This window comes from Cydia amplana, chromosome 1 (assembly GCF_948474715.1).
Source record: "Cydia amplana chromosome 1, ilCydAmpl1.1, whole genome shotgun sequence".
Classification (NCBI taxonomy): Eukaryota; Metazoa; Arthropoda; class Insecta; order Lepidoptera; family Tortricidae; genus Cydia; species Cydia amplana.
In genome coordinates this window covers 28277137-28520587 of record NC_086069.1, presented here as the reverse complement: position 1 = coordinate 28520587, position 243451 = coordinate 28277137, and the positions used below count along the sequence as shown (strand labels likewise).

Below are 243451 nucleotides of genomic sequence, written 5' to 3'. Positions count from 1 at the left end.
CAGCTATTATTTATGATAGGTTTGTAGAAAGCTCATAAATAGTTATTTGTACAACAAGTGATCAAAGTTTGATATTTCTTCGAGTGCTTATTTGAGTCCCGTGCAAGCGAAAGATTCTATAATACTCGCTACGCTCGTGAATCTAATTTAGAATCTTGAGCGTAGTAAGGGACTCAAAAGCGCACGAGATGTAAATAACTTTGATCTCGTGTAGTACACAACATTTTTCACCTCAGCGCAGTGAGAACATACCTATTAGACAACTTGAAAAATGTAATCCTTCTTCATCACTTAATACCTGCACTCATGTTTTCTTAAGATATACAAACAATTAAGTTTAATTACCGCAATGGAACACAAAAACAAAACGTAATAATAAATTCCAGTAAAATAATATAGAAATAACAAACATTAACTGACACTTCAATCGCCAACTTTGACAACAAAAAAAATCTTTGTAGGATACGGTCCGAATTGCGGATACGTACTATTTGTCAACTATGGTAGAAATTCTTAAAAGTAAAATAATTAATTTTGCGTGATGATCTGTGTATTTTTTGAGTTCGTTATTTTAATTGTACAATAAAATACCTAAAATATAGTATTTTATCAGTTTTTATGAAATCTTAAACTTTATTTTTATTTATTAATTATTAAGAATTCATACTCGTACGTGGTTTGGAACGATGCGGTCTGAAGTTTTTCGGGGGTCTATTATAAACCGTGAATATACTGTTGAATGTCGTTTTAACTTATTTTTTTTGTCTGTTTCTTTTTGCTAACAGTGTAAAAGGGACAGAGATAATAGAACCCAAGTATTTCGAACTTTTATTAGACCCCGCATGTTGAAATGACATTTGACTATAAAGGTCACTTGAATGTCATTTTGTCTCACTCAGTGAGCAAAATCGCATTTTGCTCACTGTTTTTAAGAATCAAAGTACCCTTGTTCGAGCTGCTGAGGTGAAAATAATCAACTCACTGTACACACACTGTAGATACACACGTATATGTCAACCAGGATATTTGCGACCGTGGGATAGCAACAAATTTTAAGAATTTCATGTAGGTAGTTGGTAAGTGTAAAAGCAGTAGTGTACCTAGCGTTAATAGACAGCGAGGAAGATTAAATCAAAACCGTACTTTGTAATTATATGTACCTACCGAAAGAAAGCGCTATTATCCCATGGACGAAATTATCCCGCTCGATTAATAAATACAAGTACAGATACCTTTTCAAGAAAAAGAGGCTTTTCCAGTTCATATGTCATAACTTTCAACAGAAGAATCGAAAAGGCTATACTTAAAGTCCCTCTTTTTATCACCAAAGTAACCTATAAGTATTTAGAAATAACAGTAGTTACGCAGCCAACAACATTAATTGAGATATAGTGGTCCTATACTTAAAGTTTAAGGTATTATAGGTATGTGTATTTATTATGCATTTGATGATCCTTTGGAGTTTGGATGAAGCGAAACGTCCGGATGAAAATGCCCATGAATAAATACACTAATTCTTAAATATATATAAGTATTTCTTTACCTAAATGATAATTCCGATGCTGAACCTGTCATAAAAGAACCTCTTACAAGTGTAACAATGTAGGTATAACAATACTATATGTATAATTTATAAGTGAGGAAAATCCGGCCTAGGCATATAAATATAAATGAGCTGCTTTGCACTTCGCATGCCTACGTCATCGCCAGCTTATCATCAGCCAGGGATTTGCTAAACACACAATGCACTACTTAACAACTCATGTACAGAATATTCAACCAAACTCGAAAAATCTTCAAGCTTCCACGCACGACCTACGTTAATTAACCTACAGGCCCTACAGCTGATATATTTTTTAACAAAGTGAACACCTACTACGTAATATAATGCAATAAATAACTTCCATAACAAATAAGTAAAAAGGAACGTATGGAGCTATGGAACACTTACCCGTTCATGATTTGTTCGAGTTATTACAAATTCTAGAAATGTGTAAGTGGAATTTACGAAGCCGGTCGCGGGCGAGCGGGTAGGGGTGGCGGAGCGCCCTGTCGCGCCGGCACCGGAGGGGGCGGGCCGGCTGCCGGCGGAGGCGGAGGCGGCGTGCACGACGGCGGCGGCCCGCTGTCCGCCGGGGGCGAGGAGATCGGTGGCGGTGAAGAGACCGGAGGCGGCGAGGCCAACGGCGGTGGTGAGGGCTTACCATTGTCAGCCGCAGGCGCCATCGGCGCGGGCCGCGGAGGCGGCGGACGAGCGGGACTCGCCGCAGCGGCGGGCGCGCGCGACGGCACCAGCGGCGTCGGCGACGGCGCCGGCGGCCTGCCCGGCTGCTGCCGGCGCGGCGTCGGCGGCGCCGACCTCAACGGCCGCTCCGCTTGAGCCTCACCGAACAGCGGAATCGTATTATTCGTACACAGATTCAACTCGGACCTGACGACCTCCACCCAATTCGGAGACTTCAAAGTGATGCGCAAAGGAACCGAGCAAACGGTCAGATGTTCCTTCTGCGCGGCAGCGAGAGCGTTCTGTCCATCTCGGAACGTAATAATCAACGAAGTCGAATGATCCTCAACGATCCTCACAAGGGTCACCTCGCCTATAGTGGCGAGCTCTTGCAAAACCGCAGCTACCAAATTATCGTCAAATACAGATTCACTGTTGGCATCGCAAGGTTGCACGACGATCGTCGCGTCCGGAGGTCCCTGATCATTGACCACTTCGTAAAACACTTCCATGCATTTCGTGTAGCTGACCTGAAGGACTTCAACTTCAAGAATCGCTATCACAGGTCGATGATCGCTCTGTTTCAGTTCCGCTCGGCCGTAGTGGAGTAACTTCCCGGCGGCTAACTCGGAAGTCCCTTCCGGGTCGACAGTGTGTTTCCGGCTTCGCCACAAAACGCGGTCCGTCCAGGCTGGGGCGCGGCATTTTTCACTAGTGTCGTAATCATCGCTGAAGAGATCATATTTGTATGTCGGAGGGAAGGTAATATCACCTTCAATGCAGTTTTTAAACACGAGATCTTGAGCTTTCTGTCTCGTTAGCTGGTCTTGCTCTAAAAGCCGCTGCATATTATTCTGTGACACGAGCAATCGCACTTCATCTTTGTCCAGATCAATGCGGTAATTGAAATCGCCGCACCAGAACACGTAGTCGTGCGAGTATAGGGATCGTCCCATTGGGAAAACTACTTTCCTCGTGATTTCTGTGTAGTCGGCGTTTCTTTCGGTTACTTGAGACTGGCCGGCAGCGAAATGGGCGCAAACGAAACAGAGAGAGGTTCCGTAAATGACTAGTCTGATAGCAACTGCGCCTTTGTTACCAGTGGCGCCCCCGAGGCCAGTTTTGACAGAATCGAGCGCCACATCTCGGATGTGAGGAATTAAATCTTTTCTAGCAAATACAAATAAACACACGCCTACTAATTGATGAGAGGAGAGAAGAGTGTATGGTGCATCTCTGCATAAAACTTTTTCTAGCTCCTCACTCCATGCCTTTGCATTATCAGAACTGGCGGCCATAATGTTGCTGGCGTTAAGGTCGACGATTTCTTCAAAGCCAATCGCAAATATATCAGAAGGATGATCTTTACCTTGAACAGTGTTCACTAATGAGTTGTTCGGGCAATCTAGCAACCAGTCGGCCAAGCTCACGTCTTTATAGGCGAGACTTCTAAAGTGTTTACCACCATTCACATTGTATGTGCCGATTGTAATCCTTATAGAGGATGGTGTTGTGTACTCGTTAACTCTGCGGCACATTTCTCTCAGCACCGGAGGGGATGCGTGCAGTAGATTAGCTGGTAAGAGGATCCTAGTACGATCAGCAAGTTCAGAGTTTAAAGTAGAGCCTAGAAGCAAAATATCAATAGCTTCTTGCTTGGAATTGTCTAACAAGTTGTTCTGTATGGTGCGGGCGGCAGAGCGAGCTCCGTCTATCAATTTGGAGCCACCTTGGATGGCTCCAGTGCCTGCATAAATTTTCGATATTTCATTGCCATTGTTCACCCACATCTGTTTAAAAACTTCCTCAAATCTGTTCACATTCTGTTTCTTGTCAACACATTGGAGGAGCATAAGCTGTATATTGAGCATTTCTAGCCCAATAAATGTCTGAATAGAATTGGTTCTGTCCAGGCAATCAAGGCAATTTGTTCGGATAACACCTTTCTGGATATTGTAAATGTCAACCCCTTTGGCACTGAAAATCCCCATTTCATCATAATATTTCTCTATTATCTTTTTGAATTTCCCTAAAGCTCCTTCAATTGATGAGGCTCGGACTTCCTGATGGTAATCAAAGATTATCTGAACAATATCGGCATGAGCAGACTCGTTAAGGTGTTTCTGAAAAGCATTGCTCAAAGTGGCTTCACCTTCGCTTCCTCCGATCAAACTTGATCCTAAAAGATTTGCAACAATCACGGACCCGTAATTGCGCTTCATTGCAGAGAAGTGTCGGTCGCAAGCACTGGTAGAGGCATCATAGCCTCTGGACATCTTAACTTTATGAGATCCAACTTGTACTCCCGGCTGCTCCCAAAACAGAGGAACGGATCCCCTGGTCTGAATGTAAGATGCCACAGAATCATCTATGTAAATAGACTGTTCAGTTTCAACAAAATTGGCAACATTGCCATCATCGTTGCATCCTCTGACATTGAAACGAGTACCAGCTCTTTCACAGCTCAGACGGGACACTAACACCGCTCTGGCTTGACGGTGCCCCACATAAATGGTTCTTATGTCCACCGACCCACACATAGCTCTTGTGAGCCAATCTTCACAATCAATTCCATACCTAATCAAATGTATAAAGAGAGTTCTGTTCCAAAAGAATCTGTTATCAGGATTAGCTCCTTTGCTTTTGCGTTGTGCACAGAGCGTGAGATCGAAGAGATTATCGTTTGATTTTCCCGTGTTCCAAGAAAAATAGAAAGTTCCCGAATTGAGTAATTTCTTTACTTCTGAGACTTTGTCATCATTATTCTGGTAAAAGAGAGGCAAGAATTGTGTTTGGGTAATTTTGAAAACTTCGACATCGCCCACCTTTCCCACGGAGCAGCACCCGGTCACCAGCACTAGGTAGAGCAGACAGGTTTCCCCGGAATTTAGCTGCAGAACGCCTAGGCAGGCGTAAGCATCAGCGATTTTGTGAAACTGCTTCCGAAAAGTATCAGTCTCTTGAGGAGAAAGTGAGACCACAGCTTGAGATTCGAACAATAAAGCAGTATCTTTGTTTCTGTGTTGTAGGATTATACTGTAGGGATTTGGTGGGCTCGACTTTTCCAGCACTTTAAATCCTTTGGACATAGCCATGGTGCGCGCTCAGTCCTTAGTTACGGCTGCGCTAAACCCATCCGCCCCTTTTACTACATTCAATACACTATTTTCCACGGCCAACTTAACACAGCGTAAACTGATTATGATCTGATTAGAAATTTAACAATGATTGCATTGCAATCGGAATATTGACTCGATTTTTGACAGATTGGATACTGACATGACGTGCTGTCAGTGAAAAGCTGTTCGACTTATTGAAAAAAACGTTATAATATAACACACTGAATAGAAACTTTTTAGTTGGAATGGTCCAACCATTCCAACTAAAAAGCATGTTGGAAGTATGATATTGGGGTGATAGCACAAGGCGCACGCTACTTTGCTTGCGACTTGAGCAAGTAGAACAAAGAAGTAGAATGCTAAAACTTGATACGCCAGTTACTCGCCTGTGCTTTTATCAATTTCAAATGCAAAAAAGTCCGGGAGATATTTAGCGTTTGTTGGCATTTTATGCAGATTGGTAGTCTGGCAAACACAACTTGTCAGTCAGTAAGAACTATGAAAATTATACTCATCCCTTTCTATTGGGTGCTAGTACTAGCGTAAGACAAAGACAGTATTCATGATTCTCTCTGTCTATGTTTGAAATGAGACAGTCCTGGGCCTAAAATATACTTGGTCAAGCAAATCTTGTCAGTAAAAAAAAGGCGCGAAATTCAAATTTTCTATGGGAAGATATCCCTTCGTGCCTACATTTTTCAAATTTGCCACCTTATTCTACAGACAAGATCTGCTTGACCAAGTATATATTAGAAGAGGAGTTCTTACTGGGTCTATTTATTTTATTTATTTTTGTACATTGATGTATGATTGATGTACATTTATTATATTCTACTGACGGAATTGCTTGACAGACTATAAATATGTTTCATTGCGCGAACTCCACCGATTCGCTGTTGTTTGAGCGAGCACGAGTTTAGGTAGGTACATTCATTATTGGCTTGCAGGGTTTGTAGTACAGGTTTTAACTTATTAAAAACACTTTTTTAGTAATAATTTGTTTTATTTTACATATAAGGCTTAAATATGAGTATTAACAAATAACATATTTAGAGCCAGCAACTAAAATCTTTCTTTTTATTTTAAATTCCTTTAGTATTTGAGATCAATACACATTTTGACACTTATAATTAGTTATATGTAGTTCATTGTGCAAACTCGACATATCTCGTGTATATGTCGACGGTCTGTGGCGACACGAACGTCTTGCTTGATATAGTTGCGGTACAGTTCACGCGCGCCGCGCGTCACAGTAGGCGGAATGACATCCACCGAACTGTCGATCGTGAACGCACTGCTGTTACAGTTCATTGAGCAAACTCGACATATCTCGTGTATATGTCGACGGTCTGTGGCGACACGAACGTCTCGCCCGTGCTTCTCCTGATATAGTCGCGGTACAGTTCGCGCGCGCCGCGCGTCACAGTAGGCGGAATGACATCCGCCGAACTGTCGATCGTGAACGCACTGCTCACTGTCACTGTTACTGGACTGGTGGGCTTGTATTGCAGGTTCGAACGCCGCTCGAAGTTTACGTAGCGCCTGTATCTGATGAAATCGTAAATAGTACATTAATGTCGAGGCTCGGAAGGAACTACTTGCTGGCCGAGGATTCGTTTTAAACGAACGACCTTGGGAGGAAGCGTATCGTGTGTTTATTAAAAACTTAGGTACCTACCGATCATCTATAGAAATCCTAACAGTTTTGAATGATTCACGGTTAGTTTCACTAGACTTATATCGACCGGGATATGACCTATGATTACCTGCCTTTTGTGTCGTTTTCGAGCTCCCGATATTTCAACTTCGACATCCACCCGCTATCGTCGGTTACCCGCGAACGAGACGCACGCGACTGCGTCGAAATATCGGGAGCTCGAAAACAATACAAAAGGTAATCAGTGTCCATATCCCGGTCGATATAGGTCTATAGAAATTCTGTCGGACCTAATATTTAGTGTCCATACCCCGGTCGATATAGGTCTATAGAAATTCTGTCGGATCTTTAGAGAAAAATCTTAACAGTGTGATGCGGCCGACGGAACAGCGTCATCTACCATCAAATCTGTTAAGTATGAACCACAGACAATCCAACCTCTAGACATAGCATAGTCGCGCTACCCCCTCTGCCACACATACGGTAGCGTTACTCCATCTTCGAGTCAATTCCGCGCCGTGATTGGTCCGTGTCTTTGAACGGACCAATCACGGAACGGGATTCGCTCACCTCGTCCCCCCGCACCCCCGTATTTTTGGCAGCATCGGTTTCATGAAAGAATAGGGATATTGACACATGTTGAATTTTATAACAAAATCTAGTAAAATAGATAGCAAACGAGCAATTTATCACAATAATGTGGATATTAAAATAAAATATTGAAAAATTACAAAAATACAGGACCTTAAAGTTTTTTTTTAACTTCCAAAAACGATAAAAGTAATGGTACCATTCGATTCCTTACATTTCACCAAAAAAAATATTGTATTGCAACTATATACATAAACGCAATATTTCACCGACAAAAACGCAATTTTCTTGTTTTGTCCATACTACAACGTGGGCGATGACGTCACGGCCGTTTTGTATAGGGCGTTTCGCGAGTGAAGTGCGACTGTCGGACTTTGACTACAATTTCTGACTTTTGTGTTACTTTAATGCAATGGGTCCCATATAGACATTTGATCCTAAAAACAAACCCGATCGATTGATACCATAAAAAAAAATTAGTCATGTAGCCTATTGGCCTAAGCTCAGTCTAGAGGATTGCCAGTGGTATGAACACTCACACGGTCATGTCCGCCTTGCCGGGCTCCCGGAGCGCGAGGCGGGGGCGGCGCCGCACGGCCACGAAGGGGGGCGGGGGCGGCGCGGCGGGGGCGGCCGGCGCGCCCCGCCCCCGCCCCCGCGCCACCAGCGACCGCACCAGCTCGTCGTCCGTCGACGACGCGCTGTCTGAGCTGTAGCGACATACACATGTACAGTCACCGACAGATATATCGGAGCGGCCGAAGTGCTCAAAAATATCTGAACACGCACTTTAACGCCTCGACAATAGGGATGTTGACATGAATCGCGAATATATAACATGTTATGTTTTTACCATAGCAGGGAATATTAGAATGCGGAAAATCATATTTTGCAAGTGTAAATATGCGTAATAAATTAATTGAAAATAATCAAAAGTATTTAAAGTAATGCCCAGTATCACGTGACTGCAAACGCCAATCGGAGCGCGTGACGTAATCACAGTGGAATCACCAAAGACAAGTTATAAAACCTGCCTAAGTGTCTACAGATTATCGTACCGAAACGCGATCTTGGTGCGGTGCGGCGCACGAATCGATGGTGTGTAAGGTGGTGCGTTAAGGACGCAGCTATAAGTTAGAGCGTGAAATAAGGTCGCTGTCCGATGCGGTAGTGTGTTAACGCTTTAAAAAAATTGTCAGTTGCCATATAAAGAATTTAAAAAAATGACTGACAGCAGTTTGTTTAAAACGCCGTTACGTCATCAAGGTCACGTGACAGTTTGGAGCGTTTAGGCGCGAAATTTAAACACGAAACTTATTATACATGTTTTCTTATACAAAATTAATGAATATATTTTTTTAATATTTTTTTCTGTAATTATTACGTGTCTATCTACAAAATGAAACCAGTTCCAAAAAATTGTCAACATCCCTATTGTGAATAATTATAGGCGTCTTCAGATATTTGTGAGCGGGCCGCAGGTTGAGTATCTCTGGGTTAGACGCTCGTTGATGTCTTTTGTTCACACTTAGTGAGTGTTGCATTATGAATATTACAGTTGTCTCCATCGTTCTATAATGAATATTTCAGTACAGTTAAAAGTGTCATAATATTTAGTGATTGTAATATAAAATGTATGTGTTATAATTTAATACTGACTCGCTAGAATTGTTAGAAGCGGTGGAGGCTCGCCCGCTGAGGCCGGGGTTGGTGCTGGTCCTGGTCACGGCTCGGCCTCTCACCACGAAAGGACTGAAGCTCTCCGCAAATGTCGGTGTCAAGTCGCGTAACGTGTGACACATCTGCAGAAATTACGTCATTAAATTTGAGAGATGTATATTTTTTTGACGTGATAACGTCTTATAAATCGATGAACACCGGTAGCATGCACGAAAAAGTGTCACGTTGTGGACAGATCTCCATGGTAACGTTGTGGACAAATCTCCATGGTCTTTTGTAAGAATTTGATATGTTTTCTGAAAGAGCTACGAATTTGTATGATTCCATGTACATATGTATATTTTCTAAATCAAATTTCTATTACACCTTATGTGTATAATTGCATGAATTCTATAGTAATTTAAATTGTATTTTTTTTCCTTATTTTCTCGTAATGCATGTTAATTATAAGATGTAATTATTTTTGAAAAGATGTGTCCCGCCGAGTTTGTTGCCGGTCCCATAATGGGATACCCTCTTCCAATTGAGGGGGGATTTAAATCTTCTCGGGGCAGAGGTGTAGGGTTGGAGCCGGTCTACCTAGCTTTATTTGACGTTCATAAGCGCATTGTAATTATTGACTTGAATAAACTATGTTTTATCTTTATCTTATCTTATCTTATAAAAGTATGCAATTTTTCATCAATGTTTTCTTATGACGTTATCACGCAAAATTATCGTCCGTAAACCGGCTTTACAGACAACCATATTTATTATGATTTATATTTTATTAATAATCGTTAATAACTCATCATCTTCCTCGCGTTGTCCCGGCATTTTGCCACGGCTCATGGAAGCCTGGGGTCTGTATGACAACTAATCCCAAGAATTAACGTAAGCACTAGTTTTTACGAAAGCGACTGCCATCTGACCTTTCAACTCAGAGGGGAAACTAGGCCTTATTAGGATTAGATCGTCGGGTAGGGTAGGTTATAGTCGTATTAGATGTATCGACATCTAATACGACTATAACCTAGCCGTCTCTCTCTAACTATACCCGTCTCACCTTGAACTCATAGCACTCTGCGAACACAGTGTACTCGAAGGGCCTGTTATAGTCGTGGTAGGTGTCCACCATCTCGAGGGCCCCGGAGTCCCCCTGCATGCCAATAATCTCGCAGCACAGCTTCAGCTGTCTCACTCTAGCTATACCCGTCTCACCTTTAACTCATAGCACTCTGCGAACACAGTGTACTCGAAGGGCCTGTTATAGTCGTGGTAGGTGTCCACCATCTCGAGGGCCCCGGAGTCCCCCTGCATGCCAATAATCTCGCAGCACAGCTTCAGCTGTCTCACTCTAGCTATACCCGTCTCACCTTGAACTCATAGCACTCTGCGAACACAGTGTACTCGAAGGGCCTGTTATAGTCGTGGTAGGTGTCCACCATCTCGAGGGCCCCGGAGTCCCCCTGCATGCCAATAATCTCGCAGCACAGCTTCAGCTGTCTCACTCTAGCTATACCCGTCTCACCTTGAACTCATAGCACTCTGCGAACACAGTGTACTCGAAGGGCCTGTTATAGTCGTGGTAGGTGTCCACCATCTCGAGGGCCCCGGAGTCCCCCTGCATGCCAATAATCTCGCAGCACAGCTTCCGCATTTCGTTGGTCGGGTACGGTAGGTACTTCAGTACGTCGTCGTCCCACCATTTTGTTAGCGATCTGTAAGAGAGATTCTGTGATTGGTTTTTTGAAGTGGAAACTTCTTTAGCGGCGCTGTGCACTTTTTGTGATGGGGAAAAAATGTTAAACTCGCGACAGGTAAGATTCGTAAGACGTAAGATGGACACGTGACCTGATCGAAAAACTGTTACAATGTCATTGAGTTTTTCTTTATTGATTTAAATGCCATTTAGTGAGTTTCCCTCCAACTGGTAATAATATAACTCGAGTACTAACAGTGATGTGCTTAGGGGTTTCAAGTAATGCGACGAAATAACGCTAGATGGCGTTAACCTCAATTATACATAGTGCTGCAGACATTTTGCACTAGTCATTGTGTTTTCACTTCTGCCGGCATTCTCGGAGTGCAACCGGTTTTTTTATTTTTGTATCACTTGTGTGAGTCAATCGGTCCTCTCTAGAAATACGGGCGGCCGGTTGCTCTTGGTCGGATAGAAGGTGTATGTGATGTGTCTAGTAGGTGCATATTGCTGATTAGTTGGGATTCTGTGAGTGGTGTACCGTGACTACCGTTTGCTAAGAAAACGAAACGTTAGTTTATTTATATCTTTATACTTAAAATAAATCAGGGCCGGTTGATTTGACAAGTGAGGAGTGTCTTTTCAAAAGGGTTTATTTTTTTCTTAGCGGTACTTCTAGAGAGAACCTTGCTCAAGAAAACTTAAGGTCCAATTTAGAAATAGATTCCCAGAAAAAATAAACCCTTTTGAAAAGACACTCCTCAAGTGTATTATGGAATGCAAAGTCAAAACGCCTCTAGTCTATGATAAGGCGATCCGGACTGAATTTACATTACCATACGGCAGGTTTGCTAAAGTTTGTAATTTCTTCGAACGTAATCCGCCCATTAAGGGACACGTTAGAAACGGCGACCTGGGGCCCGTTTCTCAAAAGCTTGTAACTTGTATTACAAGTTATAAGCTTTTGAGAAACGGGCCCCTGCTATCACTATTTCTTACCTGTTCCTCGGTATATAAACGACCGCCTCCGGGTGGTGGAGGTAGTAGTCGCTCGGGAACTCCCATATGACCCAGAAGCCCCAGGAACAGGTTCATGTTGTTCTGTTTCTTCCAACGCCAAGTAAAAAGTTAGAAATGGCGCCCAACTATCAGTATTTTGTATTTTTTACCTGTTCCTCGGTATATAAACGACCGCCTCCGGGTGGTGCAGGTAGTAGTCGCTGAGGAACTCCCATATGGCCGGCTTGCCCGCCTCCGGTATGAACAGCTCCAGGAACAGATTCATGGTGTTCTGTTTCTTCAAATCAACCAACCAAGTAAAAAGTTAGAAATGGCGCCCAACTATCTGTAGTTTGTGTGTTTCTTACCTGTTCCTCGGTATATAAACGACCGCCTCCGGGTGGTGTAGGTAGTAGTCGCTGGGGAACTCCCATATGGCCGGCTTGCCCGCCTCCGGTATGAACAGGCCCAGGAACAGATTCATGGTATTGTTTCTTCCAACGCCAAGTAAAAAGTTAGAAATGGCGCCCAACTATCAGTATTTTTTGTATTTTTTACCTGTTCCTCGGTATATAAACGACCGCCTCCGGGTGGTGTAGATAGTAGTCGCTTGGGAACTCCCATATGGCCGGCTTGCCCGCGTCCGGTATGAACAGCCCCAGAAACAGGTTCATGGTGTTCTGTTTCTCCAACGCCAAGTAAAAAGTTAGAAATGGCGCCCAACTTTCAGTATTTTTAGTGTTTCCTACCTGTTCCTCGGTATATAACCTTGCCCGCGTCCGGTATGAACAGCCCCAGGAACAGGTTCATGGTGTTCTTTCTCCCAACACCAAGTAAAAAGTTAGAAATGGCGCCCAACTATCAGTATTTTGTATTTTTTACCTGTTCCTCGGTATATACACGACCGCCTCCGGGTGGTGTAGGTAGTAGTCGCTCGGGAACTCCCATATGGCCGGCTTGCCCGCGTCCGGTACGAACAGGCCCAGGCACAGGTTCATGGTGTTCTGTTTCTTCAAATCAACCAACCAAGTAAAAAGTTAGAAATGGCGCCCAACTATGTGTATCTTTTGTATTTTTTACCTGTTCCTCGGCATATAAACGACCGCCTCCGGGTGGTGTAGGTAGTAGTCGCTGGGGAACTCCCATATGGCCGGCTTGCCCGCCTCCGGTATGAACAGGCCCAGGAACAGGTTCATGGTATTCTGTTTCTTCCAACGCCAAGTAAAAAGTTAGAAATGGCGCCCAACTATCAGTATTTTGTATTTTTTACCTGTTTCTCGGTATATAAACGACCGCCTCCGGGTGGTGTAGGTAGTAGTCGCTCGGGAACTCCCATATGGCCGGCTTGCCCGCGTCCGATACGAACAGCCCCAGAAACAGGTTCATGGTGTTCTGTTTCTCCAACGCCAAGTAAAAAGTTAGAAATGGCGCCCAACTATCAGTATTTTGTATTTTTTACCTGTTCCTCGGTATATAAACGACCGCCTCCGGGTGGTGTAGGTAGTAGTCGCTGGGGAACTCCCATATGGCCGGCTTGCCCGGCTCCGGTATGAACAGGCCCAGGAACAGGTTCATGGTGTTCTTTCTCCCAACACCAAGTAAAAAGTTAGAAATGGCGCCCAACTATCAGTATTTTGTATTTTTTACCTGTTCCTCGGTATATACACGACCGCCTCCGGGTGGTGTAGGTAGTAGTCGCTGGGGAACTCCCATATGGCCGGCTTGCCCGCCTCCGGTATGAACAGGCCCAGGAACAGATTCATGGTATTCTGTTTCTTCCAACGCCAAGTAAAAAGTTAGAAATGGCGCCCAACTATCAGTATTTTGTATTTTTTACCTGTTCCTCGGTATATAAACGACCGCCTCCGGGTGGTGTAGATAGTAGTCGCTTGGGAACTCCCATATGGCCGGCTTGCCCGCGTCCGGTATGAACAGGCCCAGGCACAGGTTCATGGTATTCTGTTTCTTCCAACGCCAAGTAAAAAGTTAGAAATGGCGCCCAACTATCAGTATTCTGTGTATTTTTTACCTGTTCCTCGGTATATAAACGACCGCCTCCGGGTGGTGTAGGTAGTAGTCGCTGGGGAACTCCCATATGGCCGGCTTGCCCGCATCCGGTATGAACAGGCCCAGGAACAGATTCATGGTATTCTGTTTCTTCCAACGCCAAGTAAAAAGTTAGAAATGGCGCCCAACTATCAGTATTTTGTATTTTTTACCTGTTCCTCGGTATATAAACGACCGCCTCCGGGTGGTGGAGGTAGTAGTCGCTGGGGAACTCCCATATGGCCGGCTTGCCCGCGTCCGGTATGAACAGGCCCAGGAACAGGTTCATGGTGTTCTGTTTCTTCAAATCAACCAACCAAGTAAAAAGTTAGAAATGGCGCCCAACTATCAGTATTTTTTGTATTTTTTACCTGTTCCTCGGTATATAAACGACCGCCTCCGGGTGGTGTAGGTAGTAGTCGCTCGGGAACTCCCATATGGCCGGCTTGCCCGGCTCCGGTATGAACAGGCCCAGGCACAGGTTCATGGTGTTCTTTCTCCCAACACCAAGTAAAAAGTTAGAAATGGCGCCCAACTATCAGTATTTTGTATTTTTTACCTGTTCCTCGGTATATAAACGACCGCCTCCGGGTGGTGTAGATAGTAGTCGCTGGGGAACTCCCATATGGCCGGCTTGCCCGCCTCCGGTATGAACAGGCCCAGGAACAGATTCATGGTATTGTTTCTTCCAACGCCAAGTAAAAAGCTAGAAATGGCGCCCAACTATCAGTATTTTTTGTATTTTTTACCTGTTCCTCGGTATATAAACGACCGCCTCCGGGTGGTGGAGGTAGTAGTCGCTGGGGAACTCCCATATGGCCGGCTTGCCCGCCTCCGGTATGAACAGGCCCAGGAACAGATTCATGGTATTGTTTCTTCCAACGCCAAGTAAAAAGCTAGAAATGGCGCCCAACTATCAGTATTTTTTGTATTTTTTACCTGTTCCTCGGTATATAAACGACCGCCTCCGGGTGGTGGAGGTAGTAGTCGCTGGGGAACTCCCATATGGCCGGCTTGCCCGCATCCGGTATGAACAGGCCCAGGAACAGATTCATGGTATTCTGTTTCTTCCAACGCCAAGTAAAAAGTTAGAAATGGCGCCCAACTATCAGTATTTTGTATTTTTTACCTGTTCCTCGGTATATAAACGACCGCCTCCGGGTGGTGTAGATAGTAGTCGCTGGGGAACTCCCATATGGCCGGCTTGCCCGCCTCCGGTATGAACAGGCCCAGGAACAGATTCATGGTATTGTTTCTTCCAACGCCAAGTAAAAAGTTAGAAATGGCGCCCAACTATCAGTATTTTGTATTTTTTACCTGTTCCTCGGTATATAAACGACCGCCTCCGGGTGGTGTAGGTAGTAGTCGCTGGGGAACTCCCATATGGCCGGCTTGCCCGCCTCCGGTATGAACAGGCCCAGGAACAGATTCATGGTATTGTTTCTTCCAACGCCAAGTAAAAAGTTAGAAATGGCGCCCAACTATCAGTATTTTGTATTTTTTACCTGTTCCTCGGTATATAAACGACCGCCTCCGGGTGGTGTAGGTAGTAGTCGCTCGGGAACTCCCATATGGCCGGCTTGCCCGGCTCCGGTATGAACAGGCCCAGGAACAGGTTCATGGTGTTCTGTTTCTCGGCGTCGGAGAACGTGTTGGAGTAGTACCGGCTCAGGGTCTGCATTATGTCGTTGCCGTGGGACGCCCAGGGGGCTGTTTTGCGGTAGGTTTTGATTCTGCAAATTATAAGGAATTGGTAAAATGTGACAAGTAAAAAAGTTTAAAAAAAGTACCAATTCATTTTAGGATGTACAAATAGATTTAAAAGAGCAATTATATTTTTTTGGCGAAATTGACCTAAACTCTTTTTTTTTTCTTTTTTAGCCTGAGAAATGCGTGGTTAAAATCTTTCGTGTTCCTCGTGAGCACCTTGTCTACATCATCATCTTCCGTTGCGTTCGCGTTGTCCCGGCATTTTGCCACGGCTCATGGGAGCCTGGGGTCCGCTTGACTAATCCCAAGAATTGGCGAAAGCACTAGCTTTTACTAAAGCGACTGCCATCTGACCTTCCAACCCAGAGGCTAATCTAGGCCTTATCGGGATTAGTCCGGTTTCCTCACGATGTTTTCCTTCACCGAAAAGCGCCTGGTAAATATTAAATGATATTTCGTACATAAGTTCCGTAAAACTCATTGGTACGAGCCGGGGTTTGAACCCGCGACCTCCGGATTGCAAGTCGCCCGCTCTTATAGTTTGTAGCTTTCTAATAGAGCCCGAAGGCTAATCCTATTGTCTATTGTTAAGTAAAACCGCTCGTGCCACGTGCCACAACCACCTGCATAAAAAATCGGTACTTCGGTTACTGAGTGCCGGCGAGTCGAACGCTACAGAACCAGTCTAAAATGTGTCATCGAGATGCGTAACAAAGGCGCGTTATCGGAGAGCGCACCTACACTGGTTTTTTGAGCGTCGGACTAGCCCGCGCTCAGGTGCCAAATAGAATAATTAGGACCCTTTTTTGCAGGTAAGTAGCACGTGCGGTTTTACTGAACAATAGACAATAGGATAAGCCTTCGGGCTCTACTAGAAAGCTACAAACTATACCACTAGGCCACCAGTGCTTCCTATGATATGAATGTGTATGATACCTGTGGACCAGTTGTGAGCCCCCGTATTGTAAGGCGAGCGTGTCCCCGTGGTCCTCATACAGGCCCTCAAGCAGGCGCGCGCAGTCCGAGTCGAATTCCACCACGGGAGACCCTATCAGGCCTAGAGCGTATAGCTGGAAATAGTACATTATTGTCGAGGTTCGGAAGTAGCTACTTGCAGGCTGAGGATTCGTTTTAAACGAACGACCTTGGGAGTCCGTTTAATTGAATCCGAAGCCAGCAAGTAGCCTTCCAGCCGAGTGTATGTATAGTGCTTTTCTCAAAAATGGTGCAAGAAATAGAAATATTTTACAGAAGCAACGTTCTAATTTTCACAGAAAAAAGTAAACCATTAAAAAGATTTGCTTGCCGCCTTTAAAAAAAAGAAGTGTATTTTTCTATTGAAAATACGCCAACGTATTTGAGACATCTAAATAGTCGCGGTACCATTATAACGGTAACATTATAATAATAAGTGCTGATCATCTGTTTGGCTGTTTAATGGACCTATGCCTTCATTTGATATGGCCATTTAAAGTTTTAAAAAGTTTGGAACTCGTTAAATAATGGAATATGTATGCAACATTGCAGTCCCGAAATCGAGACTGCAATGTTTTTAACTTTTTAATTTTTTGAATGACCATAAAGTACGCACTTCGCGATCTATTTTTAAACCGGCAACGTCGACTTTGCCGTCCATTTTTAAGAAAAATATATTATTGCTACAATGTTATGTATACGATATATTTTCTAAATATGAATTTGTCATATAATCTTTGATTTTTCCCCGATTTACCAGACTGATCAATTCTTTTTTTTTACAAGCTTTTATTTAATACCTATATAATTTAAATAATAAATCATGTTAAGTATGGGCGGCATAATGCTGCTGGAAAGGCGCGACTACTCTAGGGTTATCCCTTATGTGGGTTAGCCTTATGTAATGGCCGTGTACACACCTGGTGAGCGAGCACGACCTTGCCGATGGCGAACTGCGCGGTGTTGGTGCGGTCGAGGCAGTCCACACAGTTGACGCGCACGAGGCCCGCCTGCAACACATAATTAATACATTTATATACGAAGGTTATATAAGTTACTTATAAGTAAAGTTACCTATAAGTACATAGTTATAAATAATCGAAAGTATTTAAAACGAAGGGGGATGACTGCGCGATTTTTCCTTTCCGTACAAATGTAGCCCCCATTTTTTCGAAGAAACCAATAGTACATTACATGTTTGGCAAAACAATTTTGTCAGTAGAAAAAGGCGCAAAATTCAAAAATGTCTATATGTAAATAACTTTTCGCGCGCAGTAGCCGCACCGCCCTGCTCGTCGGCCCCGGGCTCGCCATCGGCCTCCGCTCGGCCTCTCGCTCTGCTCTGGAATACCCGTACTGCCGTTCGCGTGAAGAGCCACGTTACCTGGAGCCGGCCGCGCTGGTGGCCGGGCGCGCCGCCCTGCTCGTCGGCCCCGGACTCGCCGTCGGCCTCGCCCGGGCCTCGCGCGCCGCTCAGAAACACACCCGTACGCCGTACTGCCGCTCGCGCGAATAAGGCTAGCCTGGTAACATTACCCTTTATTACAATGTGCGCTGTTACTTTAATTAAAATCAAAAATTCATTGATAGTATCCTCGTGCCGCCCACCGTACAAAATGATAGTTAAGGAAGTTTGAATCAAGTCGTATTTTTAATTGGGTTGAATTTCATTTGTTCGATAATTTTACGAGTCAAATGAAATGGAACTATGTTTGTTTTTAATGAATGTTGACATTAGGTACATCAAAACGGAGCGGATGTAGATTGGGCGGACGAGGGATACATTCATAAGAGTTCGCGTCTTTTATCGAAAATTTTAAAAAATCGATCACTAACTCTAAGTTACGTTATATACATATGCTTATGCCATAGATAATAAAACGAGTAAAAGTCCCACACGTCCCAATTGCAAAAAAACTGTATTTTAACGGAATTGTCAAACTTTAACAACCCCTTGATTTTTTCAATAGTACATTATTGTCGAGGTTCGGAAGTAACTACTTGCAGGCTGAGGATTCGTTTTAAACGGACGACCTTGGGAGTCCGTTTAATTGAATCCGAAGCCAGCAAGTAGCCTTCCAGCCGAGTCATATATAGTGCTTTTCTCAAAAATGGTGCAAGAAATTGAAATATTTTACAGAAGCAACGTTCTAATTTTCACAGAAAAAAGTAAAACCATTAAAAAGATTTGCATGCCGCCTTTAAAAAAAAAAGAAGTGTATTTTTCTGCTGAAAATACGCCAACGTATTTGAGACACCTAAATAGTCGTGGTACCAACATTATAATAATAAGTGCTGATCATCTGTTTGGCTGTTTAATGGACCTATGCCTTCATTTGATATGGCCATTTAAAATTTTAAAAAGTTTGGAACTCGTTAAATAATGGAATTTGTATGCAACATTGCAGTCCCGAAATCGAGACTGCAATGTTTTTAACTTTTTAATTTTTTGAATGACCATAAACTACGCACTTCGCGACCTATTTTTTAACCGGCAACGTCGACTTTGCCGTCCATTTTTGATAAAAATTATTTTTCTGTACATAAAAATTAAATATTATAGGAAATTTTTACACAAATTGACTAAATAACTGATAGCAATAAAGACTTTATTATTGAATATGTCTACTTACTTATCCAAAACCTTGGCATCGGCCCCTTTATTCATCCTAGCCATATCCAAATGGAAGTATTGCACCCCATGTTCGGGCGGCAAAAACTGATTCAGATACTTCACCGCATTACTAATAACGTCCGTCAACAACGACTCATGCCTTTTCTTCTCTCTCTTTTTCACCAGATTGAGTATCATGACGGGGGCGCCGTATCTCCTCATGAGGTTGTTGAAGTGCTTGGCGGGTATCTCGGCGAAGGGGTCGCTCAGGTCGATGGAGATTTGGGGCTTAGGCACCATCTTGGAGATATCCTGGGACCAGTAGCTGGGGATCGAGCCTCGCATTTGGACGAAGGAACTGAAGCTGAAACAAGAATTTATTTAATACTAGCGACCGCTTCGCTTCGCACCTGTAACACAAAACCTTAACAAATCATACACCTAAACCTTCCTCACGAACCACTCTATTGATAGGTGAAAACCGTATAAAAATCCGTTCAGTAGTTTTTGAGTTTATCGCGATCAAACATACAAACAGATAGACGCGGCGGGGGACTTTGTAGTGATGACTTGGAACTCCGGTAGCCGTTTAAGAAGTGTAACACGCGGTAGATGTCGCTAATAGGTATTTGGAAAAAACTCCACACTGCATCCACCTTAGCAAATTTATTTTGTACTTTTTAATTGTTTTTGTGCAATAAAGTATAAAATACTTAATAAAAATAAATTAAACTAAGCTACGTGTTGGCTCCTTTCTTCAGGAACCTGGTGCCAGCGTAGCGGTTGCTCCGTCTGGCAACCAGGGTGTGATGTAGACTGGGCAACCAGATGTTGAGTTTACTCTGTTTAATTCAAATATCTGGGTGACCGAGCTTCGCTCGGTAAACATATAAAAACTCGAAAATGCGCGTTTTCCCAGAGATAAGACCTAGCTAGATCGATTTTTCGCCCCCGAAAACCCCCATATAGCAAATTTCATCGAAATCGTTAGAGCCGTTTCCGAGATCCCCGAAAAAAAATATATATATATAAATAAATAAACAAGAATTTTGCTCGTTTAAAGGTATTAGATAGTAGAGTAATAAAAGTAGTTGTTGGCCTCACCTGCCATTAGAGAAGGAAGACACTATAGAGTCATGCACGATCTGCTCGGTCTCCACCTCGTTGGCCACGTCTCCGTGCATGTTGGCTCCTCGCTTCAGGAACCTGGTGATGTCGTAGCGGTCTCTCTGTCTGGCAACCAGGGTGATGTAGACCGGGCGACCAGATGTTGAGGTTGCCTAATTCAATACAATAGTAATAAAAGGAGTTATTGGTCTCACCTGCCGTTAGAGAAGGAAGACACCATAGAGTCATGCACGATCTGCTCGGTCTCCACCTCGTTGGCCACGTCTCCGTGCATGTTGACTCCTCGCTTCAGGAACCTGGTGCCGGCGTAGCAGTTATTCCGTCTGGCAACCAGGGTGATGTAGACCGGGCGACCAGATGTTGAGGTTGCCTAATTCAATAGAACAGTAATAAAAGGAGTTGTTGGCCTCACCTGCCATTAGAGAAGGAAGACACTATAGAGTCATGCACGATCTGCTCGGTCTCCACCTCGTTGGCCACGTCTCCGTGCATGTTGGCTCCCCGCTTCAGGAACCTGGTGCCCGCGTAGCGGTTACTCCGTCTGGCAACCAGGGTGACGTAGACCGGGCGACCAGATGTTGAGGTTGCCTAATTCAATACAATAGTAATAAAAGGAGTTATTGGTCTCACCTGCCGTTAGAGAAGGAAGACACCATAGAGTCATGCACGATCTGCTCGGTCTCCACCTCGTTGGCCACGTCTCCGTGCATGTTGACTCCTCGCTTCAGGAACCTGGTGCCGGCGTAGCAGTTATTCCGTCTGGCAACCAGGGTGATGTAGACCGGGCGACCAGATGTTGAGGTTGCCTAATTCAATAGAACAGTAATAAAAGGAGTTGTTGGCCTCACCTGCCATTAGAGAAGGAAGACACTATAGAGTCATGCACGATCTGCTCGGTCTCCACCTCGTTGGCCACGTCTCCGTGCATGTTGGCTCCCCGCTTCAGGAACCTGGTGCCCGCGTAGCGGTTACTCCGTCTGGCAACCAGGGTGACGTAGACCGGGCGACCAGATGTTGAGGTTGCCTAATTCAATACAATAGTAATAAAAGGAGTTATTGGTCTCACCTGCCGTTAGAGAAGGAAGACACCATAGAGTCATGCACGATCTGCTCGGTCTCCACCTCGTTGGCCACGTCTCCGTGCATGTTGACTCCTCGCTTCAGGAACCTGGTGCCGGCGTAGCAGTTATTCCGTCTGGCAACCAGGGTGATGTAGACCGGGCGACCAGATGTTGAGGTTGCCTAATTCAATAGAACAGTAATAAAAGGAGTTGTTGGCCTCACCTGCCATTAGAGAAGGAAGACACTATAGAGTCATGCACGATCTGCTCGGTCTCCACCTCGTTGGCCACGTCTCCGTGCATGTTGGCTCCCCGCTTCAGGAACCTGGTGCCCGCGTAGCGGTTACTCCGTCTGGCAACCAGGGTGACGTAGACCGGGCGACCAGATGTTGAGGTTGCCTAATTCAATACAATAGTAATAAAAGGAGTTATTGGTCTCACCTGCCGTTAGAGAAGGAAGACACCATAGAGTCATGCACGATCTGCTCGGTCTCCACCTCGTTGGCCACGTCTCCGTGCATGTTGACTCCTCGCTTCAGGAACCTGGTGCCGGCGTAGCAGTTATTCCGTCTGGCAACCAGGGTGATGTAGACCGGGCGACCAGATGTTGAGGTTGCCTAATTCAATAGAACAGTAATAAAAGGAGTTGTTGGCCTCACCTGCCATTAGAGAAGGAAGACACTATAGAGTCATGCACGATCTGCTCGGTCTCCACCTCGTTGGCCACGTCTCCGTGCATGTTGGCTCCCCGCTTCAGGAACCTGGTGCCCGCGTAGCGGTTACTCCGTCTGGCAACCAGGGTGACGTAGACCGGGCGACCAGATGTTGAGGTTGCCTAATTCAATACAATAGTAATAAAAGGAGTTATTGGCCTCACCTGCCGTTAGAGAAGGAAGACACCATAGAGTCATGCACGATCTGCTCGGTCTCCACCTCGTTGGCCACGTCTCCGTGCATGTTGGCTCCCCGCTTCAGGAACCTGGTGCCCGCGTAGCGGTTGCTCCGTCTGGCAACCAGGGTGACGTAGACCGGGCGACCAGATGTTGAGGTTGCCTAATTCAATACAATAGTAATAAAAGGAGTTGTTGGTCTCACCTGCCATTAGAGAAGGAAGACACCATAGAGTCGTGAACGATTTGCTCGGTCTCCACCTCGTTGGCCACGTCTCCGTGCATGTTGGCTCCCCGCTTCAGGAACCTGGTGCCGGCGTAGCGGTTGCTCCGTCTGGCAAGCAGGGTGACGTAGACCGGGCGACCAAAGATGTTTAGGTTGCTCTGTTGAATACAATAGGTTAGTTTAACTTCTGAATGTTATAAAATACCTAATCACTACATAGTATAAGACAAAATCGCTTCCCTATGTATGCTTAGATCTTTAAAACTACGCAAACTTGATGCGTTTTTTTTAATAAATAGAGATTCAAGCTTGGATTACAAGGAGTAATTTGTTAACCCGTGCGAAGCCGGGGCGGGTCGCTAGTTCTGTTATAAAGTAAAGGAAAATAGAGATAGGATGCTACTGTATGGCGATAGTATGGGTCAATTTTAAGTACAGCCGAATATTATACAACTAGCTCTTGTAGTCAGAATAGAATTTTGTGATAAAAATTTTACGTAAAAAAGACGTAACTTGACCTATATTTAGACAATGCCTCTAATATTAAAACGGTTGTCCGAGAGAGACCGCTCTTTAGCGATAAGGCCGCCTGTTGTACAGTCAAGGAATTTAATTCCCTACCTATTTCGTTGGAATGTTGTTAGACATTCGCAATGCATTAAGGTTGATGGTGATTGGTGACAGTTTGCTGTACGATACCTATTTGAACCTTAGGTAGGTTGGAAATTTGCATGTTTGTACGCCACTGTCTTGTATTGTATTATATTACTAGCAACCCGCCCCGGCTTCGCGCGGGTTAACAAATTATACATAAACCTTCCTCTTGAATCTCTCTTGAAACTCTATCTATTAAAAAAACCGCATCAAAATCTGTTGCGTACTTTGAAACATCTAAGCATACACACAGACAGACAGGGAAGCGATATTTGTTCCGTTGTAAAATTATTATGAAGTTGAGCTTTAAGAGGGTAAATACCTGTTCAATGAAACCATGTACAATATAGAGGATCCAGTCGGGATGCAGCTGAGAATGCACCGGCGACAGCAGGTGGCTGTTCCAGACGAACCTCCACTCCGGGACGGTTCGGACACCAAACTCTAAGCTTGCTCTGGACTCTGATCTGAAAATAACAAATTAAAAAAAGAAAACCCTTTTATTTCCATGTAACAGAAAAAAAAACACTCACAGAAAGAAATAAAATATTTATCAACTTGGACACTGACACCTCCACTCACTCCACACCTCCAAATGCAAATAACTCTTTGTATTTGGCGGTAGTATATCTAATTTGTATCTAAAACTAAAACAGTACTTAATCACAAAAAAATCACCCCGATTTCTGCTGCCTCTGCTGCAACTGATTCTTCCAAGTTTCAAATATGTCTTCATCATCATCAACCCCCTGACAAGTGCACTTCTCCTCATCACTAAAGTGCAGATTTGACCGATACACAGCTGCCGTGACCGGCTCAGGGAACAATGCTGGTGCCAGCTTCCGAGGCGGTGCCATGTTCATTTGCAAAGTATGTGTTATATCGTAACTGTAACTGTAGTAGAAATTCGTTGACAAGTCTATAGCCAGGAACATCTTCAAGTATCTCTGTTCGTCTGGATGCTGCGGTTTGTTGCTGTCACTTGGTATGTAGATGGTTGATGTGTCCTCGATCTTGTAAATGGAGTGGGCGCCAATCATGGCTATTTTACGCCTTTTCCTTACCAGGATGATGTAATAGCCCTCTAGGAATCTGATAAAACCTGCAAATAAATAATATAAGTAAATGCTCATAAAAAGAGGTTGTGGCTTAAAGGATATTAGAACAGCTTTAATAGAATTTCATTATATAATATGTTATTTTTAATTTGCATAGCATACAAATAAATCATTTTACTTTGACTTTTTCCTCAAACCTGCCATCAAAACTTGACGATGCAAATGCAATTTAGACTTGTCAACGAGATTCAAAATGGAATTAGAGACCGTTTCGTAGGTCTCTGGGCAGCTAGAGGTTATACAATCTTACCAACTATCCCAAAAGCAGAGACAAGCTTGTTGAATCCAGCGTTCTTCCCGGCTCGATTCCCGCAACCAATCATGTTGAGGAGCTGGTGGATCTCCTGCTTGTTATACTCCACTTTGTCATCGATCAGCGCCAGCTCTTTGGAGTCTGTCCTGTCTATTTTCAACACTCGAAATCTAGTTTGGGTGTTGTTAGAACCAATCAGGTAAAATCTCTGAAAATCAAATGTAGAAAGTAAATCATTGAGTTTGCCTTTGTACTTAAACTTTCAATCATTGTATATATCTACATGGAGTCCTTACGGAAAGAGATGTTTACTACTACAAAAATTTGTAAATACGCCCCATTGTTGCAATGTGTGTCTACATCATATTATATCAAATATAATTTGTATTGAAGAAGACAGTCAGAGCGTTTAAAATTGCTTTTACGTTTTCCCTAATCTGTCTTCACTTACCGCTTTCGTTTCATAAAGGGCTATTCTTTGTATAGAGCTAATTATTGGATGAAACATAACGTCGGGCTTGGACATTTTTGTAATTTCGATAAGGTTGTTAACAATTTTGCAGTTCTGATGTTGATATTTACAGCGACATTTAAAGGCTTTTTATTGATATCAACTTAAATAAACTGCATGTGTTTTCTATTAATCTTAGATATAATAAAATAAAATAATATAAACTTATCAGCTGTGTTCGCTGTGTTGGTCAATAATTTATAAATGTCAATGTCAAATCAAATTGTCAATATTGACATAACATGCGAAGCTATGTTCCAAATTGTTAATTATCTCAAAATACTATTCTAGGTAAAAATAAAACCTAATATAAAGCAAAGTTCGTCCTTTTAATATACCTATGGGGTATTTTTGTTTTATTAAATCTCAGTAGCAAGAGGTCTTCTTCATATATTATACTACTCTTTGACTTCTACTTCTGCGTTCTATTTATTAGTTTTGGAACGACCGAAACAAGTTCGTGCGATTTTTTAAAGCCCCCACCAGACTTTGTGCTTAAGCCAAGAAGAGGGGGCTTAAAGTTGGCTTAAAGCCAAGAAAACCACTGTAAAAGCCATAACAGACTATCGCACCATTCGCACCGCACCCGCGACCTTGATGCGGTCAAAATCTCTCTATCTCGCTCTAACGTAGGATAGCTGTGTCCTTAACGCACGTATGGCGACCACCTTACACGTTGAGCCATCTAGGGTCCTAGCCAAATTGGTTGTTCAATACTTACGGTTTGGAATGTCCAATTGAACTAGAACCCTAAATGGCTCAACAATCACGGAACGTGACTGTTCATCGGGGTTTTTGGCGCGGGAAAGTTTTACACTAGCCAAAGAACAGAGGGGCTACCGCAAAAACCGAATTTCGCAAATTGCGGGCATTTTTCTCTGTCACTCTAATTACGCCTTCATTGAAGTAAAAGAGAAAGATCCCCGCAATATGCGAAATTCGGTTTTCGCGGTAGCCCCTCAGGTAAAAGCTCTAAAAACCGATCCTACCAATTTAACATTTATAAGCACATTTAGACCTTGTAACCTACGTTTCATTCATTGTTTGGTAATTATTACAATAAACAAAGTTATAAATACGACACCAAATCATTCCCGCACCACCAAAGACCCCAATGTATGATGATGATGTTACGTTAGTTTTAAAGGTGAACCGACGAGACCTCTTCAAATTAAGATCAATGTGCATAAGAAATACGTCCGTTGAATTAATGGCCCTTGATAATTATAATTGATTATTATATACATATTTCGGATCTAGATATTATCATGCCGCGATCAGAAAGGGATTAGAAATAACAGATTTCCATACACTTACGTCAAAATCAATATGGATTGACAGCTATCTCAATCCCTTTCTAATCGCGATTCAGTAATACCTCTAGGTACGCTGAGGGCTTACCGCTAACCACGTTCGACGTGTTGCCTCTCTGTCGCACTTGTAAATTTGTACGTAAGTGTGACAGGGAGGCAACACATCGAATGTGGTTCGCGGTAGGCCCTCTGTTTTACCGTAACAGGGGACAATATTTATTTGTTTTACCCCTCGTACTAATATTGATATCCCAAGGGAAAAAAATAACCCATTCCAAAATGGAATCTTGAGCGTGGCGAGGATTTCAAATACAAATACAAAATACAAATGCATTTATTTCATTACTTTTTACATCAGTTCTTAGGTATAATATAAGGGTTAGGTAGGTAATTAGTCCATCTTAGGTATATGAAGTAAGTAGGTAAGTATTTATCTAAACATTGTGCAACAAATTGTGTAAGTAACGAAAAAGGTGCGGGTACAGCTTGCTGAATTTAAACCCGCCCTTGGTCAGCTAATTGGAATGGTATTAAGATTAAATAATTTTTAAATTATTTAATCTAATTATTTAATTATTATTATTAGGGAGAGGATCCCCGCTCCGAATCGTTTCTGGTGCAGAGGCTGTCCATAGCCATCCAGCGGGGTAATGCCGTGAGCATTATGGGCACTTTTGCACCGGAAGCGATAAGGAACGGGTTTGACTAGTAGTTACGTATGTAATTATGTATGTTAATATTTGTAAGTTGATCCTTGTTTGACATGAAATAAATGGTTTAAATTATGAAATTCACAATAAAAAACCAAAACATTAGTATGTAACAATAGTTTCCTTACGGGGTACTTAATACAGGAACAGTATAGCATATGTTTCGTGTGGTTAGTATTTACCTAAAAGTTAACTTTATGAACGCATCCCTCACGGGGCTGGTCACGCGTATATTCTCAAACTCGTTTTGATTATTCATGTACAACTTTTTAAGTCTAGATTTGAACTGTTGGATATTTCAAGGCACGAGGGTTAAACAAACTTTTGCTACAGAGTAAAACACAAAAATGTTAACCTGTATCTGTAAAACATTGCGAATCCTATCCAAATGAACACTATTAAATATTTATCATTCAAAACAGAAAATAAAAATAAAAATCTGTTTTCCACCCTTCTCTTCCCAGCTATCCCAAATTGACGGTATTTAACCAACAGTTTACCTTATACCTACTCTCGTATATCTACCTGTGTGCTGTATACATGTTCATACACAATTTATTTATGTCCTCCGCATCGCAGCAGTCGCATCATATTTTAAACCTGTCATGCGACATTTTCGTCACAACAAATTAAAGCGAGCTTTATTCGGAATGTCGCTCACTGATAGATTGAAATCGAATTGGTTGATTTCATTTTCATCGCCAGGATGTTTTTAAAGTATAATGCTCTATACCTCTCGCGTCCAAAAAGGTACAAAAGGAACCCTTAATATGGTAGGTACGACTCTGTCCGTCTGTCTGTCTGTCTGTCACATTGCTAACTACTGAAACAATCGATTTGAAATTTCGAATATGTAGTTATGAACTAGAATAGAATAGAATAGAATAAAATTTATTCAGGACGCTTATACAACATTTTACAAAAACATGTCACAAAAAAGGTTTAAAACGTCGCTGAAAAGGTTTCCACTCAGCTTGGTGTCAAGGTATCTTATTGAGTACCTTGACGCTGGTCTTCCGTGGAAACCCTTCCAAAAAAAAAGTACGCGAACCCAAAGACATTGTAAGTGTAATTTATTCATTTTATTTTTATTAATTATGGAAAATGCCCAATATAAAAGGGGGCAAAATTTCAAAGTCTAGTTACTAGGTCGAGTGACTTATGACTATTACGCTCAAGATTCTATAGTATAATATCTACATAGACTACATAGGTATATTACTTATTACTATATGTAGAATCTTTCGCTTGCACGGGACTCAAAATAAGCACTCGAAGAAATATCAAACTTTGATCTCTTGTAGTACAAATAAGAAATAACTACTTATTGTTCAATATTTTTTTATTAAGCTCAACAAAATCATTTAACGCGAGAAGTAGGTATACTTACCAAAGTGTTAATTGTATTATGCCTAATACTTCTAATATTTTGGCGCCGAATACAGCCATGAATAATTAAAGTATGTACCTAGGTATAAGGTAAACGTACTAGTGCTCGACATGCTAATTCCCAATAGATGACACCCTGCTGTCACCTCTATTGACAATGACTTAAGTTTCAAGATGACATGTACTAGTACCGCGTCGAGCACCTGTACGTTTACCTTACGACGGACAATAGATAACCGGTACAATTATATTGTAATATTAACAAATTAGTAGAGATGCCCCGAATAGTGGTTTTGGCCGAATACCGAATACCGAATATTCGGCATGAGATGCGAACATTGTGAATCACAGTTATTATGAAAACTGTTCGCCAACAAAGCACAACGTTTGCTAAGATATATTTACTGTAAAACAGAACTAATGAATGTAGCTAGAGTCAATCAAATCAGACCCATGATAAAAATAAAATATTTCATAATCAACAAATGCTTAAAAAAGGGTCTTCCTATTTAACAACTTTCCAATAATACATTTTAAATATTAAAATATACAATATACTACATTTTTGGTATTTTTATTGTGAAATTTTTCTTTTTAGGTAGGGGCAACAGATATTCGGTATTCGGCCGAATAGTAGGCACCATTCGGCCGAATACCGAATATTCAGCAAAGTGGCCGAATAGGCCGAATACCGAATAGTTGCCGAATATTCGTGGCATCTCTACAAATTAGTAGCCTAATAATTTACTAGAATTCAGAACTAGAAGTTGTTAATTAGGTGTAACCTCTTACCATCAGGCGAGCTGTATGATGGTTATTACCATCGACGTGAAGTCAGAAGGGTTTTAAAGGGTCGGACAACGCGCATTTGACAACCTCTTGAGTTGCAAGCATCCATAGTCTACTCCCACCGCTTTTTCTAAAACCTGTTTAGTACTTATTATCCGTGAAAATTAAGGTGTTAAGGTAAACGTACTAGAGCTCGACATGCTATTGCCCAATAGATGACACCCTGCTGTCACCTCTATTGACAATGACTTAAGCTTCAAGATGACATGTACTGGGACCGCGTCGAGCACCAGTACGTTTACCTTACCTGTAAAAATCCGAGTTATTTTCGCATACTTAATACACCCAAGGGTAATAGAAACAGGTCATTGTGTATGTAATTTCCTTACAAAGTGTCTATATGTAATTGTGTATAGAATAGAGTATGGATAATAGCGTGTCGGTCGACACACCTAAAACCTTGTACCTTTGTATAAACATAGTACATACTTAACATATGTAGACATCCGAGGCTTATTGTAACTATTGTAAGTCGAGTTGCCATTGCCACTCCCTCACTCAAATATTAGTGGGATACAGATCTGGGTCAAGCCTAAAAACCTGGCCCTTTTCCCTATTCCCATTTTCCTCCCAATTTCCTGTCCTCATATGGCATTCTGGGTGTTACGAACGTAATCATTGTATTGGTTCGTGTGGGTTTAATAAAAAAATAAGGTACGGCATTTATTCCAATCGCTTTTGTGACTCGCGAAAACCAGTATAGAAGAACCTTTCATTCCATTCTTCAGAAGTGTATTAGGTACCTCTAGCCAGAAATAACAGTGTTATATTGATATTGCTGATATATTTGATGAATCGCACAACCATCCACTGTCAGACTGTTTAACCTATACTTGCTCCATGTACCTACATGGTTACACCCGACGTCAAACATCACCCACAAACGTCACCCAATAATCGCACAAGATTTGCAATCCATTGCTGCATTTTATCAATCATTTGAATTCGTTGCTCCTACTAAACCAGCAATTATCAAAGGTCACATGCCATTTGTTTATAGTCTGATCCATCCATGGGGGGTTATTTATGACAATCCTCTGGGCCTTGGGCCATGAGCTGGGCCTAGACCTAGAGTTTGGCCATGCGACCCCCTTGCGACAAAAAAATACTAGAATTTGACCATACAATGTGACCATACTTAAAGCTGAATCCGCCCTTGGATTTGTTGCCTGTTGCCTGTAAAGGCAAGGTCTGAAGCCTATAATAGCGGTAGCTTTTGGAATAGTTATCCAGCGCTAAAAGACATGCGCATTGATGGCGCTAGCGTCGCTCGTACGCGGCGCAGCGCCGGGCTGCAGTCCCGCGCGCGCCGCCGCCCCCAACCCACCTGTCTACGCGTCTACCTGTCTCAGTGTCCGTATTACACCAAAACAACCATGCCTTCACCTTCTTAACTTAAAACAGTGCTAACTCCCGTTCAAGTGACCATATTGGATATAATCACCTATTGGACTGCAAAGTGAACCGGTTGAAGATTGTGGAATGCGGCAATATTAACTACACTGCAGCCTCCTGAATCTGGATCTCGCACCCCTTAAGGTATGTGGGTCATCTAGCTTATCGTTTAGTAAATAAACACTATACACAGTAGGTTTAGATTGAAGAAAAACCTCTTTAAATCGAATTAAGCCTGGCAGTAATTTAAATTAAACGAGATTAAGTTAAACAGTCCCAAAGATCATCTTGTAGCGTCTTCGACTGAACAACCAATGGTTTTTACTTATTTCAAGATGAAATCCAGTACAATTCAACGCTACAATTCGTCTTAGTTCTTGTTCCGTTTGGGTCGAATAGGGCCCAATCGACACATTGCTGAAGTTGCTTACTTACGAAACTTGCACACGATTTAATGTCCGAGTCCCAATAGTGATCCTTGAGGCAGGGAAAAGAAAAAAATGCCTATTGTAAAAAATCATGTATAGTTCAATACAAAAGCTTTAGCTGAAAATCTTATAAATGTTTTTGTTGAGAAAGTGGAAAGTCGTGATCCCACAAGAAGTTACATAAAACAGCGGAACGATTGAAGCTCATCAAAAAAGCACGTAGGTTCAAGACGGATTAAGTGAGACAAATCACTTTCTTTTCGGCCAACACAGTCTTAGCAGTAATTATGTATCCTAAGTCATGGTTTACGTGTTTTACACTCTACCTGTCCTCGTCGCTCGCATTTTGTGTGTACGAGACGTACCTAGTTGTCGAGTTATTGAACCGAACGCGTGCTGTCGGATTATTCCGAGGCTTTTGGAAGGCTCTGCTCTCATTTTTTCATGCCACGGATGTCTGCAAACAAAAATAATACATTAGCTACATCGCCGTTTAGCTTCAGCTGTTCTTGCATTCTTTTGGTGTTTTTCTACATAGATAAACCCAAAAAGGTAGAGCGGAAAATATTATGTTTACTTAATCCGCTTACTTATGTACGAGTATGTACCGTTCATTAAAAAGTCACGGATTAGACATTAAACGGCTTGAATTACTTGGAAATTCAGGGGCTTTCAGAATTAGTTAAAATTTTATTTTTACACTTTCGGGTAAATACATATCGAAATATGAGTGTTGTCTTTATCTATTCCTTCCCTATTTTGTCGCCCGTGCTTGCTTTACATTCATAATTTCGTCTAGAGGTCAAAAATTTTGGGAATTTTTCAAGACGGCTATTCCATTGAGCAGAATTTTCCAATTCCATTAAGCAGAATACTGGGACTTAAAAATCCATTCATACATTTCTATCTAATGGGAGAATAAACAAGCCACCGTGAGAAACTAAATAAATAGCTCACCCACTGTTTGTCTTGATAATTTACGGGGATTTGGCCTGTTAGTTTAGTAATAGGTTCCTATTTTTCTTTTTTGGATTGAGGAGGCAAACATTGGAAGTGGGACATGTTTCGTGGAAAGGAAATAGTTCTAATCGTACTCGTGCTGGCGTCGGTCCGGTTTTCTTTCAAAACATGAATGGTCTTTGAAGATTTAAGTGAGTTATTTAGCTCCCTCAGGGCAATGGTGGGTTGGGAAATTGTAAAGATCGGATAAGAATTAGGTCCCATTCATCTTATCTATTTATCTTCCGCAATATCCGTTATTATAGTGGCCGATATTTTACAGCAAACATTCGAAAATTTTCATGTGATTCCAGAAATATCAGTTCCCCTGGACCATGATGTCCTTTTTGCGATTCTGTTTAGGAAGGAGCTATATAAGTCTAAACAGAATCGCAATAAGGCCATCGTGGTAAGGCCCCAGTAAGTTTATTGATAGCTCACAAACAAACATTAATGGCGTTATACATGCCTAGTAAACATTAATACCTTAATTAGGTATCATTTTCATTCCACTTGCTCGAAAAAGATCTTATTTCACGCAGGTGTACTGAAGGGAAAAGTCCTATACCTAATGGCTCCCGCGGGAGTTATGGATTGTAAGTTATTAAGGCGTTAAAGTGCATGTTCAGATATTTTTGAGTAGGTACCTTGGCCGCAGGTACCTGATGGCGACTGTACTCTCTGCATCAATAGTAGGTAACGTACCTATAGTTAAACACGCGAAAAGTTTCTTCCATCCTCTAATTACTCTAATACGTAAGTACAGTATACTTCATATTATACCTACTCGTACAAATCAAGATCCTACAGTTCGCGTTCATAAAATATATCTGTGACTAATTATTTTACATATAGAGACACCCCGTAAAGCCATCGTAATTCGTAAAGCTATTAGAGCAGTGGTTCCCAAAGTTCACTGGGCTCCGACCCACTTAACAAAAACTGCCAAATTCGGGACACACCTCTTGACCGTCTTAAATAGGAAGCATGAAATGAAATATTATAGTACTTATTGGCTGTTAAACCAATCGGTCGGCATGTCGTCTTATGTTTCAAGCCCCACTCAAATGGTTCCCAAACTATGGGGTCGTGACACTCGCGACTCACGACCCATAGTTTGGGAAATGCTGTATTAGAGAATGGCATATACTTTTGACACGTAGTCTCATCCACAACTATGAATGTATCGTTGCGTATACAAATCATCATCATCATTAGATACTTACAGCATCTTTGCAGATGATAGTTGCAGCTACTAAAGAGGAATTTTGAGGAGGTAGTCTAGAGCCTAATCGACATCGGGCGTATACAAATACATACGAGTATAATATCCAAGCCAAACTTTCGTGGCATCGCGTGTTCACCCAGTAAGGCGAATAAGCGGAGCGTGGCCGTGGGAACGGGCCCTATAAATACTGCCGCCGCGGGGGAGGCTCTTTATCAGCAATTATTCCCGTAGGATAAATCTTCTAATGTTTTCTTTAAACGTTCAGAAAACGCGAAAAAAATTCCTTAAGGTAGAGCTGATAAAGTCGGACCAAGCTTTTTCTGCATCTAAGTGATCCCTTATAGGGATAAGTTCGCCTTTGTACATTGTATACTTTCTATTTAATTGTATCTTAACCTGGCTTATGTACAATCAAGTGTTTACATACATTTACATACATACTAAGTGTGGCAATGACTAATATCATACAGGGAAAATAGGCGTTATTGTATGATTTGTGTGGCACTCCTCTGAAAAAGAATCAAGTCTGTACAAAAGACTCGGATCTCTAAGGCCCACTTGCACCATCCCACAAACCCGGGGTTAAGCGGTTAAATCGTTAACCAAGTGTCAAATTGCACTGGTAACCATGGTAACTCCAGGTTTAACCGGTTGACCCCGGGTTAGTGAAATGGTACAAGTGGGCCTTACAAGTAAAAAAAAAACTCGAGTTTGGACTAAATTATAAGAGTGAAAAAATGTGTCGAATCTTATAGCAGAGGACTCAAAGGACTTGTCTTAACCAACACTACTTGACATAGCAATTGGCATGAAAACATACCGCGATTCCTATACTTTATGGACCAATATTTTCAAATCAACACCTACATATCTCAACACTGAGGTACCTTAAGTTAATAAGCTGGCATAATACTGATTAATTACATCTGAGCACGTTTTAAAAACATGGACACTGTTGATACAGGCATAATAAATAAAACAAGTATTAAAACGTCCACCAAATTGGGTCGGACATGTCTGCACATACGAGAGGGTAGCGCCGACTAGTTAAAATGCGTGCCGCGTAAGTTGCATGTGTGACCGGCCTTACAATCAACAATCTGTTTCTTCTCGTTAACTTAAATTCACTCGGGTCTAGAATTCTAGATAAAGTAGGTAAGTGGTCGTCCAGAAATCATGTAATCGTTTAGACTTTTAGAGGGAGCAGAGATGATTTCACGTGTAATTTTTTTCAAAGTGGGAAATTCAAAAACAACACTGTTCGTCAAAGCGTACAGAGTGGTCAAAAATAGGCCAAATATGATCACATGATTTCTGGAAGACCCCTAATCTGCAAAAAGGCCTATTGTGGATCTTGTGCTGGTAATCGGAAAAGGGTCATTTACTCGGTTTTTGACTTAAGTCAACGTGGGAAGACCGTCTATAGGGTAAAACCTTCAACAAGCTCTTTGTCACTTGTAACTCTTGTGTTTGTACACATACTCCACTTACAGAAGGTCGAGAGCAGAAGGAGCGAAGCTCTTCCCTTCTGAGTTCGTCGCGAGCGAAGTAAATAAGTATAATACAAATACGAGAGTTTTTCCCAGAAGAAATTGTATATATACAGGTCTTTTCCCACATTGATCTCTCATGATACTAACTAACCTTCGAAATTTATTACATTCTTTTTGAATCTCAATCCAAAGATATTCTATAAAGAACTCTACTCACGCTGAAACCCAGAAAATATTTACAAAGTCTTCCTTCCGCGGACAAAGTTTCGTAAAACTGATTCGAATGTAATTTAGACTCGTGAAATAGCTTCTTGACAACAGTAGCTATAGGCATGTGAAACATTATTTAAGCAATAATATACTTTCTGTGATGTTTGCAGTTTGCACGCAGATCAAATACATAAATAGTTATACCTACATATGTAAATAGATATCCCCCAAACAAGTATTTCACGCGCCAACACGTAGAGTCGCTCCAAGCATTTTATGGATTTTTTGTCTGTACGTCGACTACAAAGAGATGTATCCACTTTTTCACCTTACTGCCTTGTAATAAGGTGAAAAAGTGGATACATCTCTTTGTAGTCGACCCTACATATTTTTAAATTGATCTGACTAGATCAGAATTTTAATCGGCATCGGTTAAAGATCGATTTAAATGCTTTAGAAGCTTAGATGAGAATCAGATACAGATACCACGTCTATGCCTATAAAACACTTATTATTATTTTTGGCTTGGCACCGACTTTAAACATATCAATTGATATCGCATATTACTCAAATAAGATAATATTTTTGTTTTATCCCTTTTGATGTCGGTTTTCTTTTCTGTAAAAAGTTTTTATTTATCATAGGTTATTCTTCTATCCGCTTTAGGTGTATAGTCAGCTGCAGAGAAATGGTACCCCTCCACGCATAGAAGTTTTTATGCAAAGGTGATAAAGCTAATAGTATTGCTGACTGTACCTATATCCGTGGTGACACCTTTGCGGCAAAATAAAAGACATCAAAACGCCCCACTATTAAGGAGTTCTGTAATGTCCCAAGCCTGATGGTAACGAATCTATTCTCACGATCATTCTAATTGAGGGCATTAAGCATCCCCGGGATAATTACTTGTAGGCAAAGAGGGGGACCTCTGTAATGTGGTAATCTGGGTAATCACGACACGGTTACTCTTCGATTAGCAGGTGCACCGTGGCGTATCCTTTCTACGCGACTTTAATGGTAATTAAGAAGTAGTCTAACTGTAACATCAGCGACGGAAAATATATACACGAAACTCTCGGTATTTTTTTGACTTCGTAAGTCCATATGACTTTGACAAACATTATCTGTATTAAAGTTATCCTTTCTCCATAAAATGTAAGGTAAACGTACTAGTGCTCGACATGCTAATGCCCAATAGATGACACCCTGCTGTCACCTCTATTGACAATGACTTAAGTTTCAAGATGACATGTACTGGGACCGCGCCGAGCACCAGTATGTTTCTTACCCCGCAGCTTTGAATTTACCGAGTAGCGTTCACGATGGCCGCGCGTCGCGTACTTCAGTACTATGTTCAGTTCAGAGGGGCTACCGCGAAAACAGAATTTCGCAAATTGCGGGATCTTTCTCTTTTACTCCAACGAAGGCTTAATTAGAGTGAAATTCGGTTTTTGCGGTAGCCCCTCAGGTAAGTTCTTCAGTACGCGACGCGCGGCATTGAACGCTACTTGAAAATTGAGATCTAGGTTCTCCGAAGCATGTCGCGCGAGTGACTAAAATACGTAAATTAAACCGTTTAATTAGCTTAAAATTTACACAGTTCATTATTTCTGCAGTTCCTGCAATTCTTTCGAAAAGCATTCTCCTTTAGGGAGATTTGAAAAGCATTCGGAATACACAGCAAGTTCGTTGGCGAATTATCGTTAAAATTAATTATGTAACGTAACGCACTTGCCCGCGGTCCCGATTTTATCAACCTCCCCTTCGATTAATGTATAAAATTCACATTAGGGCGCCATTGTGCGAATGGTCATTCTGTAAGGCTTTGTGAGGTGGTCGTTAAAGCAGCAGGAATACTGTGCATGTTTTAACAATGAACCACGGCGATATTTGAGCAAGATACGTCTTGATTTACTTTTAAATATATGTATGTACCTATAGCTACCACTTTTATCTACGATCATAATAAGACGATTTCATCACTAACACTACATATAATAAAACAAAGTCCCCCGCCGTTCTGTCTGTCTGTATGTTCGCGATAAACTCAAAAATTAGTGAACGGATTTTCACGTGGTTTTCACCTATCAATAGAGTGATTCTTTAGAAAGATTTACGTATATTGTTTGTTAAGATTTTGTGTAACCTGTGCGAAGCCGGGGCGGCTCGCTGCGGACGGACTGACACACAAGATGAAACGAAAAGGCGTGTCGACTAAACAGCCCTAAAAAAGGATCAACGGTTCATCTATTCTACACTGTTCTATATTTACTCAAACAAGCCAACATTGACTCATATTATTTCCATAACAGCCCTGAGTAGGGCAAGTGGGGTGACTCCGGGACAAGTGCACACTTCGTCTGCCGCGGTCGCTGCGGTCCGCCGACACACTGGCACTGTCACCTCACCCGCCGGTTGGTGAAGATTGCAAACTTGTTAACTAGTCTATCGTGGCCTCTTATCAACACATCTATTCTTACTGTTCTCGATACAGCTCTGGCAGTGTCAAAATCAACAGTGACGTTTTTGTTTGAAGAAATGCCACTTTGACCTGTCAGTAGGTACAGATCGTTATCGTACCGCAGTTAACTCTTAGAAGCATTGTTCGAATACGGCCGTATGTTATTGACGTAGAAATAAAATTGAAGTTAAGGGTGCTCTGGTTGGCCCTAGGCAAATGTTCTGAATGTAGCGACAACAGCATAGGTACTCATTAGCAATGCCACTCCGACACTCTTCTGTCAACACTCGACGTCTACAAATGTCCCCGTGCAATTGACCTCGCTGTGCCCGTTATATTTGGTTAACATTTTAGACAAAGGTGCATGTTGTTGTTATATTAGTAGGTTCAATGTAAATTGGGCGTAATTTAGGGAAAAGGACCCGCGAGAATCAGTCAATAAAATTTGAACTTGCAGTCAAAATACTAATTTAAATGACAAATCATTACAGTACGGCTACCATCAGTTTGGCACTGACATAAACGCCGTCGAGAACGTAATTTATTTTCTATACATATCGCTCGTATTCGCATATTAGATGTATAGAAAGTAAATTACGTTCCCGATAGCGTAAATGTCAGTTTTGACACTGTCAGTGATGAGTCACTGACAGTGTCAAAACTCAGCACGTACGGTACGGGCTCAGATGTAGTGCATTATTATTAAAATTTTCACCGTATTTTGACGGAAACGTACGAACGTGTGTTGCTGTTTCAGTCAGTCTCGGTACAAAAAGTACCGAGGTTGACTGAAGTAGCATGACAAGTGCGAACGTTTCCGAGAAAATACGATGGAAAACAGTTATGCACTAGATCTGTAGATATTGTTAATGATACATAGATTCTTTTGGCTAAGCTTCTTACGTTCAATGTGGTTCAAGGGGCCAATTTGACTTGTTCTGCAAACTGAACGCGTGTCAACTTTTATTAAAAGTAGCAATTGACCGAAAGTTGAAGGGGACATTTTACTAATAAAATAATTCAACACATTCTAAAACTCTCCTTAACCGTTCTCCCAGTAACCACCTGGGGGCCTAGACAAGATGACGATCCTTTGCGCTACGACAACGAAACGCTGTCTCACACTCTCTCTGTCTGTGTGGCACTCTTCCATATTAGTGCGATAGGGAGCCAGATAGCGTTTCGTTGTAGCGCAAATGATTGTCATCTTGGGTAGGCTCCCTGTTATAAAATGACTGCGACATCAGCCAGCGCCGCCGCGGCCGGTCCAACTGGCCTGAAACCTGCTTGGTTCGATGCCCGAGCCAGCACTTGTCGCCGCGTAACGATCTCATCTCATAACCTGACCTTGGTCGCTGACCGACATAGCTGATAGCCTGATTAGCTTTGTATTTGCCTTGCCTTAATCTTTGATTAATGACTAATTACCAAACCCCGTTATAAATCTTGCAGTTTAATGAAAATTATTTAATTAGATAAGGGTTGTCAAACATGATGTACCTAAATTCGCCTTTATTAGGTACATAACTTCGCCTTAGCTAGCAATAAATAGTAAATCCACTGTTTAGTATTCAATAACAATTTCAGATAACGTTTTAGATAATTTTCATTATATGTATAAAAGAAAAATGATTAGGCGATGTTGGAGACGGGTGGCGAAGTTAGGTTATTGTATTTTTTTTTTACCTTAGAACTGTGTAAACAGGGGGCCGATTTTTGAATTTCGACCACTCGATTTCGTGGATTTCGTTAAATAATATCTCCACTACTAGGCATTTAAATTCTACTAATAGAATTTTAAGAATTTAAATCGGGTGGTTAATACCAATAGATTCCAAATTTCGATCGCTCGTATTTCAAAAATTAGCATTTCGCCGTTTTCCACCGAGCGATCGAAATTCAAAAATCGGCCTCCAGTTCTATTGATGTATGTGAATTCGATACTTGGGCGAGGTTGGGAACCACGGTAACGGTTTGACGCATTTGAACATCTTTTAGCACACTGATACAATATACGATATTTTTTAACCCGGAATTCAACACCAAGGAGATGAAATGGGACTAGAAATTTAGTACGAGAGTAGGACGGGTTACATGCAACTTTACACGCAAGAGGTCACTAGCCAAAGTTACTGTATTAATATGTATTATTCCGTACTACTCTTTTTTTTAACAAGCCCATAAATTGTCCCACTGCTGGGCAAAGGCCTAGGCCGAGAAAAGACATAGGGAAGTTATTTTATCAATCATCATCATCATCATTCCACTCAGACAAAGTCGCGGGCAGAAGCAAGTATGAAAGACAAATTAATAAACTCTCAACCTGTGTATTGTGTAATAGGTATGGTTAATTCTAAAAACTGATTGCTGTTACATAAGCCGCTTGAAGTTCGTGCATTAAAATCCGGTTGTAAAGCAACTTGACGTTTTTTTACGCATGTGGTGCCATTTCAATTTGTAACGATTATCGTTTCGTTGGATTGTATTGCTATGGTTCAATTGTTTCTGTAAACTAGTCGTAAATACTTGAATTGTTTCGATAAAATTCGCGTGCACTGTAGACTGTAGCATTGTAAGTACACGTTGTAAAAGTGAAATTTAAGAGTCACAGAACCCCTAGTGTAAGTTTCATTCGATTGCGGGACGAGCGTTTGAGTTTGCGTTATGTCTATTTTTGTATGGGATTTTCAACAGCGCGCCAAGCGGGACGTTTTGGAAACTCAAAATCACATAAAAAATGACACAATGCAAACGCGTAGGTACGAAACATCATGCTATCGAATGAAATTACAGTTTACAGTAGAGACGTTAACCGTCGCTATACAATTACGATACGGTCTCTTTTTAAAACGGCATTTTGAATTAACATGATCTGACATGAACATTCAAGTAACATATCCATGTCTGATACTAGTTGACGTTGCTAGAAATTGAAATAGACAGAAATTAGAGGGAGTTGAAGTTGTACCTACCTAATACATACAAAACTTAAAATAAGCAGCGGTTTAAAATATTTTATAGTTTACGAGTAAAATGGCTGTCACATACCGATGGACCGACGGACGGACGGACAGACGGCCACGACGAAACTATACGGGGGCCTATTTTGCCAATTTGGCTACGGAACCCTAAAAAGAATTTCCCAAACTGGTCCAGCCGTCTACGTCTAAGAAATGGGAGACAAAGAAACACACTAAGATCCTGACGAATTAAATCCTCCTTTGAAATTATAGTCCGTTAAAAATCAGCCAATTTTTGCTTGATTGTCTTCCAAAACAGATTAAAGTACCAAGGTAAATTTACCTAAAACCAACAAATTAATTCACACTTCAAGTGGCTTCTAAACTATTCACTTAAGAACTATTATAATGTTAGGTAAAGTGGTTCGGAAACCGCTAAGTCGCAGTTGGTTTAAAGACGTTAAGAGTCATACGACCCTAACATCCATACAATAGAAGTTACGATCCACTACCTAAAGGTTGTCTGGAAGAGATCGCTCTTTAGCGATAAGACCGCCTGTTGTTAGTGTTGTTGTCTCTGTGTTCATGTATTTTGTGTGTCTTTGTAAATATTTTTTGAGGTTGTGCAATGAAGAGGATTTGTATTGTATTGTAATATTGTCATCATCATCATTAACTTAAGAGTTATTCTCTTGTCGTTGATGGTCATTGAGTGACCATATTTCATGTTACCTATATCATAATGTCGTTTATATCATAATTTCATAGAAGTTTAAAATATGTAACACTTGCGCTGCGTGTGCTCTCAAAATCGTTGCAGACTTATCTTGGTCTAACTCTACCTATAAAAGGCGAGGCACCTAGGGCATGCGTTTTACGTCCGTGTGTTTTGAGTAGTTATTTGTTATTTTGCCCATCAGAACATTAACTACCAAGAAAAGAAAAATACAAACTCTACGAGTAGAATATATAATAATTTATTTACAAACAAGATATATACAGTGTATTACTAAAAGAAATTAAAAACTAGCTTAAATCTAAAATAGGCCCTTGAGGCATTGTACCAAGGATGCTGGCGACATTTCCTCGCTGTATCGCAATGCTGATACGTTGTGCGAGGTAGCCGCCGCCGCAGAGTAGAATCACTAGAATCTCGGTAGTCGAAATTATCAATGCTGACCCTTCCAACTCGTAGTTCCACTCAATATACTTTGCGAATAAATAAAGCCAATAGATAATAGAACTTGACTTACACACAAAAGCGTTACGAAATGAAGAGTTTCTACCTGCAATCGCGCAAGCAAATTGCCGAGTAATATTTTAACAATGACCTGCGTCAGCGGCATCACTCGTATTTGATTGTTACACAATGCTAGCTCATCGCGATCCGAGCGCTGTTCCAATTTAAGCGTTCGGACCTGTCAATTTATCAAAATTATACATACTATTAGCAAACCCCGTTATCAAGTAGTAGTAGTAGCAAACTCTTTATTGTACAAAAAGACATATTAAAAATATTATATGTATAGATAACATACAAGTAGTGAGAAGTACAAAGGCGAACTTATCCCTATGAGGGATCCCTTCCAGTTAACCTTTGAGTATATTTGATATTTATTGAAAACAAATTTTACAGCATTACAGCTAACACCAATGCACTGTAAAATTAAGTAGTAAAATTAAGTAAGTAATAATAAAGCGATTAATAAGCTACCTATTGCATGTTTAATTCACAAAAACGTAAAATATCTTTAAAAAGTTTACGACTTTGGTCGGCAAACAAGTCGCAGTCAGGTGCAAAAGATAAAAGATCGGGAACGGACAATTGGAGAGTACTGGTGTGCAGTCGTGTGAAAGGTTCCATTATCTAGGAGGCGATGGCCACGACAACGTAGGTAGTTGTCGGGAACAAACAAGGTAGTCGTTTTCGCCACCAAGTCTAAGCAGTCTGACTCTCCCCTTAATATTTTAGATATAGCAGACATTAGATTAACATTACGCCTTATCTCGAGGGAGTTAAAGCGTAGGAGGAGAGGAGAAAGTGAAAAGAGGGTGACGAATGCAGCAAAATGTACAACAAGGTACCAAAAAGATAAAGGATATAAATACAAACAAAAATAGGGAAAACTTACATATATTACACAAAAAGGAATGGGGAAAATACACTAAAAATTGGAAAGAATTTGAAAAATATAAAGCAACTATACAATAGAAATATTGACAAATTAAACAGCCAAATCAGATAACCATAGCTTCTTTAACCTCTCCTTGAACGACGCAACCGATTGTGCCTGCCTGAGCGAAACAGGCAGCTCATTCCACAGCTTCACTGGACGCTTCAAGTTGGTTGGCAAAAATACGTACTTACACTAAACTCGCCTTTTGTACATGACTTCGTTTTAAATGGCATTACCTAAATCTTAATTCCACTATAAAACGTATCATGGGATTCACGGGCGTATTCAATTAGGATTTGTGATAAGTTTTAGTTAATTTTCACAATAAAAATAATGATTAGGCGAAGTTGGGGCCGGGTGGCGAAGTTAGGTTATTTTATAATTTTTATTAAACATTTTATACAGCTCTATTAATTGTGAAGTCAATGCACCAAAAGAGAAGGGGTCATCTACTATCCTCTTAATCTTAAAGTACTAATAAATCACCGTAACTGAGATCACGCTTACTGTTTTGCTTGCGTCTTTTGTCTAAGCTGGGTCCCAATCAGCAAAACACTTATCTGACCACAGATAGCCCCTGTGTCTTTTCCATAAGGTTCAGAATGGTCAAACGCCGGCGCCGATGACGGACCAGATTAGAATCAGACGCGGCCGTGACACGTGCTCTTCCAACGGTTTCTTTTGGCGGTTACCTATGTACAGTCGCCATGTCGCCATCAGATATATCGGACCACCCAAAGTACTCAAAAATATCTGAACACGCACTCTAACGCCTTGAGATAGAAGCGTATTCAGATATTTGTGATCACCTTGGCCGCTCCGATATATCTGATAGTGACAGTACTTGCAGGTATCATTAAACCATTAGCTGGGGATATACCACAGATCTATACTTGTTTTTTTTTAGCATTAGCACAGATTATATTAATAGTTCTTAGCATTAGAAAAAGACGACACTATCTTGACGTGTCTCTTTATTGAAAAACACTTAAAAAAAATACTCAGCATAAATCAAACACCAAAAAGCTCCTTCTGAAACCAAAGCCTAAAGTATTTAGTCAGCTCATAAGTTGTAAACTTGTAACTCATGTCGTGTGACGTTATCGGAGAAGGGCCTCCTTTCAACAGTTTCAACTCCTAACCACTCCTAACTATTTGTCGTTCAAAAATAATAGTTTCACCATTTGCGTGTACAACTACGTTGCGTGTACAACATGATGGATTGCGCTCTCTTCTTGAGTACATTTAATTTTAATTTAGATTTTATTTTCGAAGAAATTTTGTAAGTTTTGATAAAGTTTTGATTGTGACTTCGATTTGCATTAGCAAGACAACGTCATAATCTTATATTGTAACATGCACACTTTATAATTAAATAGGTATTTCAAAATTAATGAAAAAAAAAACATTATAAATGTGTTTATTTTTACATATTTTTTTTCAAAAGTGACCTGTACTTTTTTCTAGAAATTAAAATAGGGGCACTAATGTAGACGGAGGACCTTTTTTCTGCAGCTTAGAATATTGTTTTAACTCTTACTGTGAAAACGTTCTATGGTGGATCACAAACCAGTTGGTTCCATTGTACCCACATAATATTAACTAATTCGACTGCATTAAACACTTATTGCCTTTTGGCATTAAGTCCGCCATTTGTACATCATTGTATATCTTTGTGCAATAAAGTTTAAATAAATAAATAGCCCCCTTTCAAGGATCCCTCTTGTAACGGACGGGTAACTATAACTACGGAACCCTACTCTCAACATGGCCCGACATAGTTCTGGCCAGTTTTAATATTTCTACTGCGTTTCAGCTTCGGCCACTCTTTCTAAGATTCCAGGCCTCGGAGTTTTTTTAGCACGGTAAGACTAAGGAGAGCTATGGAGTCTTTGTTAACATTAAAATTAAATTCATACTCATACTCATCCTCATTAATTAAGTTCGTCCGAATCGTTTTATAAATACTTAGACTGCTTATATGTAATTAATTCTGTTTACATATATTTAATTAAATGTTATATTATAAAAAAGTAATAATATGTATATGTGTATGTTAATATTATTATATTACCCATATTGCAGTGTCATCGCCCCAATATTTTATTTAAGTACTTAACGTACCTACATACTATAATTACTGTTAAGATAAGGAACTATACGTTGTCACTGGCCGCTTTAGATAATGCACTTAATGCACTGTCAAAGGACTACCTCGTGAGGCTATATCTCTTAAAGATGAAGGGATGAAATCAACTGGATATTGTGAAGATTGCTGCCGTCACTATTGGTGTCTTGTAAATGATGCCCATGAATGCGACTTACGACGTTTATACTGCCCATTATGTGTGAACGAACTGTTTTGTAGACGTAAGGAAGAGTAACGCATAACTATTCTAAAATATTGTAGCTCTATATCAACCTTAATGAATAATAAACAGTTTTAATATCTATGGAATATCGTTTTAATATGTCGAATACGTATTACCAATGTTTATAATCATAGGTTGCATGTCTTAAGTACTTTTTTAAGTGATAGGCCACTTATGATTAAACCTCTTTACCTAAATATGTGTATGAGTAAATCAGATGTCACATTATGTCATGAATATATAGTTACGTATTTCGTTATTGTGATGATCGCTGATATTTATTAGGTCTAGAGCTGTACATAATTTACTTGTACTTAATTAATGAGGATGAGTATGAGTATGAACTTAATTTTAATGTTAACAAAGACTCCATAGCTCTCCTTAGTCTTACCGTGCTAAAAAAACTCCGAGGCCTGAAGATTACAGTTAACACTTATTTACGTTTCAAGTAAAATGTCAACGCACAGGCATAATAAAAACGGATGAGTTTTTGGGGGAGGTTTTCATTAAAATTAAGTGTTTTTTGTGCTTTCTGTATCATACTGGTGTCGCGGTTCAGTATTTCAGAGGTTTTCCTTTTTAGGGATACGTAGCATTCGCACCCAATTGGTGACATTCGGAACCCAAAATAAAATAAAATATATATGGGGGTTGGGCATAATTTAAACTGTTTTTGTGGTGTTTAAAAAAAATCGTTCAGCTAGTTTATATCTGATGACCAGGGGTCGGACAAAAAGTGCGGATGACGTCAAACCACTTATAGGATGATTTCAAATAGTATTTTTGATTTTCATAAACAATTATCACTTATCATTTATCAACCTCTTTATTAAACGATATCGCCACTTGAAATGAGTAAGTACGTTTTTGACTGACACATTGTCAATCAGATGAACAATAAATTGACTTCGTTATTGTTTAGCTATTGTATCTTCACGATTATATTTAGCTAAAATGTATATTTACTAATGTATAAGAAAACGCTCTAAAATGTCATCTGTACTCGAATATTGTGGCAATTTTCCGTTTTTGGAGGTACGTGACAAACACGCATACTGCTCTTGCTGTTATCAAGATATACCAACGAAGAAATTTATTTTATTCACTACATCACCCTACCACCTGTATTATTAATTCCATGGATTTATTTACGATTATTTTGTTACTTCATTAATACTACTTTGTTACTACATGTCACACGGAAGTTTAAATACAAACTCAAACATCATCCTGTGTGCAAGATTACGTCATTTTTACGTCATCGGCTCTTTTTGTCCGACCCCTGCTGATGACCCTACCTAACAATACTAACAGGTAGGTACCTACTCGTATTAGAAAATAAAACGCAAAATTGAAGAAGAATATTATATTATTTTTTTGTCTTTACGAACCTCAAACTCGGTATTAGAAATAAAGAAAAATATACTGAACTTGTAAAAATAAGTGTGAACCAAAAACCAAACTTTAAAAAAATGTGATGGTACCTACAGTTTGCATCAAAAGTAGGGGATCAGACTACGGGTCAAAAAAATAGCTTATTAAAAAAATATGTCTCTGAAAAATGTAGGTAGAATAATTAGGTTCCGACAGAAACTTTTGAACGCATACTGCAAACTGCAAAGATACATTTTTATTTAGAAAAGTATACTTGGAGCGTTGTTTCATACGCTACTATAGATGCTGACCGTACAAAACCCTCAGGTCGCAACTCCGACTCGAACTTGACTGGTTTATTTTTATTTTTATTACGACAGTGCTGCACTCTGCAGGATGTCGCTTACATTTGATTTAGTGTCGCGGTGAATTTAATGAGATTTCGCCGAGTCCACCGAGAGACGAGAGCACTTCACAAGGAAATATTAATGTCACAAGTCCGGAGCTTCTTACGATAAGGAGTAATTCGAGTGTACCTACTTACCTCCTCTATAAACAACTCAGATATACCTACTTGTAAGGTGCAAGTACAGGGGGACAATTTCGACTGCGGGTAAATTTCAACTAATCGAAATATCTTCCATCATGTTTTACATTATTAACTAGAGTACGTGCCATATATATTTTATCCTTATAGCGAAAAACATCTTCTCTCGCTATCTGGTTCTCGTACTCTAATTAATAGTGTAAAACATGGAAGATATTTCGATAAGTCGAAATTCCCTGCAGGCCTGCACCTTGTCTATACCTAGTTAATATTTTTTGAAATATTTATAATTCTAAATTGACGCGTTGGCCATACCATACCTTCCGTCGCAAGATGGTAGCTGACCCGTGCATATTTTACGTTGGTCAGTGCGTAGATAGGTGAGGACCCTCCCAGTCCATAAAAGAGTTAATTTCGCCAACCACGACGTAATGTTAGTGGTGCAGAAGTTTTTATATTACAATAACAACTGGGAGCAATAAGTCGGTATCATTGTTCGGGCGCGGAGTTTTCTCATATCTCCTTCCGCTCGTTTCCCCCCAAACATCATTCCAATCGCTTTTAACATGGGCGAGGCGAGGGCTCACGGGAACCAGACCAACTATCATGGTCGCATTTTTATCACCTGTGTCAACTTTCACACTTATCTACATATTTGTTAGAACGTGTCAGCCATGGTGACAAATGATAAAGAGTCGGCCATCTTACCCCTACAGGATGAGTTAGGGATGAGTACGCTCTCCGAAAAGTTAAAGATGACTTACGTTAGACCACGACGACGACGACGAATACGTTAGACGTTGATTCGTTGGGTGGACGCATAGACTAGGAATCCTCTAGACGGAATTTGGGGCAATTATTTCATGAAACCGATGCTGCCAAAAATACGGGGGTGCGGGGGACGAGGTGAGCGAATCCCCGTGCCGTGATTGGTCCATTCAAAGACACGGACCAATCACGGCACGGGATTCTGACACTTGACTCGAAGATGGAGTAAAACTACCGTATATAGTGGCAGAGGGGGTAGCGTTACTATGCTCAGTCTAGAGGATGTCTTGTCTGTGGGTGGACGACATCCGGAAGATTGCGGGTCACTTCTGGATGAGATTAGCTCAGGACCGGGACAAATGGCGTACTAGAAGAGAGGCTTATGCTCAGCAGTGGGCGATAAAGGGCTGATATGATGATGATGATGATACGTTAGACCGGGCCGATCGTGCCGTGTCCGGGCCGGAGCTTCCGGCGCTTACTTTTCTATGTCAGATGACAAGTGATTACGCGATGCTTTCCGTAGAAAACGAAGCGCCGGAAGCTCCGGCCCGGACACGGCCCGGTCTAACGTGAGTCATCCTTTACACGAACCTAGCCGCCCTCATACAATCGAAGTTCACGACATGCTCATGTAAAAATCATACGAGGGTTGATAAGTTTCCGAAATGAAGACAAAAAACAAAGATATTTGAATCCGACTAATTTATTTTTCTACATATGCTCTTTCTAGCTTGATAGAAACTAAACCGAGGCTTTTCCAGGGTCATTTTTTTCCGTTTTAATATGATTTTCTGTAAAACCCTCAAAATAGAAAATTTTGGCTTCAATTACTTTGGTGAAGGGCGGATTCTTTACACAGACAAGAGGTCAAGAGGATACGAGTAGAGGTCACGGTACAATAGTCAACTCCGCGACAACTCTTCAACGCCTGACCAACAAACAGCACACAGCCTTATGCCGCTGCTCACCGCTAAACTTTGCCTTAATTAACTCTTCCCTCCGTACCTACTACTGATAAACTAGCATTATTACTTGCTACTGTTGCTACGTAACTCTATTAACTTCGGAAATAACAAGGAAGGAACTATGCAAAAGAGTTACCGGTAGCGTAAGTTACGGTAAGATCAAACTTTTTAATAATATTATCAAAGAGAATATAAACACAACGTTATTTTTATTACAGTTCGAGCGTTTTCACATCGTCCGATCCGATATTGAACGTCGTATATATATATATGATATATGATATAACAAAGAAGTTAAACTTAACATTGAATAATTTTACGGTTTAGACTCACTTATTTTTAGTCACTTGCGCGACATGTTTCGGAGAGCCTAGATCTAGACCTTTCTCAAGCACTAACAGTGCGAGCAGCGTACGCGATTTCAATGTTAAGATGTCTCACAACAGTTTAAATTCGATAAGTTAAACTTAAACTTGACCAATAGGGGGGCTTCTGAGCTGTCGTCCACAGTTCATGCACGCTCCCTATAGCCCAATCCAATCGTGCATGAGAGACCTCTGTGTCCAGCAGCAGTGGGACCACAGCGGATACGAAGTGGCGAGTGAATGCTAGGGAATTAAATAAATAATTTCAATTGAGTATTGATTTCCTTTACACAAATGTTTATTTCTAATAGCAGTATTGTAGGTACTGAACTACAAGTTATGAAGCGAATATTGGTTTCCAGTCGATAGCACAAGAATGGGCATAAACTAGTTGGCGATATGAGATAATATCTGAGATATCTGGCTTGCGATATACGTTGGCAAACATCGGCCGGCCAGGGTTGACAGACATAAGATTTTCCAAGGATATTTTTTTTACAAGGGGACAAAGTTGTTGTTTAACCATTCGTACTAATATTGATACCCGAGCAATCGAAAGATTCCAAAAATTTCACAACGAGTACAGCGAGTGGTTCGAATAGTGGAATTTTGAGCATTGCGAGGGTTCAAGGCACGAAGGTTAAACAAATTTTGCCACCGAGTGAAACATTGAATTTTTTTGCACCACACCAACCACCAACTAATTCGAGGAAAATACTCACCGTAAAGAATCAAACCAAATACAATAACAATATTTTTATTGACAATAAAAGTTTAACAGGCACGTTACAGTGAACCCCGTACTAGTCATGGCCAAATGAACGTTATTAAGGTGGTTCGACTAGGTTACAATAAATCAATTCTACTAGCCAACATAAGGAAACTACTGAAAATATCTGCATCAGATTACTATTGCATCGTCTTCGAACGCCGCAAAAATATGTGTCACGCTCTTACGGCTCTACAAATATGATCATGTCAGATATTTTTGAGGCCTTCGTTGTGTAACATATTATCGCAGGCGACTGTACCTACCTGGCAACCCTAGGTAAGTAGAGGTTAAGCAAACTTGCCTAATATATGTAGCAATAAGGGGTCCCATCCCCATCATAACATACCCTCGCTGTGTCTCTGGCTGGTCGGGCACGATACGGGTGAAGTTTGACAGGTGTCCCGCTAAGCGCCCAATAACTGGTGCCCCTTCTAATTGAAAGCATTGGGACAGTCCGTCTTAATAGAGACGTTTGGTTACCTTGCTTGAGTAAATTAACGTTTCTGATATTAAAGTCAGTCCATGAAAAGTCTGCAGCGGATTTGATAGCCCACGCAGTGCACGTGTTATTTTAAACGTCAAACTTCTATGAAATTATGACGCATAAATGACACTTGCACTGCCTGGGCTATCAAATCCGCTGCAGACTTTTCTTGGTCCGACTCTATCAACACCGGGATTTTAGGTGCGGTGATTTCGTGTAAGTATTTATAACTTTGTTTGTTGTAAAATAAATAAAAATAGGCAGTAAGTCGGGTTTGCACGACCGATCCGAAATGTAAGGTAAGGTAAGTCGGGGAAAGTTAAGGTTTGTCGGTATTTTTATTCTAAGTCTTGTAAAACACAAACTAGTACAAACCTTTCCTTCCTTCCCCTACTAGGTAGGTACTATTGCCATTGCCACCCCCTGTTTGGGAGGTAAACCTCCTTGTCTAATGTCTTTTCCTGCTAAAATATACCGCTATTAAAAAATATGAAAAGGATTATCGCAACCAAAGAGAATATAATCACGTGATCGCAACATTACAGTGCGTGTTCAAAGTAGGGTTGCCAACTATTTTTTGGTAGAATATAGTATTTTCCAGAATAGGGCATCAAAAATATAGTACATTTCAAAAAAATATGGTACTTTTAGATAAAATACTAAACATAAGTGTAACATACGTTTAATCGGAAATATAGTATTATAGCGTACTATATATTTTTCCAAAAGTATATAGTACAGAGAGCCAAAATATAGTACAATACTATATAATATAGTACGGTTGGCAACCCTAGTTCAAAGTGTAAAGCAGTGTTGACATTTAAAAAGTACTCGGGTCACGCAAATAGGTTAATGCCCAACGAAAAACGCCATAGAGGAAGCATAATCAATTGGCTTAAAGGATTCGCATCTAGGCCATTAATTTTTTGAAAAAAAAAAAGCATAATCAAAGACAAATGTTACTTCTTTTAAACTCAAGAGCAAACGACGTGCTCGACGAAAGCTCAACTCAAAGCTAGAAATTGAAGTAGGAGTTCTTCAATTACCCATGCGCATTTGGAAATTGGTGAGCTAGTTTGATTTTGCAGGTTTTTGAGCGCTCACATTCATTGTTGCGAGGTTTTTTAAGTACAGTTCGTTAGCTTATTGCATATTTGGACAGTTTTTACCCGAGTGTCTACTTTGGTCGTCACAAATGGAATAATTTGAAGTAGGTGGTAAAGTTGTGCCGTATTTTTATTGACAAACTAGCTTCTGCTAACTACTACGTTTCTGTGGGATTATGATGATGATTGTTAAAAATTATCAAATATTATATACTTCCCCGGGCTTTAAAATACCTCTATCTATACTAAATTTCATCTAAACTTAACACAGGAAACATACCTACCTATTAAACTATATCTAGTATATCTACAGCAGTTTAAAACGCGAAATCTCGAGATATAAGGTAAACGTGCTAGTGCTCGTCGCGGTCCAGTACATGTCATCTTTAAACTTTAGTCGTTGTCAATAGAGGTGACAGCAGGGTGTCATCTATTGCGCATTAGCATGTCGAGCACTAGAACGTTTAAGATAAAAGATAGTTTATTCAAGTAGGCGCGGTAGGCAATAGGCATATTACAATGAGCTTATGAACGTCAAATAAAGCTACACCGGCTCCAACCCTACACCTCTGCCTCGAGAAGATTTAAATCCCCCCTCAATTGGAGGAGGGTATCCCAATATGGGACCGGCAACAAACTCGGCGGGACACATCTTTTCAAAACATTACATCTTATAATTAACATGCATTACCAGTAAATAAGAAAAATACAATTTTAATTACTATAAAATTCATGTTTACCTTATCTCTAATTGGAAAAATTAAAGCAGTCGACGAGGGTGGCAGAATACTTTCAGCGCATATATTTAGTAGCTGATATTTATTTATTATTTACCTACAAAAACTTCAAAACGGCAAATCATCGCAATAACAATTTCGTAGCCAAACATTTGCGTAATGTACTAATTCTTCTTCAGTAGGTATATTTTCTCTTTGAATGGTTTCTCAAGTAGGTAGGTAAGTATGTGGTAAACGTAATCACAGTGCACGGGCCGCCGCACGTAATAAACGTGAGGGCCCGATTGCGTTTAGAGTTCCGTTTCCAAAGGGCCCGTTTGTTATTACCCTCAGCCCTCAGATCATAGAAGGTACTAGATATCTGACGGAGGCGTGGCGCGTGTCGCTGCAACATGGTCAGGCTAACCATTTTTCTTTCCGCCGTAAGACCGGTAAGACAGTCGCAATTTAGCTGTCGTAGAAAAATGTGCTCGTCAATTTACGTAAAATGCCGGTTTGTAGCGTTGTTTCGTGTAGAAATAGGAGTGCTAGCAAAAACTATAGGGATCATGGAGTTACATACCACATGTGAGTACATTTTTTTAACGTATTTAGTCAATAAAACAACACATTTTAACAAATAAATCCAGTGACATATGATTGTACTGAGTCGGACCATTTTGCCAAACAAACGCGTGGCAATTTGAATATGCATTCTACATTGACGGCTTAGCATGGAAAACTATTTGTAGTATGCTAGGCAACGGCGCAATGCATTAAGCCGCTAACGATATCCACAACGGCATTATTGTTTCTTGGTACGACCGCTAACCGGTTCCCTTCTTTCCGCAAGGAACTAGAGTGGCGCTCGTGCATAATTGAGGTTTAACCCTTAAATACATGATTTTTTCTTTTTGCCCGAAATTAATATATGTATCACATAATTGTTTGCCGATTGATATCATCGATTTTCACTGCGAAATCAGTGTTAAAAGTTGCATAGTCTAAATCATATTTTTGGAAATATAAAGCTATTAGTAAGGGGTATAGGAAAAATCTTAACTGCCAACAGAAAGGTACACTATTTGTGATGTTTCTATGATAAAGTTTGTAAATATAAAATAATTACAAACCCCGAAAAATCTGCCCAAAATCACATACTAAAAATCATCAGCTTCCAGGTTTTTCCAAGTTTTCCGACATTTTGTCTATAAACAAATGTAACTTTTATAAATTAAAATACTGCGTAAATTTATGTAATAATTCGGAAAATTTATTAGTTTTACTATTGAAATAATATACAAGAACAAATAGAATTTGTTTAATAATGCATAACATTTGATGTTTATGTTGTGTGTATAAATGCATCACTATGCATTTAAGGGTTAAGCGTTATCGATAAAATATCGCGTCTAACGACAATCCCAAAGTAAACAATATAAACAAACAGTAAATAAAATCGTTACTAAATTTCATACCAATTATGTTAGGTACGTTTTGATAAACATATAACAAGCTTTCGAATCATAGCTATTTTTTTATTAAAAGCTTTGTGACAGAACTTTATGGATCGAATAATATAGGTAGGTACTTACTTTAATCGTACATTAAAAATCTTAGCTCGCAAATAAGATCAAATGTTTAATAGTAGTTTATGCAACAGTGATATAATAAGAACCAATTATGAGCTGTTGCATACATTACTTTTTCTATGACAGCTGCAGCAAAAAAAAAAGCGGCCAAGTGCGAGTCGGACTCGCCCATGAAGGGTTCCGTATTTAGGCGATTTATGACGTATTAAAAAAAAACTACTTACTAGATCTCGTTCAAACCAATTTTCGGTGGAAGTTTACATGGTAATGTACATCATATATTTTTTTTAGTTTTATAATTCTCTTATTTTAGAAGTTACAGGGGGGGGGACACACATTTTACCACTTTGGAAGTGTCTCTCGCGCAAACTATTCAGTTTAGAAAAAAATGATATTAGAAACCTCAATATCATTTTTGAAGACCTATCCATAGACACCCCACACGTATGGGTTTGATGAAAAAAAATTTTTTGAGTTTCAGTTCGAAGTATGGGGAACCCCAAAAATTTATTGTTTTTTTTCTATTTTTGTGTGCAAATCTTAATGCGGTTCACAGAATACATCTACTTACCAAGTTTCAACAGTATAGTTCTTATAGTTTCGGAGAAAAGTGGCTGTGACATACGGACGGACAGACAGACGGACAGACAGACAGACAGACATGACGAATCTATAAGGGTTCCGTTTTTTGCCATTTGGCTACGGAACCCTAAAAAGAGTTATTATTAAAAAAAAAGAGTTATTATTTAAAAAAAATTGAGTTATTATTTAAAAAAAAAAGAGTTATTATTGTAAATGAAAACATACCTCTTTCAATCAAGATGATCGGAACTTGTATCTTTAAAAAAAATAAAGCAGTTGTATTATACTCATAAGATGACTGCTAGCAGTCATCTTATGAGCCTATAGACAAATCATTCAAATGACATTGCTTTAGATATCACTGTCAGTCATTTAATTGACACATTTAAGTGCTGGAGTAGAAAAAGGTATATAAATTAAGTCAATGGCAATTATTACTTAAAACATTTTAATGCCAAAACAATAAAGTCATGTTTAGAACATAATACAAAATATCGATAGCTGTTGTAAATTTATCGACTTGTCCTACTCTCTAGCGTCGCCGCTCTTGTCCTTTACCCCGCGCGGTTCGGCCAATCACAGGGCGTGAGTTGTTTGTCTGGCCACGCCCTCAATGATGTGGTGGGGCACAGTTGGAGACACCGAGTCTCGATGAAATTATGCTTCGTTATAAATCTCCTTACTTCTATGATCTGAGTTATTACCGTAGGTATTCTTAGTTCAAGGTTAAAGCCTGACCAGGAATATATGCATGATCACGCGCCATGTTGCGGAATTGCACTGGAATTAATTTTGTCATACTATACTGAAATGTCACTAATGTCACTATACATGGAAATAACAGCGCCCTCTTGACAACGATCATATATATACCTGACCTATATGTGCTAAAAATGATCCATAATGTTTTTCAAGTCCCGAGTCGAGTACTTTATTGAGTCTTCTTTAAGCGCAACTCAAAAGGACAATGTCCCCGTTTTTGATGGCCTCCTAGCCTAGTTGGGTTAGTAGGTACGTAACCACCGGCGCGCGAGCACGTCTCGCACTTAGACGATTGGTCGTCTGCATGTAGCTAGTTGGTACCAACGGTCAGCAACAGCCTTGGGCCGAGTCATTACTCAGTACAGTTATTAATGCGTCTACTTGCCCTATTTACGTATACATGCGTAGGTAATTACCATGTGTATCGTATACACGCTTGTACTAAGATGATTGAATACTTGTTACCGCAAACTACGCCTTCGTGTAAGCTTAATTAAATTATTGTTTGATTTCGATATCTGTGTCATACATCATTTAAAGTTCTTTTTCTTTTCGGAGAGTCAAATATACAGGCACTTTTTATATCTGATATAGATCCAAACTTTGACATGGTACTTAACCGGTTTTTGGTGATAAAAGTCACGAGATAATTATGAGGCGCCGTATCCTTTTTTCAGAGTTTATTATGAGATTATGACTCTTGATTTTGATCCATCTTTGTTTTAATAATTCTGATAAATGAAAACGCTGACTACTCCAGTGTGGTTCCCACTGGAACGCTTACCAAAGCGTCTTGCTTATTTGCCATTTTCAAAATTATCCCGCTTTCAAACTTATCCCATTGCACCTAGACATTGGACCCTTTTGGTGACTAGTACAAGACTTAGTGGTCATATATTCTCTTTGGCGACTACATGCCACATGCACAATAGGAAGGATCAAGTTTGTATTTGAACGGACGCACCTGTCTGCATTCTCGGAGCGCCCGACCGGCTGTTGCGAAGTAGGGTTTCCATAAGGCACTATATATTTTTTTTTTTTATACCACATCGGTGGCAAACAAGCATACGGGCCGCCTGATGGTAAGCAGTCACCGTAGCCTATGGACGCCTGCAACTCCAGAGGTGTTACATGCGCGTTGCCGATCTTTTTAAAAACCTGTACACTCCTTTTTTGAAGAACCCCATACTGTATAGGTAAAACATAAAAACTCAAAAATGCACGCGCGTTTTCCCTGAGATAAGACCTAGCTAGATCGATTTTTCGCCCCCGAAACCCCGAAAATCGTTAGAGCCGTTTGAGCCGTTTCCGAAATCCCCGAAATATACATACTAAACATACATACTCGTACTTGTATATACAGGAATTGCTCATTTAAAGGTATAACATTTATTTAGGTACAGTGCACTTTATTATTTACTCGATAACTATTTTTGTGAGGTTTGCCATTAGATTTACCGTCATACCATGACGTGCAAACGTTTTTATTTAACTTTAAAATGTTATTTTTTTGACATTTTAAAAGCCAAGTCACGACATTAGTGTAACACATTACGAGCCAAATTATAGAACGTCTAGCAGAGTACCGTTTCGAGATGTTAATATTTAACATTGAATAATATTATGTGTCTTAATTCAATAAGCAACATTATGAGGATATTGACTTGTAAAAAACGAGTCCCCATTTACAGTTACGCAGTTATTTAAATATGTTTAATGTTAAAATCGGCTGGATTGTTATACTTTTATTTACAACAAAGTAAATTGTAATGTAAACTGAAATAGACGCAGCAAAGGCGAAGCGAGGGCGACCTGGTTATCGGCGACCTTCACCAAGGAGGAGTTTTGGCCGAAGGGTGTCAAGTTTCGGCGGTTCCGCGGCCGGTTCCCTGACACTGCGGGGTTGCGTAATGCATCGCAATCATAATGTGTTTTTTTAGTGTTTAGTTATATTTTTATAATATGTATGCTAGTTTTAAGGTATTTATGTATGGGCCACTAGTTGCCTGAAATAAACGATTTCATTCATTCATTCAAAGGCCCCGAGCCATTTTTTAGAGGTGCAATAGCTCACCAAACGAAAACCAAAAATTGCCAATCGGGATAAATAATTCGTGTGAAGGGTCAAACACAAAACTGTGTTTGCATCTTTCCTGTAGACATACACAAAAGGGCTATTAAGGTTAATTTTCTTATTTAACCCTTATCCACATGAAAAGGTACTTACTCCATTTATTTTGATAAGTAAATGATCAAATCTTACCTACATGCCCACAAGCTATTAACTATTGCCGGAGAGAAAACTTGTGTGTTCGCGCGAACTGTACAGTTTTCTTTGGCCTGTTGGATTAATGTTTCCATACCTACATGCTGTTTATTTATTTCATATTCAGTAATACTGTTAGCGGCCACAGCCTGTGAGACAGGGCCTGATTAAACCATAAAAGAGATTGGTTCGTTGACGTTATGTCGGCAATTTCGTGTCTCGGCGTTATCGCTTCACTTGTTCGCTCGCATCCCCTGCATGCAAGCTAACACTCCCATCTCTAGCTAACAGAGTGCTGATGAAGGACCAAAAACATCTTTACCAAGCACTAAAAATCAAGCCTTACTGTTTAGTCTGTACATAATAACCCCCCATACGTTAATAACCGTAACCATTGGTTTGAAAAATACTACCTACCTCTTGCCGGGATAACGCTAGGTAGCCTTTGCCAGGGTCCGCTTTCCTACTTGCCTTTTTAGGGTTCCGTAGCCAAATGGCAAAAAACGGAACCCTTATAGATTCGTCATGTCTGTCTGTCTGTCCGTCTGTCCGTCTATCCGTCCGTATGTCACAGTCACTTTTCTCCGAAACTATAAGAACTATACTGTTGAAACTTGGTAAGTACCCAGCAAACATTTTTGGTCAATATTCCGAGAAAGGCACCTATTTTAGGTCGCACAATTTAGGTGACCAAAATGAGGCACCTCGAATCGACGTCGAGTCGACATAAATGGGGAAAAAAAGCACGTGCCGGCGACGTATTTATTGACGGCAATTTGGTGATTACAACCATTAGGTCAACATTAGGTCATGGTTCCGACGTGGATTCGACGTCGCCACGACGTGCCGCGTAGTTAAAATGTACTAATTTGGTAATCTTTACCACCTTTAGACGTGGTGGTGACATATTTTTTACCATATAATTACTCTGCGAGGCAATGTTTAGATGAGACGCGATGATGAGAAAAAGAGACACAAACATTACGCTTATAATATATTCTTTTCACTCAGAAACAAAATGTCTGACAAGAAAACAACTTGAAGTTTTGCAATGATAATGGCGGCCACTAAGTCATGTAAAATAATTTACTTCGGCCGATTACGCAGATGAAGAACGATGAAATCTAGTGCGCAGAAAATTTTTTCGTGCAGTATGTTAGGTTTACATACAAAACTATCGATGGGCTCTTGAAATATTTAAGTTTTCAATATTTTATAAAATCAAAATGCATATATTTGCTTGTAATTGAGTGTTGTAATTGAATATTTGTGTGTGTGAGTGTCTTGACTCGATCAAAAATATTGTTTTATTTTGAATATTAGCAATATGAAGTACCGTGCGATGGCACCATTCAAGATATAACAACTTAAATTATGCAATTTCATATTTTGCATCCCGTTATAATGAAAGAAAATAGCGGCACAACCTTATGGTATTGATAGTACTTTACAAGTGTTTTTAACTATATGGTCGCAATTTGGTATCTATTTTAAGTAACATTTACCTAAAATTAGTATCTAAATCGACATAAAATCGACGACCTAAAGATCTGCGTATAAGAAATAATTACGTCGCAAATACACCTAAAATGTCTTATTAGTACATTTGACCTATTGGTCAGAGTTTGAAGTTAATTTTACCTAATATTTCGACTTATTTTTAACCATTAAGTCCCTGACTTCATGGTCCCCGTATAAGAAATAATTACGTCGCATACACAGCCTAAAATGCCTTATTAGTATATTTGACCTATTGGTCAGGGTTCGAAGTTAATTATACCTAGTAATTCGACTTATTTTCAACCATCAAGTCCCTGACTTCATGGTCCCCGTATAAGAAATAATTACGTCGCAAATACACCTAAAATGCCTTATTAGTAGATTTGTCCTATTGGTCAGCGTTCGAAGTTAATTTTACCTAGTAATTCGACTTATTTACAACCATTAAGTCCCTGACTTCATGGTCCCCGTATAAGAAATATTGACGTCGCTAATACACCTATAATGCCTTATTAGTAGATTTGACCTATTGGTCAGGGTTCTAAGTGAATTTTACCTAATAAATCGACTTATTGTCAACCATTAAGTCCGTGACTTCATGGTCCCCTTATAAGAAATAATTACGTCGCAAATACACCTAAAATGCCTTATTAGTAGATTTGACCTATTGGTCAGGTTTCAAGGTAAATTTTCGCCTAATATTTCGCCTTATTTTCAACCCGTAAGTCCCTGACTTCATGGTCTATTTATGAAGTGATATTTATGAAATTTACGTTTTATTGTCCCTATATTTTGACTTTGAAGTAAAAGTGTACAATACGTAAAATAATTGGTGACTTAGGACGTAATTTTTACTTAAATTGGTAATATCTTCTTCGAGCCTAGGAAAAAACACTTAAAATGTTTGCTGGGTAGATGTATTCTGTGAACCGCACACAAAAATAGAAAAAAAAACAATAAATTTTTGGGGTTCCCCATACTTAAATAATAATAAATATTATGGGACAATCTTACACAAATCGACCTAGTCCCACGGTAAGCTCATAAGCATACCTCGCAACCGAGCTAGCAAATCTGTAGCAGTTGTACGTCAGGGTTATCACCAGGCCTCGGAGTTTTTTTAGCACGGTAAGACTAAGGAGAGCTATGGAGTCTTTGTTAACATTAAAATTAAGTTCATACTCATACTCATCCTCATTAATTAAGTACAAGTAAATTATGTACAGCTCTAGACCTAATAAATATCAGCGATCATCACAATAACGAAATACGTAACTATATATTCATGACATAATGTGACATCTGATTTACTCATACACATATTTAGGTAAAGAGGTTTAATCATAAGTGGCCTATCACTTAAAAAAGTACTTAAGACATGCAACCTATGATTATAAACATTGGTAATACGTATTCGACATATTAAAACGATATTCCATAGATATTAAAACTGTTTATTATTCATTAAGGTTGATATAGAGCTACAATATTTTAGAATAGTTATGCGTTACTCTTCCTTACGTCTACAAAACAGTTCGTTCACACATAATGGGCAGTATAAACGTCGTAAGTCGCATTCATGGGCATCATTTACAAGACACCAATAGTGACGGCAGCAATCTTCACAATATCCAGTTGATTTCATCCCTTCATCTTTAAGAGATATAGCCTCACGAGGTAGTCCTTTGACAGTGCATTAAGTGCATTATCTAAAGCGGCCAGTGACAACGTATAGTTCCTTATCTTAACAGTAATTATAGTATGTAGGTACGTTAAGTACTTAAATAAAATATTGGGGCGATGACACTGCAATATGGGTAATATAATAATATTAACATACACATATACATATTATTACTTTTTTATAATATAACATTTAATTAAATATATGTAAACAGAATTAATTACATATAAGCAGTCTAAGTATTTATAAAACGATTCGGACGAACTTAATTAATGAGGATGAGTATGAGTATGAATTTAATTTTAATGTTAACAAAGACTCCATAGCTCTCCTTAGTCTTACCGTGCTAAAAAAACTCCGAGGCCTGGTTATCACTACTACGCATAAACTAAAGTACGAAAAATATTTTACACTACATATGGGGCTACTTTTTCGCACTAGTGCGTAAAATAGCACTTTTCGTGCGGATGTCGAAACTTGTGCCATATGTATTGTGTAAAACGTTGTTCGATACACGTGCGAATAGGTAATTCGCAACTCGTGTCGATTTAAAACACTCCCTTCGGTCGTGTTTTAATTTATCGCCACTCGTTTCGAATTTCCTCTTTTTCGCACTTGTATCGAAAATAACTATTCTTTGTTTTCAAATACACCAATATTTTCAAGCAATGAAAATTCCATGTTAATATTTGAAAGAAATGCGAAAAAAACGTGATTTTATAAACAAAATAACAGATACATTGAAACGCATCTAATATAGACATTGACCTGTTAATTTATATTACTTGACAGTAAATTAAACCGGGTTATATCGGAAAAGGGTCAACAACGATCAATTTTATTAATCTTACATACAATAAAGTTAAAGCAAAATGGTTCATCATAATCGCCAACCCTGACACAAAACTGTCATATGCTACGATTTTGCTAGCTCCGTTGCGGGGTATGCTCATAAGGCTTGTGTTGTGGGTACTAGACGACGATATATATAATATATAGATACATCTAAGTACTTAAATACATAGAAAACATCCATAACTAAGGAACAAATATTTGTGATGAACACACAAATAAATGCCCTTACCGGGATTCGAACCCGGGACCTCCAGCTTCGTAGGCAGGGTCACTACCGACTAGGCTACGGAGGCCGTTAAAATATAATATAAATATGTACTTAGAACTGAAACTCAAAATTTTTTTTTCATCAAACCCCTACGTGTGGGGTATCTATGGATAGGTCTTCAAAAATGATATTGAGGTTTCTATAATATCATTTTTTTCTAAACTGAATAGTTTGCGCGAGAGACACTTCCAAAGTGGTAAAATGTGTCCCCCCCCCCCCCCCCTGTAACTTCTAAAATAACAGAATGATAAAAAAATAAATTTGATCCAAACCACGTCTAAATTAGTCATTCATAAAAATGGTCCCTACCCAATGTCAATTAGAATTTATAATAAACTACCTGATCACTTAAAAAATGAGCTAAATTATAGTAAATTTCTGAAAAATTTAAAGGCATTTCTCATAGACAAAGCATTCTACTCTGTAAGTGAATATCTAGACTCCTGAAGTAATGTTTAATATTTACCCGTGTCAACCTCTCTGCCGCCCTATCTACGCCCGGCCATTACATGTAAATATGTATATTTAAACAGTGTTATTAGGTTAAGTAGTTGATTAGTTTGTAATTTTATTGCGGTGCCCTTACAGGGTTGTGTTGTAACATAATATAATATTCATAAGACCTTTTTGTACACACAAAGCAATGATTAAATGAATACTGAATACTGAATACTAAAAAAAATATATGATGTAAACTTCCACCGAAAATTGGTTTGAACGAGATCTAGTAAGTAGTTTTTTTTTAATACGTCATAAATCGCCTAAATGCGGAACCCTTCATGGGCGAGTCCGACTCGCACTTGGCCGCTTTTTCCACTTTGCGCGATCCTGGGCGTCCTCTCGTGTGAGCCGTTTACGCTCATATCTGCTTTCACGACATCGAGCCATCGCTTTTTTGGTCTGCCGTGGGGTCGTGGGCTCGTGGGCCGTCAAGGGCTAGCATACTACCTACCTACGGGTATTTAAAAGGTGTACCTTATTGTACCAAGAATAAGGTTAAATTAAAACACACCTCCATGATCAGTATATTTAGTTGGTATAAAATACTTAAAAAAAAGACACGAAAGCCAAATTTACTTCGAAAAAAAGCCTACACCACTATACTCGAATATGAAAATGACATACGGCAGCAAAAAGCTTATTTGGAGCATTGCGCCATTTTTTCATGTTATTTGTACTGTTATTATAAGTTATACGAGTTGAAATTCTGCCAAACGTGTAAACAGTTCGTTCATTGTCGAGCCTACAGGCGCGGTATAAAACGGAGGTGGTATTCCAAACATGTGCCGGCTGTAATGAGTCGAACGGCCAGGCGAGTCAGCATACATTATGCTCTCATCTGGACCTGTCGGCCAGATTCGAACTATAAGATACGTCAAATATTACGTCTAGATACGATATGGATTAGATATGTCAGTGTCAAAAGTGACGTTTTTGTTTGAAGAATATGGGTCGATATTTTGGACCCAGGACACCCAGGTGTGCCCAGGTATATGTCTTTTCATTAGGTATCAAACTCCCTTATCAATGTTCAACATAATGATGCACTCCATTGAAAATAGGTTGGAAATAGTTATTTGTTTTACAAGGGGGCAAAGTTGTTGTTTAACCTTTCGTGCTAATATTGATACCAGAGCAAGCAAAAAATTACAAAATTGAACCAGCAGCGTACGAGAGGCTACCAACGCCGAGGTAATACCAAAACGATTTGATGTACCTACCTGTACGGTTACCATCAGTTTGTCACTGACATAAACGCCGTCGAGAACGTAATTTACTTTCTATACATCCCGTTTGCACGAATATGCGAGTGCGAGCAAGATGTATAGGAAGTAAATTACGTTCTCGACGGCGTTTATGTCAGTGACAAACTGATGGTAACCGTACTGATTTAGAAAACACTATCTACCTAGTTTAAAAAATATTTAAGAGCATGAAGATTGGGAGATTCATTTTTTGGATTTTGTATGGAAAAAAGTTGAAAATGGCATATTAATATGCAAGTGGCTTCTATAATTGTATTTATCTCCTGGTTAGGCAGAGCGTTGGACTTGGCGCTCGGTGCAATAAGCAGCACAGATAAAACAGGTGTCTGAAATATGGCCCGCATTGGCCTCCCTCCCCCCGCCCTCGTCAGTACTGCAGCTGCGGCTAAAAGCTTGCACTATTCATGTACCTACGTCATAGGAACCTAAGCCTCGATAACTAGTAATACTAGTCGGCTATAAAAAATGGCCGTCTAATAGTAGTTTATTTCACTGCTATACACAGTCACCACACGGGATTGTTACGCCATTTAGGGTCCTAGCTAAATTGGATGTTCCATACTTACGCTATGGAATGTCTAATTTAGCTACAACCCTAAATGGCGTAACAATCACGGAGAATGACTGTATACATTATTTATGTAAATCGTTGTCTGAGCACCTACAACACAAGCCTCCTCCTAGAGCTTACTGTGTTTGTGTAAGGATGTATGTATTATAATTATTTATTGAATTATTTTATTCTAATGTTCTAATTCTATTATTTCAGGTATATTATCCTACTAGTGTATGGTATATGTTAGCATAGACATGCTGCTACTGTTTTCGAGTTGAGCTGCTGAAAACGTGAGTATTTTTTGTTTAGATACCTACGCAAAATGATTCCCCAAACTTTAAGGAATACCAAGTTTTACACATGTACCTAAGATGTATTAAGCGGCCCTAATTTAATTAGGCAGTACCGTAGGCCTACTGTTGTAACGATACGACCATAGGAGGCCAATTCGAACTTACATTTTGATACAAAACAAAGCATTGTTAAGAGAATACCTAGAATACCTAATACGTGTGCAGAATTGCAGTTCATTTTGCACACCTTCTTTTTCTGTGTACCTATAGACAACAGTCTATGATGATTCACATATGTGACTGTGACATAGTACCTTTTAGTTTTATGTCACTACCTGTGAGTTCCTTGTATCTACTATAATCTTTATGTTAATGTCACAGCTGTTGGATCTCGAAATAAAATAAATAAATAAATGATTTCACTTCTCACTGGTTCCTTTAGTTGAAGGCTCTCGAGCGTCGCGAGTGACTCCGTGCCTGCGACTCCAATTTCTCGGCGCCTACGCATCCAACCGCGACGGGATGCATACACTAACTTACTATTTTCCCACACACTCCATTGTTCCTGACGCCATTGACTTACTACAGTCGACAGTTTATATCATATTTCAACGTAATAAGGTCGAATATTCTATAACCTCTGACGCATCTATCCCACTAAACAGATTTAGAGATGGGTTCATGTCGAAATACCTGGGAAAACTGTCAAGATATAAACTATTCTTTTGATGGGAAAATTTTCGTCGTAACGTTACATTTTAATTGGGTTCCTCCTCATCTTTAATTACCCGTTTGCATCCTAAGGCTGCCTTTCCACTGAGGTGGAGATGAGAGGAGACGGGCGGGTATCAATATCAGCATTGCTTGTCATCATGCGGAGCGGAGAAGAGATGTGGATAACAACAATGCTATTGGTCGATTGCCGCACCTGTCATCTCCGCTTATTTCTGCCTCACTGGAAAGACAGCCTATACTAGCTCGAAGTCTGGTCTATGATGCATGGTACTTATTAGGGCTTCCAAATACCGGACTTCTCACAATACCGGTATTAATACCGAAACTGTCTTCATCAATACCGGATTCATATCCAATACCGGGATCCCGGGATCCCGGTATTGGATATGAATCGCTTAAAAATATATAGTTTTATTAAAAAGGGGAATTAGAAAGGCTCACTGGAATACCAGATATGTCCTAAAAGCTATTACAACAATAAACAATCAATGCCGCCATCTGCAATAAAATATAAAAATAAATAAAATATTTCACACTCCAAGTTGGCAATAATTTTATCCAATTTGTTGACTTCACCTCACCAGTCACATTTGTAGTCCAACTTAACCAACCAGAGAACATTTTTTACAACTTTCCGTCAAAATTGGTTTGCCATTATTACAGTTATCCTTACTCTTCCGTTTTACTTTTTGATAAAATTATAAGAACTAATAAAACTAATTATGTTAATGTTAATGTCACTATCATCATATTCATCACTCACATAACTTCAGGATTCATCCACGACCAACCACCAAATATTTATCTGACGCATTAGGCAACGATCTTGTTTCAATAATAAAATGCGGGCTAGAGACCAGTTAGAGTTAGACCAAGTAAAGTCTGCATTCTGCAACGATTTTTGATAGCATACGCAGTACGCAGTGCAAGTGTTATTTGTACGTCATAATTTCATAGAAGTTTGACGTTTAATATAGGAATCACTTGCACTGCGCGTGCTATCAAAATCGTTGCAAACTTTTCTTGGTCAACTCTAGCTCTAGATGCGTCTGACGTTTAGTAAGCTTTTTGATACAGCCGAATATAATGGATTTAAAGGGTTTATACTGAGCATTTCCCTCATTTTTTTAAATACCGGGATCCCGGTATTGGAAGCCCTAGTACTTATAGACACTAGTGTTTACGAAAACGTATAATCTTTCAATCCCTAGCAGACTCTGAATCTGAAGCCGTTCTTATTGCCGGTTCAATGTTTTCTTTTTCTCGTCAGACCAAGCTAAGCTGACAGCATTTGATAGCCCAGACTGTGCACGTGTTATTTTAAAAGTCAAACTTCTATTTAACGTCATACTCAAAATCGCTGCCAACTTAACTTGGGTCTAATCTAGTATCAATATTTTGGAAGTTAGGTACGAACAAACTTGAATTGAAGAGCTCATTTGACGTAATAAATCGTGTTGACGTTTCATAAATAGCTCATTAGACTGTTTAGTACTCTGTTAAAATGTTACCACTCCAAGCCAAGGATCTGAGCACCTAGTAAACGATATCGGGCTAGCGGAGCGGCGCGTACGCAGCACAGGCTCTAGCGGGGTCAACGCCCCGGACCGGTTAAGCGCGAGCCCACGATAACGAGTGCCAGTACCACTACCACGGTTACTGGTGTTATGTAGTGTTGTGGTGAATTAATCGGGCTGTATGATTGTCAAAAATAAATGGTAACAGAATAAGTATCCTCATAAAACTATGGAAAATATGATTAATAGTAGTTTATGTCACTGCTACATAGGTAATGAAATGAAATATTTTTATTTCGAACATGTAGTCCATATATAGGGTTAGGTATTACAATAACTTATATCTATAGTTAGTATTATAATTACGACAAAACAAACAAACAAAACAAAACATTTATAGTTTTCGCGGCGGAACAGCAACAGGTGAGTGTAGCTGCACACACCGCTTGACCAGGGGCGAGTCCCAACGCTGCGCCAGCGTACTTAGGATGCTGTTCGTGCTGCTTCGGCTGCGATTGAGGAGTGACGCGCATCGCTTTCGCATTATGGCGAAAAAACAGTCTGTTCGAGCCTCAGCAAACATTGCATTCATTGCATTGCATTGCAATTGTACTCATAGGCATTGGTAATGCCTATGAGTACAATTTAACACACTGCTTTATTTACACACATATATATGTTCAGATGAAGCACATATATATATATATTAGGGTGGAGCGTCGTTGTATGGGAAAAAATAAAAATTTGATTATCAATGTGGAACCGGTACAAAAAGTTGCAGTTTGTCATGTAGATTATAGTGATTAAGTATATCAAGTTTCAAAATAAACACTACTTTTAGCCCTCTACCCAGCCGCTAAAGACATTAATAAAGATAAATTTTCATCAATTATTTAAATATACTATTTCACTAATATGTGTACATTTTATTGAAATTATATAATACTTAATAAGCGTTTAATAAGTTATTACCAAAATTTCTGTGCCTTTTTAAATATTTATGAAATAATAAAATTTCAAACTTTCATATTAAACAGCAATTTCATGCAAAACAAGGAAAATGCTACAGTGTAAAAAAAAATTATGAGTTATTTTTTTTTAGACGTTCTTGTGCCAAAGTAACGGTGTTATTGATTACGAAAAGTATCATTTTACTGCAAAAAATGGGTTACTTATATGTTTAAATGAGCGTCAAATTTTGCCCTTCGGCGTCGCTTACGCCCATTTTGGGTCATGTTCACGCGTATGTTAGGCATATATTTACTTTTACTAGTAGTATTCTTATTATAAGTATTATCTTATCACGTTCAAAATAGTTTTCACGGTTCTGTAATAAGTTGTAAACTGCAATTTGTGCACAATATCTGGGTTAAAGGGACTTTTCCATAAAACCTCTATTTACGTGGTTTTACCATCCATGTCATCAAAATATACGTTATAAACAAATAAGTATAGGAATCGAGTATATCTGTAACAAAAAGATGTTATTTAATGAATAAATCTTGTTATAAAAAAATAAGCATAAATTAAATTTATTAAAAATATACATATATTGCTATATATAATCGAATAGTAGAGGGCTAAAAGTATATACCAATATTTTTTTATTTTTTTTCCCTTAAATAATAAAAAATTAGACATCCTTTTAGAGGGGTTCCATTGCTATATTCAAGAATTTTGGATTTCGCTCCACCCTAATATATATATGTTCATATGAAGCGGTGGTGGCCGAGTGGATATGACGTCCGACTTTCAATCTGGAGGTCGCGGGTTCAAATCCTGGCTCGTACCAATGAGTTTTTCGGAACTTATGTACGAAATATCATTTGATATTTACCACTAGGTTTTCGGTGAAGGAAAACATCGTGTGTATGTGAAGTCCCCAATCCGCATTGGGCTAGCGTGGGGACTATAGCCCAAGCCCTCTCGCGCGTGAGAGGAGGCCTGTGCACAGCAGTGGGACGCATATAGGCTCACATTATTTATTATACATATATATGTTCAGGAACCGCATGTTATGACCGCCATTGCGGCATTTGATCAGTTTGATCACACTCTGTAGATAGATTTTATTGTACCTACCTCAGTAAATGTATTCGTATTATATTCATAAGTTCTACTTTGTTGTACATAGTGTAGACCTATTTCACGGCTTCACACTCAAATAATAACCTCGTGTTACACAGAATTGTACATTTGATGATATTGATAGAACGGATGTTGCGCTATTATGAGATGGCCGAGCGTGGGCGTAACTTTTAATTTGAGCACAAGAGGTGCTTCGTAATACAAGTTTGATATAAATTCTACCGAATTACAGTTTGCATACGACCTGAAGGATTTTGCGAACTGAGAAAACGGGTTCGTCGACCCTTTCATTTTAGGGGTCGTCCTAACCTAAGACAACACGAGAACACGACTAAAGACGCGATAATCGCAAGATCGCGCGAATTTTACTCGTGCGAACGCGCGATTTATTATTTTGAAGTCAGGGGGCTACCGCGAAAACCGAAATTCGCAATTTGCGGGGATCTTTCTCTTTTACTCCAATGAAGGCGTAATTAGAGTGACAAAGAAAAATGCAATTTGCGAACTTCGATTTTCGCGGCTATAGCGCTGATAATTGATGGTCGAGCGACTCGCACGATAGGAATTAAATTCGCGCAAACTTGCGCGATAATCGCGTAGTCGCGATGTGTTAGGACGACCCCTTACAAATCATCATTTGGCATTATTGAGCGACGAAAGTCACAAATGTAGCGATATGATTGTATCGAGTCAAATTAGGCGCCAAGCCTTGTGAAAATACGAAACAGACTCAAAAACTTAACTCTCCTTTCTTAGCCGAGTCAAGTATCAAAGCATTTATGTTAATCACTTTTACAATCGCTTCCTCTGCTCGCAAAAAAATATATAATAAAAAATTCATTTCATTTGAACATTTCATATTACCCAGATATGTCAGGCTAAAAGGAATTGTGTTAAAACGGCCAACACAATAGCTTTTTATTACTTAAGCGTCCCAGTTTGCTGTTTAAGTGTGCGATATGTTTCCCATTGTTTAATGTGGGGCGTTAGCGAGGATGCCCCGCTTTCAAGCTTTTGAGAAAAACCAGATAACTAAGCTTGTTGCGTTTACAATATAACAGTATTAACAGTTAAGTTTAAGTTGAAAGGAAAAGCAATATAGTAAAAGCTATGAATATAGAACTAGATTACGTGAAATGTTCGAAACGAGAGTGTTAATTCAAACTCCAGCCACGGCTGTCGCGAATTAACGTCTCGAGTTTGCAATATTCTTTTCCCCCGGCGAAAGACGAATGTAAGTATAGGTAGACATAGATATTGATCCTATTAGCCACTATTAGAGTTCTGTTTTTTCTGCTGAGATATGAAATTGTAATAAACGAAAAAAGCGGCCAAGTGCGAGTCGGACTCGCGTTCCAAGGGTTCCGTACATTAAGTCCGACTCACGCTTGACTGCACATTTCTAATAGGTTTTCCTGTCATCTATAGGTAAAATACTATAATTTTAGACCCAGTAGTTACGGAGGCAAAAGGGGGGAAAGGTCGGACAGACGCACGAGTGATCCTATAAGGTTCCATTTTTTCCTATTGAGGTACGGAACCCTAAAAAGTAAAAAAATGGTGTGACGGTACGAAACCAGAGCGTGAGTTTGACTCGCACTTTTTTCTTCGTTTTGCCTTATTTGTAACTAACTCCTAATGATCGCTTCACTTCCACACCTACAATGGTAGGTGTTACCATAATAGTGACATTGAAAAGTTTTTATGAGTATTTGATAACCAACCGTAATACGTAGGCGGTCTGCATTTACATAAATTATTACAAAGCAATTTGGGTCAAGGTCGTATGACGCCATTTTTACCCGACTACGGCGAAAACGAGGTGGGTGTGTATGTTTGTGGCCATATAAAGTGTGGCGCTACGGCGAGACTAATGAGTTGATTTTGATTAATGAAGTTTCATTCATTTCATTTGATGATGATAAATCTTATCTTTAGTGCTCTGATTTAGAAATAAGTATGGCCGAATAGTAACATTGAATAAGTACCCCTACTTTTCAAGAAGTTATATTTTTAAATACTACGTCGGTGGCAAACAAGCATACGTCCCGCTTGATGGTAAGCAGTCTCCGTGGCCTATATGATTCGCTAACCCGCTATCCTCTTAAGTCGTAAGAGTCACCCGTATAAATAAAGATCAGATTCTACAATATACTATAATATACCTACATTTTGAAAGGGTCAGAAATGCACATAGGAAATCCATGCGAAAGCGTCCATAAGCTACGATAACCGTTTACCAAGCTGTGTGCCTATTTGCCACCGACGTGTATAGTAAAATAGATAAGCTTTTAGCGTTGACGTTTATATGAAACCATCATCAATTTTCGTAGTTAATTTCCAAATATATCACCAACAAATAATACGAGTAAATTGTGTAATCCCTGCCCTTAGCCTTGTAAGGCTTTTATAGCTTGAACAGCCTTGGCCGAATATTTATTCATTCATAGACTTTATAGCTACATTTTGTTGAACACTATAGCTCTCTCAATCGAGATTTAGTCAAATAAATAGTAAACGTACTTACACTTTACTTGAAATACTGTTCAGTTCGATTGATAGTGCTACTATTACCACCTTAATCATGGGAGAGGAACCTTAATTACAAAATACTGTCAATTTTATTGTAACTACGCTTTTAGACGTTAGACTCTCTCACATTCATTAAGGAAGGTAATGGTATAGTAATTGAATAAAAGAAATGGAATTAACACTTACTCTTATATTTGGCAAACCTTTATACAACACCTTTAATTTAATACAATTTCACTTTAACTCGATTATCACATAGATTATCACTCTTTGACCACTAGTGATGAACTGCCCTGGTTGGCGCAATGACGGGTTTTTATATTGACAATCAACTGTCAGAAAGGGCGCCAACCGGAAGTTCATCACTACTCACAACATTTTAATCATGAACAATTTTCAACAGATATTGCAGAAAGTATATTATTTGACAATTTGATTTATAAATGGTCGCTTAATAATATTACAGACTGTTAAAAGTGAACTTCCGTTATTGGCGCCGATAAGAAACTGTCAACAATCAGAAATGGCGTCAGCCGGAAGTTCGGTTTTAAGTGAGATATCAACCACTGGTTTCCAAATAAACATTTTAATCTAAACTGGTACACAGCAAAGTCACATTAAATAATCACGTAATTATACGGTTGTTAACAGTCGGCCATCCGATTCAGAAGTGCGACCTCGGACTTATCATTGTGCCCTCTAATTAACGATTACCTCTAAATGTACATGGAATAAATAACAATCTAATATATAATATGTATCTAATTATGAAATTAAACATTACACCAAGTAACATGTTTTGTTACATCTTTCTCTCTTCTTCTTTTTAGCCCTTTTCAATCTTTAAGATGTAGGCCTCCTTACATTTTTGCTATTCTGTTCTATTTTGTGCTCTTTGCACCCATTTTGATCCAGCCGTTCTTTTGATATCGTCATACCAACGCATTTTTGGTTTTCCTGCTGGGCGTGACTCTCCCCACGGTCTCCACTCTACCAGCCTCTTACACCACGCTAAATATCGTAAATCACATTGTTGACAACAGGCCCCATTTTGTCCTGAATGCCATTAGCCATATCGTTGACAACAGGCCCCCTTTTGTCCTGAATGTCATCCATCATAGTTTTGACAACAGGCCCCCTCTGTGTCCTGAATGCCATTAATCATTTCATATTGTTGACAACAGGCCCCATTTTGTCCTGAATGTCATCCATCATAGTTTTGACAACAGGCCCCCTCTGTGTCCTGAATGCCATATATCGTATTTTAGCAACAGGCCCCCTCTGTGTCCTGAATGCCATATATCGTATTTTAGCAACAGGCCCCCTCTGTGTCCTGAATGCCGTGTATCGTATTTTAGCAACATATTCCGCTACGTTTTGAATACTGTAAAATAATAATTATTTAAAATAACAATAACATTCTCGGAAATAAATTGCTATATAAGCAAAATAACTTCACTTCTTATTCGTCATTAATTGGATTTTTATAGCTAAGATCAGGATGCTACATCCTACACATAAGGTCTTTTAAAAGGGTGCGCCATAGTTCACATAGCCCGAAAATGACTCCGCTTCATTCATGTTCATGTCAATAAACAAATATCTGTAATACTCATATTAATGTTATAGTACTGACTGATACTCTCTCAATAAAACAATTTCATTTAATAAGAGATTGTAGGTACTTACGTATAATTTGTGACATTATCGTTTTTATTTACCTGAACTGTTAAAGGTTATCGTACCACAACGACCTTTACAAAATTAGACTGCTACTAGAAAAGTGAGCAAAGGCCTTTGAATTTCAGAATCCTCACCAACGTGCTCAAAATATTATTGTCAACTCACTGCAATAAGATCGCGCCGTGTCCTAACTTGCACGCATTTACACTCTTACTAGGTGATGATATTTATACGCATAAAAACACCTAGGTATGACAGGGACAAATATGTAATGCCTTCAAAATAAGAAATAAATAAGGTCTGGTTAACTTTGTAAGTCTACAATAGTTCACCTCATCAACCCAAATAGTGACCCTGCACCGGCTAAGCGTTTGAACAAGAAGATCACCCAAACTTATTCAACATCGGTATTTAATCCACGTAACCTTGCTTCTTATGTTGTCAAAACAAGAAACCCTAACCACAAAGCTTCTGTTATTCTGTTGCCGAAATCAGTAGATAAAAACTCAGAAGGCTAGGTTATTTTTATATGTAAGGACAATCTCATCAAATAACTCACTTGCAAAAATTAGAGAGATCTAATAAGTTGCCTCAACTCCAGAATCTACCACTGTACACGGTGCCGAAGGTAAACGACGTATATGGCAAACGAACTTGTTGGTATATTCTCCCAGATTAGTACACATTTTAGAAAATAGAAAATCATCGCAACTCAATAAAATTCTAAAGGAATATTTCACAAATGATAATGCTCTGGCAAATATACTAGCAAACAAACGAAAATAAACCCATTAGTTAAATTAAGAAAAGTAGATATTTATATGTATTTCGAATTACTCAATGTATTATTAGGTAACATCAAAACGCGAGTTTAGTGACCGCGCACATAATCTCATACTAGAGATTTTGCACACAGATGTATGTAGATTTAAGTACTTTTTTAGCGAAATAAATTAAAAATTAAAAATTAATTTAATTATTTAATTTTAATAATCAATTCTATACCCCAATGACAATGTGCGATCAAAACCGGTTTCTAGGGTGAATGATTGATTCTAAGCTGAACTGGAAATGATAACTGAAAAACCCCTTATATCTCAAGACGCCTTAAGATCTGTGTACTATAAACATTTCTACTCATTAATATCGTATGGAACAATAATATGGGGAAATTCGACGGATGCAAAACGAGTTTTAATTATTCAAAAACGCGCGCTACGCATTTTGGCTGGAGTGAATACTAGATACTCGTGTAGGGATCTGTTTGTAGAATATCGCAGAATTATGACGTACTTTTCATTATATATTTTGAAATCATAATGTACGTGAGAAACAATATATCTGAATTTAAACGGGTTCACGTTGAGGATATAAACGTCCGTCCCACGGGACGGCTAAGAACGGTTCCTCGCCGTATCTAATACTAATTAATTAATTAAATAATTTTAATCTCTATTATTGTGTTGTGTCATTATTGTGTTCGTGTTGACTTGTAAGATAGAAGTGACAACCTTCCACCTGCACAATAATGAGGCTAAAGTTGAACCGCCAACATTTCCTTCGGTGGGTCAGTACTAAAATACAATCCAACGCCAAAGTACCTTGGAGTGACCCTGGACCGCAGTCTCACTTATGCTCCTCACACTCGCAACAACCTCCTGCACAAACTGGTTGGTATCACATGGGGCAAAAGCCGACGTACTTCGTAATACTGCTCTTAGCCTAGTCTACTCAACAGCGGAATAAGAACACACAAAGCGAGTAGACGTACAAATGTGGATGGATAGAGTCTCCAAAGTGCGATTGCGGGGCTCCTGTGCAGGACATCGAGCACATCATTCAGTACTGCCCACTTAGCAAATACGACGGAAATCCTGCACACTTGTTTACCCTCGGCAGCGACGTAATCCAATGGATACAGAACCTTAGAATAGCTTTATAAACGACTGAACAACTAAGCCATACGAATAAGTAAATTGTGTTGTTTGTTATACCTAACTTAGGACCGTAGTTGGTCGAACTACAACTAATTTAACTCATTTACTTTTGTGTGAACATAAAAGCAGCATGAGACAGATTACTCAGTAACGATTGCGGTTGGTGTTAGTGATTTCGAAAAACACTGCTCAGCTTCATGACTCACTTTCAAAACACTTCGTACATTTCTTAATAGGTAAGGTACACTGAGTAGACAAGTAACCCTCTTGTTTACAGTTGAAACAACGCCACTTAATAGATCGAGAGGTATCTTCCTGAGATTTTTCCATAGTTGTGTTTTTCATTACTTTACTATCAGAAACCGGCTTAATGTTACGTGCATAAAAGTTTATAGGGGTCATGAAACTGCGCAGCTTCGGCTCCTAATCTGATTTCGACTGATAATCTGCCAGTTATGGCTTCGCTAACTCTATTTATTAAAGCCACCTTTGTAGAAGTAGACTTTCAGCGAATCTCCAAAACGAGCTCGTATAGACAACATGTCACTGCATGAGCATCTGTCCATAATTTTCATTGGAAGGAAAAGCCGCAAGTAGTTTTGCTTGCCATTTCGTCCAAGAAAATAGGACAGATGGTAAACATTCGAACCGCCTTTGAGCTACCCCTTTTAATTTCGGCAAAGCATAATGTATCAACTGTTTTTCACACTCATTAACCTTAAGAATCCACATGCTCATTGTTTGTTCCCTTTTTTTGCTGGATCGAATTCAGGGACCGCGTTTTGCAAGTTTCCTACCTTGTCTAACGAATCATTACGTCCAAATGTTTTTAGTGCATCAAGCAAGAGTTTTAAATTATTATTATCTGAATAAGAAGAGGTTGACTCACATATTTAATCAGGTGACTTGCTCGCGAAGAGTGACTCTGCTTCGATTTGCGTCGGCTGGTTTTCTGGCTGCAGGTTGAGCCCACTCCGCTGGCTCACTCCGCTGCGCGAATGGCGGCCCGCTTAGCTGCACGAGCAGCAGCTAGCTCGGCTGCACGAACGACGGCTCGCTCGGCTGCGCGAGCGACGGCTCGCTCGGCTGCGCGAGCGACGGTTCGCTCGGCTGGGTAGGCGACGGCTCGCTCGGCTGCGCGAGCGACTGCTCGCTCGGCTGCGCGAGCGACGGCTCGCTCGGCTGCGCGGGCGACGGCTCGCTCGGCTGCGCGGGCGACGGCTCGCTCGGCTGCGCGAGCGACGGCTCGCTCGGCTGGGTAGGCGACGGCTCGCTCGGCTGCGCGAGCGACTGCTCGCTCGGCTGCGCGAGCGACGGCTCGCTCGGCTGCGCGGGCGACGGTTCGCTCGGCTGCGCGAGCGACGGCTCGCTCGGCTGCGCGGGCGACGGCTCGCTCGGCTGCGCGAGCGACGGCTCGCTCGGCTGCGCGAGCGACGGTTCGCTCGGCTGGGTAGGCGACGGCTCGCTCGGCTGCGCGAGCGACGGCTCGCTCGGTTGCGCGAGCGAAGGCTCGCTCGGCTGCGCGAGCGACGACTCACTCGGCTGGGCGGACGACGGCTCGCTCGGCTGCGCGAGCGACTGCTCAGTCCGCTGCGCGAGCGACGGCGTGCTCGGCTGCGCGAGCGACGGCTTAGTCCGCTGCGCGAGCGACGGCTCAGTCCGCAGGTTCCACTGGAATTGAGCATGCATTTGCGCACAATTTATTCTTTCTAAATAAAAGCGGATTATACTTCAGCCCCGAAAAGTAGCCAGTGGTAATAATGTTTTAACAAGTTTTTAATTTTAAACAATTTAAAGGCATGCTAACTTATTATTAGTACTTACGTATGTACTATTACTGTATCGATGTGTTGTCAACTGACAGACTTTTTTTTTTATTAAAAAAAAAAACCTTGTAACATAAGCCTCTCATTGCATAAATACAATACTGTTATTTTGTACGTAAAAAAAATGCCACACGTGTTTCGTATTATTTTATCTTCATATTACTGCATTCAATATCCCTACGTGAAATATCATCATGGACTGTGACTTCGTAAGGTAATTTAAACAACAAAAAAAATTGTTCATACCCACTTCTGAGATGTTGAACACTATAGCTCTCTCAATCGAGATTTAGTCAAATAAATAGTAAACGTACTTACACTTTACTTGAAATACTGTTCAGTTCGATTGATAGTGCTACTATTACCACCTTAATCATGGGAGAGGAACCTTAATTACAAAATACTGTCAATTTTATTGTAACTACGCTTTTAGACGTTAGACTCTCTCACATTCATTAAGGAAGGTAATGGTATAGTAATTGAATAAAAGAAATGGAATTAACACTTACTCTTATATTTGGCAAACCTTTATACAACACCTTTAATTTAATACAATTTCACTTTAACTCGATTATCACATAGATTATCACTCTTTGACCACTAGTGATGAACTGCCCTGGTTGGCGCAATGACGGGTTTTTATATTGACAATCAACTGTCAGAAAGGGCGCCAACCGGAAGTTCATCACTACTCACAACATTTTAATCATGAACAATTTTCAACAGATATTGCAGAAAGTATATTATTTGACAATTTGATTTATAAATGGTCGCTTAATAATATTACAGACTGTTAAAAGTGAACTTCCGTTATTGGCGCCGATAAGAAACTGTCAACAATCAGAAATGGCGTCAGCCGGAAGTTCGGTTTTAAGTGAGATATCAACCACTGGTTTCCAAATAAACATTTTAATCTAAACTGGTACACAGCAAAGTCACATTAAATAATCACGTAATTATACGGTTGTTAACAATTTAGTCGTCGCCCAATATAAATTTTACACGACTCGTAAAAGCACAAAAGCGCTGGTACACTAGCGGTAAGTGCGTGCGACTCCAATCCGGGGGATGCGGGTTCAAACTCCGGCTCGCACCAATGAGTTTGTCGGAAACATCGTGAGAAAAACCGAACTAAACGGTTGGTTCGGTTTTCACAGAGTAGAGTTTGACCAAGACAAGTCGGCAACGATTTTGATAGCACACGCAGTGCAAGTGTTATTTATACGAATTACACGTCTCGATTTCAATTTCATAGAAGTTAATAGACGTTTAAAATAACACTTGCACTCCATGTGCTCTCAAAATCGTTGCAGACTTGGACTAGCTCTAATTTCCTAGGTTGGAAGGTCAGATGGCAGTCGCTTTCGTAAAAACTGCCTACGCCAATTTTTGGGCTTAGTTGCCAAACGGACCCCAGGCTTCCAAGGACAACGTGAGGAAGATGATGAGGATTCGTAAAAACGTGTCGAGGTATTCTAAGCTTTAGGGAAGACTCGGATATTGATTTTAGCACATACAGTTGTTTCAGAGGTGGGGGGAGGGGGGTCGTAGGCAGTAAAACGGCAACCAAACCTCGGGCCGTGAATATTTGATGAAGGAATCTCGTGGATTCAGACATTTCAGACACGGATACGGTGAGCAATGTCACACAAATTGTGCAGTTGCCTATTACTTGGGATTGTTTGGATCTGATTATATAGCAGATTGATAGGAAGGTACGATAATCTGGACTACAATAGATCTATTAAGGAAATGACAATACGGGAACGCAGGAAAAACCCATGTCGGATGGTATGAGAATGTTTACGTACGTAACGTTCGAACGTCTGTTATGTTCTGTAGTGTTCATTTAATGTTATGAATATATTTGTATGTGTTTTCTGTTTTCTCTATGTTGCATATTTTTTCTGCGTTTATACAAATCGTTAGTTTACTATTCGTATAAGTATGTACTTTATTTTCTATCAATTCTATGTTTTTTTTTGTTTCATTATTCTTGTTACCTGTCGTGATTGTATCACGTGATAGTCTCATCGGATGATCAGCGTTGGAAGTCGCCAGTATCATACTGAGATGAGACCATTTCGTGGCACTTTCTCTTTCCTATATTTTTTTCTGTTTTGTATAATTTCCTCTTCTGTTTCTATTTATTTCTGTACTTGTAGTTGGGTGTGCTCTACTGTCCATGTAGGTGGAACTTATGCCTTTTGTAATTAAGGTACTGTGGGCAACGGTACACTGACATTAAAAAAAATAGTCATTGTAATTGTTTTGATATTTATAGCGGCAAAATCATTATTCGGTATTTCTCTAAGATTCCCATCACGATACAGGCTGTGTCTGAGGATCACTGTACTGCTTTTATTGATAGGTACTTCTGTATTTCCTGAAATAAATATATTTAGATTTTTTTTATTTCTTTTATAGGTTCAAATCTGTTAATATGGTTTAGCTGTAACATCTTAACTATTAAGCCATTCCAACTGAAACCTGATGCCCTAGCCCGCATGAAAATCAAAATCTCTCTATCTGGTTCTCTATCGTTCGAACACAGTAAGCGCAAAAGAGAGGTAGACAAAATTTCGATTTTCAAAGTTCGCGGAAGGCCTCCAGGTCGTTTTTCGTCAGTCGAGTCACTTACATTACATAATGAGCTGAGGTGTAGGGGAGATAGACTCGACGCTGTGACTGATGGTGGGCGCCGAGCGGGACATTAATATTTCACTTGCAAAAGTAGGATACGAAATGGCGTTGCGTATGTCAACCGTTTTTGAACATCCCTTTAAGCTGGCTGCTTGTGTATTACATGTTGCAAATTGAGTAATCAATCTACCTACTCGCATTGGGAATAATACCTAAAAATAGCTCAAGCGTGGGACGATCCCTGGGGCCCGTTTCTCAAAATTGTAACTTGTAATACAAGCGTCGTATGTCACTTTTTGACAGCTTTTGTTAGAAAAGGACTGCCACTTGTATTACAATGTTACAAGCTTTCATAGCTGGGCAGAAGTCCGTTAATCCGTTAATCGTTAATTAACGAAGTTAAGTTTTCGAGTAACGGATTAACTTTTAAGTTAACTTTAAAAACCTGTAACGGTAAATAAGTTAATTGAAAGAAGTCGGCCATAAATGTTACTAAACAATTTATCTAATGCGGAACAAGTTTGTATTTTTTGCAGCAAGGCGGTTTGCTTACAAAGGGCCTACCGGGAAACGCGAAAATCGAAATTTAGTTATCTTCTACCTCTCTATCGCTCGAATATGCAAGAGTGATAGAGAGGTTATATGTATAACGAAATTTCAACTTTTTTTGTTTCGCGGTAGACCCTCAGATTGTGACGGATTGTGGTAGTGGCGCCCCCATTACGCAGAGATTCGCATAATATTATATTGGGGACCAAATATTGTCGCTTAATTTATTACAAAGCAGCGTGAAACACGGAACGTGGGTTTCAAAGCATTTAACTCGATTTAGTGAACGGCATTGAACCGTTCACTAAACTCACACTCAATAGGGTGTTTAGTTACACATATAATAACTATAATAAGCAACGACACCCATTGAGAAGTTCTCAGTAATAAATTATTACTCTAAAGTTCGAAAATTCATCTTATAAATACAAAGTCTAAGGGCTGATTTAGACGGCGCGCGAACTCGTATATGATTCTAGTTACATTGCGGACCATTGAGGTGACATCAATTCAGCCGACCGATCAAATGACGAAATGTAATCAAACTCGCATGCTAGTTCTCGCACCGTCTAAATAAGCCCTAACTTACTGTGATTAATTCTATAATTTTGATGTGGCTTTATTCACAATATTCACATAGGCATATGACCGGAATTATTGTATTATTTATTATGTATTATTTTTACTTTAGGTGCATTTAAGTTTAAATAAATAAAAACTTTTTTAAAGAATATCCCCTTATAGCGCAAATAAAGATAAAGGCAATGTATAATAAACATTAACAAATCACAAGGTGAAAAGTGAGTTTATTGTTCGTAAAGTATATAATTAGTTTGGAACAGTGAGAGTGAGAAAGTTGCGCGGAAACAGGTGTCACAATTACCCACTGAATTATTTAAACTCGAGCAAAATAAACTAAGGTGCATTGGGGTAACCGATTTTGAGAATCACTAATATCTACTATACCAGAAGCACTTCATATTTTGACAACACAGGCGTCTTGTTTCTACTGTTGCTACCGCAGAAAATGCTTCTAGTTTAGAAGATATTTGTTATCAAAGTTATCCTAATGCACCTTCAATTTGTCTTACCACATCATCTCACCTTAAGCAAGTTATTGCCTAACTATAGTTGGTCAAACCAAATTGTCAGTAAATAAGAACAAAAAAAAACTATATTCATCCTTTTCTTTTGGGTGCTAGACTAGTGTAAGGCAAAGACAGTATGATTCTCTCTATCTATGTTTGAAATGAGAGTCCTTTGAAAAACTATATAGCGCTGAAAGATGTTTTCTACGACGGTTGAATAACAAGGCCAAGTGCGGGTAGTTCGTAATCTCGCGCAGCTAGATGGTGATGTCAACTTTAGCCAGTCTTTCTCCGAGACCACGTTCACAATGCCGTCCTCGGTACGTGGCAGGTAATTTTAAAGCCTAAATTATATGCGATTTAGCCCCGTTAAAGTAAATGATAGTTAAAAGGATTCTAAAGCAGTCACTCACGTATTATTAAGTCGAATAAACGTTAGACACGTTTCGATTAAATTTTCGAGTCTCACGAGAGTTTTATAATTTAACAAGAATTTACACAAGTGTATCTCGTTGATACACTGTACCTCTACATAACCTGTGTGATTTTGCATTCACTATGCACAAACTGCAGACACATCAACACACTTCCCATATATGTACTTTAAACCCCGTGGGAGCGATTGTTCTTGTCGCGTTAATGACGTCGCGTAACTTTGTCGCTTCCTTTCCTACATTCACGACGGCGTGGTGCGGGAAAAATAGATTATAATGACAATAATAATTATTAGTGTGAGATCTGTTCCGTGAAACTGTATCAGTTAACTACAAAACTATCTATAATTATTTACATAATATATAATACAATTGATTACCATAACCTGTGCATTTTATGTAACAACAGGATAATATTAAGATAGGTCTATTAAACTAAATATTTGCAATAATTGCAGTTTTTATCCTATTTCTTTTTGTATTAATTTCACGAAACTAAAAAGTTCTAATAATTATTAGATATACATATTTCGAAAATGGTCCTCTTCAATTCCGGAATTGTACTATCGTAAATATTGGTCCTATATTCCTGTATTTCGGGATTCCGTTATGCATGCCCTAGTTAAACATAAACATCGTCAAGTTTTTTTATCAAAAATGCCCCCTCTATATTCCTCAGACGAAGTAAGTTCATCCGTTCTTATAACGAAGTAGAAGAATCGCAAAGAAATCAAAGAAACTTCGTTGGGATTGATCGAGCGCCGAGCTTTTTGTATGGCGCCGGAAATTTCATCATCGGCGGAACAAACTTTAAAGGCGAATGGCGCGGGGTGTCCCTTCACGTGTATATTATAGGCATCGGATGCGGATCCGCGCGGCATGCGAGCGGGAAATCACTATATACGTATAGTGCTGTCTTTCTCTAACATTGGAGCGATGCGCGGATCCGCATGTGTGATAATTTCACGCAAAGTGGCGGACAGAAGCTATACTCTGGCACAGCGACCTTGTCAATAGGTAAAGACGGCAAATTTAAAAAAAGAGGTGACAAGTTGGGTGTGTTTCAGCGTAAAGTCTATTTTTTTATTCGGTAGACTGAAATGACAGTTAATAGTATGAAATGACATTTCATGTTCATACTATTAACTGTCATTTCAGTCTACCGAATAAAAAAATAGACTTTAGTGACATATATTTCGGCTTAACTTAACCTCGCACAGCCAAAAATAAAAGAGGGTGCACATTTTTATCTTGGTTTCCTCCCGCTCTAAACAAACATTTTACCTATCCATTTACACTTGTGACAGCTATTTAATGAATGATCAAGATCTTCTATCCTACTCAAGCTAAGTACAGGATATAACTTCGTATTGCTTTTTTGCTTTTTTTCTACCTAACAATTAGCTTCTTCCATGGACCTATAATATTACGGACAGAATTTCGCTTACAACACAACTGTGATTCCAACATCCACCAGTTTCATAGTATTTACGCGTGACACACACACATTGACAGCCCACATCCACCAGTTTGCCGTCAGACGAATCGAAACGTCATTGAAGTAAACATGTCGAAGAAAAATATACAATATGCCGGCATGCGTAGTTAAATCCTGCTAGAATTGTACCGATCGAAAGAAAAAAAGTCACGGAATAACTTTTCATACTTAAGTTTATCAATTAGTACGTAAAATCACGATAATTTGTTGTTTATAAATTATCAAACTGCAAAACAGGAGTGTGACCAGTAACATGAATAGGGTAATTTCCCGAAAGTAGGGTAGGTAATTGATACCCTTCTTATTAAATCATTATGTATTAAGAGATCATTTAGGTAAATGGTTAAATTATTGATTGTGCATTTCAAACTAGGTCGGTATGGTAATTTCCCGATACTAAGGAGATTAGATGCTTACATGCATGTTTGATAGTTAACGTTTGTTTGTTATGTATTATAATTTTTTTGTTGAAAACCAGATATGTTTCAAGTTAAATGTATAAATTAAAAAAACATGACGAACTGATTTCATTACGATGCTAAGTATCATTAATCATTAGGTATTGAAAATAATGTTTGCACAAAGTAATTGTGCAATATTGCGAATTTCAAGACCTATAAAATCAGATACGTACACACCTTTTTTATTGTCTAACGTAAAACTGTCCCAATTTTTTTATTTGAAAGCAAGAACGATATTAAAAATAATTGTTTCACCATTAGGGGAGAATTTGTGCTACATGGTAACACTCGTCTACACGCACACATTCAAACCGTCCGCCATTGCAGTGTCACAGTTTGTCTTAGGTGACAGTCTGTCCGTAATATTCTAGGTCCATGGCTTCTTCATTGAAAAGTATTACAGGTTGACCCAAAAACACGTTGACAAAAAAAAATTGAACAAGTAAACAAACCAAAAAAGGCAAGGAACGTTCGAATATTCCAAGATAGCGTTAGGTATTTAGTGTCAGCTTTTGAAAGGTCGCGTGGTTGACTAGATATAGGATATAAAGGATAATAAATTACTTTTTTTTGTATTTTTTGTAAAGCTTCTCATTGAAAAACTGCAAATAAATATAAGCTAAGCAAACAAACCAAAAAAGGCGAGGAATGGTCGCATATTCTAACTTCTAAGATTAAGAATTTAGTGTGAGCCCTCGCAAGTTATCGTGTGGTGGGCTATTGAAATTTTATTGACACCTTCTGACAAGCAGGTAGTACGGGCCTCGTGTAAAAAACTATGAATAGAACTGGTCACTAGTGTTGGTTAACATTCGAGTCTTTTGAGTCCTATGCTTTAATACTCGACTCAGTTTTTCAGATTAATAATTAAGTCGTATCAGAATCAGAGATTTATTGGTAAAAGTAACAGAATTTTACATGTCACGCATAATAATATTGATTGGATTGTAACTTGAATTATTTTCAACTTATAGAGACCAGAGTCTTTTGTAGAGACTTGAGCCCTTATCTTCACAGAACTCTTAATTTTTTTTACAAAAAAGTCCTAAATGCATTATATTCATAAATTAGGTACATATATCATACAATAACGTAGTTTATTTAGATAAAAGCTATACAATTGTTGGTGGAGTCTTTATTCGGAGGCTACACTCCTTTTGAATTGAGCTTAAAAAAGACTCGTCAAACTATTCCACTCGGGACTTGCGACTTTTAAGCGCACAGCCTCGTAAACGAGTCTTCAAATATAGACTCGAGTTCCTACCAACACTATCGGTCACTGGCCATTCTGTCACAGGATGTGTATAATGGCTAGATTCCTGTTTTCTGTTTGTATACTTTGTTAGCGTTAAAAAAGGCAGGATGTTGAAGCACCTTGATGGAGTTTATCTTTTTATTTTCCCATGCAGCAAACAAGTATTTATTTACAAATATGAAGAGATGGATTATACTTGCATAGACTTTGCAAGTTTGCAGTAACAAAGTGTGGGGTGTCGTTATATACGTCAAATTTCTTTGCCTGCTAATATTATGAATGCGAAAGTAAGTCTGTCTGTTACCTCTTAAACCGATTTAGACTCAATTTGGTACTGAGTGCCTAGAAAGCTTAGTTTTTATCAATGATCATCATCACCATCCCACGCAGACGACGTCACGGGCAGAAGCTAGTCAAAATATAAAATTTTGTGGCAAAGTCGGAGCTCAGTTAGCTTACAGTGCTCAGACAGACTCTATTAACGATTTCAATAAAATATCTTTAGGGTGACTAGTTTCTTTAAAAAAAAAAAAAATTTAAAAAAATATCGAATTCGATGTAAGCCTGCATATATATGTAGTTAAAATTAAGCCAAAAATACCTTGGCTATGACCTCTACAAAGCTTTGGCACGTAGCTCACAAACACCCTGTGTTATTATTATTTAACCTACCTACCCAAAAATCATAAACATTGTCATCTTGGTCGGGGTTTCAATTGTTCTTGACCCGAAAGTCGGCCCGCCACCCCGCTAACGAGGCCCAAGAAGTTGGTTAGGTTAGCAACCTTGGCCATAGGGGTCCGCATCCGCAGCTCCCAATGGACCAAGCCGGACTGATCGACGAAAACTCGTCCGCACCCTATTTATAGGCTCGGGGAAAAATCTTGTTAGCGTCATTTACCGGAGCGCAGAGCGACACCTAGTATCGAATTTGATAAGTACTTAATGAAGTGAAGTTTTTAAAATATACTGGATGCAAGAGACATCTCGTCGCAAACGGCTAGGTAGGTACCTGCCGTAAAATGTGCCTGCTTTGCTCTTAAATCTTGACTTTAAATATTGTTTACATTATTATATGATATATCTACATAATATAATGTTGTAATATAGTTTTCATAAAAATTAAAACTGTTTGGAGCACAATTCCCCAATGGGGAGCAAAGTAGACACATTTTACGGCATGGTACCTACTTATAATATAGTGAAGTGAGATCACGTTAATGTATTGGATTGTATTATTGTTAACAGGTAACTACTGATGAGTTGATTTTTTGTTCACACCCTGAGATCGACCATAAGGTAAGTAAATAACTGCAGTGAAATTGATTTAAAACTCTTTGCTTTCTTTTACTCAAGAGATCAAGAGTCTCGTGAACCTGTCGCAAAAAATCCGCTCCCATACATTATATAACCTTTTATAACAGCCAATGTAGCATCAGCTCTTAACGTAGCTACGCAAGCACACCGCAGCCGCGTACATTCAGGTCAAAGTTTACAATGCAACGGACGCCAATATTGACTTAGAGAAATGGAATTAAACTCGTTAGCCTACGTAACTAGGGAGGTATATACTGTGTAGTGTATAGTACGGTGTACCTTGGAAATGCGGTCTGCATTCTAACCTGCTTTGACCAACTCAGACTACAAACAGTTGGAGCGTAAAGGACTACGTGGACTGTAGTAAAATTCAGTTTGTAGTTAGGTTATACCTACTAAACTTGGATAAGTTTCATAGTTGTAAGTCAACGGAAAATACCCTATAAATGTTGATTTCCTTGAGTGTTGAAATATTTTTTGCGGTATAAACGGCTGTAGTGCGAGTGTACGCGTAGCGCACCCACTACACGGCCGTATTTTTAATAACGAGTACTCAAGATTCTCAAAACACTAAGAAAATTAGGCAAAAACTTATAAATGTTCTTAAATCCGCCAACTAACTATAGGAAAAGCAATGAAACACGTCTTCAGAATTTTTAAAGGGAGTTCTTATTTTTAACACATTATGGACTTGTTGTTCTAAATAAATGATTGATTGATTGATTGATAAAATGAAGTTTTATACCTAATTCTCAAGGGTACGTACGTACAAGCCTACAAGGTACGTATAGGTATAGTGATCGTCATATCAGTCGGTCATTCTTCACCCACAATATCACGCCGTAGGTCACAAGCGCGTAGAAGTATGCAAAATACATACGGCTGCCAAAGCACAGCCATTGAAACCAGCGGTATTTGCAAGGAGGCTAAGAGAGAGGCTATATTGTGACATCAAAATGATATCTAAATGATTGACGGCCAAGTCCGAGCGAATGACATCATTTAGACATCATTTTGATGTCTCAATGTAAGTTTGAATTGGCCCGAAGCTTACCTGCCTTCGAGCATAAATAAAAACAATATTTTACCTTATAATTCGCGCTGACATCTTCTCACTCATTTTCCGCATAATTTCCTTTTACCGAAAATGTGCTAAGCACCAAAAAACGTATAAATCAAGTCTGATATTCGTCGGCATAAATAAAATGTAATTTACGACTACGTTTTTACATTACGAATAAAATGATGCGGAGAGCATTGGGGAAATGATAAGTAAGAGGCGCCAATGTCGCCAATATAGAAAAAAATATTTGATATTTTCTTACGGCATTTCCTGGTGTAATATAATTTGGTGTAATGTTGAAACCGTTGCGTAATCCGACTGGCACAGTGGGGTATCTGCCGTCACTAACTTTGAGAGCTCACTCGGGTATGCAGGAGTTATACATAGCATTATAAGGTACATACTTATATTTACCTTCCTATTCCATTACATATTTGATGCTGAAGCTACCCTTATTATATTCCGAATGTGTTCAGGTCTGTTGCAGTCATGCTTAACATGCAATAGCATTGTTGCTATGCTTCAATACAATATGATGATGTAGGTACTCAACGTGCGGCATTTACAGAAGACCTTAATACAATCTTAGTCTTAAGAGTTTGTGTTACTTATTTATTTCTATAAAAGTTCGATTGAATCGTTGAAGTACTTGAACCTTAGTACGTATACCTACACGAGTCGATTGTTTTAAACTTTCAGTAGGTAACCATTCCTTAAAATACATAATAGTAGTGCACTGCCTTATGGGAATATAGTTCAGATCCGGAAACCGCTACCAACTTTTAGATGTCCGGCGCCGCTGTCTCCCGGCAGTTTTGGAGACTAAATGCCATGCCCAACAACATAGGTACTAAAAGTTGGTAGCGGTTTCCGGATCTGAACTATCTCTTCGACCGTTTCCCATAAGGCATAGTACTACTAGAGAAAGTGGTGGAATATAAGGAAACCATTACATTCCATGGCTATTCTCTTTCCGCACAGACTCTTTGAAAAAAATTGACAGTTCTTTCAAGGATGCTGTGTTAAATTCAGTCCGTCAAACGCGGTCAACGCCCAGTCATCACAAAGGGCCTGCCAAGAAACAGTACAAAGGATCAACGGAAGGCGTATTAATTAGGGTGGCTGTACGTGAGCGGACTGCCGAGCTGCACCCAATAAACACCAATGATTTAATAACCCCGCCTGCCCTCCGACTCTTATTAATCCTCAGTAGAAAATTCAACGGCGCCCAACGTAATCATATTATTGCTTTATTCGGGCTTTCTTCCCGAAAAGCCCGAAGTTTTACGAAGTCGCGCCAAGCTTGGACCAGGTATTCCGATAGCTTACTCCACATTTGCCTCAGTAAACCAGCGTAAGTTGTGGTCTCCAAAACGTATAGTTGGAATACATCTTGAATATCTTGATACCACAATTTTGCTAGTCGCTTTAATCAATAACGTTCGCTTACGATTGGTTAAGAGTCCGTGCACGAAAAAGTTGAAAAATGCAGAAATTGGTAAACTTCATCGTTGAAATTTTACAGTTTTCGTTTACTAATAGAAATAAACAGTAATTATTTCAATTAGCGCGTTTTCTTATATTTCCTTTTGATAGATCACAATTTTGAAAAAGCGGCCAAGTGCGAGTCGGACTCGCCCATGAAGGGTTCCGTATTTAGGCGATTTATGACGTATTAAAAAAAAAACTACTTACTAGATCTCGTTCAAACCAATTTTCGGTGGAAGTTTACACGGTAATGTACATCATATATTTTTTTTAGTTTTATCATTCTGTTATTTTAGAAGTTACAGGGGGGGGGGACACATTTTACCACTTTGGAAGTGTCTCTCGCGCAAACTATTCAGTTTAGAAAAAAATGATATTAGAAACCTCAATATCATTTTTGAAGACCTATCCATGGATACCCCACACGTATAGGTTTGATGAAAAAAAAATTTTTGAGTTTCAGTTCTAAGTATAGGGAACCCCAAAAATTTATTGTTTTTTTTCTATTTTTGTGTGAAAATCTTAATGCGGTTCACAGAATACATCTACTTACCAAGTTTCAACAGTATAGTTCTTATAGTTTCGGAGAAAAGTGACTGTGACATACACGGACAGACGGACAGACAGACAGACAGACAGACAGACATGACGAATCTATAAGGGTTCCGTTTTTTGCCATTTGGCTACGGAACCCTAAAAAGGAGACTGTGATTTAATAATGATTTTTTTCCTGATGATCATTTATGAAAATCCGCGTAAAGCTCTGATTTCAGAGCCCTTATTTATAAATATTGATAAGTTTAGACTGTTAAAAGTGATGTTGTTGTATTATTTATGTCCTGTCATTTATCTTTAATAAACAAATTTTTTTTAGTTATATGATATTTAACAAGAGTAAATGAAAGTTGGACGAAATCAATTTTCACCACAAATTACTTCCAAAGAAGTGGCAATTTCTCATGAACATCGACTTAATTTCAACGTAATTTTTATACTTAAATAATCGACAACATTTCATGAACCTGTTCTTAATACATGATTTTGTATAATTTAGCACCATAATTTTTTGATGAATTTTTAAAAACTGCCCCTTCTCGTCATTTATTACCGGTGACGCACGCTCGCGACCTCATTATTAAAAGGCAAGATGAGAAGACGTGCATATAGAAACTGATACTTCTTATTTAGATATTACGTAACAAAATGTGTACAATTTCAACGACTAAATCTATCAATTTTAGATTTTTGCTCTAAAATCGATAACGGACTCTTAGGTTTTTATGATAGTTATTAGCTTTTTGCATAAATGGGCCATCTACTAAGCATGTTAGTAGAACGGGGTTCAACATTTCCTCTAACTGTGCTACTTTTGTCCCCTGCCGACACTATAAACTATAAACTGACCGGACAGTATAAAAACAAGAAAAAGAACAGTTGATCCACTTATGACACCTATGTAATAAGCATGTACCTAACCTACTACCCATAAAAGGAGGGCCATAGAAGATCTTCCTGATAGGTACCTATTTGTTTGATGGGCTGCGTTAGGCGGACGAATTTTCGTATAAGAATTTCAGGTTATTCGTGGAATTACATATATTGTTTTCACCTCAGCAGCTCGAACAAGGGTACTTTGCTACTTAAAAACTGTGAGCAAAATCGTATTAAGTATAGAATCTTTCGCTTGCACGGGACTCAAAATAAGTACTCAAAGAAATATCAAACTTTGATCTCTCGTTGTACAAATAACTATTTCCGCTGATTGCAGGCAGGCGTGAGCTCTCTTTATAACAAAAAAAATACAATATTGTACTTTAATCTAATATTTCGCCAAACTGAGAAATTGTATTAACAACTGGAGGTTTAGCTAAGATGACAATCGTACCAACGCCAAGAAAATTTATCGAGATAACAGGTGCTACGAAAAGTTACGTGAATATTTCCATATTTTTTTAAAGCTTCGATTGCCGTTTTCTTCGTTCAGGAAAGTATTCTAAAGGCAGTATCTCTAGAAGCAAGGGTAGCGTCGACTCATACATTTTATATCACTAGATTCACTGCCGACTGTACTTTCCAATGCAGGATCACATTCAGTCACTAAAGCCGGTTTTATTGGTTTTAAGTCCCGAGTCTTTACCAGTACTTTATATAGTTATATTTCATTTATACTACTGCAACTTCTGGCTTGTTCTCTAGACTAAGTTTCAGGCTATTCAAGTTTATAAAATGCACCATCTTTTGGTTGTAAAAAATACCGCCATTCTTTATCAAATCTCAGAACAGTACTTATAGTTTTATGAAGTGAAGACATGTTTATAATTAATTTCTTGGGTAAATTCTCATGAATTTGATAACACAATTTCCGTGAAACAATAATTTTGCTTCGCCACAGGAAACTACTTTATTACGAGTTCCAGTAAAAACCGACAAAAAACTACGAAATCCATTAACCTAAATAAGGCACGTATTAAATTCTCTAACGCTTTAATTTCCACCTGACTCGATTCATATTCGTGATAATTCTAAATGAATTTAATTTGCGGCGGCTTGCCGAAGCCCGAATTTCGGCGATAGCAGGAACATATTTCCGGGTCCTTATCTTGTAACAGGATGGCTGACGCAGCTTCGGTATGAGTGGTTTATCATGCTGGACAGTAATCGAAATGGTGCAAATATAAGGTGAAGTCAACTTCTAAGTCAAGAACTAGGCCAACATAGAGAAAACTCAAAATATTTGTAAAGAATCTTTGAACAGTGTGGCCAGATGGTCACCAAGGTAACATTTTTGGTGACTTTTGGCCCAAGCCTGTGACATGGGCGACAATGTGCGTGACAATAAATGATTTGGTTTGGCCGCACTTGGCCGGTTGTCTTTTTGTTAAAGGGGGCCACTGATTAAGTCCACCGGACGGTATCGGCCTGTCAGTTAAAACAAAAAGTTGACAGTTCCGAACAACTGTCAGGCCGATACCGTCCGGCGACAATCAGTGGGCCCCTTAACATAGCGTATAGAGGCTCGCACCTCTAGGAGTGTCACAAGTCACAAGCACCGTGTCGACTATTGCAAACTGTGTTACATTCTTATCTAGATGTCCCTGGAGAGAACTTCAAAAGCAAATATAAACCTTTTGTCATCGCAGAATTTCTATAATTCATTTTGGTTGGGGGCATCGACAACTTAACAAATTTGTAAAAAGTTCCCCTTTGTGGTCACAATCTTGTACCTACGAGGACTTATACTGACCACCAACCGCATCCGCACTTTATAAGTTTTATAACTTTATCACTAGGTATCTGATCTCTTTTAGATATATTTTTTACATTACGTTCTGCAGTGATGCGAGGTGGCCGTAGGTAGGGTTTATATGTCAGGATTTTGGGGCCTTTGTCAGGATTTACGGATAACTAACCACTAGGAGCTAGCTCAAAGTTTGGAGTTGGACTGAGGAAATGGACGGTTATACTCTACCTACACCGTTGTGGCAAGTTAATTAATGGAGTTGGTCAGGTTGGTGGCCACGAAATGATTTAAGTAATGGGCGGATTTTAGAAGAAATCGCGGTTAATCCGTCGGGGAATTAGGTAGGTATATAGGATACATTAAGTATCCTATAAATCTATATTCTAGGTTCTAGAATATACAAGATTGCCTTTAAACGATGAAAAACGTAAATAACGCGACCAAAGCGGAATGATGTGTCATTAGAAGTATGTATTTAATTTAGAATTAATGTGTTGTTGAGTCACAGTCGAGTCTTAAAGCAGAGGACTCAAAGGAAGGACTCAAACCTTAAAATTAAACCAACGAGTGTATCTCGCTGTACAGTGAGGTGGTAGGTTAGTGTCAAGACTGAAGTAAACCGCAAACGTGAGCGCACGTAGCCGGCAAGGTGGACTCCCGGTGAGATCGGGCAGGACGTGACCGCAAGCGTCCAGTGCGCCCCTACAATATGCAGTTGCATCCTAAATGTAACAAAACAAGTGTTGGATTTTATAACTAAATCAAATTAAATAGATATAAAATTATAAATGACACAAAAAAATGGGTTATACGCAGATTGTATAAAACACAAGGAGGATAAGAGTTTGATTGGAAAATTAGGCTTTTTAGCCCTTGAAGGATGACTCACGTTAGACCGGGCCGTGTCCGGGCCGGAGCTTCCGGCGCTTACTTTTCTATGACAGATGACAGGTGCCCACGTGATGTTTTCCATAGAAAACGAAGCTCCGGAAACTCCGGCCCGGACACGGCCCGGTCTAACATGACATGAGTCATCCTTAACCCTGGATTGCGATAGATATATCCGCAGCCTAGACGTGATTCTAATTCTAATTGAAACTTCGTCGGTCCGCCAACGCGTACTCCCGTTGAAGCTACTCGTTATGGAGCGAAACATGTCGAGCATTCTTCGACTTAAAATAAAAATACGTGATTCACCGTAGTCTACGTGGAATGATGTACCAAAGGTTAACTGGTAGAGAATGCCTTCTGGCATTAAGTTCACATTTTGTACAAATTACTGTGCAATAAAGTTTAAATAAAATAATAAATAAATTTAAATGATGCAGATATAATTGATAAAAACTATTTTATGTCCTTCCCCGGGCCTCAAGCTATTTCCACACCAAATTTCCTCTAGAACGGTTCGGCGGTTTAAGCGTGAGAAGCAATTAACAGACAGACAGAGTTAATTTCGTATAGGGACTAATGGGGATGTGATCCTAATTGTTGCGTAATTTATAAAAGTTGATATACATACATAATCCCCAGTGAAGGAAACACGAAACACTACACCATACGAAAAGCCGCCGGATCTGAGGGCCTACCGCGAGCCACGTTTGACGTGTTGCCTCTCTGTCGCACTTGTAGATACGTAAGTAAGTGTGACAGGGAGGCAACACGTCGAAAGTGGTTCGCGGTTGCAGTAGGCCCTCTGGGACCCATTCGCCTTGGAAGCCTTTTAATAACTGATCCCTTTCAGAAACACCATGCTGCTCATAATTAATGAAGCCGTGAGCTTTTAATAAACACGCCTCATACGTACCTACCTACTACCAGAGGCTAGTAAATTAGGAAGACTGACAACCCAACAACAACAACATCACTGTATTTGTTGTAGAGCCGGACGAAGCTAACTTTGCAAGCGAATGACAAAGTGTGGCAATATCATCATAAACGTCAAATTTCGATGAAAATATGATGTTTACTCGTATAACGAATTACCCTCATTTTGATCTGTTACAATCGGTCTAAAGATAGCTTGTGGATAGCTTAGACAGACTAGAATTCTAGATGAATTTTTTGGAGCTATATTTGAATATAAAAATTGTCACCCGACTGCTATATTATAGTTTTAAAGGATGATGAGAGATGTGTTTGTTAAGAACCAATAGAATCACTTCATTTGTTTTCCTCGCTCAGCGTGCAGTGATTCTATTGGTTCTTAAAAATACATCCCTCGCAACGCAACCTCGCACATCTCTGGTCGAAACGCAGCCTTAATATGCCTAAAATGCTTATAGATATGCTAATAGATGTGTAAGAGTATTCTATCTACCTACCTACAACAATGACACGCGGGGAACGCTGTGTTGTCTGAAGGGTCAGTCTTGAATTCACTAGTCTCTGGCACGCCGTATATTGTAGCATGCGTTTACATAATTTAATGTCGGTTGCTTTACGTTGAACACGTGAAACACTTCTATATGTATTTATGGTTACGAAAGTGACTGAACTGTGAATCTCGAACTAAGTATCAAAATTCATATTTTTCTAATGGCTAAATTGACATAGGTACAAACAAACCGAGAATGATATACTTAAAATGATTAATTTTGACAAGCTTAGTTTATTCAATGTCTTCTTTATGGGAACAGAATAGGGGTTCTGGGGCTCAGGGTAGGGACCCTAGTGTAAATTTCATTCGATAGCGTGACGAGCGTTCGGTTTGCGTTAAGTACCTATGTCTATTTATGTATAGGATTTTGTACAGCGCGCAAAGCGGGACGTTTTGGAAACTCAAAAGTCCCATACAAATACCACTTAACGCAAACGTACGTCACGTCACGCTATCGAATAAAATTTACACTAGGGGTACTGTAATAATCACTTGGTCGTCTTTGTCGGACATGGTATAGAGATACGTATACCGGGCATCGTAACCGCCACGTTAGGCCGAAGGCAGCCTCCGCCAGCCTACATTCTCAATAACCAGTCTAAAACATGACCTGGAGACCCGTAAGAACCGAACGTTATTAAGGTTCACATTATACTAGTTTTTAAGGCAGCATTAGGATGGGATGAACGACTATGAATACTATGATTGATCGGTATTGTATCTGCAACTTCGCCTCGACCCTCGGTGACAATCATTGATGGAATCATTTCTTTTAACATTTTTAGTCGGTATACGAGTAACAAGGGGTTTGAAAGGCCTTTGTGTATTAGGTGATAGATATTTAGTACAATGGCGTGCTGTCAAACTTATTTGTAGGACATTTTGTTGTTATTTTTTTGCAATATGTACGCTTTCTACTATAGTTCTACTACGACTTTTCTCGGACAGTTTGTAGGTACAGAAGTTGCGTGGCGATTCTCTAGTACAAGGTAGGTTTTTGTGACTATAAACTAGGTAAATTTTAATTTATATAAATAAATAAATATTGAGGGCATTTAGGTATATGTTATGTGGGTTAGGGGCCCACTGATTACCAGTCCGCCGGACGATATCGGCCTGTCAGTTAAACGCAAAAGGTGACAGCTCCGAACAACTGACAGGCTGATATCGTCCGGCGGACTGATATTAAGTAAGTTAAGTTTTCCTATTCATCTTTCCCACTGACTTCTTTCCACCTTAAATCAAACATGTTATTATATGTACATTTTTAAAACATGCAAGTTAACATGGTAAGCACTGGTAGTCAAGCGGTTAGGCAAGTCAGTCAGTCGTAGTTTACTGCGCTGCCGTCAAATGGTAAAACGCTGCAACTCAAGTTGCAGCGTTTTAAGTAACCTTGGATCAAATGTTTCCTTTCATGTTCTTCTATCATCCCCTTTTTTCAGATTTTAGATATCTCTTTTAATTAAGTCAGTAGAAAACTGTCAAAACGCGGCAACTATACTCTGAGCATACCAAAACATTGTAACAAGAGTTAACGCGTTTTTATTTCAAATCCATGATGATATATTGATGACATTGGGTAAAGCAGAACGCTGTAAGTGCTACCTGCAGCGTTCTGCTTGGCATTATAATATTGTTAAACTAAGAGCGTAGAATACGCTAAAATGCGGCAAGAGACTGAGAAAATGATCGTAATATCGTTTATTAAAGTTTAATGTAAAAAAGTCCAATTACGAAGCTATAATTTATTTTTTTTAAATTGCATATCCATCTTAAGCACTGCACTTAAGTACAATGTTTTCTTCTTTCAATTAATCTGTTTATGAGTTATAACCTAATAGCCAAAACGATGCAACTTGGAAATAACTGTGGCAAAATGATGTAACTATGGAGTTACAGCATTTTGCTGCGTGTACGCGATACACGGCCGTCGTGAACACTGCTCGCACTGTTAGTGCTTGAGAAAGGAGACCTAATAGGCTCTCCGAAACATGTCGCGCGAGTGACTTAAAACAAGTGAGTCTAAACCGTAAAATTATTCAATGTTAAGTATGTCTCACAACAGTTTAAATTCGACATTATCTTTGTTATTTTTTGTAGAATCCTATCGGCAAAACACTTTATAGCTAATAATATTTAAGTAAATACACTAATTTATAAAATTTTCTTTACACGTCTATATAAAATTTACTATTAGGTATATATTGATTAAATTTCATCATGATAAGTTCATAAATTTAGGTTTAAACAGTTCGGCCTTTGTAACACCTATTTTACAAAGGCCGAACTGTTTAAACCTTTAAACGCGTTTTTCTCAAAACTATGTTTTTTGACTTGCAGCGTTCTACCATTTGACGGCAGTGCGATACACACCAGTGCCATGCATTTGACATGCACATTTACATTTTGGCTCGAAGCAAAAATCAATGCATTGACTGGTATGAAATGGCACAATCAAACGCAGTATGTTTAATTTGGAACGATGAACAGCAAGTGATGTTGCAGTATAGGACATGAGTACAGTCAGCAGCAGAAGTTGGCGAGGTATTCAAAAGTACCTTGACCACGCTCTTCTCTTAACAAAGTTGCGTCAAGATCATTTTGAACACCTGGCCCGCTTAGAAACTTCTCTGCTGACAGTACACAGTATGTACCTACATAGGCTCATTCAAAAAACCAACACTCAAGCACGATACGATCACGTCAACGTAACTGACCCCAGGTACCCACGCAACCGTATCATAAATAAATACCGTAATTATGATCCTGACATTCAAATGACGACCAATGTCACGTCCATTTCGGTGTTTGGTCACAATTGGCTTATTGTTATTTATTTAATTGTCCAAATTGGCCCGGTGTAAGCAGGGTTGCCAGTATCGATTTTAGAGAGGCGATTCAGTAGCGGTGCGGTGGGGTGCAACCTACTGTTCTGGTTATCATGTTGTAAATAGTCATAAATTATATTAAATAGCTTTCTAGTTTTAAGATATTGACATGTAAATTTTACTTTAAGTTTATAAATATGTAAAGAATCTGAATCTGACATGGAACGGTTATCGCCACTATCAAGCTACTGAATCGCTGCAAAAAGTCACCGTTTGCTACCTCCCTTACGGAATCGTTTAGGTATAGTTTTGCTGCTATGGCGTTATCATGCACCTACTGGACCGATGTTTGTTTACTTTTCAGAGACAATGTAAACCTTTCGAGTTTTGCCATTTTTCTGCATTTTCTTTGATTTCTTTCTTTGCCAAACTCCACCAACAGTTTGGAAGTTAAAATGTACATACTTACTCATTATAACAACATAAAGTCAACAGAGTTCGTTTAATAAAAATCCTGCTAAATCCATACCCATCCTAATCCATCCAAACGCATCAGGAATAAATAAAAAAGTTCGTTTGATAACCCTAGCTGTGCCGCGACAGGACATACACGTATTTTTAATTAACTTTGGTCATTTTAATTATCGCGAATGTCGCCGAATACACGGCGGCGGATGACGCAAACATTTTAATCCTATTTCATCGAACGAATGGAATCACGATTAGTGATGTGCCTAACGCTGCCGATTGTACAGTTCCGGGGAATTCTATGGGAACTTTTCCCGGAAATAATATTGTTGTTCTAGTAGAGTAAGAGAATAGGAATAATATTGGAGAAATAAAGAGTAGAAATGCATAATGTATTTATGTAACACAAACACAAAGTTATAAAAATATAAAACAGTACAGTACAGTATAGGAATGCCACAAAATTACCTTAGCATGTTGCGAAGTCCAGTGTTGATCTTCCGATAGATAAAGGGTAAAAACTAGAGATGCCACGAATATTCGGCAACTATTCGGTATTCGGCCTATTCGGCCACTTTGCCGAATGTTCGGTATTCGGCCGAATGTTGCCTACTATTCGACCGAATACCGAATATCTGAAGTTGTCCCTACCTAAAAAGAACAATTACACAAAAAAAAATACCAATAATTTGGTATATTTAATATTTAAATGTATTATTGGAAATTAGTTAAATAGGAAGACCCTTTTTTTAAGCATTTGTTGATTATGAAATATTTTATTTTTATCATGGGCCGATTTGATTGACTCTAACTACATTCATTAGTTCGGTTTTACAACAAATATATCTTAGCAAAGTTGTGCTTTGTTGGCGAACAATTTTCATAATACTGACTCACAATGTTCGCATCTCATGCCGAATATTCAGTCGCCGAATATTCGGTATTCGGCCGAGAGAGTGGCCGAATATTCGGTATTCGGCATAAACCACTATTCGGGGCATCTCTAGTAAAAACTCCATTAGGAAAAAAATACCGTTAATATACATAGAGCTAGCACAATCAAGTGGACTGAACAAGGACCTATAGCTACCAAGTAATGAAACCAACCAACGAAGGCTTGTAGATTCATACAGAAGCGCCTGTTACTGTCTATCGCGTCAAATAAAAAAAAATAAAAAAAAATCATTTATTTCAGACCTTGAGTCCATACACTTACAACTAACTAACTACAAACTAAATTTAACTTAAAAACAAAGTTTGGAGAGACAAAATTAAATATAATTGGTCACGATGCTCAGTTATGGTACTCATAAAGAATTGTGCTAAGTCTTGACACTCATACGACTAAGAAGAAGTTGCATACGGTTGCATCTCAAGCATATCTTCTCCCTACGCGGGACATTTCCCATTTCATTGGAGGATGACAGACTGTCAAACCATTACCGGTAAATCATTAAATTTTGTACAGAAATTTACAATCGGTTAACTCGTTTGTATCCCTTGCTATAGCTTCTAAGCAATTGCTGTTTTCAACTAATTCTTTTGTATGACAATGAACTTGAAAGAATTACGAGTTTCCGGGAATTCCCAAACGTTTCCGGCACATCACTATTACACACGACACGTTATCAATATTTTTGCGTGCAAAAAACTGTGTACAAGTGAAGCTTGCAATTTACATGCGAAATACGAGATGGATTTACCATTTTATCATTTGAATAACATATAGGAGTATACCTCCTTTACTTAGTTATATGTTGTACTACTTATATTATATTTGTGTTGGAAATAATGGAACTTGGGGTCCCATGGGGTCCCAGCGCGCATAAGTTGTTCGCAGAAATCGCGAAGCGTCTGGTTGACGTAACTGGTGACCGAAGAGCTCGCGGCTACCTCGCACAACGTATCAGCATTGCGATACAGCGAGGAAATATCGCCAGCATCCTTGGTACAATGCCTCAAGGGCCTATTTTAGATTTAAGCTAGTTTTTAATTTCTTTTAGTAATACCACTGTTTGTAAATACATAAATATTTTTTGAGAATTATCTACTCGATAATTCAAAGAACTAACTTACTATAGTTACTATTTGCTCTTGGTATCGCACATCTATTACAGTTTATTTCAAACATAGTCAGAGTTCGTGCTCTGATAGCTTTTAAAACAAATCGTATCGAGTATACATTAGAAAATATTGTCTATACGTGGAATGCAAACCAGACGCTGTAATATCGAATATCGCATCGCTTTCGCATTTGTTCATATCTTTTGTTTTTGTTTTGTTTGTATATATATGCATTGAATGTTTAAAATGGTATAATCTGATCTACACTAATCTAGTAGTTAACTACTTGAATTATGACGATATGATTGAAATATGACGTTTATAATGAATAATGACACTGCCTCACTTTGTTCAGATCGGTGAAAAGTTAGCTACGAATTGGGTAACATATAGGCATACGCATGTAAGGCATCAGGGTTTTTGGTGCGGGAATGATTTCGTTTATTTGTAACTTTGTTTATTGTAAAATAATGACTAAACTATATGAATAAAAAAATGTTAAAAAATCCAAATGTGTTTAGAAAAGTTGAAATAGTATCGGTTTTTACAGTTTTCACCTATTTTTGGCTAGTATAAAACATTTCCGCACACAAACCCCCGATGTACCTATGCATAATTGCATATATAGGCTACATTTATAACAGACTTTATTAAGAGGTTTTTTTTTACGAAAAAAAAACAGTAAAAAATTATGTTATGGATATAAAATGAATTGGTGTTAAAATCATCATTTTTGTTCCAGTTGCCGGCGACGGAGGCAGCTGTTGGTGAGTGTCACTTCTGTCATTGCACCCTCTTCGCCCAAGTAGGCTTTGGCGCGGTGCCTTTTGGCTAATTACGGAGGTAATACCTAGTATTATGCAGTTTATTTCACTTTAAAAAACATTTAAACCCCTTTAGCGTTTGATTTCTGAGTATCATTGAACAATCTTTTTCCAAATAAAATTTCACACTTAAGGTAAACATCCACTTTAATAGTCCACTATTACTTACAACTTTATTTGGATTTTATAATGTTAGTCACACTTGGTGTAATTGTTCGTGAATCATAGCACAGTACATGTTAATGGCGTAAAATATTGACATTAAAAATAATAATTGGTTTTATAGTTTACACTGTTTACAGTAGTGCGTGTTGGTTAAACTTAAAACCCGAGTTCTTTTCAACTTGCTAGAGACCCGAGTCTATTGTAGAGACTTGAGTCTTTTTCAGAGAAGTTTTTTTACAAGAAAATTGAAAATGTCTTCATGTAAAAGTCCTTATACAAAAGGCATAAGGTCCACCGATGTACAATTAACAATGTGGGCGATGGTATAGGTACCTATACCACTACCACGTATATTTTCTTTTGGTGCAGCTAGGTATTTAAATTAAAACGTACAAAATTGTTGACGGAGTCTTTATTCGGGGGCTCGAGTACCTAATTGTAATTCTGCTTAAAAAATACTCAATAAAGGATCGACTCGGAACTTTTTAGGCACATTCGCGTCAAAATGCGTCGCTAGTTCTTCAAATTTGAAGTAAAAAACTCTAGTTCCTATCAACCCTAATAGTCCTAATAGTCCATAGTTGAAAATGTTGTTCGTTTCATAGTCCCACCATGTATTTATGTATTGTATCTACACCAATAGTGCATGGCAGTAGCAGTAGATTTGTCCGCGTTACGCATTTCATTACGCAGAGATAAGGGCCCTTTGCACTCCATTGGCCGCGCTTATGGCTTGCTCGCGTAACACAAATACAAATAAGAAGTATTCTCGTAAACCATGGATCTGGTTTACATTTGTTCAGGGGCATAAAGCCTGGAGATTTGAAGGAAACAAAAAATATTATGACGCGGTGCGCGAAAGTTGCGACGGAAGATATGGCCGTCGCGCAGGTTTTTAATGTTTTTATCTCAATTATATTCTGAAAATATTATATGTTTAAATTTTTGCTCGTCAAATCCCTCGGCTATATCGCTGCTTAGGTATTTTATACTCCTATGAACAATCAAAACATACACATACACATACAGCGTATCGATACCCATACGGCTGAAAATAAATGAAAATTAGACATATCATCGTGTTTATTTCCTTCTAAAAACTTAATAAGTAGGTACCTATAAACGTTTTTCAAAATTAATTTACCCTAAACACATGAGAATATTTAAGGGCCCGACGAAACACCATTGTTAAATTACTAACCAACAATTTCACTGTACTAGAAAAAAACCATGTAAGTAGATTTTTTTTTTATAGTATTTTATGCAACCGTTGTTTTAGAGGGGTCAAAAAAGGCGAGTGGCGTGAGTAACAATTTGAGGCGAAGCCGAAAATTTTTAATAAAGACGCCACGAGTATTTTTTGACTCAGTTAAACAACGTTGCATACAATACTTTTTTTGCGACCAAACACTGAAATAAAATTGTAAATTTAACAAATATTTTTCATGTCATCTAGTGTGGACTTCTCTACGGTATCTACCTGTTTTTAGTGATTCTTGTGCTATTACTGATATTTCTTCAGGCGTAGACACTAAGTTTTTGTCTTCATCTATTTTAACTTGAAAGACACACTGTTTTTTAACACAAAAGTTAAGTTTTCATTCGACAGGCACAATAGTATTCATATTCAAGATTCACAATATTCAAGAAGTAGCAAAGAATGGAGGGTACGAGTGGGAAAAGAATGAATGAAATTAAAAAAAATATGTCTATGGTTCACTTATTTGTCAGATATGACATTCACACCCATAAGCGAGAGCGAAAAAGATATATTTCTTTCTCGCTCTCACTTATGGGTGCGACGAACCAAGGTCGCGTTGCGGTGCGACAGTGTGTTATGACTATAAGGTTGGCAACAATGTATTTTTTAAGTGGCCATTACACGAAGTATCGTAAAAGAGCCAAAAAGATACTGCGTGTATGCACAAATGCTTTTTTAGGGAATAGACTAAAGACTTGTCTTGACAACTATAATATAGGGTTTTAAAGATGTGTGCACGACCCTTTAAATGACAAATAAAAGTACGGGAGTAGAAAAAAGTAGTTAAAGCAAGGATGTGCTTAATACACTCTCGGACACTGAGCTGTAATAGGTCCGAATCGAGTTATCAAAGTCTGGCCACGTTCCAATCGCTCGCCGAGCGTAAGCGAATCGGAGACTTAAGAACCAATTTACTGAAGAGGCCTCCTCTTGAAGTATAGAATTTTTGAAATGGGAGGAAAATTGAAGTATATTATACTGTTACAAAAGCAAATAATTTACGCGATCACATATTATTTCTGAAATCAATACTTCCTGACACTTGATACCTTTCCGATTTTGGTATAATTTGACAGGGCGTGACACAGTAACTTCGTTAATTACTTGTAATAAACAAACCGTGATGGTACAGCGTAGTTACATTACATTGGTTCGCCACAACGTTCGATTCGCCATTCGCCTTCGATTCAGCCGGCTACAGAAGTACGGAATTCTCGTACGGGCGACGCTCCGCAGCGGGGGCGGAACGAAGTAATCCGCTTTGGCCACGACACCGCAACTTCGATCGCTCCTACTTTAAACTCGGTCGCGAATCTTCTGCAAAAGATTAATAAGATATCTACTCGAGAAGTTTCTGAAAAGCTACATAATGCCGCGGATGGAGCTGCTTAGTGCCTGTAGAAGTTTAACTACGATTCGTACGTCGCGCGTTTAAACTGTTTTTTTTTTTTTCAATTTGAACCTTGTTGCATTGTAATAAGCAATGATCGGAATAGGTAGTGCCATTTGGGGTGAATGACCTCAAACATTGTACTTAACATGGATAAGACTCGGGATTCCAAGACTCTTATTTTTAGGGTTCCGTACCTCAAAAGGAAAAAACGGAACTCTAATAGGATCACTCGTGCGTCTGTCTGTCCGTCCGTCTGTCACAGCCTATTTTCTCCGAAACTACTGGACCAATTAAGTTGAAATTTGCCACACATATGTACGTTTGTGACCCAAAAATGGACGTGTAACGTAAATAAATGAATTTTAAATATGGAGGCCATTTTTGGGGGTAAATGAGAAAATTAAAAAATAAAGTTTTTCAAACTTATTCTAGAAAATAGCCAAAAAAATGACCATTCCCCCCCCCCCTTATCTCCGCAACTACTGGGGACTAAAAATAAAAAAAAATACACAAAATAGTTCTTTAAATAGATGACAGGAAAACCTATTAGAAATGTGCAGTCAAGCGTGAGTCGGACTTAATGTACGGAACCCTTGGAACGCGAGTCCGACTCGCACTTGGCCGGTTTTTTTCACAAAAATATTTCTTGGCATGTCTTTAATTGAAGTAGGTAATATGAAATCCCGGGGTGAAAAGGTATGTCCATACTAAGCTTACGCACCGAAGTCCCGTGAAATGGCACTACCAATTCCGATCACTGGTAATAAGTTTTTGCAAAAATAAGCATTTTGGTACAATGCTTTTATCGCTGACTGTAGTTTTCTAACACAGTTAGGTTGCGTTGTTTTATCACAGAGGTCCTGTGGCCACGTCCTGTCTCCATCATCAGATCAGCTCGATGTTACTTTGTCACCTGATTTACATATGTACCTATGCAAATTCTCAGCTTCATCGGAAACCGGGAAGTGGGTCAAATTCACCTTGCAAGATTTGGGATTAAATTCGTCTGTTTTAGAAAACAACCCTATTTGGTTCATGAAAGGTTCTAATTAGATTGGAACGGAGTGTACATTGTAATGCACATTGGGCTCGTGGTTATTTACACCGGCTATGCAAAAGAGTTGAAATAAATACAACAATAATTATCATATCGAGGGGTGAGCGTAGGTATCGTGCCGTATCTCTGCTGCCCCGGTTCGGAAACGCGTCGGCGAGCGGTTCCGGCGGCCAATCATATCGCGTCGATATCCTGACAGTGCGATATCAACTTAATACTTCATTTCATTATTGCATTCAATGTAGGCAGGGTCATCTGAGTCATCTCTCTCTAGTAGGGCTGACACCCGTCTAGTTTGGGAACTAGAATCTAGATCCTCCTAATTTTTACATTAATCAAAAAATCAAAAAAATCAAGCAAAGGGGCATAGCCGTGGTTAATATACATCAAATTATGTAAAAATATTTTCCATAATGTCAATATCCAGAGAGGAAAATGGGGACTACGTTTGTATGGATGGAGAAGCGACCGCGTTCCCCCTTTGAAGCCTCCTCTTAAACGCGCACCCTATTAGAATTGACGAGACTACGCCGTAGCGCTACGCTCTGCGCGGGGTATAGCGACTAGCGTCGCCTGTCAAAATATTATGCCTTCTCACCAATGTTTGCTTTTAGGGCAGACTCGTAAATCTCACTAACCGCTAACAAACCTATTAGTGTTACTTTATTACGGTTCGTATAATAGGTACTAGTTGGGTACTAGTATACTACATATATAGTTCGTATATTATAATACTACTGCCCGCGACTTCGGCCGCGTAGAAATCGTTAAAACTTGTAATCCAATCCCGATATACCTAATTGCGAAGCATAATGCGCTTGAATATATGTATTAATTTACACAATTAATATGTTTAATGATTTTATTTAATTGTGCTCTGTGCGATAGTTGCGGTACCTACTTTGAAATACGCACGACTTTTCATAGTAGGTTAATATGTGTATTAACGGAAATTTCTAAAGTTATGCGACTAGAATCTTTTGCACATTTTTATAACACAACACAAACCACAAATATAATTTGATTTATGACACAAAAGCAAACTGCAGAAGGATAACAAAAGTGGTTCAAGGCTTGCGGGCTCCGTAAATAAGTTGCCAAGTCCGAGATATCATCCATCATTCACCTGCGCGGCGCGGCGGGCAAGTCTGCGGCTGAGAGATAGTTTGGGTACTCAATCTGTGACATTCGAGATTGAAATACCTAAGGTTTTTTCTAAGACGGTACCGTAAAATGTGCCTACTTTTATGCTCCCCAGTAGGTTATTGTGGTTCAACAATTTGTATGTATTTTTATTAAAAAACGCTTTAAAAAAATTGTACCTAACTATGGAGGTACCACAGCAACTGTACAATTATTTATGAAACCAAAACTGTAAATGATCATTATAATATTATATGCTACATAATACAATTGCTAAATATGTTTCTAAAGTGTTTAAAATTCATAAAAAGACGCGTCATGATTGTTTACACTTTTTCTAATGCTAAAAAAACGAAGTACAGCATTGTACTTACATATTACGAATTAAGTACCTACATTTATCTTAAAGTAATGTCTGCGATGAGTTACGCAACCCGGCGATGTCAGGGAGCCGGCCGCGGAGCCGGGTCCTGACACCCCTCGGCCAAAACTTCCGTGGCGGGTGTGACGTGATCATTTTATAAACATCTTCAAATAGGTCAGAGAACCGAGGCCGAGGGAATCCTAATGCTAAAAAGAATGTCTCAAAAATTTGTATGGAAATTTTAGTTTTCACTACGTCACACACGTACCTATACGGGCTATTAATTAGTGAAATTGTTTGTTCACACTAAAACGTGACGAATGGAACGGACATTTTAGGACATCTTTTTTTAGATGCTGACGATTCTGAGTAGAATGAGCCCAAGAAAGTCCAGATTTGTAACGAATCATTTCCTAGTTCACTACGGAACCCTAAAAAACGACAAATCTTCATTCCTTTTCAACTTTCAAACTATTCCATTTGGTTACCGAATGAAAACGTTGACGTAAAGCCGAATCTGGGACAAATGTAGACGCATGTCATGACCGTCGGGAGTTCCGTAACTCCAGGGAAAAGATACAATTTAGGGGGTTGTTTTGCTTACAACCCTACACAGCAGGCAGATGTTGAGAAAGCGAACGTTTAAAAACTTTGTGTACTTTTGATTAGAAAGCAACAAGGAACTAGAATAACTATAGAAGTCTGACTCCAGAACCCGTACCATGAGTCACTGACAATGTCAAAACTGACATATACGCTATCGAGAACGTAATTTACTTTCTATACATCTCGTTCGCACTAATATATATGCGAGTACGAGCGAGATGTAGGTATAGAAAATAAATTGCGTTCTCGATCATTTCTCGATAGTGTTTATGTCAGTGCCAAACTGATGGTAGCCGTATAGAGCTCAAAAAACCGGCCAAGTGCGAGTCGGACTCGCCCACGGAGGGTTCCGGACCATCAACAAAAAATAGAGCAAAACAAGCAAAAAAACGGTCACCCATCCAAGTACTGACCCCCCCCCCGACGTTGCTTAACTTCGGTCAAAAATCACGTTTGTTGTATGGGAGCCCCACTTAAAGCAGCCTGTGGGTGAACTACACGCAAAGGCAGTACAGTGCCCTGCGTGTACAGTACAATAATGCATTTAGGGTGCTGATGGGGCTTCCTCGCTACTGCAGCGCGTCAACAATGTTTGCGGAGGCGCGCGTAGATAGTTTTGCTGCCATTATGCGCAAAAGAGCCACTTCATTGTTATGCAGGGTGAGGAACAGCACCAACAGCATCCTAGCCATGTATGCAGGCAGGTTTGATGGGGCCTACCTGAACCACTGTGGTGCACTCCATATGTGCATAAATAAATAAATAAATATGTAAATATAATGATTAATGTAGTTAGTTAATAAGTTTGTGTGTGTGTACCTACTAACATTAGTTGTAAGATTAAATGTGTCACTAACGAAATTGATCCTTTGTTGGTCTTAAATAAATTTAATATTAATTTTAATTTAATTTTTAAATCTTTATTTTATTCTGTTTTTAGTATTTGTTGTTATAGCGGCAATAGAAATAGTCTAGCTATCACGGTTCGTGAGATACAGCCTGGTGACAGACGGACGAACGGACGGACGGACGGACGGACGGACAGCGGAGTCTTAGTAATAGGGTCCCGTTTTTACCCTTTGGGTACGGAACCCTAAAAAGACCCCACATGTAAGTAATTGTGCCGCGAGTTGGTCGTAAAATAAAGTAAAGAATTTTATTTTAGCCAAACATAGCTTTTATTGACCAAACACAGCTTATTTGAATGGCGGGAAATGGTATATGTTTTTTAAAGCTCTATAAGACAGTAGTGAGACCTGCATTAATGTACGGAGCTGAATGCTGGACTACTAAAGCAGTACACGAGCAACAACTACATACGAGCGAAATGAAGATGCTTAGATGGGCAGGTGGTGTGACACGTCTGGACAGGGTCCGCAACGAACACGTGAGGGGATCGTTTAAAGTAGCCCCAATAGCGGAAAAAATCAAGGAAAGCCGACTGCGCTGGTTCGGACACATTTCCAGGCGAGAGGATGACTATGTAGTCAAAAAGGTCCTGAACATACCCAACCGATCCAGAGGACGAGGTAGACCCCCCGCTACTTGGTGGACCAAAGTACAAAAAGAGATGAACCAGGACAGCCTAGATACGCAGACAACCCAGAACAGAGCTCTCTGGCGCAAACGTACAAGGAGACCCGACCCCAGATGAGCTGGGAAGAGGGTTGGCCAAAGAAGAAGAAGGTATATGTATTTTTAATGGTATATGGTATTTGGTATGGTGAATTGGATAATATTCAAAGCTGATGTGAGCAATATTTATTATGGACCACACTGGATGGTCAGTGGGACCACACGACTGATACGTACGACTGACACTTATGTGACATATCACTGAAAGTTATCCCTTCTCCATAAATACACGGGCTAGGTGTATTTACACCCAAATTATGTGTAATTTATGTGTCAAGTAAGTGTCAGTCGTATGGTCCATTTTTCGAAGTTGAACTACTACTGAGTGTTTCGTCCATGCCGTCCATGGGGCCGTTTCTCAAAAGCTTGTGACTTGTAATACAAGTGGTCCCTTTCTAACAAAAGCTGTCAAAAAGTGGCATCCGCTTGTATTACAAGTTACAAGCTTTTGAGAAACGGGCCCCATATATTCCATCGCTGGTTTGAACTTTTACTGGATTCCACTAAAAAGTCTGTGACAATGGAATCTACTGTTCTACTCTATGCCACTGTACAATTACTAATACTAACAGTGAGCACTATGAATAATGATCAATTAATCAGCGAACTGGGGCAGAGTAGATAGATACATTCCAATCAGGCCTCCGATAATGTTTATCCATTTGATTTAGCTTGGGATCGAGCACCAATAGTCCAGTGCCGCAGTTCCACATTGTTCTATGACAGTTCGTGGCGTTGCTAAATCAATTTTTAGGCTTAGAACGCACTGCGATTAATTTCTTACGGTTTCAGAACCGCAAAAAGTGTAACGTATGGCATACAAAAATATTCCAATGTAGGTACTATTACATACGTATACGTAGATGGCGGGATGACCTGGACAGCTTCCTGAACAACTGGCCAGAGGAAACACCAAAACGGGAGTCATGGTAATCAAGGGGAGAGGCCTTTGCCCAGCAGTGGGACTCTCAGGCTAGGTACTATTTATACATTTACTTCTACACCCATCGTTATTGTGGTGTTTTGTATTTTCATTCATGAATCTGATATCTCTTGGGTTTGTTGTAATTAAAACAACTTATTACTGGAATCACATTATGCACACGGTGCTTTCGACCGTCGCCATGACTGCTCCAGTGTTGCTAGCGCTTTCTGTTACATACATAGGTATACTAGGACACCACATCTATTATTTTACAAAATGTGACCACACGGTCCCAACTCCCATGTCACGATATCAAGTCGAATGTGCCCCTAGTTGGCGTTCGACTATAGCCTCAATATTCTACATGTTGAGAACAGCACTTAGGTATATTCTCATGAGTGCTCCCGAAAACTCGCAGTCTCGTGTGAACAATGCATTGCCGTTCCTTCCGAATATACAAAAGGTGGATGGAGGAAAGAAAGCTGAAACGCTATCTGACAGGTTTGAAATTTTATTTTTAAGCTCGGTTTTTCGGGGGCAGTACCAGTCCTGGTGATTAATTAAATATCGACTCAGGTGTTACCGATGTAGATAACAAACTATTTCAATTGTGACAAAATTGTGACTTCTTTAGCTCTTTTAAATAATAGTTATTTACGATACAAGTACCTACGAAAAATAGGAAATTCGCAACGAGTGGTGAATTTTAAAATACGAGTATTATTAATTAATCGGTCAATCAATCATAGCTAGTTATGATCGGACCCAGATGTGATGTTATTAATTACTTAGGTATAAAAGCTCTTTATAAGTAGTTAAGATAATAATCTAATATCATTAGACACTTTAAGCAGAAGCGATGCAATTATAACGCCACAAACCCAATACCCAACATACTCATTCAATTGCTGAGCCAATCTACTTTATCATATCAACATTATATAAATAAAACTGGTACCTATGTATAATGTCTGCATATGTCAACTGCATTCTAGGAGCCCTTAGTTACAGGCGTAGCCTAGTTTGGGCTCCACTTGTATTCATGTGTTTGGAAAATGGTGTACCTATTTCCTGACAATGTTTTTTTAATGTTTACGGTATTCGGTGGTATAAGAGTAAAGGCGATGCAATTATGCAACAACCCCATAACCAACCAATCACCTATCAATGATGGTATTCGGTGGTTAGTCAGGTGATGGTGAGGTCGAACCGAGCACGTGAGTCCGGGCACCATTCATCGAGGGCGCGCCTGCGCGCGCAGCGATCAATAGCAGCCCAGGCGGGCAGTGCCCGGCCTGCCCCGCTGCGGGACGCTCGCCCTCGCGCCCATGACCGGGAGACACAGATGACGGAGCCCTATAGCCTGCTACCCGACCCGAGAAGCCCGAGATCGAGAGAAACGAGTGGGATTCGAGGAGAGTCGAGGTAGGAATTAGGCGTTAGTGTAGACCTCTGCACCACACCTGATTTATTACTAATGTTTCATGTTAGAAAAATGTGTGACCATTTTATTGTGTTACAATAGTAATTGCTCGACTTGGCGGGGGCACTGCCGTGCCCCCAGATATACACGGACGTTTTTTTTTATAATGAAGTTAAAAGCTAGGTCCAATGTTTCGTGTTAGCCATCATTAAGACTTCTTTCTGGTGATTTGGATTTAATTTCCATTTAAAGTGACCTGTTTTCACTGCTATTAAGTGTATTAAATTAGGAATAGGTACTTAACTAGCAGAAAGGTCGAATAATATTAAATATGAAACTTATAATCTGGTACATAATTGTACTTCGACTTTTTGAATGATAAATTATTTATACGAGTATATATGAGTGTTACTTTGCGTTACTTTTATGTTTTCTACGGTTTAAAAAAAAACATTCTAGACCCGTTCATTCATTTAACCTTTCATATGTGTGTCGTGGTTAAAAATTGTGGCTTCCAACCTCGGTTGTGCTGTATAGAGCAAAAAAGCGTTCTATAAAAAAGCAAAAATACCTATGATTAAAAATTTGGTCAGGATCCTTCAATATCAAACACCGACAAGAGGTTAAAACTAATATCAAATGTGATAGAGACAAACCAAAGAAAGTCTGCAGCGCTAGATTAAAAGTAGTTTTTAAAAATCAGTATGCGACAACACCACAGAAAATGGATTAAATAGTCTTGATACTTGTGAAATTTCTACCATATTTACCGTCTATGAAAAAATTAAGCTGTATGCACAGCTTAATTTTTATGGTAAAATAAATTTCATTCCAACAATAGATGTCACTATTAATATGTAGACATATACTAATATTGATAAATAATATTGGGAGAATGTGACATTTGGCTTCATCAAAATTAATAAGCTTTTGTAATATCCGCGACGGCGGTAAATAGGTACAGAGGGCCTACCGCGAACACCGAAGTTCTCAATATGCGAGCATCTTTCTCTTTTACTCCCATTAAGGCGTAATTAGATTGACAGAGAAATTGCCCGCAATTTGCGAACTAAAGTTTTCGGAAAAACGAAATAAACCATTAAAACAATAAACATATATTAAAAATTAATTTTAGCTTTAACTAGTAGGTACCCATGCCGTGAGCATAAGCATGGAGGTTGTGGGTTCGAGCTCAAAACCCGGCTAGTACCAATGAGTTTCTCGAAATGTTAGAGGAAGTTCATAAGTATGGCTATACCTATTAGGTGTGTTCAATTTGCTGTGAAACCTTAGTCTAAACCAATATTATATTATCTAAGTAGGTACATATGGTGAAGTATTAAGATGTTTCATTCCACTTACCCGTCATCAACTCCAAATTTTGTAAACATTGTCGTTTTTCAGCTTGAATCGCCTCGTGCTGACTTTTTACAAGTGTAAAATTATTCGTCATGCGGAAAAGTAACTCCCGCACGCCGGTTTTGTAAGGTTTCACCATGTTTATTCCGTTCATCACAAAACACAATGAATATTTAAACGATTTTGACAAACACATACCATAGTGCATGACGTTTACTGACTGCTTAAAAAACATTGCCATATGTACGTAGTTTTTTAATTCGATGTCAAATTATTGCGCTGCAGACTTTCTTTGGTTTGTCTCTACCAATACGGCAATACCTTCTTAAGAAATTGGTTCGGAATACAATTTAATAAACCATATATCCATTACAAAGAGCTGGTCCATTTCAACAGTAAAAGTTAAGGGCGACCCCCGTACCGTACGCATGTTTTTTTGCTGTGACGGCGGCGGGGTGTCGTTCCAAACGTACGTTAATTTGTACCCAGTGCTATTTTAACGCACCCCTTATATCGAGCACGGCTTAATTGACAACATTTCAATTTCGCTGACATGGGGCCCGATTTTTGAATATCGAGCGCTCGATTCCGTCCCACGAATATCTGTGGAAAACGGCAATTTGATCTAACAGCTATAGTATATTTATTTCCCTATAGAGCTCGTACTGCGCTTTTTCATAACGTCTTGAGACTGTAAACTAACAGCTTATTATGTGTTTACGACGAAGTCTTGGCTGGCTAGAATGAGCAGAATGCCTAAATCAGATTTTATTTATAATTAGATACCTATTTGTAGTCATGCGTTACTTTGCGCAATTCCACTTATTAGAAAAATAATTCCTTTCCCTACCAAAGAAGTGAGACTAAGGGCTGATTTAGACGGCGCGTGAACTCGTATGCGATTTTAGTTACATTGCGGACTGTTGGTTACGTCCAATTCAACCGACCGATCAAAACCCGCAATGTACCTAATGAAACTCGCATGCGGGTTCTCGCATCCGTCTAAATGGGCCCTAAGGGTTCATTTAGAGGGTGCGAGAAATCGCATGCGAGTTTCATTCATTATATACATTGCGTTATTTGATCGGTCGGCTGAATTGATGTAACCTCAATGGTTCGCAATGTAACTAAAATCGTATACGACTTCGCGCGCCGCCTAAATGAGCCCTAACTCTGTAATTGTAAATCTTCACGTAGGTACCTTTATTTTTTTGTGGCAATAAATTACGTTCTCCTCCCCCTCAGTTGAACTACTTCAAAGATCTTACCCTGTGTGTCGAATCGAGTTTATATTTTCTATAAACTTTAGCCCGCGACTTCGCCTAAGTAGAATAATGATTTCTGTGACAAATTTTGTAAATATTAGTAGTGACAGATTATAGAACGCAAACTAAAGACGTCAATTTTTGACATGTCCATAATATATCTGACGCTGTAACCGCAGTAATTGAGTAGTTTACGAACCAGACCGAGGTCACCTAGGGCATCTAGCTGCTTCGTACCTAAGTTCGGTCGGACTGAACTCCATACAATATGTAGAGATGTGACGCGACTGGCACTTGTACAGTCAGCTGCAGAGAAAAGTGACACCCTGCATAAAAGTTTGTATGCAAAGGTGCAAAGCGAATAGTATTGTTGACTGTACCTACCAGACTCAAACGTCTTTTTTCTTTCCGATTTTTTTGTGACTTTTAGTTTTGTTTGCTTTTAGCCAAGGCTTCTTCTTCAAGCTTAACCAAATTTCAAGCTTAAATCAAACCAAAATTAATCTCAATATGTTTTTAAGATTAAAAAAAACAAAAAAACATGCTTGGGACTTGTATGTTACCAGGAAACCGCAAATCCGAAAACCATGTCAATATTTCCACAACCAATTATTTTTGATAGAGCCAAAACATACCAAAACTGAAAGCTTAGAATACGTCCCCATCCTTGAATACCTTCGGGCACGGAACCCAAAATAACCAAAAATATGCTCCTCACATGACCGATCAAATTTCCGAAACGAAATTACCTTTTCTGCCTTTGTGCCCAGGTACGAGTATATACAAAGGTATCAAATGCGACCCATCCCGGGAGTATTTCGCAATTTGAATATGATGTGGGTTCGGTAAACCGAATTGTCAGCATTGTGTTCAAATGTGTTGAGAACAAGGTTTTGTAGATATCACTACATAGTATAAAACAAAGTCACTTCCCGCTGTCTGTCACTATGTATGCTTAGATCTTTAAACTACGCAACGGATTTTGATGCGGTTTTATGTAATAGATAGAGTGATTCAAGAGGAAGGTTTATGTATAAATTGTTAACCCGTGCGAAGCCGGGGCGGGTCGCTAGTTTGTTATAAATGCGATAGTAACTCTGTTTGTCTGTCTGTGACCTTTTCACGCTTAAACCGCCGAACTAATTAAGATGACAATGGAAATAGTATGAGGATCTATGACTATCCCCAAATATAATTAGGTGAGTAATTTCAAAATCTCTCCGTCATTACATGATTTTGTTGTTGTGTGCGTGACTTCAACTCACGTGTCCATATCCTATACCTATACCAACAGCAGCAGTCCGCAGCCCCCTTATTAGCAGTTCCCAAAGGTTAATCAGCCGAGCTCATTTGCATGAGTAGTAACCCGGTCTGGTGTGCAAGCGGGACATTGTTATATACTGGCATAGCGCTGTCTCGTTCACACATGCGTTATACCTGGGATTCGCCATTCCGGCTTCCATTTTGGCAATTTAGCGGAGAAATGCATGTGCAATTATTTATCCCTCGGTGCAATGAGTAAGCAAAGCTGGGAGTAAATGTTCTCTCTCAAATGCAAAATTTGCAGCTGCATTATTTAGGGCCAGGCGAGGCGGGTCAACACTCTTTATATCCTCGAAAAATGTTAGTTTTTGAGTCAGAGAGCGTTTACAAGGTATGAAAATGTGCGGTATTTTAAATTTTAAATGTTAATTCAGTACAATCAGTACTATAAGAAACAAAATATGTACATATTATGAGGACATAGACATTAGACATACCTAGAACCAGTGCAGTGCTACTTCATATTCTTCATAAACATTACAAATAGATACCTACTACCTAATCGCTAAAACAACCTCAACTCGCAAGGGAAATTTCAGAGTTAAGGATGACTCACGTTAGACCGGGCCGTGTCCGGGCCGGAGCTTCCGGCGCTTACTTTATAACAGATGACAGGTGATCACGTGATGCTTTCCATATTTTCCATAAACGAAGCTCCGGAAGCTCCGGCCCGGACACGGCCCGGTCTAACGAGAAGACTGTCCGATAACAGAAGTCCGTCTACAAGCTCTGTCGTCGCTTTTAACTCATGCGTTAGGACCCTTAGGAGTTAGGACACACTCTACTTACAAAAGGTCGCTAGAGCAGAAGCTTAGAAGGAGTGAAATGAGTTCCATAGAACTTAAGTAGGTACGAAATATCATTTATTTTGACATTTCCCTAATACCGGTGCCCGGCATTTTAAGATAAAGATAAGATAAGATAAACAGATAAAGATAGTTTATTCAAGTAGGCATATTACAATGCGCTTATAAACGCCAAATAAAGCTGCACCGGCTCCAACCCTACACCACTGCCTCGAGAAGATTTAAATTGGAGGAGGGTATCCCAATATGGGACCGGCAACAAACCACCTTTTCCCACGGCATCCCATTCCCAAGTGTACAAACGCCAGGATAATGCTAGTAGGATGATGAGGACTCTTGGAATCCAGCGTACGTTGTTTTGGCTTCGTGCTGTCGTCCTTGGACTAATTTCCGTACTTGCGTGGGTAATTGCGCGGCATCACGATAGCTCTAGACCAGGTCGCGGTCGGAGCTCGCCCTTCTAGGGTTATCACACGTAACATTTTTTTCTGACACCGCAATTCGTGCATTTTATTTAATAAAATAATAAATAAATATTAGGGGATATCTTACACAGATCAATCTAGCCCCAAACTATAAGCAAAGCTTTTACTAAAGGTCTCTGGAAGAACCATTGCCCACTTGAGTAATAAATGCGTTTGAAACAATTGAAAGCTCACGAAAGCCACTCAACTTTTTTGACACTATGACATGTTTTTCTCTTGGGCCACTTTTTAACCGTTGTCTTACCTATGAACTTTTTACTAATCATGTATTTTTTGTGGTAGTCACTTTATATTATTGACATTATTGTACATCTACTAAACATGTAAGAAAAACGTTTTTCTAACTGACTATGTTACTTAAGAGTAGCCTGTCCACTGGCTGACTGGACAAAATAACAACAAGAAATTATTATCCAACCTTTATACAACATCCTAAAACTTAACAAAACAAGTTTAGTCCAATCATCGTACCTATATTTAAGGACAGTTATAACTCCGAAAGATACCTACTCATGACCTTTTATTCCTTTTTGTTTTAGTTATTCTGTTTGGTACCTATTTTTTCCGGAATGTGGTCAGCATTTAGAAAAGTCGGGTAATTTAATGAGCAAATGAATAACTGTTTTTTTTAACTATTTTTAATTTCCGGTAAAGTAACCCTCAGTGATAAAAACGTGACAATATGGAAACTAAAACACTTTGATCTCAATCCTCTTACACAATATCTAGATTAGATAAAGATTAGAAGATAAACTAATAGCAGTAGAAAAATACCCACACTATAATGAACAAGTTGTTTATTTGTTTAATTCGAGGCCTAGCTGGTAACCCTAGGTTCGCCTCGGTGCCCAGTCTTTGCGTACTTAGCAATAAGCTTATCGATTTTGTTGTTACCTGCTTTTGTAAGCTGCTCACGACTCCGAAGGCCGAATCAAAGCTTTTCGCTTACTTAATGTTGTTGTTGAAGATTACCTAGAGGTTAGGAGAGTTATATTTAGGTAACTGTGGACGTTGAGGTATATTAGAAGTATGCAAATCTGAACTTGATTTGATATAAATTATATATTACGAAATACGAACTTTACATTATTTCCGAATTTAAACTCGTGAGACAACGACAGCGCAAGACCACCCCAACCGGTTATCTCACTGCGCAGCTATGATGACCAATGCTCATGCACTGTTAGCACTTGAAAATGGAGACCTAGGCTCTCCGAAACATGTCACGCGAGTGACTTAAAATACGCCAGTTAAGTGTAAAATTAGCCTAATGTTTACGTGACTTTTTTGATGCGCATGAGACGCGCTGTGTTTTTTAACACATTTAGTGCCAGCGCTTGCTATGCGCTACGAGCGTAGCCGATAACATGGGAAAAACCATACGTAGCAAAAAGCGACTACGGATAGTCCACCCGCCTGGCGGGTTGCTGGCAGTGAATGCGTTAAGACACGTCGTTTTATCTGGCGCTCGTTGATATCTTTTCCACGTTTTTTTCTATTTGTTTATTTGCAATTCTAACTAAGTAGTTTGCGACACCCTTTCCTTTTTTTTAAGATCCTTCTTGATGAAGCTCATTTACTCGTTCGATGAAATTACTAAGAAGTTTTCAATACGATATTTGATATCAAGTTAATTACACTCCCCGGCGAGCCGAGGCGGTGTCCCATATTAATTGAGACGCCGTCGGCGGATATTATAGTTTCACGGAAATACCAGGTATCATTCGCAATTTGCAACGTTGACTAGCTTTAAGTTTATATTTACGCCACGAAATAGAAAATAATACTAATGTACAAAACTCCACACATTTAAGTGTAAACACACTCCGACCCCCACGTTGGGCGCCAATGTAACCGACTAACTGGAGGAAAATTAAAAGACAGGTTATTATGTTCAGCATCGGTTGTCAATTGTCAGCGTGCTGAAACAGGCCCCAGAAAATAGGCTCCCGTACCTATAACCATAAGTTATGGGTACTTAAATAAATCTCTCTCAAAAGCTACTTTTTAGGGTTCCGTAGTTTTCATAAAAATATACTTGCATACTTTAACTTTAATATATATATAAGTGTGACTAACTAATAAAAATAAATTGTGTTTAAGTGTAATTATTGTCCATTGGCCAGGTGATGCATCAACGATGAGTCGCCGCGCGCGGCCGTGACATGGGAGCGCAGGCATGGGCTGGCGCGCCGTGCACACGCCGCACATCGCCGCCGGCTTGCTGCTGCTGCTGCTCGCACACTTGCCAGGTGACACACACACACACACACACACACACACATCAACGATGAGTCGCCGCGCGCGGCCGTGACATGGGAGCGCAGGCGTGGGCTGGCGCGCCGTGCACACGCCGCACATCGCCGCCGGCTTGCTGCTGCTGCTGCTCGCACACTTGCCAGGTGACACACACACACACACACACACACACACACACACACACACACACACACACACACATCAACGATGAGTCGCCGCGTGCGGCCGTGACATGGGAGCGCAGGCGTGGGCTGGCGCGCCGTGCACACGCTGCACATCGCCACCGGCTTGCTGCTGCTGCTGCTCGCACACTTGCCAGGTGACACACACATTTCCGTATGATACGTTTTAAGGCGTTCAGTCATTTCGGCTCAACGTCTACTTAATTATAACGTGTGGTATAATTGTTGCAGTAACGTGCCACCAGGAACACCAGGATGCAGTGCACATCACCGCGATCCTGGGCGAGAGCGTCGTGTTCAACTGCCAGGTGGACTTCCCCGAGGATGTCCCCGTGCCGTACGTGTTGCAGTGGGAGAAGAAGGTAGGCGAAACGGTACGACGGTCACACTCCACTCTTACAATACAACGCTGCTCAATACTCGTGTGTGTTTCTGTTCAGTAGAAGACGGCTCGTCTCGCGGCCAGCAGAGTAAAGTATAGGGCACTGCGTGTCCGCCCGGTACGGCGCCGCGGCGCGGGGGCAGGGCGGGCCCCGCGCCCTCCCCCCGCGCGCGCCCGCGCAGCCTTTTGTGTAACCGCCTTCCGCATAATGCCTCGTTACCGCGATCGAACCACAGTGACAAAGGCCTTCAAAGCGAGTCCGAGAGAGCAGCAGACCCCCGTTAGAACGAACTCTACACTACACACTGAACATTTCTGATCATTATTTTATGTTGGGCGCACCACATTTCTCGGGTACGGCACGTCGCTTACACGGCCACACGGGGCACGCACCACTCCTCGCACTGGCGGCGGATCTGTCTGTCTCTCTTCCTGTGGCTGCGGGCTTGTCCCGCTCACTACCTTCCGCAATGTACCTAGTCAATCTGTACTAACGTTGTCTATCTGTACTGTACTGTAACCAGCGGCTAAGTAATTAAGTATAGCGCATAACACCCCCGCCGCATGATGTAGCTAGTTTTTATTTTTCTATATACTCTCAGCATGCAAACATGTAACACTGCCATTGTAATCTTAAGACATAGCGTACTTTTAAGCTGAAATAGTCGAATGATAGATGGATAATTCCAAAACCAGAAAAGACCTGAGTTGCCTTTGTACTCGCTTCTCCATATCAGCGTACTTGTGGAATGATGACAGAAGAAAGCTTTGTTGGATTTAAACGACAGCCAATCGTCGCTATATGTACTAACCATTCGGACATAAAGCATCAGATGCGTTATTTTCATCCCTGCATGTTTTGTAGCGTATTCACGGAGAAGTAGATAAACGTGTCTCATAACAGTACAGAAGATCTTGCCTAACTCTTTTGAACTCTTGGATTTGTACTGTGTTAATGTCTGCTGTTATGAGATATACAATATCTGATTCTGTTTTCCTGTTCGTGTAAATGTTGGGTCGTCGTGTTTGACGTGGTGTGTAGACAGAGTCGGATGTGTAGTGGAACGCTCAGCTGCGACCGCTTCCGAGTAGGTAGACGGCTAACACACTCGCATCGTTAGACGACAAACTGTCGCTTTTGTATAACTTGACTATCTTGACTAAGCAGTGCAACAACTTCTAATAGTTAAATAACCAACCATCTGCATAATCTCACACGTGCACATTCGGAATTCAACATCAGAAGTATATTTCTAGAAAGTTACTAAGCATTCGTAAAGTATGACAGCTGAAGAGAAAGAACGGCCAAGAAACCATACAGTTTCACTGTGCCTGTAGTATTGCCTATAGTATTTTTCACATAGCTTGGATATCTTACGGTGACTGAAACGAAAAATGTATTGAGCTATTTGAAAAATACTATTAGCTTCGAGGTGCCCACAATTCAAGTTGGTTGATCTTGAGAACCATGACAATCAGAGTCAGAGAGGCCATATAAATGCACGCCAGTAGTACTTATAATCTCACAGCGTAGCTGTTGCTCTGCTCAGTCCATTCTTCTGATACCAAATGGAATGTCGTATGCTTTTGTCGTGTAATGATGGTGAGTGTTCCCCTCGCGCCAGCTGTTTCCCGCGTTGACGCATTCCCGTGTGTGTAGGGACAAGACATCCCGATCTACATCTGGTACGAGAGCTACCCGACGCACAGCGGGGAAGGCTACGAGGGGCGAGTGTCGCGCGTGGCGGAGGACTCGCCCTACGGCGCGGCGAGCCTCAACCTCACCAACATTAGGGAGTCGGACCAGGTAACTGAGGACTTTGATCGAGTTCTTTTATCGGTGAGGAAGGGATATATTGGTTTTGTTTTAATGACAACTTGTGACGAAAAGAAATATCCTCTATCCGCCCAGAATTTTATAACTATATATTTCTTTTATCTTGCCACTTTGATTTGTGAGCTATATGCGGGGGACTAAAGGGTGTATACTCGTGAACAACTAATTTCGTAAATAAGTAGCAACTTCATTGAAATTCAAAAAACATAAATAAAAAGTTTAGCTAACGAACGTTGAACCTATCAAGTACGAAGCCGTAGGTGTACCAGCTATATTTATTTCATATATCTACATATATGACCTACGTAGATACCATCAGGAAAGGGCTGCAGTATCCACCTTATGCATAAAAAATTCCACGTAGGAGGGAAAGTCACTTTTTTCGCAACTTGTAAATATATTTTGTAAAGTTTGTCCAATAGGGTTGCCGCGTAATTTAACATTTTAAGGTGAACTTTCGTTAGCCATCCTCTTCTTCTGGCAAATTTCGTTACATAGCGTCTATCCACATACAACCATGTCTCAGGATTTCCAACGAGTTGTCAAAAAACAATGTAGAATCGCGCTCTAATTTCGTTTTATAACCCCTGCCACCTAACCACTACATGTTCACTTAGTATCATCCATGGCTATAAGAACCATGTAGTGCATATGTGTACGCACCCACCTGAAGTTGTTGTTATACCAGGGCTGGTACGAGTGTAAGGTGGTGTTCCTCAACCGGTCCCCGAACCAGCACAAAAATGGCACCTGGTTCCACCTCGACGTGCACGCGCCACCGCGCTTCTCCATCACACCGGAAGACATTATATACGTTAATTTAGGTACTGTCCTTATTCTTTAACTTTATCCGAAGGCCACGAAAAAAATATCGAATTAATTCGCTTAGGGTGCCTGTGCACTGAGTGGACGCTCGAGTGTGCGTACGGCGCCGCGTAAATTTCAAACAGATGCAAACGTGTGCAAGCTCAAATCCCTGTGGACGTTTGATGCCACTCTGACGCTCGCCTCAGCGGCCGCTGCGGCTCGCATGCGATTTTAGTTATATTGCGGACCATTGAGGTTGCAACAATTCAGCCGAGCGATCAAATACCGCAATGTAAATGAAACTCGCATGCGAGTTCTCGCACCGTGTAAATGAGCCCTTTCATTGGCAATTTCGATCGAATTTCACGAACGAAATTTTCGCAAATGTATCACGGCTGACGCAACGCAACCAGCGTCATCGTTAGGTGAATCCGTTTAGATTATTTTTTTCGTGGCCTGGGCATTTTTAGAGATATTTGTACTTGACGTCTGCTTACCCTCGCATAATGTATACTTCCATTCATTCATTCGTGTGTAGGCTCATCGCAGACATATAGTCGAAATATAAAATAAAATATCACAACTTATGTTCTTCTATAGATACTCGATACAGTCGCGCCTTAAACTTACCTAATATTTCTACGTCTAAGTACCCTGTGTTTCGAGTAAAATTTATTTTGTGAATGAACGTGCAGGGGACGCGATAATCCTGAACTGCCAGGCGGAGGGCACGCCCACGCCCGAGATCCTGTGGTACAAGGACGCGAACCCCGTGGAGCCGTCGGGCACGGTGGGCATCTTCAACGACGGCACCGAGCTGCGCATCAGCAACATCCGCCACGAGGACATCGGGGACTACACCTGCATCGCGAGGAACGGCGAGGGACAGGTTTCGCACACGGCGAGGGTCATCATTGCCGGCGGGGCGGTCATCACGGTCAGTACCGCTTCACATCACCACTAACCCATAACCCACTTGCTATAATAGCCACGTCAGCCACTGATGCTTAGGGAGCTACGTCCGGACGTATTCAGTAGCTAACGGAATTTTAAACTCGTCACTCCATTCTACTTTCCTAATCATCTGGTTTTAAGAGTTTTAACTATAGTTAAGTTAAATTTTACTTAAATTAGTAAAAAAAGTATTGATACCATTTTGGCTGTAAACCGAAATGTGTGATGTATCTTTTGGGTCACCATGTGGTGTATCAACGGTACTTTTACTTTTTAATCTTAAATGCGAGTACATGTGATAATGTGATAATAATTTGGTTCACCTACCATAAGGTTAATGGGTATTATTTACAAGTCACACAACTTTCTAAAACATTAATACAAATACAAATACAAATACAAATACAAATAATTTATTGAGAAAAGTATAGTACAGTGGTTGCTCTTAAAGACTAATAATTTATAAAGACAAGTGATTTACAAATACCTGAACTAGGATTCCCTGTGTTTCAGGCAGCAAAGGACAATATTAATTATTTATTACTTATTCACTTAATTATAAACTATAGGTATGGTACACAATATAAGTCTTATTACCTAAACAAAAAGTGGATTCTTAAGTTCCATTAAATATCAGAGTACAGTAGGTAATCATTTTACGACTATTAGTAAGTTCTCTGTATCATCGTACGTCATCTTATTGGTGTTAAGTAAAATTGCTTGCTGGACATTTTTGGTCAGGTACAGCATACTATTTTCTGCATCAGCAGAATTATAAACGGGGCCAAAGTCAATATTGCGTAAATCATCTCCAAGTTTGTTTATATTTAAACAGCGGCGAACATGATGTTTGCAGGTTTCCACGTCGCATGCTTTAGACTCTGATACAGAGAAACTAACTAGGTCAGAAAATATGCTATTGTTCATAGGTAGTTAAACTAATGAAAGTGAATGAAGTCCTATAGAAGTATGTGAAAAGTTAGCGCTCCTAGGCGCCTTCATAATCTATAGAGTTTAAATACCTTTTTTCGGCCATTTTTCTAGCTGGGCAGTCGGCTTCGCCTGTTTGGTGGTTGCATGGTTTCTTGTAGTACGAGCATGTTGCACATTTTGGTGCTTCGTCCTTTTTTGTGCATTCCTTAAATGAGTGACCCGCTTCGCCGCAGTGGCCGCAGATGTGAGTCTCCATTTTGCAGGTCTTCGCTGCATGATTGTAAAGCTGACATTTGAAACAGCGCGTAACCAAGGTGAAATCCCTAACAGGGCACGATGACCAATTCACAAAAACTCTGTCGTTTGTAATTAAGGCCTTGCGTATCGCTCCAGAAACTTCAATTATATAATTACAGGTCTCGGCGTCCTTTTTTCCGGATTTGTGACTGAGCTTAGTGGAAACCATAAATTTTTCGAGCGACCAATCTTGTAATTTATCGGCTAAGTTTTGATGGAATATGCACTTGAGGACTTCAGGTTCCTGCATGTCCGTGGGAACTCCAATGACTACAATTCTGGGCTTGCGTTTTTGTGGCTCGTCAACGGTGAGTCCAGAGGTCATAAGCTGCGCCGATTGCTTGAGTTTTATTACGTCTTCTTTTGAGTCAGTGCTTATCACTACACCGCCGTTTTTGATCTTGCGCAACCCTCTCACGTGCAACTTCATTTCTTCGGGCCGGATAATCTTTTGAACGAGAGATTTTGTCTCCTCACTCGATTTCAACTTGTCAACCGGATAGATTGCGACTGAGCTAATGTTAGACGGTTGAACGTACCTCGTTCCATTTTTCTTCAGGGCGTCGGCAAACGATACAGGTCCCGAAACTTGTCGGCTGGATTCCTCAATTGACTCCTTTAGTTCTTGGATGCGTTGTACGAGGTCCATTTTTTCCTGATGCGCTTGGCGAGACTGATATGCTTGGACTGCGTGGCTTTTTAGGGATTGGTATTCAATAGCCATTTGTGAGGCTAAGTGGCTCACGTTGCGACACAAGTTGTTAATTCTGATCTTCTGGTCAGTGTTAAGTTTACCTTCTGCAGATGTAGAGCATACGTCGTGGAGGTTCAGTTCGATCTTTTTCAGCCAGGTCTGGATGTCACTCGTAGGAAATACCTTCGGGGGCTCTTCTTCCTGCGGCATGTTTGCTGGTGCGGGCCCGGGCGGGCCGGGCTGCGGCGTGGGCGTTGAGGGCGGGCTGCGGCGTGTTAGTCCACTCCGATTAAATGGACTATTCTCCGACATTTTTCGCTTACACTTGTTTACTACACTTATACATTATACTGTAGCCGTAGGTCGGGGTAGATGACTAATGACCCAGATAATGCACGATTGGAAATGCAGACAATCACGAAATTATGCACGTGAATAATTAATTATTTTAATAAACACGTCCGATCTCATTGACGGCTCTTGAGAGAAAAAGACATTATACCTAATCGAGCTGTTCGGGTAAAACTAGCGCGTCCCACTAGCAGGTTGCTCGTAGACTTTTCTCCTTACCTGACTAAGTTGTTAATACCTCGGTACCTAGGCCGTTAATGGCAGGGTAGTAAGCAGGGTAATGAGCAGTGACATAGTGTAAACGTCATTGCCATCCTGCTTATACTCCTCCTCCTGTCGCTGCGAAGGCGATTTTTCGAGCGCCTTTGAGCAAGCGCTTCATACGGTAACTTAAGTAAATGTATATTTGTGAAAACGACAGTTAAAGAAAAGTGTATCTTCCAGATGCCACCAACGAACCAGACTAAGCTAGAAGGCGAGAAGGTGCAGTTCTCCTGCGAGGCCAAAGCCCTGCCCGGGAACGTGACAGTGAAGTGGTTCCGCGAGGGCGCGCCCGTGGCCGAGGTGGCGGCGCTCGAGACGCGCGTCACCATCCGGAGGGATGGCGCGCTAGTCATCAACCCCGTGGCGGCTGACGACTCCGGCCAGTACCTCTGCGAGGTGTCCAATGGGATTGGTGATCCGCAGAGCGCGTCCGCGTACCTCAACGTCGAATGTAAGTGTCTTCTCCCACCAGCTTCATCAGGAGCGCGTCATTAACCCTGTGGCGGGCTTCATCAACTCTGCGCACTTTAAGAGTCACACGAACCCGCCACCAAAAAGCCGCTCATGCTTAAATTACGTGAAACTTGGCATGAACATGAACATTTACGTAACATGAATGTGTAGCTATATGTCAAAAATGTTATGTAAAAGAGGATAGAGATGAAATTTTGTAATTAAAACTTGTACTCGCTCTAATTTCTCTCAACGACTCTCATACTATATTATGTTACTTCAATGTTCATATCAAAATGTCGTTTTACAATGAGAGCGTAACTACGTTTGTATGACGGCGGCTAGGTTCGTGTGACTGTTAATCTTTCTTCGTTTGGATCCTGCATAACAAACTAGAACCTGTAACCTAACAAAACATTAATTAAGTGCTTACGAGTATGTTATACCAAACTCGGGTAAGGGAAACATTCGCGTGTTATCATATGCTAAACATCCAAATCCTCTAGGTATACGAACTCGTACCGTCGAAAAACAAGATAGAGGACGTTAAATTTACTTAAAAGACTTAAACAAGACGTGTGTCAACTGATTTCTATGTCCGAGCGTTGACGTCAAGTATATAAGGCCCGGAGTATATTTACGACGCGCACGCAGTGCCGGATTTACCACTAGGCTGAGTAGGCTGAAGCCTAGGGCGGCCGATTTTAGGGGGCGGCAATTTTGGGTTAAAAAAAAGTATTTGTTTGCTTTCCAGATAGGGTCGTGCTGAAATATGCCGCTCCCCTATTTTTTTGTAAAATTTAAATAACAAGCATTATTTGTCGATTTTGCCGCCCTCTGTCATGTCAAGTCACTTTATATTGAGACAGACGTCTGTCTGTCAGAAAAAACCGTCTGGCCGTCTGGCTGGACGGACAACAAAGTGATCCTATATCCGTTTTTTCCTTTTAAAGTACGGAACCCTAAAAATGTACTATTTTCTATCAAATTGCGTTATTTTTACCGAAAAAATTTCGCGGCGGCGCACGGTTACAGTTAAGTAATATTAACCTTAACGCTTTGAAATAAGGGCTACGATGACGCGTTATATTGTATAACAGACCGTTTAAAAAGTTAAGAGGATATGGGAGCTGAGCCCCTTCTCAGATTTGAGAATTTTAGGGGAATATATCCGTCGCGCTAATGTGGGTAAATTAGTGCGATAAGGACAAACTGCAGCTTATAAGACGAAATCTCAAAAATCGACGTTCTGTAAGTACCTACCTACTCGACAATCCTCCTCCAAAACAACCAGTTTAAGATTTGGTTGTACCTAAATGTATAAATGTGTAAATATTAGTAGTTTATTCTCATTATGTAAATATGTAAAAATCTTGACTTGTAAAACAACAAATTTTACCAATAAATAAACAAATCAAACAATCCAGTCGTAAGGAAATTTTGAAATCTAAATGGCAATGAAATTATCTGTGTCGGACTGTTTTGCTTTTTGGGCTAATTCATATCAGTTTTGAATACCATTCTTGAATTTCAATTTTTCATCAAAGCGTCAAATCTCTTTCGTCTCATAAAAATTTCGATAAAATTAAATTTAACCAAATCTTCCCCAGCAACCATTTTGTATGGTGTGCGGCAGAGGTTAATGTAATTACTTCCATCTTGTCACAAGCCGGCTAGCGAGCTCAATGACTTACGTTATTAGGTCAACTGGGATCTAGTATTCTAGATCCAGTTAGCTTCCCGTTCGCTTCTGGGAAACTGTCCCGTGAGCTTAGCTGAGTTTATACCGTTTGTGAGTTATATCAAACAGTATTATCATGACCATTAGCAATGCATAATTATTTACCAACATAGGTATTTTACCAACGTATTTTGCGACTTGCGGCGCAAGATCCCATAACTACTTACTTGCAAGTCTTATATTAGACAAATCGACAGTTTGTCAAAAGTCGACATTTGACAATCCAGTAAGCCAGTTAATGGCCAGTTTTCACAAAATATTATGACGTCGTACAGCGCTATCTACATCAGCCGTCAAACCCGAAGGCACGATGTTTTCTTTGATGTTACATAATTATATTCTATCAATACTTTAAGACCTTGGGCCCGTTTCTCAAAAGCTTGTAACTTGTAATATTTACAAGCGGATGTCGCTTTTTGACAGCTTTTGTTAGAAAGGGACTTCCACTTGTACCTATTACAAGTTACAAGCTTTTGAGAAACGGGCCCAGTAACGGGTCCCTTTGACGCTACCTACTTATACCTAGCTGTTCTAACAAGTCATCCATTCCAGACCCCGCGAAGGTGACGTTCACGCCAACAGTCCAGTACCTGCCGTTCCGCCTGGCCGGCGTGGTGCAGTGCTACATCAAGGCCAACCCCCCCCTCCAATACGTGACGTGGACCAAGGACAAGCGCCTCCTGGAGCCCTACCAGACCAAGGACATCGTGATCATGAACAACGGCTCGCTGCTGTTCACGCGCGTCAACCAGAACCATCAGGGCAGATACACTTGCACGCCGTATAATGCGCAGGGCACGCAGGGGTCTTCAGGTACCTACGTACAGTTGGCTTCATATATATCGGAGCGGCCAAGGTGCTCATAAATATCTGAACACGCACTCTAACGCCTTGACTATAGAGGCGTGTTCAGATATTTGTGAGCACCTTGGCCGCCCCGATATAATGTGACTTTCGTATTTTATGTTTTTATGTATGGGTATCATTGCCTGAAATAAAAGATTTGATTGATTGATATATTTGATATATATTGAGAATATATTTGATGGCGATTGTACTTTCATGTCGATGTTTACAAAAGATTTTTTATAAAATTCCTACAATACTTAAATTGTTTTTATTTTCTATAAGTAATTGTGTTTTTGTTTTTACAGGACCGATGGAAGTACTAGTGCGGAAGCCACCGGCATTTACGGTCGAGCCAGAACCCTTGTACCAAAGAAAGGTGATTGTTTGTTTTGTGTTAGACCTAATTTAATGTTCTTCGTAGGTATCAAAAACAACAACTCCAAGAACAATATATGTACATAAATACCTAATGTTTTCCAGTTGCATATTCGTACGTTACGTATATTTAAATAGGTATGGGATAAAAAAATCTTGCCCTATTCTAGATTGGTCGAAATGATACGTAATTTTCTCAAAACACGGATGTCAATGTTAGGCGACACTACGAGAGCAAATTGCAGCTGTTACTCACTCCAGCTCACTCTTAATAGCCCTGAGACGCGCACTGTGCATGCCGCAAACGCGCCCACCGCCCGAGCCATCTCTCTAATAAATGATATACTCACCCAGGTCCCGGATGCCGACTTATTCGCCGACAGGTTAGGGAAATTTATCAAAGCCACCATGTCTGCTCTAAACGATACCGAACTTGGTAGTTAATATTAAATTGTTACCTTTGTTTAAGGCTATGCCGCTATTTGTATTTGATTTCATATCTGCTCTATATTTCTATTTGTTTTGTTTTCACTGTATTTGAGTTCTACTTCTTTGAATTTATAATTTGTTAATGTGTCATATCTTCTATTTTACCGTGTAAGCGAATTGGTAAACAACTGTAAGCTTATATGAGAGAAATAAATGGTATTGTATTGTATTGTATTATATTGTATTGTATTGTATTGTATTGTATTGTATTGTATTGTAATGATTGTGTCAGGTGGGTGAGAGTGTGGAGATGCACTGCGAGGCGCAGGAGGCGGAGGGCACGCAGCGGCCGACGGTGGCGTGGCGGCGGCGCGACGGCCTGCCGCTGCAGAAGTCGCGTGTGCGCGCTCTAGGAGGCAACATCACGATCGACACGTTGCGTCGGCAGGACTTCGGGATCTACCAGTGCGTCGCGGCTAACGAGGTGAGTGATGTTGTCAGTGAAGTGACAACATGTCGCTGCAGAAGTCGCGTGTGCGCGCTCTAGGAGGCAACATCACGATCGACACGTTGCGTCGGCAGGACTTCGGGATCTACCAGTGCGTCGCGGCTAACGAGGTGAGTGATGTTGTCAGTGAAGTGACAACATGTCGCTGCAGAAGTCGCGTGTGCGCGCTCTAGGAGGCAACATCACGATCGACACGTTGCGTCGGCAGGACTTCGGGATCTACCAGTGCGTCGCGGCTAACGAGGTGAGTGATGTTGTCAGTGAAGTGACAACATGTCGCTGCAGAAGTCGCGTGTGCGCGCTCTAGGAGGCAACATCACGATCGACACGTTGCGTCGGCAGGACTTCGGGATCTACCAGTGCGTCGCGGCTAACGAGGTGAGTGATGTTGTCAGTGAAGTGACAACATGTCGCTGCAGAAGTCGCGTGTGCGCGCTCTAGGAGGCAACATCACGATCGACACGTTGCGTCGGCAGGACTTCGGGATCTACCAGTGCGTCGCGGCTAACGAGGTGAGTGATGTTGTCAGTGAAGTGACAACATGTCGCTGCAGAAGTCGCGTGTGCGCGCTCTAGGAGGCAACATCACGATCGACACGTTGCGTCGGCAGGACTTCGGGATCTACCAGTGCGTCGCGGCTAACGAGGTGAGTGATGTTGTCAGTGAAGTGACAACATGTCGCTGCAGAAGTCGCGTGTGCGCGCTCTAGGAGGCAACATCACGATCGACACGTTGCGTCGGCAGGACTTCGGGATCTACCAGTGCGTCGCGGCTAACGAGGTGAGTGATGTTGTCAGTGAAGTGACAACATGTCGCTGCAGAAGTCGCGTGTGCGCGCTCTAGGAGGCAACATCACGATCGACACGTTGCGTCGGCAGGACTTCGGCATCTACCAGTGCGTCGCGGCTAACGAGGTGAGCTATGTTGTCAGTGAAGTGACAACATGTCGGTGCAGAAGTGACGAGTACGCGCTTTGGGAGGCAACATCACTATTGACACCCTGTGTCGGCAGGACTTCGACATCATTCGCGGCTAATGAGGTAAGGTGTTGTGAGATTGAGCTTTAGGCCGTGAAATGACGTTAGCGTTTGGTTTCGTTTTCTGCAATCGATTGTCTCCTAGGCTAGGCCCCATCATGGGCGCTAAGAATACCATCCACCCTCGACAGACTTTCGTCACCAGGACTTTCGCATCTAGAAATCCCTATTTCTGCCCCTGCATACTAGCAGCAATGACATTAAATTTTTCCGCGATTAAACTTTTTGTCTAGATATGCCGAGACAAATACAAGTCTTTGTATTTGGCTGCAAGCGGTATGGAAGATGGAATAGTGGTGGAAACCGGGAAACTATTTGGTTTTAAATCAGTCTGTTATTATTACTGGATTCGTTCGTTTTCAGGTGGCAACGATCACCGCGGACACGCAGCTAGTGATCGAGGGCACGCAGCCGCACGCGCCGTACAACGTGAGCGGCGCGGCCACGGAGTTCCAGGTGACGCTCCGCTGGCAGCCCGGGTACGCGGGCGGGCCCGACTACAAGCAGGACTACACCATCTGGCACCGCGAGGCCGGCTTCTCCGAGTGGACCAAGGTGCCCGTCACCCCGTCCGGAGCCACCACGGTCAGTTTCTTGGTACCCTTATGATTGTGATCCATATTGATCTACAAAAATGGGGAATACTAATCTATAGGTCGTTTTTTTAGCATTAGAAATAAGGTAAACAATCTTGATGTTTCTTTTAATTGAAAAACACATTTTAAAAATAAGTTACGGCAAATATGTAACAATTATGAATCTAATACGATCATTTATATTCTTCTGCTTTCATAAGTAATAGTTACTGATTTTTAGGGTTCCGTACCCAAAGGGTAAAAACGGGACCCTATTACTAAGACTCCGCTGTCCGTCCGTCCGTCCGTCCGTCCGTCTGTCACCAGGCTGTATCTCACGAACCGTGATAGCTAGACAGTTGAAATTTTCACAGATGATGTATCTCTGTTGCCGCTATAACAACAAATACTGAAAACAGACTAAAATAAAGATTTAAGTGGGGCTCCCATACAACAAACGTGATTTTTGACCGAAGTTAAGCAACGTCGGGCGGGGTCAGTACTTGGATAGGTGACCGTTATTTTGCTTGTTTTTTTTGCTTGTTCTGCTCTATTTTTTGTTGATGGTGCGGAACCCTCCGTGCGCGAGTCCGACTCGCACTTGGCCGGTTTTTTTTAGTACCCTTAAGATTGTGACCCATTGATCTACAAAAATGGGGAATACTAATCTAGACCAGGGATGTTGCGAATATCCGCATCCGCAACCGCGAAACTTCCGCATTATTTTCAACATCCGCATCCGCATAAAATCGATGCGGAGTTAATGCGGATGCGGATGTGGAACAGGTCGGTACGGGAACGTCTTAGCATCGGCGTAAGTGCTAGACTCCTAGGTAATTTAGTCATTAGCCAAAAAAAACTATTGGAAATGAGCAATCAAGCGTGAGTGAGACTTAATGTACGGAACACTCGAAACGCGAGTCCGACTCGCACTTGGCCGGTTTTTTGAAATAAAAATTACTAAAATGTAATATTTGACGATTTTTATGTATTTATCTTAACATCCGCATCCGCGGATGTCAAAAATCGGCATCCGCAACATCCCTGATTTAGACTAGAGATGCACCGGATATCCGGTTACTATCCGGTATCCGGCCTATCCGGCCGTTATTTTAGTATCCGGCCGGATACTGGATAGTGACCTACTATCCGGCCGGATACCGGATAGTAAAATTAACACATTTTGGGGTAAAAAATGGAATCTAAAAACAGCTGCATAATGCTAGAATAGAAATGAATAAGTACGTAACCAATGTCACACAATACACTTATTTGTATACACAAAAATACGCGCGCATACCTGTAACTATAAACGAACTTACTACGTAATGACACTAATGTCATGATAAAACTCGTTACGATCCTAGAAATGTGTCCGCGCGAACGTTCACTACGAAACAGGTCGAAACCTGCACGACACGCACCTGCAAAACTCAAAATATAGGTATAGTTCCGCCGGCCGAATATCCGGCGGCCGGATACCGGATATTCGGCCAGTGTCCAGGCCGGATATCCGGTATCCGGCCAAACAACTATCCGTTGCATCTCTAATCTAGACTACTGTTGTCCCAAATGATTGACTTAGCTGTCCTATTAAAAAGTACACGTACTCCTTTGTCTAAATTATTTGTATTTGTTCATGTAACTGCCAGTTTCAAAAAATTGGTCCGCATCCATTTCGTAATCTATCATAATAACTTGCTTGTTTATTGATTTAGGTAACAATAAACCGCCTACAACCGGGAACGACATACGAATTCCAAGTGAACAGCAAGAACACGATCGGAGAAGGAATGATGAGCAAGGCGATCACCATTCGGACCCTCGGTACGTACACTATTAACACGCGGTCGCCGTTGTGCATATGTGCATTTACTGGGGCCCGTTTCTCAAAAGCTTGTAACTTATAATATAATACAAGCGGATGTCACTTTTTGACAGCTTTTGTTAGTAAGGGACCGCCACTTGTATTACAAGTTACAAACTTTTGAGCAACGGCCCCCAGAGCCTGGTTCATAGACTTACAAGTTGTATTACAAAGTCGAAATGGGAATACTGGTGAAATTATCGAAGATTGGGAGGCCATAGTGGCGCATGTTGAACGATTCGTATCAAAATTACCTACGCACTAAATACGAGTAACATATTGGACAATTGTAACAATATAATGTGGGCTGCAATGGTCTCCCAGCTTAACATTGTAGTTGATTGCTAAATAAATTAAAGCTTGTATTTCTGTAAACACGGTTCGAGGTTCAAACATTGATTTCGATACGCAATTTAAGCCTTTTGACCGCCAAATACGTCAATAGACGCGCGCGGCTACAGCCAAATATCAACCTTCGTGCTTTACAACAAAGTCCACTATAGGCGTGGCGTTTCAACCCCTCTAGCGTAATCGACATCTCTGTTCATAAACTTAAGGTGGAAGGAAAGTTGTTAGTGTTGTTGAAGAGTGTTCCAGACAGTGTTGGCCGAAACGTTAATGCAATTGAAAATGTTGGCCATTAACCATTATAAATTGAACCTTAAACCGTAACGGACGATTACAGTTTACGGTTCAATTTATAATGGTTAATGGCCAACATTTTCAATTGCATTAACCCTTAAATGCATAGTGATGCATTTATACACACAACATAAACATCAAATGTTATGCATTATTAAACAAATTCTATTTGTTCTTGTATATTATTTCAATAGTAAAACTAATAAACTTTCCGAATTATTACATAAATTTACGCAGCATTTTAATTTATAAAAATTACATTTGTTTATAGACGAAATGTCGGAAAACCTACAAAAACCTGGAAGTTGATGATTTTTAGTATGTGATTTTGGGCAGATTTTTCGGGGTTTGTAATTATTTTATATTTACAAACTTTATCATAGGTATATCACAAATAGTGTACCTTTCTAATGATAGTAAAAAATTTCATATATTTATTACTGAAAATTACATATTTACATAAATATGATTTAGCCAATTCAACTTCTATCACTGATTACGCAATGAAAATCGAAGTTATATTTTTTTTACTATTTTTCCTAGAATCGGCAAACAATTATGTGATACATATATTAATTTCGGGCAAAAAGAAAAAGTCATGCATTTAAGGGTTAACGTTTCGGCCAACACTGGTTCCAGATGGGTTAGAGGTGTGTTGGTTGTAGATGTGGGCGCCAAGCCGAAGCCGGCGCCCACGCCGGCCGGCCCGCCCGACGAGAAGGTGTTCCCCACTGCACCCGAGGCTACCGGTACTCACGCACGCATGCGCATACGGTGGACTGTTTACCTAGTTAAGGCTTGGAGGATACAACTAAACGGAGTAGCCATTAACAGGCTTTCCCCTCTGTCGAAAATAGGCGGCCAACGGTCATACACAATGTATGGACTGACGTTTATCTGACATGGCTATTTTTACGTTACGCATACATTTGACGTTCCCCTCCCCCGCAAAAATCGGCAGACTGTTTTGTACAGAAAATTACAGACATGGCGTCTCCGTTTGATTATATCCTCCAAGAGTTAAGGCCTTAACAACTACCATTTCATTTATAAAATTTTGTAATGCGGTGGTGGCCGAGTGGATATGACGCCCGACTTTCAATCCGGAGGTCGCGGGTTCAAATCCTGACTCGTACCAATGAGTTTTTCGGAACTTATGTACGAAATATCATTTGATATTTACCACAAAAAAACCAAAAAAAAAAAAATCAAAGGTGTATGTGAAGTCCCCAATCCGCATTGGGCTAGCGTGGGGACTATAGCCCAAGCCCTCTCGCGCAGGAGAGGAGGCCTGTGCCCAGCAGTGGGACGTATATAAAGGCTGAATTATTATTATTTTGTAATGAAAGCTATAATGTACCTACATGGCAGTTTTTTTGTTATACAATGACAGTTTAATCGGGGATCTGAAAAGTTAAGGCCTTAATTGCATTTTGTATGTATACCTACTTGCACGCTACTAACACACTGTAGACGGTACATGGTGTCTTTAACATACGAATAAATCTACATTTTTTTGTCAATTAAAATGATATGAAAAATATCGTGCCTTTTAGGCAGAATCATTCCCTAAAGCCAACGACTTCATTTGACGTCCAGTAATTTCCTTATTTTTTATACCTACCTTTAACAACTTTACATAAATTACTAGCTTATTATTTTACTTTTAGATGGTACTCGAATATTTCGCATTTATTACCCAATCACATTTATCATATACGTTTATTTTGTTTGTGTACATATTTAATACCTACAACCAAAACCTCATTCAGCTTATTTTTCTACATAGATGAGGTGCTCACATTTTTAATAGACACGCTAGAAGAATTAAGAAGCAACTTATTCTGACTTCGAAGGTTAAACGAAGCTGTAAAGCCACATGTGACACAGTCTCTGTTCGCGTAGGTCCAAAATCGGGTCCACCCCGCAACCTGACCGTGACGGAAGTGCACAACGGGTTCCTCATCACGTGGCAGGCGCCGCTGGAGCGCGCGTCGCTCGTGCAGTACTACACCATCAAGTACCGCACCGACGCGCACTGGAAGACGCTCAACCGCGGCCAGATCCGCCCCGAGGAGACCAGCTACCTCGGTAAGATTCAATCCATTATCTCAAGCTTTTTGTATTGTCAAAGTCTGTTCTGAATGGCAGCAGGACTTCTGAAAGGATTCTGCGTTGAAGCGTTGAATGTTTTGGGGAATAAAATTATTTTTTTGTTGGTTTAACAGCTGCTTCACGGAGCGTGTCTAGTCAGTTTCACGGGATCTATATCTGAATCCCTAAAGTCTTTTCTCCTATCTTTGCATTCCCTAATATTGTTTGTCATAATGATCAGTTGTCCTAACACTAAAAACCCTAATTTTGGTTTCCTTAATTATTGATTGCTTATCCTAATGTTATTAAGCATATTTTATTTTTTGCGAGGGTCGCAGTTCTAACCCTAACTTGCCCTAACCTAACCCACTTTTGTGGCAGCAAGTTCTAAAACCTAACCATTTTTCAGAACCATACATTATGGAAAATAATCTTTATGATTATGACAATTGATCGTTAGGGCATGTGCCCATTAGGACAAACCAGTTAGGGCAAGTGACTTTAGGACAAACGTTGTTAGGGATTCAGAATGACACCCGTTTCACGCATATCACGATAAAAGGTTTTGGCATAATTGGCGTTATGGTTTCATAGTGAAGCAACCGACTTTCTTTTATAAGATACAATTTCCGTGATTTTTGGCTATATAAAACATTGAGTTTATGGCAAAAGGGGTTAGAGTTAGACCAAGAAAAGTCTGCAGAGATTTTGACAGCACACGCAGTGCCACTGTTATTTATACAACATAATTTCATAGAAGTTTGACGTTTAAAACAACACCTGCATTTGCACGCAGTGCTGTCAAAATCTACGCAGACTTTTCTTGGTTTACTTAACTCTATACAGAAGCTGATCACGTGGTAGAATTCCCAGTTTTCGAAATACATTCAAACGCATTTCTTACCCCAGTCCTCTTCTTTTCCAGTTAAAAACCTAGTGGGCGGTCGCACATATTACTTCCGCGTGCTAGCCAACTCGGCGTCCAGCTTCGAGAGCTCCGAAGAGGTGAAGTTCCCGGTCCCGGCGCGCGTGAAGCACAAGGCCATCACCGCGGGGGTGGTCGGCGGCATCCTGTTCTTCATCGTGGCCATCATCCTGTCGGTGTGCGCGGTCAAGATCTGCAACAAGCGCAAGCGGCGCAAGCAGGAGAAAGGTGAGCAGCGGCCGCGGCCGGCCCCGCCTCGCGCGAACTCTCTCTCACTTAGGCTAACGGTCTTATAACGCCATCGGCCGCTTACAGCGTCTGCGTCATAATACTTACTATAGAGATGTATTGGTGTGGTCTCTTTCACACGTCGACGTTGGCGTCTTTTTTGGTCAGGAACGTTGACGCTAACGCCAGACGCCGCGTATAGCATAGGAGACCAAGGCCTCAGGAATGCGCCGTTGTCGAGACAAGTTTTTTTTATGAAAATAATTCCCGAAATAGCAAAAAAAAACAACGGGTTGCACTCGGGGAGTGCCGGCAGAAGTGAAAACTCAATGACTAGTGCAAAATGCACTATGTATAATTGGGGTTAACGCCATCTAGCGTTAGCGTTAATTACTTGAAACCCCTAAGCAGATCACTGTTAGTACTCGAGGTATATTAATACCAGTTAGAGCGAAACTCGCTAGATGGCATTTACATCAATAAAGACAGTTACATGTAACAATTTTTCATGTAATGTCATTGAGTTTTTCTGTATTGATTTAAATGCCATTTAAATGAGTGGCCATCTAAATCTTACGCTCACGTGATCGTCTTACGCTGTCTCGAGTTTAACATTTTTTCCCCACCTCAAAAAGTGCACAGCGCCGCTAAAGAAGTTTTCACTTCAAAAAAATAGTTCAATCAGTATTGTGCGTAGTCAGAATTTATTTAGAATAAGAAATGTCCAAGTTATTTGAATACTTAAACCCTTTGAATATAATATGACCCATTCAGACCTGTCTTGTCAACCTGATGAAAAATTCATAAGATGAAAGTTGTCGGAGTTTTTGCTGGTCTTCTTTTTTGGCAACTTAAAAAGGTAGAAATTGAATGAAACTAAGTGCGAGAGAGCGTCATAAAAGCGCAAAAGCAGTCTCAAACCGACGTGGGAAAGTACGAGACTGCGATCACTAACTTGCCATATTGTCGGTGAAGCATCGTGTACAAATTGTACAATTTTGCATACCATCGAACATTACACGCATGCTGCCACTGTCTTACTTACATTTTGAGTATTTTTTCATCATTTTTGTGATAAGAAATCATATTGCATGTTTTATGATTTGGCCTGTTGTAATGATTTAAAAGAATTGTTATTGACTATGTGCAAAGGATCAGATTTTATTTATTAATCATGGACGGCGCTAAACCTATGCCCATAGGCAATACCCAACTATCTTTGAATGTAAAATACTCAGTAGCACACATCATTTACCTATAAACAGTATGACGCCATAGGTAGTTTATTTTTATTTACCTATTTCCTTTAAAAAAAATATTGTCTGCTACTTTGTATGCAAATAATAAATACTAACATGAATACATAAGGTACTGTTTCCGAGGATATAGGTACTTAGTTATAGTTATATTATATCATATTGTTTCATGCTATTTTAATTCATCCACGGAAACAGGACTTACACCTCAGCCTTATCAACTAATTTTGCCTTTTCCTTTGCCTATTTGTCTAATTCAACACTGTTTTCAGCATTTTAATCTTCAGATACTTATTTAATTATTTCAATTTATTTGGCTAAAGCAATATACATAATAAAAACCTGCTTGTTATCATTCCAGGGACCTGTTACATGTCAAAATAATAGAATGTGACTGACGAAAGATACATACCTACATGGAGCATGTAACCGCACTCATGTATGAATAGTTTCAACTTTTGATAACAATGCTCACTGATGACAATAATTATAAATGTTTATTCCATGAAACTGTAAATATTATTATCCGTTCAAAATATAAACTAGGTACATGAAATAGGTCCCTGATTGTGGTTACAAATCACCAACTATTACTGACCATTAGGTAAGTCATGTCGCTTTCCATTAGTATTGGGTATCATCACACTGATATGAAAGTTTGTTTTTACCTGACGAAATCCAAGATAAATAAGTTATCTCATGTGACTTTACGTTACATCTTTAAAGTTATAACTTTTTAATCGTTAGAGCGCCAAGGACGTTATTTCTCGTCAACCGAATCTGATGCCATAAGTAAGTCAAAAGGTGTCCAGAGTTGTATACGTGTAATAAACAACTCTAAAACTTTTTTGGCATATTAAATACGCAAATGAGGCGATAGAGACATTATATTTATCTTGTTTATACCTATACACAGTTTTTCTGGCATGTAGCGAAAATGCTTTCTATTTAGAGGCGTACCAACCAACTATTATGTATATTAGTGATGTCAGGTAGCTACGAACTCTCATATCGGTGTCTAGCTTTCACGTTGACAATATGGTGGTGTTGTGAGGTGGCGGGGCCGGTCCGACACGGGCGCGTGACGGGACGATGACGCTACGTTAACGTTCAGAAATCATCCGCTTACAGCATACAACATGGTAGCGGCGCGACTCACGGACCTGCGCGCCCATGACAGCACTCAAGTGCCTTTTAAGAAGTGAGTATTACATAACATGTTATATTTATGGTTTGTGTTGTATTTATTCGAAATCTAACTGAAATATTGTTTTTTTTCTGCTGCTCTAACTCGAAATAGGAAGTCAGGTTGGTCTCTAGCAATACCTAAATGAAATGAAAACTTTGACGTTTAGGTATGTCTGGATATAGGCAGGTTTCTAGCCCTCTAATACTACATCTTTTAACCCTTTGACCGGTAAACACGTTAACTGACGCGCACGGCTACAGTCCAATATGAAAACATTGGTGCATTCTGACAAGGTCCACAATGACGCGCCGCACACGATAGCAGGCTTGGCGTTTAAAGGGTCAATCGATCCGTATTTTACGGACCGTTTAAGTATATAAGATACATTATAGTTACTGGAGCGAAAGCTATGAAGCTAGAACTTTATATCTAGACATATACCTACGTCACAGACAAGACATCCTCTAGACTGAGCATAGTAACGCTACCCCCTCTGCCACTTATACGGTAGTTTTACTCCATCTTCGAGTCAATCCCGTGCCGTGATCGATCCGTGTCTTTGAACGGACCAATCACGGCACGGGATTCGCTCACCTCGTCCCCCCGCACCCCCTTATTTTTGGCAGCATCGGTTTCATGAAATAATTGCTCTAAACTCAGTCTAGAGGATTCCTAGTCTATGACCTACGTCAATCGCATAAGGCACTTTTATTAAAATATATGATTATGTGGATTACAGATTTAGTGAACGCGGAATATCGAGTTTAGTGCAGTGTTTGCGGCTGACGGCCAACTGGGTGTGGCCGGCGTCGCGGTGCGGGCGCGGGTCGCGCGGGTACTGGGCGCCGTCGCTCGGCTCCCTCCCCCCGCCCTCCCCGCGCCCCTCCCCCTCGCCCGCGCCCTCCTCCTCCGACGACGGCGGCTTCCTGCCGCGCCTGCGCGCGCCGCTGCAGCCCGCCGCCGCGCCGCCGCTGCTCCGCGCCTCCTCGCCCGCCCCCTGGCCGCCCTGGCCGCCGTGGCCGCCCTGGCCGCCGTGGGCGGCCGCCTGGACGCCCTGGTCGCCGCTCCACGTCTCGGACCTCAGCTCCGTGCCTTTCCCGAGCTCCGCCGAGGGCTCGTTCCCGACGCCGCCGTCGCCGTTCCGGCCCCGCTCGCGGCCGGCGGGGCCGGCGTGGCGGCCCGGCCCCGCGGCGCGCCGCCACCGGCCTCGCGCGCCCGCCGAGCCGCCGCCGCCGCCGCCGCACGAAGCCTCCCCCGAGAGCCGCTCCTCGTCCAGCGGCTTCGGCAGCAAGAACGCGTCGTCGTCGGCGCACAACCGCAGCAGCCGCGCCGGCAGCGTGGCCGAGTGGCGGCCGCCGCCGTACCGGCCGCCGCCGCCGGCGCCGGCGCCGCGGCCGGGCTCGGCGGCGGACGCGGGCTCGGTGGACGTGCACTACGAGTGGGACCGCGCCACGCGCACGCCGACGCCGTCCACGCCGGAGCGGCGGCCGCGCGCGCGCGACGACGTGGAGGCGAGGGTGCGCGCCATGAAGGAGGAGTTCCTGGAGTTCCGCAAGCGGCAGGCGCTGCGGCGCCGCTCGCCCGAGCCGCCCGTGTCGCCGCTGGCCGTGTACCCGCTGTCCCCGCTGTCCCCGCTCGCGCCGCAAGCGCCGGCGCCGACCGAGAGCGTGTGCTGACCCGCCGCCGGAATACCTCCGGTCCCGTTCGCGCGGAGCCGCCGACCGGCCGCGAGTCCCTCGGCTAGTTCGTGACGCTTAGATGAGTTACGTAGAATACTTCCTTTTTCGACTCGGACGTCGAGCCGGATATATAGAAAGAATGGGCACAATCACGATTCTTCCGACAATTATCGCCTCGAGAGTGGTCGCGGCCCGAGTTTTACTCGTTCGAGGGGCGTTCCGAAATAGATACGGTTATGATTTGATACGTTCGTATTATTACGTAGAGTAAAGATCCCACCTCGGCCCCGGCGCGGTGCGCGGGGCCCTAGATGTCTAACATAGCTCTTAGGGAACGATGACTCCAGTCTCTCGAAGCAAATGACTGCTATAATTAAAGTACATATGTAGAAAGTGGATGCCGTGGCGCTTTGCGTCCGCCCCGCTCGCCCGCCTTTATCAAAACTAATTGTCAATTATTTTTCTAAATATCTCATATCTGTTGACATGTTTTTACGTTCTGAAAATACTACATGAAAATCTTCGGTTTTTCTCTGATATTTTAAAATTTATACGGAAGTTATATTACATAATAGGCTCACAATGGGAAATCTAAAGCCGCACGTGCCATATCGGGCGCACGGGGCGCGCAGCGTCCGCCTAAACGCTTTAGGTATGGGCGGGTAGCATCCACGACACCGCTCATACCAACATTATATTGTAGTTATTATTGTAACTAAGTATAGATAACGTTATATAGTTACGGAGCGAGCGCGGCCGCGGCCCCGCCGGCGAGGGACCGCGCTCGTTCCGTAATAAAATATGAACAAAGTAATTTTAAGTAGGTTTTTAGTCGTAACGTTCAAAAGTTGCAAATTAAACTATGTTTCGTATTCTCAAATTTATAATTATTTCAAGTACAAATTTATTGATTCTATTATTTATGTACCTACGTTATATAATTTTTAAACTCTGTACATATGTAAAAAACATAAGTAGATATTATATCTTGTACACTTATTTATTTATACGGTAAGGTTCAGCCTGAGGAAGCGGCGAGCCCGCGAGGCCGGGCGTCGGTGCCGGCGCGAGGCCGGCGGCGACGACCGGGTGTTGGAGTCCAGTCAATTGATTTGTACATTTTCCATATCCCGCGTCAGACCTGTCTGACTTTACAAATACACTGAGGCATCGTAATTATATATCGGTTCCTGGAGCGATCCCACCTATAGTTGACCAGTCATAGCCAAGACTGTTTAGAGTTACGTTTGTTATTAGTTAATTCCTATCGATAAATTCTCGTTATAATTTCGCATAATGCACTCTATTTGTAGATCTTGTCATGCAGACGTTTTGTTAATGATACGAATTTCGTATTAAGGACCTCCTAATAAATAAGAATAAAAATGTACGCTTTAAAGAAATTGAAATAAAATAACTCGTAAAGTAATAGATAGGTAGTTACAATAAGGTGTAGTTATGTATATGCGTGCATGGAGCGTCTCGTGGAATCACGCGGCGCCGGCGTCCGAACCCGAGCCGGGCCGGACCCGGACCCGAGCCGAGCCGGAGACGGACCCGGACCCGGACGGGCCTCGGACGCGCCGGCGCCGACGGACGCATCATTAGTTCACTGCCGATGACGATTTAGCATGTAAGATACGTATAACGACACTCGGTAGAAGTTCTTTTTTATTTTCTTACATGGTTTGATAGGTAACCCCAGCCATAGCGTTACACTTAGAGTAATAGAGTCGACAATTTGTGCATTAAATTAATCCATGATCAAAATAATTAATGATATGTTAAAAAGTGCTCAATTTTTTCGACTGACCAACTGTAATATTATTGATAATATTTTGAGTCACGATGTATGTATTTAGCACGAATTTAAGGAGCGACGTAGGTTCATATATTGTTCGCGGCGATATTTAAGCGATGTACTGTACCTAGGAGAGGATAGATGTAATATTTCGAATCGCCATAACTCAGGGCAATGCCTAGATTCATGTGACGTGAATTCAATTATTTGCCGCATAACGAACCTACTGCACGCGATCACGATAGCAATTGTTTTAGGTATTTACGACACGTATAGATACAGTTCACGACCTCGAGTAGTTAGAAGTTTATTTTATCTTGTTCTGACTTTTATTCGCCTTATTAACCGACTTTAAACGGAAACAACAGATAAATAGAGTGTGAAATTACAGTTAAAATAGCCGTTTTTACCTCGCACGTTGGGCACTTCAATTAATACGCGCGCGTTGTCCACTAACGACGTATGTATTATTGCTTGATTATTTCTTATACATACACGTAATAAATATACCTAGATATAGCTCAAAAACCATGTGATATCTAGTCTTTTCCATTCCCTATTATCTCCTTAATTTGTTTACATTTAATACGGTTAACATAGTGTGTACCGTACTGTCCTACTTAATTTCTCGTGAAGGCCTACTTACACGTACTGTGTAACATTATGTATAGTCAAATGTTAACGACGGAACGACAAGTGTTATCTCTAGGTACCGCTGTTGGGGCACTAAATATCTACTTAAACGCAGAGCACACAACTTCAAGACTTTATATTATTTTTATTAAAAACGTATAGCGATGTCACGAGGTAGTTTCGAAGCATAAACTAAAGTCATTCGATATTTCTATAGACTAAAATGAAAAAGATAGCAATATATTAGACTAATGTATCTAAATCGTATATATCGGTTTATATAAAACAGTAATATGCGTGCACATTGGCGAAATGTAACGCGGAGAAAAAAGGGGCACCCCAAACGTAAATAAATAAAGAATTAAGGCATTTGCACGATATCTCAGCACAACACATGATAAATAATACTCTATTATTCAAAATATCATTCCAACAGCACGAAATTAAGATAGGTATACTCCAACAAACCACAATACGAATAAGAACGAGTGGAAAAATCTACTTGCACCAGCCACCTTTTTATAACTCGATCGAAATAACCATTATTTTCGTTTTAGAATATTTTTAGTTCGTAAGTGTTGAGATCATGTGTTTACTGTGTAAGCACAAAAAGGATTCAATTCAAAAATAAAAAATACAATAACGTTGCTATAATTAAATGTTTGTATCATTTATCAACCCCTAATCCAACTAATCCTTTTATCTATGAACTATTAAAGGTTAAAAATCCAAAGGGTTTATACTCAGCCCTTTTTTGGGTGCTAGATATAGTGTAAGACAAAAACGAGTATGAATCTCTCTGTCAATGTTTGAAATGACATATAATTATAGTCCTGGACCAAACTATAGGCATCATAGGCTTAAACCAAGATGCATGGAAGTTTGGTGTTTAAAATAACACTTGCACTGCGTGTGCTATCAAAATCGTTGCAAACTTGTCTTGGTCCGACTCCATATAATTCCCCATTTTCTGTTGATTGGCTAGGATGATGCTTACGATTCTTACTAGCGAGTAAGGATACCTTAGTACTTATTAAGTGGGTTTTCTACTACTGCGCCCAAGATAAGATAACGCAAACTAATATGAATATACATGACAGTATGAATATTTTGCATAACTTCACAATTTTTTTCCATTTATAGTCACCGGCTCGAAATTTGGTGATATATACGAGTGTATCGGAACTGTTGCCATCAGTACCAATGCCAGTTAGTAGTTATACTAGTTATCAATGGGTGTCATCATCACGCTGGTTTCTAAATTGTTTGGATTAATGTGTGTGTATGGTAAGTTCGCTGTGGTTGTAAACATTAAGCCTAATAAGCGTATGTATATCTCCGTTCAACGTGCATGTACCTATTAACATAGAACCCTGCAGTATTAGGCCAGCCAAATGGGGTTGGAATGGGGTTGGCCGGTCTAAGGACAGATGGCGCTACCATACCTGTCAATCCTACGAAGTGTCAATTTTTTATTATTATTATTGGATGCCCTTTAAGCCAGATCTCATAAAACAAAACTAGAGACAAAGCCTTTGGTAGCGCCATCTACAAAAAACTAAGTTGCCAACCCCATTGTAACTACTGCGCCCCGACCAAGATCAGGTTGACATTGAACCGTCGCGGAAGCCCGGTTGGTCACCTACGAGCTACGGCCAAAGCTATTTCAAACGTGATAAAATGAATTTGTAGCCGGCATCCGGTCCGTGTCGTCCGACGACGGATACGGCACGGAGTGGCTCAGCTACTACGACGAGAACGGAACCGTGTGCACGATGAACTTCTCCGCGCTGCCGGACGATTCGGACGGCTGGATATACGGACGCGTATATTTTTACCTCTACACCAGGTATTTTTACATTTTACCTTTGGAGCAACAAAGCGCTCGAGGAAGTCGCAGCAAGGACAAAATGTCTATGGCAGCGGTCGGCAACCTTTTAGCAGCCAAGGGCCACATAGTAGTTAACGAAGTTGACGCGGGCCGTACTTTGTTAATATTTATGATTTATGACTTTATCAGACATTGTCGTTTGTCAATATTACATACAAAACAGCCAGGGAGGCTCGCGGACCGCAAGTGACAGGTTCACGAGCCGCAGGTTGCCGACCACTGGTCTATGGCAATAGATTTTAGGTAAAAAGTTTTCCTATGTAAACTGACGTTATGGCTAATAAAATTAGGATTACTAATAGTTATGGCAAGAATGTTTAGGACTAATGAGTTTAAGGACAATCATTACCTACATTATGGCGACTGACCGTTATTACCACAAATCATTAGGGCTAATAACATCCTACTAGGACACAACGGTTAAGGCAAGTCATTTTAACGAAATAGTTATTACTTATAAGGCATTGCGATGGAGACCCGAGTTAAGTAATAGTAATTTAAATCTTTCCATTTGTTTCCTCAAGGAACAACCCAAACGATCCGGAAACCTTGCAACCAGAAATAAATGGTCAACTGAAAAGCCAGTATTTCGACCCCTCGAGAGACACCAAAGCATTGACACATGGTTGGTTGGGTAGCGGCAATAATACTTGGATACAGAATCAAAAGATATATTTCTTAGACGGAGCCGATTTGAACGTGATAGTAGTCGATTGGTACGAGCTGGCACGGAACCCGAACTACGTGTGGGCAGCGTTGTCCACACGGTACGTGGGTAAACGGCTGGCAAAGCTGCTCTACTCACTGGTAGACAACTTTAATACGACGGGAGAACAAATGCATTTGATTGGACACAGCTTGGGAGCACACGTCATGGGATACGCTGGCATGTTTTTCAGTAAAAATGTATTTAGAGTTACAGGTAAGAATTTATTTTAAACTATGCCTGTCTGCCAAAATTTAAGTGGGCATAGACTCATATAGCAACTGATCAGTTATGTCTTCTAGGGCTAGACCCCGCTCGACCGCTGTTCGAATTACCCCCAATGCCTGACGAATACCGTCTGGACAGAACTGACGCCATGTTCGTGGACATCATCCACACGGATGGGGGCTTCTATGGGTACAAAGAGAGCCACGGGCAGGCGGACTTCTACCCCAACGGGGGAACATCCCCGCAACCGGGGTGCGAGGGAGAGGATCGGGGACACGTAGGTATGGAGCCGGGGAAATGCACCAAAAGGTCGTTTTGTCGGCGATTTTTTTTTGTACAAAAAAATACGGTTATGCAACATGCCTATCGTTTACGCTCCGTAGCGTAGCGTTAGTCATCATTCTTACCTTACATATTAGTGCGACAGAGACATTGGCGTTTCGTTCGCTATAGAGCGTAAACGTTTGACATGTTGGCTAGGCAGGGTTGACGTCGCAACCAGGGTCTATGCTTTATCTCTTTTACACTTGCACTTTTTCTAGTTTCCTCCGTTGCGCTACTTTTTTGCACTCAAACAGAGCATCACGGCATTTTTAGGGTTCCGTAGCCAAATGGCAAAAAACGGAACCCTTATAGATTCGTCATGTCTGTCTGTCTGTCCGTCCGTATGTCACAGCCACTTTTCTCCGAAACTATAAGAACTATACTGTTGAAACTTGGTAAGTAGATGTATTCTGTGAACCGCATTAAGATTTTCACACAAAAATAGAAAAAAAACAATAAATTTTTGGGATTCCCCATACTTCGAACTGAAACTCAAAAATTTTTTTTTCATCCAACCCATACGTGTGGGGTATCTAAGGATAGGTCTTCAAAAATGATATTGAGGTTTCTAATATCATTTTTTTCTAAACTGAATAGTTTGCGCGAGAGACACTTCCAAAGTGGTAAAATGTGTGTGTGTCCCCCCTGTAACTTCTAAAATAAGAGAATGATAAAACTAAAAAAAAATATATGATGTACATTACCATGTAAACTTCCACCGAAAATTGGTTTGAACGAGATCTAGTAAGTAGTTTTTTTTTTATACGTCATAAATCGCCTAAATACGGAACCCTTCATGGGCGAGTCCGACTCACACTTGGCCGCTTTTTGTAATTTATAATGGGTTAGTTACACGCTTAAGCGTCATAGCTAAATAACAATTTGTATGTGTTCAGAATGGTTTATTCCCATTTGTCCCGAACTACGTGACCGCCGCCAAACATCCGGCGGGGATGGGAATGATTCACAATATTCATATAAATGGCTATTCTCATCTGTGCCCGGTGGGGACAAGTGGGAATACACCGTCAGATTGAGTTTAACTAATCTTAATCTTGCCACACGTTTCATACGTTACGATTCTATAGTTTTTTTGTTTTCTGTGATCTGTCCAGATTCTTGCAGCCACAGTAGGTCGCACGAGTTCTTCGGAGAATCGATTCGAGGCGGCGTACCGTTCACGTCCTACCTGTGCGATGACTACCAAGGCTTCGAGAATGGCGAGTGCAAGACCAACACCTCCAGCATGGGCGACCCAGCCAAACCCAACGCCGAAGGGAACTACTATCTGCATACGAGAAACGAGTCTTTGTACGCATTGGGAGACGAATTCTAGAAAACTAAAACAATTTCCATGCTATACGCATATTTTTGTGGCCTATTTACTATTTACAAAATTATAACTTACGATGCCTTATAGAATTTTAAAATGTCTTACCCTGGTATCGTAAATTATGGTGACTTGGGGTGAAATGGGGTGACTTTGATAGTTTTAAAACGGTCACAAAATTATAGTAGCATTATTCTTTATTCGTGTCCGCGGCGGGTAGCCTAGATGGGGACAGATGGGAATAGTCTCTTTATTATTCGTACAGAAACGCTTTCTGAATAGGTCTTTTGGTGCTATACCTGCTATACCTACAGTCTAGTTATGTACCTACCTTCATAACAGAAATTTAATAATATTATTGTCACGCCCCATTTAGACGGTTTCAGAACTTACACGTAATTTTGGTTCATGGGCTAATGGGGCACTAAAAATGGTACTAATTCAGCGGTGTTACTCACGAATTCCAGCCAATCGTGCAGTGCAACTAGTTGCGACCTATAGCGCGCGTAATGCGAACTCGTCAACCAATCGCGCCCGTGATGCGAACTCATCAACCAATCGCGTTGTAGCGATTTCACACCGCTGTACTGGCCCCTGTCATGCCTCATTATTATTGCCCGTAAAGTCAGTCCCTAGATATCTATGTCAATGTTTTGGTTACATTGCGGTGCGTTGCATTGTACTCTTACTCTGTAATTAGCAATGTATATATTATATAATATATATTATTTTCATTTTGAATGACTGTATACTACTTATTGGCTCTGTTTAACAAAAATGTTCCTTGCGAGTGGTATTAAAAATGAAACAAAGGTGACATATCAAAACTGTAATGAAGTAAGAAAAAGTCAAGTATCACAGTTGCATCATCAACGTATCACAATAATAAATGTTATTAACAAAAATAATAAAATCAGTCAAAGTTTTCTTTACTACTTATTAATTAATGTTTTAACTGGAAATGCTTAACTTACTAATATCAAGTCTCCTGACCTGTAACAAAGAAACCGAGAATTAAAATGGGTCGCGAAGCAATTAGTTTCTGGTGCGACAACTATTATGTCAGAACAATACGTGATAATTAGTGCATCATTATGCATCAGTCGGGAAAAGAAGACAGGCAATTGAATCATCATGTTAAATTTTTAGAATAAAAGAAATTTAATAAAACATGACACATTTATGTAAACGTGTTTTATTTGATAATGATCTTAGATCTTAAGATAGTAAATGAATAAAATATAACTCACCATAAAATTAATACAGCAACCGGATAACATAACTGTATACAGTTGTAATTCGAATTAATGTACTACAAAAATATACTCTTTTCAACATCTACATGGATGTGATATTAATTGATTAATGAAAAGGCAAAGACAATTAATTTAACTACTAATTACTTTTAATCTATTTCATCACCATGTGGTGTCAGGTTTATGTTTGACTCTTGTGGTGTATTTCCATTTGTCCCAGCCGCACGTGACCGCCGGCATACATCAGGCAGGGACAAATGGGAATGAGTTATATTCGACGGTGCCCGGCGGGGACAACTAGGAATACACCACTCTTGTTAACAATTTCGGCCATATTGCCTTTATTGCGATTTTATTTATAAGAGTGAATTTGTATGAGACTTGGAGGTGGTTTACTAAGCTAACTGTACTTAAAACCTTTCAAACTGTGGTCCACGCGTCACTGTTACTAATGTACTCTACAATGATATTATAACTCCCGGAGCCCATTTTTCGAACGGTATTAGTCTAATATTATTAGTGTGTTGACAACCCATACGATTTGACAGTTCGCGGACTAATAATATTAGTCTATATCGTTCGAGAATGGGCCCAGATAGGTTATGTTATAGGCGATCCAAAATTGAAGCACTTAAATTGTAAAAATTTAACAGTTGCTCTTTAGTCGCGCCCAGGCTAGCTACAGCTGTGCACGTGCTAACAAGCTGCCCGCACACCGAAAGAGACAAGCTTTTATGTTTAATAACGAGTGTAATAAAGATGAATGGTATGCGGAAATTTATCAACAAAAACAGATACATTCGTAACGAAATAAATATGGAAGTATGTTTTGTGCTCCTTAAGTAGAAGTATAACTTATGTCCTTATAGTTATATAATACTATTGCCTGTAGCCCGAACTGGGATAAATCTACAGGTTTAAGTGGTTTTAAATTTAATAATTCAATCAAGACGCATGGACCACTGTCACCTGACTAGGTTCACTAAAATGTATGTCTTTAAGAGCTATACTTTAATCAGTTTTGTGTACATTTATTCTATTCTTTATCTCTTGATCTTCCCGCAGTCCACAGAAGCTCCGTCCATCCTGAAAATTATCAAAACATAGTTATTTTTACAAAAACATGTGTTCATAAATTATTATAATAATTATATCAGAATAAAATGGTATGCGTCATTATGCATCCGTCGGGAAAAGAAGACAAATAAATAAATATATCATCATTACCAAAACACTTTTGAATTTTTATATAAGTAAATACATATCAACATTGAAAACTAACAAATAATTAAATAAAAAATTACCTTGAACAATTTCTGAGCGTAACTGCAACCCCGAATGTTTAAACCAAAGATTATTCACGTCTGACCTGAAAAATATAACTTTATGTAGAAACAGTACAACGCTGTGTAGTAAGGACAAATAACATTCAATATCAGATTTATATTGTATGCGTCATTATACATCCGTCGGGAAAAGAAGACAAAAAATTAAAAATATCATCATGATAAAATCAACATCACATCAGACTTCTGAAGACCAGATTAGTGACTACATTGTTTTTATTTGCACACTAAATTAGGCCACATTCACAAGTTAGTACAGTTTGTCCATACATATTATTTACAGTAGCATGGTTATACAGGGTGGATTTTCTTTTTGGGTCAGTGAGGGCAGCTACCAGATCCCGTGCTGCTAAGAGAAAACGGTCTAAGAAGACCTTCCCTCGATTTCAAATTAATTTAGATTGGCTTTTACAGATTTTGGAAAAAACATACAGGGTGCGAGAAAAAGGTAATTTTTGGCAAACTTTTTTTTTGATGCCAATCGATCCCATTCCTATTAAGGATCAAAAGCTTGTATGGAACCAAAAAAAAAATTCCGGCTAGAAAAGCCACAAATCGAGGAAAACTTTTCCCATACAATTTGTATGAAAATGAAAACTTATTTTTCACATGCTATTTTTGTATGCCAATCGATTCCATTCCTATCCAGTAAACCCCTAGGAAACTATTGATACTGGATAGGAATGGAATCGATTGGCATACAAAAACAGCATGTGAAAAATAAAAGTTTTCATTTTCATACAAATTGTATGGGAAAAGTTTTCCTCGATTTGTGGCTTTTCTAGCCGGAAATTTTTTTTTGGTTCCATACAAGCTTTTGATCCTTAATAGGAATGGGATCGATTGGCATCAAAAAAAAAGTTTGTCAAAAATGACCTTTTTCTCGCACCCTGTATGTTTTTTCCAAAATCTGTAAAAGCCAATCTTCATTAATTTGAAATCGAGGGAAGTTCTTCTTAGACCGTTTTCTCGTAGCAGCACGGGATCTGGTAGCTGCCCTCACTGGCCCAAAAAGAAAATCCACCCTGTATTTAAAAAACAATTAAGACTGAAGTTGTGTTATTTTTTTTATAAGTTTTGTCAAACAAAGTCTCATAATTACCTTTTGCATTAATCCCGTCATCTAGCTGAATACGGACACCTGTAAATACAACATTAATATTAGCTAATATATTCATAACGAATCACGGACCTGAAAGGAAATCAACATTTTAATCATCAGGATTTTAATTTGTAATTAGATCTCAGCTCTGATGAGCTTTGAAACTACAACAGTATCATAATCTGAAAAGGTTAGTCAAATAGTTTAATTGTCGACATTATAATCGTGCTTATTCATAACTTATCATAAGTTTTCTGAAATCTAATTGACACTAACCGCATTGAATGGTTATAAGAATAATTGGTATATGTAAATTTAATTTTAAACTCAACGTTTCAATGTATAACTTTATACATAATTATCAGACTTAAAAAAACATCAACACAGATGATGTATTCCAAGTTAGTTATATCGATGTGTTCAGAGGCAGGCGTCGATGACGCTGTTTATTAATTCTGTTGTATACTAATTTGAGTCACAGTGTGACAAGGGTTAGAGAACGTGCATTTATCTTTTTTTGTAGTAGGTACTAGCTCAAGAAGGCTTACCACGATCAGCATTTTTTTTTAAATTAGTACCTACCGAAAGATGGGTAGTGAAACGCGCCTTTGTGTTTTTATCAATTCTATGTTTAGAGTATTTAGTTAAATCATCAGTTTTAAAGCACAGACCAAATAATCCGAAATTACGACACAAAACACTTGGCTAAATATATTATTTACTTTAAAACGAAACCAGCCTACTAGCTCTTATTTCCATTTGTCTCCTCCTTGCATTCTTAAGGCGGGGGAATTAATTCTCTCCATCCGAGGCCGCCGGGGACAAATAGGAATTGTTTGGTTTCCATCCAAGACCGCGGGGATAAATGGGAATTGTATCATTCCTATCTCCTAGGAGGGTGAGATTTCTGTGTTCAGAATATGGGGGACTGGGGGTTTTCAGAAAAAAATGTACCACTCACCTTTATCGAAAAACTAACAACTCGAATCTTGGGTTTTTTTCGACTCACTTTGTTTGAATCACGAGGACTGTTGATTCAAACAAAGGAATAAAGTGCCCCAACTATTTCCTAAAAAAATATTGATTGTAAGTTTTGTGACGGTCCATACAAAATGTACCTATGTGAAAATGCGTCACGACACTGTTAATTTTTTTCGGACACCTTTTTTCCTTTTTATTAAATCCATTGTCTCCTTGATTATGTGTAGAAATAAGTACTCGTAACCCAAAACGTGATGGTTTTTCGAAAAAAGAAATGGTACACTTTACAATACAAGAAAATACAATAACATAACGTATGTTATTGAGCCTTCTTAGTCATCGACAGCGTTTATGGAGAAAACCGCTGATAATCTTGTCTTGACGAGAGACAACAAGTAATAATTGCATTTGAAAATAGTTATTTGTACAACAAGAGATCAAAGTTTGATATTTCTTCGAGTGCTTATTTTGAGTCCCGTGCAAGCGAAAGATTCTATAATAGATTCACGAGCGTAGCGAGTGAATCTAATTTAGAATCTTGAGCGTAGTAAGGGACTCAAAAGCGCACGAGATGTAAATAACTTTGATCTCGTGTAGTACACAACATTTTTCACCTCAGCAGCTCGAACAAGGGTACTTTGCTACTTAAAAACAGTGAGCAAAATCGCATTTTGCTCATTTTGTCTCACTCAGTGAGCAAAATGCGATTTTGCTCACTGTTTTTAAGTAGCAAAGTACCCTTGTTCGAGCTGCTGAGGTGAAAAAGTAATTATTAGTAATTTGTTTTGAATACTTAGAGAACAGTGGTGGGGACGGTGGACTATTATGGTCTGTGCGATAAATTAAACAGTAAAGATGTCTTCCTCCGTTCAGTTTAAAGTGCTAAACAAATAATGGGTTAGTATACTTAGTATAAAAGTCCTTATACTAAATTCTATAATTTAAGATGTATTTGACCAGAGTCCTTATAAATACATACTAAATTTTATGATTTAAGATGTATTTGACCAAGAGTACAACTAATTATAGTACTTATAAACGAACATAAATGCTTTGCATAATCGACATTTCGAGAACTGCAAAATAAACTTGTTTTTTGATGATTAAATCTGCCGCAAACCCACAAAAATGTACTAATAAATAAATCTATAGGTGCGTGACCCAATAGATTTATCAGGTCAGGTCTTCTGATATCAGACAGCAAAATGTAAGTACTTTAAGTATAACGACAAAGTTAGTCTGTAAATATTTGTAACAGTAGCCAGCATGTTATTGTAGACCACTACAAATTTTAACGTTAAAATTCCAACAAGGGCTGAATGGACCGAAGGTCTTGAAGCACCAATCTCTGATGAAAACGACATCATATGGTATACAGACGGGTCTAAGACAGAATCGGGTACGGGGGCAGGCATTTATGCAAATGACTTTAGTACAAGCATGGGCAATTACGCCACTGTCTTCCAAGCCGAGACATTCGCTATAATTGCCTGTGTGCATGAGAATATAGTTAGGCAAACCCAAGGGAAGAATATCTATATACTCAGCGACAGTCAGGCTGCACTCAAAGCGCTTGAAGCGCCCAGAGTGGACTCTAGACTGGTATATAATGGCGTCCAAGCTCTGAACCAGCTTGGAAGGCAAAACAGAGTGCAACTGGTATGGATCCCAGGGCACGAGGGATTCATAGGCAATGAAAATGCAGATGAACTTGCCAGAACCGGATCTGTAAATAATCTTATAGGTCCGGAACCATTCGTGGGGCTCTCACAGGGAACCATCACAACGGCTATTAAAGACTATTACCAAGACCAAACATCAGGAAGAATGAGACAGTCTGACGGGTCTAAAGCATGCAAAGCTCTTTATGCAAGGAACAGACTCCGGCTGGAGCAAAAAGCTTTGGAAACTTAGCAAAAGACAACTCCAAATCATAACGGGGGTGTTTACTGGCCATTACGGGGTCAAAGGAATTCTGGCCAAGATGGGACACTCTGACAACACCGATTGTCGTATGTGTGGCCAAGAGGAAGAGACAGTGAAACACTTAATGTGCGGATGTCACGCCCTCGCCAGACAAAGAATGAAGGACTGAAGCAGGATATCTGGAACCAATCATCCGACACGTGGATATGGTGGGAAAAGCTCTTGAGTAGTTGACGGATCTTCTCTGGGGGGTAGTTGCACAAAAGATCCCTATGGGTCGAAGTGTATCCGCAAGGGCCCCCGAAAACAATAAGATAAGATAAGACCGCTACAAATATATATATTAAGTTTTATTTAGTACTGTTACATAATTATGGTACGTACTCAATACACATCAAACCTAGTTTAGCGGAAACAAATTATTTTATTCACAGGAGAAGTCTCCAATTTCCTCTTCGACAGTATAGTTTGGCAAGAGCCCTTTACAGTGGAGCATAGGCAGAGAGTACTGTATTTTACTTGCGCCCCAAAAAGAGGCGAAATAATAGTTTTCTTATTCTACTGTTACTGTTATTGAAATTTGTTTGCCAGACTATATATTCGAAGTACTATAGGTATATTTAAAAATTAGGTTAACAGATCTCTCTGTTTCTCGTTTTTTTATCTGACACGGAGAGTAGCAATGGAGACCCACAAGACTGCAGTACGTCAGTAAAGTGCAGTGCTGCGTTATGCGAATGCATCGCATAATATATGGTAAAATCGTAATATTTCGTAATGCACGATACAAATACTGCAGTAATGTCCGAAACCCTTTATGGATACAATCTAGGTTATTCTCAATAAAAAGTCGCGAGCTAGGCTTATTAAGCCGTGCCGCCTGTGATAAAAGCTGTTCGTATAAGTGAGTTTTGATGGGTACTGAAAAGTCGCTCACTTCTTTACAAACGTAACAAACTATCTTAACAATAGTGCAATCGCAACGTCAGGATAACTTACCAACATTACGTATATAATGCGTTTCTTCTCGGAAGTATGGTTATCGAGGATAATGTTCTTCTGTAATGCGTAAATTTGGCAGCCGGGTCTTCTTCTAAAGGTATCCATCGATTCGACGACTTCTTCTCTATAAAGCCTAGTTGGGTAAAGTAAGAAGAGAAACTCCAGAGACAAATACCTATTTGAAAATAGAATATGGGGTACCTACCCCAAACAGAAATTCTATAAAATTGCATTCAAATTCATCTTCATCTCCGCCTTCATACAACTCTCATGCTATCGAAAGAGCAGACTATCATCTTATATCATTCACTTGCCCTTCTTCCATCTATTTATTTGAGGTTGGCAGGTTGGCACAGCGCAATTCATCCTTAGGTAGTTTATTTCCATTTATTGCAGTAAAAGACAGGTTAAAATACAATTAAAAAGACATACATACGGTCATACTTACAAACTAACTACTAACTAAACATTGCTGCCGCTCCTAGATGCTTCCGGTGCAAAAGTGCCCATAACACTCGCGGCATTGCCGCGCTGGATGGCTATGGATAGCCTTTGCACCAGAAACGCCTCGGAGCGGGGGTCCTCCCCCTTCTGCCTAAGTCGACGGCCTATGTCGCGCACCATGTTTTTCGCGTCCGCCCCCCAGCAGCCCGCCGTTTCTACCGCGAAAGGGACAAAAATGTATCCTGCTCCCAGGGGGGCATACTTTTTCCATTGAAAGTCCATCTCCCATTCCTGGGGTCTTTTTATTGACATCCCTGAACATTGGTAAACTCCTCGTCAAATTACTTTAAACCGGGATTGATAACTACTTTTAGGCTGGCCATGTGTCTCGTTCCGGGACAAACAAATACTTCACACACGCATCTAATTATTTTTATCTCCAGCACACACCAACTAGTACATCTAAGACATTGAGCATTTTTAAATCTCATCACGACTCCAATTCTTACAGGGAGGGGGAGGATTCTTGCTGCGAGTACACAGCAGAAATAAATCATTCAATTACACACAATCCTTCCTTTTGTAGCTATACTCCAATATCACACAAACAGAAAACACATACAATCACATACTCCAGTCAAACCTCAAATTTACCAAACCTAATTGAATTTATGTTCTTGGGAGCTCGGAGGATTTTGCACGCCTGATAGTGCTGACGAATTAGTCCCAGAGTGACACTTTGCATTGAAGTAAAGATCGTTTAAACTCTGCTTTTAATACAATAGTTGAAACTGGAAAGACATTTAAATTAAATCAATAATGTGAATTATCAAAAACACATTGCTAATAGCTTTGACTCTGAACATATAGAATTTAGTCAAGTCACTGAAAAGAAAAAGTTCATTCATTTTATAATTTTTAATGTAAATTAGGCGAATACGCATTGAAAGTGAAGTCCATTCTTCAAAGACATTATTTTAATTTTTATTAAAATAAATGGTTCAAGATCAAAAACTTGTCGATAAATAGGTACTGTAATATTATGAACGCCTGTTCTATGAGTCATGAAAAAAAATTGGACTTTCTTTAGTTGCTCCTTATTTCGCCATAATCTAGATGTAATACTGGCATAATTTATAATTTTCTTAGTGCCTTCTGAAGACTTAACAATGTTATAGATGAAACTACCACATTAATTCTACTGAAGTCGTGGCTCGTCGTCTATTAGCGAAAGGCCTCATGGCTTCAGAAGGAAGCTGTCCAGATAGATTTAATTGTTCCCAACAGCCTGTATGCTTCAATATATTCAAATTTAAAGGTCATGGAATGTTTTTTTTTATGAAAGAATTTCCAATTTTCATTATAAAGATAAATTATTATGTACTTCGGAAACAGCAAGGTGATGATATATTAATTGTGGCATGACCGTAGATATCCCTTATCCCAAGATACGATTCAATTTGAATCATCGTAGATGCTAGTTTCTATCAAAAAAGGCAAATAAAATTGCCGTTGGCGAACTGTACCCTGTGAATCCAATACAGTGTATTGAATACACTGTGTCTACTCAATATTGAGACCCCTTACCGGTTACCTGTACATGAGGTAGCATTGTTTAAATGCTCATGTGATTTACGTGATGCTCTCGGGCAACTTCACTTTCTGTTGTGCTAGTTTTTTAATGAAAACTATTTAGGAACAGTGTTATCAACCGTAAGTACTCCAGTAAGTGTTAGGATTATCATAAATTTCATACAACATTTCCAATTCAAGTCAGTTTCTCGACGAAAAGGTGTGCTGATGAAGATGTACTCTACAGCAGCCTGAAAATTCATTCCGTTTGTCAAACTAAACTTTTTCACGCGAAAGGGCAACGCAAAAAAGGAGGGTAAATCAGTTTATGTATGTTGCACTCTAGAGATCAAACGCGCGAACCCATTTTTATGATTCTTATGTCAATCGATTTGGCCTAATTTACCGATTGTTACTAAGATATGAAATTAATAAACAATACGGCGACAATTAGACCATTTAATTTTATTGTAGCTCTCGCTGTCGGATTTAATTTAGTTGTTAAATTAAATTTAAGACGTATTGAGTAGGAACATACTGAGCACTAAACGTAATGTCTTAAAAAACAGCAAAACGAAAATTCCTGTCACCAGAGAGCATCGACACTCCCACCTTCCAACTTCCAATCAATCCCTCGTGTTCATAAATTCCCAAACCCCATCCCTCCCATCCCATCAATCAAATGAGTTCCAGCGCGTAGGGCTCATATACTCGTAGGTAGACGGTGCGAGAGCACGCATGCGAGTTTCATTACATTACGGTATTTAAATATTCGGCATTCGCATGTGAGTTCGCGCGACGTGTAAATTAGCCCTAAAGCGCGGGGCTGTTTTATGCGGCAAGCGCAGCGTTAAACGCAATGCGTTTGCCGAACTCCCATTTCACGTCAGATAATCTAATGACACTACATTGTTTTACGCGGTAAGCGCATTGTCATTTTTCCTACATTCCGTTGACGCATGCATTAATCGCATAAAACAACCGCACGCTCTAGTCTCCTCGCTCAGTGTCATGTGATTTTACACGACATATACCTGAAAAAGTTCTTTCCGAACGTCGTCCGTCTGTATGTCAATGCGAAGTCAATGTTCTTACCAATTGGTATACGGCCAATGGCTTGAAATGTCTAGTATATATTCTAATCGGGACGGTATATATTCTAATCAAAGTTATATTTTTGTGGATAGATTAGTTGATGTCAAATAAATTCAATCAGTTCCGGATTGTACTATAATTATACCTGTAAATAATGTTCCGAAAATGTTAATACGGAATTAGAATAAAAGATTACGTATGTTTGCAATTAACGGATGATGGGTGCGCTGATTTACATGTTCATGTTTGTTTTATGGATATGGATATTCAGAATACCCAAATAAATCAAGATATATATATATATTATATATATATATATATATTCCGACCTTGAGGCGAATTATTATTTTGTACCACTCGCCTTCGAGGTAACGGGGTGTTGGGGGTCTGACGCCATAACTTTTATAAGGGAGGTGGGACGTAGAATTAGGGAGAGGACCTCTGATGCTCGCGCGGGTTCGTACCTGGTGCAAAGGCTGGCCATCGCTATCCAACGTGGCAACGCGGCAAGTGTCATGGGCACCTTTGCACCCGGTACAACTCGCGGAGGTCTTTTTGATTAAAATATTTTAATATTTAGATTTATTTAAGTTATTTTTGTATGATTTTTTATATACCATTAACCTTTTGTATAATACAATAAAGACTTTATCTCTATTTCACTAATAAATCAAACCCTCAAAATCAAAAGGGAAAACTCCGAAAATAGGCAAAATAATGTTTCTTAGTGATAAGTTGATTAAACCACTTCTACCGGGACAATTTCAAGGATATCAACCTTATTGAGGGACGAGCTAATGATAATGAGGTTAAAAACCAACAGATTATAATGGTTTTAACTTCCTCTATGATGTATCTTTTTTGATTATCATTAGATAAATTCGCAAGCATGATATAAATTCTCAACATTTATTTAAAAAAACTCGATAAACAAGGAATTCGTCTTTTAATTATTCTACATCTGGAAGACTGACACAAATACGATGTCTGCGCAATCAACGTTAAGTTTTGCGCGTTAAAAATACCGCACTGAAGTTTGTATAAAAGAACATTAATGCCGTCAAAATGGCGCGTCCTCATTTAAGGATATTTAATATCAGCAAAAATTACTCGACGTATAAATAAACCCGTCCAAGGTGATGACAGATTGAAAATTGGAAATCAGATTTTTACTAACAACATTATAACATAATAATAGAGGTTTTTGAGAACAGCAACTGTTTTAATTACCTAATAATTAATTATCTGTCTTTCTTTGGTCTTCCAGTGTAAATTAATTTAGTTCCTCATTATAAAATTATGTGAAGGACAGACGGATGGACAAACTGACAGACGGACAGAGACACCCACAGTTGCCTGTGAAGTCATATTAGGGTTTCGTTCTTCTTCAAAAGTCATCTAAGTAAAAAATTAGAAAAGTGATATTCTAATAAGGCCAATAGGTAAAAAAGCGGCCAAGTGCGAGTCGGACTCGCCCATGAAGGGTTCCGTATTTAGGCGATTTATGACGTATAAAAAAAAAACTACTTACTAGATCTCGTTCAAACCAATTTTCGGTGGAAGTTTACATGGTAATGTACATCATATATTTTTTTTAGTTTTATCATTCTCTTATTTTAGAAGTTACAGGGGGGGGGACACACATTTTACCACTTTGGAAGTGTCTCTCGCGCAAACTATTCAGTTTAGAAAAAAATGATATTAGAAACCTCAATATCATTTTTGAAGACCTATCCATAGATACCCCACACGTATGGGTTTGATGAAAAAAAAATTTTTGAGTTTCAGTTCGAAGTATGGGGAACCCCAAAAATTTATTGTTTTTTTTCTATTTTTGTGTGAAAATCTTAATGCGGTTCACAGAATACATCTACTTACCAAGTTTCAACAGTATAGTTCTTATAGTTTCGGAGAAAAGTGGCTGTGACATACGGACGGACAGACGGACAGACGGACAGACAGACAGACATGACGAATCTATAAGGGTTCCGTTTTTTGCCATTTGGCTACGGAACCCTAAAAACAACTGAAATTGGCGAATGATAGAAGCCTTTAACACCAAGTATTTGGTATATTTTCATCTGACCGCGCGAGGGCTGGACGCGACCTATAGCTACAGGGGACAGATAAAGCTGGTCAAGCAAATCTTGTCAGAAAAAAAAGGCGGGAAACTCAAATTTTCTATGGGACGATATCCCTTCGCGCCTACATTTTTCAAATTTGCCGCCTTTTTCTACTGACAAGATCTGCTTGACCAAGTATAGGAATAATTCCTAGATAGATAAAAATTGTGTCATTAATTCAAAACTATGCACGATACAATGGTTAATTATTATATACCCTGTAGGAGCAGAGAGCTTCAGATGTCCATAATTATAAATGTATCTGCATTTCAAATTCTCTGAATGAGGCACTAACAACAAATGGGTATTTAGCTTGTTATTTTTTTATATTAATTCTTCTTACATGTATAGCCTACGCGAATTCAAGTTCAATAAAATTATAAATTTTGAATGGCTTTATCTTGGAAACTATTAGATCTACAGAGACAATTCTAGTCTCGTATTGTAGCAAATTTTAAAAACGACCTGAGAAGGTACTATCAAAAAGTAGTCCTTTAGGGTTATACTTAATTGACCAAATCTAAAAAAAAACGCGGTTTTTAAGATTTTTGACAAAGTTGCGTTCGGCGCTCGAGGTCACAAACTTGGATTATTCATTGGGCCAACAAAATAAACAAGTCTGCAGAAAATCAGAACCACCGGATTTAACGCAAACGGTTCCCGTACTTTCAGGCGACAAAGTTACTGTATTATAATTAGGTAGAATGTATTCGAGAAGGATTTTTTTATTTATAAGTAATAAAGGAATTAGAGAGTATTTTTACTTACTGATAAGTTTACTTACTTCCTGTGTCCGTTGGTGAAAATAATCTTTCAATTACTTAGTGGTTGTAAGCTGTAGTCATCTTAAAGTGTGTGCAGGTCAATTTCCATACCAGATTTATGGCATATAATAGAAAAAAAATATTCGTTATTATTATCATTCGCAGGGGCGGATTTGCGCTAAGGCCCAGTAGGCCCGGCTAGGGCGGCAGCAAGGCGGTAGTCTATAAGATGAGTGCTGAGAAAGGCGGCTAGTAGTTACTACAGGGCCTTGGGTCAGAGTGGCGGCGGCCAAGACTGCAAACCCGCCACTGATCATTCCGACAATTGTATAGTTATTTTATTTTGCACTTAGCTGATAAAATTTACAGAATAACCCCGAGTGTTATATTTTTGTGATTAAACATTTTCATACAAACAATGTTAAAATAAACACTCCAAAAATGTAGTATGGAAATAGACTTACAATCCAGCTTAAACCCTGGCATTGGCTGTAGTAGAAGTAAAAAATATTACATAAAGCCAAATTAAAACGTTCACCAACCAGCAAACTCGACAATGGTCGTCTTTCCTCGAGTCCTCTACTTTAAGACTAGACTGCTTTTCAGACTCATCTCGTATTAATTAAGTCGCAACTAGTTTACTAGTACCACTGTATATATCAAATAATGTAAATATAACTGTAATATTTTAGTCGAAACTAGAGTTTATTTTAACTTGTTAGAGAAGACTCAAGTCTTCAAAGTGAAGACATACATGACTTCAAAGTCATGTAAACTTCGAGGGTTAGATAGATACGCTTATTTTCTTTACTGGTAGTATTTTGATAAAACCTTCAAAATTGTTGTCGAAGTCTTTATTCGGAGGCTCTAGTCCTTTTGAGTTGCGCTTAAAAAAGTGCTTTTGAGTTGAGTTGCGCTTAGAAAAGGCTCAAAAGACTCGACTTGGGACAAGACTCTGAAGGTTTACTGGCGCAGTCTCGTAAAAACGTAGTTCTTCAAATTTAGAGTCAAAAGACTCCCCGGGTTCCCACCAACAGTAACGATACGTGGCGCTCTGAAAAGTTATAATTACTTACTCTATTCGATATCAGCAACAGTTACCATAGATTTCAGTACCTAGTATATTAAAATAATAGAAAAAATAATGAATAAATGCAGGCTTGACGAACAAACTATAACAAAATGGATAATGTTAATTTGTAGTTTTCACATAGTCCGATCCGATATCTAATGTCGGATGATCCTTGATAAGAGCAGCTGCTAGAGTGCCGTATGGCATCAACACCTTGTTTCTTGGTTTAAGGTTATCTTTCGAACAATTCACATTTTAAACAATGAATAAATACATATACATATAGACGAGTTTAAAAATGTTACTTCGATCGGACAATGTGGAAAAGCTTTTTCACGGATCCATCCGTATTTTGATTGTGTTGATGTGTCAACCAAAGCGTTAAATAATGCTGCAAATAGAAGTTACAGGCGCGATTCCACCACACGTTACCGACTTAGGTGAGTTAGGTGAAACCGCGCCTTAGGTTATTTGAAAACCTCCAATTATAGGGATACTAATTAACTTGGTCGGTTAGTGAGAAGTTATTATTATTAACTTGGGTAGGTTTTGCTCCTTAGTAAACTAACTTATCCTAAAGCAGCGGTCGGCAAACTTTTAGCAGCCAAGGGCCACATAGTAGTTAATGAAGTTGACGCGGGCCGCACTTTGATAATATTTATGACTGTATCAGACGTTGTTGTTTGTCAATATTACATATAAAATAGCCAGGGAGGTTTGCGGGCCGCATGTTGCCGACCGCTAATCTAAAGAATCAAACCTCTGAGTAAAATGATAATACTTGCACAAGTAGGTATTAATCCCACTAATAATCCCAAAATAATGCTTCAGGGGGCGGGATAACATAACCCACTGCGCTGCCTCGGCGCACCTTTTTGTTATGATCTCTGTAAACTTTAAAATAGGCCCCACTCTAGGGAGGTTTATAACCAATCGTTTTTTTTTTTGAGCGGGGCACCCCCTCCCCTTGTTTCACTTATTTTAATAGAGTACGCCAAGTAAAGGAACTTTATCTAAACTACTTACAAATATCTTACTATACCTACTTCATAACTTATAATATGAACATAGAGAAAACAATACATAGAGTGCTCACTCCATACATCAGTTTTAGTACCAAAAAGACTATTAGCATCTAGCATCGAGTAGCGGAACTATCAGTACTGCTACTTGACAATAGATGTAGCACCGACCGGAACGTCTTATGCTGTTGAGATAAGACTTTCCGGTCGGTGGTACATCTATTGTCAAGTAGCAGTACTGATAGTTCCGCTACTCGATGGTAGATGTAGGCATAGGATAGGATAGGATAATAGTCTGAACTGATGTATGGAGTGAGCACTCTTGTCTTACTATATTTCTCTATGATATGAATCAGATGTTCATGACATAAATAAAAATCGAATAAATAACTACTTTCGTTTTTTGAGTTTCATACATCATTAAAAAATTCAACATTATGAGTGTAACAAAATAAGGGGATGTCGTGTCTTCTGGCTAGAGTTTGAAATTTCCAGTAGTAGTTACCACCTCCACACAGGGGTCGGAAACCGGTATTTGGTCCATACAAAAATACCGGTATTATTACGTTCTTTGGCCTATTATTTCATCTTTAATGGGAAAATCTAACAATACGAAGTTGTTACTTAAATACATGATTCAGTCCTACGTAAAGAGCATAAAATAATTCAAACTATTGGGCTATTTCGGGGTTTTTTAAAAATACCGGTTCCGAGCCCTGCCTCCACACTCTTGGTAGCCAACGGTGTACCAAGCCTGTACTTAATGTTATGTGAAGAATTATCGCCTAATATTATAACGATGTTTAAGAACAGTCAAAATTCGTTGGCTATTTCGATCAGTTTTTACCAACGAATCGCCCCTCATACTGAGGAAATGTGGTTAAAATCTAAAATGTATTGGCGTTCCCTGGTTTAAGATAATATTCGAATATGTAAACGCTATAGGTTTCAAAGTGGCTTTCATTCTGTTGAGGAAACTTTAAATACCATTAAATCTATTTAAATATGTAAGCCATATTTGGTAAGATCGCGTCAGTTTACATGCAGATAAATGTGCAAGTGTAAAAAACACAGAAAATGTTTTTAAATTTGTTCAGGGTATAAAAATATTATTTGATGACTAATTTACACCAGCTTATGCAAAGGTGACGTGATTGTTAAAGGTTAGTCCGTGGTTTCAAAAATATCAGGTATCCCGACTAATAATAGATGTCGATTTCAAGATTAAAATTGAGGTGTTAAAAATTATAAACTTATTTTCAACGTCTTCTTTCTAAAAATTCCGACCCCAATTAATCATATACAGGGTGCTTCCTGTAACAGGAGCAATAAATTCAATTAAAGGCTGTACTCCTTAAACTGACCAACATTTGTTCAGCAACTTTTAAAAAATATGAATCCTTTATACTTCCTCTTTTTCATACAAAATAAATATTGCCTTCAATGTACGCTGACATCAGTGTGTTTGACGTTGCTTGTCACGCTTTAAAAATAACAAAATTTGCAATACATTGCGCCTTGGAATAAACTTTAAAGTGTAATAAAAATCAAAACATGAGTTATTTTCAAAAGTTGCTGAACAAATGTTGGTCAGTTTGAGGAGTACAGCCTACAGTTTAATTTATTGCTCCTGTTACAGGAAGCACCCTGTATAATTCTAAAACTGCAACGGGGCGTTCAAATGATAAATCAGATTTGTGATATTAAGTGGTAATTTATTATAAAGTAGACTTTTATTTAATTTTCATAAATAACCAATGTCAAGATTTAACCCTTTATCGATTCACATTTCAGAAAGTACACTTAAATTAAAATCTTAACAAACCTAACCTGAAAATATGCAATGAATGAACTCGAATATTAGGCGATAAAGGGTTAAAATATATATATTTAGTTACCTAATTAAACCACACTCACACTGTCACATCTCTCAATCTATCAGTAAACCTATTTTTCAAATTGTCTAGCAACCGCACTATTTATTATAAAACATTAAAGTTATGAATTAAAAAGATAGTCATGCTTCGGCATGAATGGAAAGTGTCAGAAAAGTAATGTTTAAAAAAATACAAAATTGGCAATATTTAATCGGTAGGTCACATCACACGCATCAGCGACTTGTACTTTTTTATAGCTTAGGCACATACAACAATTTGTTTTTACAAACCTTGGTGGGAATCAAGAATTTCTCACTGAATTAATTATAGTGGCAAAACGGAAAATAGAAAAAAAAACCATAAATAGTATTTATATCTTCAGACTAAATACGGTATTGTATTGGCATTGTGTTTATTTGTTTTTAAATTATTATTATTAATATTTCCGCACTATTACGCTAAGCTACGTATGAAGAAATTTGTGACCTATTCAATTTAAAGAAATATATGTAAACAAATTCTCGAGGACATCGTTGCACAAGAATAAGTATGTACTTCATGTCAGCAAGCTAATCGATCACCTGTAAGCGCGTAGCTTATGATGAAACATTTAGTAACGTACTGTGTACAAGTTATAATTTATCATGAAAAATACTGAATATTTTAATGTAATGTCGCATTTTAGCAACGGAAACCGTCTAAGTATTCCATTATTTAATACACAAGATGCTTCTAAAGTACGATCTATCTTATTCTACAATACGTGTATCCCATTCATACGCTTCATTCATTCTAAATAAAAAATATATCGCATTGCTAACGCGCGATAATTCGCTTACGAGTTACATTCAATTTAAAACTCTAAATCGCAAGTTACTAAGTTATTAGAGATTAATTAATGACACAGAAGTCTGTGTACTACAAATCTGCGATTAAATTAAATATACTTAGCGGATTTAACATATCCCGGTATTATTAAAGTAATTAGCTATGTTCTAAGCTACGGATTATATTGGAATTATTTTGAGATGTCGCTTTATATTTAATTTAACCGTAGATGACGTATATAAGTGTCAAGCGGGCGCAACAGTGTTGCAACGAATGTCAGCAGCGGCGTGTTTAGAATCGTCGGCGTTTGTTAGGGAAATCATCCATTTGGCGCGAGTTGTCCCAGCCGCGGCCCTGCGGCATGTCATCGAAACCGCGCGGGGGCATGTCGAAGCCTCCGTCCCTGAAGCCTCCGTCCTATGTGAGCAATCATAAACTTCCCAATAGATACGAGTACGATAAACAACAATAATTACATGCAATGGCGGTAAAGTTCAAGCGTCCGGTAAGTTATATTCTATAACGTCCTGTCGCAGACAAGGTACCGGAAATAATGCTAGGAATCAGTATAAACCTACTATGTAGGTATACGTAATTCAGTGTGTCACGTTCAGTTTGTATACACAGTCCTGCGTACACCGTATCGAATAGTGGAACCTTATTTTTCATTCAAGTCAGTAAGTTAACGTGTTTAGTAACAATAACTCTCGCGTCGTATTGGCAGTTCCTTAGTATCTTTTCGTTAGGTATAATAAAAAAAAAATACTGTATTTTTAGCTTCCAAAACCGTCTACAAACTTTACGTAATAGATTTTCTTTGTAGATCCTGCATCCAAAGCTATATAGGTGCCTATAGCTAATTCATCATAACGAGACGAGATGCAATGATAACCTTGGAAACGCACGGCCATTTCGGCCGGCCATTCACCAGAGTACAAATGATTCGTGGGCAAATCTGTCGTAGTGCACGCATTACCTACAATTCTACACCATTGGTTTTAACAGATGGTCCGCAGGTGGCACCAGTGTTGGTGGAGCGCCTAAAGCGGGTAACAAATTCATAAACAGATGTAAAACTTGAAATATGTATATGACATATGCTAAAAAGACAGATGTAAAACTTGAAATATATGACATATGCTAAAAAGAGAAAGTGACCAAGCTTGCAAATACTCGAGAATTTGGGGCGGGTACCGTACCGCCGTCGCCGGGTGGCCTAGACGTTCAGGACGTTAGCCGCGTAAGCTGAAGACGCCGCCGGTTCGATTCCGGCCTCGGCCAGTGGAGGCCTTGATCACTTTTTAGGGTTCCGTAGCCAAATGGCAAAAAACGGAACCCTTATAGATTCGTCATGTCTGTCTGTCTGTCTGTCCGTCTGTCCGTCTGTCCGTCTGTCCGTCTGTCTGTCCGTCCGTATGTCACAGCCACTTTTCTCCGAAACTATAAGAACTATACTGTTGAAACTTGGTAAGTAGATGTATTGTGTAAACCGCATTAAGATTTTCACACAAAAATAGAAAAAAAACAATAAATTTTTGGGGTTCCCCATACTTCGAACTGAAACTCAAAAATTTTTTTTTCATCAAACCCATACATGTGGGGTATCTATGGATAGGTCTTCAAAAATGATATTGAGGTTTCTAATATCATTTTTTTCTAAACTGAATAGTTTGCGCGAGAGACACTTACAAAGTGGTAAAATGTGTGTCCCCCCCCCTGTAACTTCTAAAATAAGAGAATGATAAAACTAAAAAAAATATATGATGTACATTACCATGTAAACTTCCACCGAAAATTGGTTTGAACGAGATCTAGTAAGTAGTTTTTTTTATACGTCATAAATCGCCTAAATACGGAACCCTTCATGGGCGAGTCCGACTCGCACTTGGCCGCTTTTTTATTTAGTATATGACATCTATTTCAGTTTATAGTGTATAGTAGTGTTAATCACACTTAAAAACATAAATCAAAATATAAAAAAATTATTTGTTTCCTAACCCTTTGTTGACTTTGTTCAACAAAGGTGTTAAGCATCCAATGAGTTGGTGGTCCCTATAAAGTTTAAGAGCCATGGACCTTCATGGACCGTTGTCCACGAGCAGAGTATCGGTGTGGTATTAAGGCCTGTGCACACCGCACGCGTGTGCGTAGACGTGCACGTGCGCGTTGTAATATACAGATCCTTATGAGAGACGGCACACCGTTTGCGTGACGTTTACACGCACGGCCAACGTTTTAGCGAACGGGCCATCTAAAGAGTAAGTCGTAGTAAAACACAGCGTAACGCATATTATACCCAGTAGTTATCAAAACCTTGTTTTCATGCACGGAGGAAACCCTTCAGTTACCTTATTTACTGACTCGAATGAAAAATACAGGTATACATACATTATATAGTTATTACATCAGATTAGTAAACGACTGCTTAGTGAGATTTTCATACGTTGTTTTTTGATAAAAACTTAACCTTAAAAGTTCAAATAGAGATTTAAAGAAAAAAACATACATTTTCGACATTTCTTAAATAATGCAATACTCAGCAGCAATTAATAATTGATTGGGATACATTATTTGGGAATTTCTAGACTTTCTAAATATCATTAAAGATCCAAGTGTACCGCTAAAATAGTAATATAATACGTAAAGAAACATTAAACGGAAAACATATACCTACCCAACTACTAAGTACTGCGTCAAAAAACGATATCTATACAAAAAGTAGACTTGCATGCATAAAGCAATAACGCCAAACTTGTAAAAGAGTGAATCGGAGCTAACTAATTAATAAACTAACCTATACCTACTGTGATAATGTATATTTTACGAGACCTACTCTAAGTACCCAACATAATTATACACCACCCCCACAACTATTATTAGAACTCTTTTTCTAAACACGCTGTTGAGGAAAACCAAGGTTTATCATGGTTACCTAAGTGTATGATGTGAAAGTACCTACAGTCTACATGTACGTGGACAACATACTATTATGTCCGCATCTGGTAAAGGTGCATCCACATTCCACATTGCCAGTTAACTTTTGTGAAGCAACGTTGAGCACACTGCGCAGTCTGCGCAACAGTAACTACAACTACCATAGAAGGTAGGATCCTATAGAAGTGGTATACGCGTGCCTCCGTGAGAGACAAAACATAGGCAATGCGACATTATGATTGGTCGAATTTATTTGTTGCCCACCATAATCCATACTAATTTAATAATAGCCCTTTCGCTGCTACTCCTACTGAAATGAAAGATACATAAGACTATCCCGTTCGGTCATTTCTCATTTCCCTCACCCCTCATGCCTGATCCAGTTAAAATACTAGATTCATGACAACTACTAACTAGGTAGGTTACCTAATGTTACCCCGTGTTGCAGTTTTGCTACACAAAACTCACAAAAGTTAACTGCGGTGTAGATGCACCTTAAAATAGGCCATTGTCTATCAGACTACGCTCTAGCACAATGATTAAGAAATGTCGAAAATGTGCATTAATGATAAAAATAATTTTCCCTTGGCATAGACATCGTACAATGTCAACAACAGATGGTGTATTTTCCTCTTAGAAACAATTACTTTCAAAGTTATACGGATTACATTACAGTGGTATATTTTATCTTTTAGCCGTATTTCAACGGAATTAGCCACTTAAAATATAGAAACAATTTAATTTTGAGTGCAAAGTATAGGTGCTAAAACTGTGTTGTTAAATAGTTGGTCAGAAAGTTAGAATATCAGCTCCCTCCTCAAAATAAAATGCCGTAAGGCATATTTATCCATATATCACAAATAACAGTAATAAAAGATTAGATTATAGGGAGCATAACCTGTAGCCGCCCACGTATCAAAACTTGCCAAGACAAATACAATTTCGATTTGTCAAAATATATATACAAATCACAATGGAATAGGAGTATTTCTATAGGTCTCTGGGCGGATAGAGGAAGAAAGATTTTTAACTCTTTTTTATTATTATTTGGTAAATCTATTAAATAAACAAATAGTTGAACCTTTTTCAACATAGGTATGTTTTCAAAATTTCAATGACGAGTATCTAACAGTAATATATTTTTCTGTATAAGTTAATAGTTGCTCTCATATATATAATAAATTTAATGTAGCGTCAAAATTATATCCCAACTGTGGAAGTAATCATGTAAATTCATAATATTAATGAGTCTCAACAATTTTCCATTTGAAAAAAGTTAATAACTCTATGAAAATAAGTGTTTAAAATAGTGACACGGTAAATTTACCTACTGCTGAAATTGCATAATTAATTTCATAATATCGTATGTCATACTCGAGTAGGTAGATGAATCATCTGCAGGTAGATTTGTGAGGTAAGGGCACCTGTAAAGTGTCAAAATGCGCACTCACCATAGGCTGCTGTTGGTCGAACATGCCTTGCTCCTGGCGATCCAACATGGAGTTGAGCCGCTGGGCCTGGAACAAGTGGCGTCCGTTGTAGATAACGATTCTTTACCACAGGTGTTTTGTATGTGTAATATAACTGCCTTCCATTGACATTTCTAATGTTTTTTTATATGTAGCAGCAGTAACAAATACCTTAGAACACCTTTGGAAGGACCGTCGGCAGGGGCCATGGCGTTCTTCCACGGTGGAGGCCCAGGATCGTGGTCCATGGGATTGGGAGACGTGTATGTCCAACAGTGGAGTAGAACAGTAAACTAACCATGAGTAATGCGGTCACACTGCACATTCTTCACATTAGCCGGGTCCACACAGAGCGAGCAGCGGAGCATACGCGCGAGGCAATTTCCTCTCGCACAAAACGGCCAGTGTAGACGTGTCTCGCGCGTATGCTCGCTGTGTGGACCCGGCTGTTGACCCAGTGGTTTAAGGGCGCGGTAAACTCATAGGGTGTCGGTTGGTATGGTCATAGAGAAAAAAATACATAGAGTGCTCACTCCATACATCAGTTTTAGTACCAGAAAGACTATTAGCATCTAGCATCGAGTAGCGGAACTATCAGTACTGCTACTTGACAATAGATGTAGCACGGGAAAGTCTTATCTCAACAGCATAAGACTCCGGTCGGTGCTACATCTATTGTCAAGTAGCAGTACTGATAGTTCCGCTACTCGACGCTAGATGTAGACACTGAAATAAAACAATAAAAAAATACATATAAACACATTATAAAAAACCTAACCTATTATTGTTATTAATATCAGATTTGTTGTTTTTGCACACAGTACCTATATCTTTTTGTAAAATTATGTTTTGTAAAAGGAAAGTGTATCTATTTTCTGAGAATAACTTTAATGTTAATTTTAGGGTAAGCAATAAGCATAGCATGATAGCAACTAAAAAGTAGGTGCATAAAACTGTAAAAATGAGCGCTGTCTCGCCAACAAACTGCATGTTAAGCAGTTTGGCGAGGAACTATAAAAATTATTATGTATGTACCTTTGAAAAAAAAAAATAAAAAAAAATGAATAGTCTGAAGTGATGTATGGAGTGGGCACTCTTGTGTTACTATATTTGACACACACCTGCACGAAGAGCGTGTTCTCCTGCTGGCGGCGGCGCAGCTCGTCGTCCTGGTGGCGCATGCGCTGCGTGAGGTCCTCCTCCTGGCGCAGCAGCAGCGCGCGGTCCTGCTCGCGGCGCTCGTCGGCGGCGCGCTCGGCCAGCTCCCACGAGCGCTTCTGCCGCTCGCGGTCCTGCTCGCGCTGGCGCAGCTGCTCGCGCAGCAGCTCCGTCTCGTGCTCGTATCTGATTGTACAGTTAGGACCTTGGAGGATACAACTAAACGGAGTAGCCATTAACAGGCTTCCCCCTCTGTAGAAAATAGGCGGCCAACGGTCATACACAATGTATGGACTGACGTTTATCTGACATGGCTATTTTTACGTTACGCATACATTTGACGTTCCCCTCCCCCGCAAAAATCGGCAGACTGTTTTGTACAGAAAATTACAGACATGGCGTCTCCGTTTGATTATATCCTCTAAGGTTAGGACAGGTCATAGACTAGGAATCCTCTAGACTGAGTTTAGAGCAATTATTTCATGAAACCGATGCTGCCTAAAATACGGGGGGACGAGGTGAGCAAATCCCGTGCCGCGATTGGTCCGTTCAAAGACACGGACCGATCACGGCACGGGATTGACTCGAAGATGGAGTAAAACTACCGTATAAGTGGCAGAGGGGGTAGCGCTACTATGCTCAGTCTAGAGGATGTCTTGTCTGTGGGGCAGGTTCAACCGAGCACTATCGACTAACAACGAGCCCCGATGTGATCCGCGAAGCTTAACGATTGAGATAGATTGATTTAAATTTAATCATTGAAACACAATCTAGATTGAAACTAAAACAAAGAAACTCTCGCACAACAAAGAAACTTTGCAAATACAAAATACAAATGCGTTTATTTCATTACCTTTATGTGAACAATGTATACGATTTCGTCATTCAGCGCGTATATGTGACGTTCCACGGCAAAAGGTACCTTATGGCACTTGGCGCTTACGTCGCATAGCGCCGCAATAATATAGCGCGCGGCGGCGGAGCGGCGTTAATAATAGCGTAAGCGCCAACGACCATAAGGTACCTTTACCCGTGGGACGTCACATATATTATTTCCATGCGATCGGAGCATTTAAAAGGGAGTCTGACAGTTAGACACGTGGCTTCTTAACAGAGTTCCTAAAACCCAGTCATACCAATCTGTTTCTCGAATCCAGATTCTAAAGGAAAACATCCTAAGGAGGAAAACAGGCCAATCACAACAAGACCAGTGTCTCATAAAAGGTTTGAAGGTATGATAATCATATTCATAAAAGGTAATGCCAGTGCCTTGAAATTAGGTTACGTCTACACAGACCGGGCGACTCCGCGCGGCAATTTCCTCAACATAGACTAAGATCCGGCATATATGGTCGACCTTCACCGATATGTCTGACGGATGAAACTTACATGTTATGAAAGAAAATATGTTCCTGGACATAAATAAATAGGATTGCCTAAAGAAATATGGTCAAGGCTGTTTTTACTTAATTTTTGAAAAAAAAATTTTTTCTTCAAATTTCACCAATCTGTCTGACAAACGAAATAAGTTCCAATGGAAAGTATACAACTTGTACAACATAAATCAACTAGGTTGCCTATCTTTTTCCGGTCACTATTATGTGGTTGCCGTGTTTAAACAGGTGAGTTTTTATCGATAATTGCACTCATCTGTCTGACGCTTCAATTATACATCAAAATGATGGTAATTTTATTGCGAATACAGTGGCATAGGGTTGCCTGGAAAATCCGGTCACAAATAAGGGTTGCCAGGCTTTTAAATAAAATAAGAAGGGAAGACTTTTATCGATAACTCATAAACGGCTTAACTTATCAAGTTTGTTTTAATTTTGTTTGAATGAGTTTTTTAAGCACTATTTTTATGATTTTTTTCATATTTTTTGGATCGTTTTTTCAAAAGTTAGAAGGTATAACCGTTTTTTGTTCTTTCTAAATTATTATTTATGTTCAGGAACATATTTTCTTTCATAATATGTAAGTTTCATCTGTCAGACATATCGGTGAAGGTCGACCATATATGCCGGATCTCCTACTAATAGGTCACTCGTTCTACCGCCTAGTGGACCCGTCTAATAGTTACCCATAGCTGTACCCGAGCTTGTTCAGAGCTGGGCCTGCAAAGGGTAGACTGCACTGTAAATGTGACTCACTTGGCATACTCCATCTGGGCCTCCAGTTTCTCCTCCTCGGCGGCCAGCTCCTTCTTGAGCGCCTCCTCCTTCTGGCGGTGCAGCTCGTGCAGCTGCTTCCACCTGGTGCCGTACTCGTGCTCGAAGCTGTTGGCCTCGGAGAAGCGCGGCCCGTACTGCAAACACACAATTATCAAAACTAAATCCTACACTAGTAGTTCGCCCCGAACTGAGAACTCGCGGTTCGCCAAAAATATCAATTGAATGCAGTCGTCAAAGGATCGAAAACCGCGTACGATTTATTGCAAGGTCTGTGGTGCCCTTAACTGATACTGTATCTGTGGTAAGCCGAAATATTTCCTGTCAAATGTCAAAATATTAATACCTATATTATGTTTATTTTATTTTATTTTTATCTTGCTAATTATTTCAAAATGGTAAATTTAAAAACGATATTATAAAAGTGTAAGCCGAGCACTTTCATTTGATACCAAACTCGACCATACTTTCTTGCAAATAAAATGACCAGAATAGCAAGACACCTCAAAAACAGCTTTTTGGCCTTCTAAGCTCTTCTAGCTCAATAACCCCTTGATCGAGCCTGCTCATAATTTAATGACTAAAATATAATGCCCTCGACTACACGTTTATCCAATTTCATTTAAATTAGAACAACTTTACTTAAGTTATTGTGTATCAAACTATCTTCTGACAGTTCAGCTTAAAAACATCGAAATGCCGGGACGTGCCGCTAGCCAGCCGCGTGTTCAAAGTTGAATGTAAGAACTTCGCTTCGCTTCGCTCGCTCGTTCGAATATATGCCACGGGTTTCTACACGAGGCAGGCCCCTAGTCCGAGAGGCTGTGAGAATACATTTACCCAGACATACACATTCACTATTGTTACGCCATTGTTTTGTGTCAAAAATTGAAAAGATGAATGCTAAGACAATAGGGATGATGACACATGTTGAATTTTATAACAAAATCTAGTAAAATAGATAGCAAACGAGCAATTTATCACCATAATGTGGATATTAAAATAAAACATTGAAAAATTACAAAACTACAGGACCTGAAAGTTTCAAAATTTAAGTTTTTTTTAACTTCCATAAACGATAAAAGGGCACATTTTCTGCACATTAGTTTAATTTAGATTTAAGACAACCTATATTTTGGAGTGATTTTAATCTTAAACATACAATAATATGCTTAAAATTTTAATCATTTCTACATATGTACATATGTTTTTTGCATGCCTGTTGGTCAAATATAGCGACACCACTTATTATAAGATCACTGTATGTACTACCTATATTTGCGAATAAAACATTTTGAATTTGAATTTGAAAGGGTACCATTCGACTCCTTACATTTCATCCAAAAAAATATTGTATAGCAACTATATACATAAACGCAATATTTCACCGACAAAAACGCAATTTTCTTGTTTTGTCCATACTACAAGATGGGCGATGACGTCACGGCCCCTGGCCGTTTTGTATAGGGCGTTTCGCGAGTGAAGTGCGACTGTCGGACTTTGACTACAATTTCTGACTTTTGTGTTACTTTAATGCAATGGGTCCCATATAGACATTTGATCCCAAAAACAAACCCGATCGATTGATACCATAAAAAAAAATTTGTCATGTAACCTATTTACCTCACGGGCGCGCAGGAAATCAGGGTGCTTCTTGGGCAGGTTCTTCTCCGGGTAACCATCAAACTCATCGGGCTCCTCGAAGCTTTCCACAATTACTGGCCGTAGCGACCTAAAAATAACACACTATTCAATATCCGTTATGAATACAATAATTTACAAAAGAAATTGCGTCACTGGGCGAAAGAATGCTTTTAAACATACTTTGTACCCCGTATTCATCATACATTTTGCAAACCTTTGTTAAATTCTGACCCTTTCTAACAAACGCAAATGTCAAAATGACGGATAAGGACAAACGATTATCAAGGGCTTGTTACGACTTAACAGGTTAGGTAATAACGGCATTACTCTTTCAAAACATTTCTGTTGATTCATTTTGACAAATTGATGTAAGTTCCAGATGAGATCCTACCAGGTTGAAACACCTTTAAAATCTACTGCCACTTATATAAAAACGCGTCCGCGATATTAATCAGTTCCAAAAGCTCAAACAATGAACTCGCCCCATACACGTTCGTAAATCACAAACTTTAATAATCTGCAGATGATACTGCCCGAGGCGATCCGGCGATGGGCCAAAGTAGTAGACATTGGCTGGCGGATTGCTACTCTAAAATGGGCCTGGGCCCACATGTGTCGCAGAGAGGAGGTGGAGCAACCATGTCCTAGCGTGGAGGCCTCGTTCAAAAAGACCAGATCACAGACATCCAATCAGATGGGAGGATGACATAAAAAAGATAGCATGCCCACTCTGGAGGAGAGAAGCAGCAAATCGGGCTACTTTGAGATTTGGAGAGGCGTATCGCCGTATGCCCAACAGTGGGTGAGGAAGAGAGAGAAAGAAGAGATGATACTTACGATGTCAAGAAGAAACATCGCTCAGTGCAGTTGCGAATGGCGGCCAAAGCGCTGGGCTTCCTGGCGTACTCCACCACGCCTTCACCAATGGACTTCCCGCGCTCATCGACCTTCACGTAGGCCCTCTCGATCTTGCCGAAGATCTCGAAGGCGCGGTACAGGAGCTCGTTGGACACGAACGGGGGCAGGTTCTTGACGCGGACCGCGCTGTTGTGGGGCGCGAATCTGACTCGCAATGTTCGGCCGTTACGCATCTTGCCGTCCAACTCGCGTTTGGCTTTCTCTGCGTTTACTCTGTAGTCCTATATATAAAAAAACTATAAATTAATTTGAGTTGGTACTAAAATAAAAAGAATAGTAATCGTTCAACGTTTTACAGTACAGATGGCCCTTTTTTTACGACATAGGCATGCTAATTACCACTAGAGCGGTAAAGTAGCATCATATACGTATTTATGAATTTTGCTAAATTACTTACCATTTTAATAAATCCAAAGTTTTTCTCCTTGTTAAGGAACAATTCTGCTGATTCTCCGTAAGGAGCGAACAGGCCTAGTATTTCTTCTTCGGTCATGTCTGACGTGAAGTTGCCTATGTACAGACGGCTCCTGCCGTTGAATTTGAGTTCAGTCTGGTCTAGGGGGGGCAAGTCGACCAGTGGTCCCACCAGATCCTTCAACTTATTGGCAAGCATTTGTTCCTGGAACAAAAAAAAAGTAAAATTGACTGATTATGTAAAATTGTGTAGGTTACATATGCCTATAGCAGGCGTATTTTGTGTATGTGTACATGTCATTAGTTACTTAACAAGTACAAAGAATAAAGAGCTTGGCAAATGTCAAAGGTTTTTATAGATGGCGCCAGCTAGGTTTTTCCTGTATCTAGTTTCGTACCATGAGATATTATTATTATATGGCTGTAAATTCAAAAAAAAAACACGATTTTGACATTATTCATAGGATTGACTAAAGTAACCTATGCTAGCGTAATCTGTAAAAAACTGCCACCTCAATTGCAATAATACATAAATGAAATACCTCTCTCTGTACTGGTTTTCCCTGATTATCCAGCATGGGCCCTCGGCTTTGCCTCTGCTGATTCCGGGCCGGGCCACCTGGGCCACCCGGGCCTCCAGGGCCTCCCTTGTTCTGTCCAAAAGGTCCTCCTTGACCGCCCTGGTTCTGGCCGAAGTTCTTATTCCCACCAAATTTCCCGCCCGGGCCCTGGTTCGGTCCATGTTGGAAGTTGCCGCCTTGGTTGAAGTTGCCACCTTGCTTGTTTCCGCCCTGCCAGCCACCCTGCTTGTTGCCACCGAAGTTTCCATTCATGTTCTGGGAAAATTACTAGTGTCACAAAATATGGAATAAGAAAAACATACTATCCCTAGGTAGCAATTTCAATGGGTGTGTAAGTGAGTAACAATGAGGCCTGTCTTCGAGGTAATTTTGAATTAAGAAAAAAATATTTTGGACCCTAAGAACATAACCATTTGAACACAATGCAGAAAATTTCTAGCTAAGTAGCTACACAATTACAAGTTTGCACAATACACCTACCTTCTGCTGATTTTGGTTGGCCGGCTTTGACGGCTGATCATCAATGACAATCACATTATCAACACTGTCCTGTGCCGCAGGCTTGTTGGGGGTGGTGTTGGGTTTGGGCTGCTGTGGAGCTGCCGCCGGAGGATCCTGCTTCTGCGGTGTGGCAGCTGGTGTCGGCTGGGCTGGTGTCTGCTGCGGCCTTGGCTGCTGTGGCTGTTGTTGTTGCTGCGGGCGTTGCTGCTGTGTTTGTTGCTGCTGCTGCGGACGCTGTTGCTGTTGTGGAGTCTGCTGCTGCTGCTGGGGCTTTTCAGCTTGGGGAGCTGGCTTAGGCTGTCAAATGATACAAGGCTTTTTAACCTCCCGAGATATGCTGAATATTAGTAAAAAGAATTGACTGTCCGAAAATTCAAAATACCACGTTTGTAAATAAAAAACATTTGTTGAAACATTGCCATGATTAATCCATTCCTTTAAAGAAAAATCCATGATATTTTAGTTACTAAACGAACATATGTTAATCAATGCATGTTTGATGTATTTGACATCAGAAATAAAATATTATTAATCTTGGAACAATTAAAAGTTACCACAAATGTGGTATTTTTTCTCAGTAGAAAGTGCGTCACCGGGTTAATTTCGTCCGTGTGAGTTTATAAAGATAAAAGATAAGATATAGTTTATTATTCAAGTAGGCATATTACAATGCGCTTATGAACGCCAAATAAAGCTACACCGGCTATAAAAAACAGTATGACAATTGCCGGTTCTTGACAATGTATTCAGTTTTAGCCCCATGCGTACGTGTTCAGTGGAAAGATGACACCTTAGAAATGCCATGCCATTGAATGCATATCACTACGACGCAGTTAACAATAGGCGAGTCACTAAATTATCAGCTAATTCACAAAAAATTGAGCAGGATTATCAGAGTAGAATTAAATCTTGTCGACGTGACCGTCATTACGTTTAAGGTATAGCACTGACCTCGTTATTGGGACGTTGACCTCCTTGCGGCTGATTTTGATTCCTCTGATTTTGGTTATTTTGATCAAAACGCGTTGGTCCTCTAAATCCACCTCTACCGTTTCCACGGCGACCGCCCTGTCTCTGAGGCTGAGGCGGCCCTCCAAAACCTCTTTGATTACCGTAGTGGTTCATGGCTTGGGTTTGCATACTAAAAATTATAAATTACTTTTTAATATCAGCTCTTATCCAAATAGTTATACATTATATTATGATTAAACTTACCGATTTCCTAGGATTTAAAATATGTTGTGTTTACTACACTTTAAAACGTATTTTCACTAATTTACTTCACTTATATGGTAGTCTAACGCCGTGACGCAATGCACGCGAAAGTAGAAATCAAAATGGCGGGTGGAGCGGCAGCGGTAGCGCGGCGCGGCGAGGCGAGACAGCGGCGGAGGGACGAGGAGTCGAGGACTAATCCGACCAATCGAGGACTACTACGATTGCGACGATCAAACGAAGGCCTACCGCGAACCACGTTCGACGTATTGCCTCTCTGTCGCACTTGTAAATTCGTACGTAAGTGTGACAGGGAGACATCACGTCGAACGTGGTTCGCGGTAGGCCCTCAGCCAACCGGCATCCGGCAATCTCAGCACGCCGACTGAGCAAGGTTGCCATTAATAAATATTTCAATATATATCGATCGTTCTGTCCAGCCATTTCCGGCAAATTTTAAAAATGCAAAATGTAGGCGAGTAATACTTGTTTGACCGGCTATAGAAACATTTTTGTTGGGTTACTTGTTGTTTTCTTTTATATTTTGTCACGAATAAACGCTCTCTATTCTATTCTATAGAATTCAATTTTTTTTTTTGATGTGATAGTCAGCAAACGAGCAGACGAGCCGCCTGATGGGAAGCGGTCATCGTCGCCCATGGACATAAGCAACATCACAGGAGCCACTTAAGCGTTGCCGACCCTTGAGAACCCTAAATACCCGCTTCTTGAAGAGTCCCATGTCGTAGCGCAAAGGAAATACCTCAGGAGGCAAGTCATTCCACATTCTGCACCTTCTGGGAAGAAACGAGCGAGATGCCCGCTTATTCTTGGTGTGCCATGTATCTAAGAAGTGGGGATGAACTTTGCTCCTTTAGCCCTTGCTACACGGTCGCCGACAAGCCCCTCAGACCGCGTGGCCTTGGTCTGGACGGATCGTGTAGACAGTTGTTTCCAACAAAATTTGACCAAAACTGACCAAGGTCAGACCAAGGTCAGACGGTTAGAAGGCTTGTCGGCGACCGTGTAGCAAGGGCTTTAGGCGTGAGGTGCGGTGATTAAAGCCCTTGCTACACGGTCGCCGACAAGCCCCTCAGACCGCGTGGCCTTGGTCTGGACGGACCGTGTAGAGAGTTGTTTCCAACAAAAGCCCTTGCTACACGGTCGCCGACAAGCCTTCTAACCGTCTGACCTTGGTCTGTCCTTGGTCAGTTTTGGTCAAATTTTGTTGTAAACAACTGTCTACACGGTCCGGGACGGACCAAGGCCACGCGGTCTGGGGGCTTGTCGGTGACCGTGTAGCAAGGGCTAAACTTTGACCAAAACTGATCAAGGTCAGACCAAGGACAGACGGTTAGAAGGCTTGTCGGCGACCGTGTAGCAAGGGCTAAAAACGAGACGATGGCACCAAATCAAAAAGTTCTTCCGAGCATTCCCCATTGTACATTATTTAGACTAAGTAATACATTATTTGTTAAAAAATATTATGTGCAAAAAATACAATACTCAACTCACTAGGATTATGATTTATGATTATGTGTCCCTGATTTCGGCTTGATTAATCATTCATTAATCAATCATTAATGCTTTATTACCTATACTCAAACACACCCACTTTGTCAGTAGAAAAACGCGAAATTCATATTGTGGGACTGTGGGACGATAAGTCCCAATTAATTAATCGGATTATCGTCAATAACCCTTCGCGCACCTACGCGCCTACTGGATTTAAATTTGCCGCTTTTTTCTACTGACGGAAATATTTTTATATATAAACTGTTCAAGCTGTAAATAACACTGCCTATGCATGAAGTAAGGGATTTAAATATTTGAAAATATTACAGAAAACAAAAAAATATAGCTCCCGATTGTCATTCAATCGCTTAAACCACCTACCTACCTATATACTTACTTTACTCTTTGGCTTAAACTCTATTCAATTCAAATAAAATTATTTATATGTTCGTAGTGATATTACTAAATTATAATTTTCTTAAAAACAAATAACGTACGAAATATTAGTAAAGCAATTCATTCTGTATATTTGATGTTAGTAATAATACATTTCAATGTAAAGTCGCTTTGGAAGCAGAATATATCGAACAATAAAATCATATTTGTAGGTACCTACTTGAATCTTGATAAACAAATTAAACCGGCAGCATAAGCCAACAATCGTACAATTATTACACGTGAGCTCAGACAATGGAAGCAACATCTACTAATAAAGAAGATGATACTACACTACCACAAATTGAAACAAAGTTTAAATTACTTGAATTTGAAAAGCAAATATTTATTGATGTCTTTGAGAAAGATGCACTTCTTATATTAGCCAAGTAAGTAATCATTTTCTGTATGCATTGTTTATTTTCAAGTTCAAATCAAAGTATTATTAATGTGTATTTTTTGTTTTTCAGAGGATTAAATTATAATGGAATAATTTCAAATTTATTATGGGTTTACAAGGACCCAGCCAACTTAGTTTTAGTTATTAACAGCAGCGATCATGAAGAAAAGTATTTCACAGAGAAGTTCAACTTGAAACCTTTACCAAATCTGGGCACTGAAAGGTATTTAGACTTATATGTTAATTTAAGAAGCTTGTAATTATTTATCTTAACCTTCCATTGTGTAGAGCAGTGTTTTTCAAACTTTTTCATGATGTGACCCCCTTAGTACGAACAAAATGTTTCACTTATGTATTGTTTCTTGGCTTTAAAAAAATTAAATTAAATTTATTTAAGACCAACAAAGGATCAATTTGGTAGTGACACATTTCACACACACACTTATTAACTAACTGTGGGTTGCGACCCCTCGTTATATATGAAGCACTGATCAATGAGATCAAATCACCGAGATGCAACCTACCGTCTGGCCTATTGGGTAGTGACCCTGCCAATATTTATGTGATGTCTTATAATTCGCGAAAAATTATTATTACTAGGGAAAAGGTGTACCTAGAAGGCGGAGTCCAGTTTGTCTCAACCCGTATATTGGTGGTAGACTTGTTGAAGCAGCGGGTGCCAGTTGCTAACATCACGGGGATCATAGTGTTGCGGGCGCATACTGTGCTCGAGTCCTGTCAGGAGGCATTCGCTTTGAGGCTCTATAGGCAACATAATAAGGTGAGAAGGCCTGCTTATATTGTAATATAGATATTTAATATCTGTTAGTTTTAAGATTGTTGTGTCAAATAAATTATTTTCATTTCATATCATAATCATATGAGGGTTTTATTGGGATTAGAAAAATAATGCTTAAATACTATAGTATTGAATCATAATTCTTTAGACAGGTTTTGTAAAGGCGTTCTCCAGTTCACCGATTTCATTCACTTTCGGTTACCACCAAGTGGAGAAGGTGATGCGAGCTGTGTTTGTGACGGAATTATTCCTATGGCCCAGGTATGATATTTATAATTATTGAACTATATAATTGACCCCTTAAAGTATTCTCATTGGCCCCTATTTTTGTACGAAAGCCAGCAGCCTGTAGCCTGAGTTTCGCGTGATATTCCCTATTGACAAAACGTGCTTAGTGAAATAGGAAACCTCGAACAAGATAGGAGGATGAACTCAAACTCGCAGTGGGCCCAAACTGGAGAAGAGTGGCCCACAAACAGACCCCGATGGAAAGAGCTGGAGGAGGCCTTTGCCAAGCGGCAAACTGAGTCAAGAGACATACTGTAACTCAGAATAAAAGGGCTTAATAGATAGATAGTAAAATATATTATAATTGATTCCAGATTCCACGGCACCATCATAAAATGCCTCAAGAAAAGACAGGCAGAAGTAGTAGAGCTGCATGTCCCACTCTCTTCCAACGTGAACCACATTCAAATGTGCCTGTTGGACATCATGAACTATACTGTCAAACAACTTAAGAGCGTCAATCGCACTCTAGACATGCAGGTAATGGGTTGAGTTTAAATACGGCAATTTAACTTATAAACGCCAAAGTATGGAGGGTAGGTAAGGAGAACAATCTCTGTGTATGAAAAGTGTCTGTCAAGAAACCTTAAATAGGTGGCGCCACTGGCGCCACAATACCTACGAATTCATTTTGTTAAAAGTGTACCTTAAGCGTATCACACATCTAATAAAAACTAATATAATACCAGGAAATCACGACTGAGAACTGCATTTCGAAGAAGTTCCACAAAATTCTCCAATCGCAGCTGGACTGCGTGTGGCACCAGCTCAGCACGAGGGTCAAGGAGTACGTACAGGACCTCAAGGTGCTCAGGAGCATGATCATGTGAGTTTACAAGGAAGTTCCACAACATTCTCCAATCGCAGCTGGACTGCGTGTGGCACCAACTCAGCACGAGGGTCAAGGAGTACGTGCAGGACCTCAAGGTGCTCAGGAGCATGATCATGTGAGTTTACAAAGAAGTTCCACAACATTCTCCAATCGCAGCTGGACTGCGTGTGGCACCAGCTCAGCACGAGGGTCAAGGAGTACGTACAGGACCTCAAGGTGCTCAGGAGCATGATCATGTGAGTTTACAAGGAAGTTCCACAACATTCTCCAATCGCAGCTGGACTGCGTGTGGCACCAACTCAGCACGAGGGTCAAGGAGTACGTGCAGGACCTCAAGGTGGTCAGGAGCATGATCATGTGAGTTTACAAAGAAGTTCCACAACATTCTCCAATCGCAGCTGGACTGCGTGTGGCACCAGCTCAGCACGAGGGTCAAGGAGTACGTACAGGACCTCAAGGTGCTCAGGAGCATGATCATGTGAGTTTACAAAGAAGTTCCACAACATTCTCCAATCGCAGCTGGACTGCGTGTGGCACCAGCTCAGCACGAGGGTCAAGGAGTACGTACAGGACCTCAAGGTGCTCAGGAGCATGATCATGTGAGTTTACAAAGAAGTTCCACAAAATTCTTCAATCGCAGCTGGACTGCGTGTGGCACCAGCTCAGCACGAGGGTCAAGGAGTACGTACAGGACCTCAAGGTGCTCAGGAGCATGATCATGTGAGTTTACAAGGAAGTTCCACAACATTCTCCAATCGCAGCTGGACTGCGTGTGGCACCAGCTCAGCACGAGGGTCAAGGAGTACGTGCAGGACCTCAAGGTGCTCAGGAGCATGATCATGTGAGTTCATATATTCAGCTTTCTACGGGCCTGTTGTATATATAAACGCATTGTTTTTCGTCTAGATTATACAGGTTGTTTTTTAGGGTTCCGTACCCTAACGGTAAAAATGGGACCCTATTACTAAGAATCAGCTGTCCGTCTGTCCGTCCGTCCGTCTGCCTATCACCAGGCTGTATCTCATGAACCGTGATAGCTAGCAGTTCTTTGTTTAATAGTACAAAACCCTTCGTGTGCGAGTAGACTCGCACTTGGCCGACCACACCCATAAATCTATCATTTATTCATTATTCCAGCAACCTGATCCACGATGACTCCGTCTCGTTTTACGCCCTAGTGAGCAAATACAGGACCCCGGAATATGCCAAAGTGAACTCGGGGTGGATCCTCCTGGACTCAGCGGAACAGCTCTTCAGGCTGGCCAAGTCGAGGGTTTATAACCACAAAAATGGTAAGAAGTTCTCATGATAAAGAACTATCCCTGAAAACTACCAACCATAGAATTTGGTCGCGAAAATTAGGTAGATGGCGCTGTACACAATTAGGTATACATAGTATACTTCTGGTCAAAAATCATCAAAAAAAAATCAAAATCATTTGATATTTACCAGTCGCTTTTCGGTGAAGGAAAACATCGTGAGGAAACCGGACTAATCCTAATACAGGCCTAGTTTACCCTCTGGGTTGGAAGGTCAGATGGCAGTCGCTTTCGTAAAACTAGTGCCCACGCGAATTACTGGGATTAGTTGCCAAGCGGACCCCAGGCTCCCATGAGCCGTGGCAAAATGCCGGGACAACGCGAGGAAGATGATGATGATGACTTCTGGTCAAAAATGTTTCATGTTTAAAGTTGCATATGATAAAATTGAAAGTTTGTACAATTTGAAATTCCGTATTGCAAAAGTTTTGTCACAATTATTTAGTACGGGCAAATCCGTACAGTACGGGTTTGCACGGGTACAGTCACGCTCCGTGATTGTTATGCATTTAGGGTTCGAGCTAAATTGGAGATTTTATAGCGTAAGTATGAAGCAACCAATTTAGCTAGGACCCTGAATAGCGTAACAATCCCGTGTGATGACTGTACCTATTGAATTATTTCACAAGATGGCGTAATAGTATGTACCAGGGCTAAAACCGCGAAAAACGAAGTTCGCAAATAGTGGGCATCTTTCTCTGTCACTCTAATTTAAGCCTTCATGACGCCATCTGCGAATTCCGGTTTTCGCGGTAGCCCCTCAGTTCTAGTTTTCAGTTTCACTTACTCATTCCAGAATTCGACCCCGAACATTTACCGAAATGGAAAGTCCTAAGCGATTTACTGCTAGAAGAAATCCCCGATGAAGTCAAAAAGAAAAACAAAGGAGGCCTCAACAGTACAAAAATACTAATACTCTGCCAAGACAGCAGGACTTGTAGCCAACTGAACAGCTTTCTAACCATGGGCGCTAATAAATATCTTTTCTACACCGCATTTAGGAGGGATTTAAATATAACTACTCTAGCTTCTAAGTATAAAGACATAAATACGATTGCTAATGATTTAAAAAAAGAACCGGTAGAAGAGACTAGTGATGTTAATAAGCTCGAAGAGGATGAGATAGAAGATGGCGATAGAACGAATTATGTGTTGACTTTGACGCAACTGGCAACGCAGGGTGATAACAAAAAGGATGAGAGCATGTTCGAACCTATATCACAGGTACCTAAAGTTCTATGGAACTTGCTATGTTAACAAAAGTAACTATACTTGGTCAACCAGATCTTGTCAGTAGAAAAAGGCGGCAAATTTGAAAAATGTAGGCGCGAAGGGATATCGTCCTATAGAAAATTTGAATTTCGAGCCTTTTTTTACTGACAAGATTTGGTTGACCATCTATAATTCATATTTTTTGAAATGCCGAAAATCATCATATCTTTTCTGTATTTTTAGATAGACAATTTAGACATAACACAACTCGAAACCGAGAAGCCGATCATCTGCATCAGAACGTTTAAAGAGAACGGCAACCATTTCTCCTTGGAGCAGGCGCTCGAGTCGCTCCGGCCTGAATACATAATCCTGTACCACAGCGACGTGGCCGCGGTGCGGCAGATTGAACTGTTCGAGGCGAGGAAGGTATTCATTGTTATATTTCAAGCTATTGCCAAATATAATATGACTTATTAAAAGCCGATTTGCATTCGAACGTTCAAAGAGAACGGCAACCATTTCTCCTTGGAGCAGGCGCTAGAGTCGCTCTGGCCTCAATACATAATCCTGTACCACGGTGACGTGGCCGCGGTGCGGCAGATTGAACTGTTCGAGGCGAGGAAGGTATTCATTGTTTTATTATTATATTTCAACCTATTGTCATTTATATTATGACTTATTAAAAGCCGATTTGCATTAGAACGTTCAAAGAGAACGGCAACCATTTTTCCTTGGAGCAGGCGCTAGAGTCGCTCCGGCCTGAATACATAATCCTGTACCACAGCGACGTGGCCGCGGTGCGGCAGATTGAACTGTTCGAGGCGAGGAAGGTATTCATTGTTATCGTATTATTATATTTCAAGCTATTGTCATTTATATTATGACTTATCAAAAGCCGATCTGCATCAGAACGTTCAAAGAGAACGGCAACCATTTCTCCTTAGAGCAGGCGCTAGAGTCGCTCCGGCCCGAATACATAATCCTGTACCACAGCGACGTGGCCGCGGTGCGGCAGATTGAACTGTTCGAGGCGAGGAAGGTATTCATTGTTATCGTATTATTATATTTCAAGCTATTTTCATTCATATAATGACTTATTAAAAGCTGATATGCATGAGAACGTTCAAAGAGAACGGCAACCATTTCTCCTTGGAGCAGGCGCTAGTCGCTCCGGCCTGAATACATAATCCTGTAGTGGCGTGCACGTGCGTAGACTCATGTAATATAAACTCCGTACATAATACGCTACTCTGGTTGTCTGGTTGGTTGTCCAAGGTGACGTTTGACAATTCAGTGATCACAAAACATATTTGGCGCAATGCAATACGGCGCCATCTGGTTCGAAGACTTTATCTCTCTATTACAATCGATAATTCTTTGCTATTACCTATCCATACTACGTTACAATAAATTCTGTTACTTTTAGCGCAGTTTGCAAGCAAATTAACCGAAACCCAAAAGACCCTCCTCTCCTTCTGTTGAAATATAATATATTATTATTGGGGTATCTGAAATCTAGCATCGCCCACACTGTTGACTGTACCACAGAATAAATAATAGTACTAAGTACAGAAGACTCACTCTCTAACAAAACGCGTCTGTTACGATCAGCACAGATATGGCCGCTAGGTGGCGACAGCGCCACGCGCGGCTTATGGCTTTCCCCAAAATTGGGGCCGAACGAATATACTTTTAGCTACCTGTAGCAAAGCGACGAAATCGCGGAGTGAGACACGCCTGTACACGAGACTGTACATCGATGGACCTTAAGCCTTTTGTAATAATGTCCACCGATGTACAGTTAACAGTGTTGCTGTTTGTACACGAAGATAGCTGTAATAATAATTAGAGATGCACCGGATATCCGGTTACTATCCGGTATCCGGCCTATCCGGCCGTTATTTTAGTATCCGGCCGGATACCGGATAGTGACCTACTATCCGGCCGGATACCGGATAGTGACCTACTATCCGGCCGGATACCGGATAGTATAATTAACACATTTTGGGGTAAAAAATGGAATATAAAAAACAGTCACGGTCATAATGCTAACGACACAGTAGATAGAAATGAATACGTAACCAATGTCACACAATACACTTATTTGTTTACAGAAAAATACGCGCGCGCACTTGTAACTATAAACGAACTTACTACGTAATGACATGATAAAACTCGTTACGATCTTAGAAATGTGTCCGCGCGAACGTTCACTACGAAACAGGTCGAAACCTGCACGACGCGCACCTGCAAAACTCAAAATATAGGTATAGTTCCACCGGCCGAATATCCGGCGGCCGGATACCGGATATTCGGCCAGTGTCCAGGCCGGATATCCGGTATCCGGCCAAACAACTATCCGTTGCATCTCTAATAATAATAACATATGACCATTAATTCATTAAAGGCTGAAGGCGAACCTCGGTGTAAGGTGTACTTCGTGATCCACGATAAAACGGTGGAGGAGCAGGCGTATCTCACGTCGCTGAAGAGAGAGAAACAAGCCTTCGAGCTGCTCATTCAAGCTAAAAGTGTACGTTGGACCATCTACTGGAATTATTAACCCTTTTCCACGGGCCCGTTTCTCAAAAGCTTGTAACTTGTAGTACAAGTGGAAGTCCCTTTCTAACAAAAACTATCAAAAAGTGACATCCGCTTGTGTTATAAGTTACAAGCTTTTGAGAAACGGGCCGCACCAATCTACAAGGCTTTGCCAAGAATGCAAATCTTTGATGATTCCTTTGAAGACAAGTCACATTTTCCGAAAGTCCAATCTAATTTGAACCGTAAATCCGATTGCTAAGGTTGAAATTCTATTGAAAAAGGGTTCATGCAAAATAGAACCATAATTCTTGGCTCATGGCGTCAGAATGTCCTTAAAGCAGTGGTTCTGGGTTCAAATCCTGGTAAGGGCATACATTTTTATGACGAGCTCAAATATATGTTGCCTACTGAGTTTAAGATTAAAAAGATTTTATTACACAGTTACTTAATTACAATTATAAGTAAATAAAAATGTATTGACCCGTTGACGTACTTAATTTATTTTGTGTAACGTAACGTATATTTCCATTTCTAATAAATGTAATCGTATCAACTAGTTTTAAGTATTTTCATGTGCTTGTCAGGTTATGGTGGTACCATCATATCAAGACGGCAAAACAGACGAATACTTCAACATGAATATTGAAGACGAAGAAGACGCAGTGGACACGAGAAAAGCTGGTAATTTTAACTTGCGTACCGTCAACAGAACTGGGGTGAATAGGGACAAACCTTAAATGTGATTTACCTGACAATTTCTTAAAAAATACTCAAACAAATTGTGTCATTCGATTCAAAATAATACTACTTTTTACAAGCTTTTATTTAGTTTCACCTGTCCCGTTGTCTGTCTGTAATCAAATCTTGCAAGTTAAATTTGATCCACTTCCCGGTTTCTGATTGGGCTGAAATTTTGCATGCATGTATAAATCGGATGACAATGCAATATTATTATGACATAAAGCTGATCTGATGATGGAGACAGCAGGTGGCCATAGGAACTCTGTGATGACGCAACCTAATTGTGTTAGGGGTTTTTAGAATTGTCTCGATGAGTATTAGTTGTCTGTCGTAAGAAAAGTACTCAGCGATAATAGCTTGTACCAAAAATGAAATTTTTGCCAAAAACTTATTGTATGATACTATTATTTACAGTACATATGGGGCTACTTTTCCGAACTAGTGCGTAAAATAGCACTTTTCGTGCGTATGTCGAAACTTTAAAGTGCCATATGTACTGTAAAACGTTGTTCGATACACGTGCGAATAGGTAATTCGCAATTCGTGTCGATTTAAAACACTCCCTTCGGTCGTGTTTTAATTTATCGCCACTCGTTTCGAATTTCCTCTTTTTCACACTTGTATCGAAAATAACTATTGTGTGGTTGTTTATTAAGAAAATGTCAGGAAAATCACATTTTAAGTTCCAATCCAATCTACTGACGTTGTTCATAAACGTTTGTTTGCTAACTTGATCAGTTGATGATGTCGTTTGTCCCTGTATGTCGTTATGCCGTAGAGAGGGACAAACGATGATCATCAGCTGATTAACTTCGCAGACGTTTATGAATAACGCCGTACATGTATATCTTAGGTTTATGGCGTTATGGCAGTGTTATATGTGTTGTAGGCGGACAACAGCCAAAAGAGAAGCCGATGGTGATAGTGGACATGCGCGAGTTCCGCTCCGACCTACCGGCGCTGCTCCATCGCAAGGGCATACACGTCGAGCCCGTCACCATCACTGTAAGTTGATGTTTACCTACTTGCCAAAGCATATACAGCGTGTGGCCTATAACGCGGACGAAAAATTAAAACGTAGATTCTACTCCTCAAACAACAAAACTTTTGTTCAACAACTTTTTGAAATTATGTAGTCTTAAAATTGTCCCTTTTTCAAACAAACTAAATAATATTTTCAATGTACTTTAAATTCCGTCTAATTGACATTGCCCGTCAGTCTTGTCACCGTACAGGCATCAATTTCGTAATACATTGCGTGTTCGATTAAATTTTAAAGTGTTTTAAAATACAAACCACAAGTTATTTTTAAAAGTCGCTGAACAAACATTGTCTAGTTTGAGGAGTAGAATCTACGTTTTAATTTTTCGCCCGCGTTATAGGCCACACACTGTATACCGACCTGCCTGAGTAAAGACCCCCGACGGGCTCGAAACATGTCGCCAATAGCGACTAAAATTCAAGTGAGTGAAACCGTTGTCGTCTGAAACAGGTTACTTGCCAAAGTATAGAGACCGTGAGCGTTGGAGGGTCTGCCATCTTGTGGCCTGAATCGGAACCATAAGCACGTACATTTTGACACCTCACGCTGAAGCAAGTGCTGCCATCTACCGTACTCCTACGTTTTCTTGTGCGTTGTGCATAGTAGGTTCTGCCATCTTGTGGGCTACTTTGGAAGCATAAACTTCACATTTACGCCTGACGTCTCACGTCTCCTGTGCTGCCCTCTACGGTTTAAGCACGCTCCCTATATAACTATTTTTTGCTAGCCTAATTAGTAATTTCATAATCAGAATCATAAGGACTATTGAGCGTCAAAAAGGCTTGAACTGACTACCATGACTTTTTGTACCAAATAAAGGGTTTATGAGATTTACCCGTCAATTTCTTAAAAACTACCCACACAAATTGTATCATGCGATTGAAAATAATTTAGATTTTGTATAATACAATTTAGAATAGAATAGTTTATTCGTAGACACACAGAGAATAGACATAATTACACAAAATGTACACAGTGAAAATAAAGTGTCACGAAATGGCCCCATCCAGCTAAATGGCTACTTCCAGCCCTGATCATCCGATGAGACCATCAATCTGTGTGGGTAAATCTCATTTCAGGTTTTATCCCTACTCACCCCCGCCATCTCTATTCACCCCGATTGACCGTATTTTTACAAGCTTTTATTTAGTTTCACCTGTCCCGTTGTCGGTCTGTAATCAAATCTTGCAAGTTAAATTTGATCCACTTCCCGGTTTCCGATTGAGCTGAAATTTTGCATACACATATAAGTCGGGTGACAATGCAATATTATGGTACCATCGAGCTGATCTGATGACGGAGACAGGAGGTGGCCATAGAAACTCTGTGATTAAACAACGCAACCTAATTGTGTTAGGGGTTTTTAGAATTGTCTCGATGAGTATTACTGCCCTGCTAATAGTAAGTGCAGTACTTGCATGAAAATCATCGTTTAAATAAAGAACTTATTCAAAGAGAACAAGATATACAATTGCATGACTTTTCAACTGCGATTACTGCATATGTTGTTAGCACGGCAGATTAGTTGTCTGTCGTAAGAAAAGTACAGTCAGCGATAAAAGCTTGTACCAAAAAATGAAATTTTTGCCAAAATTTATTTTCAGATCGGCGACTACATCCTGACCGCGGACACGTGCGTGGAGCGCAAGTCGCTGTCGGACCTGACCGGCTCGCTGAACTCGGGCCGCCTGTACACGCAGGCCACGCACATGTGCCGCTGCTACGCGCGCCCCGTCTTACTCATCGAGTTTGATCAGAACAAGCCCTTTAACCTACAGGTATAATAGCATAGTTCCAGATAATTATATAGTCTTTGATAATTATCCGATAAATATCGGATAATTATCCCAGGTATGGATGGTGCTATATTTATTTTCTTTGAATTCTTTGATGGTAAAAAATAATTGAGGTGTTTTTTTGCAATTTTTTTATAAATATTATTAGGTTCGGTAATCGATAATTATCAAGATAACTATCATTGACAATTATCCTTTCTAACCCTGATTGACAATTTTTTTCCATCCATCTATCAATAACAAATAATAATCAATATTACGCAAAACTCTGCATAGGGGGCGCCATTAGCACAAACAGAGGGTCTACCGCGAAATTACAATTTTCGAGTTTCACGGCAGGCCCTCTGTAAACAAACCGCATTGATGTATAAATTTAATTTCATATGTGACGTTCCACGGGAAAAGGTACCTTATGGCACTTGGCGCTTACGTCGCATAGCACCGCAATTGTATTGGAGCGGCGTTAATAATAGCGTAGGCGCCAACCGCCACAAGGTACCTTTACCCGTGGGACGTCACATATTTATTCGTAACAAATTATCTGAAAACTTGTCAAATAAGTTACTCTATGGCTACGCAATATCGACTGGAATTTGGCAACTAATATCTTCAGACCAAACAAAATTAAATGGGCATTAGAAAAATTTAAACCATTTAAATCAGCGGGAGAAGACGGAGTGTTTCCAGCGCTTTTACAGCAAGGACAAGACCTCCTCCTCCCGCATCTGGTCAGAATATTCCGAGCAAGTTTCGCGTGGGGAATCATACCAGATCAATGGACTAGGGTCAAGGTACGAGGGGCGTTCAAAATATTCTCGGTATTGATATCTTACAACCTCTTCTAAAATTTCTTTCGTTACTGGCCGCTAAGGTTTATTCATTGACATTAAAAAAAAGTATAATTCGAACCGAGATGTTCTTTTGTTTTTCTGCAATTGCTGAACAAACATGAACATCATGTGGGAATTGACAATGTTAACTAAATTAGAACATCGATGCGTGATAAAATTCTTGACAAAACAGGGTAAAAATCAAAAAACCATAAAAGAGGAAATGGATTGTGTTTACCGTGAGTCTGCTCCTTCTTTATCTACCATTCAAAAGTGGTCAAGCGAGTTTAAACGTGGAAGGGAGAGTGTTGAAGACGACCCTAGACCTGGCCGGCCTGTAGTAGCTACTTCACAAGAAAATATTGATAAAGTGGAAAAACTTATATTGGAAGATGGTCGAGTGAAGGTAAAATCTATAGCACAAGTAACCAATCTCTCTATTGGTACCGTACATGATATTATCCATGACCATCTTAATATGTCACAAGTAAGTGCAATATGGGTTCCGCGAATGCTGACTCGGCTTCAAAAAGACATGCGTGTAGCTTGTTGTTCCGATTTTATTGACCTGTGCGGTGAAAATCCTGATGAGGTGCTGCAAAGAATAGTTACTGGAGATGAAACCTGGGTTCATCATTATGACCCAGAGAGTAAACAAGAGTCCATGCAGTGGCACATTAAGGGTTCAGCTCATCCCAAGAAGTTCAAGGTCATCCCTTCAGCTGGCAAGGTCATGGCCACGATATTTTGGGATTGTGAAGGAGTATTACTGATCGATTATAAAGAAAAAGGTGTAAATATCACAGGACAGTACTACGCTAACATTCTACGTCAATTAAAGGATGCAATCAAAGAAAAGAGGCGAGGAAAGTTAACCAAAGGTGTTATGCTTCTGCATGACAACGCCCCCGTCCATACTGCTCATATTGCCAAGGCAGCTATTGTTGAATGTGGGTTTGAAACTGTTACTCACCCACCGTATAGTCCGGACTTAGCCCCCAGCGACTTCTTTTTGTTTCCCAATCTTAAAAAGGATCTGCGTGGAAATAAATTTTCCGATGATGAAGCATTGAAGGCGGCAGTGGAGGAGCATTTTTACACCAAAGATAAAAAATATTTTTATGCAGGATTTAAAAAAATAATTGATCGATCTTTTAAGTGTATGAACATAGGGGGGGAGTATATTGAAAAATAAAAATATCAAACTTTTCGTACTTGTTTGTTTTCATTCTCATACCGAGAATATTTTGAACACCCCTCGTACGCTTCATACCAAAAGCAGGGAAAAAGGACTATTCACAACCTAAATCCTTCAGACCTATTAGTCTAACATCGTTTTTACTTAAAACGATGGAAAGAATCATTGACCAGCACATTAGAGCGAAATACCTGGTGGAAAGACCACTTAGTGTAAACCAACATGCTTACCAAAAGGGTAAATCTACGGAGACTGCCCTACTTGACCTGGTTGACAAGGTGCAGAAAACCCTAGAGGAAAAGCAAACCGCTCTATGTGCGTTCCTTGATGTTGAAGGTGCTTTCGACAATACGCCCACAGAGACCATACTCAACGGTATGAAGTCAAAGGGAGTAGACGAAACCACCACCAGATGGGTACATAGCATGCTCTCTAACAGAGTAGCCACTCTGACCCTCCATACTACAGAACATGAATTTTATACCACAAAAGGGTGCCCACAAGGAGGAGTTTTATCCCCACTATTATGGACCCTAGTAGTGGACCAACTTCTTGCAATTATGTCAGGCCAAGACTTTGACACACAAGGATATGCCGACGACCTTGTAGTCATCGTCAAAGGCCCTTGCCTCCACACAATATCCAACTTTATGCAAGGAGCTCTAAACACAATATTCAAATGGTGTAGAGAAAATGAATTGTCCATTAATCCGAGCAAGACTGTACTAGTACCATTCACAAGGAAACGAAAGCTCGAAAAGCTTAAAGAACCAAGACTTAATGGACAAATAATACCATTCTCAGAAGAGGTCAAGTATCTAGGGGTTATTTTCGACCAAAAGTTAACTTGGAACCCTCACCTGAGAAATATTATACAAAAAGCGAAAATGGCCATGTGGTCTTGCTGTCGAATGGCAGGAGCAAGATGGGGCATAAGACCCAATATTGCTATGTGGTTATACACAGCGGTAGTGAGGCCAATTATCACCTACGCCTCCGCAGTCTGGTGTAACAAAACCAACCAAAAGACGGCAATAGAAACTCTAAACAGCCTGCAACGCACGGCTTGTTTAACAGCGACAGGCGCCTTCTCCTCGACTCCGGGGGCGGCCCTAGATGCACTGCTGGACATTATACCACTCCATCTGCAGGTGCAAAAGGAGGCCAAGCAGTGCGTCTACAGAATATGCACGCTAAATAGGCCAAAATGGCGCTCCCAAGCATTAGCCAAACTAAAGGCCTGGGTTTTTGCAAATAAAACCCTTAACATGCCCACTGATGACACGCACACCGAATGTCATTTCACCAAACTGTACACAGTAGAAATACCTCCTAGAGACAAATGGACTAACAACCAAATGTACGTTGAAGAGGGAAGCCACATCTGGTACACGGATGGTTCAAAGAAAGGAAATGATGTAGGATGTGGGATCTATGGTGAGAGACCTAAGCTCAGAGCTAGCGTCAGCATGGGCACAAAGGCCTCAATCTTCCAGGCAGAAGTCTTCGCCATCAACAAATGTGCGGAGATTAACCTGGACAGAAACCTAAGACACCAACATATCTACATCAACTCAGACAGCCAGGCTGCTCTGCTGGCACTAGAATCCCTTGAGTCAAACTCAAAACTAGTCCAGAACTGTAAAACAAACCTAAATGCACTGGCTAACTCCAACAAAGTCACACTTAGATGGGTACCAGGGCACTCCGACATTAACGGAAACGAAGAAGCAGACGAACTTGCAAGAAAGGGCGCAGACACACCCCTGGTCGGCCCAGAACCGTTCTGTGGAATCACAAAACGGGATGCATATTCTCTGCTCAGCGACTTAGAAAAAAAGAGAGCAATCGATTGGTGGAAGTTCGCTAAAGGACAAGTACACTCGAAAGCTCTAATCAAAGGGTTCAACAGCAAAATCGCTAAGGAGCTTCTGGGGCTCAAAAGGCACAAAACTTGCGCGGTGACTAGAATACTGACTGGACACTGTAAGTTGAACAAGCACATGTTTCAAATTGGCAAGAAACAAGATGCGACATGCAGGTTCTGCCAGGAGTCAGAGGAGACTGCAATGCACATTCTCTGTTCCTGTGGACCACTAATGTCAAAAAGAAGTACCTACTTAGGGCGGCATGTATTGCAACCCTATGAGGTACAGAACGTTACGGCCCAAAGCATCTGTAATTTTCTGGATGCAACGGGCATTAGTAATGAACTTTAAAGGGCCGTCACAATAGATCAATACTTGGTCGACGTGACAATCAAAGGCCCGATACCACCCCAATAATAAAAAAAAAATAATAATAATACTCTATGGTTTACGATAAGTGCTAGTGCTGCTCTAGCGGCAGAACATTGCAGTAATACCCCCTATTAATAATACGATCGAGTTTGATCACATTTAATTTTATACCAACAGGTGTGTTACGTTATAAAAATGCTGTTTTAGATTTAGGAATAATGAGACAAAATATCGTCGTAAAAAAGAAAACTGGTATATACTATGACAGGCGCGGCTCACTCCGCGATTTCGTCGCGTCGCTACAAGTGCATGCGGCCCACACCACTAGAGAGTGAATCTTCTGTACCTTTCATTTCATTTCATTTATTCCTTTATAAAACATAGTTTTACACGTCAGTTAGGTACATTTCATATTTACAACTATTTATATCTAAATGAAGGCGGTTAGTTACATAACAACACAACAGTCTACAGGTAGGTATATAATATTACCTAGTACTATTATTTATTCTGTGACTATGATTACCAGGCCTCGGAGTATTTTTAGCACGGTAAGACTAAGGAGAGCTATGGAGTCTTTGTTAACATTAAAATTAAATTCATACTCATACTCATCCTCATTAATTAAGTTCGTCCGAATCGTTTTATAAATACTTAGACTACTTATATGTAATTAATTCTGTTTACATATATTTAATTAAATGTTATATTATAAAAAAGTAATAATATGTATATGTGTATGTTAATATTATTATATTACCTATATTGCAGTGTCATCGCTCCAATATTTTATTTAAGTACTTAACGTACCTACATACTATAATTACTGTTAAGATAAGGAACTATACGTTGTCACTGGCCGCTTTAGATAATGCACTTAATGACATCATATGTCATGTATCAACATATTAAGACGTATGATTTGTTACTTCAATATATTCATTTAAGGCAAATTTCGGAATAAATTGCTGATTTCATTATGACGGATCCACAAATATCTGAAATTTTGCACTGGATTGTAATTAAGTACTTTTTTAAGTGATAGGCCACTTATGATTAAACCTCTTTACCTAAATATGTGTATGAGTAAATCAGATGTCACATTATGTCATGAATATATAGTTACGTATTTCGTTATTGTGATGATCGCTGATATTTATTAGGTCTAGAGCTGTACATAATTTACTTGTACTTAATTAATGAGGATGAGTATGAGTATGAACTTAATTTTAATGTTAACAAAGACTCCATAGCTCTCCTTAGTCTTACCGTGCTAAAAAAACTCCGAGGCCTGATGATTACTGTCTGTCGTAGGGTAATTTCGTGGGTTCAAGTGACATGTCGGGCGCGGACATTCAGCAGAAACTCCAGCTGCTAACCATCCACTTCCCGCGGCTCAAGCTGGTGTGGTCACCCTCGCCATACGCCACCGCCGAGCTCTTCCATGAACTCAAGGTCATTTACTACTAGTGTCCGACCGAAACATGTTTTTTTCCCGAAACCGAAGGTCCGGCATTGGCTCTAGTTTCACCCGAAACCGAAACTTTTGCAGATTTATTAAAATCTTTGAATAAATTTCATTTAACCACTTTTATACACATATTAAGACATCATTAGGGGAATTGTGTTTTCTAATAAACCAATTAACTTCTATATAGGTACATAAATATTGTTGTCCTACTTGCTCCCCAACTGTTGGTCTTTGTCACATAGTTTAGTTTCATTATTCATAGTACGAAGAACTATTTCGTATGTTTCGGCCGGGCCGAAAGGTTCGGCCGTTTTTTGGCCGAAACCGAATCTACGCCCGAAACATGATTTTATGGCCGAAACTGGCCGAAACCGAATCTTCGGTCGGACACTAACTAAAACACACTACACCATTTAACACTGACAGCCGAAGACGCCAGCTGACGCGCGCAGCGACAGCCCAATATCAACCTTCGTGCATTCCGATGTAGAGAAATAAAGTAAGCATAGAGTACTCACTCCATACATTAGTTTTCTTATTAGATCGCTTATTATTTTCGTAGTCGACATCTGGCGTCAAGTAGCGGATTTATCAGTGCTGCTACTTGACACTAGATGTCACGAGTGTCGCGACTGACGAAAAGTGTATTGCTGAACAATTTACAACTAATATTACAAGCAGGAGTTGAAAGTACAGCCGGCAATAAAAGCTTGCATCAATGGAAAACGTTTTGTGGTGTATGTGTACAGTCACCTGCAATAATATGTTACACAACGAAAGCCGCAAAAATATCTGACACGATCTTATTTTTAGGTAGAGCCATAAGAGCGTGTCACATCTTTTTGCGGCCTTGGAAGAGTAGGTAACATATTATTGCAGGTGACTGTACAGTCGCCATCAGGTATATTGCAGCAGCCAAGTTGTTCACAATATCTGAACACGCACTCTAACGCCCTGACAATAAAGGCGTGTTCAGATATTTGTGAGCGCCTTAGCCGCTCCGATATATCTGATGGCAACTGTACACTTTGTTTAAAATCTAAACTCTAAAGCCCTTGCTACACGGTCGCCGACAAGCCTTCTAACCGTCTGACCTTGGTCTGTCCTTGATCAGTTTTGGTCAAATTTTGTTGGAAACAACTGTCTACACGGTCCGTCCAGACCAAGGCCACGCGGTCTGAGGGGCTTGTCGGCGACCGTGTAGCAAGGGCTTAACTTTCCAGCAAGGCAAAAAGAACCCGTCCGTGTCGGAAGCCATCGCGTTCGGCGGCGACAACACCGCCGACGTCAACTACGAGCGCTACAACGTGCTGGTGCACGACTTCGTGCAGAAACTGCCCGGGGTCACTAGCAAGAACTTGGCGCGGGTCATGAACAAGGGGCGGTCACTGGACCATCTGATCACACTAGACAAGGTACTGTCATATACAACACTGCCGACGTCAACTACGAGCGCTACAACGTGCTGGTGCACGACTTCGTGCAGAAACTGCCCGGGGTCTCTAGCAAGAACTTGGCGCGGGTCATGAACAAGGGGCGGTCACTGGACCATCTGATCACACTAGAGAAGGTACTGTCATATACAACACCGCCGACGTCAACTACGAGCGCTACAACGTGCTGGTGCACGACTTCGTGCAGAAACTGCCCGGGGTCACTAGCAAGAACTTGGCGCGGGTCATGAACAAGGGGCGGTCACTGGACCATCTGATCACACTAGAGAAGGTACTGTCATATACAACACCGCCGACGTCAACTACGAGCGCTACAACGTGCTGGTGCACGACTTCGTGCAGAAACTGCCCGGGGTCACTAGCAAGAACTTGGCGCGGGTCATGAACAAGGGGCGGTCACTGGACCATCTGATCACACTAGAGAAGGTACTGTCATATACAACACCGCCGACGTCAACTACGAGCGCTACAACGTGCTGGTGCACGACTTCGTGCAGAAACTGCCCGGGGTCACTAGCAAGAACTTGGCGCGGGTCATGAACAAGGGGCGGTCACTGGACCATCTGATCACACTAGAGAAGGTACTGTCATATACAACACCGCCGACGTCAACTACGAGCGCTACAACGTGCTGGTGCACGACTTCGTGCAGAAACTGCCCGGGGTCACTAGCAAGAACTTGGCGCGGGTCATGAACAAGGGGCGGTCACTGGACCATCTGATCACACTAGAGAAGGTACTGTCATATACAACACCGCCGACGTCAACTACGAGCGCTACAACGTGCTGGTGCACGACTTCGTGCAGAAACTGCCCGGGGTCACTAGCAAGAACTTGGCGCGGGTCATGAACAAGGGGCGGTCACTGGACCATCTGATCACACTAGAGAAGGTACTGTCATATACAACACCGCCGACGTCAACTACGAGCGCTACAACGTGCTGGTGCACGACTTCGTGCAGAAACTGCCCGGGGTCACTAGCAAGAACTTGGCGCGGGTCATGAACAAGGGGCGGTCACTGGACCATCTGATCACACTAGAGAAGGTACTGTCATATACAACACCGCCGACGTCAACTACGAGCGCTACAACGTGCTGGTGCACGACTTCGTGCAGAAACTGCCCGGGGTCACTAGCAAGAACTTGGCGCGGGTCATGAACAAGGGGCGGTCACTGGACCATCTGATCACACTAGAGAAGGTACTGTCATATACAACACCGCCGACGTCAACTACGAGCGCTACAACGTGCTGGTGCACGACTTCGTGCAGAAACTGCCCGGGGTCACTAGCAAGAACTTGGCGCGGGTCATGAACAAGGGGCGGTCACTGGACCATCTGATCACACTAGAGAAGGTACTGTCATATACAACACCGCCGACGTCAACTACGAGCGCTACAACGTGCTGGTGCACGACTTCGTGCAGAAACTGCCCGGGGTCACTAGCAAGAACTTGGCGCGGGTCATGAACAAGGGGCGGTCACTGGACCATCTGATCACACTAGAGAAGGTACTGTCATATACAACACCGCCGACGTCAACTACGAGCGCTACAACGTGCTGGTGCACGACTTCGTGCAGAAACTGCCCGGGGTCACTAGCAAGAACTTGGCGCGGGTCATGAACAAGGGGCGGTCACTGGACCATCTGATCACACTAGACAAGGTACTGTCATATACAAAACTACAAAATTTTGAGTATTTCAACCTCTCTCTCTTTCGCAACACGGAAACATAGCTACTATTTAAATTTTTAACAAGCAGAAACGTCTGCGACCGGTGCTATTAAGCTTAGAATAAATATAAAAGTGGAAAAAATTGTCTTGGGTGAGACTTGAACTCACGCCTCTGGACCGATACTCCAGCGCTCTGCCATCTGAGCCACCAAGACCTCATCCATAGACAGCAAATCTTTCCACCATATTATGGGTCTAAGCACAGAATAAGTAATAGTATTAATAGTATTATCATACAGAACGGACACGCACCGCCCCGCCCCGACTCGGATTACCTCGTCCGCGACTGGCCGCGACACGCGAATGTGTGCGTAAGTCGCTCTACTGAGATTCCGTCAGAAACTCAATGACGCGTGTACAGACGTGCCGCGCACACATATAAACGCAAATCATTTTTGATGTATGGCGTGTCCGCCCTGTGGTCTAGGGGACCCTAGCGACATCTACCGTAAGAGCGTTACACTTCTTAATAGCTACTGTTCCACAATACTGATCTATATGGCGCAATCGGTAGGATCCGAAGTTGTCAGGTACACTACACATAACCCAAATATTTGACACTTACCCCTACAATCATGTCAAACATGGGGTTGATTTGATACTTGGGCGTTTTTTTTTTGTTGTCCCCTACACTTTTTTTTCAAATTTGGGATTTTTTATGTTATTTCTACTCAGAATGACGAGCTCTTTCTATCCTAATAGGAGAAAAAAAGTGTCCTAAGGTTTTTATTTCCATTACGTCACCATTTTTCATAGACTTTGTATGGCGGTCGCGGAATGGAAAGATCGAAAAATGTATGCAAATTTTGGGACACTTTTTTTCTCCTATTAGAATAGACAGAGCTCGTGATTCAGAGTAGAAATAACATAAAAAAACCCAAATTTGAAAAAAAAGTGTAGGGGATAACAAAAAAAACGCCCACTTGCATTATCTAATTCTTTTTCCCATTAAGACGCCGCGTTACAGGAAAAGATAGGTTACATTTTTACTTGTTTCTTTCCCAGCAACAACTGGCAGAGGTGATAGAAAACAAAAACGAAGCAGAAACATTATACTCGGTGCTACATGTCAAGGCGACGCCTTCGGACGCCGGCAAAGACGAAAAACAGACCGGCAGGAAGAAATACACAGGGAAACTGTTCCGGAGTAAAACTAAAAAAACTTAGTGTGAAGGATTCTTAATTTATTTTTTAGATATACAATAATTTATAAGGAATAAATCAAATTTATACATACATTGTCTTTTATTTAAATTAAGGATTTAAGGTGCATTGGGGTAATTTCGATTGGGGGTGTTGGGAGGAAGAAGGAAATGTACGAATAAAGAAGTGGACTAACAAGAAAATGTACCAGTAGGGTTTGCAATCCGGATCCGGAATGTATGAAATTATCCGGATCTGGATCCGGATCCGTGGATCTTCCCATACATTTCGGATCCGTCGTGCAAACCCTATGTACCAGTAAAGAAATGGACGAACAAGGATGTAGGCAAACTAGGAATTTGGACAGTGGGATGTGGCCGGATCCGTTGCTGCATGTCATAAAAAATATTTGCTTGAATTTGAACTTTAATAGCTGTCAATAGAGTTGAATATATAACTGTGATATATGACTGCGTATGCGGTAAAGGGTTAAATGTGAAAATGTCTAATATCTATCTATATAACTAGAAGCATTTGATATTTTGGCAACACTCACACTACTGCAAAACATTTTGCTTACTGTTGCACCAGTAGGGAGTCCTAGTCTATAGTTCGTTTTTTTAGCATTAGAAAGAACTTGAAAGAAGGTAAGCGATTTTGACATGTCTTAATTGAAAAACACTTTAAAAATCAATAACTATTACTTATGAAAGCAGAAGACTATAAAAGATCATATTAGATTCATAATGGTTACATATTTACCGTAACTTATTTATAAAATGTGTTTTTCAATTAAAAGACACATCAAGATTGTTTACCATATTTCTAATGCTAAAAAAACGAACTATAGTAGATAGTATCGATTTTCAAAATCACCCCGCTTTCGAAGTGACCCTAAAGCACCTTATACGTTTTAAAGCTCAGTCAGATATACAATAGCCTCCTGAGACCCACAGGATTCAGAAGAATCAGAAGCATTTGTTTTTGAATTTGGAACCCTTAGTAACTGCACATTGTTTTCCATCGTACTTTCTCGGAAACATTCGTAGTATTTATCATGCTACTTCAGCCAACCTGAGTACTTTTTGTACCGAGACTGACTGAAATAGCAATACACGTTCGTACGTTTCCGTGAAAACACGATGGAAAATAATTATGCACTACATCTGTAAGTTCAAAAATTTGTACGCAGGGTCTTAGGAGGATAGACAGGTCATTGGTTCAGTAGGAACGAAGGCAGTGCACGTCTTAGTTTCAGAATTTAACGCCAAGTACCTAAAACAAAGGTACCATTGAAACTAAGTAATTAAGTAGAATTCGTTTTCAAATTAGTAAAAATAGACCACGTTCGCTTCGCTCGTGTTTCTATGTCGGGTCTGAAAATTGACACTCAAAACAAAAACGAACTTTGCTCTAAATTATGGATAAGTTTGTATTTTGGTTTTTACAACGGAAATCCGTACTCTTAGTGACAGCGTCGCAACAAGTCTCGCCGACACTGGATTTTCTCATTTTTACTTTATCCTACAGTAGCCGTACCACGAGTTGACATAGACGGCGTGAACTCGATCGCATTCCCTCTTTATCGGACCAATGCATTAGTGCGAGAGAGATGGACTGCGATCGAGTTTACGCACTTGGCTAACGTAAACGTCAAGCAGTTCATACTATAGTATAGTTGGTCAAACCAAATTGACAGTAAATAAGAACAAAAAAAACTATACGCATCCTTTTCTTTTGGGTGCTAGTACTAGTGTAAGATAAAGATAGTATGATTCTCTCTGTTTATGTTTGAAATGAGACAGTCCTTTGACAAACTATATACGATATTTGTTTTAGCTTTACCTTTTTCATTGGACTGGGGCAAATCAGAACTATCGTAACGGCTTCAGACCTGCTGTTTAAGTATATTGGATTAACAATATTAAATAATCACAAATATTTTTTGAAAAAAAAAAAGGTTAAAAACAAGTACAGAAAAGTGTGTAAACCTTTAAGGGTAAAGTTAGCGCGAGTTCGGCGCGACAGCATCTCGCGCGAGAGATAAGACTAAAAGGGATCATTTAGACGGCGCGCGAACTCGTATACGATTTTAGTTACATTGCGAACCATTGAGGTGACAGCAACTCAGCAGACCGATCAAATAACGCAATGTAAGTAATAAAACTCGCATGCGAGATCTTGCATCGTCTAAATGAGCCTTAATGCGAGATACTGTCATATATGGCACACTCTAGCTAAGCCTGCTGGATAAATATATGTATTACAATAATTACAAATGATGTTCTTTGTAAAAAATATAACCTCATTTTTTACAATAGTCTTGATGGGATTATTTTAATCCGGTCATTTACTTACATTGAAATACTTAAGAACGACTTGTTTGTGTGACCAGTAGGGCTAAGATGGCCGGCTCTTTATCATTTGTCACCATGGCTGTCACGTTCTAACAAATAGGTAAGTGCGAAAGTGACGCATAGCATGACAGGTGATAAAAATGCGACATGATAGCTGGTCAGCACCCCTAGCACATGATTTGCGCGACAGTATCTCGCGGCGAGATAGACTATACCCGTCTTTGTCTATGTTAATTAAAGAGGGACTGTCGCACCAATCATGTGCTAGCCCGGCAGCGCACAATATATACACTAGGCTTGTGTCGGTCGCGAACTAAGAACTGTTAGGAATGAAATCCCGTGAAGGACCGAAAGGAACTAAATCTTTTTGCGCGCTCTTAATCGGTCTTTAGGTCCTTTAGTTCAGTGGGATTGGAGAGCGCTTGACTGAGTGAAACGGAAAACGGACGGAACGAAACGGTTCAAAATGTCGCTAGCACAAGTGCGAACGAGACAAAAAACGACGTGACACGCCAAAGCCCGAAAAGTATGATGGAAAAACAAATATTTTTTTATATATATATTTTTTTTTATTGAGTTAAGGTGTTTAATGTTTAATATCGACATAATCATATCATACAATTTGAATTTACCAAAGATTGGAAAAAAATCGATTGTAAAACCGATTCCTATTCATTCCCGGCTCCCAACAAGTTCAACGACCGAACTGAACTAAAGGAACTAAAAGAGCGAACTAGTTCGTTTGACCGATTGACCGAGAGCGGAGCGCTCTCTGTAGTGAACGAGCAGGCACAAGCCTAATATACACGCCCTACGTTACAAGTCGCCAGAGTTTTCGCACGAGATCCTTGTACCAGCATATCAGAGCCAGGCAGAACAGTGCGCCGGCCACGAGTAAGTATGTCGGTCACTCACGGTGCTGTCGCTCCTTGTCGGTCAGAGGCACGTAGATGACGCTCATCAGCTTTTTGACCGTGTGCGACCCGTCCGCTGCCTTGTCCACCTACGTGACAGATAAATACTGTTGTACTTTCAACCATACCTTGTTTTTTAATCATCGTACATTCCAAAGTTAAGAATTTTAACTATAAATCGTCCGTGAGAATCACTCTATTTTTTTAAACAGGTCACACACGTTAATAAATTGTTATTATCAAATTATTATGAAGTAAAACATGTCGAGCAATCTTCCAGATAAAAACGTGAGTGACCCAAGATATATAAAAGCGGCCAAGTGCGAGTCGGAATCGCCCATGAAGGGTTCCGTATTTAGGCGATTTATGACGTATTAAAAAAAAACTACTTGCTAGATCTCGTTCAAACCAATTTTCGGTGGAAGTTTACATGGTAATGTACATCATATATTTTTTTTAGTTTTATCATTCTCTTATTTTCGAAGTTACAGGGGGGGGACACACATTTTACCACTTTGGAAGTGTCTCTCGCGCAAACTATTCAGTTTAGAAAAAAATGATATTAGAAACCTCAATATCATTTTTGAAGGCCTATCCATAGATACCCCACACGTATAGGTTTGATGAAAAAAAAAATTTTGAGTTTCAGTTCGAAGTATGGGGAACCCCAAAAATTTATTGTTTTTTTTTCTATTTTTGTGTGAAAATCTTAATGCGGTTCACAGAATACATCTACTTACCAAGTTTCAACAGTATAGTTCTTATAGTTTCGGAGAAAAGTGGCTGTGACATACGGACGGACAGACGGACAGACGGACAGACGGACAGACAGACAGACATGACGAATCTATAAGGGTTCCGTTTTTTGCCATTTGGCTACGGAACCCTAAAAATGGAGAGTGGGTAAATAGTCATTAAAAGAACTACTACCTTTCTACAATCCTTAGAGTTTAGACTATAGTCGAAAAAAACCGACCGTTTTACCTTTTTAGGGTTCCGTACCCAAAGGGTAAAAACGGGACCCTATTACTAAGACTCCGCTGTCCGTCCGTCCGTCCGTCCGTTCGTCTGTCACCAGGCTGTATCTCAGGAACCGTGATAGCTAGACAGTTGAAATTTTCACAGATGATGTATTTCTGTTGCCGCTATAACAACAAATACTAAAAACAGAATAAAATAAAGATTTAAGTGGGGCTCCCATACAACAAATGTGATTTTTGACCGAAGTTAAGCAACGTCGGGCGGGGTCAGTACTTGGATGGGTGACCGTTTTTTGCTTGTTTTGCTCTATTTTTTGTTGATGGTGCGGAACCCTCCGTGCGCGAGTCCGACTCGCACTTGGCCGGTTTTTTTGTGTGATTTAGCAATTTTAACATACGGACTGTTTTCCTTTATTACCTGTGTCAAATGTTGTTCTCCGCCCTCTGGCCCGACTGGCACTATGAGTCTGCCTCCTGGCTTCAATTGATCTATTAACTGGAAAATAATTGACATATTGAATTTTTTTTTAAAGAACAAAATGCGGACTTTATTCCTGTTAGACATGCTAAGGTAGGTGTAGTAAGAAGGATTTTAATTTTTTTAACGGAATAAGTACATAAGTAGGTATATTTAGTGTCCAAAAATATGTTACTCAACAAACCTTCCATGCGACACAGACATATTAAATTTATCACGGGGGTTAAAATACGTGAGTGACCCGTTTTAATATATATTTAACACAATTGTTACTATTATGTCGCGATAATATTACCGAAATTCGGGAAAGCAATGTGATTGCGTCCTGCTTGACCAAATGGAGACTGGTTTTGTAGAAGTAGGAATTAAGATCCACCATCCATCATCATCATCGGCCATGGCGACTGGCGAGAGCTATCGCAAGACCGAGAGGCATGGCGTGATCTAGTGTCGGAGCCCGGGACTCACTTTGGGTCGTTACGTCACCGTAGTAAGTAGGAATTAAGATTGCATGCAAAAAAGTGATAATAAAATATAATATAGTTACAGCTTGTGGAAGTGTGGGTGCAGCCGCTCCGACATGGATAGCGTTGTACGGGGCGTCAGCTTCATAACCAACTCTCCCATCCCCGACTACAAAATTAAACAAGTTCAGTTACAAGAGGTTTTTCATTAAATATATTGTTAAGTAGGGTTTCTGCTCGAAATTTCTCGAACTCAAGATAACTCTAGAATTTACGTGAACTGAAGCAAGGCGCACCTTTCCGCGTAACAACTCCCGCGATTTAGAATTATATATACACATTATTTGCGATTTAGATATACATCATATACACATTATCACTCTCTATTGATTAATTCTTCTTAATCAAATTAATAAAACATGTGTATTATATAAAATTAATGTTTACTAACCAATTAATTTAATCCGATCAGAAGTGATAAGGCCAGGATTATCTTTCATAATATTCTTTGTAGCTAGTTGAACCAGCTCGGGAATATGTTCTATGCCTATGACTCGGCCGGTCTCTCCGACCATGAACGCCATGCAGGCAGTCAAGTATCCAGAGCCGGAGCCAACATCTAAGGCTTTTTCACCGGGAATCAATTGGTTTTTAAGCCTTTCCAGTGCATGGGCGTGCTGCAAGAAAACATAAGTTTTCAAAAACATGTCTTGATAATCCTTGATCAAATGTTTTCTAGGCCAGATTAAGCCAAGAGACCTATAGAGACCTTTGTGTAAGTGTAGACCCTTAAATACCTTTATGTACCTGGATGTAGAGAGGTCCATAGTCAAAACCATTGGTTTGCCCTCAACTCCCGGCGATTCTTTGCTAGTAAAAAACAGTCTTGAAGTTTTTAATTTAGATTATCTGCTGATCCAATATTACAGGGATAAATGGGCATTTTCACTTAACTGTGTACCATTAATGGGCTGTTAGCAATCATCACAAAACTGATGGTCAATGTCAAATTCCATACATTTTGTCAGGAATGTGATGGTTAGACATTACTGAAACATGACTTAAGTCGCGCTTTAAAGAACAAGTTAAAATCAAAATACCCAAATGAGGGGTTTAATTTCCTTTTATGGCTAATCTGGCCTTAAGTATTGTATACTGACCATGTGTGGGGCGCTGATGGTGGCAGAGTAACCAATGGACTGTGGAGAGTCATGGTACGGAGCATAGGGACAGTAGTTCTTACGATCCACAGAGTTCATAGCATTAGCTACTGCATCAGATTTAATAATGCCATTTGCTGTAATAAACAAAACAATCATTTAAATTCCACGCGTTTTTATAAAATATTGTATGGCTCAGACATAAGGAATTTGTTCTGTTATTGTAAGCATATAAAACTCAATAAGTTTGAATTACGAAACTATATTTTATGAATTACTATAAAAGTTTTGCATAAAATCGTCATCATTTACCACACATTCGTAGTTTTAATGTTACATCTTATCATGAAGACAAACTTTAAGAGTAATTAAATTGAAAAATTTTGATGCTACGTTCACTACTGATTATCATTGAATTATAGAGGAAGAAGATAATTTAAGTTCAATTTACTTATAAGATTGCGAAAGTGATTTTACCTTTAAGATTGCGCACCAAATCAGCGTTATTTATACCATGACTCCTCCAAGCCATCACTAACACTGCCGTAACCAAAAATCCAACGGTGAAGAACATAAACAAATATTTTTCCAATTTTTCTGTAAATAAAGGAACCAATGTTTTTTATAGAACTGAAGAATTGAAAATTTGAAATGTCAATATCACCAAATGTCATTAAACATGTTTGAGGTAGAATAGAAAACGTCGCGAAATCGCGCAATATTTGTGTGATTTTATGTCCCTTGTTTTTATTTTATTAGTAAAATATTACTGCCGTACGTCAAACTTGCCATTCTTGCCAACTGTCAAAGCTGTCAAATGTTGACGTAGTGATTATTATTCTCTTTGAAATGTTGTTCGTGTCGTTTGTTTGAGATTTGGTCACTTTCTGTTTCTGCTCTGCTGCATCAAAATTAAGATTTTAAGAAATCAGTTGCGATTTTTGCAGTTTCAAATTTTAAACAGATACAACCAGCGAGTAGTATCAAGTTGACAATGGTGTGCGACGGCCCCGATCCTCCCGACAATTCGCCGCATGAACTCACGCCTCCCCCTCGTCACGATCTCATGATGAATGGTAACAATGCAGAAGAAAGCGATGAAGAAAACGAATATTTCGGCTACGAACCATTGCCACAGGGACCTGAAGCTATGCATTCTGACCACGAAAACAGTGACGACGACACACAGGTGTGGTGTTCATTTACTTACTTTACCTTTGTTTTTTTTTCTTTGTTAAGTTTATTCATGAATCTAGTATAACTCGATCAGGCATGAGGTTGGAGGAAATGACCAAAACGGGATAGTCTTATGTATCTTTCAGTAGGAGTAGCAGCGAAAGCGCTATTGTTGTTTGCCCCTGTTCTCAATTTTTTTTTAATTCCCCAACGTAAATTTAGTATGGATTATGGTGGGAAACAAATAAATTCGACCAATCATAGTGTCGCATTGCGTATGTTTTTTCCCTCACGGACGCACGCGTATCTTTAGTATCCTACCATCTATGAGTTTAAATATCAGTGGTTTTTTTTTCTAAACTGTTTTTTCTGTGCTTACAGAACATAGATACCCAACAAGCACCCGCAAATGATGTCCCTGCCATTGAGCCTATGGAAAATATGCTAGCCAGAGAAGTTTGGAGTGTGCCTCGCCCGGTTGACCCCATTCAAATGGACAATGAGAGAGCACAACAGGTAACAATGCAATATGCTAGCTGAGTTTAAAGATAAAGAAGTTATGTAATATTTTTTGCATGTGAACTTCATTTACTACCCAGCTTTATTTGATGTTCATAAGCGCATTGTAATTATGCCTATTTGAATAAACTATCTTTTATCTTTATCTTATCTTTATTTGTTTCATTTATTAGTAAAAAAAAAATTCAAGCTTTACCCCAAAACCTTTGCATTAGCCCCATTATAGGAGCACCCATCATTATATTATTCATCAAAACTCATATGTCGGGTGACAAGCAAAAGACACTAAGTACTACCAAAGAATTAAAGTAACAATGCACTTTATTACACTTGTAACACGGTTTATTGTCCAATAATTTCAATGGTGTTAGTGACTTTTCCCGACAATATTATTCTTATTACAGGTAATGTCAGCAATGGCCAACTTTGCTCTACCCCAGGCTTCCATCCCCGATTGGGCACAGAGTGTCACCGAGGACCAGTGGAAGCAGACCCTGAATGACAGGTTAGAGAGACTCCGGAGCAACAGATAAAGATACGCAATTTACATTAGGAATTAATGAGATTCTATTTAGTTTTAACTATCCAGTATGTAAAGGTAAAGTGTCATTCTATGGAACTTGCTATGTAAACAAAAGTCACTAGTTGTAAATTCATCATTCAGAGACAATTTAAATATGGCGGTTTGTTTACATAGTTAGCAAGTTCTATAGAACGACACTAAGTAGTTTCCAACCGAAACTGGATTTTTTGCTGAAACTGAAGGTTTGGGTTTGCTCTTGTTTTGGCGGAAAACAAACCTTCGGCCGAAACATCATTTTTATGCCGAAACCTGCCGAAATCGTCAAAAATATGTACACTACCTTATTATAAGGGCGACAATATATTTTTGCCATTTTGACGGTGTCGATATTTAATACCTTGACTGTACTTTAGGGTCATTCTTCATTGAGTATTTGATTTGAATGCTTAGTAATTAATTAATTACTATAATCTACGAATACCTACTTATTTCTGAATCTATCTTATCTTATACCTTTAAACGAGCAATTCTTGTTTATTTATTTATTTATTTATATGTATATATATTTCGGGGATCTCGGAAATGGCTCTAACGATTTTGATGAAATTTGCTATATGGGAGTTTTGGGGGGCGAAAAATCCATCTAGCTAGGTCTTATCTCTGAGAAAACGCTCATTTTTGAGTTTTTGTATGTTTTCCGAGCAAAGCTCGGTCGCCCAGATATTAAGATTTATTTATTTATTTTGATACTGCTTAAATTTTTGCGAAAGTGATAAAACGGGCAAAACACATGATCAATTAAAAATTACTATTTATATTTTGTTAATTACCTTACCTTAGTTACCTTAATAAATAAATATATATTAATTAGGTTAAATTAAATTAAGTTTTTGAAATATGTCAGTATGTATGTATGTAATTAAATTATTTACATTTATAAAATAACTTTATTTCGAGTTTGTTTATGCTCTCATGTATGAACTACTGCTACTGCTAAATATCCCTAGAGTACCCAGAGGTAGAGATAGACACTAGACTAGATGTAAATGTTCAATAGGCATATTATTAGCATTATGTTGTATAGTATACTTAGTTGTAAAATTAAAAAGCTTTTTATCAGAATAAACATTTATAATCAGTATAAAACAGATTTTAACTCCTTAAAACTAAATCCCTACAATAAGGTTTACTATTGTGGACGAGGGTATAACCCTTTCTTTTACCTATAGCGTCCTACCGTCCTAATACTTGTAAAATTGACCTCCAATTAAATTTAAATCTTTACCAAATGGAACAGAGTTGCTTATGATTTATTTTAAATTTAAAAACAAAACAAATTCGCTTCTATTTTCTGGTACCATTGATGCATTGATTCAAATTCGTCTAGTCTGCCGCTAGTGGTTAAAACTTATGTCCATCATTGGGGTGGGACCATGTCCATATTGTTCATTACTGGTGCCAATAGATTACAGAGTAGGATTAAAGATGGCAGCACTGAAGGTGACTAGTTTGGTGCTCTCGTCCCTGATGAACATGTAGAAGGGGGAGTCCACGTAGAACTGCTGCGCCGTGCGGGCCAGGAACCCGCCAGAGGCCGCCACCGCCTCCGTGCCGTATTCTGGACAATGAGAAATATGTTATTTCTAACAGTCAGACTTTGGACGTTTTGACGAGTTTTGATAAATTCTACAATTGGGTGAATCAACGTTTTCTGACTAGACGAGTGACTACTCGTTGCCATGGTTACGTGCTCCTGGGTCACTCTTTAAAAGAAAGATTTTTAGGCATTTAAATTCACCAACACGCTTTTTTGTGATACTTATAATTAATTATAAACCCTTTCCATTGAGGGTCGTCTACCAAGCGTGTCAGAAGAAGGTGGTGTACATGTCTTCTAACAAACTATGCCACTATTGTCTCTTGGCTGACCGGACAGAATAACAACAAGAAATAGTTGATCCATCCAATTATCATAATTCATAATATGTTTTTTCATAATTCATAATATTTTATTTGCAAAAAAAAAGGAGTTACAGAAAAAATTATCTACATAGGGCACATGTAGCTAACGTCCCAACTATTTTATTTTCTCACACATCGGTTACATAGATCACATAGATGAACTACGTAGGTAGGTACAATCGAACCGTCATCCCTGCAGATGTAATGAAGTGAATAGTTTATCTATCAAAAACATCTACACGGACAAAACGACAAAAGTATTATACACAGTTTTGTTGCCGATTGCGGAAAGGATGCCTACCTATGATAAATGTTGAATACGATTTTTTTCACCGTAATTACCTAAGCAGGTTTTTGAGAATGTGATGTGTGGCTATTAGTTTTAATAAGACGGGGACGGGAGTGACACAGCCTACATTTTAAAGATTACTAAGCTTACGATTTTTTAATGAGGATGATAATTTTTACAAAACAAATTGCTTGTTTAAATTAATAACCGATAGTCTGATATGTACAACAATAATGGGAGGGCACATAGTCTACACGTGCCTAAAATGAATCACGAATTCACGATCATTTTTTATCAAATTCATTTTAAATGAGCAAGGTTACGCGTTTATCTTGTAACAGGATGCGTAAAACCAAAACCACTACATTGTGATAGTGACATAAATTGATATAATTATTGTCTACTTTTTGTCCTTGCCAGGTAGTACCTATTATTGTCACTAATCGTAATAATGCATTAAAATTGGCATGAAATTGTTATTGCTCACATAGATACAATTGCTAGTGTAAGCTGGCGTATGACAATTGGCTCAGTGAATTTTTAATGGTGCCAATTGATCTTGCTTTTGTATGAATCAAATTTCTAATATTTCTATACCTATTTTGAGTCTATAAGACAAAATGCATTGAAGCAAAAAAAGTTGCAAATACATAAAAGTCATGTTTTGACCGAACCTCGGAATTGATGCATACAAAATTCCGTGCAGTGACGAATTCTAGATCATACAAATACTAATAAGAATATCTCTTAGGCACTTACCATCTATAGTGATCCTAACTTCATGCAGCACCGTGTCCACATGTACCCCCGGATTCGGCAGCGCGTTCACCGCATCTTTTATATGCTGGGACTTATCCTCAAAAATTATCCTCGTCAGCAACTCCTCATTAGAATCATCCCTATCCGTATCTATCATAAGAGCGAAATTCGCAGTCGGAGAGAACATCGCACTTAGCCCTATGGATTTAAGGCTGTCTTCTAAATGGATTGAGTTCTTAAGGTCCATTTTTGGGAATCTGATGACTGCTCTGTCATTGGTCATGTTGGAGATGAGCTGGTCGATCCTGGAGTAGTTCAGGCGGTTCAGGAGCTCTGGTAGGGTAAGCTTTTTGAGTGGTTTCAACACGTACATTGTGGTTGTGTTGTCTTTGTAGGGTAAAGCTATCATTTGGACGCCTGAAAATATATGAGAATATTTTAATTTCGCAGATATATTGAGGTTTCCGTGGGATGATCACTTCACAATTTTGGGTAAGTAACTAAACTAGTTAAGTACCTAAATAGTTATGAAATTATATTTCGTCACTAGATGAGTCCCGAGAAACTATACCGGGCTGAACGAATCTTTCAGGTTTCAGTGTGCAACAACACTAAATTGAAAAAGATGTAAAAAAAAGTAACCGTCTTCGGCTGAATATGTGTATTGGAACTGTCCGAAGTTCAACATCATATCGGCCACAACGTCGCCTGTGGGAGTCTTGAACGCCATCCTGTAAAACGAGAAACGGATAAATAATACGTTTACTCATACTATTAATTGTAACACCACTCATTGACCTAAACTTCTTTCGCTTCGCTTCGAAACCGACATATTGTCTTCGTGGACCCGAAGTAAGACTGGCTACACCACAGGCTACACTTGACATCAACATCTTCTATTTAGCTGCGCGAGGTAGATGTGAACTTTAAGACTTTAACCAGTTTGATGCCAGCTAAGTTTGATGTCAACCACAAAGACAATTGAAGGGATGTTTACAAAAACAACATAACTGACTACACTGGTTGACACCTGAAACGATTAACAATGTTCTTAAAAATGTGTCAACCGCTCTAAGCAGTTGTGTTGTTTTTGTAAACATCCCTTCAATTGTCTTCACTCTTCGTTTCGTGGGACTGAAGTACCCGATTTAATTATGCTTCATGGGCAATAAACACCTATCAGAATTTTTGTTGGAATTTCAGATAAAAAGAATATTATTGCATTTGAAGCATAAGGACCCTTCTGTCATGGAAAGCCACGTTTGTACGCTACTAGTTCAGTTTTCTTCTCACTTAATAAGTTGAAAGAATAAAGTTTAAATGTTTTGTCCCGTGTTTTATATTTACCCCACCTACCCTATCTGTTTCTTACCGTGTTCCGGCACTGTGTTTACTTACTTCCTCGTGTGTTCCGGCAAGAAGGGATGAGTCCATTGTGCGCTGAAGTAGAGCGCGCTCAGCAATGCGACCTTCGTCTCGACTGGGAGGGGTTCTTTCAGAAATTCTTCTATTTTCCCCTTTGTGTGGTTTTTGATCCATCTGAAATACACCACGGAAAGTCTCACGATTTTTTCTTCTTTAGTGTGTAAAGTTGCATTTTATCCTCAAGAAAAACTTAGGCCAATATATGTTTTTCTTCACGTTAGTTTAGTAGAATAAACTGTTGAACGATAAGGATATTTAAAACATTCATTTGGATTAGATTTGCAATTTTCTCTTAGCTAGTACCTATTTTCCTCGCGGTGGTGATGCTCACAATAGCAATAGCATATAATTTGTACCTATAGAATTTTAACCAGACAGCTTAGTGGGCCGTTTCATTTTCATTACTTTTGAACGAAGTCCTTTGTACCATCGCCCACACTGTTAACTGTACATCGGTAGACCTTATGCCTTTTGTAATAATGTCCACCGATGTACAGTCAGGAGTGTTGCTGTTTGTACCTATAGTCTTTTCAAACTACATATATATAACTGCAGACTAATATGGTAATTGCGAAGGTCAACTACCTGAAAGGAGGCAGTTAAGCCAGTGACAGACTACAGACCCGCATTGTCACGGTGCCACAGACCACTTTAGCTATAGGTACATATACAAGGAGAATATACGACATCAATTCGCGACCACCATATTTTGCGCTGCCGTGCTAAAATTCAGAAACTTAGAATGTACTCTTACGACTTGTAGCTACAGGTACAATTGACTGCAAAATTGCATGGACGCTTTACTAATGAATTCGTTTATAAATTTTGGGAGTACTTATTAGTCACGAAAGTAAAAATATATCTTCAAAAATGTAGCTCTAGAGACGATCAGTTAACACGGGCTATTACCTATAGAACAAAAAGCGGCCAAGTGCGAGTCGGACTCGCCCATGAAGGGTTCCGTAGCAGCAAGTAATTGAATGAAAGGTAAATTGCGGTTTACGACTTATGACGTATTAAAAAAAAACTACTTACTAGATCTTGTTTAAACCAATTTTCGGTGGAAGTTTTCATGGTAATGTACATCATATATTTTTTTTAGTTTTGTTATTCTCTTATCTTAGAAGTTACAGGGAGGGGGGGGGGGGGGGGGGGACGACACATTTTACCACTTTGGAAGTGTCTCTCGCGCAAACTTTTCAGTTGAGAAAAAAATGATATAAGAAACCTCAATATCATTTTTGAAGACCTATCCATAGATACCCCACACGTATGGGTTTGATGAAAAAAAATTTTTTGAGTTTCAGTTCTAAGTATGGGGAACCCCAAACATTTATTGTTTTTTTCTATTTTTGTGTGAAAATCTTAATGCGGTTCACAGAATACATTTACTTACCAAGTTTCAACAGTATAGTTCATATAATTTCGAAAAAAAGTGGCTGTGACATACGGACGGACAGACAGACAGACAGACATGACGAATCCATAAGGGTTCCGTTTTTTGCCATTTGGCTACGGAACCCTAAAAAGGGGCAGGGTCATGTCATGAGTCACTTGAGTCATGACTCCTCTACACGATGGGCCAGCGCCGGCCACTCCAAGGGACGCAGCCATACGGTAGAATGAGATAGCAATATCACTTGCTCCCTCTAACGCATAAATGCGTCCCTTGGAGTGACCGACGCTGGGCCATCGTGTAGAGGAGCCATCAGATCAGCCTTCGTGGAATTGTGGGCCTCCTCTGTGGCCCGAGCACCGGGCCTTGTGTGGTAAAACGGCACTGTGCTTAGTCTTTTAGCTGTCCTATAAAAACGTACCTAAGCCAAAAAAAATACCGTTTAACTCACGTAATTTTAGTCGCGCGACATGTTTCGGAGAGCCTAGGCATAGGTCTCCATTTTCAAGCACTAACAGTAGTACTACTTAACAGTAGCGTTTAAGTTGGCCGCCCGATGATGATGAGAGATTGGTTGGGGGAGGTCTTGCGCTATGTTAGTACTACCCTAGAAAACTAAGTATAGGTAGTATGTCAGTATACTCACGACAGTTTAAATTCGATTATTGAACTTACTCATTGACGGTGTCTCTAGCCAAGGGCGCGTTGGTAAACTCCACAGCGCGCGCGTCGCCTCGGTACACGCGTTGAAGGAACTCCTTGTACAGCGGTCGGATGCGCGCACGCGGCTCGACCAATATGGCGTCCGCGTATGTAGTTGAGTTACTCAGGAGATGCAGTAGCGAGCCGAACTGTTCGTGGTGCGCGCGGTTTCGGAGAATATCTGGTTGGAATTAATACGCGGTCAACACACTGAGGCGAATTCGGAATCCGCTCCGGTGTGTGAGCGAGACAGCGTTATGCATGTATTATGGCGATATCCCGCTCGTGGACCAGAGGTGGATCCCCAACCAATGACCCCTTATGACGTAATGACCATGTCATGACGGCTTCATGAAATTGTAAAATTTCGTAAAGGTTCGATATTTTAGATAAGGTTCAAACGTTTAGGTACAAAAAAACTTAGGTAAGTATACTAATAATAATAGCTTTTTTCTAAGTTGAAATTATTGTTTAAGGTTTAGATGTGTATTTATAATGTACCTTCAGACGAGTTCATAAATATATAATATGTACTTATACATATTATATTTCTTCACCTTAATCTATTGCAATAAGGTGAAAAAATGTAAGTATACATATTTATGAACTCGACTTTACATAATATTGCGTAGGTACATGACATGCGTTTTTTGTCTTATCTAACGAAAAACGTAACTTGTCCTCATACAAAAGCATTACAATAGTATATATTTACTAGTCAAACGAAGCTAATGAGTGTGTTTTTTTTTATATTTTACCTAAACAGTAAGTTCCATAAGCCAAGTGAAATACAAAGCGTTATTTTTTACGCTTAGTTTATGAAGTAACGCGAACAGTGGCCTTTGGTAGCACTTCCTATTCTTGGTGATGGTGCGTCCACATCAAACAAACGAAGGCCGACCAATGCCTTCGACTGTTTTGTTTATGTTATGTAAAGCGAACACATTGACCACCATCAGCATTATAATTTTATTGTTTTATGCCATTTTGTGTTTCTTTTATGCAACATTTTCTTGTACGGTGACAGACTTTAAGAGCCAACAGGAGTGGTCATTTCTCCATACAAACGTACTCGACTGTTTCCTCCGTGGGTTTTGAAGCTAGAGCAATGATTTTTTCAACACAGATTAATATTGTCAATATCTGTGTCGGACCGTTTTGCTTTTTTTGATATTTTTGTTTTTTAAGGCGCTAGAGCCCTTCAAAAATGGCCAAAATGGCCTAATTGACTATGCCGCAATGAGAGGCGTGCTATTCAAAACTGATATCAATTAGTCAAAAAAGCAAAACGTTCCGACACAGATAATGTCATAATCATTTAGATTTCCAAATTTGGTTACGATTGGTTAAGTTTTGGAGGAGGAAACAGTCGAGTACGAAACCTCGATTTTTGAGATTTTTACGCAGGGTTTTTCGCCTTGTCCTTATCGCACTAGTTTTAGAAGCCCCTTCCGTTAGCGAGACGGGTATAATTACCTAAAATATTTAAATCTTAGCTCCTGTTGGCTCTTAATTGCTGATCCATATGCTGATAAGGTTCACGCTATATAATATTTAAAACCTTCGCGTTTTGAACACAACTCACATTTATAGACGGGTCTAACGCGAAATTTATTCAATTACCTTTATATACCGACGTTTCGACACAGGTTTCACTGGTCATGGTCACGCTAATTTGGTTGTCAATACTAACGGTATGAAATGACCAATGAAAAGTAAACTCTAGCGAAAGGAATTGCAATACTTCCTTTTGTCACAACAAAGTCGGTACAGAGTTAGCTTTTAGACAAACTCTTATAAAATATGTAACCCATCAAACGAACTCATATAAAATCTAACCCGCGAACACACCAAAAAAACATTCGGAAGTTCGTTGACCTTTATTCACTTATCGTGAACGCACCACTGTCTGCCAAAGGTGATTCCCGATTCCCGCATTTCCAAACAAAAAAAACCTTACCTTGGGAAAACCCGAGCGCCGTTGCCAGCTCCGTGTACGTGTTGCCAGCGCTACCCAGAAGCGCCATCGAGAGGAGACCTGACGCAGAGTTTTACAAATTATAGCTGGTCAACCAAATCTTGTCAGTAAAAAAAGGCGCGAAATTCAAATTTTCTATGGGACGATATCCCTTCGCGCCTACATTTTTCAAATTTGCCGCCTTTTTCTACTGTCAAGATCTGGTTGACCAAGTATATTTATCAAAATCAAATCAAGCGTCATGGGGGTTCCTGTTTCAGGTTTTTGTGTCGTTAAATAGATGTATTTTCTTTCTTTTTGCGGTTTCTACGGTTCCTTACGTTATAGTCCGATAAGAAATTGTGGAAAATAATTGAGGGCGTCACTTCCTACGTAACTGTCACATTTTTGACGTACTTTTTACTTAAATTTAATATGGAATTTTATTCGTTCCATTTTATTTAATTTCTACTATTTTATGTCGCACTATACCTACGTTCCGGTAAATCTAGTCAACAACATTAACAACAACTAAAATAGGAAATAAATTATTTTAATTTCGCCATGTCCGTGTCATCACATCACATCAGCTCATGCCGGAATTTACAAGCGCATCGAAATATGTATGACGAGGAGGGATAAACGATCATGTTAATTAGAGATGCTCAATGTACGGCATAGGTAAAACGATAGATTTCATAAAATATTTTTTTTTTTTTTTTTTTTTTTTTAATGGACTTGAGGGCGGTGTTGCCCGTAGCCAACGTCAAGTAAATTAAAGGGAAGGAAATTAAACGCGGAACAAGGATTAAAGGTAATTCGGAATTTGGAAAGTGTAGTGGTCAGGACAGGTAGGTATATAGATGAAATACAAAATGATAAATATACTTAGTTTTATAAAATATTATACCTTTATATCATTGTAAACGATGAATGAAGCTAGGATGTTATAAAAGTCTGGATTGATGAGCAAGGAAGGGATGTCTATTGGAAATGGAACATTTTTGGATAGTAAAGAATCCATCAAAGCAGTACGATCATAAAAAGGACATGAAAAGAATATATGATTAATATCCGCCTCCTCGGCACCACAGTCACAATTGGGATCGTTAATAAATTTAAATCGAGCAAGGTCAGAAGGAGCAGATGTATGGCCCAATCTCATGCGTGTTAAACATGATATTTCACGTCTTTTAAAGTTTTTATTGTAAAACCACGGCTTTACAGGGATGTCACTTTGAATCTTAAGGTAATAACTTCCGGATTCCAGGCTGCTCCAAAACCAAAAGAACTCCCAGGCTAACCTGAGATATCTTTTGGGGAGCAACAGAAGGTCATGACAATAGTTTTTATATGGAAATATATCACCAGAAGCAACAGCATCTACCGCCAGACGATCAGCTTTCTCATTTCCGGGAATTCCACAATGACTTGGCACCCATACAAAGTTTACAGTAAGCCCTTTCTTTTCGCATTTTAACAAGACGTCTCGGATATCATATAACAAAGGGTAACTGTTAGTCATTTTGAAAGGAGATTTTAATAGAATTTGAAGGCAACTTTTAGAATCGGAAAAAATTACACATTTATTTAAATTGAACATGCAAACATATTCAACAGCTTTATAAATACCAAATAGTTCTCCGGTAAATACCGAAGATTCTGGAGGGAGTTTAATTTTTTGTACAACATTATACTGGTGATGAAATACACCAACCCCAACACAACTATTTGTAGCAAGTTTTGATGCATCTGTGTATATGTAATGCCAACCAGACCAATATTCGCCCACTAAGTTGTTAAATACAGGTTGAGCAGTTATTATATCCTTAGAAATATTGGAGTCTAGAAAAACTTGTGGAGAAATAATCAAAGAGTCAAAGTCTTTCTCGTATATAGGAAGGTTAATATGTCTGACAGTAGGAGAAGATAGAGCCAAAAATTTAAGGTAACTATTAATTATACAAGGAGGAGTTCTATTACGCCAATATGGAGATGACTGCATATGATCATAAAGAGTCGATAATTTTGTGATAAGAGGATGAACCGAAAATTGCATAGTCCTAAAAATGAATCTGTCGGATAAAAATTGACGTCTCAAATGCGCAGGTGGGTCAACACACTCCACTTGCATGGCATTAGCCGGACTGGTTCGCATAGCACCAAGGATTGTCCTTAGTGACTTATTCTGTATGACATTGAATACTTTAATGGCATCTTCTGTACCCGGAGTTAAAAGAAAAGAACCGTAATCAACAACGCTTCTTATTACTGCATTATAAATAAGCTTCAAATAGAAAGGATGGCTGCCCCACCATACACCAGCCAAGCATCTCAATATGTTTAATGAGCGTTCACATCTACCTTTAACATAATTACAATGACCCTTGGCTGACAAATTGTAGTCCAAAACCATTCCTAAATACTTGACTTCTTGACGAAAGGAGATTGTAGTTCCACCATAGGATAAACTTTCATTAACAGTTTTTTTCCTGGGAGAAAATATAATTGCTGAGGTTTTCGGGACTGAAAGGTCTAACCCATTATTATTTAAATATACATTTAGTTCATTCAAACTAGCATTTATGAGTTCACAGGCCTTTTGTACGGATTTATTTCTTGAGTAGAACACTATGTCATCGGCATATTGTAAAATTGATATATAATCTGGCAAATTGGAACTAAGGTCGTATGTATATACATTAAAAAGTAAAGGGCTAAGAACAGAACCCTGTGGTAGTCCTTTCCAAACTGTCCTGTGAAATACTTTATCATCTAAATCTAACCTAATCGTCCGTTCATAAAACATAGCAGCAATAATATTACACAAGCGTTCAGGAACTCCCAAGAGGAACAACTTATTTACAAGAATTGATATATTTACATTATCATAGGCCGAATTGATGTCTATAAAACAAGCTACGACATATTCCCGTTTCGAGAAGGCTAAAAGGATATCAGAAACTAACAAACCCACACAGTCTAAAGTGCTTCTGCTTTTGCGAAAACCATATTGAATATCGGGTAATAATTTTTTACTCTCAATAAACCACTCTAACCTATTTTTAACTAAATGTTCTAAAATCTTAATTAAAACAGAAGATAACGCAATTGGACGATACGAATTTGGATCATTACGGGGTTTATTCGGTTTGAGAAAGGGTAACACCAACTGTATTTTCCAATTTGGTGGAATGTCACCTGTCATAAAAATCCCGTTGATAATATTAAGAAAGTAACCTATAACGTTGTCACTAGAATGTTTCAAAAATGAATATGGAATACCATCGCATCCTGGTGCAGAATCAATAACATATGATAAGACATTCTTTAGCTCTAAAAACGAAAATGGACTGTTAAAAGGCTGCACGTTATCATTATCAATATTGGGCGAGGAAGCCAGTTCAGGACACACAGGGAATGGGACAAATGAAGGAGCTAATTTATCTAAAAATTTCTCGGCTACTGGAGGATCAAGATTGATGGCGTTATTTTCTACAAAAGCTCCTCTAAACATTCTAACCTTCCTCCAAACTTCTGACGGGTGAGTGCTAGGACTTAAAGATGCACAAAAGGATCTCCAACTGTCAACTTTCTTTTTCTTCAAAAACTGTTTTGTTTCTTTTAAAGTAACTAATAAGGAATTAAAGTTCTCTTCGCTCATATTATTATTATACATTAACTCACACTGTTTTCTCTTTTTAACAGCTTCTGAACATTCAGAATCCCACCATGGAGGGCTGGGAATATTGAATTTAGAGGACTTCTTACGAGGAAATACTTCATCAGCTATATTAATTATAAACTTAGCAAAAGCATCAGAAGTTTTAAACAAATTTTCACGAGATACATCGGGTAATTCTCCCAACCTCTCATCCATATGTTTGCGAAACTTATCCCAATCTGCATTTTGAAGTTTATATGCTAAAAGTGGAGATCTTTTATGTAATGGTCTGTTTTTAATAGGAAAAGAAATGAGAATTGGAAAATGATCACTGCCATAGGAAAGTGGAAGTACCTCCCACAGTAAGGAGTGTGATATGGAAGAGCTACAAATTGATAAATCTAATGCACTAGGATTCTCATTGGGAGCAGACCGACGCGTAGGAACACCAGAATTCAATATACATAAATTATAATAATCAACTATGTCTATTATTTCCTCGCCTAAAGTACTTGAATTGAAACACCCCCAAGCTGGGTGATGGCAATTAAAATCTCCTAATATTAAACATGGAGTAGGAAGAGATGATATAATGTTTCTTACTTCACTAAGTATGGTAAGCGAGGGATGAGGTATGTACACTGAAACTATACAAATGCTATCTACAAGAGCTGAGATTATGGAAAATTCATTATTATGAGGTGCTAATGGAACATGAGAGAAATGATATGATTTTTTTACCAGGATGGCTACACCACCATGCCCATCCGACCTGTCTTCGCGGAGGCATGCATAGCCAGGAATTTTGAAACATGACTCAGACCTGAGCCATGTTTCAGATAGGGTAATAACAAAAGGGTCATACTTCTTAATTAAATGGATTAAATCGCTTTTTTTATTGTTAATGCTGCGACAATTCCATTGAAGAATTTTGGAATTGTTGGCCATTATTGGAGGAAACATGAGGACTAGTAATATGTGCAGCGTTGGACGGTTCTGAATGGTTTTTGTGTAAATTAATACTTAACAGTTGAATAAGTTCTAATATGAGGTCATTGGTAGTTTTATTGTTAAATTGTTGCACAATGGCACAACCATTCCCAGAGGGGGATGGCATGTTATAGTCTTTAGATAAATTGTAATGTGAGGCAGTGTCAAAACCTTTCTGGGATTTTGGCAAGCTGCGAGGTTTCAGAAAGACTGTTTTTTTATATGAGTGAGTAGTTGTACCTAAGTTATTATTATTTCTATTATGCTGAGACGGGAGAGATGTTGGAGTGGACATGACCACATCTGCATATGGTTTTGTTACAGGAGGGTGCAGTTTAGAGGCCTCTGTATAAGATATAGCACTTTGTGCCATAGATAGCTTAATATTTTTCTGGCGCTCATACTCTGGACAGCGAGACTTATTAGTGGCAAAATGAACACCGGAACATAAGCAACAAGATGCACAATCTTCTTCAATAGTGCATGTGGAGCCAGTATGACCCTCTCCACACTTGTAACACCTCGGTTTAGATCTACATTGTCCCTGCGTGTGACCAAAGCGAGAACAAGAGTAACATTGGATCGTTGGATAGATGTATAAGTCTACTGGTAGAGCGTTATAAAACATAAATATGCGTTTTGGAAGAACTTGGCCATCAAACGTTATAACAACTGTTTGTGATGGCTTCCAGACCGGAGAACCATCCACAATCACTTTATAATTAATTCTCCTTACTTTTAAAACTTCACCACAACCTACTGGGACACTGATGTTTTCTTTGACCTCCTCTAAAGACATTTCAGTTGGTATGCCTTTAACAACACCCATTCTGATAACGTTAAAACTTGGAATAAACGCCTTATATTTGTTGTCAGTCAGTCGAGTGTCTTTTAGAAAATGGTTGGCATCCTCATACTTTGAGAATGATAGAGCGACTCTATTGCGGCCTATACGTTTGACACTACCATTAACAATGTTCCTAAAATTGTGCCGTTTCAAAAAGTTGCCAAAAGCAATTGAATGAATAGAAGTGCCATCATTGGGAGATTCTTGTTGTTTCTGGACATGTACTACATACGGCGAAGAATCAGTTTGTATATATTGCTTCCTGGACATGTCTGTGAGCTGAGAGGTGGTATTCACTGAGCCAGCTGGGGCTGCAGCTGGGGCCGCAGCTGGGGCTGCAGCTGGGGCCGCAGCTGGAGCCGGAGCAGGAGCTAGAGCCGGAGTAAAAGCTGAGGCTGAGAATGGTGCTTGAAATTGTGACTTTGTATCGGAGTTGTTTGAGCAAGTTTGACAATTGCAATCATCTGTAATGGATTCTTTATCCCTATTTTTGTCCTTGTTATGTCGCTTTTTTTTATTACAGTGACGACATATCCTCCTGGATGCGGTCTTTCGTTTTCTCACCTCAGAAGATACAGAACTATCTGTATCCACGCTGTGATACTCTTTCATATCAATTTCATTATCAGAATTTTCATTATTATCGATTGTAACAGTGTGGGAAACCGGAGGACCACCTCCTGGGTCGTGAGGCTCGTCGTCATCACCGCCCATGGCGGTGAAAAATGTATTAAACACTTACCTAGATAATGAATAAATATATACAAAATATAATAAACTAACTACCAATGATATTTACAAACTATTTACACTGCGGTGACCACTATTACTACTAAAAATATTTAAAATTGTATAAAGGAGAAAAAAATACGCGCGCACAGGTCGAAGTTTCCCGCCCTTCATAAAATATTAATTATAGGAATGTAGTGAGGTTGACTGCGACACTTTTCCAATTCCAATCTGACTGACGGTTCCACTCAGGATGCCATCTCATTTCGGGCTGTCCGCAGAATCAGCCAGGAACCAATCCATTAAAGAAGCTGTTCAGGTCATTCAAATAAAAGTCACTGTATCGCAGTCAAACACACTCAAGCATAGACTATTTCAATACTTGACATTCCATCAAACGCAGCCGTCATAAATCATAATAGACGGTCTGCGACACGGCCATTCTGACCTTTCACACGTCCTCGTGGGAAGAGTACGATGCAAGTCAAAACTCCACAGGAACAACAAGTCCACTCGGCTATCCTGATCACAATCATAAGTGCAAACAGACTTTACATAAGTTCGCTCGATCAAGTTCAATCGAATTTTATTTAGGAATATAAGAATTTCAAAGCCGCAATGTTCAAGTGCAAGTACAAGTCCAAGTTCAAGTGCAAGTTCAAGTGCAAGTTCAAGTGCAAGTTCGCAATAACCTTATTTGCTTAGAGCTTTATTATCAGCAAAAATGGAACAGGTTGTTAGACTAGTAGTATTCTGTACATCCATAATTGCGTAACCCGCAATCCACATCATTGGCCAAACTCCTTTTATTTATAGGGTATAATCTTTTTTTTTGGCTCTGTCCTTATTGCGTAACCCGCAATCTGCATCATTGGCTAACCACCAATGAAAAACCACAGTACTCATTGCGTAACCCGCAATCTGCATCATTGGCTAAACCACCAATGAAAAACCACAACTCATTGCGTAACCCGCAATCTGCATCATTGGCTAAACCACCAATGAAAAACCACAACTCATTGCGTAACCCGCAATCTGCATCATTGGCTAAACCACCAATGAAAAACCACAACTCATTGCGTAACCCGCAATCTGCATCATTGGCTAAACCACCAATGAAAAACCACAACTCATTGCGTAACCCGCAATCTGCATCATTGGCTAAACCACCAATGAAAAACCACAACTCATTGCGTAACCCGCAATCTGCATCATTGGCTAAACCACCAATGAAAAACCACAACTCATTGCGTAACCCGCAATCTGCATCATTGGCTAAACCACCAATGAAAAACCACAGTATACTACTAGTATCATCCGCATGAGAATGTTAAACATTTCATCAACTTAGAGCATAGTGATGTTATGAATGAATGATTTATTAATGATCAGCCAGCCTATTATGGATAGCTTTATCCATCTTTATCCACGTGATAAAATAACTGTCACTGTTTAACACCGTGGGAAAGAAAGTGACGGACACCGTTTTATCACGCTGTCACGTAGACAAGAACGACCATCATATCCGTACAGAAGTCATCATTGCGAACTTGCTCCAGACTCTGCATTATCATCGTCTAGATTACTTGGATGTAAAGGTTTTGGCACTTACCTATTTTCTCTAACCAATCGTGAGCATACTTGTAGGTATGAGCATTGCTTCGATGTGTATCTATCTCCTTTCACCACCTTCCAGGTGACCAGGACCTACAGAAGACACGGTGTAACGCGCAACATGACACACGAAAAGGAATTTAATTGCTCAGTCGGTCCTTATCTTCTTACATCCTCGGTCCTTATCATACATGAAATAAAATCGGTTTCGCGACGACTAGTAAATCGCCTCACCTCACCATTCCATTCACCGTTCTTTATTTTTATAACCATTAACGAAAAGAAAACAACCATACGAAACAACTTATGTTGGCCTACTGTCATGAAAATATTATGCATAAATAAATAACTAACATAAATAAATAAACTTGGGCTTTGTTTGATTTTAAAAACAAGATCGTTATGCTAAATCATCGAAACACTACCTACTTCAACTTCAAAGCACGGAGATAGGTGTTTCATGTCACTTATATACCACATGCAACGTATGCCTTAAATGTCTTATGAAAATGAAAAGCGTGAAGCGTGTTTCACCCGGACACCAATAGACATTAAATTTCTAATTTTAATAAAATCAAACTAATTACAATTTGACAAACGTATTACTTTCTTGATCCATCCTACCCCTGGGGAAAAAAAAAAAAAAAAAACAAATAAAGGCAGTCTTTGTATAACTAATTGCTTCAAAGCAATATAACTTCGGGAATGTGTATAGTCTTACACTCACAATGTGTCCATAATGTCTCCATATCAAAATTAAAATCAAATTAAAATAATGACCCGGTCGGTAGGTACGCCTCAAGTTAATTGAAAGCAAATTTCAGTACCTAGTCCATTGGGCAGACGACGACGAGTTGACGTTACTGAATCACGACTTAGTCGCTTTCTGGAGTACCTACATGTTAAAATGAAAATGCCCATTTGTATTACCATTCAAATAATTATGTCAAATCTGTATGTAACATTTACATTATCCATTATGTTACCAACATGACTTGTCGTATTGTTAACAATTTAATCGTTTTTACATACATAATAGTTTTTAAATTTAAGGGTGGATCAAAGTTATTTTGTTGCCACTCTATCCCGCTGTTCAGGGGACCACAGTGACAGTTTGTTGTAAGTATTCTAGCGGTCGTTGTCTTTCAAAATAAATAATTTAATTAATTAACACAATCTTAAAATGCGTGCTTGATTACTGAACGATTAAAAGAAGTGTTTTTATTTTTATTTTATTTCATTTTCGTCAAAAGCCTCCATCGCCGACTGTACCTGCCCTCCAACAGGCAACCAATACTCATCGAGACAATTCCAACAATACTAAACACAACCAAGCTAGGTACGTCGTCCCATTCAACTCCATCACTGATGTGGAGCTGATCTGAATCAGCTCTACGTCATAAGAATATGGCATTAAATTGTCATCCAATTTATTCTCATTCCAGTTCCATCGGAAACCGGGAAGCAAGTCACATAGAATTTGCATTATTTGACTCGTACATTGCAAGATCAATTAAAATTTGTCACGAGAACAATAGGTAGGTGTATTAGAATTTGTCAGATAACGTTTGTGCATCAATATACGTAAATAAACTACAGATTTTTACTGTTTTTAATCGTTGCAAAGCTTGAACAGCTTATATCTCGCTATGCGCTACTAATTAAAAATTGGTTTATCTCCATCGGGTATTCATGCTAAAAATAGTACATATTGTATTCCAAACCGTGTATGACGTTTTAAGTTGTCGTGTCTATGTCGCCAAGAACGCTCATTAAGTGTCATTGCGCCCGCCGTCGAAGGAACCTTCATGCTTTCGAGCCTTAAGCGAGACTCATATTTGCATAATTAAAACATTGGTTTGAGTAGTTGTGTGTTCATTTTGGCTGTATCAAATGTGGGCCAAAGAGCCCCTAAATAAAGGAAAACATAATATGAAGTCTCAAGAAATTCGACCGGTACCACCGTGACCCGGAAGGCTAGTGGCTTTGGCGTCCGCCGCAAATGCAGAAGACGCAGATTCGTTCCTAGCCCCGGGCACCGGAGGCCTCGGTAATCGTATGCCTACGTACTTATGTTAAGTCCTTTTCAGTTTATAGTTTCGTAACCATACCATACATTTGAAACCACACAAATTAAGCAGTTTTGGTACATTGCTCAACATATAAATCGATGTCATTAATTGTGACTAAACTCTAAATAACGTTTTTGTTTTACTTCATTCGATGCTTACATAACAAGATCATCACAAAACAGACTTTTGCCACACATTGGCAGCATTCTAACTGTGGTGAAATGTCTTGTTAATCAAAATAAAATGAGAACTGCTCACCAAATAAACAAAGTCTGTCAATGTCAACTGCGATATCGAGAGCAGGAGCGATCCTTCTGCTCGGCTCCACCACACCAGCCGGACACGAAATTAGTAGGCAGCAGCAGCAGGCTAGACAGGCTTCTGTTTTGTAAAGCAGGATTTCCTGGAATCGTTATTTGTAAGCCATGAATTGTAAGCAAGCAAAAGCAAGCGAAATGGCATGGATTCCAATAAACAGATTTAACATAAACACTATTAATGCGTGCGTTAGTTGTGGATAAACGAACGTAATTATCTTTTTTTTACCAACTTATATCAAGTCATTAGAAGTAGAATGACAACTAATTTGTACCGTAGTAGCAAATTGTTGGGTGTTGTGACCGTAGTTTCTTGCTATGTTTACTACCACTATCGGTATAGCTACGTCAATTCCTTATGTATAGGAAGAGTATCAAATATAGTAGCCGCAATTCCTTGCTAAGTTTAGCAGTCAATATCGGTCTAAATTTATGAAATTGGAACGAAACCTGTCCTTGTATTTTAGTTGCATAGGTTGCACTGCCAGAGCACGGAGGTATGCAGCATAGGTATACACGTTGCTGTGGTGTCCGTGGGTCGCGTTCGTCCGTTACAAGGTAGGTAGATCCAGTACGGGCAGCAGGCGAATATCACTTTAAGAGATAGATCACTTTACACCTGTAACGTAAATTTTATATACGTAGCACACATTTAGAGTGTAAGCACATGCACGTATATTGGGTTAAATACCTGAACATTAAAATTAATAGCGAATGCTAATTTCTCTGCTTATCTGACATATTTACAAAAATTGTAAATAACAGTTGCTAGGCAACTATGTAATTTGTAGGAAAAGGTAGAGAAAGTATGCAAATAGGTAACCTCTTTAATAGTGATAGACCCGATTCTGTACTATAGTTGGTCAAACCAAATTGTCAGTAAATAAGAACAAAACAAACTATACTCATCCTTTAATTCTGGGTGCTAGTACTAGTGTAAGACAAAGACAGTATGATTCTCTCTGTCTATGTTTGAAATGAGACAGTCCTTTGACAAACTATAATTGAGTAATAGGATTGCCCATTGCTTTCTATTACTTTATCGACATTTATGAATTATAATAAACCTTTGAAGTTATGTGTTCTTATGCTCTAAAGACGTATAAACACGGTTGTAAATCTGAGATACATAAGCAGCAGAGTATGAATTTAAGCTTCATATCGTTTAATAATAAACTACAGTTCGCAAACGTAACGGGAATCAAAATTATTTTGTGTTAAACATTGGCATAGGCAATAATACCCATGGGAAGGGATTAAATACCTACACTCAATTTACTTATCCATAACTGTTTGAACTCACCAGACGTTTTTTCATAAAATACCTTTACTTGTGGGCTTACCACCACTATGTAAATTGCTTGTGCATGAAATTATTTGCTTCAGCTTATTTTCTTCTGTGGGAATAGGGCAAAGGGAGAGGTCGGAAAATCGTAGCATTTTGGAAGTACACCTCCACCTTTTTCTGACCACTTCTGATGACGAGGAGGGATAAACGATCATGTTAATTAGAGATGCTCAATGTACGGCATAGGTAAAACGATAGATTTCATAAAATATTAATTATAGGAATGTAGTGAGGTTGACTGCGACACTTTTCCAATTCCAATCTGACTGACGGTTCCACTCAGGATGCCATCTCATTTCGGGCTGTCCGCAGAATCAGCCAGGAACCAATCCATTAAAGAAGCTGTTCAGGTCATTCAAATAAAAGTCACTGTATCGCAGTCAAACACACTCAAGCATAGACTATTTCAATACTTGACATTCCATCAAACGCAGCCGTCATAAATCATAATAGACGGTCTGCGACATGTATTTTTTAGGGTTCCGTACCCAAAGGGTAAAAACGGGACCCTATTACTAAGACTCCGCTGTCCGTCCGTCTGTCTGTCACCAGACTGTATCTCACGAACCGTGATAGCTAGACAGTTGAAATTTTCACAGATGATGTATTTCTGTTGCCGCAATAACAACAAATACTAAAAACAGAATATAATAAATATTTATGTGGTGTTCACATACAACAAACGTGATTTTGTTGCAGTTTTTTGCGTAATGGTACGGAACGCTTCGTGCGCGAGTCCAACTCGCACTTGGCCGGTTTTTTTTTGCCTACCCAGTCTCAAATCTCTGTGCACGCCACTGGTGGCGGTACTTCCATACAAGCCCAAAAGCCGGGCTTGCCTTAGTTGCCATAGCGAAATGACGTACTTAGTGATAAGATCAAAATAAATTATTGCGGTAGGTAGTAAAAGAGAGCGGCGCTCTATTTTCGCGTGACCTATAGGTATACTATATACTTTACTGAACTAATTTAATACTAATGCATATTGTTGATTTGTTTGTTTGTTTGTTGTTGTACTAACAATTATGGATCGTATGGATTTGAAATAAATAAATAATTGAATTGAATATGAAATTTGTTTGTTAACATTGCCCGTTTGTATTCATTGAACATAAATAAGTAAGTACCTACATATTTAGTCCATTTATTGTCTTGTGGTTTACCGTTAGGGATTTCCTTTGTTTAAATAACCGCAACACATGATGCAGTCTTATGCTTATATGACACAGCACAGAATAAATAATAGTATGAACATATAAACAGCAACACTCTTAACTGTCCATCGGTCGACCTTATGCCTTTTGTAATAAGGTTTACCGATGGGCAGTTAACCTGTGTTATGGCTCTTCTACTCTACACGATGGGCCAGCGCCGGCGACTCCAAGGGACGCATTTATGCGATAGAGGGAGCAAGTGATATTGCTATCTCATTCTACCGCATGGCTGCGTCCCTTGGAGTAGTTGGAGTGTGCCGGCGCTGGCCCATCGTGTAGAGGAGCCATTACGATATATTTGGCCACTTTGGACGACACTATCTATTTGATGCTGACTGTACTATAGTTAGTAACCGCAGACCAAAGGGGTTACAGAAAAAAAGACAAACCTTTTTTCACAACGATGCTGCATATGGCACGGCATTTGCCATGTCGTTTGTAAACACAGATGAGTCACCCTTTAACGGGAAAATAAGATACACAGAGAACTTATAAGTACCTATACTATACTAAATGTGTTTGTCTTGTCGTCACTTACACATCCAACTGTATTTTTTCTGGGTTTTCAATGGAAGGCACAGACAAAGTTTTTACCTTATTCCAGTGAAGGTCACAAACGTATCCTTTATCTTATTTTACCCGTTATTTTTGGTCATCTTACTTACACTTAAAAGCCATGGTGAATAGAGTTAGACCAAGCTTAAGTTGACAGCGATTTTGATAGTACAGACAGACTGCGCAAGTGTTATTTAAACGGCTTAATTTCATAGAAGTTTGACGTTTAACATAACACTGCATAGTCTGGGGTCAAAATCGCTTGATCTAACTCTAGATACCTCTAGGCCAGCGGTTCTCAATCTTTTTTTTGACGGAACCGAAAGCGAAATACTTGATGGAACCCTACAATACGGTGGCGGCATAGTAAAATTTTTCGAGGCGACTAAAGCATAGTGTTCTAAATTCTTGCGGAACCCCTGCAGGGGTGTCGCGGAACCCTAGGGTTCCGCGGAACACACTTAGAGTATGGCTGCTCTAGGCTCTATCCTTAGATCTTTACACAAGACGAAGCGCACAAAAAATATGACAAGCTCTTATGAGTTTCTAAAGTCGTGTTATTTGCACATTTTTTTCAGTACTTACCTATGAGGTGGAATGAATAAAGTCTAAGCTATGTCTACTCCTGAACCATACTTTATATTGTGGGGATTTAAAATATCTTCTTTAAGTATTTATTTATTATTCGGAGAACCAACAGGTATCAATTGTACAATAGTAAATATATATGTAAATAACAGAAAGCCAATTATAGGTTCCCACCAATAGCAACAGGTTAACAAACAAATGGTGGTTAGCAGTTAGCACTAAATTATACAACGTGTTATAAGTTTGTAGCTTTCTAGTAGACCCCGAAGGCTTATCCTATTGTCTATTGTTCAGTAAAACCGCACGTGCTACTTACCTGCAAAAAAGGGTCCTAATTATTCTATTTGGCACCTGAGCGCGGGCTAGTCCAACGCTCAAAAAACCAGTGTAGGTGCGCTCTCCGATAACGCGCCTTTGTTACGCATCTCGATGACACATTTTAGACTGGTTCTGTAGCGTTCGACTCGCCGGCACTCAGTAACCGAAGTACCGATTTTTAGGGTTCCGTAGCCAAATGGCAAAAAACGGAACCCTTATAGATTCGTCATGTCTGTCTGTCTGTCCGTCTGTCCGTCTGTCCGTCCGTATGTCACAGCCACTTTTCTCCGAAACTATAAGAACTATACTGTTGAAACTTGGTAAGTAGATGTATTCTGTGAACCGCATTAAGATTTTCACACAAAAATAGAAAAAAAACAATAAATTTTTGGGGTTCCCCATACTTCGAACTGAAACTCAAAAATTTTTTTTTCATCAAACCCATACGTGTGGGGTATCTATGGATAGGTCTTCAAAAATTATATTGAGGTTTCTAATATAATTTTTTTCTAAACTGAATAGTTTGCGCGAGAGACACTTCCAAAGTGGTAAAATGTGTGTCCCCCCCCCTGTAACTTCTAAAATAAGAGAATGATAAAACTAAAAAAAATATATGATGTACATTACCATGTAAACTTCCACCGAAAATTGGTTTGAACGAGATCTAGTAAGTAGTTTTTTTTTTATACGTCATAAATCGCCTAAATACGGAACCCTTCATGGGCGAGTCCGACTCGCACTTGGCCGCTTTTTTATGCAGGTGGTTGTGGCACGTGGCACGAGCGGTTTTTCTTAACAATAGACAATAGGATTAGCCTTCGGGGTCTATTAGAAAGCTACAAACCAGGGATCGGAACCGGTTTTTTGCAAAAACTTAGAAATAACCATATTTTTATAATTATTTTATACTCAAAATGTAGGACTCAGTTGTGTTTTTAGGTTACGACTTCATATTATTAGATTGCCCAATTAGAAATGAAGTAATTAGCAAAGAACGAAAAAAAACCGTTTCCGTTCCCATACAAAAAATACCGGTATCCGATCCCTGCTACAAACTATACCACGTTACTAATATTCTAAGTTTATCCATTTCTATCGCCGTTGCATTGTTACTACTACTGTTAGAGCAATAGAAACGCAAATGGGATAAGCCCTTGCCATCCCATACCCCAGCCCATAGTGTCAATGTTTTTTATAGTGTTAAGTTCTTACCTGCGATACCAGTAGGGGACATTACAATGTTTGTGTCCGAGTTCCGTTTCATCTCCTCAGTCAGCAATTTCAAACCGAACTCATTGATTGTGTTGGGTAACTGTGTTTGCTCATGCAGATGATCTGTTACACTGGAATGGTTTAATTAATTACTACCGTAAAATTTGACTACTTTCCTCCAAAATTCGAAACTAGATTAAAATTATTAGTGGTATAAATTGGCTCAAAAATAGAAAACGTCAACGTTAGACCAGCCAAAATGTATAAAACATGCAGCGACAGCAAAATATTTTTTCATGATTTCGGGGTTGGTCCCATAATAAAAGCAGCTCAGTAATCTCAGTACGACCTATAATTATATTCCGACGACCGGTCTGGTCTAGTGGGTAGTGACCCTGCCTGTTAAACCCATGGTCCCGGGTTCCAATCCCGGTAAGGGGGGCATTTATTTGTGTGAAGAACACAAAGATTTGTTCCTGAGTCATGGGTGTTTTCTATGTATATAGTATATACGTATATATTTCTCTATAGAAGTATATACTTATATCGTCGCCTAGCACCCATAGTACAAGCTTTGCTTAGTTTGGGGCTAGGTTGACCTGTGTATATAAGGATGTCCCCTGATATTTCTTTATATTTATTTATTCACATCGTAAATTATGGGCACGTGACTAAATTTAAATTTACACTCCTGTATAATTGTGCCAATTTAAAGTAGACCATTACTACTATCATGTTGTAACGATAAAAATTGTTGGAGCACAATACCCAGCGGGGAGCATAATAGGCACATTTTACGGTAGATTGTGAATAATAATGGTAGGCAGGTATGCTAATGTTGCATAATTTTACTACATATATCTATTAAGTCGAGGTTGTGTGGTTATTCAGAGGCAATTAAAAGGGCATCTCCTTGGAATATCGCCACTGAAATTACCTATGTAAGTTTTTAACCAACTAATATGATTGATAAATATATATATATATAGTCCATTGGTCCACCAGTAAAGTCTTTAAGTTATTTTGTAGTGATATCATAAAATCCCGGTCACCACGTTCGTCACTAAAAACCGCGCCTTTATATTTTGGACTACCGACATGTTGTGGAAAGTTCATAAAGTTGGAGAGAACAACATGAGAGCTATTAGGAGATTTCACAAAAAATTAAACTTTCATTTTGGACATGGACAATCCCCGATCGATCCCCGTGACAAGTTTCTGGAATTTTCCATGTGGAAATATTAGAAACTTTCCGACAGTCCACCAGTAGGTTTGACTATGTCACACTATGGTCACACCCTCCTATTGTTTTGCAGATTTGCAGACTCGACATTTTTAAACGTTCTTATTACTAGACGAATATTAAATACGCTTGATAAATATCATAATTGTGCTTTTATTTACTTCTGTCCTTATTACGGATTATTACATTATTAAAACTAGTAGGTACATACCTCGGTTCCGTTGTGTTACCCTCATTGTCAGAGATGGCGACGCTAATAAACATCAGGAACAAGAAGACGCGCGACCTCCAATCCATCTTATTCTGAAAATATTCATCCCTTGGTTAACAATGTACAATGTACAAAAGATTTTGAGCTAGGTACTTTATGTGGGGCAGTGTGGCAAGGCGAGTGATAAGGGTAAGGGTACTAGAGTCGGACCAAGAAAAGTCTGCAGCGGATTTGATAGCCCACGCAGTGCAAGTGTCATTTATACGTCATAATTTCATAGAAGTTTGACGTTTAAAATAACACGTGCACTGCGTGGGCTATCAAATCCGCTGCAGACTTTTCATGGACTGACTTTATTATAAACTGGGCAAAGTCGTAATTAATAGTACGTACTACTTAATAAGAGAATGCAGCTCTTTACATGTATAGTTGTATTCCTATAAGTTATGGCTAAAATCCAACTAACTGTCGATTATTCTTTGAATTATTTTAGTTCAGTATATTTCTACAACATGACAAAATACATCAAAATAATGCAGATTTGCTCTAACTTCCAATAAAACGAATTTTCCAGTAATTCGGCTCGGATAGATTGTATATACTTACTATCTTTCTCTGTCACTCTCATTATACGCCTTAATTGGAGTGAAAGAGAAAGATGCCCGCAACTTGCGAACTTCGGTGTTCGCGGTAAACCCTCCGAGGTATGTAGTAGAGACTAAGTATTGTATAGATAGTCGGGCCGACTAATTCTCTGGCAAGCCAGCTTTGTCAGAGGAAAAAGAGACGCGAAGTTCAATATTTTCCCATACCCTTGTATGGGAAAATATACGCGGTAACATTTTTAAAATTTGCTCCTTTTTCTACTGCACTCTACAAAACAGAAGGTAAAGACTATAATTTATTTTTCAAGTAGGCATATTAGGTAGGTTTAGATACAATGCGCATATGTATGAACGCCAAAAAAAGCTACGCAGGCTCGAACCCTACAACTCTGACCCGAGAAGATTTTTATCCCTCCTAAATTGTAGGAGGGTATCCCAATATGGGACCGGCAAGAAGCACAGAAACCGGCCAAGTGCGAGTTAGACTCGCGCACGGAGGGTTCCGCACCATCAACAAAAAATAGAGCAAAATAAGCAAAAAAAAACAAGCAAAAAAACGGTCACCCATCCAAGTACTGACCCCGCTCGACGTTGCTTAACTTCGGTCAAAAATCACGTTTGTTGTATGGGAGCCCCTCTTAAATCTTTATTTTATTCTGTTTTTAGTATTTGTTGTTATAGCGGCAACAGAAATACATACATCATCTGTGAAAATTTCAACTGTCTAGCTATCACGGTTCGTGAGATACAGCCTGGTGACAGACGGACGGACGGACGGACGGACAGCGGAGTCTTAGTAATAGGGTCCCGTTTTTACCCTTTGGGTACGGAACCCTAAAAAACTGTGACTGTGACACAGCCCACAGAGCAATAGTTATGCAATCTGGCATTGAGATGCATGTGATGCTATGCCGTATTGTATTCAACCCAGGTACCGTACAAGGTAAACACCAGCATGCGGTCAATAATACCTAATATGCGGTCAATAATAGTGCAAAAGTAAGTTGCGGCATAGAGAAAAAAATACATAGAGTGCTCACTCCATACATCAGTTCAGACTATTAATTTCAGTGTCCACATCTCGCATCGAGTAGCGGAACTATCAGTACTGCTACTTGACAATAGATGTAGCACCGACCGGAAAGTCTTATCTCAACAGCATAAGACTTTCCGGTCGGTGGCTACATCTATTGTCAAGTAGCAGTACTGATAGTTCCGCTACTCGATGCTAGATGCTAATAGTCTTTTTGGTACTAAAACTGATGTTTGGAGTGAGCACTCTATGTATTTTTTTCTCTATGGTTGCGGTTAAGCATTGAATTACCGCACATACTGTAAACAAAAAGTAGGTATATAACGCAAACATTCTATTTTCAAGCCTTTTTTGCTAACGGTACCAATTTGTGGTAAAGTACTTAGTCTGAAGCTATTTTTATTAAGAGGAAAGTTAGTACACCAAACGAACACCAAAAATTGCCAATCGGGGGAAATAATTAGTGATGGGTAGGACATCAATTTAAAATGAGTCTGTATGAGTACCTCATTTTCTAAAATGAGGTGTTACAATGTCTTACTTCAAATGAGGTGAGGTACTAGCATATTTTCAGCGTCGACTATTCCATTAATTCCAACGGTGACAAAAATATTTAATGTATATACATATTTATGTACTCATCACTTCCTTTATAAATAAATAAATAGTAACATTTAATTGGAGTGCAATTCTGGAGGTTAAGAATAGAACTTTTAGGAGAAAGATAATTTTAGAATCAAGTAAAATGAATAGAGGAGTGAAGTAAGACATTTTTGCTGTACGAAGTACTGCGACAAATTAACAAAATGAGTGGTACAAATGAGGTGCCTCACGAGTGAGCGACTCAACACTAGAAATAATACATGTGTAAGCCAATTTTAGCATGTGGTGTAGGTAATGGTGTATTAAACAAGATACTAAAAGTACCGGGGGATGGGGGTGAAGCTAACGGGTAAGGGGGGAGGGGGTTTAAGGTCCCTTTTTATAGTTTTTCGTAAATAACTCTTAAACGGTGAATTGATCCTAGCGAAAAAACGTAGCATTTATTTTATAAGGAATCTCAAATAGGTTATTTATGTAAAAGATAATTTTTTGCTGTGGGCTACCGTTTACGAATTATTTACGAAAAACTAAAAAAAAAACAACCCTAGAACAAATTATACGTAACTTTCTCACTTTAATAGATTTTAAAATATTGATCCTAGCGAAAAAGTGCACTGAATCTTTTTTGTAGAAAATTTTATGTAGATTACTTATGTGATAGAACATTTTTTGCTACGGGCCACCGTTTAAGAGTTATTTACGAAAAACTATAAAAAGGGACCTTAACTTTTTATACTTAAGTGTGTATATCAAAACTGCACGAGTTTGTATACTTAGAGATAGAGATAGAGATCTTTATTTGCATACCATTGTATAGATGTTACATACATGGACCCTGGAAAGGGTGTAGCAAAAATGAGGTAGTTCACAATATCACAGTTTGCTTATTATTACTTCTTACTAATTATTATCATTCTTATACATTTTCAAAATTTTCTAAATTGCACTTTCTAACTAATACTTCTTGTTAGGTACTTAAGTAACGAACTTTATTTGTATCTATTTTAGTTAGGGTTGCCATAATTACTATTAATTAGTCGGAACTGTAAGGGACAGTGGTATTCTAGGGCCATATTGCGCCTCAGAAACTTTCGCGCGGGCCACCGAGGGGGGGGGGGGGGGGGGTGTATCTGGTTGCTGCTGTTTGGTTGGAGCTGGGGTTTGGAGAGCCCTGTTCTAGAGCGCTATTAATAAATAAATAAAATATTATAGGACATTTTTACACAAATTGACTAAGCCCCACGGTAAGCTCATTCAAGAAGGCTTGTGTTATGGGTAGGGTTGCCAGATCAAAAGACGCTATTATCGGGAAAAATATATTTTTTTCGGGATTTTGGGACTTAAGTCGGGAAAAAAGAACATTTAAATTAAAGTAATTGTATTAAAAACAACGATATTTTGCATTATTGGCACTACGTCAGCTGCTCTGACCAATCTCGCCACGCGCGTCGGGGCGCGCGCGCTGACGGGCTCGACGCGGGTCGCTCGCTCGCTCGACGACAGTTCGGAACTTCAAATTATTGTTTTATAACGTGAAGCTGTTTTTCGGGAAAATTTTAACTTTGTCGGAAATCGGGAACACATGCTAAAAATCGGGAGAATCGAATCCCGTCAAATCCCGACCATCTGGCAACCCTAGTTATGGGTACTCGGACAACGATATATATAATATATATAAATAAATACTTAAATAGGTACATAGAAAACAACCATGACGCAGGAACAAATATCTGTATAACCATACAAATAAATGCCCTTATCAGGATTCGAACCCGGGACCATCGGTTTCATACTCTTCATAGGCAGGGTCACTACCCACTAGGTCAGACCGGTCGACAAAATACGGGACCAGTAAAAATACGGGACGTGATACTTAAACACGGTGACAGTCCCGTATATACGGGACGTATGGCAACCCTAATTTTAGTTGATAATAAATACCTACTGTTACTAATAGTAGTTTATGCAACAGTGATATAATAAGGGTTCTTAAAATTCAAGGGTCGAAGTTACAAAACGAGACGTAGTCGAGTTTTGTAAAAAAAGACCCGAGAATTTTAAGAACCAATTATGAGCTGTTGCATACATTACTTTTTCTATGACAGCTGCAGCAAAAAAAAAAAAAAAAAAAAGTTATTATTAAAAAAAAAAGTTATTATTAAAAAAAAAGTTATTATTAAAAAAAAAAAATTGAGTTATTATATAAAAAAAATTGAGTTATTATTTAAAAAAAAAAGTTATTATTAAAAAAAAGAGTTATTATTGTAAATGAAAACATACCTCTTTCAATCAAGATGATCGGAACTTGTATCTTTAAAAAAAATAAAGCAGTTGTATTATACTCATAAGATGACTGCTAGCAGTCATCTTATGAGCCTATAGACAAAGCATTCAAATGACATTGCTTTAGATATCACTGTCAGTCATTTAATTGACACATTTAAGTGCTGGAGTAGAAAAAAAATATTGTATATCTGTAAGTTTACAATTAGCCGACATCAGCTTTTTAATCCACTCACCAATATCCAAATAAATGTAGGTAAGCAAATCAACGAAAGAAAAAACTATGTATTGTTTAGCGAAGAAGGTTAAAATCGTAAACATTTACGAAACATTTAAAACTTCATATTGCGCAATGCTGCTCGGACACGACACGACCTTTCGAGCCGCAGCCGCGGGGTGACTGGATGGAAGTGGATTCTATTTACTACTTCCTTCCACTAAACGCACTTTTTTTGAACGAGCGCGTAGTTTTCTATAATCCTGAAAAATTCGAATCGCTGCGAATTATACATTATTTCTTCAATTATAACAAGATTGCTTTTTGGTATTTTGCTGCGAGTGCAGATTTGAAGTCCCGAGCAAAAATGTCTTATTTAGAATCTTGAGCGTAGCCAGAAATTTAGAAGGCATGAGGTGATTGAGGTGCATATAATTTTGGACTCGTTTGAGTAGGTACTTCTTTTCTCAGTAACGAGAACTTTTTACAAGTTTTCGTTCAGTTTCACCTGCCCTGTTGACTGTGTGTGGATTTTGTGGATCTATCAGATCTTGCAAGTTAAATTTGGCCCACTTCCCGGTTTCCGACGAAGCCGAAAATTTGCGTACAAGTCGGGTGACAAATGCAATATTATGGTACTAATACCATCGAGCTGATCTGTTGATGGAGACCGGAGGTGGCTATAGAAACTCGTGATATTAAACAGTGATCGTTAATTTCCCAGCAATTTTGGTGCAGCATTGTTGGTTAAAAAAAGCATCTGTATGCCCTACTCTAGGTGGAATAGATAATTAGGGTTAATAACAGTAATAAAGGATGTCCCAAAAAGGACGCAAGATTTGAAATTGATGAAATACACATTTTTTTTCGTTATACATAATATATTTGGATATAAAATCTTGAAATACATAAAATAGGTTTATTTGTGGAATAATAGTATTTGCTGGCACATACGCACTCTTTTGTCAAAATTTTCTATGACCATTTTGCATAGATGCGGCTGAATTTCTCCAATGCAGCGTCGAATTTCCTCTTTTAAAGCATGAGTGGTTGTGGGCTTATTGGCCCTACTATTACTTTAAATAACCCCATAAAAAGAAGTCTGAAGGCGTTAAATCGCAAGATCTAGGGGGCCAATTCTGATCAACGAATCGAGAGATCACACGACTAGAAAATGTTTCATGCAGTAATTGCATCGTTTCTCTGGCTGTGTGGCAAGTGGCCCCGTCTTGTTGAAACCACATTGCTTCCACATCGATATCCTCTAATTCGGCTAGAAAAAAACCTTGTTATCATATCGCGATATCGAGCTCCATTAATAGTAACTGCTTAACTGGCCTCATTTTGAAAAAAATATGGTCCAATAATGCCTCCAGCCCAAAATCCGCACCAAACAGTGACCCGTTCCACAAATAACCCTATTTTATGTATTATACCGAAATAATATAAATATTATAACGAAAAAAAAAATGTGTTTTTCATCAATTTCAAATCTTGCGTCCTTTTTGGGACATCCTTTATTAACCTTAACCACAGAATAAATAATAGTACCTACTAAGTACAGAAGATTCACTCTTTAACAAAACGAGTCTGTTACGATCAGCACAGATATGGCCGAGGGTTGCCAACCGTACTATATTATATAGTATTGTACTATATTTTGGCTCTCTGTACTATATACTTTTGGAAAAATATATAGTACGCTATAATACTATATTTCCGATTAAACGTATGTTACACTTATGTTTAGTATTTTATCTAAAAGTACCATATTTTTTTGAAATGTACTATATTTTTGATGCCCTATTCTGGAAAATACTATACTCTACCAAAAAATAGTTGGCAACCCTACCGCTAGGTGGCGACAGCGCCACGCGCGGCTTATGGCTTTCCCCAAAATTGGGGCCGAACGGATGTACTTTTAGCTACCTGTAGCAAAGCGACGAAATCGCGGAGTGAGACACGCCTGCCTTAACCAATCCTCTCCCTAGAAAAAAATTGAAGAAAATCCTTTCATATTACCATGCTGCACCAAAATTGCTGGAAAATTAACGATCACTGGTGATAAAATAACGCAACGTAATTGTGTTTGGGGTTTTAAGAATTGTCTCAATGAGTAAGTATTATCTGTCTGTGGAAAAAAAGTAGTCAGCGATAAAAGCTTGTACCAAAAATGAAATTTTTGCCAATAACTTATTTATTCTTGGAAATTAAGTATAGACTCGTAGTTATACCTACTCGTACAACTTCGATTTTATAAATAAAGTTCCAAAATTAGTAGGCAAATTATATTCCAATTGTTAAGTTTTTTTTAAACTTTTAACCCACTAATGAAAGAATGAACCTATTTTGACTGCGGTTTTCAATAAAGGGTGGGTTTTACACCAGCGAAAATTCTTAACTCACTAGATGGCGGTGTTATTTCGGTTTTTCAAATTTAGAGATAAGTATCTTTTATTATGGTGGAAATTATTTGAGATGAGCCTTACAACGAAATCCGATCAAATCATATCCTTATTTTTTAACCATTAAGATTTAAAATAGAATGAAAGTTTTTTACAAATTAGGTATCTCGGATAATTTCAACCTTGTGCGTTGTACAGGATTTAAAATAAAACACATGTTTATCAATGTTTTATAAATATTCGTAAATATAGGTCAAATGTGGTACAATTAAAATCAGAGGAAATATATTTTATCGATTTCATATCAAAAAGGAAACGCCCATGCATTATTTTCTACACTTTATCATTATCTTAATTAATGAATTATAAAAGACGTTGCAATATGTGCCTACTATAGGAACATGAGCATGTTAGCGAGAGGGTTTGTTTCTTAACCCCTCATTTCCCAGCTCTCAAATCCATACAATTCAGACTCCTATTGGAGCCACTGGGATCTGAGAGGTTAAAGGACTGACCTAGTATTCCTACTTGATCAGTACATCGCACAACACCGCCCTACTCGACAACGTCGGGGACAACGCCGTCCTCGAAACGTCGGAGGTAAATCTTAAAAACTTAGATACGCGATTAAGTCCCGTTGTACAATTTAATAATCAGTACATCGCAGTTGATCCTCACAACAAAAAAGCCTTCCGGGTTGACGCCATACGCTGCGTAC

At 39.7% G+C, this 243451-nt stretch overlaps 11 protein-coding genes and 3 long non-coding RNA genes across 16 annotated transcripts; 6 read left to right on the top strand and 8 right to left on the bottom strand.

The window, feature by feature from the left end:
* Nucleotides 1-1843: 1843 nt before the first annotated feature.
* LOC134652009 (synaptojanin-1) lies at nucleotides 1844-5543 on the bottom strand. Its single transcript, XM_063507166.1, has one exon. The coding sequence runs from the start codon at nucleotides 5317-5319 to the stop codon at nucleotides 2005-2007; it is 3315 nt and encodes a 1104-aa protein (XP_063363236.1). The 5' UTR covers nucleotides 5320-5543; the 3' UTR covers nucleotides 1844-2004.
* A 1107-nt stretch (nucleotides 5544-6650) lies between these two features.
* On the bottom strand, nucleotides 6651-25275 carry LOC134662593 (polyphosphoinositide phosphatase). The gene is made up of 13 exons (XM_063518867.1): nucleotides 25078-25275; nucleotides 24624-24834; nucleotides 23934-24357; nucleotides 23578-23722; nucleotides 22581-22759; nucleotides 19316-19660; nucleotides 18067-18205; nucleotides 17603-17692; nucleotides 16644-16777; nucleotides 15503-15730; nucleotides 10782-10971; nucleotides 9251-9393; nucleotides 6651-6891 (listed from the first exon to the last, which is right to left on the bottom strand). The coding sequence occupies exons 1-13, from the start codon at nucleotides 25150-25152 to the stop codon at nucleotides 6651-6653; spliced, it is 2544 nt and encodes an 847-aa protein (XP_063374937.1). The 5' UTR covers nucleotides 25153-25275.
* Nucleotides 25276-30646: 5371 nt separating this feature from the next.
* Nucleotides 30647-139479, top strand: LOC134652395 (protein turtle). The gene is made up of 18 exons (XM_063507576.1): nucleotides 30647-30937; nucleotides 100183-100207; nucleotides 117601-117726; nucleotides 118147-118289; nucleotides 119958-120104; nucleotides 120823-120958; nucleotides 121637-121878; nucleotides 124615-124885; nucleotides 127181-127441; nucleotides 127783-127853; nucleotides 128574-128765; nucleotides 130190-130411; nucleotides 132120-132228; nucleotides 133576-133659; nucleotides 134816-135001; nucleotides 135930-136157; nucleotides 138528-138614; nucleotides 139342-139479. The coding sequence occupies exons 3-17, from the start codon at nucleotides 117654-117656 to the stop codon at nucleotides 138557-138559; spliced, it is 2397 nt and encodes a 798-aa protein (XP_063363646.1). The 5' UTR covers nucleotides 30647-30937; nucleotides 100183-100207; nucleotides 117601-117653; the 3' UTR covers nucleotides 138560-138614; nucleotides 139342-139479.
* On the bottom strand, nucleotides 122873-124162 carry LOC134652307 (uncharacterized). Its single transcript, XM_063507481.1, has one exon. The coding sequence runs from the start codon at nucleotides 124129-124131 to the stop codon at nucleotides 122884-122886; it is 1248 nt and encodes a 415-aa protein (XP_063363551.1). The 5' UTR covers nucleotides 124132-124162; the 3' UTR covers nucleotides 122873-122883.
* Nucleotides 138869-140278, top strand: LOC134662587 (uncharacterized). The gene is made up of 2 exons (XM_063518862.1): nucleotides 138869-138942; nucleotides 139342-140278. Exons 1-2 carry the CDS (start codon nucleotides 138869-138871, stop codon nucleotides 140276-140278), a joined length of 1011 nt encoding a protein of 336 aa, XP_063374932.1.
* A 4554-nt stretch (nucleotides 140279-144832) lies between these two features.
* LOC134662579 (pancreatic lipase-related protein 2-like) lies at nucleotides 144833-147201 on the top strand. The gene is made up of 4 exons (XM_063518852.1): nucleotides 144833-144849; nucleotides 145131-145528; nucleotides 145615-145821; nucleotides 146980-147201. The coding sequence occupies exons 1-4, from the start codon at nucleotides 144833-144835 to the stop codon at nucleotides 147198-147200; spliced, it is 843 nt and encodes a 280-aa protein (XP_063374922.1). The 3' UTR covers nucleotide 147201.
* Nucleotides 147202-148008: 807 nt separating this feature from the next.
* On the bottom strand, nucleotides 148009-148572 carry LOC134652420 (uncharacterized). Its single transcript, XR_010097180.1, has 2 exons — nucleotides 148445-148572; nucleotides 148009-148187 (listed from the first exon to the last, which is right to left on the bottom strand). It is a non-coding gene; the product is annotated as an uncharacterized LOC134652420 (long non-coding RNA).
* Nucleotides 148573-149307: 735 nt separating this feature from the next.
* Nucleotides 149308-178743, bottom strand: LOC134652145 (hrp65 protein-like). 2 transcript variants are annotated; one of them, XR_010097165.1, is made up of 13 exons: nucleotides 178607-178743; nucleotides 178343-178532; nucleotides 177371-177688; nucleotides 176852-177145; nucleotides 176293-176514; nucleotides 175815-176116; nucleotides 174957-175065; nucleotides 173316-173470; nucleotides 171129-171351; nucleotides 169990-170055; nucleotides 150899-150937; nucleotides 149755-149819; nucleotides 149308-149536 (listed from the first exon to the last, which is right to left on the bottom strand). XR_010097165.1 is itself a non-coding variant. In XM_063507311.1 (11 exons), the coding sequence occupies exons 2-11, from the start codon at nucleotides 178529-178531 to the stop codon at nucleotides 165896-165898; spliced, it is 2004 nt and encodes a 667-aa protein (XP_063363381.1). In that variant the 5' UTR covers nucleotide 178532; nucleotides 178607-178743; the 3' UTR covers nucleotides 165398-165895. The 2 variants fall into 2 exon arrangements, 1 of the variants encoding a protein (XP_063363381.1); XM_063507311.1 differs by lacking the exons at nucleotides 149308-149536; nucleotides 149755-149819; nucleotides 150899-150937 and adding an exon at nucleotides 165398-166021.
* Nucleotides 178744-179188: 445 nt separating this feature from the next.
* LOC134654485 (uncharacterized) lies at nucleotides 179189-180046 on the bottom strand. Its single transcript, XR_010097335.1, has 2 exons — nucleotides 180002-180046; nucleotides 179189-179490 (listed from the first exon to the last, which is right to left on the bottom strand). It is a non-coding gene; the product is annotated as an uncharacterized LOC134654485 (long non-coding RNA).
* Nucleotides 180047-180749: 703 nt separating this feature from the next.
* LOC134652386 (DNA repair endonuclease XPF) lies at nucleotides 180750-201689 on the top strand. Its single transcript, XM_063507564.1, has 16 exons — nucleotides 180750-180945; nucleotides 181027-181179; nucleotides 181557-181737; nucleotides 181904-182016; nucleotides 182358-182523; nucleotides 182733-182869; nucleotides 184013-184167; nucleotides 184991-185418; nucleotides 185650-185835; nucleotides 187817-187942; nucleotides 188538-188634; nucleotides 189584-189699; nucleotides 191341-191514; nucleotides 197115-197255; nucleotides 198495-198686; nucleotides 201467-201689. Exons 1-16 carry the CDS (start codon nucleotides 180812-180814, stop codon nucleotides 201626-201628), a joined length of 2661 nt encoding a protein of 886 aa, XP_063363634.1. The 5' UTR covers nucleotides 180750-180811; the 3' UTR covers nucleotides 201629-201689.
* Nucleotides 201690-202773: 1084 nt separating this feature from the next.
* On the bottom strand, nucleotides 202774-208589 carry LOC134652325 (protein-L-isoaspartate(D-aspartate) O-methyltransferase). The gene is made up of 7 exons (XM_063507499.1): nucleotides 208435-208589; nucleotides 207958-208094; nucleotides 207249-207474; nucleotides 206881-206966; nucleotides 206274-206351; nucleotides 204877-204964; nucleotides 202774-202879 (listed from the first exon to the last, which is right to left on the bottom strand). Exons 1-7 carry the CDS (start codon nucleotides 208529-208531, stop codon nucleotides 202866-202868), a joined length of 726 nt encoding a protein of 241 aa, XP_063363569.1. The 5' UTR covers nucleotides 208532-208589; the 3' UTR covers nucleotides 202774-202865.
* Nucleotides 208590-208910: 321 nt separating this feature from the next.
* LOC134654474 (male-enhanced antigen 1) lies at nucleotides 208911-210234 on the top strand. Its single transcript, XM_063509918.1, has 3 exons — nucleotides 208911-209146; nucleotides 209515-209649; nucleotides 210057-210234. Exons 1-3 carry the CDS (start codon nucleotides 208952-208954, stop codon nucleotides 210183-210185), a joined length of 459 nt encoding a protein of 152 aa, XP_063365988.1. The 5' UTR covers nucleotides 208911-208951; the 3' UTR covers nucleotides 210186-210234.
* A 1388-nt stretch (nucleotides 210235-211622) lies between these two features.
* On the bottom strand, nucleotides 211623-240500 carry LOC134652281 (serine protease inhibitor 28Dc-like). 2 transcript variants are annotated; one of them, XM_063507455.1, is made up of 9 exons: nucleotides 240348-240500; nucleotides 235588-235679; nucleotides 234134-234264; nucleotides 218669-218746; nucleotides 216682-216889; nucleotides 214584-214724; nucleotides 213828-213916; nucleotides 213186-213602; nucleotides 211623-211793 (listed from the first exon to the last, which is right to left on the bottom strand). In XM_063507455.1, the coding sequence occupies exons 2-9, from the start codon at nucleotides 235671-235673 to the stop codon at nucleotides 211642-211644; spliced, it is 1302 nt and encodes a 433-aa protein (XP_063363525.1). In that variant the 5' UTR covers nucleotides 235674-235679; nucleotides 240348-240500; the 3' UTR covers nucleotides 211623-211641. The 2 variants fall into 2 exon arrangements, with proteins under 2 accessions (XP_063363525.1, XP_063363532.1); XM_063507462.1 differs by lacking the exon at nucleotides 240348-240500 and having other exon boundaries at nucleotides 235588-235689.
* LOC134652414 (uncharacterized) lies at nucleotides 221302-222811 on the top strand. The gene is made up of 2 exons (XR_010097179.1): nucleotides 221302-222209; nucleotides 222374-222811. It is a non-coding gene; the product is annotated as an uncharacterized LOC134652414 (long non-coding RNA).
* Nucleotides 240501-243451: the final 2951 nt, after the last annotated feature.

Coding starts and splice junctions, on each gene's coding strand:
- LOC134652009 (XM_063507166.1), bottom strand. CDS start 5,319: ATGGCTATGTCCAAAGGATTTAAAGTGCTGGAAAAGTCGAGCCCACCA.
- LOC134662593 (XM_063518867.1), bottom strand. CDS start 25,152: ATGTCCAAGCCCGACGTTATGTTTCATCCAATAATTAGCTCTATACAA. Junction 19,661..22,580: donor TCTTCCTTCTCTAATGGCAG/GTGAGACCAACA, acceptor TTCTTGTTTCAG/CTTCAGTTCCTTCGTCCAAA. Junction 15,731..16,643: donor GGCTCACAACTGGTCCACAG/GTATCATACACA, acceptor TATAATTTGCAG/AATCAAAACCTACCGCAAAA.
- LOC134652395 (XM_063507576.1), top strand. CDS start 117,654: ATGGGCTGGCGCGCCGTGCACACGCCGCACATCGCCGCCGGCTTGCTG. Junction 118,290..119,957: donor AGAAGAAGGTAGGCGAAACG/GTACGACGGTCA, acceptor CCGTGTGTGTAG/GGACAAGACATCCCGATCTA. Junction 133,660..134,815: donor CACTGCACCCGAGGCTACCG/GTACTCACGCAC, acceptor CTGTTCGCGTAG/GTCCAAAATCGGGTCCACCC.
- LOC134652307 (XM_063507481.1), bottom strand. CDS start 124,131: ATGTCGGAGAATAGTCCATTTAATCGGAGTGGACTAACACGCCGCAGC.
- LOC134662587 (XM_063518862.1), top strand. CDS start 138,869: ATGAAAACATTGGTGCATTCTGACAAGGTCCACAATGACGCGCCGCAC. Junction 138,943..139,341: donor GCAGGCTTGGCGTTTAAAGG/GTCAATCGATCC, acceptor TGTGGATTACAG/ATTTAGTGAACGCGGAATAT.
- LOC134662579 (XM_063518852.1), top strand. Junction 145,529..145,614: donor AAATGTATTTAGAGTTACAG/GTAAGAATTTAT, acceptor TATGTCTTCTAG/GGCTAGACCCCGCTCGACCG. Junction 145,822..146,979: donor AGAGGATCGGGGACACGTAG/GTATGGAGCCGG, acceptor TGATCTGTCCAG/ATTCTTGCAGCCACAGTAGG.
- LOC134652145 (XM_063507311.1), bottom strand. CDS start 178,531: ATGCAAACCCAAGCCATGAACCACTACGGTAATCAAAGAGGTTTTGGA. Junction 177,689..178,342: donor GTCAACGTCCCAATAACGAG/GTCAGTGCTATA, acceptor ATCATTTGACAG/CCTAAGCCAGCTCCCCAAGC. Junction 170,056..171,128: donor AGAACACGCTCTTCGTGCAG/GTGTGTGTCAAA, acceptor CACTTGTTCCAG/GCCCAGCGGCTCAACTCCAT.
- LOC134652386 (XM_063507564.1), top strand. CDS start 180,812: ATGGAAGCAACATCTACTAATAAAGAAGATGATACTACACTACCACAA. Junction 181,738..181,903: donor TCTATAGGCAACATAATAAG/GTGAGAAGGCCT, acceptor ATAATTCTTTAG/ACAGGTTTTGTAAAGGCGTT. Junction 184,168..184,990: donor GGTTTATAACCACAAAAATG/GTAAGAAGTTCT, acceptor TACTCATTCCAG/AATTCGACCCCGAACATTTA.
- LOC134652325 (XM_063507499.1), bottom strand. CDS start 208,531: ATGTTCTTCACCGTTGGATTTTTGGTTACGGCAGTGTTAGTGATGGCT. Junction 208,095..208,434: donor TTTGGTGCGCAATCTTAAAG/GTAAAATCACTT, acceptor TGTTTATTACAG/CAAATGGCATTATTAAATCT. Junction 204,965..206,273: donor GAGAACAACATTTGACACAG/GTAATAAAGGAA, acceptor TCTGTCACGTAG/GTGGACAAGGCAGCGGACGG.
- LOC134654474 (XM_063509918.1), top strand. CDS start 208,952: ATGGTGTGCGACGGCCCCGATCCTCCCGACAATTCGCCGCATGAACTC. Junction 209,147..209,514: donor ACAGTGACGACGACACACAG/GTGTGGTGTTCA, acceptor CTGTGCTTACAG/AACATAGATACCCAACAAGC. Junction 209,650..210,056: donor ACAATGAGAGAGCACAACAG/GTAACAATGCAA, acceptor TTCTTATTACAG/GTAATGTCAGCAATGGCCAA.
- LOC134652281 (XM_063507455.1), bottom strand. CDS start 235,673: ATGGATTGGAGGTCGCGCGTCTTCTTGTTCCTGATGTTTATTAGCGTC. Junction 216,890..218,668: donor GGCGCTCGGGTTTTCCCAAG/GTAAGGTTTTTT, acceptor AATTCCAACCAG/ATATTCTCCGAAACCGCGCG. Junction 214,725..216,681: donor GCTAGAGACACCGTCAATGA/GTAAGTTCAATA, acceptor GGTGTATTTCAG/ATGGATCAAAAACCACACAA.